The 251,952-nt window shown below is 33.7% G+C and overlaps 13 protein-coding genes and 6 long non-coding RNA genes across 30 annotated transcripts; 6 read left to right on the top strand and 13 right to left on the bottom strand.

Moving 5' to 3' along the window:
• Nucleotides 1–1,812: 1,812 nt before the first annotated feature.
• LOC117691252 (pyridoxal kinase) lies at nucleotides 1,813–10,657 on the bottom strand. 2 transcript variants are annotated; one of them, XM_034476900.2, is made up of 11 exons: nucleotides 10,458–10,657; nucleotides 10,112–10,255; nucleotides 8,658–8,712; nucleotides 7,946–8,050; nucleotides 7,638–7,721; nucleotides 7,452–7,486; nucleotides 6,509–6,594; nucleotides 4,989–5,137; nucleotides 4,386–4,504; nucleotides 2,657–2,723; nucleotides 1,813–2,173 (listed from the first exon to the last, which is right to left on the bottom strand). In XM_034476900.2, the coding sequence occupies exons 2-11, from the start codon at nucleotides 10,136–10,138 to the stop codon at nucleotides 2,061–2,063; spliced, it is 840 nt and encodes a 279-aa protein (XP_034332791.2). In that variant the 5' UTR covers nucleotides 10,139–10,255; nucleotides 10,458–10,657; the 3' UTR covers nucleotides 1,813–2,060. The 2 variants fall into 2 exon arrangements, with proteins under 2 accessions (XP_034332791.2, XP_034332790.2); XM_034476899.2 differs by lacking the exon at nucleotides 10,112–10,255 and having other exon boundaries at nucleotides 10,458–10,656.
• A 226-nt stretch (nucleotides 10,658–10,883) lies between these two features.
• On the top strand, nucleotides 10,884–16,972 carry LOC117691254 (dehydrogenase/reductase SDR family member 6). Its single transcript, XM_034476903.2, has 10 exons — nucleotides 10,884–10,942; nucleotides 11,623–11,696; nucleotides 13,342–13,423; nucleotides 13,539–13,635; nucleotides 13,884–13,992; nucleotides 14,119–14,179; nucleotides 14,426–14,539; nucleotides 14,739–14,797; nucleotides 14,988–15,080; nucleotides 16,423–16,972. Exons 2-10 carry the CDS (start codon nucleotides 11,625–11,627, stop codon nucleotides 16,474–16,476), a joined length of 741 nt encoding a protein of 246 aa, XP_034332794.1. The 5' UTR covers nucleotides 10,884–10,942; nucleotides 11,623–11,624; the 3' UTR covers nucleotides 16,477–16,972.
• Nucleotides 16,973–17,654: 682 nt separating this feature from the next.
• LOC105324157 (uncharacterized) lies at nucleotides 17,655–30,730 on the bottom strand. Its single transcript, XM_034476898.2, has 6 exons — nucleotides 30,270–30,730; nucleotides 25,384–25,422; nucleotides 21,346–21,690; nucleotides 19,033–21,168; nucleotides 18,600–18,678; nucleotides 17,655–18,441 (listed from the first exon to the last, which is right to left on the bottom strand). Exons 1-6 carry the CDS (start codon nucleotides 30,343–30,345, stop codon nucleotides 18,177–18,179), a joined length of 2,940 nt encoding a protein of 979 aa, XP_034332789.2. The 5' UTR covers nucleotides 30,346–30,730; the 3' UTR covers nucleotides 17,655–18,176.
• A 3,496-nt stretch (nucleotides 30,731–34,226) lies between these two features.
• LOC117691250 (uncharacterized) lies at nucleotides 34,227–42,776 on the bottom strand. 4 transcript variants are annotated; one of them, XM_034476895.2, is made up of 7 exons: nucleotides 41,989–42,776; nucleotides 40,553–40,600; nucleotides 40,001–40,357; nucleotides 38,161–39,447; nucleotides 37,445–37,520; nucleotides 37,098–37,133; nucleotides 35,783–35,924 (listed from the first exon to the last, which is right to left on the bottom strand). In XM_034476895.2, exons 1-6 carry the CDS (start codon nucleotides 42,029–42,031, stop codon nucleotides 37,103–37,105), a joined length of 1,842 nt encoding a protein of 613 aa, XP_034332786.2. In that variant the 5' UTR covers nucleotides 42,032–42,776; the 3' UTR covers nucleotides 35,783–35,924; nucleotides 37,098–37,102. The 4 variants fall into 4 exon arrangements, with proteins under 4 accessions (XP_034332784.2, XP_034332786.2, XP_034332785.2 ...); XM_034476894.2 differs by having other exon boundaries at nucleotides 37,098–37,136; nucleotides 41,989–42,773; XM_066071287.1 differs by lacking the exon at nucleotides 37,098–37,133 and adding an exon at nucleotides 36,666–36,702 and having other exon boundaries at nucleotides 35,789–35,924.
• Nucleotides 42,777–43,859: 1,083 nt separating this feature from the next.
• Nucleotides 43,860–48,767, bottom strand: LOC117691251 (uncharacterized). The gene is made up of 6 exons (XM_034476897.2): nucleotides 48,538–48,767; nucleotides 46,320–46,352; nucleotides 45,694–46,020; nucleotides 45,141–45,392; nucleotides 44,928–45,009; nucleotides 43,860–44,841 (listed from the first exon to the last, which is right to left on the bottom strand). Exons 1-6 carry the CDS (start codon nucleotides 48,608–48,610, stop codon nucleotides 44,373–44,375), a joined length of 1,236 nt encoding a protein of 411 aa, XP_034332788.2. The 5' UTR covers nucleotides 48,611–48,767; the 3' UTR covers nucleotides 43,860–44,372.
• Nucleotides 48,768–49,198: 431 nt separating this feature from the next.
• On the bottom strand, nucleotides 49,199–51,056 carry LOC117691249 (uncharacterized). The gene is made up of 2 exons (XR_004602985.2): nucleotides 50,879–51,056; nucleotides 49,199–49,757 (listed from the first exon to the last, which is right to left on the bottom strand). It is a non-coding gene; the product is annotated as an uncharacterized lncRNA (long non-coding RNA).
• Nucleotides 51,057–55,207: 4,151 nt separating this feature from the next.
• On the top strand, nucleotides 55,208–78,416 carry LOC105332671 (uncharacterized). Of its 2 annotated transcripts, none has more exons than XM_066072562.1 (20): nucleotides 55,208–55,368; nucleotides 55,516–55,704; nucleotides 56,313–56,518; nucleotides 56,623–56,872; nucleotides 57,385–57,528; nucleotides 57,636–57,818; nucleotides 58,150–58,355; nucleotides 58,905–59,145; nucleotides 59,563–59,712; nucleotides 59,834–60,127; nucleotides 60,452–60,640; nucleotides 60,966–61,177; nucleotides 61,272–61,509; nucleotides 61,767–61,910; nucleotides 62,121–62,309; nucleotides 62,593–62,804; nucleotides 62,899–63,136; nucleotides 63,369–63,512; nucleotides 76,916–77,076; nucleotides 77,432–78,416. In XM_066072562.1, exons 1-20 carry the CDS (start codon nucleotides 55,317–55,319, stop codon nucleotides 77,891–77,893), a joined length of 4,104 nt encoding a protein of 1,367 aa, XP_065928634.1. In that variant the 5' UTR covers nucleotides 55,208–55,316; the 3' UTR covers nucleotides 77,894–78,416. The 2 variants fall into 2 exon arrangements, with proteins under 2 accessions (XP_065928634.1, XP_065928635.1); XM_066072563.1 differs by lacking the exons at nucleotides 76,916–77,076; nucleotides 77,432–78,416 and adding exons at nucleotides 63,644–63,798; nucleotides 64,154–65,116.
• On the bottom strand, nucleotides 65,154–66,949 carry LOC105332839 (uncharacterized). The gene is made up of 3 exons (XR_900855.4): nucleotides 66,698–66,949; nucleotides 65,893–66,048; nucleotides 65,154–65,736 (listed from the first exon to the last, which is right to left on the bottom strand). It is a non-coding gene; the product is annotated as an uncharacterized lncRNA (long non-coding RNA).
• A 10,140-nt stretch (nucleotides 78,417–88,556) lies between the features above and the next one.
• On the top strand, nucleotides 88,557–155,753 carry LOC136271957 (uncharacterized). 4 transcript variants are annotated; one of them, XM_066072559.1, is made up of 28 exons: nucleotides 88,557–88,715; nucleotides 88,876–89,064; nucleotides 89,670–89,875; nucleotides 89,980–90,229; nucleotides 90,365–90,508; nucleotides 90,610–90,792; nucleotides 91,124–91,329; nucleotides 91,883–92,123; nucleotides 92,535–92,684; nucleotides 92,806–93,099; nucleotides 93,412–93,600; nucleotides 93,926–94,137; nucleotides 94,232–94,469; nucleotides 94,730–94,873; nucleotides 95,084–95,272; nucleotides 95,603–95,746; nucleotides 112,335–112,523; nucleotides 112,849–113,060; nucleotides 113,155–113,392; nucleotides 113,649–113,792; nucleotides 114,003–114,191; nucleotides 114,522–114,665; nucleotides 130,968–131,156; nucleotides 131,482–131,693; nucleotides 131,788–132,025; nucleotides 133,154–133,297; nucleotides 133,395–133,555; nucleotides 135,817–137,548. In XM_066072559.1, the coding sequence occupies exons 1-28, from the start codon at nucleotides 88,664–88,666 to the stop codon at nucleotides 135,955–135,957; spliced, it is 5,232 nt and encodes a 1,743-aa protein (XP_065928631.1). In that variant the 5' UTR covers nucleotides 88,557–88,663; the 3' UTR covers nucleotides 135,958–137,548. The 4 variants fall into 4 exon arrangements, with proteins under 4 accessions (XP_065928631.1, XP_065928630.1, XP_065928632.1 ...); XM_066072558.1 differs by lacking the exons at nucleotides 133,154–133,297; nucleotides 133,395–133,555; nucleotides 135,817–137,548 and adding exons at nucleotides 153,993–154,136; nucleotides 154,262–154,422; nucleotides 154,776–155,753 and having other exon boundaries at nucleotides 88,558–88,715; XM_066072560.1 differs by lacking the exons at nucleotides 94,730–94,873; nucleotides 95,084–95,272; nucleotides 133,154–133,297; nucleotides 133,395–133,555; nucleotides 135,817–137,548 and adding exons at nucleotides 153,993–154,136; nucleotides 154,262–154,422; nucleotides 154,776–155,753 and having other exon boundaries at nucleotides 88,558–88,715.
• Nucleotides 97,307–99,479, bottom strand: LOC136271961 (uncharacterized). Its single transcript, XR_010709883.1, has 3 exons — nucleotides 99,274–99,479; nucleotides 98,155–98,287; nucleotides 97,307–97,996 (listed from the first exon to the last, which is right to left on the bottom strand). It is a non-coding gene; the product is annotated as an uncharacterized lncRNA (long non-coding RNA).
• LOC136271958 (uncharacterized) lies at nucleotides 107,473–111,597 on the top strand. The gene is made up of 9 exons (XM_066072564.1): nucleotides 107,473–107,631; nucleotides 107,792–107,980; nucleotides 108,592–108,797; nucleotides 108,902–109,151; nucleotides 109,287–109,430; nucleotides 109,532–109,714; nucleotides 110,046–110,204; nucleotides 110,804–111,044; nucleotides 111,456–111,597. The coding sequence occupies exons 1-8, from the start codon at nucleotides 107,580–107,582 to the stop codon at nucleotides 110,992–110,994; spliced, it is 1,374 nt and encodes a 457-aa protein (XP_065928636.1). The 5' UTR covers nucleotides 107,473–107,579; the 3' UTR covers nucleotides 110,995–111,044; nucleotides 111,456–111,597.
• LOC136271959 (uncharacterized) lies at nucleotides 125,737–129,655 on the top strand. The gene is made up of 8 exons (XM_066072565.1): nucleotides 125,737–125,891; nucleotides 126,052–126,240; nucleotides 126,851–127,056; nucleotides 127,161–127,410; nucleotides 127,911–128,054; nucleotides 128,156–128,338; nucleotides 128,670–128,875; nucleotides 129,519–129,655. The coding sequence occupies exons 3-8, from the start codon at nucleotides 126,868–126,870 to the stop codon at nucleotides 129,615–129,617; spliced, it is 1,071 nt and encodes a 356-aa protein (XP_065928637.1). The 5' UTR covers nucleotides 125,737–125,891; nucleotides 126,052–126,240; nucleotides 126,851–126,867; the 3' UTR covers nucleotides 129,618–129,655.
• On the bottom strand, nucleotides 137,567–139,201 carry LOC136271962 (uncharacterized). Its single transcript, XR_010709884.1, has 3 exons — nucleotides 139,018–139,201; nucleotides 138,008–138,163; nucleotides 137,567–137,851 (listed from the first exon to the last, which is right to left on the bottom strand). It is a non-coding gene; the product is annotated as an uncharacterized lncRNA (long non-coding RNA).
• A 141-nt stretch (nucleotides 155,754–155,894) lies between the features above and the next one.
• LOC136271960 (uncharacterized) lies at nucleotides 155,895–157,889 on the bottom strand. The gene is made up of 3 exons (XR_010709882.1): nucleotides 157,557–157,889; nucleotides 156,539–156,694; nucleotides 155,895–156,379 (listed from the first exon to the last, which is right to left on the bottom strand). It is a non-coding gene; the product is annotated as an uncharacterized lncRNA (long non-coding RNA).
• A 3,618-nt stretch (nucleotides 157,890–161,507) lies between these two features.
• LOC109617162 (uncharacterized) lies at nucleotides 161,508–163,179 on the bottom strand. Of its 4 annotated transcripts, none has more exons than XR_010709881.1 (3): nucleotides 163,041–163,179; nucleotides 162,473–162,614; nucleotides 161,508–161,919 (listed from the first exon to the last, which is right to left on the bottom strand). It is a non-coding gene; the product is annotated as an uncharacterized lncRNA (long non-coding RNA). The 4 variants fall into 4 exon arrangements; XR_004602981.2 differs by having other exon boundaries at nucleotides 162,473–162,628; nucleotides 163,041–163,169; XR_004602982.2 differs by lacking the exon at nucleotides 163,041–163,179 and adding an exon at nucleotides 162,789–162,993.
• Nucleotides 163,180–164,178: 999 nt separating this feature from the next.
• Nucleotides 164,179–176,652, bottom strand: LOC105348693 (uncharacterized). The gene is made up of 6 exons (XM_066070596.1): nucleotides 176,525–176,652; nucleotides 169,628–169,770; nucleotides 166,577–166,830; nucleotides 166,108–166,152; nucleotides 165,758–165,844; nucleotides 164,179–165,414 (listed from the first exon to the last, which is right to left on the bottom strand). Exons 3-6 carry the CDS (start codon nucleotides 166,778–166,780, stop codon nucleotides 164,569–164,571), a joined length of 1,182 nt encoding a protein of 393 aa, XP_065926668.1. The 5' UTR covers nucleotides 166,781–166,830; nucleotides 169,628–169,770; nucleotides 176,525–176,652; the 3' UTR covers nucleotides 164,179–164,568.
• Nucleotides 176,653–184,515: 7,863 nt separating this feature from the next.
• Nucleotides 184,516–189,266, top strand: LOC105348692 (four-jointed box protein 1). Its single transcript, XM_034476873.2, has 2 exons — nucleotides 184,516–184,672; nucleotides 187,178–189,266. The coding sequence occupies exon 2, from the start codon at nucleotides 187,620–187,622 to the stop codon at nucleotides 188,919–188,921; it is 1,302 nt and encodes a 433-aa protein (XP_034332764.1). The 5' UTR covers nucleotides 184,516–184,672; nucleotides 187,178–187,619; the 3' UTR covers nucleotides 188,922–189,266.
• A 4,001-nt stretch (nucleotides 189,267–193,267) lies between these two features.
• Nucleotides 193,268–216,078, bottom strand: LOC105348694 (leucine-rich repeat-containing protein 74A). Its single transcript, XM_034476871.2, has 14 exons — nucleotides 215,476–216,078; nucleotides 206,274–206,455; nucleotides 203,806–203,913; nucleotides 203,231–203,324; nucleotides 199,404–199,453; nucleotides 198,965–199,046; nucleotides 197,868–197,953; nucleotides 197,312–197,506; nucleotides 197,094–197,186; nucleotides 196,664–196,781; nucleotides 195,540–195,676; nucleotides 195,226–195,320; nucleotides 194,388–194,688; nucleotides 193,268–194,045 (listed from the first exon to the last, which is right to left on the bottom strand). The coding sequence occupies exons 1-14, from the start codon at nucleotides 215,927–215,929 to the stop codon at nucleotides 193,875–193,877; spliced, it is 2,166 nt and encodes a 721-aa protein (XP_034332762.1). The 5' UTR covers nucleotides 215,930–216,078; the 3' UTR covers nucleotides 193,268–193,874.
• Nucleotides 216,079–217,355: 1,277 nt separating this feature from the next.
• On the bottom strand, nucleotides 217,356–223,638 carry LOC136271420 (uncharacterized). The gene is made up of 6 exons (XM_066071435.1): nucleotides 223,623–223,638; nucleotides 223,438–223,539; nucleotides 223,172–223,203; nucleotides 222,963–223,073; nucleotides 219,129–219,239; nucleotides 217,356–218,031 (listed from the first exon to the last, which is right to left on the bottom strand). Exons 1-6 carry the CDS (start codon nucleotides 223,636–223,638, stop codon nucleotides 217,561–217,563), a joined length of 843 nt encoding a protein of 280 aa, XP_065927507.1. The 3' UTR covers nucleotides 217,356–217,560.
• Nucleotides 223,639–251,952: the final 28,314 nt, after the last annotated feature.

Genomic DNA, 251,952 nt, shown 5'->3' with positions numbered 1-251,952 from the left:
CCATGTAATACTTACATGGCAGGTCCGGAGCATCTAGGTTACCACTCTATGATACATAAATATCCCTAGTGCATGATACGACCTCCAGCCATTTTCGCGTTTTTTATCGTAAATTTTGAGAAAACAAGATCAAGATTTAACTTGCAAAGCTGTTATTTTTTTCGTGAAACATAACTATAGTAAATTCCATTCTAAGCTACACACAAATATGCTGTTTAGTGGGTAATCCACACAAAAAATCTATTTATAAGTAGGACTGCTTTTGAAATATATATATTTCTTCATTGAATAATTAATTAAATTATAATTTGATATTCATTATTCTCTATTTTTGTTTTCTGGGGGGGGGGGGGGGGGGAGGAGTCAGCGAGAAAGGAAAAGAATTCTTTTGCATAAAGAATTTGCAAAAGAACAATTAAATGAAGGATGCCATTAGGAGTCATCTAGGTTTTTAGGGGTTTTTATGACCCATACATAAAATTTTATAGTGCAAGAACAATTCTAACATATGATATTAATATCAATCTAATTTCTTTTAATTTAAAATATGAATACCACAACAGTTACATGCCCTGTATCTCTTTTATTTCGGGAATCATTTATAATAGGCATATGCCAAATTAAAATGCACAATTCATTTATAGCATATATATGTTATCATTTTGTAACGAATATAGATATACATGTACCATATTTGAAAAAGGTTTTAAAATCATATTCTGGGTACGTTCATATTTCTGATATAAAACAAAACCTAAGAAGTATACCCTCATATTAAAGCATCTGTACATTTAAATTTGCAGTAAGTACATGTATGAAAAATACAAAATCAGTTTTCTCATAGTCACAGCCATTGTCTTTTTCCATGTCCTGCAAACTTCTATAACATGAAGATGTGACATATATCCAGTGTGAAGTAAACTGTTCAAAGAGCCTGCATTGTTTAATTAATGCCCAGTATGACCTCGATATGTACATGTACAATATATAAATAAATAATGGGTTTAACCTGAATTAACACTACATATATTAACACTACAGATTTTTATATTTTTAATTGACTGATTGGCATTATTATCATCTGTCACAGTCATTAATACCGTTATTCCATAACAAATGCACATCTGAAATGTGCAATTGCAGGAAAATCTGTTTATTGATCTGAAATGTAATCAAATACAATGGATATTAAAATCTTATTAAATTGATACACAAATAAATGCATAAAATTAAATTCAAAATACTTGTATTTGATGATAACAAGTGTATATTAATCAATAAGATATTTGATCATGTGAGCATTGAAAAACATGACATGAATTTTGAATTCATTTTTTTTTTTTACAAAGTATGAGATCTAGGAAAAGGATAACAAACTGATGTATCTACCACGTGCATTGTACACAAATATAACTTAAGGATACATAAAAATCTCAACAATATCAGAATTGGCCTAAAATTGAGCTATTTCAATCATATATATGTACATAAATGATCAACTACAAGAAATCATCTTTAATAAAAAAAAAAGAAAAGGAAATATTATTTCTATAAAATACATGTCCGATATGAATTTACTTGTTATAAAGTTGTAAAAACAGGTTTTATAGATATTTGGTAATTGGCACATTCGTACTTTTTTCTTCCAGCACACCTTTGTAAATTACCAAACACAATAGCAAAAAATTGTTTATCAAAACTTATGTGTATGAAATTATTCTTTCAGTTTTTCTTTCCAAACATTACTTAAAACCTTCATAGCAATTCATGTGCCATATACAAACTTCTTTCTTAAAAAATTCCATATGCAGATTTACCGTTTTCTATTTTATTTTGTATAAAAATCACAACAATAATCATGTCATTTTTTTCATAACTTCATTGGGAGGAATGCTAGCTACATGAAGCTAAAGCCAAACCATCCCATTCCTCAATGTCATAACATCACAATCATTGGTACAAATACCACCTGACGAAAATAAATATCATGTCAAAAATAGGCTATCCTAAATGTCTAATGGCTCCATGGCCTAAATTTATTTGCCTAAAACTTTGCGTTGTTATAATGCTACAGCGTTGTAGCTATTGGGAGGAGCCTCAATGTCCGTTTTGCTCTGAACCAGTTGTAACTCCATTTGTGCTGGTGTTGGTCGATTTCCTTCCCCGGCTAGAGCTACAAATGGCACAGAAACTCATCAATTTCATGACCGATTTATTATGGGAGTAGTCGACTGTAAATCAACTTTTATTTGCGACAATATTATTTCGCAATTTGATCTTAACCTTAATTAATAAAAATCATTTTTCACCCCCAATAATTGCTTATTTTCTTAGTACTTGACAAGCATACAGTAATACATGGTTATAGTGAACATGATTATAATGAATTGATGCTCACAGATAAGTGATTTTCAATCCTTGTGACTTTATTGCATGTGGTATACTTGACGGATATAACGAATTTTGTTTAAATCAGAGCAAAATCACCTGTCCCTTGCATTTCGTTAATACATATATACCTAGGTGTGTTTCACTTTAGTTCTTTAAACATCATGCTATTTTTCATAATCAATTCGTTTTTTGCTGATTTGAGAAACTATTCCTAAGTGTAGTGAGCCACTTTAATTTCCATTAAACAGGGAAAAGCATATCTTACCTTTAGCCTTCTCAAATGTCCGTTTTATAACACTCTGAAGAGTTGCTATGGTTTTCTCCAATGCCAGCTGCAATGTAAATACGCTATATATCACTCCAAGTCATAGACTTGCTGAAGAGCATATAATATATATCAGGCTTGGGGTGAATTACATTGTAAAGTAATGCATCACATTACCATTACTTCATGAATTTGGGCATTAAATTACCATTACCATTACTTGATTTTCTTGAAGTAATGCATTACATTACCATTACATGAGTAAAGTAATGCATTACCATTACCATTACATTGTTTTAAAAAAGTAAGGCTAATAAAAAGTTTTTGCAAATGTTTCAAATATAAAACACTCTTTAACATATCTACAGGTTCATGCATGCTCAGTATCAGGTTCAAATTCAATGACTATACAAGAGTCATTCTTTATTTGCTCAATATATAATCATCTTGTGGCATTATGAACAACATATTACATAAGTAAAATGATATTTATAGACATTTGGCATGATACAATGTAGGATACGAAATAGAGACACAGAATTACATGCAAAACAAAAAACAATTTATGGAATAATGTTGCGGTTATTAAAAGCTAAATTATAAGAGATATTTCCCCAGATTACACAAATCTTTAAAATTTTTGACACTTAATTGTATTAATTCATAAACAGATGGTTTTTCCCTGTTATATTTCTTAATATATGGTATTTTAATGGTATTTCTTTCTACTGAGGACACTTTAAGACAAAAATTGCTGTTGCACTTTATGATCGAAGTTTCAAAGGATTCATCTTTTAACTGCATCCTGTTAGTTTGAAAATCTTCCCAGCTATACTAAATAAATGTTTTACAGGAGCAGTCAAAGCTTGGACTGAAAAGTACTGTTTGATGATCTTTATCTTAGGATATATTAAGTGCAATAATAGAAAAAATACACGAATCTTGTATTTTCTATCAGTCCAAACTAATGTACAGTGTACTTTATATAAGAGAGAGAGAGAGAGAGAGAGAGAGAGAGAGAGAGAGAGAGAGAGAGAATAAGTGAGTAAAATTATTTTCAACTGAGTTATAATATTGGAAGTGACAGTGCATTCAGGTGCATGGCTGTATCCTATTTTATTTGGACATAGCGAAAGGAAGGGGATTGGGGTGTTTAGCACTTCTTATAACAATAGATTGTTTTGATACTTAGATTATCCTGGGGGCATAGTGTGTTGTTGACACATTTCTTATTGAAGTGCAAACTGATTGGAGTAAATTGTTTAAATGATTAAAAACTCTTAATAACAACACTCTTAAAAATGTTATGAAATTGTGCTGTTGTATTTAGTAATATTAACAGTTCAAAAATGAATTTTCAAAAATCTTTGTTAATAATACAATTAAAACATTTTTATCTCAAGAATTATTTCTTTCTTCTTTAAAAATAAATTTAATCAAATTCAATTTCAACTATTCATTTATTCATCACATTTTTTAAAGTGAACATGCATAAATAAGCATAGTAATGCAAAGTAATGCCATGTAATGCCAGCATTACACTAGATTTTGGAAAGTAATGAATTACATTACCATTACTTGTAATGCTAATTTTGTGGCATTACACATTACTAGCATTACTTTGAAACCATGTAATGCATTGCAATGCATTACCATTACATTTAGCATTACCCCAAGCCTGATATATATATATATATTCATATAATATAACTTCTTCATTGCACAGTACCTTTAGGTCTTTATCTTTCTCCAGCCAGGCCAACAGACACGCTGCAAATAAATCCCCCGTTCCCACAAACACTGCATTGAGCTTCTGAAACTGGACTTTGTATACTTCTTTCTCTCCATCTAAAAAAAAAAAAAAAAAAAAATACATGTTTGTTGAATTAAGCTTTAACAAGTGCCATTGATTTACTTTCAAAGGTATACTTAATTTTTAGTTTGCTTAAGGCGGGTTTTTTTCATAATCTTTTTTTAATGGTGTAGGAGGTTCTCTTATCGATGATAAGGTAGGATCTCAAGTTCTCAACTATACATGTAAACATGTAGCATATAAAGGCTTTATACGATTTTTAACTTTGCATGCATATTATTCAGTCTCAAGATATTTAAATTCAAGTACATGTATTTTTGAGTGTGTATGAAAGCGAGTGCTATGAATTCAACATCTAAAGCAAGACTAGTATATAAAGAGACATCAGCAGGCCTATTGATGCACATTAACAGTCATGTTTACTTCTTAACCACTACATTCCTTTCATTATGAATGAGAATGAAAAGAAAAAAAAAACTAAGTCGACAGAAGAGTAAACAATCTGTCCTTTGTACTCACTTGCCACAGTGCTGGCCAGGCTGGTAATGGAGCCATCAGAAGAAAACTCACTGCTGCTAATAACCACGGTTTTTGGTCCCTTGCTGTGTAAAATCTTCATAGCCTCAATCGCATCCTCCTCGGAAGTTATTTTTATCCCTGTAAGTTTTCTGTGGGAGAAACAGTGTTCATAAAATATACAACTAAAGCTATTTGGTTATAAAAAAAACTCTAGAAAGAAAATAATACTTTATAAATATAGCTTCATCAATCTTGTGGAATTGGTTTGTACCTGTCCATACATGTTAACCTCCAGTGATAAAAATTAGTTAGATTTTGAACTCAAAAGCGGTAGCATTGCGCGCTGCGCACGGCGGTTTCAATTTTCATGTGAAGCTAATGGCTACAATAAGGAATATGAAAAAATGCAATAAATGAAACAATAACACTATTATCACATGCAAAGAAAGATTTATTTGTGTTCATTGGTGTAGGATTTTGTAGCTAGCTTTACTTTTCTTAGAGTGGTCTTTTCTGGAATTGATTCAAAACAACTTTTGTTATTATTCAACTTGGTGGCCAAAATTGAAGAAATAGTGTCATTTGATAGTTCAGATCTGAAACTTGTCTGTATTTTTTTCAAATGCTTGTATGAGTCCCTGTGTTTCTCCGTGTCTCTGTGTTTTTCAATGTCGTTCCCCCCCCCCCCCCCCCCCCCACAATGGCTTATTGAGAAATCGGTATGACAAAACGTACAAAACGCATACTGTTCCCCTTTTTTTGATCTATGAAGAAAATCAAATACTTTCAGCCAATCAGCGTTAAACTTTGATAATATCTTTTCCTTTTTCAAGGCGGTGATGTCGATGACATTTTTGTAACTAATGTAATCAATGAGAAGTGTTCACAACTCATTGTCAAACACATGCTTGAAACCCACATTATTATCGCTATGTAAAAATCGTCTGAATGTTCCCGACTCAAGTCACGCAATATCTAAAGAACTAACGAGATTTTATAGCTAGAATGGCTTTCAAGCGAGGCAAAATTGAATTTTTGTAAAATCAGTAGATTTTCAATTAAAAGCGGTAGGCGGGAAATTGGGTAAAAAAGCGGTAGACTTCCGCGAAAATCGGTAGAGTTAACATGTATGCCTGTCTATCGCTAATAAACAAAAACCCTCATAAGTTGTTAATCAATAAACATTTTCCTTATCCTAAATTTATTTTCTATTACGTGTACAAATTATTCAAACATGCTCTACTTTATAAAAATCCATTTATACACCCAAAGAAGTGTACTACATGTATTGGTATGTAGGGAATGTGCTTGCTGCAGGTCTGTAGCCCCAGGTCTGAAAAAATTCGGATGGATGACCTGGGAGCTACAGTGCCTCCCATTGTAAAAATTTTTGTGCGCCGCAAATTGCAGATTTTTACTACAGGAGGCACTGAAGCTCCCAGGTCATCCATCCAAATTTTTTCAGACCGGGAGCTACATACCTGCAGCTAGGAATGTGAAAATTACAGTTGAATACTTACTCCACCTCAAATTGGTTTGGTGTGACTATATCAGCTATAGGTAATATTTTATCTATGTACACAGGTAACAACTCAGCTGGAACATACTGCAAAAAAAATCACAAGACTGCATCACATAAATGAAGCATGGAAGATCCTTAATTCATCACAAAAGACAACTCCACAGTAAACTTGGTTAGAGTTGTTCACCTAAAATACATTTGGAAGATAACTTTCTTATCAAAAAACAGTGTTTTAAATGCCAGTTTGACAATTATCACTTCACACTAAAATTAATCTACAGGTTAGTCTAGGTTTTATGGTGGCATATTTCTGCCCCCTACATGCAAGGTAAATTATGTCAACAAGCAAGAAAATTAAGTCTTTATGCAAGAAAATGATGTCAACATGCAAGTTACAAATCTTTTGAGAGAGCCTGGTTTTCATATGGGCAAAATCACTTACCAGCGCCCGTTTCTGACATCATAGATGCAAAATGCAACATAATTATGCCAACAACAGACAAACAAGGTAACTATTCCTATAATATGGTATTAATCCCACTTAGAGCATAACCCACTTTTTCATCCAATCAGCAGTCGCTAAATATTCTATTAAGTAATGTTTATAATCATTGAGAATTTTTTTACGTTCAAAGCAACAACACGTTTTCAATTGAAAATTAAGATACCGGTAGTCGTAAACAGAAGAGAGATTATATTTGATTGGCACAGAACTTTTAATTAGCCAATGAAAAAGTGGGTTATATGTTCTACAGTGTAAGTAAGTTAGATCATATTAATTAATTAAATTAATTAATTAAAATTTATGTTATTAAGAAGGGGCTCAGTCATTTCAGTCCCTCTGTTCCCTTCTAAATCATGTAAATTTTACTTAATATGATCTAACTATTACTTAACAAGCGACTTGTATGTAGAATTGCAGTGCACAATTCTTTTCTCACCATTTCCCCGTTATCTCCCATGACTGGATCACAGACTGAAATTAAAGAGGAAATAAAAATCAAGGACAATATAATGTTTTATATATTCATCAATCAGCTTGCAAAATGACACATAAATGTAGATAAAAATGATATCAACTTATTGAACAAAATATATTTTTTCAATAACAAAAGAAAATTATATACCATATACTAGCGATGGATTCTTTTTCTTTAAATCTACCACTATTTCAGCAACTTTCTCCAGGAATGACTGAGATCCAATGTACCCTTCAAACAAAGCATCAGTTTTTAGGAAACAATCTTATTATGAAAATAATAGCTTACAATACATGTTCCGGTTTTATTTCAATCATTTACTCCATCATAGGAAACCCATGGTCGGTCTCGCTTCTCTTACCTCCCAAAGAAATGAGACTGCCTTGGCTTTCTGAAGATATATTTACCCTTGATTTTCCTTTAGAATTTGTATTACATTTATAAACTGACTATACCTGTAAGTATATGAGAGAAGGAACTAATGCCATTCTCTTGTAGACCATCATACAAGCAAGCTAAATCATCACTGTTGAGTACCTGTCCTTTAAAACATTTGTACCCTGAAAATTTAAGAAAAAATTACAATATATTTTTAATATACCCAGTATTCAAATAAGTTTAGAATAAGTACTAAGGAAAATTTAAGCCACCTTGTATAAATACACGAAGAGCATATAAGCTTCATCAAATTTTCTTTCTTTGCAAAATTGGATCCAGTCATTATTATTCTGTGGGCTCTTTGCTGTTTTTAATGAAGAATTATGAAGTACATTTGTAGGATAACATTTAGGAGTTTTGTTTGGAGTCAAAATTTTCATGACAAATGTATGCCTCATCTACAATTTTTTACTATGCTTGACTCAAGTTGAGTCAATAATGAGTACCGTATATATACAAAATATTTCCAATTGAACATGAGGAATTAATATCCACTAAAATTTGTGAGAAGCACATCTCGCAGATTTTAAAATCTCGCTTTTATTAATAGGACAAATGTAAATTATGTGAACCTGTGATAAAGATTTGGCGTTTGCAATTTTATATTCTTGTGATTTGTTGCAAAAAGATTAAATTGCAGAATTAAGAACTCAAATCAAATTTCTTATCTTATAAAATTCACAGTAGAGTCCAGTAAGTTGTGCTGGCAAATAGTAACACCCAGCTTACCTGTGTGGTTGGAAAACTGCACTGAGTTTATAGTGCTCACATCAAATCCCAATACCTACAACAATAAACAATTTCAATAAATCTATATAGGTACATTTCACCCAGCAATGCAAATATCTTTATATCTAGTCGCTATTTAAAAAATTTATCTGATAGTTAATGTCAGATTTCAACAAAACGATGACATTTACTATGATTTAAGAATGCATGTGAATGATTTAGTGAATTAACCAAGGCCTCCTTTTGATATCAGGTATTATAAACTAAAACAAAGGCTCTTATTTCAAACAATAGGTTTTTACCTGTGTTTTATCAGTGCCTTAATTAACAATAAAACAAGAATATAAATATTTTGTTGTGTGTTAAGTCTAATAACTAATAACTATCACCATTTTATTTTTCGTTTGATAAAATAAAGATAATGATATATTCAAAAATTTTAATTTCCGCATACTGATAAAAAAAATAATGATTAGATGATTTGACTTTCACATTTTGTCCATTTACCTTAAATATAAAACCAAATGAATTAGGAAAAATTGCTGGTCCCAAGCCAATTGGAAGCTGATTAAATGTATAATTATATGATGAAGGGGAAAACTACATGGACAGTCATATGGGTTACTCCGTGTCTCTTTTTACAATTCAGTTGCAAATTATGTAAAACACAAGTCATGTTTATAATTAATTGTTTGGTATCAACAGAAAGAATATTATGAAAGAAAACAGATCTTTGTCACAAAATATTTCAATCTTTGAAGTAGCGACCTTGACAGTAGTTCTTATGACATCAACGCTTTAGTATATGGCGGGTCACTTTCTAGTTTTTCAAATCAGAGGTTGAATACCAAAAAAATCTGACGAAAATAATATTTTACTATTGATGCGATATACCTCAAACTGAAAATGCATGAATTAGGTCTACATTTAATAGGTTTTGTGAAATAATCTTTACCGTTTTTGAAGCATATTAAACTGCCGATTTATCATCATACAGTTTGTCTATTCTCTTTGATTATTTAAGCCACAACATAAATGAAATATATTTAGCAGCCTTTTCACTAGACACATTTCCTCCATTTATTTCAGCAAAAGCAATAATAAAATATGAACATATGATATTTTCTCTTCAAACTTTTAGCATGTACATGAACTTCCTATAGGCAGTAAGTTAAACAAAGGCACTACATATTCAACATTTTTGCAATTATCTTTCGTATCTACAAAAAAAATAATGAAATTGTTCATGACCAATTTGACCTTTGAAATCAAATTCATGAATATGAATGTCAATTATTATGTAAATGTGCTTTTATGCAAGTTATATATTGTAACATAAAATAAATGTAAATACATGTATCAATTGCGAGTAGATATGTTTTATTTATTTTATTGTCAATTGCCCTCGCAGGAATTGTGATATTGACTATAGCAATTATAAGCAATTATCTCACCTGGTCAAATTCCCGTTTCGCACACATTTTTTCGATACCTAATTTTCAAATGTGTGCAAAACGGGAACAAACCCTAATTTGCACCTTCTATTTGAAACAACCGTCTTTGGGTAAGCCCCAGGGGCACTGCTGTTTCTATCAATGCTAAACAGGTAAAAATAAATTATCAAAATTAAAATGTCTTAAAACTTCTTTTTCTTCAGAACATTTATCATAAGTATCCTCTATCTCATTTGTTTTCACAAAAATGCAATGGAACTCATGCGCTTAAACTTTGCCCCCAATACTCCCACAATTTATTTACCTAAAATCCAACAGAGGACATTCGACTTTACACACTATTTACCTGCAGAGGGAACGCTGCACTTTTGTTCCCGACATATCCAAAAACAACGGTACTTTGAATTGAAAGCACGTTTCTTTCTTGTCCTGATGCCATTGTCATTCAAACTCAGATATCAAGCCGGAACAAACCGCACTTTACTGTATACAGAACATGTGTAACATGTTTTGTTATTGGAGTGGGTCATAGAGGTTAAAGGTTAACGAGCTATAGTAATCCGTACGTTTAATGTTTCATTAAAATTTCCATCATTCTTTTGCCTATAAATGAAAAAAATATATAATTTGATATTGATTTTTCAATCTTTCGGGATAAGAACTTATTCAAAGTACTTTGGTAAAAAGTGATGAAAAGGACTTTTAATCCACTTATAAGCATATGATAAGACGTTTCCTCACCGAGTAAGCTAAAACCGATCACTCCGGAAGTTGAAAAATTGGTAGGCGTGTTTCTTTGGAAGAGTTGTCTTTCATTCCTCTGAGCTGAAGGTACCACTGTAACTATGCAGCTTTTGATGATATTTAATTATTTTTTTCCAATGCATAGTTCATGCATTGATATTTTATGTTTTATTATTTTATAATATAGTGTTTTTGTTGACTGTCATTGATCAATCAAAATTTAAGTCAATATTGTTCTAAGCATGATTGCTGCATTGCATGCAAAATACTAGCCATTTACCAGTACGTTCTAAATATTTGGCAAATATGCATACAGTTGTTCACAGTTGAATTATTTACTTTTGTCATTATTGAAATTGAATTTTTATGGCATGTACAAATTTACATGTTTAGCTGTATTTTACTATAAAATATATTTATTTTAATTTCAAATCAAATGTACATCAGTGAGCTAGATATTCTTTACAGGTAAGTGCATTGTATATGCAGTGCATGCATTATGTCTAGCTGCTAGTCTGTAGTTTCTGGTCTGAAAAAATTGGATGGACGACTTTGGACCCAGGTTGTCCATCAATTTTTTCAGACCGGTAGCAACTTACCGGCAGCTTACTAGTTTTGTGGAAAGATTTATTTAAATATTTCAGGTTTTTTTTATTGCAATTAAATTTTCTCTGTTTTTACTTATGGAAGCAGAAAATCACACATTTATTATTGATGTATTTGATATGCATGTAATAACATGTATTGTATATCTCCTTTTGATTAAGATATGGGAAGATTAGATGGGAAAATAGCTGTGCTCACAGCAGCAGGGCAGGGAATAGGTAGAGCCACAGCTTTGGTAGGTGCATATAATTCCCGATTCTTGTAATATAGTTCATAAGACCAGCATTAATCAGATTTCTTAAAAATATATGTATTCTGTTTCCAATAATCTGATCTGAAATTTGTAAATATGATTGTATAAAACATTGTTTAATAAAAAAAAAATTTGGGGGGGGGGGGGGGTGAATTATATCAAAACAAAAGATTTTTGGTTCATCATTGCATTTCCAAAAAATAAAATTGAAACACAGTAGAACTGTAAAAGCAATTTCTAGTGAAATATTAAAGTTGCATTTAAATAAAAATGCCTAATGTAGAATTAAAAAAAAAAACCCAAAGATATGAAATGTATTGGGATACTACTGAAATATTTTCATTTAGCAAGTTAAAGGTGGTATGGGACACCTGTCTATATTAATGTTAAGAAAAGAATGCAAAAATCAAAATACTTTCACTGTTTTAGAATTTTTAAAGAACAATATTTGATATGTGTAAAAATGGTCCTCATATTAAATTCGCCTTTTTTTAAAGTGTTTCTGGTACAATAAAATGTTATGTCATTTTTTAGAAGAGTTGAAGTAAAATATATTTTTCACCTATTTATTTGATTTATTTGCGCTCACTGGCAGTTTATGACGTCAGAAGTGACGCTATTTCTATAATTCAAGCAAAATCAGTCAAAAATTGACATTTTTTTTATTTTTTTATGAATGGAAAAAATAGAGCGCATGCTTGAACAAGAAAAATTTTTTTGTTACTTATTAGCCTTGGCTAGATACATCTCTGATCAAAATATTTTGTTTGTTCAAGCATGCGCTCTATGTTTTCTGAAAGAAAAACTGCTTAAAAACAAGCTGATTTATGCTAAAAATGGCAGGAAAAGGTTGTCTTTATGATGTCATATTTCTAAATTGTGTGCAGTTGAATCAAAATGAACATTATGTAAAACATCTCATAAATATCTGTAAAAAGAAAACAAAGAATTACAGTAAAATTATGATGTTCATATTAGGGGGTCATTTTAGGCCCATATCATATATAGTCCTTTCACAATATTTAACCAAAATATAAGTTTTAAAAATTTATTGAAAGGTAAAAATTATAAGAGCCCCAATGGGATTTGAACTCATGACCTACAGATTCATTTTCAACACTCAAACCAATTGCACTACGCTGGAGGATAACACGATCAGGAAATAATGGATTTATAAAACTTTACTTGATTTTATTGTTCTTACCAAGTAAATGAATAAGGCCTATAAAAAAAAGTGTGTGTTTAGGGTAACACTGATGAAAAAATTAGGTTAGGTAAGTAGGGATTTTTTTTTATCATATTTTTTTCTGCATGAATCCTAAGAATGTTTGTTTGTGCCATATTTAAAAATGGATTTTTTAATAAAAATAATATAAAATTCATAATCAGATAAAAACAGACATCTAAAAATGATAGGATCGGGGCATTTTTGTAGGTAGGTCGGGTTACCCTAAACACACATTTTTTTTTTTAGGCCTAATTTGATATAAAACATGAATGTATATATAAAAAGGAAACGCAAAGCAATGTTAATTTATTCATGTTATGATATTGTACATATATTTATAGTCTTGCATTTGGATGATTATCTGAAAACTACATTAATTTTGTTTACTGTGTATTTCAGGCTTTTGCTAGAGAGGGCGCAAAAGTAATTGCAACAGACATTAATGCAGATTTGTTAAAGAAATTAGCAGAAGACTGTCCAGGTATCATCCTGTATTCTATTTTAATTAATACATTTCACTTCAATGTGCAGCTACATGTACAAGTATTAAGGTTGATTAAACTGTTTGTATACTAGTAGTGGATATTTTGATGCAGGAATTGAAACTAGAGTTCTTGATGTGACAAAAACAGAAGATGTCAAAGCTTTTGCTGCCACTGTGGAGAAGATAGACATTCTGTTTAATGTCGCTGGGTAAATAGTTTATATCATATTGATAACAGAAATAATACAACTGTAGTTTTTAAAACTGTAAAAATGTCCCTTGACTACAACTTTGACTACCGGTAAATTTAGTTTTGATTTTTAATATTAAAACTGATTTGATTTTAGATAGTATTGATTCAATCTTTAGATGCAAGATACTTGGCAGAATAGGATATTGAATCTAAGCCAAGTATACAGTGTCTATAGATAATTTACAATACCCTCTTTAACATTAGGTATGTTCATCATGGAACAATACTTGAGACTGATGAAAAAGCCTGGGACTTCTCCTTTGATTTGAATGTCAAAAGCATGTGGAGAATGTGTACCCAGTTTCTTCCAAAGGTTTTGATTTAGTGCTTTTCATATTGCTATGTTTTTGATAATTGTTTATTGAAAGCAGGAGTTGTCTTCCTTAATTGTACATATTTTGCATGTGTAGTAATTGTTCATTACCAAATACGTGTACAGATGAAGCAGCAGAAGTCTGGAGCCATTCTCAACATGTCATCTGTGGCCTCTAGTATACATGGTAAGTAACTGATGCTTGTCTAAATCAGTCATGTGCCCTCTTTCATCAAAATTTTACCCTCCCTCCCTTTCTCTCTGTCTCTCTCTCTCACATATTTCTCTGATTTGTTTTTGCTTTTTCCATTATAACAACAAAATGCATTTAAAATACCACAATTTAAGCAGCTAGACATGTTTAAATTTTTTTCCAGTACCGGTAATCAAATATAACAAATTTTCCGGTAAAATGTATGAATTCCCGTTACAGGTGCCCCTAATCGGTGTGTGTATGGGTCGACTAAGGCTGCTGTAATTGGTCTGAGTAGAGGTATAGCTGCTGACTTTGTGGGGGACAACATCAGGTGTAATTCTATTTGTCCAGGTATGAGCAACAACATTTAATTGTTACTTAGCTTCTTTTCTTGAAAGTTTGGAAGAAAAATTATATTTTGACAATTTTACCATCAATATAGTTTTGTGGTATACTGAATTAAAAGTAACCATGATTTTATGAAGATATAACTCAAATAAAAGATTGTATAAATGGTATGAAATTGATATTATTGTTTATATGTATATAGGTACAATTGACACTCCTTCCCTACAAGGTCGCATAGAAGGACAGCCAGATCCCCAAAAGGTTGGTGCCTAAAATACCATGTCTGCATCTATGGCTTCATTTACTGTGAAAACAATTAAAAACCTAATTTAATTAAAGTGTTATCATAACTACATGTAAATTTACAATTTCAATTGGTCTAGTTTTCTATTTTTTTTGAATTTATTTTTAGAAGTTATTCAGTGGTTTTATGGATTTTTTATTTCTTAAGGCAAGAAAGGACTTTGAAGCAAGACAGAAAACGGGCCGGTTTGGGACCCCAGAAGAAGTGGCTAACCTGGCGGTATATCTAGCATCGGATGAGGTAATCAGTTATTACTTGTGTAACAGGGGTTCTTTGATTGAAGTAAATAATGGACACCTGCAGGTTCGCTGGTGTGTAGGGTTTATTTATGATTTAACAATAACTCACCCTGTAAATATACATAGATATAATTCAATTTCATATGATCAATTCACATAATATTTATAACTAATGTCACAGGTCATAAAATATACATGATATTTAAATGTTATAAATATGACAGAGTTATTCCCCTTGTCACAGCATTTTACAATTAATGTATAAACCACTTAATCTTTACATGATAACATAAATCTACACATATTCAGATTTATCATCAATAATTTTGATCATTATTGAACATTTAAATATTCAATTATATATTCTTGTAAAAAGTATAAAATTTATAAGGCATATATTTATGACAAATAATCAGTAACTGTTTATGGAACAGAGCCTAGCTTTCATAGCACTCAGTCTTAATTAACTGAATCTTTGACTGTAATAAAAAATACATTCACTCTTATATCTTCCACACTCTATACATTGAATTTTGTTTGATAACTCAGAATAAATGATATGATGATTAATTTACAACTTGTTAATTCGAAGAGAAAAGTTAGTACTTACATATGCTTTTTGTTCAGTTTATCAGAAATATTAATATGTTGAAAGCTAGATCAAAAAATTTTATGTGAGCCTAGAATGGCAGTAGCTAAATAAAAGTCTTTGTCTTAGGTCAAAGTTTTGAAGGTAAAAGTTTAAACCAATGAAATTTAAGGAGTTTAATAAAGCTTAAATAGTACTCAGGTACCCTCTTACAGGTGTACTGAGAGTATCAGTGGTGGATCAAAAGATTTAGTTATTCATGAATTATTTATTGAATTATTTTATTTTATTATTTGATTAATTATAATCTTTTTTCAATGTATACATAATGTTGATAGATAAAACATGCATTATTGCTGGTCAATATTAATTGACACATAGCTTTGTATGTTATTAATCAAAATAGAGTTACATATTCATAAATGTACAATCATGTAATTGTACATTTGAATTATTTAAAATATACCAACTATTACACTTGTAATGAAAAACCATGTATCAAGTAATTTAGTGTGCGTGAAAACTGTTACAAATGATATATAGATAACAATATACATGTACATAACTTTTATATACTGGTAAATAGTAGATTTAAAATGAATTAAACTGATGGAGCTAATATTCTATGTTAATTTAATATCCATTGCAGACCAAATACAGAAAAAACCCTACATTACTATACATTAAAAAAAATTATTGAACTGTAATTATTCAACAGTTGGATATTTTTAATTTGAAAACTTCTCTTTTGTAGGCTGTATATGTAACAGGAAAAGAGTATGTCATTGATGGCGGATGGAGTATTTAGATGACGTCGGCCAAACCCAAATATCCATGCGGATAAAGCATAAATCCTCAATACATGTACATGTACCAATACATGTAGAAATTATCCCTAAAGTCATAGGATTAAGAATGATTATTTTGCACTGTGATTGATGTAATGAACAAAATTTGACATGGTTAGATTGATGTAATACATGTTCTATGATCAACAATTTACCTCAATATTAACATTATGGTTGTATATGTAATCAGGAACAGTATTATTACAAAAATGGTTGTTTTCCTTTGCATTAATATTACATTTCATATTCAAGGAAGTCTTCAGTGGCAAACATATTTATATTTTTGCCTTCAACATTATTATATTATGCAGTTTATTTTCAATGAACAAATTGTTATTTAATTATTAGAATTATACACATAAATAGTTTTATCTATTTACAGTACTTTTATGTAGCTTATTTTACAAATGATGCACTTTGGGTAAAATTATCAATAAATCAATATTTTTGGATTGATTCATGTTCTTAATCTTTTTTTTTTTGTTCAAAACATTGAAATGTGGATACATGTATTAGGAAAATACATTTATTATTATTGCTAACTAGTTAGCTTTGTTGAAGGGTGTAGACCCAAAAACTTGTGTGAACACAATATAACTGATCATAGTAATGTCTTATATTGATCATTGATTATTTGAGTTATTGGGTTTGACAATCGCCTGAGGCAGAAATCGTAGATCATGTATTGAAACAATGGCGCCTGTATTTTACGAGGACAGGGGAATGTTTAGGTGGAGCTGGTTTAGATCTGCCAGTGACCTTCCTGACATTAGCTGACCCACCATATACAGGTACATTGTTGTACTTAAGGACTGTAGGTTACTTGTAGAAGTACGTAATACTTTGTACTTTTCCCAACATGCACCATAAATAAACCACGCGTGTATACAAAGTCAGCAGTTGATAAAAACTCTGCAACATGTAAAAAGTATTAAGTGAGTCAATGATTACAAAATGATATTTCGGGTTTTATTGTAAAAAGATATATATATATATATATTCCATACTTCATTGTCCTCTCTCTCTCTCTCTCTCTCTCTCTCTCTCTCTCTCATAGCATACCTCTCTTGCTCATACACGCATTAACATATGCTAATATTCACTTCATCATGACAACAATTGTAAGTAGCTATTATAGCATTAACTTAAAATGATAAAAAGAGAAACTAATCTACGTTTATCAACACTCGATGTTGGGTGAATTTCCTATGTTTTAACACAGTGCATCAACATGAATACAGTAAAATACAGTAGTTCATCCCCAGTGAGCATGTCAAGTGCATTATTCACATTTGACTAGAAACACTCAGATTTAAAAAATGTTTCATCAACAATCTAAAATCAAATCTACCCTATATAAGAATGCAAAAATTGATTCAATTAAAATATTTTTGCATTGTTTCTAAAAGTTAAACGAGTCATGGATAGCCGATAAAGCAATCGATGTATTACTTTCTAAAACTGAAAGTCTGATATAATATGAAAAAAAGTTCATTTAAAACGTGTACCCTGTAAACATGATATGTTTTAAATTTTCAAGTATAAAAAGTAAAGAGTCACTTTGGTATAAGGCTCACTGCATTTTTCATTGCGCCGCATGAGAAACAGACACACAATTTAACAATAACTGCTGAAAAAATCAATGTCGGTTCAGATTTCACTAGATATCTTCAGATTTATTTTCTGTCGTCGTCTTCTCTTCCGCTGAGATATTTTCCGCACCGCTGTCTTTTGCAATTTCCTTTGGAGACTCTTCCGCTTTTCCTTCTACCACCCCGTTCGCCTTTCCGTTGGCATGACCCGCTGTTCCATTAGCCGCCATTGATTCCTCTTCCTCTAACTGGAGCAGCGGATTATCTATTCCTTTGGTCCCTCCGTTCATTTCTATGTCGTCCTTTTCTTCCGTCTGTTTGCTAGCATTTCTCCTGAAGAAATGAAAAATAAAAAGTTGGTGAACCTCAAGTTTGTATTACATGTATTTCTTATGGATTAGTTAGTGAAACTTTTGATTACGTATTCAATGTAGGAAATTGCGAATAGAAAAAGTATTTCGATAGATTCGATAAGCTCTGCAATTTGTTACCTTGATTTCAAAAATGTCGTCAAAATGACGATGATGGCGATGAAGACTAGGATACCAATCACAGACCCGACCACGATAACTGAAATAAAGAAACATCAAATGAAGAAAGGATATGGAAACGCCCCTAAATTGTAATATTTCGTGAAAGACAAGCATTCGATAGTTTCGCGAAAACTTTACGTCTCTAGATATTTTTTGGTATATATAAAAATAGTTTACGTTGTAGACAATCCGCGAAAATAAGGAATATGCTATTTTTGCGGTATCAAAGGCTATACTAATACACCAAGCAGTTCTGGGTGTTTTTTTTCCTGTAATAGTGTTTATTTTTACCTGTAATAGTGTTTATTTTTACCTGTATTAGTGTGGTGGTTGGTTTTTTTTTTTACCTGAAATAGTGTTTATTTTTACCTGTAAGAGCATTTATTTTTACCTGTAATAGTATCGTCATCAAGTTGTTCGGAATCGTCCACAGTGGAGAGATCCGCCGGCGGCTTGCTTTCCTCGTGTGATTTACCGTGTGAGTGATCCGAGTCCTTATGTTCCGGGGTGAACGACGGCTTGAACGTGATCTGCTTCGTCCCGTCAACAGGGATGACGATTGGAGGTAGTCTCGTCATGACTGGCTTGTCGACGATCATGGGTTGAGCAGTTTTCGGCTCCACGTCTCCTCTTGGTTTGATGCTAGGTACAAAGGCTGGTTCTGGAGTCGCATGATCATGATGATGGCCATGATCAACTGGAGCTTTTGTTGTCTTTATAGCTATTGTTGGGACAACCTTTTCTGTTGTTGGTTTAAATGTCGTTTGTTTCAATGTTGTTGTCTTTGCCGTTGAGGTTGTGGGTTTGGCAGTTGTTGTGCTGGAAACTACCTGCGTTGTTGCTTCTTCTTTAGTTGTTCTTATTGTTGAAGTGATAGGAGCTTCTGATGGTTCATTATCTGCAGTATTGGATTGCTTTGTAACAGCATTGCTTGTTGTTTCTGATTGCGCTTCTGTGACGGACATTGCTGTTGGTTTTACAAACGCTGCTGTTTTTGACGTTTCAGATGTTGTGCTTGGCGAGTCTGTTGTCGTTCTCTCTGTCGTTGCTGTATCAATTGTTGTTTTCGCCTCTGTTGTTGCTTTTTCGTTCAGAACATCAGGAGAGCTTGTTGTTTTGGCCATATCTGATTTCGTTGTCGTTTTGATTTCTGCTATGTGAACAGGGAATACTGTAGAAGACCCTATGCGTTGAAGTTCTTCTGAATAGAGCTCGTTTAAGTCAGGGAGTGCGGTATAAAACGTGTACTGAGAGGTGGATAAAATTTCAGGAGTTGATGGTTCAAGCATACTTGGTGTTGAAATTGTATCTTTTACAGATTTGGTCGGAAATATTTTCGTCGTCGTCTCAGCTGGTTCTGATGGTGTTGTCTTTGATTCTTCGGGCATTTTCAATGGAATATTATCCACTGGGGACGCTGTGACGGGTAAACTTTTTGGCGTGGAAGACAAAACAGATGTCGTCAGGTCTGAGCTTGGTGCGGAAGATGTAGATTTTTCCTGTTTTGAGGACAGTCCTAGAACAGTTGTTGACAAAATGGTTGTAGTTATGTCTGAACTTTTCACAGTCGGTGACACATCTAGTGTTACCGACTTTGTTGTAGGTTCTTGTGTTGTGGTGTCTGAACCTTTGTCTCTCGAGGTAACATCTATTGCTGCAGTTGTAGATGATGTCTCTTGTGTTGAAATTGTTGTTTTCACCTCATTTGAAACTGTTGTAGAAGATGGAGGTACACTTGGTGTGACATTCTCTTCAACTGTTGTTTTTTCCACTTTCAAGCTGGTTGCCTGTGTTACTGCTTGTGGGGTTGATGATGGGTTTGAAGTAGAACTACTCCTTGTTGTTGATGGTGATGATGTAGATGATGAGAGACTGTGTTCATCCGTATGAGATTCAGGTTTTGGTGTTGAAGAATACAAGGTGCTCGCGACAGTAGAAGTGAGAGATGAAGAATCAACGACGGGTGTTGTCAGATTACTAGTGGTTGTGGTGGTAGAAGACCTTTGTGATGAGGTTGAAGATGTTTTCTGTGAAACAGTTGAAGAAATGGCAGAACCCTTGGTAGTCTGAGCAGTTGTTTCTTGAGTAGTAGATGAAGAAACTGAAGAAGACACTGTTGTTGGTTCAGTAGTTTCGAGTAATGATGTTTCTTGTGGGACTGTTGCAGAAGATACAGTTGTTTCAGCTGTGGTCTGTTTTGTTGACATGGGAGTGGAGTCTGATGAAACACTCCTTGGTGTTGAAGCAGTCATATCTTCACCTATCATTTCCGGAGTGACCATTTTGTCCATCAGATTGAGAGAGTTGATTGACTGAGTCTGTATGAGATTGGGTTCCATAAAAATACTATCCTGACTTAATCCGGATTTACTTAGAAGTTCCTGAATTGCATTTGACGCCCCAGTTGACTGATCTTGAAACATATCTTTAATGGAAATAGGAGTCAGCTTGTTGTCTGCAGTGGTGTCTGAAGTCAGGGTTCTTGTGCTCTCTTCTACAACAGCCTCGCAGTGCACATAAACAAACTCTGTCAAAATTAAAAAGCATTTTTGATTAATAAAAGAATAACAGAAAAAGAGGGATTTTGTGGAAATTTAAAATATAGTCATTTTCGGAAAATGTTGCAGTTTTTAGCAATATTACGAAATGGCCAAGCACAAATCCGATCACAATTTAACTTTTTGATCATTTCATTTTCATTTACCATTTGGATCCGTTTCCATAGAAACGCAAGATGATCCTGCTTCCGCGGCACCAAATTCCGTTTGTGATAACAGAACATTTCCTTCCTTCACTTCCGTTGTATTGAACTCTGCTGTGACTTTGGTACATTCAATAGACTGAACGTCACTATGAGGACTTCCTTCCGCTCCTAGATGGAAGTCTAACTTATTGCCGCATTGCTCGGGAAAGTCAAGATGGCCTATTTCCAGGTAATCACCAGTTACATTGAATGTACATACACAGTTCCCTTTTCCGGAAAATAAAGAAGTTTCTAATATGACTGCATGTTGAGCCTGGATTACACTGTCAGTACACATCTCCACGACTAGAAAATACAAAGGAAACAAAATTAAAGCCCGTTATTTCTTTACATTACAAGTGCTAAATTAAGAAACTAATACAGTAGCTGTATAATGGGTTTCAACACAAACGCACATTCAAGGTGATCCTGATATTGTTTTCATAATGTAAGTTAATGAATGCAAAAGGGAATGTTAAAGAAGTCATGCTTGTTTTAAATAAAGTAATACAGTGGAATATTCTTAGTACAAGTGTATACTAATATCAGATTGATGTATACGGTAGAGGAATCGTTTAAAAGAAACACGTGAAAGGGCATACAAATTAAATTGTGAGAAACAAGTTCCCTTAAAAAGAAATCTATTCCTAAGATGAAAACATATACTTTCATTATTATATGATTTTGCAAACCCTGTATTTACAAATGTATATTTTCAATTATAGCGTTACAAATGAGATCTAATGAAATTTGGCAAGTTTGCATGAACAACAAAAAGGATGACAATTCAGTGGCGTAGCTGCCGTTAGGCACTTAAGGCACGTGCCTACACATGATTTTAAGACCAAAAATTAAAAATGTTAAAATGTCACATTTAATTAAAAAAAAAAAAATTAAAAAAAAAGCACACAGCAAATATCTTTCTTTTCCCTATTTCAAAACTCTGATTGTTTGAGGTCACAAATATGTGACGTCGATGATGCTAATTATGGCGCAGTCAATCAGTGAAAAACATGTCGGGCAATAAACCAAAAGTAAGACCACTGGATGAAATGTTTAAAATCATATTCATAGATCGAGGCATATTGCGATCTCAACTATCATTGACAAATTTGCGGCTTATAAATATAGACGCCTTTAATTGACTTCGTGTAACATAATGTACGACTTAAAAAAAACAAAGCAATATATCTGTTTTCTTATTATTATCAAAATTTAAAATAACCATTACAACTGTTTTTTAATCATGACATTCAATTACAAAGTTTAATGTTTTCCCTTTAATAGTAAACTAAACTATAGAGACAGATAATAGCTTTAGTGTAAGAAGATGGGTGGATAAGGCGTGTAAAATATTTATGCATGGACGGAAAAGATACCGAAAAATTTAAATATGAATAAATCTGATATTTAAAAAAAATATATTTAAAACAAGAAATATTTAACATATCATCGGTTTTTAACCTTTAAATATGTTCAATACTTGGAATATGTTGACTCAAACAGGCGTATACGTACATGCATATCAAAACTTCCAATAGTGTCATTTTTTTTACAACTTCAAGGTCTTTTCTATTATATAGTGAGTCTCTGCTCCATATTTTTCTCATAGACTAAATAAGGTTTTATGGAAAACAAACCGATTTCAATCAACAAAAACGTGGAGAGATGACCCACTATACAATAAAAATACCATTTTGTATCTCAACAATTTAACGTTTTGAAAAAAATAATTCAAGTCCGTAAATTCGTAGCCAAAGTTCAAGGCACGCGTAATATTTAAACAATTTACTTTGTTGTGTATGAAATGGCTCAGAAGTTAGAGCACCAGACATTAGCTAACCTTCTATAAGTAGGGTTTTTATGTTGTGGGTTCGATTCTACCAGAATTTAAGGTAATATATTTTCTCTATCGTTTGTTAAACATTATAAAAACTGAATTTATTTAGAAATTGTGCTTTTGCAAACTTGTATTATAATAAGTTTGAATTAATTTAATTGATAAAATAAATTCAAAATTGTATTTTACGATGAAACCGAATGGGCATTTGCCCTATCTTATTTCCCCATCTTCTTCCCGCAATTCACTTTGATAACAAGACTGCTGGTGAAAACAATGTTGGATTGTATTAAAAAATGTTTTTTTGCCTTTTTACTACGAAAAAAAAATCTTTAAAAAAAAACTCAAAATTTTATGTACGAAAAGTGCCTAAAATTTGTTCCTGTGTGTTCTATAAAACATGAAATCCGTTTTCCGTTCCCCAGACCCCTCGCCGTATTTGGTGCCTATACTTCATTCTAGCGCTAGCTACGCCACTGGACATGATACATCTTTATTTTTGTTCTAAACTAAACGAGTTGATCGATGCAAAGAAACATGCATCAATCAAGAAAACGGAGAGCTAACGTCTAAGAGTAAAAACAGGTACGAACTAATTAAGCACTTCCAAGTTTAGACCCGCTAAATTGAAATTCCCGAATTGATGTATATTGATGAGAGACAAATAAATGTTAACTCAATGACCGATACTGTCCGTCTGTCCCCCTTAGGCACATAATGACCAAAAAATGATTTAGGTTCAAAGCAACAGCTTAAGCGCTGAACAGAGACAAAGCTGTCATATGTGGACATTAACTGGTGTAACACTGTCACCTCCACCACGCAAGCCCTTTGACGGGAGGCCTTTTTATGTTCCCCAATCCCATCAGCAATATGAAAGCTACTTTGTTCTCTGTTAGCCACATCGGGATCGGGATGCGCATTGTTGAAATACGATATGGACATTATCGTTAGTGAAAGTAGTGTTGAGCCTGATTAATGAATTATATCTGTACATACATGTATACTACTTTGGCAAAGAGCTGTTGTGTTAATGCACTGTGCATTAAGAATAATGAACTCCTACAAATTTTCACTGAATTGTGTCATTCAAAAATGCTTTAGGTCATTGCCCTAAGGGATGTTGGCAAGCGTTTGAAGAATGCAGCTTAATTAACTAGTATATATATCACGTAACCGCATACATAAATTTTGTCGTAAGTGAATACTTATGTAAATATTATTTTACTTCTATTAATTGCTTATGTCGTGCAGAATTTTTAATATAAAAAAGTCCACACAATTATAATGTTGGTTTGCGTCAAATTTTTCGCAATCTAAATTCCCAAGAATCATTTCAAATAATCAATGACTCTTGTACCCTGAAATATACTGTATCCTTAGAGTGAACGCTATGTAGATTTTACGTACAAAAATTCCTCAAATGTGTACATGTAATAAAACACATTTATACATATAAAAAAATAATAATAAGCTTTTATTCACATGCATAGATTAACAAAAAGGTTTGGCCTAATAAAAATGTAGAAAGAAATCTAAATTAGGGACCAGTTGACAAGATGTGGTTGACCTCCATATTGAATCAAAGGACTCTGTAACGGGTAATAAAGCCTTGTCTAGCCAAATTCCTCCCCCGACGAGAAAAGTGCTCTTTTATTCTCTAGGAATTTATGACCACACGGCTTGGGGATTGAGGACCGTGTATGCCATTTGTTTTTGTTTTTTATAAAATCTTTACGCCCCTTTCTCTTGTCCATTTTTCTTACTTTCCTGCACAGTAGAATGTTTTTGATCTTCAACCTTGGAATTAATATTAGCGTTTACAGGGCGACATGCAAAATGTGTCTCATCCTAAATACATGACCCATGTATGTTGAACTGTACATGTACATGTTACAAGAGGGGTACCCGCTGTATATATATATATACTAGCATGACTTTCCTGGATTATTTTCTGGTTTGTACTTTAAGAGAAATTCACGTGTTTTAAAATTGCAGAATTTGAATTCCAAGCAGCATAGTTTTACATGTAAGTTAAACTATCTGTGGTATGGTAAGATATCCGGTAGCAAAATTTCTGAAATTGCTTTAATGTGAGGATTTTGGGTATATTTCTTTAATATTGAAATGGTTTAAATGAAAGAGAAGGGTACACATACCAGGTCCTTCATGGTGTAGGCACTTCTTTGCAAACGACACTGAAATAAGAAAGAAAAGGTATGGTTACAAAAAACGTCAATTTGTTAACAATAACCTTAATATCCAAATCTTTAACTCGGAATTGTTTAATGGTATTGACCTTAATATCTACACCTTTTATATATACACCATGTGCATTGTATAATGACATTATTTTATGCATTTAAATTTTCCAAAATTGTCTTTTTCTACAGGATATTGCATTTGTATAATTAAACAATTCCCACAAATTACTTTTCATAAGTGCAACAGAAATACTCTACAACTGATTTAAAGGGGCATGGTCACGATTTTAGTCAAAAACTATTTTTTCGATTTTAATCTTTACAATGCTTCAGTAAGGCATTTTTTATAGGCAACCAAAATTTGAGTGTCATTTGATGAGTCATAAGCGAGTTACAGAGCTTACTATTCTTCGCTATGTAAATTAAGCGTTTGTTTACATTTTGAATGTTGAAGTGAAAATTCCAGTTTTAGACCTAAAATGAATGTGTTAATCGTTAGGAACTCTTTATTTATGCTTAAAATGAATAATAAGATAGACAAACCAGCTTTAAAAAGATTTTTTACTGGTATATTGAACCTATGTAAACAAAAACAGGACCCGAGCCTTGTTTACATGACGAAGAATTGTACGCTCTGTATCTTGCTTAAAACTCAACTGTTTATTTATGCTTAAAATGAATAATAAGATAGACAAACCAGCTTTAAAAAGATTTTTTACTGGTATATTGAACCTATGTAAACAAAAACAGGACCCGAGCCTTGTTTACATGACGAAGAATTGTACGCCCTGTATCTTGCTTAAAACTCAACTGTTTATTTATGCTTAAAATGAATAATAAGATAGACAAACCAGCTTTAAAAAGATTTTTTACTGGTATATTGAACCTATGTAAACAAAAACAGGACCCGAGCCTTGTTTACATGACGAAGAATTGTACGCCCTGTATCTTGCTTAAAACTCAACTGTTTATTTATGCTTAAAATGAATAATAAGATAGACAAACCAGCTTTAAAAAGATTTTTTACTGGTATATTGAACCTATGTAAACAAAAACAGGACACGAGCCTTGTTTACATGACGAAGAATTGTACGCCCTGTATCTTGCTTAAAACTCAACGACTGGCACCCAAATTTCATTTGATCATTAGAGATGTATTCCTAAAGCATTGCAAATAATAAAAACAGAAAAATAAAAGTTGACCAAAATCGTGACCATGCCCCTTTAAGTTTTCATTCACATATACATGTAAATGAACTCGCCTGAATTTACTTGCATAATACATGCATAATACATGTACAATATGCCGATACCTGTGTGTGCGACCCTCCCTTCGGTAATATTACTTACATGCCATTAATGGCATATATATATTTCAACCTTTTACGACTGCCTCCTTACAATGAGTAGGAGGTATTAATAAAACTCTAATGCATATTTATATGTTTCTGCTTCTGCTTTACTCATATAACAAGGATATATCAAACAGCTGCAATGCGTCTTCAAAAAGAGAAGCAGAGCGTCGTTGGCAACTAACGCTCCCCTCTAGCGTATACCTACAACAAACGGCCATTTTTCACCATGAGGGACTCACCGTATATAAACTCTATGTAATGTAAATGCAGCCCCCTTTACTGCAATTGTAATCTTATTTACTGCACAGGAGAAACTGTCATGTTGTAAATTTTGAATTTACTGGGTGGGTGTAAATACAAAATTTACAACATGACACTAGTTATCATGTTCATGTTGTAAATTTTGTATTTACACCCACCCAGTAAATTCAAAATTTACAACATGACAGAAAACACAAAATGCATTGATAAAGTCTAATGGTCATGTTTCCACTTCGCTACAATGTTGACTTTACCAAATGAATGTTGTCATGTTTTCAACTTTGAATTTACCGGGTAGCAATAAATAAATCAATTACAAAAGAACAACTAATTGTCAACCGCTTATAAATTTACAACAACATGGGAGTATTGAAAGATTGAAAGAGTTTCTATTTTTTGTTCATTTCCTATCAAGAAAAAAGATGTTATATATAGTTTTGAAAACTGGTGATTATTATGATAGATTCTTCCCGTTGTCATAAGACATCATAGAAAGAGATATGCACTGTTACGAAGGGACATTAGGAGTTGTTATAGATTTAGATAAAAAGAGGTAATGGATACAAGATTCCATTATTTTAATGAAAACCAAGTAACTGACATGTACAGTTATGAAAGTATATTGAAAATATTATTCAAAAATAGTATTGTAGAAGATTCCCCTTTTATTATGAAGTCATCTTAGTAAACGTTTGTATTGTTATGAAGATATATTGAAGATACTATTTAAGAATAATTTTGTGAGTTATAGAAGATCCCATTGTCATGAAAACCATTATAATGATAGTAATAAAACATGCATACTCTGTTAAATTACGAAAAGAAATTGGGAGTTGTAAAAATAAGGGGGTAAAATGGAGACAAGATTCCATTATTATAATGGAAACCTAGTAAAAGACATGCATTGTTAGGAAGAGATTCTAGAAGTTGTTGACGCCTTACAAGGTGACAAGAATGTTGTGATTACTTGGGAAACGATGTAAAGAATGGCCTTCCTGACGGATTTACGCGTAAACAGAGACCGTTAATGGCCGGCGATTTGTGTTCCCAATCATAGTCTTCGATCTGTGTCACCTACTGGCATTGGTACACACTGGTAAAAACCTCCCTACTCTCGACCAAAACATATTACTCAGCCAAACACTGGGGCCTTGACTGGCGCTAGTGTGGTCAAAACAAGGAGAATTGTTGTGGTCGTTGGTCTCTTCTAAAGGGGCCAGCAGTAACGGTTACTTATGTGTATTAGTTTTCCCTTAAAAAAATCATTGCAAATGTGTGACTCATTCATTATTGGAGGCTAAATTTATCTTCTTTTTTATTTCCGCCTGTAGTATGAGAAAATTAATACAAACGGATTCTGGTCCTGAATAAATTTTATGGCTATTCTTATGTATCTTGAGTTCATATATGGATACCTGATAGGTTTTATTCCGTAGCTGATAAAATGATTAAATGAAAATTGGAATTTCGAATATGAAAATGAGTCTGAATAACTTTACATGTAGAGTCATCAAGGGATGGAAACATACATGGGAATTTAAGACCAATTAATCAAGCATCCTTCACGCGTGAGTGTATTCAAAAAGATATGTACGAAAACTTCATTAAGCCATAATTCATATTTGTCATTTAATAATTACAACATCCGTTGAGCCTTCGTCTGCTAATTTTTGGGGGTCCTTGGGGCGTAATGTTTACACCTATTTATTCATCCGCCATATAAATCGTCGATGAGGTGTCCCTCCACTAATGCACAAAGTCCATGCAAGCCTTTGGCAGTTAATGTCCTAATTCACTGGATGACAGTTTGATTGCACCAAACCATGGGCAAGACTCGAGATGTTATTTGCTGCTTTATGAGCGGTGACATTTTTAACGGGTTAATTTACTTCGTTTTTATGTCTCCGAAAACACTTTGAAAATGTGAAAGAATGGTTGTCGTGAGGGCCGGAACATGGAACGGATTTTTTTTCTTTCTTTTTAAATACAATAACATAAATGAATCATTTTAGACTGTTAAAACTTAACAGATTTTACCAACACATACTCCAGAACGATTTTATTCATTGCTTGAAGTAATTAATTTAAACATATTTTATTGATAATTCAAAAGGATTGGGCAACAGACTACTATAGTATGCCTATGTAAACCCTCTCCAAGACAAAATGTAATTTTGTTGCTTGAAGTTTTAACAAAGCGAAAATTATTCAGAAGAAACCAAATGAACATACAAAAGTAGAGCGGAACAAAGTCGCAGAACCATATATCATTGCATGTAGTGAAATAACATTGCGGAACAAACTATTATTCAAAGCACGTTTGATGCATGAGATAAATAGTAAATACACACATGCTTTTGTTATTAACTATGATATACGCCAGTCGACCTGGGTTATGAATGGTTTAGTGGAAAATAGCCGAGGTTTTTATTCCATTAGATCTGGCCAGAACAAGAAAAGAACATCGTCTATTCCAGTGCATTACCCTAATTATTTCTCGGCCCTGTACCAACTTCACGTAAATACTGCCGAATACGAGTGAAATCTCGTAAAAAATGAAATTCTTTCGGAGAAACACAAATACATTTAAGAAATAATCAGCGAACAACCGGAACTTTGAAGCAAATTGTTTTATTCTTGGAATTTTGAAAATATAATTGATTTAATCGATATTTGATTGAAATACCTGGTATATTAGTAATTTTGGTATTTAGTACAATAGTATTACTGTTTTTTCGTTCGATTTTCTTGGTTATCATGTCAAATTTTGAAAAAAGAAATAAAGTCACATCAGTTTCAGAAAAGATTTGGAATTGTGTCAAATTGTGAATGTCTCCATTCCTAGAATATAGGGGGAAAAGTTCACAAATGTACACCACTTCCTTTGAACAGCTTTCGACACATGTTAACCAGCACAGACTGTGTGTACTGTACCTATGTTTAATATGTTAATTAGATTGTTATGCAAATCAGAGTTTCTCTTTGAAATATCGCGCATTTCGAGGTTAATGCGAAACAAATCATTACTTTTTTATGTATTCTATATTTTGCCTGCGGTCTAAATGTATTCTTATTTCATTCATACACAAAACGTTAGGTGAAATATGTTTTGGGTAATCATTCATGTAAAAAGAAATACTATAAACATTTGTAAATGGTCATCAATGATACTTGTAAATAGGCCAGTGATTAATTAAAAGAAGCGAAGGTAAATAAAATACTCACCATTAAACAAGCACAACACATGAAGAAGAACATATGAAACATACAGGAGACCACGATATTCCTTGGGAACGCTCATGATGATAAGAAATAAAGTTCTGTTTGGATGAATGTCCTCTAATGAAGTTAAGTTTCCCCTAAGATTTCCTGATTTCTCCCTCTATCTAAGGTTCCATCACCGGAGAGGAAAAATAATCAGTCCCCGAAACAAATATTTCCGCTTTTTCGTCTTGTCACATGTTCAGTCTCTGGATCTGGTTAAAACGGCATTAATTCAACAGTGACTGCTCTCAAATGATGGACAAGAGCTCGGGGAGGGGTCGGTCCGCTTGTTGATATGCACGTCCGTTGCGCTGGATCTACAGGTGAGGAAACCTGCACTGATGGCTGTCCACTACACCTGGGCGCGCGTTACCTGTGCAGGGGATGACAGCTCCCTGTCGAATGCCTTAATCGTCGATTCGTCATCGGATGTCTCACGGATTAATGACTTCTCCCCCTGTTAATCTGTTTCTCGCTGTCAGACCCTGTCTGTCCGTCTGAAGCATCAGAAGGAGAAACGATTACTCCCTAACGGTTCTTTTATTGCCAGAATTAAGGTTGTCCTCTTTTCATCTTTTTCATAATATGGTCTCAGATTTGATTTTAATAGCATGGAATATGTTTTAACAAGTGTATCGTTTTGCATAAAATAAATTGTGTATATATACAGATATTCCTACTTAAAATATCTGATCATATAGAAACTATTAGATATTTTAAAGGGGCATGCATGGTCACGATTTTGGTCAAATTTTATTTTTCGATTTCTATTGTTTACAATGCTTCAATAAGGTATTTCTAATAATCAAATAAAATTTGAGAGTGATTCTTAGAGTTATAAGCAAGATAAAGGGCTCACAATTTTTCGTCATGTAAACAAGGCTCGTGCCCTGTTTTTGTTTACATAGGTTCAATATACCAGTAAAAAATCTTTTTCCAGCTTATTTGTCTATCTTTTTATTTATTTTAGGCATGGATAAACAGTTCCTAACGTTTAACACATTCGTTTTAAGTTTAAAACTGAAATTTTTACTTCAAAGTTCAAAATGTAAACAAACGCTTTGTTTACATAGCGAAGAATTTCAAGCTCTGTAACTCGCTTATAACTCAACAAATGACACTCAAATTTCGGTTGCCTATTAAAAATGCCTTTCTGAAGCATTGTGAATGTTAAAATCGGAAAAATAATTTTTGACCAAAATCGTGACCATGCCCCTTTAAATGTTACAATGTAACCATTGCATTCAATGTTTCTTTTTACATAAATACATGTACATCATTATCAATTAATGATGTGTCTCTTTATATAAATAATTATACATTATTAGCCTAACATTTCCTATTATAATAGCATTAATATAATATAATTTTGATTTTAACAGAAAACATAACAGATTTATCCTTAGGCAACATGTAAACACAATTTCTTTTTTACTTTAAATTTATTTATCAAATGATATACTTAATATGAATCAATTAGACATACATGCACATTTTTTTTTCCAATCTTTATCTCTATCATTTCGAGATTTTTCTCATATACATGAAAGTGATTATTGTGATAGTATAAATACACGATTGGATACAGGGTGTGTGTATATATATATATATATATATATATATATATATATATATATATATATATATATATATATATATATATATATATATATATATATATATATATATATATATATATGCGATATAAACAATCGGGGAAATTAGAGATACAGTTTTAAAGCGATATATCTGTCATGTTTTGGCAGTAAATACAGAATTTAATAGTTGTAAATTTTGTATTTAATGCCAACCAGTAAATTAAAAAAATTTCAACATTAGTGATACATTCAAACATGTATTTACAAAATCCTGGTGGTTAATTTACTGATAAATATGCATATTATGTAACGGAAAGACATGCTACAAGCATAATTATGATTTAACAAAAATATATAAGAAACTCTTATAGCGATTTCACTTTGTGATATTATTGGTTTTAGATAGTTCGGGTTGTTTAAGAAGGTTGCATGGTCGTGGCCACTTAAGACTTTATTAATCTTCCAAAGAAGAAGACCTGCGTGTATTTTAAAAGATATAGGAAAATGTTGAACTTTCAGAGCTTTACATGGAATTTAGTTCACTAAAAAGTAATTTATGGATGAAATAATCATATTTGAAAAAGGGTACCAGAAAATGTGATGGGTTAATTGACCATACGGACTCCTCACAGAGTAAGTAAAAGCCGAGGGTGTTTGACTACGGATACTAAGTTATTTTGCGGTGAAAGGTACCACAACACAGCAAGTTAATGATGTTTTTGACAAATCATTCAGGTCTGTTCCTATGTAGATGGAGGACCAGCCCAAAATTTAGCATGGAATCTGATGTACGAGGCAATGTTATATAAACATTGTTTCCAAACTCTATTTTGCAACAAGCTCTGAACATTGTGCAATGTTTGATGTGTGAACCATGTGTTTATTTTCGAAACATACTTTTGAATGGTTGACAAACTACATTTGTCCAAGCCCTTTCTTATACAAGGAATGTTTCACTCCACATGAGTAACTGCACGTATTTACTGTTCAAGATTTTGCATGAAAGCTAGTAAAATCTAGAGAATTGTTTACCATGGAATTTTTGAAAAAAAAAAATTGAACCAAATACTATTGTAATTGAATTCCAATTATACATATAATTTGCTCGCATTTTTGGACAGATCAAATGCTAATCGTGATAAATGTCCTGCTTTTTACGGATAATCACAGTTTGGTCAAAAGACTGAAATTTGGTATTCTAGTTCCTAATAATTGTCACTCGATGGAATATATAACATAATGTCATCATATGTAGTAGCAACTTTTCTTTGTGTGCTTTTAACATGAATTTAATTCATCCAGCCCTAAAAGTAATAATTTTCAAAATGCACAGAGCGCGCAAAAAGATATGCATGCCAGCCCAAGCAATCTGAGACAGTTTGTGACGTTAAACTCCCTTGCTTTGTGACAAAAACTGTTTGCATGTCAAAATAGAATAATTCTGATTTAGATTATACATTTAAAAGAAAAAAAATTAACGGGCTCGTGCCTTTTTTTTTATTCTGTCCTATATTGCCGCATCTTGGACCACCAGTAGAGTTCCCATAAATCTCGGGGGATTTTTTTTTTTTATCTTTTATGCCAATTCGTCTTTTGTTTTGTCATTAACACAATTCTTTCCAATAAAACGCATGAAATGCAAAAATGGTTCCAGTGTTATCTCTTCTTGTGGTTTTTTTAAGTTTATCAATAAAACTTTTTTTTTATTTTTAGATTCTCCTTACCTGGGCATATTATGCTTTATTCAGTACTGCTTCTCAAGCTTTTTGAAGAAAGATAAATAACTTTAATTTGATTTTTTTAAAATTATTATTTACCAAACTAAAATACAAAGTTTTGTAATGGCAATGTTATACACATTTCATTTTTAAATAGAGAATGCTTATCTTTGTTTGCACCATCGCCACAAACTGGTAGGTAATATCTTAAATCTAAATGGTGCGGCCACACATATATATTTCATGTAATACAATGTTACAATTAGCGCAGGAGTGTTGACCATTAATATTCTCACGTTTTCATGACAACATTTAGGGAATACACCTATATATATTGGTAAAGAAGACTCAAGGAAACGCACCGAAAATTGATAGAAATAGAAAAAAAAAAACACTGACTCAGTCCGCGCATTACCAAATTAATGAGGGGTCAGCCTATTGCTCCACCCCCGGGGCTTTGGAGGAGGTATGCATTCAGAATGTACCAGTTGTAGGACCGATAAAATTGCAACAAAGATTTATGGGTTTCAATGAAGATGGATTACCTGCATGCCATACAGGTGAGGTCAAAAGCAAAAGTCAGAAAAAAAAGTCGTGGAGTTTATTTGTGTACTTTATTCATCCCGCATACAATTAATAAAATCAATTACTTTCTCCCATTATATTTTTGTTCAAACAAACCAATAGTTCATACAAATATATGACACAATTACATTATCACACAATTCAAAACAAAGTGACTAGGGAGTTATAAAAATGGAGGTTAATGCTGCGCGATCGCTTAATGTTACTTAAATATAAATAATAGAACGTGAAAATTGTGAGTTGTATGTACATGTACATGAATAACTCGAAGTAATAGACATAAAAATATATACATATGTTTGGATTTTACATTTCAATAGTTTATAAAAAGATATATTATATAATGTTCAACAAAATAAATAATATGAGTTGGCCTGATTTAACTGTAATTAAAGATCATACAATATCTGATAGCAGAATATTAAATAACTCTATCAACCCTTTAGCTAATGACACATGTTTTCACGGATATTGTTGATCTATTTTCCGCAACTTCCTGGCAGATAATCACAAACCTCGCTGCAATATAATGAAAAACGTCTCCATTGTGTAATGCTGTCCCCATTAATCTCTCCGACATACCCTCAAAACAATTAGTCTTAAGGGAGATTACTGATGAGACAGTCAAGTCATTAATGGATATATACACACACGGTAACGCATGGCAATGAAGATCGATTGGTCAAATTCAATGCATGATATAACTGCTGAATGGTAAAAACAATGAAATATAATGTAAATCAACAAAGTTGAAACACAATTATTGGACAGTGATGCATAATCTGCATGTCATATCAAATACATTGACACATTTCTCTTAAAGAATTGGTATCGTTTCGAATAGTATATTTCATGCATTACTATTCGAATATTTCTTTTAACAGATAACATGTATTAATCTAAAGATGTCATTTGTATTGAAATAAGTATTACTGATAACATGACATAGAATTGTTCATAATGCCGTCTTTTGCAATAAGAAATCCTTAAAAATTCTCATTTTATAACTTTCACTAAATAATATTTAGTTTCATGTATACCATTAAGACCATGTTTCTGCCACCATTAAACTTAACTGAACTTTGATATTCGATGGTTCTGAAACATGTACAATACTATTACATGTAAATAAAATACTGGTACCATGTACTTTGTTTAACGAGAGATATATATAAAACAGTATTTGTATACACATTAAATCATCATATATATTCATATCATATTTTATACACTACACTTTAACTCCACAAGGTTAAGTTGACATAAAACAATACAAATATGATGAATGAAAGAATCATGCTTTCTTTATAATGATATGGTTCATATTAATAAAAAACTGAAAATCTGACATACATTCATGTTTTTTCAGCAGTTCTTATTTGCACGAAACACAAGGCATATTCTGGATATTGCAAATGAAATGGCTATTTGGCACAGGGGACTAGAAGTTTCCACTTCGTCATAAGTGTGTCCAAGTATCACCGTCTACTTTCACTTGACTCACTTCTACTCCCTGTTCCTCGTTTTCCGGATTTACATCTTCCGTACTGTCGGCTCGGTCTTTTTCCTGCATCATGGAGTCCGTGTCTACATCCTTTTCTGTGACGTTGTTGGAGTACCAGAAGTCCTCGTATGTCGGGTTGTCGTACGTTGATTTGTCGTTTATCTGCCGTTCTGCCATTCCAATAAGTGTTTCCCCACCCCTGCTGCCGCGCCTGAAATTAATTGCATTTGAAATAATTGAAAAATCTAATGTTATTATAAAATGCAATTATGATCTGTCCATGTATATTTTAGCTCGTTAACTTTACTGCATTTTGAAAACTTCATTGTGAATACAAAAAGGCAATAATTTCAGGAATGATTGTTATTTTACCTTATACGTAATTCAAATGGTATTGAAAATGATTTTAAAAAGTCACGTTGAACAAAACGATTGTAATTGATTATACCAAAAAAAAACCCTTCCCCAAAACCTTAACGAATACCTTCTTAGTGAAAAAGAAAAGAAAAAATGACAACGTCCTGATATAATGAAGAATTAAACTAGGCCTAGATGAAGTGAAATGGATGTGCTAATAGTAAAAAAAAAACGATTTCTCGAGGCAAACCGAGTATTTCACGACAGAATTAATAGTTTTAGAAAAATTCCTGGACGACACAGAATGTGAGCCTGTTATTACGCAATTAGACGGTGCAAACACATCCTGGTCTTGTAGGAACGATTGTTGCTATCATTTGCTGGTTATAATGGCTATGGTGGGTCACACATTAACAGAGAAAAAGACAGACAGAGGGGAAAAGAAACTCTTTTAACTGTCTTGTCAGGCAATACAAGTTTGTTTTTAATCTGAAAACATTCTAGACTGTGCCAACAATTAAAGGTAATAGATATACATGTTTTAGAACGAAACATGTTCTGGGTTAAAACATAAAAAAAATTCGCCTAGATTTACCATAAATTTTGAGGAAATGAAACATTATCTGCGTAATCTGAAAGAAATGAATACGGCATAAATTGAGGCCTACAATTACACTTTAAACTAGATGTGAGCTCATGTCTGCTAATATAAGGAAAGGCAGTATGAGTTCTTAGATAAAAAATTACATTGCGTAAGACTTTTTCAAATGATACACAAAGCTAATGCCTACATGTTGATGCAACGTATATGTTTCTAATTAACTGTTATCTTACCTGTATAATTATTATTTGTTGGGTTTTTAAAGAAATTATTTCATAATAAATTAAACAGAAAAGAAATTATAAAACTAGCTATAAATAAAAGTAAAGCTGCGCAATTAATCATTAAGTGTAGCAGAATGGTGATTTTCGCGGCACACAGTTAAAACCCAAATATCCCCGTGTAACTATAATAGTTAACATTTACCACTCCTATAGCATGTACTTTCTGTTCCTCTGTTTCCTGCTATATTATAGAAAATAAACATCTTAAACATTGGCTTACTTTAATTTTTAAAAAAAAGCACATAGGCCTACTATTAATACCTTATATGACTGTCATTATCAAACTAGTACATACATAATTATGCAAATTACAAATACCTTAGACATCGATTGAATTAGTTTATTGGTTAAATTCATTGTGTGACCCATGTTTATTTACGTTTGAATTATTGAAGTAATAAACAGTTAAATGCGTGGTACATTAAAAATTCTAAAGTAATAGTACAATATTTTTCTACTTTCTTTGGCCTTTCTTGTGATTGGACTTACCTGATACAAACGGACACAGCTACAATGACGACAAGAAGCACGACCCCGCCCACTGCTACAGGAATGATGATGGATACTGGAAAAAATATAGCAATAATTGTATCATTGATCTGATTATAATGGTGAAAGAAATACTATGGAAATATTAGAATTCGTGATGGCTTAATTTTCGTGGTATTCGTGGGTAGTCCTCGGCTCTACAACGAATTTACATCCTCGACGAAAATTTGTTTTGAAAGAGTTAGTTTTTTTACTGAAACTGAAAACCAACGCATCCATAAAACCGACAATATATGAAAATTGCCCCCCCCCCCCCCCCCACCACGGATTTAAATGATTCCACAGTACACATTTCGACATGTTTACTGATATAATTGCTTCATTGAAGATTACATTTCCGCTATGCAAAATACAATGGAATGGAAAACTTCACGTTAAAATGATTGATATTATTTAGTACCTAAAGAAAGGATTGATATTCATTTGCAATACTTTGTTAATATTCATAAAGTCGAAATATTGTTGCCAAATATGGAATAGAATGCAAATTTACACCAGTGTGAATGTTTGATTCTTTCATGTAAATCATGTTGTATCTTCATTCCAACAGATAAAATGACCAAGGCATGAACGGGTATACATGCGTGTTGCATGTACTAGTATATGGAGACAAAATATGTGTAGGCAAAAAATCACAAGGGAATCAAAAGACTTACAAGGCACTCCGTCGTCTGCCTTTTCCGGCGACCCTTGGTTGGGACTTTGTGTTGCATTAGAAGAAGCTGTGGTGTCGGGCCGAGATGTTGTGACAGCTTGTGCCGTACTCGTTACAACAGGAGATGAAGACGAGATTGGAGCCTCAGTATCAGCTGGATTTGTTGTTACAGATTTTTCTGTTGTTGTTGTCATTGGAGTTGTTGCAGCTGAGGAAGTCGATAGTGTTGTATTGATTGATGAAGTTGTCGTTGGTGTTTGTGTTGGTTGTGATGTTGTTTTCATCGATGTAGTTGTTGTTGTTGATTGTATGATTGATATAATGGTAGATGTAGTTATGGGCGGTGAAGATGAAGTTGATTTAATAGATGTTGTTGTTGATGGCGTAGATGTTGTTGCTGGTGATGATGTTGTTTTTATCAATGTAGTTGGTGGTGGTGTTATAATTGTTGTTTTAATGGATGTAGTTGTTGTTGGCGATGGTGTTGTTTCGATTGACGTGGTTGTTGATGGTTCTGATGCTGATGGTGATGCTGTTGTAGATTTTGTCGATGTAGTTGTTGGTGAAAATGTTGTTGTTTTCATCGATGTAGTTGGCTCCGGCGTTGTTAGTTTAGATGATGTAGTCGTAGTTTCAGTGGTTGATGGTGATGGTGTTGGAGCTTCAATTAATGTTGTCGTTATCGGTAGCGATCTTGTTGTTGTTATTGTTGATGTACTTGTTTGTTCTGATGTTGAAACAATTAACGCTGAACTTGTCGCTGAATCAGTCGTTAAAACATCAGCAGTTGTTGTGGTAATCTGTGACTGTGTACTGTGTGTTTCTTCGCGTTTTTCTGATGTAACAGAGGACTGGGTTGTTGTTTTGGGGGTGGTATCTGGTGATAAAGTTGATGAAGGTGTGTTTACCGTTGTACTTGAAGGCAATTTAGTTGTAATTGCCTCTGACCTAGAGGTCATGGATACAGCTTCTGTTGTAAATGCCTCATGTGTTGTAGTTTGGTCGGAAGTTTTCGTCGTAATTGGTGCAACTGTTGTAGGATTGGGCGTTGTTGCCCTCGCTGTGGTAAATTGTGTGGTTTCTTCAGTTGACGTGGTAGGAGGTGGCGGCGCGGCAGTGGTATATTTTGCGGTGGTCACCGGTGGTGTTGATGCACTGGTAACCGGGGTGGTAATGGGATCTGTGGGAAGAGGAGACGTTGAGCCCGTTGTAGAGGGGGGTCGTGTTGGGAACGGTGCTTCCTCTCCTGGTGCAAAGCACTGCACCTGTAACGTGGCACCCGAATCATCTACGTGGAAGTGAAATGATATTGAAAGCTTATTATAATTCATTTAATTGTGCAACAACAGAGAATATTCCTCAACATATATTTTTTTCTTTACATCACTGAGTCATATAACCCTACTACACTCCCCCAAGAAAAGCTAGTATCAGGTTGATATTCCTCTTCCTTGCTAATTAATTGTCTATAATCATGCTTATACCGTGTTTTGGTAATCACAAACAAATAAACAGTCTTGAAATTTGATCGGAAGTCTAAAATAACATCAATTGAAGGTATTAGGAAATGATATTATTAATAATGCTATGAATTCTTAACATGTTCATGAAAAAGTTGTGGAGTTGCAGATGTAATACATGTCACATTTAAGTTTTTACATTGCAAATTTTTAACTGCATAAGGGAAATTGATTTTCAGTAAACTTTTGCTTAGGTTGATAAACTCAGATACCCGTTTTTCTTGAGGGATATACTACGCCGGGGAGAGTCTTTGCTTAACAAAACACAGTCATAGATATTTAAGACATTTTGAAAAAACACAAAATATATAATAAATTTACCTGATCGTAGCCCGATACAGTATCTGTCGTCGTGTGGATAGAACTCTTTCACAAACGAGATATTTCCAATAGTGTTATTTTGTAGCTCTACATTTCCGTTCAAAAAACAGACATTTCGAATCACTCCAGATTCTTGCGTACTGTCGATGATAACATCGATTCTAGATCCACAGCCATTATAACCAGGTTCCAGAGAACTCTGTTTGAGTACGTAAAGTCTAGCTTTCTCTTTGGTTATAACAGGGGTGAGGTAACAGGTGCAAGCATTAATACCATCCACCATTCTCTCCTCTGCTTCAGTGACGTCAATCACCACGTGGTTACCGATAACGGTAGTCGGTTTGCACATGGTAGCCACTGTTAAAAATATACCAATGTTGCAACGTATAATTATCGTACATGAGCACAGTTCGGTATCTTGTATTTGTCTCATTTTAATGATATGAATATCATATTTATGATTACCATTTGAAATAACAAATTTGATGAAGAATAATACAATGAATTGTTATTGTTACTTTCGTTTGCATAACTACAAGTTTTTTATCCTACCTGGAATAGGCGAAGAAGACTGTGCGCAAAACGAAAGTTGAGCAGCACCTGTAAACAGCCATTTAGAGATACGTTACTTACTGCCCAATCCATTGCTTATTGATAAATATAAGTTTTCTTGTTTTTTTAACAATGCCGATAATATTGATTTTGAGTTATCGTAATGGATGATTGTACGCTCTAATACTAGTACTACAAATTGGCTTAAAAACTGACAACATATTTTCTAAGAGGCAGTCAATACAACATGATTCAAATAATTTTTGTTCCAAAACATATAATGCTATGATGAATCTATATCAAAGCATGACCTGAACGTTAACCAGAGGCAAACAACAGTATAATTACGAATCATGCTAGTTGGTGTTTTCTGGGATTTTCAGTACTTTGATTATAATAATGAAACAATGACAATTATTAGGTATGGTAGTCTGAACTTTTTTGATCAGGGAGATGCTAAAAATATTACAATGAAAAAATCATAAAGAAGACATTTTTCTCTTTTAGATATCCGCGAAGTTACCAGATCGTATTCCCAAACAAGTAAATGTCTGTCGAATCCAAATTGAAAGGTTTTAAGGATTTCAAAGACGCCTCTGAAATGCATTGAAAAAGTGTTTACTCAGTAAATAACTTCTTATTTGTCGCAAATGACATATACACAGGCCATTACAACAGTACCCCTGTGAAAACTGAAGCATGGTTTGGTCCGATGAATTGGTGTTCTGGTACCCTCAAAGAGTTGGAAATAGGATAGAGTCATTTTCGTGATTTACAATTTGACGGAGTTCAACATTGTTCGCCAAAGATGGTTTACATATTCACAGCGTAAGAAGCAAACTGTTTGCGTGTTTCTTTAATGACACCCATTGTTGTGTTACTCAAAGAGTATTTGGTTTTTAAATTTCGAGAGGTGCGCCATTGTAAATTTGGCCGAAGACCTCAAAATCAAATATTTCATTCATAGCGAGTTGGCACAAAGTTTAAGAGCTAATTTTATTCATGGCGAACAGCTATTTATACATGAATTTTTCAAATAATGAATGCTGCATTTTGTGAGTTTTCGTTTATAGAATCTGACACACTTTTACATGTATTTTCAAAAGTAAATATTCTTCTAACTGTTATGAAATAGAATTTAAGAGAACGATGCTCTAAAAACAATAAATTGATATTGCATGCAAGTGCTTTTGCAAGACTTTGACAAATTGAATTATTAATGTCTGTTTTACTATTAATACAAGAACTCTAAAACTTGGATATGGTGTTGATATAAATCAATAAAGGCTCATTAAGGCAAGGTAGAAACCGGTTTGGAGCATCGATTTTAGGTTTGTTATTGATTTCGACGGAACTGATCGGCCGTCCACTGTATTAGCCATAAGTCGGAAATTTTGCATTTCATCAATTCACGAATATAGTGTTTCATTCCTTACCTTTTGTGAAATATAGGAAAATCAAAGCGACTAACAGCTCCATCCTTTTTTATATATCACGGCTTTGATAATCACAAAATGGTTTTTTTTTAAATTCCTAAACGTTGTTAAAAAATCATTCCAGCAAAATTGTCATTCGAGCCTCAAACAGCGCTGGTCGTATCGGGGTGCGTACATTCATTACTCCCTTTCTAGCTCAGAGGGGTGTGCATTATGACTGATCCGTATTTGATTTCAGAATTAACACGGCGGATTATTTAAACAGCAAGTGTTGGTCCTTTGCAATAGAGAAGATCTGTTCGAAACAATAGACGTCAAATCTACATACTGGTTCCTTTCTTCGATAAGCGCATTCTCTACAACCATCGATCTGAACAAAGACACAATCGGCCCGATCGGAATTTGCCGGTCCGTTCTTATAGACACTTATTTCATGGTCCACAACTTAACATACATTTAAATATTTAAAATGCCCCAAATATATAATAAATAAAACGCTGATTAACCTCTTTTCCGCGCAAACACGGAGATTAATTGTGAATGAGATTAACGGACGGTTGACGAAGGAGCACCTTTCCAGTCGGTTTCATTTAACTATTAAGTACTCGCCGATTAATGTCCTTTAATTAGGGCATAAGGACCTATTGTACTTAACGATTTCAATGTAAGGACAATACACATTTACACTATTTACATGTAGGTCCTTTAACGTCGAAATAGTAAAATATTCAAGTTTAAGATCTAGTAATTGATTTTAGTGTCTTTTTGGTGCGTGATCCACTGTGATGTTATAATTGATTTGATATATCTTTTAAAATACTTATTGACTATAATGTAATCATTAATTATAGAAAATGAGACATTTTCCTGGCTTTCCATTGGAAATCCTATAAAAAGTATTTTCCATACCTATGTTCAATTGAAATCATTTTACAGATCAAGAATTAACATTTATAAAACTCCGTTTTTAGAGGGACTGTACGCATTATCTATTTAATTCGTCAAAAACAGTAAAATTTCGAAATTTGTTGCTTGTTTTCTTCATATTTCACTGAAAATGGCAGATGAAAACGGTCATTACTTTTTAATGTGTTTATCTTAAAATCATGCCCGGTACATTTCACAAGAGCAAGCTATTGTTATGAGGCACCACTGAAAGAATTCATATCTCAAATTTCAAAAAGTTGTAGGCTCCTTTCATCTACCTGATCTTTTAAACGTGAATCGGCTTATATCAACATTACATGTATGTGCGTCGTCTTGACAAGATACAAAGTACATGTAATAAAGCACTTTATTTCCGGCTTAATGTGCATGATTATGGATTATACGAGAAAGAATATTTTGTTTGTGTTCAGTTTTACGGGGAATTCAGTGTCAAATTTTCCGATTAATAGACGGTAAAGTAAATGAATCGTACGCATGGATGGATATTAACACATTTTTAAAACTACACATATTTCCATCCCCTCGAATTTTCTGCTGTTTATACACGGAATTTGCATTTTTGAATTACTTGCGACCGTTAACAAAGCGGGGTTTTGCCAGCCTCATTAATTATCACCCAGATCACAAAAATACGTCGGAAGGTTTAAACGGTTAACAAGATATTTTTATAAATTTCAAATAAATAAAACATACATACATGGCACAGTAGAAAAATAACAAATGTATATAACTCTAAAAAAAAATAGTGTAATCATATAAGCACTTTTCTTTCATGCTGATGAAAAATACCATTTGCTATAATATACAATATTAAATAGTTACATTAATTCATGATGATATTCAGTAAACATCAATATAAAATAGTTCATAATGAAATGAAATAAACAATAAAATACAGCCAACATCAAAAAAATGGATATATCATTAGAACAATGTCACCAGAGAATAAGCATATTACTTATAATATTTACGCCTAAAAAGTACATACATTGATTAAGGTGGAATTACACACCTGGAAAAAGTCACTCAAATTAACATGAATTTTTTTTTGATAATGAAAGATATAATGATAAATAAACTGTACAAATGTCAAATAAACGTAAAATTTGTAGTTTGGGGATAAAAAATGAATACTAGTATCTAAAATAATCATTGCAGTAAGTAACAACAAAAGCCCCTGCGGGTTTCGAACTCGGGATGTACGGATGACAAGTCTGACACTTTATCCACTCGGCTATGGAGTAAGTTACATATTCCAGTCCATACAATCTTTTTAATAAAACGATATGTCGTTTCGATCAGCGGTCAGCCATCTTGTGATGATGTGTTATTCCACCTTAAAATATTGATTTTGAGTAAATTATAGAGTAGCACTGCGAAACATCATTTTTAGTCAACATATTTGCACTTTTTGGATCCACCGATATGAACTTCATTCAAAGCTCTGTTTGGATATCATCATATTTTATTTGTTCTTCGTTGTGCAATTTTGGAAGATTTTCAACTGTAATTATTGTTTTGGACCCACTTCCTAAATGAATTTCTGTAAAATAACCACTATCGGTTTCCGACCTTTTCCAATGGAGTCGGTTTCTTCTTTCTTCTAATGCTACGTCATCAGCTTCGTCACTTCCGTTGGCCTTTCTGCTTGATTTTTCTGACGAAAGGACGATGATATTTTTGTTGCTATGGGACTTCCGAAGTGTGACGACACGTGGTGCTTTTGGCGTCGTGTTAGCAATTCGAACATTGACAACGGATATTTTTGTCTTGTCTTCTTTGCTCAGATCTTCGTTGCTATGGTTAGAGACATTCTCTTTTAACCCATCACCTACGTCTATTACAGCTTCCTCGCGGAAACGGTGATCTTTCTTCAAATTTCTTAAGAGTCTCTGAAGTATTTTTCTATGAAAAATAGTATAGAAATAGGGTATTCTATTATATTTTAACTACACAGTACATTCTAAAGGAAATGATGATTCATGGCTTACCTTCTCCAAAGGTAAATGGATACTAACACGATACCTATCGATGCCACCGGAACAAGTATGGCGACCGTGATTATCACTTCCACTGTCAAAATAAAAACCAGAAAATGTTGCCTTAATTTTTTTTTTAGATTTAATGCTTTTTATGAAATATAATTTTCAACCAACTAGTGCTTGCTTTCTTATGAAGCTGAACGTAAACCGTCGAAGACTCACGTGGTACATCCTGTCTGACAACAGATTCCTTGACTTCTAAAACAGCACTTGTACTTTCAGATTCAGTTGTTGGAGCGATATTGGAAGGCCTTGTTGAGGTCAATGAGGCTGTGACCTTAGCTGTAGAAGTTGGTTTGGGGGAGGTAGCGGGGGCGGATGACGTCACAGTAGAGGTTGTAGTTGTGGTCGTGAGTCTCTCCAAATCAGGACACATGATCTGGAAAGCATTCGTACCAACTCCGCTGTCTGATGCTGAAAGAAAAATAAAGCTCCCGTTTGATAAGAGGACTGGGTGGTCGTGATCATTTTAAGACTTAATTGATCTCTTTAAGAAGGCTTTGTGTAAAGATATTATATAGTAAAACTAGCTAAAATATAGTGGTTCAAAGAAAAGTTTATAGCTTAACAAATCATAAATAGAAATTTTAAGTGTATATGATGGGCAATTTCTTCACCACCTAACCTCAGCCTAGAGCGCAAATCAATTGCCTAATTATTGGAATGTATTTTAGTTTTCACTTAGTATTGATACAAAACAAGTAAATTTACTGACCCAGTGATATAACATAACAGTATGAAGTATCATAACTCAGTTCTCCTAAATTATGAATTGATATGTTTATCATATCATTTGTTTTTACAGGAAATGACGTATTCCCTCCACAGTGGAATACGTGTACTTGGTTGCCATCGCTACTGGTCACGTGCATTACAGATCCACAATCTGGTGGCGGTGTTTGTAAAGTCTTAAAGTAAAGTGTTCCAGGAAAACGCACGTGCAGCGTGCATATACACGATTGTAGGTAGTAAAGACTAGCGTTGTGGACATCCAGGTAAATAAAGTTAGAGAAGAAATTGTCTGGTGAACACATGTTGGTTACTGAAAATAAAAATCAAAACTATTTATGTAATTTTTATACATGTCTCGTTGAAATTTTTAAGATATGTTCCTTGAGATTCCGTTGAATTTACTTTCTATGACCATTCCTATTACTACACATGGTTATAGGCAAAAACAGTTTGACATATTAAACGCTATTTGGTTTATGTACTCGTACTTGTACATTTTACTAAGAACACGAACTTTTGACCAAGGAAAATGCGAACGGCTTACAATTGTTTTTAGCCATGTAAGAGACTAACGACTTATGTTTGCAACAAAAATTATAAGATACTTACCATGAAGGTCTGTTTTCGGACATGACTTTGTTCCTGAAAATTAATATTACATTGTACATACTTGTATTTAAAAGATTCTTTAAAAAAGAGCTATTTTCCTCTATATCTTACGATTAGGGGACTGGTTTCACAGAACTATCTTATGACTAAGTTTGAGACCAAAATTTAGATCACACCATTCCTGTTTCACAAAAGTATCATATCTGATGGTCATAACTGAATTCGAACAAACAGACTGTTTGTGCAGAGTAAAACTTTGATATGCATCTATGGTCTAATTCATATTTATTTATTTATGCCAATGTTCATTAGACCAACTTTTGCAATATGTAAACAGCTTAGTTTAACAGTAACACCACTACCAATGGTAAAAAATGTTCACGTTGTGCAAAAAACAATTATTATTTCAGAGCATATTAATAACACATAAACATTTATATCATACACGAGCATAAAACAAAACAAAAATAAGCAAAAAGAAAACAGCTTTGTTAGACTTTTAGTCCTTTTTTAACATTTTGCAATAAAAAGATAGCATACGCAAGTATGAAGTGTAACTTTAGAATTGTCTGATAGTTTTGTGCAACGGATTTGATGATTCTTATTGTTGTCATAAGTCAGATCTTATGAAAATCCTAAGATATGCCCTGTGATAGATCTTACGATAGTTTTGTTAAAGAGTTGTAATTCATACATGCATGACAGGACAGTAATTAATATACATGTATGCTATCCAGTGAAATAAGCTAGCTGCCGGTGTAAGACTGCATGCATTCTAAACTGCTTTTGGATGCATTGTTAACCTTTTTAATGACAAGTTTACTTCTAGTAGCTACCAAGATGAATTTTTACATGGTCCTTTAATGTCTTTTTTTAGCTTTTGCTGTTAACTTTCTTTGGATTATTTCTTGGTCGATCAAAGATAGAGCTACAATGAGCACACCCACAGACTTTCGCGAACTGACCATTGACTCCCAAGTTGGTAATCCTCATACATTTGGAAAATTGGTTGTTTCTTTTGTTTTATCTTATTTATAACATAAATGATAAACGTACTCTTACTCAATACTAATTGATGGAATGATTTAAAGATAGATGTAAATACGAGCGTATAAGCTCTCTTTTTGTGCGGCATTTGGAAAATGAAGGTATATGTAAGTAACATAGCAATGAAATATTTTTCTGTAATGCAAGCTACTAGTACCCGCGTGAAGCACAAAAAACACCGATTTTTATTGTTGAAAAATACAAAACTGCTGGGATTACATGTAGTTTGCTCAGGTTAACAAATTAACTTTATGTAGATCAGTGCTTTTTTGCATACAATAAATATTGCATGTATATATGTGATGTCGACATATATAATATATTTATTAAATCAAATGCCTGTATGTTAATGTATCGCATCAGCTCATATGGTCCAGTATCAGACAGAAAAAAATTGTCATATGGCTTACTAGTATACGGACCGTTTGTTGTATAAAATTTTTATCATTAAAATTTTATGTATTCTTTTAATGTTTTACATTATTTAAAGTAGTGTTACTGACTAGTATGCAATTCTGCACATCAGTCAGATTTTTAAATGCATTTTTGATTCAACATATTTTGAGTAAATAAGTCAAAACCATAAAGGGCAAAATATCAACAGTTAATTAACTGGTAGATGGTAATTATGAATCTAATTTTAAGAACCATATGAATTATGCTAATGTTGTGCAAATTTGCATAATTAAATAACTACCGAGAAATCCTTAAGATCGACAAATCAAAACGAAAGTGGACCCACATAATCAATATGTTATCACAAGCACTAAAAAGTTTATTAACAAAATCACATTTTTCTCTTAAGGTTACAACTAAAAGACCGAAGAGAAAGATGCAACTTATTACAGGTTGTCAACATAAAAAAAAATTGATTCTGGATAATGTGTTAGGCAATTTTACTTCCGGTTTCCAATTAAGTCTGATGAAGACTTTGCATCTGTTTATTTGTTTTAACAAATCAGCCGAGTTATCATAAAGTTATGAACAACTTTCTACTGTTTATGCTTTTTAAAATTTCAAACAAGCAGCTATTTAAGGATCTGAAAGACTAGGTACAGGTTTGTGAATGAATAATGCTGAGCTGTAGTGTATTTTAAATAAACAATGGTTGATCAGCCGGCCTCATTCCACACCCCAATTCATTCTGCGATAATGAAAGCTACACACTTACCTGAAATTTTCAATACACCATTGTAGATCAGCAAGACAACAAAATATAGATCTAAAACTAGAGTTCGTATCATCCCGAAACAACTAAAAACGCACCAATTCCTACATTGTTCATTCTCCTACGTCCTTATTAGGATAAATATAGGCATTATCGGTAAAACAAAAGAGGAATGTCGAGCTGATTTTTACGTGGCATCGTTATCGACCAAATCTGAGATTTTAACACGCGATTTTTGTTTGTTTTTTGCAGTGGTTACATGTTTAATGACCCGAAACGTTTACAGAATGAATAGAATGTTTCTTCTATAGCAAAATTTGCTGTATACACAAAGGGTTTTTTGTATTATTATATATTTAGATACTTCTGAAGAGAGCAAGTTATTGAGGAAACGTCTTCGGTGGTTGATGGAAGTTCTGGATGAATTAAACTTTAAAAAGATACATGTATAGATCTTTATGATTGAAGTGTAACATTAATTATTAAAATTTTCAATAAAATTGTTAGCGGCTGGAAATTTTGCAAAGCATGCTCCCTCCTGTTGCAGGCTAGCTACGAAATTCACGAGTTGGTTTAAATGGACACAAGTGTATTCATTGTAAAGCACGCCTTGAAAGTCTAGACAAATCAGCAAAAAAAAATAAAAATCAAAGAAATTTAGATGTGAATTTTTACATTGAATTTTATTTCACGTCCTTGAAGACTACATTCCCATTATATACAATAATTTAATTGCTACATTGGAATAACTTTTCAAATCAATTCTGTGCACACATTATTGCATGCTTAACATAAAAGGTAGTTTACCATAGGCTATCATTTTAACTTTAAAATTATGATTAACTGTTTTTTTCTGTAACTGTTCGCAGTATCTTGGGTGTATTTGTTGGTCCGTTCTGTGCTCTGTGAGTGTGCCAGCATTTAAAAGCTGCAATATATGTACATACATGTACATCAAAACTATCTCCATGACGTCATCAGCACCCCTGTACACAGCCATGATAATCAGACGCGACCCGGCGAATACACATCCGGGTTCCCTTGCGGCTTGTACGGCCTTGACAATGTCGGGTGTTATGGATGCTCGCGCAATTATTTTGGCACTCTTCCAAAGCTGGTCCAGAGAGGCGTGGCCCAGATCTCCCACAACCTTCCGACGTCATCAAAAATCCCTCCAAGACGATGGCAACTACAAGACAACGTGTGGCAGACTGTCCAATCATCTGTAAAATGTTGATAATCAAAAATTTTGTTTTTTTAAACAGAATCTAAATAATTATTTACGTAATGAAAAACGAGATGTTGTACATGAACTGACATCTTCCCAAGTCAACAGTTTCTGATCCGCACCGCTCTACACATGTAGAGCAGATCGGATCAGTAACCGTTGACTTGGGAAGATGATGATCTGATAACTATAGTTGATTTTTTAGGGAGGGGGGATAGACAATAAAATTGATTATGTTCGAATTGCATGTCATTACATAAAATCCTCCATTCGTGTTAAATAAAGAGTAAAAAAGATAAAAATTGGTCTTGATTTCATTTAAATTTTGTCCCACGAATAGTTTTCGTATCAAACCAAAAAATCAAAATTTCCACAACCAATGTAGGCGATTTCATTCCTGACACAATTTATGTTTATCATTGAAACCCATTCATTTCGTATTAAAACTTGTAATCACTTAATAAAATCATGCAGAAGTAAGAGAAATACATATTGTTATCATATAAAACACGGAAATCTGTAGAGCTTCTTTTTACATTTCAAAGAAATTGGACAATATTCCAGATGCTGACAGTTCTGCTTATTATTCGTCTATACAAGTCAAAATGGCGTACACAGCACAATACACGAGGAGTCGAATCGAACACATTATGTTACTATATTTTTTGTCAAAATAGTTTCCATCAATGTCTTATATTTCTACAGAGGCTGGTATAATAGATAAAATAACAAATTGATTTGGCATGTCATTAAAATTCCAATTTGAAAGTAGATTTTAATCATGGAATGCCATTAATTACATTTCAAAGTAACTGATACCAACCCTGTGCTATTTATCCAGTACGAGAGCTCATAATCTCGCAGAGTTACATTGTACACGTATGTTTTATCGATGAATTTTTCCACGCTGTATCCATTATTACTGCTTTTATTTAACAAAAATGAATTGGATTGACCCACAAATACGAACATAAGGCACAAATTCCATATAGGGGATTAGTATACATTTTCAGAGATAAGAAGGACAACTCGTGTTTTCTTTTTAAACATTAAAATATAATAACGTATCTTGTATATATATATATTAAGCACTAAAATTGTAATTTCATTCCATACCTCTCAAATTCAACAGAAGGTCCTAATGGTAGTTTGTACGACACGGAACAAGTTCAATGAATGCAAACAATAGAAAAGGCTAGTTGAACTTTTGAGGACCATGAGTGAACTATAGTGAACGTTGTTCATCTTCATCGATATCGAACCTCTGAACTGTGCTGTTCATCACTTTATGCTTGCAAACACCCGGATATGTTATTCATAACAATTCATTGGTTTAGTTTGAACTTATTTTATTGTAAAATGGTTATAATGGGATCGGGCACAAGTTCTAAAAGTTATTTAGCCCTCTCCCTATACAATATTTTACATACAAATATGTTCACAAGTAAATAAGTAATAGATACACCGAACATTTTAAACTGTTTTGTGGTGTTGTGTAAATTATACCATGGTATGGTTCACGACCCTGGGTTTGACCTCACGAGACGAAGTTGATGAAAATTAAATGGATCAGAAACAAGTTCTAACCACCAACTAGTTCCCCTCAATAAATTCCCTTTAAAATAAGAGCTCTAGCTCTGTTTAAATAAATAGAAAAATGTTCACATTTTAAAGCTTTAAAAATATTTAGATTGTTTACTAAATAAGTTTTAGCTAAGGAATACATCTCTGAAACTATAGTTACTCTAATATAAGGTAGAAATGACGGGCAGGGTGATTGCCATTCAGCCTCCTTAAAAATGGAATTTTTCTTACTATTTTTCTTAAAATATTTGATAACAAAATTTCTTCAGATTTTTTAAAACATAAAAAACGCAGCCGAAACAAATCTACTAGTTATATCTGTCATTGCAATTTAAATGTATTTCAAGCCATTAGATGCGCACAACAATAAACTTTCATTTTATTGCAACTGTTCATATATCTGAACTGAATAATTGAATAATTACGGAAGCCCGTTGGTGCCATGTAGGAAAAATATTTTATCTGGCGGCCGCCAGATAATTATTTGGCGGCCGCCACTTATTATCTGGCGGCCGCCACATAATTTTCTGACGGCCGCCATATAATTTTCTGGCGGCCGCCACATAATTATCTAGCGGCCGCCACATAATTATTTGGCGGCCGCCAGATAAAACCTGGCTTCCTGATGCGCGCGAATGCTTTAATGGGAGCTTTTTAGGGAGTTGTGGATACACTCTAATTTATTAGTTTTATTAATTATTTCTGAAACTTGACATTAAATATTAATTGCAGAGCTTAGGATTTTGAAAAACTGGTTGAGTTGAATGTATAGAAGACTTTGTTAGAATCTAGAATGATTTTTATATTACTTTGTGCCTTGTATTATACATGTATGTTGTAAAACATGGTATTTTAGAGTTGGTTCTGAACTTTTATAACTGAACTAAACACCCGTTCAGGAAATCTTAACATTAAAAAACCTTAACTTGAGAGGAATTTTATGTAAACATGTATAAGTAAAGGAACGCACTGCCTTCTATATGTTTTAATTTTGGTATAAGAATTTACCAACGCAGATTAAAGTCAGCTTTATTGACCACGACAGCTAGTACAGGCAATATTATCACGAGAGCAGATCCATCTATGACTTTATAAGGATAAACTAGGATAAGTGTGTACTAGCATTCGTGGCCATAAAAATGAAACTATTTAACTGACTGTGTTGTTAAACTCTTATTCCAAATCACATGAAAGGCAGTACAATAAAAAGACCGTGATCGGCCACAGTCTCTCTGGGTAAATCAAAGTACTGAGAGTACTGAAAGGCGGGGTCTTGAAAGTTTGAATTTGTAATTGTTCACGTTTTCCTCCATTATGTTCCAAAAATTATGAGTTTGAATTAGTTGTTTCAATCTACATGTAGTATGCTAAAGTTCGCTTTGTGCAATTGCCTGATACTTTGTCATAATTTTGCTAAATCCCGACCGGGACTGTTCTTCATAATTGTAGAAAATTGACACAACGGTATATTATGTAAAATAAGAAATTTTTTTAAAACCTACAACTAACCGGGAAAATCAAAACAACTATATTTAGGTATATAATTTAAATCGTTATATTTATTTATTTTGTGATCAAAGGGAAAATCTATAAGTCGGACGGTGTCTGTTATACAAGATTTATGGAAACTCCGAAAACTCTCAAACTGTTGAATTACCGAACAAAGTTAACATTTGTATACCGATAGCAAACACAGGTATCTAACGTTAGAAATATTTCTTTTTTAAAATAAGATTATTCCAAGTAGTATAACCAAAAAAAAAATTGTCGCAGTAGCCATTTTGATTTTTTAGACCTTCTTACCTGTCATGATTTTTTTGCAGCGATTCATATAAAATTAATAGGTAAAAAATAAATTCGTTCGCCACTTACTACTTTTTTGTTTAAACTCGTGCATCATTTACACGAATCATGATACAACCGTTTCTGAAATTTCATTAAAAATCATACTCCAAATTCAGTCATCTGCTTTTCAAATCGATAAAACAAGAAAATGGAGACCAAAAGTGAATGATTCACGTCATATTTTGGGGTAGACCTTTCCTGATTGGCTGTTATATATGATAATTGTAAATTGTTAATTTTAGCTATTAATTCAGATTTATTTGATTTTAAAATTTCTAAAATATGCAAAGTTAACGCTTTTAATAGTAAAATTAACAGATGTTGTAGGACATTGTCATTTCAGGGATCTTTGTCAGTCAAATACACCCTCGTTTATTAAACGCACAATTTAATGCGTCTCTTGGAAAAATGAACTTAATTTCGAAAGCGATTTAATTTCAAATTTTTCGAGGAGCTACAATAAAGGATTTGTAAATCAGATTTTAAAACTATGATAAAAACTTACTTTTTATCTTCTAAAAATTGAAATAAGTCCTATTCATTTACATGTACTACCACACAATAAATTAAAAATTTAAAACATAACAACCATGCCTTATATCTGAATTCATAGGTCTAATATTGGTGCGAGATATTTATCAATGGGAGAAAGATCAGCTGAGTTTCTGATGAGAGGCATTAAGATATTGATGAAGAATTCTTTTAAATCATGAATATGACTGGTTTTGTCCGTTCTAAAGTATAGAAAATGTCTCATAAATTAAAACAAATTACATGATTGTATATTCCAACTAAGCCTGACAACATGAACATTAACATTTAACTTGGTTCTTCAATCGATAAGATTGTATATATTAATTAATCTATTGGTCACCCAAAATGTATAATCTATATAGATTTTGCTTACAATGCATTGTTCAAAATCTAAATTCAGTTTAATTAACTAAAGAGTCACCAGAGAGACTGTGGCCGATCACGGTCTTTTTATTGTACTGCCTTTCATGTGATTTGGAATAAGAGTTCAACAAAACAGTCAGTTAAATAGTTTCATTTTTATGGCCACGAATGCTAGTACACACTTATCCTAGTTTACCTTTATAAAGTCATAGATGGATCTGCTCTCGTGATAATATTGCCTGTACTAGCTGTCGTGGTCAATAAAGCTGACTTTAATCTGCGTTGGTAAATTCTTATACCAAAATTAAAACATATAGAAGGCAGTGCGTTCCTTTACCTATACATGTTAACATAAAATTCCTCTCAAGTTAAGGTTTTTTAATGTTAAGATTTCCTGAGCGGGTGTTTAGTTCAGTTATTAAGTTCAGAACCAACTCTTAAATACCATGTTTTACAACATACATGTATAATACAAGGCACAAAGTAATATAAAAATCATTCTAGATTCTAACAACAAAGTCCTCTATACATTCAACTCAACCAGTTTTTCAAAATCCTAAGCTCTGCGATTGATATTTAATGTCAAGTTTCAGAAATAATTAATAAAACTAATAAATTAGAGTGTATCCACAACTCCCTAAAAAGCTCCCATTAAAAAATGCGCGCGAATCAGGAAGCCAGGTTTTATCTGGCGGCCGCCAAATAATTATGTGGCGGCCGCCAAATAATTATGTGGCGGCCGCCAGATAATTATGTGGCGGCCGCCAGAAAATTATATGGCGGCCGCCAAATAATTATCTGGCGGCCGCCAGATAATAAGTGGCGGCCGCCAAATAATTATCTGGCGGCCGCCAGATAAAATATTTTTCCTACGTGGCATCAACGGGCTTCCGTAAAATAATGATACATTGCAAAATGAGAAATTTTGTTACCAATGCAAAGATTTTACATACATAGAAGTCAATGCGCAAAAGCATAATCATTTTTTTTTTCAGAAAGCTTTCATTTAAGTTGTCAAGTTAAATACGGGTATTATTTCACCGATTAGATCTCCCATGGATTGGTTCCGCCTAATCGCTTTCAGTCGCAATAGTAATTGAGTAAGGCATTTAACATAACGACCAATATAACCAATATTTTCCCGTCTCGTAGAAGACACAAAGTGTAATCATGTTGGCATCAACAAATGTGCATATTATAACCGAATTAACTTCCGGGTGTGCTTAAAATGAGGAATTGTGCTGTGTTCCTTTTGTGTTTAATCACTGTGAAGACAGAAGGTAAGAATTGTGGAAGGTGATAGATTCTTGAACAACAAAACACAATCAATGAGTATGATGTTCATTATAGGCAGATTTTATCGGGCTAAGTTAAACCAACTGAACTGTGCCTTTCTCTTATTATTATTTTTTTGTCGTAACAACCAGTGTACGCCTGTGATGATGAGGAACTGTCCAGACATCTTTATAACGCAACACTCCAGGAAAACTGTTATCAAAACGCCACCTCTTGTCAGTCCACCTGCACTTCCGGTCATGTGTTAGAAAACGGAAGTCAGACGACGATTCACGTCTGTAACGGTACCTCATGGATCCCGAACACGGTTACGTGTCTGCGTACGTTTAATATTCAGATATGATTTGAAGTTTTGTGTGTGTGTGTGTGTGTGGGGGGGGGGGGGGTGATGCAATTAGTCTTAATTAGGAGTGATTTATTAATCCGTTAGTCCTAGACTACTCAGTACTAATTATTTTTGAAATTTTGATTTTTAAGTACACGAAAAGTGAAATTTTCAGACCTTTATCTTATGTTGAAAAGGCAACATTTCGGAGAACCAACCCAATAAAGATCGGAACTATTTAACACTGACATAAAAAGTGTTTTGAACTTGTAAGGCTTTCACTAATTGTTGCTGTGTTAAATATGGTCTAATAAATCAAATATTAACACCAAGTTAATATTCCGAACAAAATCAAATCCTTACATTAACGATTTGCCATTAACCATCTCAATGACAATATTTAGAGTCGGTGTGGGTTAACTGTTAAAATGGGGTGTTTTTGTCAGGGACAATTTGCAAGTAAACTTGTTGTTATGTGTTTGACTTACTTGAAAAGTAATATACACATATTTCAAGATACATGTATTATAAGAAACACGTTTCGTCATGCACATGTAACAAAGAAAGCTGGATTATCAAGATTTGTGTATTTGTTGTTGACAGCTGCAAGGACTCCAGTGATGACGACAAACTTTACAATCGTGTATGTGACAGAGGACCAGCCAGCCGGAAACTGTCTCTACAGTTTTAACGTCAGAATGTGGGAGAGTATCAGCAGCTTCCGGAATGCTATTCGTTCGACATGCGGTGAGCTGGAGACCGGATCTATTTCAATTGAAAATTTGGAACTTTCACCTTTGGCTTTTCAGGTAGAATATATATGTACTAACCTTCAAAGATCCAACTTTTAGAAATGAAAATATTTGTGACTTCATATTAAATAAATGACAAGTTGTCATATTGTTTTTTACAGGTTAATGTTGTATTCCACGTCAAATTCTCAGGAGAAGGTACCGAGACATCCCGCGAGATCTGCATGGATATGATTGAAATCATATCTAACGGGAATCAGAACTATCTAAAACCTTTCTCCAACATTTCCTGCGGTGCTTCGCACAGCGCAGTAACAAAAAAGCAGACGACAAGGAGCGCCGCCTTTGAGTACAACTGTACCGAGATGTTGGGTTCACAGCCGTTGGCGAGTTCAGGGGGTGTTCGATGTGGTAAGAATCCCCAATCGAACCTACATATTGTGATGCAAAGTGATTTTAGTCTTGAAGAAATTCATGGACGGTCATTGCTATTTATGTTACAGAACCAATCCTATAGTATACTAGTATATAAACAGTGCCTGTTTGGGAGGGTAACAGTTGAAATTGACACCCCGAGGAAACCATTGTCAACCGACGCGAAGCGGAGGTTGACAATGGTTTTCGATGGGGTGTCAATGACCAAACAGGCACTATTTATTTTATTATACTGAATGTCTTAATTTTAGAGATTTTTTTACTGATTTTATATAGAAATGACGTGAATTTCACGGCAAACCGTACGCGCATAATTTACGCGCATGTAACACTTCGTTGTGTTACCCGTTGCTAAGTGTGTTGCTAACGCTGAGGGTAATAGAACGGATTATCAACTGCGTCTTAACCAATCAGATTTCAGTATTTAACATGAAAGTATAATAATATATGTTGATTTCATGACTACACCTTATATAAATTTTTTTAAGTTCATTGCTTTCCTGGAAATTACCTAAACTCGACCCGATGTAAGCCCTGCCTCCAAGGAACGTATCAGGCAGTTCCGGGTCAGCTGACCTGTGACGTATGTCCAACCGGAAAACACGTCACAGAGGACAGAACTAAATGTCTAGGTACATGTAGACAAAAATCCATTCTTTCGTTTAATGTTCCTGTTTAATTGTCAATAAACATAGGTTAGAAAAAAGGAATTGAAGAAATTCCTTTCAAACTTTTCCAGATTCGGTGTGTGTTTCTACTTTCCTTTCCCAGAAGACCCAAAATATTGATTTAACGTGTACCTCTGAGAATCAAATGTGTATGTCCACCTGCTCGGGTGGGTACATACAAGATGACGGGGGACTTTCTACAGTGTATAACTGCAGCGGAGAAGGATGGTTTCCTCCTCTTAAGAGTTGTATAAGTAAGTCTCTTGTTGATTAATTGCATTGAAGGAACCAGGTCATTGCTTTATGTAATAACGCAGCAAACTCGTAACAAAAAATATTTTAAATAAAAACGTTTGATTAAACAAAGGAGGGAGCAGCGTTTATATAAATACATTTTCTTAACACGAAAGTAAAAAGAAATTTTCTTGAGAAAACAAAATCCTTGACTTTTGTTTATTTCAAGAGCGACTTTGCAAGTAACGTTTTATGCATAATTGTATGAATTCATGTTGCATTACCGATCATGAAGTTAAATTGATTTTTAATTAATAAATGTTCTTTTCATTTAACATTTTATATTAATAGAATATGAATATTCCACATACAACGTTGACCTAGAAGCTGTCTATAGGACCAACGACGCAGTGGCGGCAACTTGTTTAAGTCAATTCCAAGCCTTTACTTCTGCTCACAGAGATTACTTCCAAACAAATATATCTACCTCCTGTAGCAAACTTCATGACGGAAATGTGACCATTGAAAATATAACTATTGGATCCATCGCATTCCAAGTAAAGTATCGTTGTTGTTGATTCATAATTTTGAAGTTAATAGTTTTAATTTCGACTGAATTTTTTTTTTTACGTTTTTAGCTTGATATTAGATATTTCATTTTATTTGACAGTAATAAAAACGCATTACAGTGTAAAAAAGTAAAATGTCACTTTTGAGCAGATTACACAAAATATACACCTATTGTGCATTTCAAGACAGTTTGGTGACCTAATAATGATTTGTAATTCTGCCTGAAATCCTTTTGAAATTTTTGCTTGAATTTATTAAAATAATTACAAAATTTCATTAGTTTTTTATTTTGGGAAAACCTGTACAATCTAAATCCCCCATTTTATGAATGCCATTGCCCAAATATTGATTACAAAGTTTTGTATTGACTTAGTTTATTTTCTATCATATTTTAAGATTATTTACTTACGTTTGGAGAATTATTTTGTAAAAAGTGTGCTATTTAACTTTTCTCTAGATATTAATTATGGTAAATGCGTCAGTATCAATTAAAAAAAGTGTTTTTTGTCATAATACAATTATCAATGTTCTAACAGATAAAAATGACATTTCATCTGAAATTTTATGGATCATGGCCAACAAAAATAATGGATGTGTGCATGGACATAATAAAAATTACTTTTCAAAGTCGGACGACTTATCTCCATCCATACACAGTCCTACAATGCACGGACGGGCGAACCAATGTGACCAAAGTATCGGCACAAAGATCCGGCGATGTGCTTAACTGTCCGGATGGACGGCTCGTCATCAACTCCACAGAGGCGTCCTACTGCAGTAAGTCAGAGTTCTAAAACTAAACAAAGTGAGTGAACTGATTTTGTCATTTTGGGTTTGTTTTACTGAAACCAAGTAAAATTCTTACATATCAATGTAAAATGATGATTGTGTAGAAACCAACTGTACGAGTTCAAAACTTTAATCAAAAGAAAACGTATACTGTATAATTAAAAGTAATGGTCTGATTCACATTAGTTTCAGTACCATTGCAAAAGATGATACTATACCTGCCTATACAGTTGTTATTAATTCAGTAAATTACAATATTTCTTTATAGTAATTCCTCTACAAATTCCTTATTACTACCTTAGTTTGTTTATATTAATGGTACCATTATAAGATATAGTCTTTATTATAATATTTTAGGTACGAGATTTGACAATTTTTTTTTTTCATTTTGACCATTCTTCATAGTTCCATGTTCAGCTGGGACATTTCAAAATGATTTGACATGCTTACCGTGTCCCAATGGAACTTATCAACCATTTATTGGCCAAACTTTTTGTCAAAACTGCTCTGATTGGACAAAAGTAAACGAGGACCGCACTGAATGTCGACTAGAAGGTATGACTATGATGAGAAAAGTAGGTTTGAACTTAATTATTAGTATAAGAACATAAAGAGTTAACTATGTAGAATTTGCCATTAGATTTTATTATGTTTGAGGTTTTTTATTACAATTTAGAAATCACAACTTTGGGTAATATATCTCACGCTGGGTCCTCGCCACCAACGGAAGTGACGTTATTACCAAATGTCACAGAGCAATCAACGGAATTGACTACAACAGAGCAGACCATAACAACTGATTTAGCAGAGACAAAGGAAACGACACAAAACGTCTTGACGTCAATTTCGACAATATTGTCAACGTCTGTGTCTTTGACAACAACGGTTGTTACCATAGAAACGACTGAAACATCGACAGAGAAATCCACGAGCTCTTCACCGACTACCACAGCACTGCGGACGACCAAAGGTCAGTGGAAGATACTGATGGACAAATTAACATATTTATCCAAGGCATCTGTTCTCACCCGTATGAAATAACTATTCATTATTGAATTACGAGATTGTTCAAAAATATATAAAAAGTGGCATAGAGTCCTTGTCATTTAATAGGTTTATAGAATGGAAGTTGTTATAGTACAGCCAGACTTGTTGCCAGATAAGTGATTGTAAAACTCGACAAAAAAGTTTTAGGAAATTATGAAACTTAAATTTGCAGTTGGAACAGAAGATATGCGTCGGTTTAGGGACAATTTTATGTTCTTAAATATGTGTTTTTCTATGTTGTAACTAGGTTATACAATTCCTTGTGGTTTGGACCAACTTTCCTCAGCCATTCCAAACTCAAAATACACGTGCGCTGCACACAACCAAACCTGTACGGTAGAGTGTAGCAGTGGATACGTCACCAGTGAGGGGGAGGCGTCTGTAGAGTACAGGTGTGAGGGCGATGTGTGGACTCCAAACCGGAAACTCTGTCTGGGTAAGAACCTAATTGTAATTTTATACATAACTGTCTTTGATTTGTATCACAATGAAAATCTTATATTGGAGAACCGTCACTTTATTTTATAAATATTCTCCAATGAAAATTAAAACCTGAGCATTGCATGCTTAATTGCTAAATACTAATGCTGTTATAATTATTATAATAGAATGTTTCCAAAAACTGCTTAAACCCTTATGAGGATATTATTAAGGTTACCACTTCAAATGCAAAACGGGTGTATTTCGTGTAATTATTTAATATTTGGTAATTCAAAAGAAAGAAAAATCGACAGGTAATGTGTTCTCGTTTCTCTCTACAGAATACGATATTCCCTTTACAACAAGCGCCCTCTACACGACTTACAGCACTGTGGACCAAGTAGCTTTGTCCTGTCTTCAAGATTTCCGAGAAATCACAGAAAGAAACAAGGACCTATTTCAGAAGACCATCACAGACTACTGTGGGGATTTGGGTATAAACGCTGGGGGTTTGAAGATCGAAAACATCACATCAATTTCACTCCCGTTTCAAGTAAGATCATTAATGATAGCATTGTTAAATAAAAGTATCAAACATAGTGGTTTAAAAGAACTTCTTTAACGTTATAATTGGGATTTCTTTGCAGATAACAAATACAATACTGATTACGTTCTACGAAGAAAGCGTCGACGTCCGTGAGGTTTGTCTTGACTATATCACGCTGATATTTCTTCGCGTTCCTTCTCTACTCATGCCGTACTCTCGACTCAACTGTACGTCGGGGTTATCCGACGTTACCAAAGTGTCCGCCAGTCACGGCAGTCCGTCCTATAGCTGTAATAACAGGACATATCTGGTGAACAGGACAAGCCAAGTATATTGTGGTATGTATTTCAATAGCAAAAGAAAATTGCCGTATTTTAGTAATGTTTCATTGCCTAGAAAGGTTGCATGTATTGCAATGTTATATATTGTAAATTCTCATGAATTAAATTTTATATGAAGGACTAGATTATAGTTATAGATCAACAGTGATTGTTATTTCTTAAGTTTTTTTTACACAATGTATATTGCTGGATAAGTAAATCATTTGCTTCCGTGCAGTTTTCATTGAAACAAAATGACGTTTTTGTTTTACTAGTTCCCTGTGCCCCCGGAATGTACATGGTATCCTCTCAATGTGTCCCTTGTCCTGAAGGTCATTATCAACCACTTCCGGGTCAGCTCACATGTGAACCATGCACTGAAAACAGGACGGTGGTGGACAGTGGTACAAACTGTACAGGTAAAAATAAACTGCGGAATAGTAACATGAACTTTAAAGAAAAAATGGAGCCTAGCATTGACCTTTATTTCTATTCATTGCTGTTCTCATTCTCCAAATTTATAATTATGATTTTGTTTTATTAGAAATAGTTGATTTGAATAGAAGATATGCGTCGGTTTAGGGACAATTTTATGTTCCAAAATATGTGTTTTTCTATGTTGTAACTAGGTTATACAATTCCTTGTGATTTGGACCAACTTTCCTCAGCCATTCCAAACTCAAAATACACGTGCGCTGCACACAACCAAACCTGTACGGTAGAGTGTAGCAGTGGATACGTCACCAGTGAGGGGGAGGCGTCTGTAGAGTACAGGTGTGAGGGCGATGTGTGGACTCCAAACCGGAAACTCTGTCTGGGTAAGAACCTTATTGTAATTTTATACATAACTGTCTTTGATTTGTATCACAATGAAAACCTTATATTGGAGAACCGTCACTTTATTTTATAAATATTCTCCAATGAAAATTAAAACCTGAGCATTGCATGCTTAATTGCTAAATACTAATGCTGTTATAATTATTATAATAGGATGTTTCCAAAAACTGCTTAAACCCTTATGAGGATATTATTAAGGTTACCACTTCAAATGCAAAACGGGTGTATTTCGTGTAATTATTTAATACTCGTTTCTCTCTACAGAATACGATATTCCCTTTACAACAAGCGCCCTCTACACGACTTACAGCACTGTGGACCAAGTAGCCTTGTCCTGTCTTCAAGATTTCCGAGAAATCACAGAAAGAAACAAGGACCTATTTCAGAAGACCATCACAGACTACTGTGGGGATTTGGGTATAAACGCTGGGGGTTTGAAGATCGAAAACATCACATCAATTTCACTCCCGTTTCAAGTAAGATCATTAATGATAACATTGTTAAATAAAAGTATCAAACATAGTGATTTAAAAGAACTTCTTTAACGTTATAATTGGGATTTCTTTGCAGATAACAAATACAATACTGATTACGTTCTACGAAGAAAGCGTTGACGTCCGTGAGGTTTGTCTTGACTATATCACGCTGATATTTCTTCACGTTCCTTCTCTACTCATGCCGTATTCTCGACTCAACTGTACGTCGGGGTTATCCGACGTTACCAAAGTGTCCGCCAGTCATGGCAGTCCGTCCTATAGCTGTAATAACAGGACATATCTGGTGAACAGGACAAGCCAAGTATATTGTGGTATGTATTTCAATAGCAATAGAAAATTGCCTCATTTTCGTAATGTTTCCTTGCCTAGAAAGGTTGCATGTATTGCAATGTTATATATTGTAAATTCTCATGAATTAAACTTTATAGATCAACAATGATTGTTATTTCTTAAGTTTTTTACACAATGTATAATGCTGGATAAGTAAATCATTTGCTACCATGCAGTTTTCATTGAAACAAAATGATGTTTTTGTTTTACTAGTTCCCTGTGCCCCCGGAATGTACATGGTATCCTCTCAATGTGTCCCTTGTCCTGAAGGTCATTATCAACCACTTCCGGGTCAGCTCACATGTGAACCATGCACTGAAAACAGGACGGTGGTGGACAGTGGTACAAACTGTACAGGTAAATATAAACTGCGGAATAGTACCATGAGCTTTAAAGAAAAAATGGAGCCTAGCATTGCCCTTTATTTCTATTCATTGCTGTTCTCATTCTCCAAATTTATAATTATGCTTTTGTTTTATTAAAAATAGTTGATGATGAAAATGATATTAACCTCGGAAAATCACAAGTAGGACCCACAGGCCTAACGGAAACGGAAATAATCGTCATTGCAGCGGTATCTGTCTGTGTGGTTTTTTTACTTGTTGTTATAGCAACAGTATACTACTGCAAGAAGTCTAAAGCAGTAAGTACAGATCTAAAGGTTTTTTTTTCTATTTAATATCACCTATTACACAACTTACTATCCCACTCTAACGCAGTTTTCTCAATTTTTGTTCTTTGGTGTCTTGGATTATAGTAAGGGAAAAAATTGATGGTAAAAAATATTATACTTTTTTTTCTTTTACATTTTGATAATCTTAATAATTATTCTTCAATCATGAATGTACTTGATCATAAATGAAGATAATTTATTTTGTAACTTTAAAATATGTCTCTACATACATTTACTTGTTTTATTTAAAGCAAATATCATCAAAATGTCTCTTTTATTCATATTTAACATTCAATTTATCATGCGTTCATTTCCCATTCTGCAGAAGAGAAGAACATTTCATGCAGATGTGTCAGATGACGCCAAGTCAGCAGACGGTGCGTCAGTCAAATCGGACGAGTACCTCAGAGGAAGTCATGAAGAACTGATTCCAAGTAAAAGTAGTTCCACAAACGATCCAAACTGGACTTACCAGGACGAAAAAATCGAAAAATCCACTTTTGCAAGTGCAAACGAGGCTAAAGCATTGGACGTCCTTAATACTATAATTGACATTAACATCGACAATGAAGAATGTATTACAGCGCAGCCACCTGTTTTCGAGAACGTCCGAGAAGAAAAATGGCGGCCGTTACGTCATAAAAATGAAAGTAATGTTGCTGACGTCATTAATAAGGCTAAAGAGACGGAGCCTGATAAGGCTCCATGCAGGACTCTCAGTGATTATGACAACTTCCAGATATATGTACCGGAACTGGAAATGTCAGATCCGGATTAATTAAACTCTATGAGATTAATTGTGATAATGAGATGCATGAGAATAATCAAAATTTTTAAAATTAACATTATATTTAATTTTGTAGAATGTAACATTTTATCAATGTAGTATATTATATTTTAGGATTTTTATACTCCGTATATTACTAATAATTTTTACTTTATTTCACATGTTTTTCAAGGAGGACTTAATTAGCTTTGATACGATAAAAAAATATACATTTTCATCAGCAAACATTCATTTTCCCCATTTAAGCTGATAGAATTTATTAAATAGGCAGAAATGCAACAGAAAGATAATCAGAGAGAAAAGGAATGTTTTTTGTCATGGTCAGACGTATTCCACCATGAATTCTTTTCATTTTATTCTTTAACTACATGTATTATCATGCACATAAAATGTTAGGCAGTTTTCATAATTGTGTTCTATATAACTGTTCCATAATATTAAAAAAAAAGCTCCACATTGAATGAAAAAATGAATGAAAATAAACAGTTTACGATGCAATAAAATATATTTTTACTATATGCATTGTTTTGTTACTTTCTGTGGCTTAACTGTAAAAAAGATTGTTTCCAAGACTGCATTTAGTAAAACCTGCACATACAATACATGTAAGTTCTACTAAGTGCAAATGGGGCAATATTGATTGACATGTGTATTATGAACGAAATTAAAAAAGCACATTAATGTAGAATCATAATGTTTCAATCGAACAAGTTTTCTTTACTGATTTTTTAAAGTGTTCATTTACAACGCTTTGTAATCAACTGTTACTTAAGATTCCAGAGTTGCAGTCACACAAGTATTATAATTTATTCGAGATCGTTTTCCTGGTTTGTTAAAGCTATAGGTCCAACTTTATATAACACTATAAATGTTAGAAAAAGACATATATCATACACCATTTTGAAGCATTGTTCTAAAACATCATGTGTGTAAATTGAAAGCGCCAACATGACACAGAATACTAAATACATCCAAGTATGCAAATCGGTATAAGGCACCAAAAGCAGGATAGAGGCAAGCGTCTCGATGACTCCGACCAAAAACATGTATCCATCTGGTGAAAGTGTGATTCCAAATAATACAGTGGGGCACACATTAGCATATTGTGCAAACTCTTGTCTCTAGATATTAAAAAATAAACTAAATAATCATTCTTTACAAATTTTACAACTGCAATAATTGTTTTTAATTTTCAATTTCACTATGATTTGTCATCAACTTTATCCTCATCATTGTCCTATTAATTATGCATGTCTTCCAATTTTATCTTTACTTACCGTTTCTTTATGGTCCTTTGAAAATAAACGACTAGTTACTTTGACCAAGCCTGCTCTCAGAAATATGAGGGTCATTATCCATGACAAGACGTACAAAGCCACGCTCAGAAAGTCCATGTTTTGTCCTGCACTTCTTGTTACAAATCAGATGTTACCCTAAAGTCAGAAATTCAAAAGATCACACATTATTTACCCTTCTTCGCTATTCATTCTATAGGTTTATATATGGAAACATATTTGCAAATGAAAGTACCGGTATTAGTACGTAAATTGCTTAAGGGATATTATTTCCAATTGATTCATTTTCATTGAAAAGCAAATGTTTTATACAGATCTAAATATAATAAAAAGGGCTCTTTTATTTCTTTATTAATGAACATCATTTAAAACAGCGCCAGGTTTCCTTAACATGCTGTTGTAAATTCGACATGCATGCTACTTTGATTTTGTATAGCTGTACAATGTGTCATCTTGAAACAATACTCTTAATTTTCGTAATACGATAATTAAATTTTAGAGACATTTCATAAATAACAAAGTAAACTTCACAATATTGCTAAGACTTAGGAACACGCAATTCATTTTCGAAGAGAGGCTGAAAGTCGATTTAGACATAAACAGTCTATTTTGAAAAAAAAGTTCAAAGAGACTATTTTTAATTAAAACGCCAACAACATTCTGCCCCCCCCCCATCAGAATAAAGCCTTGTTTATGAACTAATGATGAATTAATATGACGTATTTACAAAATAGGCACAAATAATTATATCTTAACGAGACCAACTGAAATAGTAGGAACCAAATACCTTTTTACAGTAGATATACAGGTATCTCCGTTTTCCTCAATTTCTTGCCCCGGAATTTGTTCACAATTTCCCAACTTCACGCCTGGCCTTTCCTTTAACCAGCTGTTAAATGATTTTCCGAGTTCTGCTGAAAAGGCCCGATAAGTTGCGATTGATTATTTTAAATCGACTAGATCTTTTAAATTAACCTATGCATGTATGGATATTGTTTACCCGAGAAAATCGCGCAGTCTTGCAACAGATCTAGATCTTTGTTACGCGTATATAACGATTCGTCGTGTCTATGTTTGAGAGTAAATTCTTTAATATTTTATACCACATTTGTATATAAACATATGCAAATAGTTATCATTCTCACATAAACATATTCCTTTTATTGGCAGCTACTTGTACATGTTTGCTCGAGCTCTCAGTTAATGATTCAAAAACAAATTCACATTTATATATCTTGAATTGAATTTTTCAAAGCCTTTTATATCTATTTTAAAGAAGCATATTAAGCAATACTTTCCTGCATTCTCTATAAGTGCAAAATTTGATATAGTTATATTTAGAATATTTTAAACCATTTTGGATTGTATATAAACATTCCATAAAATATATGTACTAACCAAAGCCCCACATTAACTATGAAAGAATAAACAATTGACAATGCAGAAAATGTTATAACTTTGTTGGTATTTCAGCATGTGGCATTGGCTGAATTAATTTTATTTTAGATAGTCAAAACACTGAGATTTGTAAACTACTCACAGCTTCAACAAACAAAAACGGATCTAGTACATTTATATATTCTATAATGTAAAACGTATATTTTCAAAATATTTTTAAAAACACACGCATTAATAATATGTTCATTTTTCACAAGTTTTCTTTAATACAATGTATTGAATGATAAGTAAGTTGTTATTAACATTAACTTATAGTCAGCTGGAATGAACAATTCAAAAGATTTATTCTCCATCTTATGCGAGAGTTATTTTTTAAATTAGGCAATAGGTCCTCTTTTGTATAAAGCTATACACGCTATAAAATACAGCTTGCTATCGCCACTTTGCCAGAGTTTCCAAGAACACTATGGCTGTAAATTGAAAGCGTCATCATGGCACAGAATACTAAATACATCCAAGGGTGTAATGCGGTAAAAGGCAGCAAAAGCAGGCAGCAAAAGCAGGCAGCAAAAGCAGGAATGAAGCAAGCGTCTGTATGAACCCGATCACAAACATGTATCCGCGTGGCGGTGGAGTGTACCCGAATAATTTAGTTGGACATACAGAAGCATACAGCACGAACTCTTCACTCTGGAAAATAAATGATAGACTTAGAATAGTTACATTCTACTTGGAAAATTACAGCACATCATTTTTGAAAATTTTACAATTCGCTTAGGTAAAATAATTTGTTTTAAGTCGCCTCTGTCATAATTTTTAAAATATAATGTTTGTATGTGAACATCGCTAACATTCATGTTTCACTGTTATTATAAGAAATATAAGGGCTTCATCTTAACGTACTGTTTGTTGGTGTTCTTTTGGAAATAAACGACTGGTTACTTCGACAAAGCCTGTTTTTAGAAACATGCGGGTCAGTATTCATGACAACACGTACAAAGTCCATGTTTTAACAGCAGATTTACAAAACATGCATTCCCCTGAAGTCAAAAATTGAATATCACTGCGACTTTAATTAATAGTTGAACACAACTCTTTCATAGGGATAGATTTATCCTTTACCACCATATTTCTACGTACGATCATTTCTTTTACAGCAAATTCTGCACAAGCCACTATAGCATTGAATGATTTATTTTTGACGTCGTCGTGTCAATAACTGCCGTCAGGTGGGCAGACACATTGAGTAACGCGCGTAAGCGCGTTATTATAATTTGTCTGCTCACCTGACGGCAGTTATTGACACGACGACGTCAAAAATAAATCATTTAATGCTTATATTTACATTCCCTTACTGAAGAAATCAATTGTTTACTTGAATAAATCGATATAAAGTGCAGATCACGGAGGGAGTGAATAAGTAACAGCAAGAACAGCTACTTTTGTAAAACCGGTTGAAACTGGTTTTCACATAGACTGTTGAGATGAGATCGACGAGCATGAAAATATAATCCATGATAAATAACTCTTGAAATGTTGCTTTTAACAATAAAGTCAACTTTTTTGTTGAATAATTATAAAACTTTCTGTTTTGACAACATTCATGAAATGATTTTTTAACTGATAACATAGACATCACTGATTGAGAACTACTTATGTAAATTACTCGTAAATTCATATGCAGTGAATAGGTGTTGCAATTAGAAGCATTTAAACATCACGAAATTTAATGGAAAAACACAGTAGAATGTAAATATTGTATTTTATACTGCTAAACAAATCTTCCCCGTTTGGACTTGCATATTATATATTATATCCCCATTATATAACTTTGTCCATTAGAATCACAAAGCGTCATCATTTTTAATGTGGCTGTTGTGAATTGTGTACCATGTGACCTCAGCATGCAATTATGTACAAATGTATTGGGTAGTTTGCAAAATAACGCTTTTAGTCATTATAAGTTCTAATTTTAGTAGTAGAAGTATTACGTGATTTTACATATGTAAAGACGCTTAATACAAGGCGACATTATACATTAGGAAGTATATTAAAAGCAAAAGAAAAATCAATAAGTGAGAGATTATTTGTACAGTAGTACATGTATGTTTATTTACAACAATATAATAATTCTACAATTTTAGATTTATTAGTTCTTTAGCTTTTTTCAACTTGTACTTTACCTCCATCTTCGATAGAATGCCAAGCATGTTTGTTATACAACGAAATATTTGTTCAGATATCGGAGATTAAACAAATACCAAAATGGTGTAAAGCAACTTACTAGTGGTGTTAAACTTACACCTGATCTTATAATTATCTACGTTTCAATAGCAAATATGTACATTATTAATAACTTCCTTATTATAAGCAGAACTGAATCTGTATCTTTCAGTAGATACAGGGTATGTCCGGAGCTTACTAAACTGACAAGTATTTTTGTTCATCACAATCTCGTGCCTCACATTTTCTTGAAAGTTGACAACACTTTGAAAAGTGCACGTACACGTGCGAGTTGATTTAGGATAACTAAAATAAAAATGATATTTTGCATATTATTTTGGAGCAGATCTATCCTACATGTATATAACAATTTTTTGCTGTTCTTTTATGCATCCATGTATGGAACAACCTCTACCGCTTTTGTTTCTCAATAAAAGGAACAGAGTTAGCTTTCTTGAAATTCTATTGTGCAATGGCGCTCTCCTTTAAAAGTATATCCCAGGATTTCTTTTACCTCATTATCCAAGCAAAATGAAAATCCCAAAGATCTTTGTTTTGAAGTGCTTTCTATTCTTTGTAAGGTTTGATAAAGGACGAGGCAAAAAATGAAGATAAAAAGATATCCCGGGAAAATACATCGATTTAATTCGTACCCATATTGAGATTTTTTCTAAGCATTTCACAAAAGGGGGAGCGTCATTCTGCATTGTGTGAAGTGGATAGTGATTTCATTTCTCGGATGTTTATTTCAATTTTTCGATTTTAATTAAACTATCGATTTGAAAAGAAATCAGTTCCCTCTCCCTCCTCTAATCTATCAATAATGTGTGAGCATTACTCTATTACCGATAGTTGGACAATTGATAGACACTTTTCCGTGACTAAATGCAAAGTCGTACACTTAAGATGTGCACTATCTACACTGCAACAATGACCAAAAATTGTAAGCTGGTAATGCAGAAGCATAGCTAAGTCTGGAATATTGCAGTGTTGTTATTTATACTTGTATTGCTTTCAATTCCGAATTTTTTGAGTTATTTGAACAATACTTTAAAAAAATCAATTAACACTTATTGAAAAAAAATTCATTCAAATGGCACAAGTTCTCTTTATTGATGTTGATAGTAACTTGTTGTTACAATAATTAACAGTCATTTGCATTCTAAGCTTCAAAGTAATATAAATCTATTTTAATCTAATCTATTTTATAGGCATATTTGATAACGTTAAAGGTTCCATTTTGTATATTTGTATATATGTTAATTTGCGTTATCTGTAAATCATAGTGAACTACATGTATTGTTATCTGTAAACAATAGTTAATCAGAGTTATCTGTAAATCATAATGAACTACATGTATTGTTATCTGTAAACAATAGTTAATTAGAGTTACCTGTAAATCATAATGAACTACATGTATTGTTATCTGTAAACAATAGTTAATTAGAGTTATCTGTAAATCATAGTGAACTACATGTATTGTTATCTGTAAACAATAGTTAATCAGAGTTATCTGTAAATCATAATGAACTACATGTATTGTTATCTGTAAACAATAGTTAATTAGAGTTATCTGTAAATCATAATGAACTACGTGTATTGCTATCTGTAAACAATAGTTAATTAGAGTTATCTGTAAATCATAGTGAACTACGTGTATTGTTATCTGTAAACAATACTTAATTAGAGTTATCTGTAAATCATAGTGAACTACATGCATTGTTATCTGTAAACAATAGTTTATTAGAGCTATCTATTCCAAAAAGTGTGTGTTTAGACAACAATAAATCTGCTAGGGACAATGTGAAAGTAGTTTGTTCTGAGATTCAAAAACTCATTGATAAAGGTTGCGTAACAGAGGTCAAGAATGTCATTTTGTTGTCAATCGTTTGACACTCGCTTTCAATAAAACAGGTAAACCTCGGTTGGTGTTAGATTTCTGAAACTCTTTGTAAGAATTCGTCACTTGGTGCCGCCATGGTGCCCGCGAAAAAAGAATGTAAGCTTCGTGCGCTGAGTGAAACTGGCTAGAATGACCTTTACTATTAACTCTGACCTTTTATACTGGCCTTCCTATGGCCCCGCCCTGTATTCCTACGCGAATCTATTCGAACACGTTAATATCATACAACATTTTCCCGCTATTCTACGAAACGCGGGAAAACTATATTATTTTTAAAACAAATCATTGGTCTAGTTTTAACTTATTTTATTGTAAAATGATTACAATGGGATCGGGCACAAGTTCTAAAACGTATTTAGCCCTCTCCCAATATAATATTTTACATACAAAAATATTCATAAATAAGTAATAGATACACCGTATATTTTAAACTGTTTTGTGGTGTTGTGTAAATTATACCATCATGATGGTATGGTTCACGAACCCTCGTTTGACCTCACGAGACGAAGCTCTAGCTCTGTTTAAATAAATAGAAAAATATTTACATTGTTTACAAAGTATGTTTTAGCTAAGGAATACATCTCTGAAACTATAGTTACTTTAAGGTAATAATGACGGGCAAGGTGTTTGCCATTCAGTCTCCTTAAAATGGAATTTTTCTTACTATTTGAAAGGCTTTTAAAATATTTGATTTTTTAAAACATCAAAAAACGCAGCCGAAACAAATCTAGAAGTAATTCTGTCACTGCAATTTAAATGTATTTCAAGCCATTAGATGCGCACAACGATAAACTTTCATTTTATTGCAACTGTTCATATAATGATACATTGCAAAATGAGAAAATTTGTTACCAATGCAAAGATTTTACATACTTAGAAGTCAATGCTCAAAAGCATGATCATTTTTTTCTTCTTCAGAAAGCTTTCATTTAAGTTGTCAAGTTAAATACGGGTATTATTTCACCGATTAGATCTCCCATGGATTGGTTTCGCCTGATCGCTTTCAGTCGCAATAGTAATTGAGTAAGACATTTAACGTAACGACCTATCTTATCAATATTTTCCCGTCTCGTAGAAGACACCAAGTTTAACCATGTTGGCATCAACAAATGTGCATATTATAACCGAATTACCTTCCGGGTGTGCGTGGAATGAGGAATTGTGTTGTGTTCCTTTTGTGTTTGGTCACTGTGAAGACAGAAGGTAAGAATTGTGGGGAGGGGATATTAACTTCTTGAGCAAAAAATGAAATTTTTTCATGATATGCAGATTTTATTAGAGTAAGTTAACACCATTAAACACAAGCAACTCTACTGTGACATTTTCGGTTTTTTTCCTTAACAACCAGTGTACGCCTGTGATGATGAGGAGCTGTCGAGGCATCTTTACAACGCAACACTCCAGGAAAACTGTTATCAAAACACTACCTCTTGTCAGTCCACCTGCACTTCCGGTCATGTGTTAGAAAACGGAAGTCAGACGACGATTCACGTCTGTAACGGTACCTCATGGATCCCGAACACGGTTACGTGTCTGCGTACGTTTAATATTCAGATATGATTTGAAGGATTTTTTTTTGGTTTTGTGTGTGTGTGTGTGTGTGTGTGTGGGGGGGGGGGGTGTAATACAATTAGTCTTAATTAGGAGTGATTTATTAATCCGTTAGTTCTAGACTACTCAGACTAATTATTTTTGAAATATTGATTTTTAAGTACACGAAAAGTGAAATTTTCAGATCTTTATCTTATGTTGAAAAGGCAACATTTCGGAGAACCAACCCAATAAAGAACGGAACTATTTAACACTGTCATAAAAAGTGTTTTGAACTTGTAAGGCTTTCACTAATTGTTGCTGTGTTAAATATGGTCTAATAAATCAAATATTAACACCAAGTTAATATTCCGAACAAAATCAAATCCTTACATTAACGATTAGCCGTCAACCAGCTCAATGACAATATTTAGAGTCGGCGTGGGTTAACTGTTAAAATGGGGTGTTTTTGTCAGGGACAATTTGCAAGTAAACTTGTTGTTATGTGTTTGACTTACTTGAAAAGTAATATACACATATTTCAAGATACATGTTTTATAAGAAACACGTTTCGTCATGCACATGTTACAAAGAAAGCTGGATTATCAAGATTTGTATATTTGTTGTTGACAGCTGCAAGGACTCCAGTGATGACGACAAACTTTACCATCGTGTATGTGACAGAGGACCAGCCAGCCGGAAACTGTCTCTACAGTTTTAACGTCAGAATGTGGGAGAGTATCAGCAGCTTCCGGAATGCTATTCGTTCGACATGCGGAGAGCTGGAGACCGGATCTATTTCAATTGAAAATTTGGAACTTTCACCTTTGGCTTTTCAGGTAAAATATATATGTACTAACCTTCAAAGATCCAACTTTTAGAAATGAAAATATTTGTGACTTCATATTAATAAATGACAAGTTGTCATATTGCTTTTTACAGGTTAATGTTGTATTCCACGTCAAATTCTCAGGAGAAGGTACCGAGACATCCCGCGATATCTGCATGGATATGATTGAAATCATATCTAACGGGAATCAGAACTATCTGAAACCTTTCTCCGTCATTTCCTGCGGTGCTTCGCACATCGCAGTAACAAAAAAGCAGACGACAAGGAGCGCCGTCTTTGAGTACAACTGTACCGAGATGTTTGGTTCACAGCCGTTGGCGAGTTCAGGGGGTGTTCGATGTGGTAAGAATCCCCATCGAACCTACATATTGTGATGCAAAGTGATTTTAGTCTTGAAGAAATTCCTGGACGGTCATTGCTATTTATGTTACATGAACCAATCCTATAGTATACTAGTATATAAACAGTGCCTGTTTGGGAGGGTAACAGTTGAAATTGACACCCCGAGGAAACCATTGTCAACCGACGCGAAGCGGAGGTTGACAATGGTTTTCGATGGGGTGTCAATGACCAAACAGGCACTATTTATTTTATTATACTGAATGTATTAATTTTAGAGATTTTTTTTTACTGATTTTATATAGAAATGACGTGAATTCCACGGCGAACCGTACGCGCATAATTTACGCGCATGTAACAATTCGTTGTGTTACCCGTTGCTAAGTGTGTTGCTAACGCTGAGGGTAATAGAACGGATTATCAACTGCGTCTAAACCAATCAGATTTCAGTATTTAACATGAAAGTATAATAATATATGTTGATTTCATGACTGAACCTTATATGAATTTTTTTAAGTTCATTGCTTTCCTGGAAATTACCTAAACTCGACCCGATGTAAGCCCTGCATCCAAGGAACGTATCAGGCAGTTCTGGGTCAGCTGACCTGTGACGTATGTCCAACCGGAAAACACGTCACAGGGGACAGAACTAAATGTCTAGGTACATGTAGACAAAAATCCATTCTTTCGTTTTATGTTCCTGTTTGACAATAAACAGGTTAGAAAAAAGGAATTGAAGAAATTCCTTTCAAACTTTTCCAGATTCGGTGTGTGTTTCTACTTTCCTATCCCAGAAGACCCAAAATATTGATTTAACGTGTACCTCTGAGAATCAAATGTGTATGTCCACCTGCTTGGGTGGGTACATACAAGATGACGGGGGACTTTCTACAGTGTATAACTGCAGCGGAGAAGGATGGTTTCCTCCTCTTAAGAGTTGTATAAGTAAGTCTCTTGTTGATTAATTGCATTGAAGGAACCAGGCCATTGCTTTATGTAATAACGCAGCAAACTCGTACCAAAAATATTTTAAATAAAAACGTTTGATTAAACAAAGGAGGGAGCAGCGTTTATATTTATCCCAGGCATCTGTTCTCACCCGTATGAAATAAGTATTACATTATTGTATTACGAGATTGTTAAAAAATATATAAAAAGTGGCATAGAGTCCTTAATGTCATTTAATAAGTTGTTATAGTACAGTCAGACTTGTTGCCAGTTAAGGGATTGTAAAACTCGACAAAATAGTTTTAGAAAATTGTGAAACTTGAATTTGCAGTTGGAACAGAAGATATGCGTCGGTTTAGGGACAATTTTATGTTCCAAAATATGCGTTTTTCTATGTTGTAAGGTTACACCATTCCGTGTGGTTTGGACCAACTTTCCTCAGCCATTCCAAATTCAAAATACACGTGCGCTGCACACAACCAAACCTGTACGGTAGAGTGCAGCAGTGGATACGTCACCGGTGAGGGGGAGGTGTCTGTAGAGTACAGGTGTGAGGGCGATGTGTTGACTCCAAACCGGAAACTCTGTCTGGGTATGAACCTAATTGTAATTTTACTGTCTTTGATTTGTATCGCAATGAAAACCTTATTCTGAACAACCGTCACTTTACTTCATAAATATTCTCCATTGAAAATTAAAACCAAACCTGGGCATTGCTAAATTGCTAGATACTAAATAAATACTGTTTAAATTATGATTATAGAATGTTTCCAAAAACTGCTTAAACCCTGAGGAGGATATATTTAGTTTACCACTTTAAAGAAAAAATACAAAACGGGTGTATTCGTATAATAATTTAATATTTGGTAATTCAAAAGAAAGAAAATCGACAGGTAATGTGTTCTCGTTTCATTCTACAGAATACGATATTCCCTTTACAACAAGCGCCCTCTACACGACTTACAGCACTGTGGACCAAGTAGCTTTGTCCTGTCTTCAAGATTTCCGAGAAATCACAGAAAGAAACAAGGACCTATTTCAGAAGACCATCACAGACTACTGTGGGGATTTGGGTATAAACGCTGGGGGTGTGAAGATCGAAAACATCACATCAGTTTCACTCGCGTTTCAAGTAAGATCATCAACGATAGCATTGTTAAATAAAAGTATCAAACAGAGTGGTTTAAAAGATCTTCTTTAAAGTTATAATTGGGCTTTCTTTGCAGATAACAAATACAATATTGATTACGTTCTATGAAGAAAGCGTTGACGTCCGTGAGGTTTGTCTTGACTATATCACGCTGATATTTCTTAACGTTCCTTCCCTACTCATGCCGTACTTTCGACTCAACTGTACCTCGGGGTTATCCGACGTTACCAAAGTATCTGCCAGTCATGGCAGTCCGTCCTATAGCTGTAATAACAGGACATATCTGGTGAACAGGACAAGCCAAGTATATTGTGGTATGTAATTTAATAGCAGTAGAAAATTGCCGCATTTTAGTAATGTTTCATTGAAACAAAATGACGTTTTTGTTTTACTAGTTCCCTGTGCCCACGGAATGTACATGGTATCCTCTCAATGTGTCCCTTGTCCTGAAGGTCATTATCAACCACTTCCGGGTCAGGTCACATGTGAACCATGCACTGAAAACAGGACGGTGGTGGAGAGTGGTACAAACTGTACAGGTAAAAATAAACTGCGGAATAGTAACATGAACTTGAAAGAAAAAACGGAGCCTAGCATTGCCCTTTATTTCTATTCATTGCTGTTCTCATTCTCCAAATTTATAATTATGATTTTGTTATATTAGAAATAGTTGATGATGAAAATGATTTCAACCTCAGAAAATCACAAGTAGGACCCACAGGCCTAACGGAAACGGAAATAATAGTCATTGCAGCGGTATCTGTCTGTGTGGTTTTTTTCCTTGTTGTTATAGCAACAGTATACTACTGCAAGAAGTCTAAAGCAGTAAGTACAGAACTAAAGGTTTTTTTCTATTTAATATCACCTATTACACAACTTACAATCCCACTCCAGTGCAGTTTTCTCAATTTTTGTTTTTTGGTGTCTTGGATTATGGTAAGGGAAAAAATTGATAGTAAAAAAAAAAATTATACTTTTTTTCTTTTACATATTGATATTCTTAATAATTATTCTTCAATCATGAATGTACTTGATCATAAATGAAGATAATTTATCTTGTAACTTTAAAATATGTCTCTACATACATTTACTTGTTTTATTTAAAGCAAATATCATCAAAATGTCTCTTTTATTTATATTTAACATGCAATTTATCATGCGTTCATTTCCCATTCTGAAGAAGAGAAGAACATCTCATGCAGATGTGCCAGGTGACGCTAAGTCAGGAGACGGTGTGTCAGTCAAATCGGACGAGTACCTTAGAGGAAGTCATGAAGAACTGATTCCAGGTAAAAGTGGCTCCACAAACGATCCAAAATGGACTTACCGGGACGAAAAAATAATCGAAAAATCCACTTTTGCAAGTACAAACGAGGCTAAAGCATTGGACGTCCTTAATACTATAATTGACATTAACATCGACAATGAAGAATGTATTACAGCGCAGCCACCTGTTTGCGAGAACGTCCGAGAAGGGAAATGGCGACCGTTACATGTACGTCATAAAAATGAAAGTAATGTTGCTGTCGTCATTAATAAGGCTAAAGAGACGGAGCCTGATAAGGCTCCATGCAGGACTCTTAGTGATTATGACAACTTCCAGATATATGTACCGGAACCAGAACCGTCAGATCTGGACTAACTAAGCTTTATGAGTTTATTTGTGATAATGAGATGCATGAGAATAATCAAAATTTTTAAAATTAACATTATATTTGTAGAATATAACATTTTATCAATGTAGTATATTATATTTTAGGATTTTTATACTCCGTATATTACTAATAATTTTTACTTTATTTCACATGTTTTTCAAGAATGGCTTAATTAGCTTTGATACGATAAAAAAAAAATACACATTTTCATCAGCAAACATTCATTTTCCCCATTTAAGCTTATAGAGTTTATTAAATAGGCAGAAATGCAACAGAAAGATAATCAGAGAGAAAGGGAATGCTTTTTGTCATGGTCAGACGTATTCCACAATGAATTCTTTTCATTTTATTCTTTATCTACATGTAGTATCACGCACATAAAATGTTAGGCAGTTTTCATAATTGTGTTCTATATAAATGTTCCATAATATTAAAAACAAGCTCCGCATTGAACGAAAAAATTAATGAAAATAAACAGTATACGATGCAATAAAATATGTTTTTACTATATGCATTGTTTTGTTACAGTAACTCTGTGTATGTAAGCCACTTTCGGTGGCTTAACTGTAAAAAAGATTGTTCCCAAGACTGCATTTAATAAAACCTGCACATACAATAGATGTAAGTTCTACTAAGTGCAAATGGGGCAACATTGATTGACATGTCTATTATGAACGAAATTAAAACAGCACATTAATGTAGAATCATAATGTTTAAATCGAACAAGTTTTCTTTATTGATTTTTAAAGTGTTCGTTTACAACGCTTTGTAATCAACTGTTACTTAAAATTTCAGAGTTGCAGTCACACAAGTATTATAATTTATTCGAGATCGTTTTCCTGGTTTGTTAAAGCTATAGGTCCAACTTTATATAACACTATAAATGCTAGGAAAAGACATATATCATAGACCATTTTGAAGTATTGTTCTAAAACACCATGTGTGTAAATTGAAAGCGCCAACATGACACAGAATATTAAATACATCCAAGTATGCAAATCGGTATAAGGCACCAAAAGCAGGATAGAGGCAAGTGTCTCGATGACTCCGACCAAAAGCATGTATCCATCTGGTGAAGGTGTGATTCCGAATAACATAGTGGGGCACACAGTAGCATATTGTGCAAACTCTTGTCTCTAGATATTAAAATACTACTACTAAATAATCATTCTTTACAAATTTTACAACTACAATAAATGTTTTTAATTTTCAATTACACTATGATTAGTCATCAACTTTATCCTCATCATTGCCCTATTAATTATATATTTCTAACAATTTTATTTTTACTTACCGTTTCTTTATGGTCCTTTGAAAATAAACGACTAGTTACTTTGACCAAGCCTGCTCTCAGAAATATGAGGGACAGTATCCATGACAACACATACAAAGCCACGCTCAGAAAGTCCATGTTTTGTCCTGCACCTCTTCTTACAAATCAGATGTTACCCTAAAGTCAGAAATTAAAAAGATCACACATAATTTACCTTTTTTTCGTTATTCTATAGGTTCATATAAGGAAACATATTTGCAAATGTAAGTATTAGTACGTAAAGTGCTTAAGGAACATTTTTTCCAATTGATTCATTTTCATTGAAAAGCAAATGTTTTATACAGATACAAGTTTATTTTTCGAAGATCAATGCGAGAATAAATTTTACTCCATTTACAACGAAGAACGCAGCAAATCCTTTTTGCAATCAATAGACTGATGCACTGTCCGCATTGTTTACATAAATCTATAAAGGCCAACCATTGACCCTTTAAAAGGAAAACCAGTTCGACAGTGTGTTTGTATGAACAATCAAAACAAGTTAAAAATAACTGTGTTGAAAACCCTTTTTTCTCCATGTGCTCTAAATACAATGAAAGGGCTCTTTTATTTCTTTATAAATGAACATCATTTAAAACAGCGCCTGCCCAGGTTTCCTTAACATGCTGTTGTTAATTCGACATGGTACTTTGATTATGTATAGCTGTACAATATATCATTTTGAAGCAATACTCCTAATTTTCGTAATACGATAATTAAAATTTTAGAGACATTACATAAATAACAAACTAAACTTCACAATACTGCTAGGACTTAATTAGGTTTGGCATTATAGTGGTTCATTGTGGTAAGAACACGCAATACATTTTCGAAGAGAGGCAGAAAGTCGATTTAGACATAAACAGTCTACTTTGAAATAAGAGTTCAAAGGGACTTCTGTAAATTAAAACGCCAACAACAATTTGCCCCCCCCCCCTCCCCCTATCAGAATCTCCCAATTGCCCTATTGGATGGTCCAGAGTAACGCGACAGAATAAAGCCTTGTTTATGAACTAATGATGAATTAGTATGGCGTATTTATAAAATAGGCACAACTTATTATATCTTAACGAGAACAACTGAAATAGTAGGAATCAAATACCTCTTTACAGTAGATATACAGGTTTCTTAATCAGTATGTATGTCCGTTTTCCACAATTTTTTGGCCCGGATTTGTTCACAATTTCCCAACTTCACGCCTGGCCTTTCCTATAACCAGCTGTTAAATGATTTTCCGAGTTCTGCTGGAAAGGCCCGATAAGTTGCGATTGATTATTTTAAATCGACTAGATCTTTTAAATTGACCTGTGCATGTATGGATATTTTTTACCCGAGAAAATCGTGCTGTCTTGCAACAGATCTAGATCTTTGCTACGCGTACATATATAACGATTCGTCGTGTGAATGTTTAAGAGTAAATTCTTTAAAGTGTTTTAGGAAAGACTCTGTGTTCTATATATTTTAAATCAATCAATTCATTAAAGCTAATTAAATCAAAGAATGGGCGATGTGCACTTCCAAATAATGTCGACTAAAAATATTTAATTACAATTGTATTTACTGCAAACGTTCCTCATATATAACTGCTTATTGTCAATACACCTCATGCAGTGACAAGTATATGTATACTAACATGTAAGAATATCTACATTCGTGTATATGATAGATACTGCATGAGATCAAAAGTAATAAAACTTAAAAAAAAAAACTATGTCAGCTCACAGCATCAAAACAGTAGGTGAAGAAAATTTTATATGAGTTTGCCCTCTTCTGTTTTACATTTTATACCAAATTTGTATATAAATACGAGGGTCAATAAAAAAATACGAAGACTTTTGTCATAGCTATCTTACTTAAAGTCATATCATTACTAAATTTGGTAGACATAATTTAGCAATAGTTTCAAACAATTTGCAAGAAAAAAGTTAATAAAATCCTTTATTTCTAAGAATTATTTAGAATCTAATCTTGCAAAAATGAAGTCATGGCGCACGGTCAAAATTTGTGTTATGACAACAATAAACATTTTAATGTTGAAAATAATATCTCTATAAATGGGGCTTAAAACCAAATAATATTTAAACCTCAAATTAAGTATAGTCATGCTATTCTATGTACAAAATAATGAGGGGATATATTGCTTTGTCTAACAGATATTAGTAACTAAAGACATATAGTCCTCTTTAGAATTGACTAAAAACATCGACGTCGCCGGACGTCACGGCGCAACAAGAAGTACAAACAGAATGGATTTAACTCAGGAAAAAGCCGATTCAAGCTGTGAAAATGCTCAATGGTACAAAAAATAAGTCAACAATTATTTGCAAGTTTGCGTTATACTGTAATAAATTTTGTGGAGGTGGTGGTAATTGTATTTTGAATATAATCAGTCCAAAAGAGAGTAGAATATCTGTAAATATTTGGTCATAAAATAAGTAATGTCAAACGACGTTCAGGGTTATCTTTACTGTAAACCAAGAGATACACGGTTAGAAAATGAAAAAATTGAAGAACTAACTAATGATTCTCGAACAAATGTGTGCAAATAAGATGTTAAGTGGTTCAGTGCCATTTTAAATTGTAAGAAGAAAGGCACAAAAGACTAAGCGTGATATAAAGAAGGGGTATATCTGACAAAACATGTTGTTTTTAAAAAGGGGTAACAAAAATACCGTTTAATGAAATGGACTAAAACTTTGCATATCAATAACATAAGTGTTGGTGCACAGATTAATCTGTTTAGTTTGACTTACATGAAAAATATGTGATAGACAGCCACATTGTCTTCGTATTTTTTGATTGACCCTCATATATGCATATATTTACATTTTCCAGTGTCATTGCCTGTGATAACACTACGTATCGATTTTGTACTATAAAACCCATAACTAAAAATTGGGGCGCCAGCGAGGTTTGCTTATTTATATTTAATCGTACGATGGCTTAAAATTATATAAATATAAGTAATAAGGAATCATTCTTTGAATATAATGAGATGATAATTTCGGTCGGGGCGTGATCAAATCTATCATAAAGCCCTTAGGGCTTTATTGAATTTGATCACGCCCCGACTAAAATTATCACCTCATAATACTCAAAGAATGATTCCTTATTCCTTATATAGTTATCATTCTCACATAAACATATTCCTTTTATTGGCAGCTACTTGTACATGTTTGCTAGAGCTTTCAATTAACGATTCAAAAACAAATTCACATTTATATATCTTGAATTGAATTTTTCAATGCATTTTATATTTTAAAGAAAGCAGTACATGTACTTTCCTGCATTCTCTATCAATATAAGTACAAAATTTGATATAATTATATTCCTTAACAATCATTTTTTGAGTATTATGAGGTGATAATTTCGGTCGGAGCGTGATCGAATCCAATAAAGACTGAAGGGCTTTATGATAGATTTGATCACGCCCCGGCCGAAATTAATACCTACTAATATTCAAAGATTGATTCCTTATTACTTCTATTTATATAATTTTAAGCCATCGTACGATTTAATATTTAAATGTAAATAAGCAAACCCCGCTGACGCCTCAATTTGGCGTCATGTGAAGTTATGAGTTATATAGTGCAAATCGAAACGTAGTGTTATCATAGGCAAGACCCTTTAAAATGTAAACCTAAAAGAATAAACAATTTACAATGCACAAAATGTTATTGTTTTTAAGTGTTAGTATTTCATCACGTGGCATTGACTGAGTTAATTTTATTGTAGATAGTCAAAGCATTGAAATTTCAAAACTATTCATAGCTTCTGTATTCATTCTATAATGTAAACATGTACATATATTAGATCTATCATAATATTTTTTAAAACACACGTATAATATGTTCAATTTTCACAAGTTGTCTTTAATACAATGTACTAAATAAATATGTAAGTTGTTATTATATTTATAGTCAGCAGGAATGAATGATTCTAAAGATGAAATCATATAATTTGTTCTCCATTTTATACAAGATTTTTGCGTGGACCCTGAGGTCCACGCAGAAAATATATACATGTAAGCGAGGTTAAACCGGATGCTAAGGGGAAAATCCAGCCTGCGCATGAGCTAGCTTGGTTCCTGTGCGTGGGTAGCTCACGTTTATCTGAATCGGGATTCCGTGCCATATGCACACATAAGTTCAAAGGCGCTGTAATTGTAAAGTTGTCGGTAAACAGTACAGAAATAAAGTACTCCTTTTAAAGAAATGATTGGCATGTGATATGAACTATCAGTATTATGAAATAAGTTAAATTAAATGTTATGCCGAAACTACAACATGCATAAAATAGTTTAATTTGCAATGTTTTGTTGTTTTTCGAATACACATGTAACTTAACTTTACTTTTATAGTAGGCAAGGCTAGAGTACTTCCCCATTAATTTTTTTTAAGCATTTAAGTATGATTGAATAATTATGTCACTGTATAAAAGTTTAAATCTCAAGAAAAATGCATCAAAATATGAAATTTTTAATTTACACAAAGCTGTCACTGCATAGTTAACAAAGTAGTGCGAATCGTAATGTGTGCGCAAATAGTAGAATTCACCGAATGCCTGATACTATAAATGCAAACTTCATTCATAGATAGATCATAATTATTTTAGAAGTATGAACCCTTTAAATTCTGAGATAAAAAGTCAGGGCTATACATACATGTATACGTTATACAACGTACAAATTTATTGGTTAAAAGCAGAGGGCTAGAGTCGGTGGAATCTCTGATAATCTTAAGGCTTTCACGTTTTCGTATTAAACACAAGCAAATGGTCCACGTATTGTAGTCCTTTTTTAAAGGACAGCGATAGGACTGGTTTTCTTTTGTATAAAGCTACACAGGCTAGAAAAATACAGCTTGCTATCGCCACTTTGCCAAAGTTTACAAGAACACTATGACTGTAAATTGAAAGCGTCATCATGACAAAGAATGCTAAATACATCCAAGGGTGTAATGCGGTAACAGGCAACAAAACAAGAACGAAGCAAGCGTATGAACCCGATCACAAACATGTATCCGCGTGGCGGTGGAGTGTACCCGAATAATTTAGTTGGACATACAGAAGCATACAGCACGAACTCTTCACTCTGGAAAATAAAGGATAAACTTAGTATTATAATAGTTACATTCTACTTAAAGAATTTCAGTACATGCATCATTTCTGAAATTTTACAATTTGCTTAGTTTAAATGTTTTGTTTTCAGTCACCTCTACAGGTACTGTACCAGTTATCGGCTAAGACCAGTTGTCGGCTAAACTGAGAGTTCGGGTTTATAGCACGCGACAATCCAAGATTTTTTAATTCAGTCGTCTTTTTCGAATAAAGAAAAGTAAGTTTGCTTGAAAACTTTCTTGAATATGTTTTATACATGAGCTTAAACGATCATTGTTTACCGCTGATTTTATATCTTTGCACTTTCAGCAGTGGGGGAAGTGAATTCACGAATTTCCGAGAGATTCGTAGCGCAATTGAATGCCTAATTGCACAATTATGTATTGAATAGTATACGATTTGGTGTATTACCGTATGATAATAAACAAATTATTTTATGAGTTTTGTTTATAATGTATCATGACCCTGAATACTTTAGTCTGACCTCACAAGGGGTATAATTCAAACTACATTTAGCAGAGTATAAAATCAACATGAGCACGGATTTTTACTAAGTTATTATCACGAAGCCGATAACTGGTACAGTAAATCGTAAAAACTCGGCAAATTCGGGGCGTGCTTAAAAGCACAAAACAAGATGTTTTGGGTTCTAAATAATGATATAAACTAACAGATACATAAATAAGGAGTTCACTTTTTAAAGTATGTCAATTTTTATCCAAAAATATCATTAAATAAGGAATTACGAAAAGAAAACAATAAATTTTAGCCGATAACTGGTACAGTGCCAGTATAATAATTTTTAAAACATAATGTTTGTATGTTAACATCGCTAACATTCATTTCTCACTGTTAATATAAGAAATATAAAGGATTCATCTTTACTTACCGTTTGCTGGTGTTCTTTTGGAAATAAACGACTGGTTACTTTGACCAAGCCTGTTTTTAGAAACATGAGGGTCAGTATCCATGACAGCACGTATAAATCCCCGCTCACGATGTCCATGTTTTATCCAGCAGATTTACAAAACATGCATTCCCCTGAAGTCGAAAAATGAATATCACTGCGACATAAATTAATAGTTGAACACGACTCTTTCATAGGGAGAGAGTTGTCCTTTACCGCCATATTTCTACATTCATTTCTTTCGCAGCAAATTCTGTACAAGCCACTGTATTTTATACTAGTACTGCTAAACAAGTCTTCCCCGTTTGGACTTGCATCTTATACATTATATCCCCATTATAACTTTGTCCATTAGAATCACAAAGCGTCATCATTTTTAATATGGCTGTTGTAAATTGTGCACCATGTGACCTCAGCATGCCATTATGTACAACTGTATTGGATAGTTTGCAAAATAATGCTTTGAGGCATTTTATAAGATCTACTTATAGTGGTAGAAGTACGTACGTGATTTTACAAGTGTAAAGACGTGTAACACAAGGCGACATTATACAGTACGAAGTATATTAAAAGCAAAAGAAAAATCAATAAGTGAGTGTTTGTTTGTACAATAGTATGTTTATTTACAACAATATAATTATTCCACAATTTTAGATTTATTAGTTCTTAAGCTTTTTTTTAACTTGTACTTTACCTCCAACTTCGATAGAATGCCAAGCATGTTGGTTATATAATGAAATATTTGTTCAGATATCGGAGATTAAAAAAATACCAAAATGGCGTAAAACTACTTACAAGTGGTGTTAAACTTACACCTGATCTTAAAATTATCTACGTTTCAATAGCAAATATGTACATTATAAATAACTTCCTTATTATAAGCAGAATTGAATTAAAGGACATTAAAGAACAATACCTCCTCTTTCAGTAGATACAGGGTATGCCCGGAGCTTACTAAACTGACAAGTAATTTTGTTCCCCACAATCTCGTGCCGCACATTTTCTTGAAAGTTGACAACACTTTGAAAAGTGTTGCAGACTGTCCAATCATCTGTAAGATGTTGATAATCAATGAAAGATTTTTTTAACTGAATCTAAATAATTATTTACGTAATGAAAAACGAGATGTTGTACATGAACTGACATCTTTTCAAGTCAACAGTTTCTGATCCGCGCCGCTCTACACATGTAGAGCAGAGTGGATCAGTAACCGTTGACTTGGGAAGATGATGAACTGATAACTATAGTTGATTTTTTAGGTAGGGGGGAGGGATAGACAATAAAATTGATTATGTTCGAATTGCATGTCATTACATAAAATCCTCCATTCGTGTTAAATACAGAGTAAAATGGCTAAAAATTGGTCTTGATTTCATTCCAATTTTGTCCCACGAATAGTTTTCGTATCAAACCAGAAAATCAAAATTTCCACAACCAATGTCGGCGATTTCATTCCTGACACAATTTATGTTTATCATTGAAACCCATTCATTTCGTATTAAAACTTGTAACCACTTAATAAAATCACGCAGAAGTAAGAGAAATATATATTGTTATCATATAAAACACGGAAATCTGTAGAGCTTCCTTTTACATTTCAAAGAAATTGGACAATATTCCAGATGCTGACAGTCCTGCTTATTATTCCTCTATATAAGTCAAAATGGCGTACACAGCACAATCATCGAGGAGTCGAATCGAACACACTATGTTACTATATTTTGTGCCAAAACAGTTTCCTTCTATGTCTTATAATTCTACAGAGGCTGGTATAATAGATAAAATAACAAATTGATTTGGCATGTCATTAAATACCAAAGTAGATTTTAATCATGAAATGCCATTAATTACACTTTAAAGTAACTGACACCTACCCTATGCTATTTATCCGGTACGAGAGCACAAAATCTCGTAGAGTTACAGTGGATGTTTTATCGATGAATTATTCCACGCTGTATCCATTATTACTGCTTTAATTTTTTTTTAAAAGGATTGGATTGACCCACAAATACGAACATATGGCACAAATTCCATATACGTAACTTTTTAAAGGGGATTAGTATTCATTTTCAGAGATAAGAAGGACAACTCGTGTTTGCTTTTTTAACATTAAAATACAATAATTAATAACGTATCTTGTATACATATATATATATTAAGCACTTAAATTGTAATTTCATTCCATACCTCTCAAATTCCATAGAAGGTCCTAATGGCACTCTGTACGACACGGCACAAGTTCAATGAATGCAAACAATAGAAAAGGCTAGTTGAACTTTTGAGGACCATGAGTGAACTGTAGTGAACGTTGTTCATCTTCATCGATATCGAACCTCTGAACTGTGCTGTCCATCGGCATCACTTTATGCTTGCAAACACCCGGATATGTTATTTTTATAACAAATCATTGGTTTGGTTTGAACTTAGTTTATTGTAAAATGATTACAATTAGATTGGGCATCAGTTCTAAAACTTATTTAGCCCTCTCCCTATACAATAATTTATATATAAAAATTTTCACATGCAAACAAGTAATAGATATACCGTACATTTTTAACTGTTGTTTGGTGTTATGTAAATTATACCATGGTATGGTTCACGACCCAGGGTTTGACCTCACGAGACGAAGTTGATGAAAATTAAATGGATCAGAAACAAGTTCTAACCACCTACTAGTTCCCCTCAATAAATTCCCTTTAAAAGAAGAGCTCTAGTTCTGTTTAAAGATATAGAAAAATGTTCTCATTTTAAAGCTTTAAAAATACTTAGGTTGTTTACAAAGTAAGTTTTAATTAGCTAAGGAATACATCTCTGAAACTATAATTATTTTAAGGTAGAAATGACGGGCAAGGTGTTTGCCATTCAGCCTCCTTAAAATGGAATTTTTCTTACTTTTTGACTCACGACAGTCTTTTAAAATATTTGATAACAAAATTTCTTCAGATTTTTTAAAACATCAAAAAACGCAGCCGAAACAAATCAGAAATAATTCTGTCGCTGCAATTTAAATGTATTTCCTGCCATTAGATGCGCACAACAATAAACTTTCATTTTATTGCAACTGTTCATATATCTGAAATGAATAATTGAATAATGATACATTGCAACATGAGAAATTTTGTTACCAATGCAAAGATTTTACATACTTAGAAGTCAATGCTCAAAAGCATAATCATTTTTTTTTCAGAAAGTTTTCATTTTAGCTGTCAAGTTAAATACTGGTATTATTTCACCGATTAGATCTCCCATTGATTGGTTCCGCCTGATCGCTTTCAGTCGCAATAGTAATTGAGTAAGGCATTTTACATAACGACCTATTTAATCAATATTTTCCCGTTTCATGGAAGACACCAAGTTTAATCATGTTGGCATCAACAAATGTGCATATTATAACCGAATTACCTTCCGGGTGTGCGTGAAATGAGGAATTGTGTTGTGGTCCTTTTGTGTTTGGTCACTGTGAAGACAAAAGGTAAGAATTGTGGAAGGTGATAGCTTCTTGAACAACAAAACACAATCAATGAGTATGATGTTCATTATAGGCAGATTTTATCGGGCTAAGTTAAAACCATAAAACACAACCAACTGAACTGTGCCTTTCTCTTATTATTTTTTTTTGTCGTAACAACCAGTGTACGCCTGTGATGATGAGGAGCTGTCGAGGCATCTTTACAACGCAACACTCCAGGAAAACTGTTATCAAAACGCTACCTCTTGTCAGTCCACCTGCACTTCCGGTCATGTGTTAGAAAACGGAAGTCAGACGACGAGTCACGTCTGTAACGGTACCTCATGGATCCCGAACACGGTTACATGTCTGCGTACCTTTAATATTCAGATATAATTTGAGGATATTTATTTTTTTGGTTTTGTGTGTGGGGGGGAGGGGGTAACGCAATTAGTCTTAATTAGGAGTGATTTATTAATCCGTTAGTCCTAGACTACTCAGTACTAATTATTTTTGAAATTTTTAAGTACACGAAAAGTGAAATTTTCAGACCTTTATCTTATGTTGAAAAAGGCAACATTTCGGAGAACCAACCCAATAAAGATCGGAAGTATTTAACACTGACATAAAACGTGTTTTGAACTTGTAAGGCTTTCACTTATTGTTGCTGTGTTAAATACAGTCTAATAAATCAAATATTAACACCAAGTTAATATTCCGAACAAAATCAAATCCTTACATTAACGATATGCCATTAACAAGCTCAATGACAATATTTAAAGTTGGCGTGGGTTAACTGTTAAATGGGGTGTTTTTGTCAGGGACAATTTGCAAGTAAACTTGTTGTTATGTGTTTGACTTACTTGAAAAGTAATATACACATATTTCAAGATACATGTAGTATAAGAAACACGTTTCGTCATGCACATGTAACAAAGAAAGCTGGATTATCAAGATTTGAATATTTGTTGTTGACAGCTGCAAGGACTCCAGTGATGAAGACAAACTTTACCATCGTGTATGTGACAGAGGACCAGCCAGCCGGAAACTGTTTCTACAGTTTTAACGTCAGAATGTGGGAGAGTATCAGCAGCTTCCGGAATGCTATTCGTTCGACATGCAGAGAGCTGGAGACCGGATCTATTTCAATTGAAAATCTGGAACTTTCACCTTTGGCTTTTCAGGTAAGTTATATATGTACTAACCTACAAAGATCCAACTTTTAGAAATGAAAATATTTGTGACTTCATATTAAATAAATGACAAGTTGTCATATTGTTTTTTACAGGTTAATGTTGTATTCCACGTCAAATTCTCAGGAGAAGGTACCGAGACATCCCGCGATATCTGCATGGATATGATTGAAATCATATCTAACGGGAATCAGAACTATCTGAAACCTTTCTCCGTCATTTCCTGCGGTGCTTCGCACAGCGCAGTAAAAAAAAAGCAGACGACAAGGAGCGCCGCCTTTGAGTACACCTGTACCGAGATGTTGGGTTCACAGCCGTTGGCGAGTTCAGGGGGTGTTCGATGTGGTAAGAATCCCCATCGCTGAGGGTAATAGAACGGATTATCAACTGCGTCTAAACCAATCAGATTTCAGTATTTAACATGAAAGTATAATAATATATGTCGATTTCATGACTGAACCTTATATAAATTTTTTTAAGTTCATTGCTTTCCTGGAAATTACCTAAACTCGACCCGATGTAAGCCCTGCCTCCAAGGAACGTATCAGGCAGTTCCGGGTCAGCTGACCTGTGACGTATGTCCAACCGGAAAACACGTCACAGAGGACAGAACTAAATGTCTAGGTACATGTAGACAAAAATCCTTTTTTATTTTATGTTCCTGTTTGACAATAAAGATAGGTTAGAAAAAAGGAATTGAAGAAATTCCTTTCAAACTTTTCCAGATTCGGTGTGTGTTTCTACTTTCCTTTCCCAGAAGACCCAAAATATTGATTTAACGTGTACCTCTGAGAATCAAATGTGTATGTCCACCTGCTTGGGTGGGTACATACAAGATGACGGGGGACTTTCTACAGTGTATAACTGCAGCGGAGAAGGATGGTTTCCTCCTCTTAAGAGTTGTATAAGTAAGTCTCTTGTTGATTAATTGCATTGAAGGAACCAGACCATTGCTTTATGTAATAACGCAGCAAACTCGTAACAAAAAATATTTTAAATAAAAACGTTTGATTAAACAAAGGAGGGAGCAGCGTTTATATAAATACATTTTCTTAACACGAAAGTAAAAAGAAATTTTCTTGAGAAGACAAAATCCTTGACTTTTGTCTATTTCAAGAGCGACTTTGCAAGTAACGTTTTATGCATAATTGTATGAATTCATGTTGCATTACCGATCATAAAGTTAAATTGATTTTTAATTAATAAATGTTCTTTACATTTAACATTTTATATTAATAGAATATGAATATTCCACATACAATGTTGACCTAGAAGCTGTCTATACGACCAACGACGCAGTGGCGGCCACTTGTTTAAGTCAATTCCAAGCCTTTACTTCTGCTCACAGAGATTACTTCCAAACAAGTATATCTACCTCCTGTAGCGAACTTCATGACGGTAATGTGACCATTGAAAATATAACTATTGGATCCATCGCATTCCAAGTAAAATATCGATGTTGTTGATTCATAATTTTGAAATTAATAGTTTTAATTTCGTCTGAATTTTTTTTTTTTACGTTTTTAGCTTGATATTAGATATTTCATCTTATTTGACAGTACTAAAAACGCATGACAGTGTAACTAAGTAAAATGTCGCTTTTGAGCAGATTACACAAAATATACACCTATTGTGCATTTCAAGACAGTTTGGTGACCTCATAATGATTTGTAATTCTGCCTGAAATACTTTTGAAATTTTTGCTTAAATTTATTAAAATAATTACAAAATTTCATTAGTGTTTCATTTTGGGAAAACCTGTACAATCTAAATCCCCCATTTTATGAATGCCATTGCCCAAATATTGATTACAAAGTTTTGTATTGACTTAGTTTATTTTCTATCATATTTTAAGATTATTTACTTACTTTTGGAGAATTATTTTGTAAAAGTGTGCTATTTAACTTTTCTCTAAATATTTAATTATGGTAAATGCGTCAGTATCAATTTTAAAAAAAAGGTGTTTTTGTTATAATACAATTACAAATGTTCTAACAGATAAAGATGACATTTCATCTGAAATTTTATGGATCATGGCCAACAAAAATAATGGATGTGTGCATGGACATAATAAAAATTACTTTTCAAAGTCGGACGACTTTTCTCCATCCATACACAGTCCTACAATGCACGGACGGGCGAACCAATGTGACCAAAGTATCGGCACAAAGATCCGGCGATGTGCTTAACTGTCCGGATGGACGGCTCATCATCAACTCCACAGAGGCGTCCTACTGCAGTAAGTCAGAGTTCTAAAACTAAACAAAGTGAGTGAACTGATTTTGTCATTTTGGGTTTGTTTTACTGAAACCAAGTAAAATTTTTACATATCAATGTAAAAAGATGATTGTGTAGAAACCAACTGTACGAGTTCAAAACTATAATCAAAAGAAAACGTATACTGTATAATGAAAAGTAATGGTCTGATTCACATTAGTTTCAGTTCCATTGCAAAAGATGATACTATACCTGCCTATACAGTTGTTATTAATTCAGTATATTACTTTCTTTATAGTAATTCCTCTGCAAATTCCTTATTACTACCTTAGTTTGTTTATATTAATGGTACCATTATGAGATATAGTCTTTATTATAATATTTTAGGTACGAGATTTGACAATTTGTTTTTTATTTTGACCATTCTTCATAGTTCCATGTTCAGCTGGGACATTTCAAAATGATTTGATATGCTTACCGTGTCCCAATGGAACTTATCAGCCAATTATTGGCCAAACCTTTTGTCAAAACTGCTCTGATTGGACAAAAGTAAACGAGGACCGCAATGAATGTCGACTAGAAGGTATGACTATGATGAGAAAAGTAGGTTTGAACTTAATTATTCGTATAAGAACATAAAGAGTTAACTATGTAGAATTTGCCATTAGATTTTATTATGTTTGAGGTTTTTTATTACAATTTAGAAATCACAACTTTGGGTAATATATCTTACACTGGGTCCTCGCCACCAACGGAAGTGACGTTATTACCAAATGTCACAGGGCAATCAACGGAATTGACTACAACAGAGCAGACCATAACAACTGATTTAGCAGAGACAAAGGAAACGACACAAAACGTCTTGACGTCAATTTTGACAATATATTCAACGTCTGTGTCTTTGACAACAACGGTTGTTACCATAGAAACGACTGAAACATCGACAGAGAAATCCACGAGCTCTTCACCGACTACCACATCACTGCGGACTACCAAAGGTCAGTGGAAGATACTGATGGACAAATTAAAATATTTATCCAAGGCATCTGTTCTCACCCGTATAAAATAAATATTCATTATTGAATTACGAGATTGTTCAAAAATATATAAAAAGTGGCATAGAGTCCTTGTCATTTAATAGGTTTATAGAATGGAAGTTGTTATAGTACAGCCAGACTTGTTGCCAGATAAGTGATTGTAAAAAAGTTTTAGGAAATTATGAAACTTAAATTTGCAGTTGGAACAGAAGATATGCGTCGGTTTAGGGACAATTTTATGTTCCAAATTATGTTTTTCTATGTTGTAACTAGGTTATACAATTCCTTGTGGTTTGGACAAACTTTCCTCAGCCATTCCAAACTCAAAATACACGTGCGCTGCACACAACCAAACCTGTACGGTAGAGTGTAGCAGTGGATACGTCACCAGTGAGGGGGAGGCGTCTGTAGAGTACAGATGTGAGGGCGATGTGTGGGCTCCAAACCGGAAACTCTGTCTGGGTAAGAACCTAATTGTAATTTTATACATAACTGTCTTTGATTTGTATCACAATGAAAACCTTATATTGGACAACCGTCACTTTATTTTATAAATATTCTCCAATGAAAATTAAAACCTGAGCATTGCATGCTTAATTGCTAAATACTAATGCTGTTATAATTATTATAATAGAATGTTTCCAAAAACTGCTTAAACCCTTACGAGGATATTATTAAGGTTACCACTTCAAATGCAAAACGGGTGTATTTCGTGTAATTATTTAATATTTGGTAATTCAAAAGAAAGAAAAATCGACAGGTAATGTGTTCTCGTTTCTCTCTACAGAATACGATATTCCCTTTACAACAAGCGCCCTCTACACGACTTACAGCACTGTGGACCAAGTAGCTTTGTCCTGTCTTCAAGATTTCCGAGAAATCACAGAAAGAAACAAGGACCTATTTCAGAAGACCATCACAGACTACTGTGGGGATTTGGGTATAAACGCTGGGGGTTTGAAGATCGAAAACATCACATCAATTTCACTCTCGTTTCAAGTAAGATCATTAATGATAGCATTGTTAAATAAAAGTATCAAACAGAGTGGTTTAAAAGAACTTCTTTAACGTTATAATTGGGATTTCTTTGCAGATAACAAATATAATACTGATTACGTTCTACGAAGAAAGCGTTGACGTCCGTGAGGTTTGTCTTGACTATATCACGCTGATATTTCTTAACGTTCCTTCTCTACTCATGCCGTACGCTCGACTCAACTGTACCTCGGGGTTATCCGACGTTACCAAAGTGTCCGCCAGTCACGGCAGTCCGTCCTATAGCTGTAATAACAGGACATATCTGGTGAACAGGACAAGCCAAGTATATTGTGGTATGTAATTCAATAGCAATAGAAAATTGCCGCATTTTAGTAATGTTTCATTGCCTAGAAAGGTTGCATGTATTGCAATGTTATATATTGTAAATTCTCATGAATTAAATTTTATATGAAGGACTCGATTATAGTTATAGATCAACAGTGATTGTTATTTCTTAAGTTTTTTTACACAATGTATATTGCTTGCTGGATAAGTAAATCATTTGCTTCCATGCAGTTTCCATTGAAACAAAATGACGTTTTTGTTTTACTAGTTCCCTGTGCCCCCGGAATGTACATGGTATCCTCTCAATGTGTCCCTTGTCCTGAAGGTTATTATCAACCACTTCCGGGTCAGCTCACATGTGAACCATGCACTGAAAACAGGACGGTGGTGGAGAGTGGTACAAACTGTACAGGTAAAAATAAACTGCGGAATAGTAACATGAACTTTAAAGAAAAAATGGAGCCTAGCAGTGACCTTTATTTCTATTCATTGCTGTTCTCATTCTCCAAATTTATAATTATGATTTTGTTTTATTAGAAATAGTTGATTTGAACAGAAGATATGCGTCGGTTTAGGGACAAGTTTATGTTCCAAATTATGTGTTTTTTTATGTTGTAACTAGGTTATACAATTTCTTGTGGTTTGGACCAACTTTCCTCAGCCATTCCAAACTCAAAATACACGTGCGCTGCACACAACCAAACCTGTACGGTAGAGTGTAGCAGTGGATACGTCACCAGTGAGGGGGAGGCGTCTGTAGAGTACAGGTGTGAGGGCGATGTGTGGACTCCAAACCGGAAACTCTGTCTGGGTAAAAACCTAATTGTAATTTTATACATAACTGTCTTTGATTTGTATCACAATGAAAACCTTATATTGGACAACCGTCACTTTATTTTATAAATATTCTCCAATGAAAATTAAAACCTGAGCATTGCATGCTTAATTGCTAAATACTAATGCTGTTATAATTATTATAATAGAATGTTTCCAAAAACTGCTTAAATCCTTATGAGGATATTATTAAGGTTACCACTTCAAATGCAAAACGGGTGTATTTCGTGTAATTATTGCTGGATAAGTAAATCATTTGCTTCCATGCAGTTTTCATTGAAACAAAATGACGTTTTTGTTTTACTAGTTCCCTGTGCCCCCGGAATGTACATGGTATCCTCTCAATGTGTCCCTTGTCCTGAAGGTCATTATCAACCACTTCCGGGTCAGCTCACATGTGAACCATGCACTGAAAACAGGACGGTGGTGGAGAGTGGTACAAACTGTACTGGTAAAAATAATCTGCGGAATAGTAACATGAACTTTAAAGAAAAAATGGAGCCTAGCAGTGACCTTTATTTCTATTCATTGCTGTTCTCATTCTCCAAATTTATAATTATGCTTTTGTTATATTAGAAATAGTTGATGATGAAAATGATTTCAACCTCAGAAAATCACAAGTAGGACCCACAGGCCTAACGGAAACGGAAATAATCGTCATTGCAGCGGTATCTGTCTGTGTGGTTTTTTTCCTTGTTGTTATAGCAACAGTATACTACTGCAAGAAGTCTAAAGCAGTAAGTACAGAACTAATAGTTTTTTTTCTATTTAATATCACCTATTACACAACTTACAATCCCACTCCAGTGCAGTTTTCTCAATTTTTGTTTTTTGGTGTCTTGGATTATGGTAAGGGAAAAAATTGATAGTAAAAAAAAAATTATACTTTTTTTCTTTTACATATTGATATTCTTAATAATTATTCTTCAATCATGAATGTACTTGATCATAAATGAAGATAATTTATCTTGTAACTTTAAAATATGTCTCTACACACATTTACTTGTTTTATTTAAAGCAAATATCATCAAAATGTCTCTTTTATTTATATTTAACATTCAATTTATCATGCGTTCATTTCCCATTCTGAAGAAGAGAAGAACATCTCATGCAGATGTGCCAGGTGACGCTAAGTCAGGAGACGGTGTGTCAGTCAAATCGGACGAGTACCTTAGAGGAAGTCATGAAGAACTGATTCCAGGTAAAAGTGGCTCCACAAACGATCCAAAATGGACTTACCGGGACGAAAAAATAATCGAAAAATCCACTTTTGCAAGTGCAAACGAGGCTAAAGCATTGGACGTCCTTAATACTATAATTGACATTAACATCGACAATGAAGAATGTATTACAGCGCAGCCACCTGTTTGCGAGAACGTCCGAGAAGGGAAATGGCGAACGTTACATGTACGTCATAAAAATGAAAGTAATGTTGCTGTCGTCATTAATAAGGCTAAAGAGACGGAGCCTGATAAGGCTCCATGCAGGACTCTTAGTGATTATGACAACTTCCAGATATATGTACCGGAACCAGAACCGTCAGATCCGGACTAACTAAGCTTTATGAGTTTATTTGTGATAATGAGATGCATGAGAATAATCAAAATGTTTAAAATTAACATTATATTTGTAGAATATAACATTTTATCAATGTAGTATATTATATTTTAGGATTTTTATACTCCGTATATTACTAATGATTTTTACTTTATTTCACATGTTGTTCAAGAATGGCTTAATTAGCTTTGATACGATAAAAAAAAATACACATTTTCATCAGCAAACATTCATTTTCCCCATTTAAGCTTATAGAGTTTATTAAATAGGCAGAAATGCAACAGAAAGATAATCAGAGAGAAAGGGAATGCTTTTTGTCATGGTCAGACGTATTCCACAATGAATTCTTTTCATTTTATTCTTTATCTACATGTAGTATCACGCACATAAAATGTTAGCCGTTTTCATAATTGTGTTCTATATAACTGTCCCATAATATTAAAAACAAGCTCCACATTGAACGAAAAAATGAATGAAAATAAACAGTATACGATGCAATGAAATATGTTTTTACTATATGCATTGTTTTGTTACAGTAACTCTGTGTATGTAAGCCACTTTCTGTGGCTCAACTGTAAAAAAGATTGTTCCCAAGACTGCATTTAATAAAACCTGCACATACAATAGATGTAAGTTCTACTAAGTGCAAATGGGGCAACATTAATTGACATGTGTATTATGAACGAAATTAATACAGCACATTAATGTAGAATCATAATGTTTAAATCGAACAAGTTTTCTTTATTGATTTTTAAAATGTTCGTTTACAACGCTTTGTAATCAACTGTTACTTAAAATTTCAGAGTTGCAGTCACACAAGTATTATAATTTATTCGAGATCGTTTTCCTGGTTTGTTAAAGCTATAGGTCCAACTTTATATAACACTATAAATGCTAGGAAAAGACATATATCATAGACCATTTTGAAGCATTGTTCTAAAACATCATGTGTGTAAATTGAAAGCGCCAACATGACACAGAATATTAAATACATCCAAGTATGCAAATCGGTATAAGGCACCAAAAGCAGGATAGAGGCAAGCGTCTCGATGACTCCGACCAAAAGCATGTATCCATCTGGTGAAGGTGTGATTCCGAATAACATAGTGGGGCACACAGTAGCATATTGTGCAAATTCTTGTCTCTAGATATTAAAATACTACAACTAAGTAATCATTCTTTACAAATTTTACAACTACAATAAATGTTTTTAATTTTCAATTACACTATGATTAGTCATCAACTTTATCCTCATCATTGCCCTATTAATTATACATTTCTAACAATTTTATCTTTACTTACCGTTTCTTTATGGTCCTTTGAAAATAAACGACTAGTTACTTTGACCAAGCCTGCTCTCAGAAATATGAGGGACAGTATCCATGACAACACATACAAAGCCACGCTCAGAAAGTCCATGTTTTGTCCTGCACCTCTTGTTACAAATCAGATGTTACCGTAAAGTCAGAAATTAAAAAGATCACACATAATGTACCTTTTTTTCGTTATTTTATAGGTTCATATAAGGAAACATATTTGCAAATGTAAGTATTAGTACGTAAAGTGCTTAAGGAACATTTTTTCCAATTGATTCATTTTCATTGAAAAGCAAATGTTTTATACAGATACAAGTTTATTTTTCGAAGATCAATGCGAGAATTTTTTTACTCCATTTACAACAAAGAACGCAGCAAATCCTTTTTGCAATCAATAGACTGGTGCACTGTCCGCATTGTTTACATAAATCTATAAAGGCCAATCATTGACCCTTTAAAAGGAAAACCAGTTCGACAGTGTGTTTGTATGAACAATCAAAACAAGTTAAAAATAACTGTGTTGAAAACCCTTTTTTCTCCATGTGCTCTAAATACAATGAAAGGGCTCTTTTATTTCTTTATAAATGAACATCATTTAAAACAGCGCCTGCCCAGGTTTCCTTAACATGCTGTTGTAAATTCGACATGGTACTTTGATTATGTATAGCTGTACAATATATCATTTTGAAGCAATACTCCTAATTTTCGTAATACGATAATTAAAATTTTAGAGACATTACATAAATAACAAAGTAAACTTCACAATACTGCTAGGACTTAATTAGGTTTGGCATTATAGTGGTTCATTGTGGTAAGAACACGCAATACATTTTCGAAGAGAGGCAGAAAGTCGATTTAGACATAAACAGTCTACTTTGAAATAAGAGTTCAAAGGGACTTCTGTAAATTAAAACGCCAACAACAATTTGCCCCCCTCCCCCCTATCAGAATCTCCCAATTGCCCTATTGGATGGTCCAGAGTAACGCGACAGAATAAAGCCTTGTTTATGAACTAATGATGAATTAGTATGGCGTATTTATAAAATAGGCACAACTTATTATATCTTAACGAGAACAACTAAATAGTAGGGATCAAATCAAATACCTCTTTACAGTAGATATACAGGTTTCTAAATCAGTATGTATCTCCGTTTTCCACAATTTTTTGGCCCGAATTTGTTCACAATTTCCCAACTTCACGCCTGGCCTATCCTATAACCAGCTGTTAAATGATTTTCCGAGTTCTGCTGGAAAGGCCCGATAAGTTGCGATTGATTATTTTAAATCGACTAGATCTTTTAAATTGACCTGTCCATGTATGGATATTTTTCACCCGAGAAAATCGTGCTGTCTTGCAACAGATCTAGATCTTTGCTACGCGTACATATATAACGATTCGTCGTGTGAATGTTTAAGAGTAAATTCTTTAAGGTGTTTTAGGAAAGACTCTGTGTTCTATATATTTTTAATCAATCAATTCATTAAAGCTAATTAAATCAAAGAATGGGCGATGTGCACTTCCAAATAATGTCGACTAAAAATATTGATTACAATTCTATTTACTGCAAACGTTCCTCATATATAACTGCTTATTGTCAATACACCTCATGCAGTGACAAATATATGTATACTAACATGTAAGAATATCTACATTCGTGTATATGATAGATACTGCATGAGACCAAAAGTAATAAAACTTAAAAAAAAAACTATGTCAGCTCACAGCATCAAAACAGTAGGTGAAGAAAATTTTATATGAGTCTGTCCTCTTCTGTTTTACATTTTATACCAAATTTGTATATAAATACGAGGGTCAATAAAAAAAATACGAAGACTTTTGTCATAGCTATGTTACTTAAAGTCATATCATTACTAAATTTGGTAGACATAATTTAGCAATAGTTTCAAACAATTTGCAAGAACAAAGTTAATAAAATCCTTTATTTCTAAGAATTATTTAGAATCTAATCTTGCAAAAATGAAGTCATGGCGCACGGTCAAAATTTGTGTTATGACAACAATAAACATTTTAATGTTGAAAATAATATCTCTATAAATGGGGCTTAAAACCGAAAAATATTTAAACCTCAAATTAAGTATAGTCATGGTATTCTATGTACAAAATAATGAGGGGATATATTGCTTTGTCTAACAGATATTAGTAACTAAAGACAGATAGTCCTCTTTAGAATTGACTAAAAACATCGACGTCGCCGGACGTCACGGCGCAACAAGAAGTACAAACAGAACGGATTTAACTCAGGAAAAAGCCGATACAAGCTGTGAAAATGCTCAATGGTACAAAAAATAAGTCAACAATTATTTGCAAGTTTGCGTTATACTGTAATAAATTTTGTGGAGGTGGTGGTAATTGTATTTTGAATATAATCAGTCCGAGAGAGAGTAGAATATCTGTAAATATTTGGTCATAAAATAAGTAATGTCAAACGACGTTCAGGGTTATCTTTACTGTAAACCAAGAGATACACGGTTAGAAAATGAAAACTTTGAAGAACTAACTAATGATTCAATGATTCTCGAACAAATGTGTGCAAATAAGATGTTAAGTGGTTCAGTGCCATTTTAAATTGTAAGAAGAAAGGCACAAAAGACTAAGCGTGATATAAAGAAGGGGTATATCTGACAAAACATGTTGTTTTTAAAAAGGGGTAACAAAAATACCGTTTAATGAAATGGACTAAAACTTTGCATATCAATAACATAAGTGTTGGTGCACAGATTAATCTGTTTAGTTTGACTTACATGAAAAATATGTGATAGACAGCCACATTGTCTTCGTATTTTTTGATTGACCCTAATATATATGCATATATTTAAATTTTCCAGTGTCATTGCCTGTGATAACACTACGTATCGATTTTGTACTATAAAACCCATAACTAAAAATTGGGGCGCCAGCGAGGTTTGCTTATTTATATTTAATCGTACGATGGCTTAAAATTATATAAATATAAGGAATAAGGAATCATTCTTTGAATATAATAAAATGATAATTTCGGTCGGGGCGTGATCAAATCTATCATAAAGCCCTTAGGGCTTTATTGGATTTGATCACGCCCCGACTAAAATTATCACCTCATAATACTCAAAGAATGATTCCTTATTCCTTATATAGTTATCATTCTCACATAAACATATTCCTTTTATTGGCAGCTACTTGTACATGTTTGCTAGAGCTTTCAATTAACGATTCAAAAACAAATTCACATTTATATATCTTGAATTGAATTTTTCAATGCATTTTATATTTTAAAGAAAGCAGTACTTGTACTTTCCTGCATTCTCTATCAATATTAGTACAAAATTTGATATAATTATATTCCTTAACAATCATTTTTTGAGTATTATGGGGTGATAATTTCGGTCGGAGCGTGATCAAATCCAATAAAGACTGAAGGGCTTTATGATAGATTTGATCACGCCCCGGCCGAAATTAATACCTACTAATATTCAAAGATTGATTCCTTATTACTTCTATTTACATAATTTTAAACCATCGTACGATTAAATATTTAAATGTAAATAAGCAAACCCCGCTGACGCCTCAATTTGGCGTCATGTGAAGTTATGAGTTATATAGTGCAAATCGAAACGTAGTGTTATCATAGGCAAGACCCTTTAAAATGTAAACCTAAAAGAATAAACAATTTACAATGCACAAAATGTTATTGTTTTTAAGTGTTAGTATTTCATCACGTGGCATTGACTGAGTTAATTTTATTGTAGATAGTCAAAGCATTGAAATTTCAAAACTATTTATAGCTTCTGTATTCATTCTATAATGTAAACATGTACATATATTAGATCTATCATAATATTTTTTAAAACACACGTATAATATGTTCAATTTTCACAAGTTGTCTTTAATACAATGTACTAATATGTAAGTTGTTATTATATTTATAGTCAGCAGGAATGAATGATTCTAAAGATGAAATCATATAATTTGTTCTCCATTTTATACAAGATTTTTGCGTGGACCCTGAGGTCCACGCAGAAAATATATACATGTAAGCGAGGTTAAACCGGATGCTAAGGGGAAAATTCAGCCTGCGCATGAGCTAGCTTGGTTCCTGTGCGTGGGTAGCTCACGTTTATCTGAATCGGGATCGGGATTCCGTGCCATATGCACACATAAGTTCAAAGGCGCTGTAATTGTAAAGTTGTCGGTAAACAGTACAGAAATAAAGTATTCCTTTTAAAGAAATGATTGGCATGTGATATGAACTATCAGTATTATGAAATAAGTTAAATTAAATGTTATGCCGAAACTACAACATGCATAAAATAGCATAATTTGCAATGTTTTGTTGTTTTTCGAATACACATGTAACTTAACTTTACTTTTATAGTAGGCAAGGCTAGAGTACTTCCCGATTAATTTTTTTTAAGCATTTAAGTATGATTGAATAATTATGTCACTGTATAAAAGTTTAAATCTCAAGAAAAATGCATCAAAATATGAAATTTTTAATTTACACAAAGCTGTCACTGCATAGTTAACAAAGTAGTGCGAATCGTAATGTGTGCGCAAATAGTAGAATTCACCGAATGCCTGATACTATAAATGCAAACTTCATTCATAGATAGATCATAATTATTTTAGAAGTATGAACCCTTTAAATTATCTGAGATAAAAAGTCAGGGCTATACATACATGTATACGTTATACAACGTACAAATTTATTGGTTAAAAGCAGAGGGCTAGAGTCGGTGGAATCTCTGATAATCTTAAGGCTTTCACGTTTTCGTATTAAACACAAGCAAATGGTCCACGTATTGTAGTCCTTTTTTAAAGGACAGCGATAGGACTGGTCTTCTTTTGTATAAAGCTACACAGGCTAGAAAAATACAGCTTGCTATCGCCACTTTGCCAAAGTTTACAAGAACACTATGACTGTAAATTGAAAGCGTCATCATGACAAAGAATGCTAAATACATCCAAGGGTGTAATGCGGTAACAGGCAACAAAACAAGAACGAAGCAAGCGTATGAACCCGATCACAAACATGTATCCGCGTGGCGGTGGAGTGTACCCGAATAATTTAGTTGGACATACAGAAGCATACAGCACGAACTCTTCACTCTGGAAAATAAAGGATAAACTTAGTATTATAATAGTTACATTCTACTTAAAGAATTTCAGTACATGCATCATTTCTGAAATTTTACAATTTGCTTAGTTTAAATGTTTTGTTTTCAGTCACCTCTACAGGTACTGTACCAGTTATCGGCTAAGACCAGTTATCGGCTAAACTGAGAGTTCGGGTTTATAGCACGCGACAATCCAAGATTTTTTAATTCAGTCGTCTTTTTCGAATAAAGAAAAGTAAGTTTGCTTGAAAACTTTCTTGAATATGTTTTATACATGAGCTTAAACGATCATTGTTTACCGCTGATTTTATATCTTTGCACTTTCAGCAGTGGGGGAAGTGAATTCACGAATTTCCGAGAGATTCGTAGCGCAATTGAATGCCTAATTGCACAATTATGTATTGAATAGTATACGATTTGGTGTATTACCGTATGATAATAAACAAATTATTTTATGAGTTTTGTTTATAATGTATCATGACCCTGAATACTTTAGTCTGACCTCACAAGGGGTATAATTCAAACTACATTTAGCAGAGTATAAAATCAACATGAGCACGGATTTTTACTAAGTTATTATCACGAAGCCGATAACTGGTACAGTAAATCGTAAAAACTCGGCAAATTCGGGGCGTGCTTAAAAGCACAAAACAAGATGTTTTGGGTTCTAAATAATGATATAAACTAACAGATACATAAATAAGGAGTTCACTTTTTAAAGTATGTCAATTTTTATCCAAAAATATCATTAAATAAGGAATTACGAAAAGAAAACAATAAATTTTAGCCGATAACTGGTACAGTGCCAGTATAATAATTTTTAAAACATAATGTTTGTATGTTAACATCGCTAACATTCATTTCTCACTGTTAATATAAGAAATATAAAGGATTCATCTTTACTTACCGTTTGCTGGTGTTCTTTTGGAAATAAACGACTGGTTACTTTGACCAAGCCTGTTTTTAGAAACATGAGGGTCAGTATCCATGACAGCACGTATAAATCCCCGCTCACGATGTCCATGTTTTATCCAGCAGATTTACAAAACATGCATTCCCCTGAAGTCGAAAAATGAATATCACTGCGACATAAATTAACAGTTGAACACGACTCTTTCATAGGGAGAGAGTTGTCCTTTACCGCCATATTTCTACATTCATTTCTTTCGCAGCAAATTCTGTACAAGCCACTGTATTTTATACTAGTACTGCTAAACAAGTCTTCCCCGTTTGGACTTGCATCTTATACATTATATCCCCATTATAACTTTGTCCATTAGAATCACAAAGCTTCATCATTTTTAATATGGCTGTTGTAAATTGTGCACCATGTGACCTCAGCATGCCATTATGTACAACTGTATTGGATAGTTTGCAAAATAATGCTTTGAGGCATTTTATAAGATCTACTTATAGTGGTAGAAGTACGTACGTGATTTTACAAGTGTAAAGACGTGTAACACAAGGCGACATTATACAGTACGAATATATTAAAAGCAAAAGAAAAATCAATAAGTGAGTGTTTGTTTGTACAATAGTATGTTTATTTACAACAATATAATTATTCCACAATTTTAGATTTATTAGTTCTTAAGCTTTTTTTTAACTTGTACTTTACCTCCAACTTCGATAGAATGCCAAGCAATACCAAAATGGCGTAAAACTACTTACAAGTGGTGTTAAACTTACACCTGATCTTAAGATTATCTACGTTTCAATAGCAAATATGTACATTATAAATAACTTCCTTATTATAAGCAGAATTGAATTAAAGGACATTAAAGAACAATACCTCCTCTTTCAGTAGATACAGGGTATGCCCGGAGCTTACTAAACTGACAAGTAATTTTGTTCCCCACAATCTCGTGCCGCACATTTTCTTGAAAGTTGACAACACTTTGAAAAGTGTTGCAGACTGTCCAATCATCTGTAAGATGTTGATAATCAATGAAAGATTTTTTTAACTGAATCTAAATAATTATTTACGTAATGAAAAACGAGATGTTGTACATGAACTGACATCTTTTCAAGTCAACAGTTTCTGATCCGCGCCGCTCTACACATGTAGAGCAGAGTGGAGCAGTAACCGTTGACTTGGGAAGATGATGAACTGATAACTATAGTTGATTTTTTAGGTAGGGGGGAGGGATAGACAATAAAATTGATTATGTTCGAATTGCATGTCATTACATAAAATCCTCCATTCGTGTTAAATACAGAGTAAAATGGCTAAAAATTGGTCTTGATTTCATTCCAATTTTGTCCCACGAATAGTTTTCGTATCAAACCAGAAAATCAAAATTTCCACAACCAATGTCGGCGATTTCATTCCTGACACAATTTATGTTTATCATTGAAACCCATTCATTTCGTATTAAAACTTGTAATCACTTAATAAAATCACGCAGAAGTAAGAGAAATATATATTGTTATCATATAAAACACGGAAATCTGTAGAGCTTCCTTTTACATTTCAAAGAAATTGGACAATATTCCAGATGCTGACAGTCCTGCTTATTATTCCTCTATATAAGTCAAAATGGCGTACACAGCACAATCATCGAGGAGTCGAATCGAACACACTATGTTACTATATTTTGTGCCAAAACAGTTTCCTTCTATGTCTTATAATTCTACAGAGGCTGGTATAATAGATAAAATAACAAATTGATTTGGCATGTCATTAAATACCAAAGTAGATTTTAATCATGAAATGCCATTAATTACACTTTAAAGTAACTGACACCTACCCTATGCTATTTATCCGGTACGAGAGCACAAAATCTCGTAGAGTTACAGTGTATGTTTTATCGATGAATTATTCCACGCTGTATCCATTATTACTGCTTTAATTTTTTTTTAAAAGGATTGGATTGACCCACAAATACGAACATATGGCACAAATTCCATATACGTAACTTTTTAAAGGGGATTAGTATTCATTTTCAGAGATAAGAAGGACAACTCGTGTTTGCTTTTTTAACATTAAAATACAATAATTAATAACGTATCTTGTATACATATATATATATTAAGCACTTAAATTGTAATTTCATTCCATACCTCTCAAATTCCATAGAAGGTCCTAATGGCACTCTGTACGACACGGCACAAGTTCAATGAATGCAAACAATAGAAAAGGCTAGTTGAACTTTTGAGGACCATGAGTGAACTGTAGTGAACGTTGTTCATCTTCATCGATATCGAACCTCTGAACTGTGCTGTCCATCGGCATCACTTTATGCTTGCAAACACCCGGATATGTTATTTTTATAACAAATCATTGGTTTGGTTTGAACTTAGTTTATTGTAAAATGATTACAATTAGATTGGGCATCAGTTCTAAAACTTATTTAGCCCTCTCCCTATACAATAATTTATATACAAAAATTTTCACATGCAAACAAGTAATAGATATACCGTACATTTTTAACTGTTGTTTGGTGTTATGTAAATTATACCATGGTATGGTTCACGACCCAGGGTTTGACCTCACGAGACGAAGTTGATGAAAATTAAATGGATCAGAAACAAGTTCTAACCACCTACTAGTTCCCCTCAATAAATTCCCTTTAAAAGAAGAGCTCTAGTTCTGTTTAAAGATATAGAAAAATGTTCTCATTTTAAAGCTTTAAAAATATTTAGGTTGTTTACAAAGTAAGTTTTAATTAGCTAAGGAATACATCTCTGAAACTATAATTATTTTAAGGTAGAAATGACGGGCAAGGTGTTTGCCATTCAGCCTCCTTAAAATGGAATTTTTCTTACTTTTTGACTCACGACAGTCTTTTAAAATATTTGATAACAAAATTTCTTCAGATTTTTTAAAACATCAAAAAACGCAGCCGAAACAAATCAGAAATAATTCTGTCGCTGCAATTTAAATGTATTTCCTGCCATTAGATGCGCACAACAATAAACTTTCATTTTATTGCAACTGTTCATATATCTGAAATGAATAATTGAATAATGATACATTGCAACATGAGAAATTTTGTTACCAATGCAAAGATTTTACATACTTAGAAGTCAATGCTCAAAAGCATAATCATTTTTTTTTCAGAAAGTTTTCATTTTAGCTGTCAAGTTAAATACTGGTATTATTTCACCGATTAGATCTCCCATTGATTGGTTCCGCCTGATCGCTTTCAGTCGCAATAGTAATTGAGTAAGGCATTTTACATAACGACCTATTTAATCAATATTTTCCCGTTTCATGGAAGACACCAAGTTTAATCATGTTGGCATCAACAAATGTGCATATTATAACCGAATTACCTTCCGGGTGTGCGTGAAATGAGGAATTGTGTTGTGGTCCTTTTGTGTTTGGTCACTGTGAAGACAAAAGGTAAGAATTGTGGAAGGTGATAGCTTCTTGAACAACAAAACACAATCAATGAATATGATGTTCATTATAGGCAGATTTTATCGGGCTAAGTTAAAACCATAAAACACAACCAACTGAACTGTGCCTTTCTCTTATTATTTTTTTTTGTCGTAACAACCAGTGTACGCCTGTGATGATGAGGAGCTGTCGAGGCATCTTTACAACGCAACACTCCAGGAAAACTGTTATCAAAACGCTACCTCTTGTCAGTCCACCTGCACTTCCGGTCATGTGTTAGAAAACGGAAGTCAGACGACGAGTCACGTCTGTAACGGTACCTCATGGATCCCGAACACGGTTACATGTCTGCGTACGTTTAATATTCAGATATAATTTGAGGATATTTTTTTTTTTGGTTTTGTGTGTGGGGGGGAGGGGGTAACGCAATTAGTCTTAATTAGGAGTGATTTATTAATCCGTTAGTCCTAGACTACTCAGTACTAATTATTTTTGAAATATTGATTTTTAAGTACACGAAAAGTGAAATTTTCAGACCTTTATCTTATGTTGAAAAAGGCAACATTTCGGAGAACCAACCCAATAAAGATCGGAAGTATTTAACACTGACATAAAACGTGTTTTGAACTTGTAAGGCTTTCACTAATTGTTGCTGTGTTAAATACATTCTAATAAATCAAATATTAACACCAAGTTAATATTCCGAACAAAATCAAATCCTTACATTAACGATATGCCATTAACAAGCTCAATGACAATATTTAAAGTTGGCGTGGGTTAACTGTTAAATGGGGTGTTTTTGTCAGGGACAATTTGCAAGTAAACTTGTTGTTATGTGTTTGACTTACTTGAAAAGTAATATACACATATTTCAAGATACATGTATTATAAGAAACACGTTTCGTCATGCACATGTAACAAAGAAAGCTGGATTATCAAGATTTGAATATTTGTTGTTGACAGCTGCAAGGACTCCAGTGATGACGACAAACTTTACCATCGTGTATGTGACAGAGGACCAGCCAGCCGGAAACTGTTTCTACAGTTTTAACGTCAGAATGTGGGAGAGTATCAGCAGCTTCCGGAATGCTATTCGTTCGACATGCAGAGAGCTGGAGACCGGATCTATTTCAATTGAAAATCTGGAACTTTCACCTTTGGCTTTTCAGGTAAGTTATATATGTACTAACCTACAAAGATCCAACTTTTAGAAATGAAAATATTTGTGACTTCATATTAAATAAATGACAAGTTGTCATATTGTTTTTTACAGGTTAATGTTGTATTCCACGTCAAATTCTCAGGAGAAGGTACCGAGACATCCCGCGATATCTGCATGGATATGATTGAAATCATATCTAACGGGAATCAGAACTATCTGAAACCTTTCTCCGTCATTTCCTGCGGTGCTTCGCACAGCGCAGTAAAAAAAAAGCAGACGACAAGGAGCGCCGCCTTTGAGTACAACTGTACCGAGATGTTGGGTTCACAGCCGTTGGCGAGTTCAGGGGGTGTTCGATGTGGTAAGAATCCCCATCGCTGAGGGTAATAGAACGGATTATCAACTGCGTCTAAACCAATCAGATTTCAGTATTTAACATGAAAGTATAATACTATATGTCGATTTCATGACTGAACCTTATATAAATTTTTTTAAGTTCATTGCTTTCCTGGAAATTACCTAAACACGACCCGATGTAAGCCCTGCCTCCAAGGAACGTATCAGGCAGTTCCGGGTCAGCTGACCTGTGACGTATGTCCAACCGGAAAACACGTCACAGAGGACAGAACTAAATGTCTAGGTACATGTAGACAAAAATCCTTTTTTATTTTATGTTCCTGTTTGACAATAAAGATAGGTTAGAAAAAAGGAATTGAAGAAATTCCTTTCAAACTTTTCCAGATTCGGTGTGTGTTTCTACTTTCCTTTCCCAGAAGACCCAAAATATTGATTTAACGTGTACCTCTGAGAATCAAATGTGTATGTCCACCTGCTTGGGTGGGTACATACAAGATGACGGGGGACTTTCTACAGTGTATAACTGCAGCGGAGAAGGATGGTTTCCTCCTCTTAAGAGTTGTATAAGTAAGTCTCTTGTTGATTAATTGCATTGAAGGAACCAGACCATTGCTTTATGTAATAACGCAGCAAACTCGTAACAAAAAATATTTTAAATAAAAACGTTTGATTAAACAAAGGAGGGAGCAGCGTTTATATAAATACATTTTCTTAACACGAAAGTAAAAAGAAATTTTCTTGAGAAGACAAAATCCTTGACTTTTGTCTATTTCAAGAGCGACTTTGCAAGTAACGTTTTATGCATAATTGTATGAATTCATGTTGCATTACCGATCATAAAGTTAAATTGATTTTTAATTAATAAATGTTCTTTACATTTAACATTTTATATTAATAGAATATGAATATTCCACATACAATGTTGACCTAGAAGCTGTCTATACGACCAACGACGCAGTGGCGGCCACTTGTTTAAGTCAATTCCAAGCCTTTACTTCTGCTCACAGAGATTACTTCCAAACAAGTATATCTACCTCCTGTAGCGAACTTCATGACGGTAATGTGACCATTGAAAATATAACTATTGGATCCATCGCATTCCAAGTAAAATATCGATGTTGTTGATTCATAATTTTGAAATTAATAGTTTTAATTTCGTCTGAATTTTTTTTTTTTACGTTTTTAGCTTGATATTAGATATTTCATCTTATTTGACAGTACTAAAAACGCATGACAGTGTAACTAAGTAAAATGTCGCTTTTGAGCAGATTACACAAAATATACACCTATTGTGCATTTCAAGACAGTTTGGTGACCTCATAATGATTTGTAATTCTGCCTGAAATACTTTTGAAATTTTTGCTTAAATTTATTAAAATAATTACAAAATTTCATTAGTTTTTCATTTTGGGAAAACCTGTACAATCTAAATCCCCCATTTTATGAATGCCATTGCCCAAATATTGATTACAAAGTTTTGTATTGACTTAGTTTATTTTCTATCATATTTTAAGATTATTTACTTACTTTTGGAGAATTATTTTGTAAAAGTGTGCTATTTAACTTTTCTCTAAATATTTAATTATGGTAAATGCGTCAGTATCAATTTTAAAAAAAAGTGTTTTTGTTATAATACAATTACAAATGTTCTAACAGATAAAGATGACATTTCATCTGAAATTTTATGGATCATGGCCAACAAAAATAATGGATGTGTGCATGGACATAATAAAAATTACTTTTCAAAGTCGGACGACTTATCTCCATCCATACACAGTCCTACAATGCACGGACGGGCAAACCAATGTGACCAAAGTATCGGCACAAAGATCCGGCGATGTGCTTAACTGTCCAGATGGACGGCTCATCATCAACTCCACAGAGGCGTCCTACTGCAGTAAGTCAGAGTTCTAAAACTAAACAAAGTGAGTGAACTGATTTTGTCATTTTGGGTTTGTTTTACTGAAACCAAGTAAAACTTTTACATATCAATGTAAAAAGATGATTGTGTAGAAACCAACTGTACGAGTTCAAAACTATAATCAAAAGAAAACGTATACTGTATAATGAAAAGTCATGGTCTGATTCACATTAGTTTCAGTTCCATTGCAAAAGATAATACTATACCTGCCTATACAGTTGTTATTAATTCAGTATATTACTTTCTTTATAGTAATTCCTCTACAAATTCCTTATTACTACCTTAGTTTGTTTATATTAATGGTACCATTATGAGATATAGTCTTTATTATAATATTTTAGGTACGAGATTTGACAATTTTTTTTTTATTTTGACCATTCTTCATAGTTCCATGTTCAGCTGGGACATTTCAAAATGATTTGATATGCTTACCGTGTCCCAATGGAACTTATCAGCCAATTATTGGCCAAACCTTTTGTCAAAACTGCTCTGATTGGACAAAAGTAAACGAGGACCGCACTGAATGTCGACTAGAAGGTATGACTATGATGAGAAAAGTAGGTTTGAACTTAATTATTCGTATAAGAACATAGAGAGTTAACTATGTAGAATTTGCCATTAGATTTTATTATGTTTGAGGTTTTTTATTACAATTTAGAAATCACAACTTTGGGTAATATATCTTACACTGGGTCCTCGCCACCAACGGAAGTGACGTTATTACCAAATGTCACAGGGCAATCAACGGAATTGTCTACAACAGAGCAGACCATAACAACTGATTTAGCAGAGACAAAGGAAACGACACAAAACGTCTTGACGTCAATTTTGACAATATATTCAACGTCTGTGTCTTTGACAACAACGGTTGTTACCATAGAAACGACTGAAACATCGACAGAGAAATCCACGAGCTCTTCACCGACTACCACATCACTGCGGACTACCAAAGGTCAGTGGAAGATACTGATGGACAAATTAACATATTTATCCAAGGCATCTGTTCTCACCCGTATAAAATAACTATTCATTATTGAATTACGAGATTGTTCAAAAATATATAAAAAGTGGCATAGAGTCCTTGTCATTTAATAGGTTTATAGAATGGAAGTTGTTATAGTACAGCCAGACTTGTTGCCAGATAAGTGATTGTAAAAAAGTTTTAGGAAATTATGAAACTTAAATTTGCAGTTGGAACAGAAGATATGCGTCGGTTTAGGGACAATTTTATGTTCCAAATTATGTGTTTTTCTATGTTGTAACTAGGTTATACAATTCCTTGTGGTTTGGACCAACTTTCCTCAGCCATTCCAAACTCAAAATACACGTGCGCTGCACACAACCAAACCTGTACGGTAGAGTGTAGCAGTGGATACGTCACCAGTGAGGGGGAGGCGTCTGTAGAGTACAGGTGTGAGGGCGATGTGTGGGCTCCAAACCGGAAACTCTGTCTGGGTAAGAACCTAATTGTAATTTTATACATAACTGTCTTTGATTTGTATCACAATGAAAACCTTATATTGGACAACCGTCACTTTATTTTATAAATATTCTCCAATGAAAATTAAAACCTGAGCATTGCATGCTTAATTGCTAAATACTAATGCTGTTATAATTATTATAATAGAATGTTTCCAAAAACTGCTTAAACCCTTACGAGGATATTATTAAGGTTACCACTTCAAATGCAAAACGGGTGTATTTCGTGTAATTATTTAATATTTGGTAATTCAAAAGAAAGAAAAATCGACAGGTAATGTGTTCTCGTTTCTCTCTACAGAATACGATATTCCCTTTACAACAAGCGCCCTCTACACGACTTACAGCACTGTGGACCAAGTAGCTTTGTCCTGTCTTCAAGATTTCCGAGAAATCACAGAAAGAAACAAGGACCTATTTCAGAAGACCATCACAGACTACTGTGGGGATTTGGGTATAAACGCTGGGGGTTTGAAGATCGAAAACATCACATCAATTTCACTCTCGTTTCAAGTAAGATCATTAATGATAGCATTGTTAAATAAAAGTATCAAACAGAGTGGTTTAAAAGAACTTCTTTAACGTTATAATTGGGATTTCTTTGCAGATAACAAATATAATACTGATTACGTTCTACGAAGAAAGCGTTGACGTCCGTGAGGTTTGTCTTGACTATATCACGCTGATATTTCTTAACGTTCCTTCTCTACTCATGCCGTACTCTCGACTCAACTGTACCTCGGGGTTATCCGACGTTACCAAAGTGTCCGCCAGTCACGGCAGTCCGTCCTATAGCTGTAATAACAGGACATATCTGGTGAACAGGACAAGCCAAGTATATTGTGGTATGTAATTCAATAGCAATAGAAAATTGCCGCATTTTAGTAATGTTTCATTGCCTAGAAAGGTTGCATGTATTGCAATGTTATATATTGTAAATTCTCATGAATTAAATTTTATATGAAGGACTCGATTATAGTTATAGATCAACAGTGATTGTTATTTCTTAAGTTTTTTTACACAATGTATATTGCTGGATAAGTAAATCATTTGCTTCCATGCAGTTTCCATTGAAACAAAATGACGTTTTTGTTTTACTAGTTCCCTGTGCCCCCGGAATGTACATGGTATCCTCTCAATGTGTCCCTTGTCCTGAAGGTCATTATCAACCACTTCCGGGTCAGCTCACATGTGAACCATGCACTGAAAACAGGACGGTGGTGGAGAGTGGTACAAACTGTACAGGTAAAAATAAACTGCGGAATAGTAACATGAACTTTAAAGAAAAAATGGAGCCTAGCAGTGACCTTTATTTCTATTCATTGCTGTTCTCATTCTCCAAATTTATAATTATGATTTTGTTTTATTAGAAATAGTTGATTTGAACAGAAGATATGCGTCGGTTTAGGGACAATTTTATGTTCCAAATTATGTGTTTTTCTATGTTGTAACTAGGTTATACAATTTCTTGTGGTTTGGACCAACTTTCCTCAGCCATTCCAAACTCAAAATACACGTGCGCTGCACACAACCAAACCTGTACGGTAGAGTGTAGCAGTGGATACGTCACCAGTGAGGGGGAGGCGTCTGTAGAGTACAGGTGTGAGGGCGATGTGTGGACTCCAAACCGGAAACTCTGTCTGGGTAAGAACCTAATTGTAATTTTATACATAACTGTCTTTGATTTGTATCACAATGAAAACCTTATATTGGACAACCGTCACTTTATTTTATAAATATTCTCCAATGAAAATTAAAACCTGAGCATTGCATGCTTAATTGCTAAATACTAATGCTGTTATAATTATTATAATAGAATGTTTCCAAAAACTGCTTAAACCCTTACGAGGATATTATTAAGGTTACCACTTCAAATGCAAAACGGGTGTATTTCGTGTAATTATTGCTGGATAAGTAAATCATTTGCTTCCATGCAGTTTTCATTGAAACAAAATGACGTTTTTGTTTTACTAGTTCCCTGTGCCCCCGGAATGTACATGGTATCCTCTCAATGTGTCCCTTGTCCTGAAGGTCATTATCAACCACTTCCGGGTCAGCTCACATGTGAACCATGCACTGAAAACAGGACGGTGGTGGAGAGTGGTACAAACTGTACTGGTAAAAATAATCTGCGGAATAGTAACATGAACTTTAAAGAAAAAATGGAGCCTAGCAGTGACCTTTATTTCTATTCATTGCTGTTCTCATTCTCCAAATTTATAATTATGCTTTTGTTATATTAGAAATAGTTGATGATGAAAATGATTTCAACCTCAGAAGATCACAAGTAGGACCCACAGGCCTAACGGAAACGGAAATAATCGTCATTGCAGCGGTATCTGTCTGTGTGGTTTTTTCCTTGTTGTTATAGCAACAGTATACTACGGCAAGAAGTCTAAAGCAGTAAGTACAGAACTAATGTTTTTTTTCTATTTAATATCACCTATTACACAACTTACAATCCCACTCCAGTGCAGTTTTCTCAATTTTTGTTTTTTGGTGTCTTGGATTATGGTAAGGGAAAAAATTGATGGTAAAAAAAAATTATACTTTTTTTCTTTTACATATTGATATTCTTAATAATTATTCTTCAATCATGAATGTACTTGATCATAAATGAAGATAATTTATCTTGTAACTTTAAAATATGTCTCTACATACATTTACTTGTTTTATTTAAAGCAAATATCATCAAAATGTCTCTTTTATTTATATTTAACATTCAATTTATCATGCGTTCATTTCCCATTCTGAAGAAGAAAAGAACATCTCATGCAGATGTGTCAGGTGACGCTAAGTCAGGAGACGGTGTGTCAGTCAAATCGGACGAGTACCTTAGAGGAAGTCATGAAGAACTGATTCCAGGTAAAAGTGGCTCCACAAACGATCCAAAATGGACTTACCGGGACGAAAAAATAATCGAAAAATCCACTTTTGCAAGTGCAAACGAGGCTAAAGCATTGGACGTCCTTAATACTATAATTGACATTAACATCGACAATGAAGAATGTATTACAGCGCAGCCACCTGTTTGCGAGAACGTCCGAGAAGGGAAATGGCGAACGTTACATGTACGTCATAAAAATGAAAGTAATGTTGCTGTCGTCATTAATAAGGCTAAAGAGACGGAGCCTGATAAGGCTCCATGCAGGACTCTTAGTGATTATGACAACTTCCAGATATATGTACCGGAACCAGAACCGTCAGATCCGGACTAACTAAGCTTTATGAGTTTATTTGTGATAATGAGATGCATGAGAATAATCAAAATGTTTAAAATTAACATTATATTTGTAGAATATAACATTTTATCAATGTAGTATATTATATTTTAGGATTTTTATACTCCGTATATTACTAATGATTTTTACTTTATTTCACATGTTTTTCAAGAATGGCTTAATTAGCTTTGAAACGATAAAAAAAAATACACATTTTCATCAGCAAACATTCATTTTCCCCATTTAAGCTTATAGAGTTTATTAAATAGGCAGAAATGCAACAGAAAGATAATCAGAGAGAAAGGGAATGCTTTTTGTCATGGTCAGACGTATTCCACAATGAATTCTTTTCATTTTATTCTTTATCTACATGTAGTATCACGCACATAAAATGTTAGCCGTTTTCATAATTGTGTTCTATATAACTGTCCCATAATATTAAAAACAAGCTCCACATTGAACGAAAAAATGAATGAAAATAAACAGTATACGATGCAATGAAATATGTTTTTACTATATGCATTGTTTTGTTACAGTAACTCTGTGTATGTAAGCCACTTTCTGTGGCTTAACTGTAAAAAAGATTGTTCCCAAGACTGCATTTAATAAAACCTGCACATACAATAGATGTAAGTTCTACTAAGTGCAAATGGGGCAACATTGATTGACATGTGTATTATGAACGAAATTAAAACAGCACATTAATGTAGAATCATAATGTTTAAATCGAACAAGTTTTCTTTATTGATTTTTAAAATGTTCGTTTACAACGCTTTGTAATCAACTGTTACTTAAAATTTCAGAGTTGCAGTCACACAAGTATTATAATTTATTCGAGATCGTTTTCCTGGTTTGTTAAAGCTATAGGTCCAACTTTATATAACACTATAAATGCTAGGAAAAGACATATATCATAGACCATTTTGAAGCATTGTTCTAAAACATCATGTGTGTAAATTGAAAGCGCCAACATGACACAGAATATTAAATACATCCAAGTATGCAAATCGGTATAAGGCACCAAAAGCAGGATAGAGGCAAGCGTCTCGATGACTCCGACCAAAAGCATGTATCCATCTGGTGAAGGTGTGATTCCGAATAACATAGTGGGGCACACAGTAGCATATTGTGCAAATTCTTGTCTCTAGATATTAAAATACTACAACTAAGTAATCATTCTTTACAAATTTTACAACTACAATAAATGTTTTTAATTTTCAATTACACTATGATTAGTCATCAACTTTATCCTCATCATTGCCCTATTAATTATACATTTCTAACAATTTTATCTTTACTTACCGTTTCTTTATGGTCCTTTGAAAATAAACGACTAGTTACTTTGACCAAGCCTGCTCTCAGAAATATGAGGGACAGTATCCATGACAACACATACAAAGCCACGCTCAGAAAGTCCATGTTTTGTCCTGCACCTCTTGTTACAAATCAGATGTTACCGTTAAGTCAGAAATTAAAAAGATCACACATAATTTACCTTTTTTTCGTTATTTTATAGGTTTATATAAGGAAACATATTTGCAAATGTAAGTATTAGTACGTAAAGTGCTTAAGGAACATTTTTTCCAATTGATTCATTTTCATTGAAAAGCAAATGTTTTATACAGATACAAGTTTATTTTTCGAAGATCAATGCGAGAAATTTTTTACTCCATTTACAACAAAGAACGCAGCAAATCCTTTTTGCAATCAATAGACTGGTGCACTGTCCGCATTGTTTACATAAATCTATAAAGGCCAATCATTGACCCTTTAAAAGGAAAACCAGTTCGACAGTGTGTTTGTATGAACAATCAAAACAAGTTAAAAATAACTGTGTTGAAAACCCTTTTTTCTCCATGTGCTCTAAATACAATGAAAGGGCTCTTTTATTTCTTTATAAATGAACATCATTTAAAACAGCGCCTGCCCAGGTTTCCTTAACATGCTGTTGTAAATTCGACATGGTACTTTGATTATGTATAGCTGTACAATATATCATTTTGAAGCAATACTCCTAATTTTCGTAATACGATAATTAAAATTTTAGAGACATTACATAAATAACAAAGTAAACTTCACAATACTGCTAGGACTTAATTAGGTTTGGCATTATAGTGGTTCATTGTGGTAAGAACACGCAATACATTTTCGAAGAGAGGCAGAAAGTCGATTTAGACATAAACAGTCTACTTTGAAATAAGAGTTCAAAGGGACTTCTGTAAATTAAAACGCCAACAACAATTTGCCCCCCTTCCCCCCTATCAGAATCTCCCAATTGCCCTATTGGATGTTCCAGAGTAACGCGACAGAATAAAGCCTTGTTTATGAACTAATGATGAATTAGTATGGCGTATTTATAAAATAGGCACCACTTATTATATCTTAACGAGAACAACTAAATAGTAGGGATCAAATCAAATGCCTCTTTACAGTAGATATACAGGTTTCTAAATCAGTATGTATCTCCGTTTTCCACAATTTTTTGGCCCGGATGTCTTCACAATTTCCCAACTTCACGCCTGGCCTTTCCTATAATCAGCTGTTAAATGATTTTCCGAGTTCTGCTGGAAAGGCCCGATAAGTTGCGATTGATTATTTTAAATCGACTAGATCTTTTAAATTGACCTGTCCATGTATGGATATTTTTCACCCGAGAAAATCGTGCTGTCTTGCAACAGATCTAGATCTTTGCTACGCGTACATATATAACGATTCGTCGTGTGAATGTTTAAGAGTAAATTCTTTAAGGTGTTTTAGGAAAGACTCTGTGTTCTATATATTTTTAATCAATCAATTCATTAAAGCTAATTAAATCAAAGAATGGGCGATGTGCACTTCCAAATAATGTCGACTAAAAATATTGATTACAATTCTATTTACTGCAAACGTTCCTCATATATAACTGCTTATTGTCAATACACCTCATGCAGTGACAAATATATGTATACTAACATGTAAGAATATCTACATTCGTGTATATGATAGATACTGCATGAGACCAAAAGTAATAAAACTTAAAAAAAAAACTATGTCAGCTCACAGCATCAAAACAGTAGGTGAAGAAAATTTTATATGAGTCTGTCCTCTTCTGTTTTACATTTTATACCAAATTTGTATATAAATACGAGGGTCAATAAAAAAATACGAAGACTTTTGTCATAGCTATGTTACTTAAAGTCATATCATTACTAAATTTGGTAGACATAATTTAGCAATAGTTTCAAACAATTTGCAAGAACAAAGTTAATAAAATCCTTTATTTCTAAGAATTATTTAGAATCTAATCTTGCAAAAATGAAGTCATGGCGCACGGTCAAAATTTGTGTTATGACAACAATAAACATTTTAATGTTGAAAATAATATCTCTATAAATGGGGCTTAAAACCGAAAAATATTTAAACCTCAAATTAAGTATAGTCATGGTATTCTATGTACAAAATAATGAGGGGATATATTGCTTTGTCTAACAGATATTAGTAACTAAAGACAGATAGTCCTCTTTAGAATTGACTAAAAACATCGACGTCGCCGGACGTCACGGCGCAACAAGAAGTACAAACAGAACGGATTTAACTCAGGAAAAAGCCGATACAAGCTGTGAAAATGCTCAATGGTACAAAAAATAAGTCAACAATTATTTGCAAGTTTGCGTTATACTGTAATAAATTTTGTGGAGGTGGTGGTAATTGTATTTTGAATATAATCAGTCCGAGAGAGAGTAGAATATCTGTAAATATTTGGTCATAAAATAAGTAATGTCAAACGACGTTCAGGGTTATCTTTACTGTAAACCAAGAGATACACGGTTAGAAAATGAAAACTTTGAAGAACTAACTAATGATTCTCGAACAAATGTGTGCAAATAAGATGTTAAGTGGTTCAGTGCCATTTTAAATTGTAAGAAGAAAGGCACAAAAGACTAAGCGTGATATAAAGAAGGGGTATATCTGACAAAACATGTTGTTTTTAAAAAGGGGGAACAAAAATACCGTTTAATGAAATGGACTAAAACTTTGCATATCAATAACATAAGTGTTGGTGCACAGATTAATCTGTTTAGTTTGACTTACATGAAAAATATGTGATAGACAGCCACATTGTCTTCGTATTTTTTGATTGACCCTAATATATATGCATATATTTAAATTTTCCAGTGTCATTGCCTGTGATAACACTACGTATCGATTTTGTACTATAAAACCCATAACTAAAAATTGGGGCGCCAGCGAGGTTTGCTTATTTATATTTAATCGTACGATGGCTTAAAATTATATAAATATAAGGAATAAGGAATCATTCTTTGAATATAATAAAATGATAATTTCGGTCGGGGCGTGATCAAATCTATCATAAAGCCCTTAGGGCTTTATTGGATTTGATCACGCCCCGACTAAAATTATCACCTCATAATACTCAAAGAATGATTCCTTATTCCTTATATAGTTATCATTCTCACATAAACATATTTCTTTTATTGGCAGCTACTTGTACATGTTTGCTAGAGCTTTCAATTAACGATTCAAAAACAAATTCACATTTATATATCTTGAATTGAATTTTTCAATGCATTTTATATTTTAAAGAAAGCAGTACTTGTACTTTCCTGCATTCTCTATCAATATTAGTACAAAATTTGATATAATTATATTCCTTAACAATCATTTTTTGAGTATTATGGGGTGATAATTTCGGTCGGAGCGTGATCAAATCCAATAAAGACTGAAGGGCTTTATGATAGATTTGATCACGCCCCGGCCGAAATTAATACCTACTAATATTCAAAGATTGATTCCTTATTACTTCTATTTACATAATTTTAAACCATCGTACGATTAAATATTTAAATGTAAATAAGCAAACCCCGCTGACGCCTCAATTTGGCGTCATGTGAAGTTATGAGTTATATAGTGCAAATCGAAACGTAGTGTTATCACAGGCAAAGACCCTTTAAAATGTAAACCTAAAAGAATAAACAATTTACAATGCACAAAATGTTATTGTTTTTAATTGTTAGTATTTCATCACGTGGCATTGACTGAGTTAATTTTATTGTAGATAGTCAAAACACTGAAATTTTAAAACTATTCATAGCATCTGTATTCATTCTATAATGTAAACATGTACATATATTAGATCTATCATGATATTTTTTAAAACACACGTATAATATGTTCAATTTTCACAAGTTTTCTCTAATACAATGTACTAATATGTAAGTTGTTGTTATATTTATAGTCAGCAGGAATGAATGATTCTAAAGATGAAATCATATAATTTATTCTCCATTTTATACAAGATTTTTTCCTGGAACCTGAGGTCCACGCAGAAAAAATATACATGTAAGCGAGGTTAAACCGGATGCTAAGGGGAAAATTCAGCCTGTGCATGAGCTAGCTTGGTTCCTGTGCGTGGGTAGCTCACGTTTATCTGAATCGGGATCGGGATTCCGTGCCATATGCACACATAAGTTCAAAGGCGCTGTAATTGTAAAGTTGTCGGGAAACAGTACAGAAATAAAGTATTCCTTTTAAAGAAATGATTGGCATGTGATATGAACTATCAGTATTATGAAATAAGTTAAATTAAATGTTATGCCGAAACTACAACATGCATCAAATAGCATAATTTGCAATGTTTTGTTGTTTTCCGAATACACATGTAACTTAACTTTACTTTTATAGTAGGCGAGGCTAGAGTACTTCCCAATTAATTTTTTTAAGCATTTGAGTATGATTGAATAATTATGTCACTGTATAAAAGTTTAAATCTCAAGAAAAATGCATCAAAATATGAAATTTTTAATTTACACAAAGCTGTCACTGCATAATTAACAAAGTAGTGCGAATCGTAATGTGTGCGCAAATAGTAGAATTCACCGAATGCCTGATACTATAAATGCAAACTTCATTCATAGATAGATCATAATTATTTTAGAAGTAGGAACCCTTTAAATTCTGAGATAAAAAGTCAGGGCTATACATACATGTATACGTTATACAACGTACAAATTTATTGGTTAAAAGCAGAGGGCTAGAGTCGGTGGAATCTCTGATAATCTTAAAGCTTTCACGTTTTCGTATTAAACACAAGCAAATGGTCCACGTATTGTAGTCCTTTTTTAAAGGACAGCGATAGGACCGGTCTTCTTTTGTATAAATCTACACAGGCTAGAAAAATACAGCTTGCTATCGCCACTTTGCCAAAGTTTACAAGAACACTATGACTGTAAATTTAAAGCGTCATCATGACAAAGAATGCTAAATACATCCAAGGGTGTAATGCGGTAAGAGGCAACAAAAGCAAGAAAGAAGCAAGCGTATGAACCCGATCACAAACATGTATCCGCGTGGCGGTGGAGTGTACCCGAATAATTTAGTTGGACATACAGAAGCATACAGCACGAACTCTTCACTCTGGAAAATAAAGGATAAACTTAGTATTATAATAGTTACATTCTACTTAAAGAATTTCAGTACATGCATCATTTCTGAAATTTTACAATTTGCTTAGTTTAAATGTTTTGTTTTCAGTCACCTCTATAATAATTTTTAAAACATAATGTTTGTATGTGAACATCGCTAACATTCATTTCTCACTGTTAATATAAGAAATATAAAGGATTCATCTTTACTTACCGTTTGTTGGTGTTCTTTTGGAAATAAACGACTGGTTACTTTGACCAAGCCTGTTTTTAGAAACATGAGGGTCAGTATCCATAACAGCACGTATAAATCCCCGCTCACGATGTCCATGTTTTATCCAGCAGATTTACAAAACATGCATTCCCCTGAAGTCGAAAAATGAATATCACTGCGACATTAATTAATAGTTGAACACGACTCTTTCATAGGGAGAGAGTTGTCCTTTACCGCCCTATTTCTACAATCATTTCTTTCGCAGCAAATTCTGTACAAGCCACTGTATTTTATACTAGTACTGCTAAACAAATCTTCCCCGTTTGGACTTGCATCTTATACATTATATCCCCATTATAACTTTGTCCTTTGTCATCATTTTTAATACGGCTGTTGTAAATTGTGCACCATGTGACCTCAGCATGCCATTATGTACAAATGCATTGGATAGTTTGCAACATAATGCTTTGAGGCATTTTATAAGATCTACTTATAGTGGTAGAAGTACGTACGTGATTTTACAAGTGTAAAGACGTTTAACACAAGGCGACATTATACAGTACGAAGTATATTAAAAGCAAAAGAAGAATCAATAAGTGAGTGTTTGTTTGTACAATAGTATGTTTATTTACAATAATATAATTATTCTACATATTTAGATTTAATAGTTCTTAAGCTTTTTTTTAACTTGTACTTTACCTCCAACTTCGATAGAATGCCAAGCATGTTGGTTATATAATGAAATATTTGTTCAGATATCAGAGATTAAAAAAATACCAAAATGGCGTAAAACTACTTACAAGTGGTGTTAAACTTACACCTGATCTTAAAATTATCTACGTTTCAATAGCAAATATGTACATTATAAATAACTTCCTTATTATAAGCAGAATTGAATTAAAGGACATTAAAGAACCATACCTCTTCTTTCAGTAGATACAAGGTATGTCCGGAGCTTACTAAACTGACAAGTATTTTTGTTCCCCACATTCTCGTGCCACACATTTTCTTGAAAGTTGACAACACTTTGAAAAGTGTTGCAGACTGTCCAATCATCTGTAAGATGTTGATAATCAATGAAAGATTTTTTTTTAACTGAATCTAAATAATTATTTACGTAATGAAAAACGAGATGTTGTACATGAACTGACATCTTCCCAAGTCAACAGTTTCTGATCCGCACCGCTCTACACATGTAGAGCAGATCGGATCAGTAACCGTTGACTTGGGAAGATGATGAACTGATAACTATAGTTGATTTTTTAGGGAGGGGGGAGGGATAGACAATAAAATTGATTATGTTCGAATTGCATGTCATTACATAAACTCCTCCATTCGTGTTAAATAAAGAGTAAAATGGCTAAAAATTGGTCTTGATTTCATTCCAATTTTGTCCCACGAATAGTTTTCGTATCAAACCAGAAAATCAAAATTTCCACAACCAATGTCGGCGATTTCATTCCTGACACAATTTATGTTTATCGTTGAAACCCATTCATTTCGTATTAAAACTTGTAATCCCTTAATAAAATCATGCAGAAGTAAGAGAAATATATATTGTTATCATATAAAACACGGAAATCTGTAGAGCTTCCTTTTACATTTCAAAGAAATTGGACAATATTCCAGATGCTGACAGTACTTCTTATTATTCCTCTATACAAGTCAAAATGGCGTACACAGCACAATCATCGAAGATTCGAATCGAACACACTATGTTACTATATTTTGTGTCAAAACAGTTTCCTTCTATGTCTTATAATTCTACAGAGGCTGGTATAATAGATAAAATAACAAATTGATTTTGCATGTCATTAAATACCAAAGTAGATTTTAATCATGAAATGCCATTAATTACACTTTAAAGTAACCGACACCACCCCTATGCTATTTATCCGGTACGAGAGCACAAAATCTCGTAGAGTTACATTGTACACGTATGTTTTATCGATGAATTATTCCACGCTGTATCCATTATTACTGCTTTAATTTTTAAAAAAGGATTGGATTGACCCACAAATACGAACATATGGCACACATTCCATATACGTAACTTTTTAAAGGGGATTAGTATTTATTTTCAGAGATAAGAAGGACAACTCGTGTTTGCTTTTTTTAACATTAAAATACAATAATTAATAACGTCTCTTGTATACATATATATATATATTAAGCACTAAAATTGTAATTTCATTCCATACCTCTCAAATTCCATAGAAGGTCCTAATGGCACTCTGTACGACACGGCACAAGTTCAATGAATGCAAACAATAGTAAAGGCTAGTTGAACTTTTGAGGACCATGAGTGAACTGTAGTGAACGTTGTTCATCTTCATCGATATCGAACCTCCGAACTGTGCTGTCCATCGGCATCACTTTATGCTTGCAAACACCCGGATATGTTATTTTTATAACAAATCATTGGTTTGGTTTGAACTTAGTTTATTGTAAAATGATTACAATTGGATTGGGCATCAGTTCTAAAACTTATTTAGCCCTCTCCCTATACAATAATTTATATACAAAAATTTTCACATGCAAACAAGTAATAGATATACCGTACATTTTTAACTGTTGTTTGGTGTTATGTAAATTATACCATGGTATGGTTCACGACCCAGGGTTTGACCTCACGAGACGAAGTTGATGAAAATTAAATGGATCAGAAACAAGTTCTAACCACCTACTAGTTCCCCTCAATAAATTCCCTTTAAAAGAAGAGCTCTAGTTCTGTTTAAAGATATAGAAAAATGTTCTCATTTTAAAGCTTTAAAAATATTTAGGTTGTTTACAAAGTAAGTTTTAATTAGCTAAGGAATACATCTCTGAAACTATAATTACTTTAAGGTAGAAATGACGGGCAAGATGTTTGCCATTCAGCCTCCTTAAAATGGAATTTTTCTTACTTTTTGACTCACGACAGTCTTTTAAAATATTTGATAAAAAAATTTCTTCAGATTTTTTAAAACATGAAAAAACGCAGCCGAAACAAATCAGAAATAATTCTGTCGCTGCAATTTAAATGTATTTCCTGCCATTAGATGCGCACAACAATAAACTTTCATTTTATTGCAACTGTTCATATATCTGAAATGAATAATTGAATAATGATACATTGCAACATGAGAAATTTTGTTACCAATGCAAAGATTTTACATACTTAGAAGTCAATGCTCAAAAGCATAATCATTTTTTTTTTCAGAAAGTTTTCATTTTAGCTGTCAAGTTAAATACTGGTATTATTTCACCGATAAGATCTCCCATTGATTGGTTCCGCCTGATCGCTTTCAGTCGCAATAGTAATTGAGTAAGGCATTTTACATAACGACCTATTTAATCAATATTTTCCCGTTTCGTGGAAGACACCAAGTTTAATCATGTTGGCATCAACAAATGTGCATATTATAACCGAATTACCTTCCGGGTGTGCGTGAAATGAGGAATTGTGTTGTGGTCCTTTTGTGTTTGGTCACTGTGAAGACAAAAGGTAAGAATTGTGGAAGGTGATAGCTTCTTGAACAACAAAACACAATCAATGAGTATGATGTTCATTATAGGCAGATTTTATCGGGCTAAGTTAAAACCATAAAACACAACTAACTGAACTGTGCCTTTCTCTTATTATTTTTTTTTGTCGTAACAACCAGTGTACGCCTGTGATGATGAGGAGCTGTCGAGGCATCTTTACAACGCAACACTCCAGGAAAACTGTTATCAAAACGCTATCTCTCGTTAGTCCACCTGCACTTCCGGTCATGTGTTAGAAAACGGAAGTCAGACGACGAGTCACGTCTGTAACGGTACCTCATGGATCCCGAACACGGTTACATGTCTGCGTACGTTTAATATTCAGATATGATTTGAGGATTTTTTTTTTTTGGTTTTGTGTGTGGGGGGGAGGGGGTAATGCAATTAGTCTTAATTAGGAGTGATTTATTAATCCGTTAGTCCTAGACTACTCAGTACTAATTATTTTTGAAATATTGATTTTTAAGTACACGAAAAGTGAAATTTTCAGACCTTTATCTTATGTTGAAAAAGGCAACATTTCGGAGAACCAACCCAATAAAGATCGGAACTATTTAACACTGACATAAAACGTGTTTTGAACTTGTAAGGCTTTCACTAATTGTTGCTGTGTTAAATATGGTCTAATAAATCAAATATTAACACCAAGTTAATATTCCGAACAAAATCAAATCCTTACATTAACGATATGCCATTAACATGCTCAATGACAATATTTAAAGTTGGCGTGGGTTAACTGTTAAATGGGGTGTTTTTGTCAGGAACAATTTGCAAGTAAACTTGTTGTTATGTGTTTGACTTACTTGAAAAGTAATATACACATATTTCAAGATACATGTATTATAAGAAACACGTTTCGTCATGCACATGTAACAAAGAAAGCTGGATTATCAAGATTTGAATATTTGTTGTTGACAGCTGCAAGGACTCCAGTGATGACGACAAACTTTACCATCGTGTATGTGACAGAGGACCAGCCAGCCGGAAACTGTTTCTACAGTTTTAACGTCAGAATGTTGGAGAGTATCAGCAGCTTCCGGAATGCTATTCGTTCGACATGCAGAGAGCTGGAGACCGGATCTATTTCAATTGAAAATCTGGAACTTTCACCTTTGGCTTTTCAGGTAAGTTATATATGTACTAACCTACAAAGATCCAACTTTTAGAAATGAAAATATTTGTGACTTCATATTAAATAAATGACAAGTTGTCATATTGTTTTTTACAGGTTAATGTTGTATTCCACGTCAAATTCTCAGGAGAAGGTACCGAGACATCCCGCGATATCTGCATGGATATGATTGAAATCATATCTAACGGGAATCAGAACTATCTGAAACCTTTCTCCGTCATTTCCTGCGGTGCTTCGCACAGCGCAGTAACAAAAAAGCAGACGACAAGGAGCGCCGCCTTTGAGTACAACTGTACCGAGATGTTGGGTTCACAGCCGTTGGCGAGTTCAGGGGGTGTTCGATGTGGTAAGAATCCCCATCGAACCTGCATATTGTGATGCAAAGTGATTTTAGTCTTGAAGAAATTCCTGGACGGTCATTGCTATTTATGTTACATGTACCAATCCTATAGTATACTAGTATATAAAGAGTGCCTGTTTGGGAGGGTAACAGTTGAAATTGACACCCCGAGGAAACCATTGTCAACCGACGCGAAGCGGAGGTTAACAATGGTTTTCAATGGGGTGTCAATGACCAAACAGGCACTATTTATTTTATTATACTGAATGTCTTAATTTTAGAGATTTTATATAGAAATGACGTGAATTTCACGGCGAACCGTACGCGCATAATTTACGCGCATGTAACAATTCGTTGTGTTACCCGTTGCTAAGTGTGTTGCTAACGCTGAGGGTAATAGAACGGATTATTAACTGCGTCTAAACCAATCAGATTTCAGTATTTAACATGAAAGTATAATAATATATGTCGATTTCATGACTGAACCTTATATAAATTTTTTTAAGTTCATTGCTTTCCTGGAAATTACCTAAACTCGACCCGATGTAAGCCCTGCCTCCAAGGAACGTATCAGGCAGTTCCGGGTCAGCTGACCTGTGACGTATGTCCAACCGGAAAACACGTCACAGAGGACAGAACTAAATGTCTAGGTACATGTAGACAAAAATCCTTTTTTCTTTTATGTTCCTGTTTGACAATAAAGATAGGTTAGAAAAAAGGAATAGAAGAAATTCCTTTCAAACTTTTCCAGATTCGGTGTGTGTTTCTACTTTCCTTTCCCAGAAGACCCAAAATATTGATTTAACGTGTACCTCTGAGAATCAAATGTGTATGTCCACCTGCTTGGGTGGGTACATACAAGATGACGGGGGACTTTCTACAGTGTATAACTGCAGCGGAGAAGGATGGTTTCCTCCTCTTAAGAGTTGTATAAGTAAGTCTCTTGTTGATTAATTGCATTGAAGGAACCAGGCCATTGCTTTATGTAATAACGCAGCAAACTCGTAACAAAAAGTATTTTAAATAAAAACGTTTGATTAAACAAAGGAGGGAGCAGCGTTTATATAAATACATTTTCTTAACACGAAAGAAAAAAGAAATTTTCTTGAGAAGACAAAATCATTGACTTTTGTCTATTTCAAGAGCGACTTTGCAAGTAACGTTTTATGCATAATTGTATGAATTCATGTTGCATTACCGATCATAAAGTTAAATTGATTTTTAATTAATAAATGTTCTTTACATTTAACATTTTATATTAATAGAATATGAATATTCCACATACAATGTTGACCTAGAAGCTGTCTATACGACCAACGACGCAGTGGCGGCCACTTGTTTAAGTCAATTCCAAGCCTTTACTTCTGCTCACAGAGATTACTTCCAAACAAATATATCTATCTCCTGTAGCGAACTTCATGACGGTAATGTGACCATTGAAAATATAACTATTGGATCCATCGCATTCCAAGTAAAATATCGATGTTGTTGATTCATAATTTTGAAATTAATAGTTTTAATTTCGTCTGAATTTTTTTTTTTTACGTTTTTAGCTTGATATTAGATATTTCATCTTATTTGACAGTACTAAAAACGCATGACAGTGTAACTAAGTAAAATGTCGCTTTTGAGCAGATTACACAAAATATACACCTATTGTGCATTTCAAGACAGTTTGGTGACCTCATAATGATTTGTAATTCTGCCTGAAATACTTTTGAAATTTTTGCTTAAATTTATTAAAATAATTACAAAATTTCATTAGTTTTTCATTTTGGGAAAACCTGTACAATCTAAATCCCCCATTTTATGAATGCCATTGCCTAAATATTGATTACAAAGTTTTGTATTGACTTAGTTTATTTTCTATCATATTTTAAGATTATTTACTTACTTTTGGAGAATTATTTTGTAAAAGTGTGCTATTTAACTTTTCTCTAAATATTTAATTATGGTAAATGCGTCAGTATCAATTTAAAAAAAAGTGTTTTTGTTATAATACAATTACAAATGTTCTAACACATAAAGATGACATTTCATCTGAAATTTTATGGATCATGGCCAACAAAAATAATGGATGTGTGCATGGACATAATAAAAATTACTTTTCAAAGTCGGACGACTTATCTCCATCCATACACAGTCCTACAATGCACGGACGGGCGAACCAATGTGACCAAAGTATCGGCACAAAGATCCGGCGATGTGCTTAACTGTCCGGATGGACGGCTCATCATCAACTCCACAGAGGCGTCCTACTGCAGTAAGTCAGAGTTCTAAAACTAAACAAAGTGAGTGAACTGATTTTGTCATTTTGGGTTTGTTTTACTGAAACCAAGTAAAATTTTTACATATCAATGTAAAAAGATGATTGTGTAGAAACCAACTGTACGAGTTCAAAACTATAATCAAAAGAAAACGTATACTGTATAATGAAAAGTAATGGTCTGATTCACATTAGTTTCAGTTCCATTGCAAAAGATGATACTATACCTGCCTATACAGTTGTTATTAATTCAGTATATTACTTTCTTTATAGTAATTCCTCTACAAATTCCTTATTACTACCTTAGTTTGTTTATATTAATGGTACCATTATGAGATATAGTCTTTATTATAATATTTTAGGTACGAGATTTGACAATTTTTTTTTTATTTTGACCATTCTTCATAGTTCCATGTTCAGCTGGGACATTTCAAAATGATTTGATATGCTTACCGTGTCCCAATGGAACTTATCAACCAATTATTGGCCAAACCTTTTGTCAAAACTGCTCTGATTGGACAAAAGTAAACGAGGGCCGCACTGAATGTCGACTAGAAGGTATGACTATGATGAGAAAAGTAGGTTTGAACTTAATTATTAGTATAAGAACATAAAGAGTTAACTATGTAGAATTTGCCATTAGATTTTATTATGTTTGAGGTTTTTTATTACAATTTAGAAATCACAACTTTGGGTAATATATCTTACACTGGGTCCTCGCCACCAACGGAAGTGACGTTATTACCAAATGTCACAGAGCAATCAACGGAATTGACTACAACAGAGCAGACCATAACAACTTATTTAGCAGAGACAAAGGAAACGACACAAAACGTCTTGACGTCAATTTTGACAATATTGTCAACGTCTGTGTCTTTGACAACAACGGTTGTTACCATAGAAACGACTGAAACATCGACAGAGAAATCCACGAGCTCTTCACCGACTACCACAGCACTGCGGACTACCAAAGGTCAGGGGAAGATACTGATGAACAAATTAACATATTTATCCAAGGCATCTGTTCTCACCCGTATAAAATAACTATTCATTATTGAATTACGAGATTGTTCAAAAATATATAAAAAGTGGCATAGAGTCCTTGTCATTTAATAGGTTTATAGAATGGAAGTTGTTATAGTACAGCCAGACTTGTTGCCAGATAAGTGATTGTCAAACTCGACAAAAAAGTTTTAGGAAATTATGAAACTTAAATTTGCAGTTGGAACAGAAGATATGCGTCGGTTTAGGGACAATTTTATGTTCCAAAATATGTGTTTTTCTATGTTGTAACTAGGTTATACAATTCCTTGTGGTTTGGACCAACTTTCCTCAGCCATTCCAAACTCAAAATACACGTGCGCTGCACACAACCAAACCTGTACGGTAGAGTGTAGCAGTGGATACGTCACCAGTGAGGGGGAGGCGTCTGTAGAGTACAGGTGTGAGGGCGATGTGTGGACTCCAAACCGGAAACTCTGTCTGGGTAAGAACCTAATTGTAATTTTATACATAACTGTCTTTGATTTGTATCACAATGAAAACCTTATATTGGACAACCGTCACTTTATTTTATAAATATTCTCCAATGAAAATTAAAACCTGAGCATTGCATGCTTAATTGCTAAATACTAATGCTGTTATAATTATTATAATAGAATGTTTCCAAAAACTGCTTAAACCCTTATGAGGATATTATTAAGGTTACCACTTCAAATGCAAAACGGGTGTATTTCGTGTAATTATTTAATATTTGGTAATTCAAAAGAAAGAAAAATCGACAGGTAATGTGTTCTCGTTTCTCTCTACAGAATACGATATTCCCTTTACAACAAGCGCCCTCTACACGACTTACAGCACTGTGGACCAAGTAGCTTTGTCCTGTCTTCAAGATTTCCGAGAAATCACAGAAAGAAACAAGGACCTATTTCAGAAGACCATCACAGACTACTGTGGGGATTTGGGTATAAACGCTGGGGGTTTGAAGATCGAAAACATCACATCAATTTCACTCTCGTTTCAAGTAAGATCATTAATGATAGCATTGTTAAATAAAAGTATCAAACAGAGTGGTTTAAAAGAACTTCTTTAACGTTATAATTGGGATTTCTTTGCAGATAACAAATACAATACTGATTACGTTCTACGAAGAAAGCGTTGACGTCCGTGAGGTTTGTCTTGACTATATCACGCTGATATTTCTTAACGTTCCTTCTCTACTCATGCCGTACTCTCGACTCAACTGTACCTCGGGGTTATCCGACGTTACCAAAGTGTCCGCCAGTCACGGCAGTTCGTCCTATAGCTGTAATAACAGGACATATCTGGTGAACAGGACAAGCCAAGTATATTGTGGTATGTAATTCAATAGCAATAGAAAATTGCCGCATTTTAGTAATGTTTCATTGCCTAGAAAGGTTGCATGTATTGCAATGTTATATATTGTAAATTCTCATGAATTAAATTTTATATGAAGGACTCGATTATAGTTATAGATCAACAGTGATTGTTATTTCTTAAGTTTTTTTACTTAATGTATATTGCTGGATAAGTAAATCATTTGCTTCCATGCAGTTTTCATTGAAACAAAATGACGTTTTTGTTTTACTTGTCCCCTGTGCCCCCGGAATGTACATAGTATCCTCTCAATGTGTCCCTTGTCCTGAAGGTCATTATCAACCACTTCCGGGTCAGCTCACATGTGAACCATGCACTGAAAACAGGACTGTGGTGGAGAGTGGTACAAACTCTACTGGTAAAAATAAACTGCGGAATAGTAACATGAACTTGAAAGAAAAATGGAGCCTAGCATTGACCTTTATTTCTATTCATTGCTGTTCTCATTCTCCAAATTTATAATTATGCTTTTGTTTTATTAGAAATAGTTGATTTGAACAGAAGATATGCGTCGGTTTAGGGACAATTTTATGTTCCAAATTATGTGTTTTTCTATGTTGTAACTAGGTTATGCAATTTCTTGTGGTTTGGACCAACTTTCCTCAGCCATTCCAAACTCAAAATACACGTGCGCTGCACACAACCAAACCTGTACGGTAGAGTGTAGCAGTGGATACGTCACCAGTGAGGGGGAGGCGTCTGTAGAGTACAGGTGTGAGGGCGATGTGTGGACTCCAAACCGGAAACTCTGTCTGGGTAAGAACCTAATTGTAATTTTATACATAACTGTCTTTGATTTGTATCACAATGAAAACCTTATATTGGACAACCGTCACTTTATTTTATAAATATTCTCCAATGAAAATTAAAACCTGAGCATTGCATGCTTAATTGCTAAATACTAATGCTGTTATAATTATTATAATAGAATGTTTCCAAAAACTGCTTAAACCCTTATGAGGATATTATTAAGGTTACCACTTCAAATGCAAAACGGGTGTATTTCGTGTAATTATTGCTGGATAAGTAAATCATTTGCTTCCATGCAGTTTTCATTGAAACAAAATGACGTTTTTGTTTTACTAGTTCCCTGTGCCCCCGGAATGTACATAGTATCCTCTCAATGTGTCCCTTGTCCTGAAGGTCATTATCAACCACTTCCAGGTCAGCTCACATGTGAACCATGCGCTGAAAACAGGACGGTGGTGGACAGTGGTACAAACTGTACAGGTAAAAATAAACTGCTGAATAGTAACATGAGCTTCAAAGAAAAATGGAGCCTAGCATTGCATTCTCCAAATTAATAATTATGCTTTTGTTTTATTAGAAATAGTTGATGATGAAAATGATTTCAACCTCGGAAAATCACAAGTAGGACACACAGGCCTAACGGAAACGGAAATAATCGTCATTGCAGCGGTATCTGTTTGTGTGTTTTTTTTACTTGTTGTTATAGCAACAGTATACTACTGCAAGAAGTCTAAAGCAGTAAGTACAGAACTTAATTTTTTTTCTATTTAATATAACCTATTACACAACTTACAATCCCACTCCAGCGCAGTTTTCTCAATTTTTAGCTCACCTGAGCTGAAAGCTCAAGTGAGCTTTTCTGATCAAAATTTGTCCGTTGTCTGTCGCGGGCGTTGTCGTTGGCGGCGTTGTCGTAGTAAACTTTTCACATTTTCTTCTTCTTCTCCAGAATCACTGGGCAGATTTCAACCAAATTTGGCACAAAGCATAACTAGGTGAAGGGGATTCAAGTTTGTTCAAAGAAGGACCAGGCCCACTTTAAAGGGGAGATAATTGAGAATTTGTTGGTATTTTTCAAAAATCTTCTTCTCAAAAACTATTCGGCTAGAAAAGCTTAAACTTGTGTGGAGGCATCCTAAGGTAGTGTATATTCAAGTTTGTTCAAATCATGGTCCCCGGGGGTAGGGTGGGGCCACAATAGGGGGATCAAGTTTTACATAGGAATGTATTGAGAAAATCTTTAAAAATCTTCTTTTCAAAAACTATCAGGCCAGAAAAGCTCAAATTAAAACGGAAGCACCCTCAAGTAGTGTAGATTCAAGTTTGTTCAAATCATGGTCCCCGGGGGTAGGGTGAGGCCACTAGAGGGGGATCAAGTTTGATATAGGAATATAAAGAGAAAATCTTTAAAAATCTTCTTCTCAAAAACTATTAGGCCAGAAATGCTCAAATTAAAATGGAAGCACCCTCAAGTAGTGTAGATTCAAGTTTGTTCAAATCATGGTCCCCGGGGGTAGGGTGAGGCCACTAGAGGGGGATCAAGTTTGATATAGGAATATAAAGAGAAAATCTTTAAAAATCTTCTTCTCAAAAACTATTAGGCCAGAAATGCTCAAATTAAAATGGAAGCACCCTCAAGTAGTGTAGATTCAAGTTTGTTCAAATCATGGTCCCCGGGGGTAGGATGGGGCCACAAGAGGGGGATCAAGTTTTACATAGGAATATATAGAGAAAATCATTAAAAATCTTCTCAAAAACTATTAGGCCAGAAAGGCTCAAATTAAAATGGAAGCACCCTCAAGTAGTGTAGAATCAAGTTTGTTCAAATCATGGTCCCAAGGGGTAGGGTGGGGCTACAATTGGGGGATCAAGTTATACTTAGGAATATTCAGAGAAAATCTTTAAAAGTCTTCTTCTCAAAAACTATAAGGCCAAGAAGGCTATAATTGGCGTGTATCCATCCTCAGATAATGTAGATTCAAGTTTGTTCAAATCATGGTACCTGTGGGTAGGGCGGGGCCACAATGGGAGATAATTTTTTTTATATATAGAGAAAATCTTATAAAAATCTTCTTCTCAAAAACTATTAGGCCAGGAAAGCCCAAATTTGAGTGGAAGCATCCCCATATTGTATAGATTCAAGTTTGTTTAAATAATAGTCCAGGGGTAGGGTGAGGCCACATAGGGGGATGAATTTTTACATAGGAATATTTAGAGAAAATCTTCTTTTTAAAGACAATTTGGCCAGAAAAGCTTAAACTTGTGTAGAGGCATCCTCGGGTAGTGTTAATTCAAGTTTGCAAAATCACAGTCCCTAGCAGTAGGGCGGGGCTGTGATGGCGGTTTGAATTTTTACATAGGAACATATAGAGAAAATCTTTAAAAATATTCAGGGAAAGTTTTTGGTCCAAAACTCAGTACTAAGTGTGAAAGCACAGGTTATGCAGATTTAGGTTTGATGAAACCATGATTCCGTAGAGAAAAGTGGGGCCACGAAATGGGGGGGGGGGGTATATAGGAATAGAAAAAAATCTTCTTACAGGTACAACAACAAAAGGGGCTTGGTATTGACCCAAAAAATATATGCGGATAAAAATTGGCTGATTTTCAATTTTTTTTAACAAGATATTCTGTACTTAGTTATCAAGATATTTTGATACTGTAAAGCTAATTTGATCAGAGTTATGGTAATTGTTGCTCAGGTGAGCGATGTGGCTCCTGGGCCTCTTGTTGTTGTTTTTTTGGTGTCTTGGATTATAGTTAGGGAAAAAATTGATGGTAAAAAATTTTTACTTTTTTTCTTTTACATATTGATAATCTTAATAATTATTCTTCAATCATGAATGTACTTGATCATAAATGAAGATAATTTATTTTGTAACTTTAAAATATGTCTCTACATACATTTACTTGTTTTATTTAAAGCAAATATCATCAAAATGTCTCTTTTATTTATATTTAACATTCAATTTATCATGCATTCATTTCCCATTCTGCAGAAGAGAAGAACATCTCATGCAGATGTGTCAGGTGACGCTAAGTCAGCAGACGGTGCGTCAGTCAAATCGGACGAGTACCTCAGAATAAGTCTTGAAGAACTGATTCCAAGTAAAAGTAGTTCCACAAACGATCCAAACTAGACTTACCAGGACGAAAAAATCGAAAAATCCACTTTTGCAAGTGCAAACGAGGCTAAAGCATTGGACGTCCTTAATACTATAATTGACATTAACATCGACAATGAAGAATGTATTACAGCGCAGCCACCTGTTTTCGAGAACGTCCGAGAAGGAAAATGGCGGCCGTTACGCCATAAAAATGAAAGTAATGTCGCTGACGTCATTAATAAGGCTAAAGAGACGGAGCCTGATAAGGCTCCATGCAGGACTCTCAGTGATTATGACAACTTCCAGATATATGTACCGAAACCGGAAATGTCAGATTAATCAAAATGTTTAAGATTAACATTATATTTGTAGAATGTAACAGTTTACATGTATCAATGTAGTATAATATGTTTTACGGTGCTACCGTTATGGCGAGCGCAGCAAGAAGTACACATATCTTGCATCATTGTCAACTTATAGTTTTATTTAGGTATCAACGAACGTCAAAGAATTTTTGAGAGAGTATTGCTCTACAACAGGTATGCCAAATGTACTAATTGTAATGGTTATGATGCATACAGTGCAACCCCCTTCCCAGAGAGAGAGAGAGAGAGAGAGAGAGAGAGAGAGAGAGAGAGAGAGAGAGAGAGAGAGAGCCCGGTACCTGTATGTTTGTAGGTGTGTAATTTCCCACTTTTAAAAATGGTCTTACTATATGCAATATCTACATAATTTTTTTAACTGTTTATTTTTTCATTTTATTCCTTTTTATTTATTTCAAAATGTCCGAGGTATTGCCGGTTTATTTCCCTACTCATGCATGCACAATTAGCTTAAAAATGGATCGATATGACAGTAAAGTATGGCTCTTGCTAATATATATATATACATAAAATCTCTATAGTAAAAAAAAATTAAAAACAAATCATCCGTCAATGAGGCAGGTATTGCAGTCTTTTCTGGAATAGCTAGTACACGCATTACAGATGTTTGATCCACCTCTTAATTTATTGCGGGAAATATAGCGCGAGTGCACTGTGACGTCATCCATGACTTTGATCGTCTTTGTTTACGTTTCTCGACTCAATACGGAGGTATGGAAGCATGTAACAAATCTTTTGAGTCTCGCCATAGCATATGCGGTACTCAAAACGTGTCTTCAAACTTTAAGTCACTGTAAATTACGAGTTAAAAGTCGGCCATTTTTGGCATAGCACCACGGGTGAAAACATTAGAGAGCATTATGGGACGTCGACAAAAAATTTTGATTGATGAACTATAGGTTTAGCTCGTTCTTTTTCCCGTGCACACTGGTTCTTAGAGCTCGCTTCGCTCGCCGGCGCTGCGCGCCGGCGAGCTGCGCTCGCTCTTATATTTTAGGATTTTTATACTTCGTATATTACTAATAATTTTTACTTTATTTCACATGTTTTTGAAGGACTTAATTAGCTTTGATACGATAAAATTTCTGCCTATTTAATAAACTCTATAAGCTTAAATGGGGAAAATAAATGTTTGCTGATGAAAATGTATATTTTTTTTATCGTATCAAACACTTTGTAATCAACTGTTACTTAAAATTTCAGAGTTGCAGTCACACAAGTATTATAATTTATTCGAGATCGTTTTCCTGGTTTGTTAAAGCTATAGGTCCAACTTTATATAACACTATAAATGCTAGAAAAAGACATATATCATAGACCATTTTGAAGCATTGTTCTAAAACATCATGTGTGTAAATTGAAAGCGCCAACATGACACAGAATATTAAATACATCCAAGTATGAATATCGGTATAAGGCACCAAAAGCAGAATAGAGGCAAGCGTCTCGATGACTCCGACCAAGAGCATGTATCCATCTGGTGAAGGTGTGATTCCAAATAACACAGTGGGGCACACAGTAGCATATTGTGCAAACTCTTGTCTCTAGATATTAAAAAATAAACTGAATAATCATTCTTTACAAATTTTACAACTGCAATAATTGTTTTTAATTTTCAATTTCACTATGATTAGTCATCAACTTTATCCTCATCATTGTCCTATTAATTATGCATGTCAAACAATTTTATCTTTACTAACCGTTTCTTTATGGTCCTTTGAAAATAAACGACTAGTTACTTTGACCAAGCCTGCTCTCAGAAATATGAGGGTCAGTATCCATGACAACACATACAAAGCCACGCTCAGAAAGTCCATGTTTTGTCTTGCACTTCTTGTTACAAATCAGATGTTATCCTAAATTCAGAAATCAAAAAGATCACACATAATTTACCTTTCTTCGCTATTCATTCTATAGGTTCATATATGGAAACATATTTGCAAATGTAAGTACCGGTATTAGTACGTAAATTGCTTAAGAGATATTATTTCCAATTGATTCATTTTCATTGAAAAGCAAATGTTTTATACAGATACAAGCTTTATTCGAAGATCAATGCGAGAATAAACTTTACTCCATATATAACAAAGAACGCAGCAAATCCTTAGTCTGGTGCACTGTCCGCATTGTTTACATAAACAATCAAAACAAGTAGAAAATAACTGTGTTGAAAACCTTTTTTTCTTCATATGCTCTAAATATAATAAAAAGGGCTCTTTTATTTCTTTATTAATGAGCATCATTTAAAACAGCGCCAGGTTTCCTTAACATGCTGTTGTAAATTCGACATGCTACTTTGATTATGTATAGCTGTACAATGTGTCATCTTGAAACAATACTCTTAATTTTCGTAATGCGGTAATTAAATTATAGAGACATTACTTAATTAACAAAGTAAATTTCACAATATTGCTAAGACTGAATTAGTTTTGGCATCGTAGTGGTACATTGTGGTAAGAACACGCAATACATTTTCGAAGAGAGGCTGAAAGTCGATTTAGACATAAGCAATCTACTTTGAAAAAAACCAGTTCAAAGGGACTTTTTTTAATTAAAACGCCAACAACAATCGGCCACCCCCCCCCCCCCCCCCCCCATCAGAATAAAGCCTTGTTTATGAACTAATGATGAATTAATATGGCATATTTACAAAATAGGCACAACTTATTATATCTTAACGAGAACAACTCAAATAGTAGGAACCAAATACCTCTTTACAGTAGATATACAGGTTTCTCCGTTTTCCTCAATTTCTTGCCCCGGAATTTGTTCACAATTTCCCAACTTCACGCCTGGTCTTTCCTTTAACCAGCTGTTAAATGATTTTCCGAGCTCTGCTGGAAAGGCCCGATAAGTTGCGATAGATTATTTTAAATCGACTAGATCTTTTGAATGAACCCGTGCATGTACGGATATTTTTTACCCGAGAAAATCGTGCAGTCTTGCAACAGATCTAGATCTTTGCTACGCGTACATATATAACGATATGTCGTGTGAATGTTTAAGATGTTTTAGGAAAGGCTCTATGTTCTATATATTTTTAATCAATCAATTCATTAAAGCTAATTAAATTAAAAATGGGCAATGTGCACTTCCAAATAATGTCGACTAAAAATATTGACTACAATTGTATTTACTGCAAACGTTCGTAATATATATCTGCTTATTGTCAATACACATCATGCAGTGACAAGTATGTAAGAATATCTGTATGCGTGTATATAGTAGATACTGCATGAGACCAAAAGTAATAATGCTTAAAATAAACTATGTTAGCTAACAGTGTCAAAACACTAGGTGAAGAAAATTTTATATGAGTGAGTCTGCCCTCTTCTGTTTTACATTTTATACCACATTTGTATATAAATATATGCATATATTTACATTTTCCAGTGCCTTTGCCTGTGATAACACTACGTATCAATTTTGTACTACATAACCAATAATACAAATGACGCCAAATTGAGGCGCCAGCGAGGTTTGCTTATTTATATTAAAATATTTAATCGTACGATGGCTTCAAATTATATAAATATAAGTAATAAGGAATCATTCTTTGAATATTATGAGATGATAATTTCGGTCGGGGCGTGATCAAATCTATCATAGCCCTTTGGGCTTTATTGGATTTGATCACGCCCCAACCAAAATAATCACCTCATAATACTCAAAGAATGATTCCTTATTCCTTATATAGTTATCATTCTCACATAAACATATTCCTTTTATTGGCAGCTACTTGTACATGTTTGATCGAGCTTTCATTTAATGATTCAAAAACAAATTCACATTTATATATCTTGAATTGAATTTTTCAATGCATTTTATATTTTAAAGAAAGCAGTACATGTACTTTCCTGCATTCTCTATCAATATAAGTACAAAATTTGATATAATTATATTCCTTAACAATCATTTTTTGAGTATTATGAGGTGATAATTTCGGTCGGAGCGTGATCAAATCTAATAAAGACTGAAGGGCTTTATGATAGATTTGATCACGCCCCGACCGAAATTAATACCTACTAATATTCAAAGATTGATTCCTTATTACTTTTATTTATATAATTTTAAACCATCGTACGATTGAATATTTAAATGTAAATAAGCAAACTCCGCTGACGCCTCAATTTGGCGTCATGTGAAGTTATGAGTTATATAGTGCAAATCGAAACGTAGTGTTATCATAGGCAAGACCCTTTAAAATGTAAACCTAAAAGAATAAACAATTTACAATGCACAAAATGTTATTGATTTTAATTGTTAGTATTTCATCACGTGGCATTGACTGAGTTAATTTTATTGTAGATAGTCAAAACATTGAAATTTCAAAACTATTCATAGCTTTTGTATTCATTCTATAATGTAAACATGTACATATATTAGATCTATCATAATATTTTTTAAAACACACGTATAATATGTTCAATTTTCACAAGTTGTCTTTAATACAATGTACTAATATGTAAGTTGTTATTATATTTATAGTCAGCAGGAATGAATGATTCTAAAGATGAAATCATATAATTTATTCTCCATTTTATACAAGATTTTTGCGTGGACCCTGAGGTCCACGCAGAAAATATATACATGTAAGCGAGGTTAAACCGGATGCTAAGGGGAAAATTCAGCCTGCGCATGAGCTAGCTTGGTTCCTGTGCGTGGGTAGCTCACGTTTATCTGAATCGGGATCGGGATTCCGTGCCATATGCACACATAAGTTCAAAGGCGCTGTAATTGTAAAGTTGTCGGTAAACAGAACAGAAATAAAGTATTCCTTTTAAAGAAATGATTGGCATGTGATATGAACTATCAGTATTATGAAATAAGTTAAATTAAATGTTATGCCGAAACTACAACATGCATAAAATAGCATAATTTGCAATGTTTTGTTGTTTTTCGAATACACATGTAACTTAACTTTACTTTTATAGTAGGCAAGGCTAGAGTACTTCCCGATTAATTTTTTTTAAGCATTTAAGTATGATTGAATAATTATGTCACTGTATAAAAGTTTAAATCTCAAGAAAAATGCATCAAAATATGAAATTTTTAATTTACCCAAAGCTGTCACTGCATAGTTAACAAAGTAGTGCGAATCGTAATGTGTGCGCAAATAGTAGAATTCACCGAATGCCTGATACTATAAATGCAAACTTCATTCATAGATAGATCATTATTTTAGAAGTATGAACCCTTTAAATTCTGAGATAAAAAGTCAGGGCTATACATACATGTATACGTTATACAACGTACAAATTTATTGGTTAAAAGCAGAGGGCTAGAGTCGGTGGAATCTCTGATAATCTTAAGGCTTTCACGTTTTCGTATTAAACACAAGGAAATGGTCCACGTATTGTAGTCCTTTTTAAAGGACAGCGATAGGACTGGTCTTCTTTTGTATAAAGCTACACAGGCTAGAAAAATACAGCTTGCTATCGCCACTTTGCCAAAGTTTACAAGAACACTATGACTGTAAATTGAATGCGTCATCATGACAAAGAATGCTAAATACATCCAAGGGTGTAATGCGGTAACAGGCAACAAAACAAGAACGAAGCAAGCGTATGAACCCGATCACAAACATGTATCCGCGTGGCGGTGGAGTGTACCCGAATAATTTAGTTGGACATACAGAAGCATACAGCACGAACTCTTCACTCTGGAAAATAAAGGATAGACTTAGTATTATAATAGTTACATTCTACTTAAAGAATTTCAGTACATGCATCATTTCTGAAATTTTACAATTTGCTTAGTTTAAATGTTTTGTTTTCAGTCACCTCTACCAGTATAATAATTTTTAAAACATAATGTTTGTATGTGAACATCGCTAACATTCATTTCTCACTGTTAATATAAGAAATATAAAGGATTCATCTTTACTTACCGTTTGCTGGTGTTCTTTTGGAAATAAACGACTGGTTACTTTGACCAAGCCTGTTTTTAGAAACATGAGGGTCAGTATCCATGACAGCACGTATAAATCCCCGCTCACGATGTCCATGTTTTATCCAGCAGATTTACAAAACATGCATTCCCCTGAAGTCGAAAAATGAATATCACTGCGACATTAATTAATAGTTGAACACGACTCTTTCATAGGGAGAGAGTTGTCCTTTACCGCCATATTTCTACATTCATTTCTTTCGCAGCAAATTCTGTACAAGCCACTGTATTTTATACTAGTACTGCTAAACAAGTCTTCCCCGTTTGGACTTGCATCTTCTACATTATATCCCCATTATAACTTTGTCCATTAGAATCACAAACCGTCATCATTTTTAATATGGTTGTTGTAAATTGTGCACCATGTGACCTCAGCATGCCATTATGTACAAATGTATTGGATAGTTTGCATAATAATGCTTTGAGGCATTTTATAAGATCTACTTATAGTGGTAGAAGTACGTACGTGATTTTACAAGTGTAAAGACGTGTAACACAAGGCGACATTATACAGTACGATATATATTTAAAGCAAAAGAAAAATCAATAGGTGAGTGTTTGTTTGTACAATAGTATGTTTATTTACAACAATATAATTATTCCACAATTTTAGATTTATTAGTTCTTAAGCTTTTTTTAACTTGTACTTTACCTCCAACCTCGATAGAATGCCAAGCATGTTGGTTATATAATGAAATATTTGTTCAGATATCGGAGATTAAAAAAATACCAAAATGGCGTAAAACTACTTACAAGTAGTGTTAAACTTACACCTGATCTTAAAATTATCTACGTTTCAATAGCAAATATGTACATTATAAATAACTTCCTTATTATAAGCAGAATTGAATTAAAGGACATTAAAGAACAATACCTCCTCTTTCAGTAGGTACAGGGTATGCACGGAGCTTACTAAACTGACAAGTAATTTTGTTCCCCACAATCTCGTGCCACACATTTTCTTGAAAGTTGACAACACTTTGAAAAGTGTTGCAGACTGTCCAATCATCTGTAAGATGTTGATAATCAATGAAAGATTTTTTGTTAACTGAATCTAAATAATTATTTACTTAATGAAAAACGAGATGTTGTACATGAACTGACATCTTTCCAAGTCAACAGTTTCTGATCCGCGCCTCTCTACACATGTAGAGCAGATCGGATCAGTAACCGTTGACTTGGGAAGATGAGGAACTGATAACTAAAGTTGATTTTTTAGGAAGGGGGGAGGGATAGACAATAAAATTGATTATGTTCGAATTGCATGTCATTACATAAAATCCTCCATTCGTGTTAAATAAAGAGTAAAATGGCTAAAAATTAGTCTTGATTTCAATTCAATTTTTTCCCATGAATAGTTTTCGTATCAAACCAGCAAATCAAAATTTCCACAACCAATGTCGGCGATTTCATTCCTGACACAATTTATGTTTATAATTGAAACCCATTCATTTCGTATTAAAACTTTTAATCACTTAATAAAATCATGCAGAAGTAAGAGAAATATATATTGTTATCATATAAAACACGGAAATCTGTAGAGCTTCTTTTTACATTTCAAAGAAATTGGACAATATTCCAGATGCTGACAGTCCTGCTTATAATTCCTCTATACAAGTCAAAATGGCGTACGCGTACACAGCACAATCATCGAAGAGTCGAATCGAACACATTATCTTACTATATTTTGTGTCAAAACAGTTTCCTTCTATGTCTTGTATTTCTACAAAGGCTGGTATAATAGATAAAATAACAAATTGATTTGGCATGTCATTACCAAAGTAGATTTTAATCATGAAATGCCATTAATTACACTTTAAAGTAACTGACACCACCCCCTGTGCTATTTATCCAGTACGAGAGCACAGAATCTCAAAGAGTTACATTGTACATGTATGTTTTATCGATGAATTTTTCCACGCTGTATCCATTATTACTGCTTTTAATTGTTAAACATAGGTAATCTCAGATTACAAAGCTCACCGAGACGAGACATCATCCTTATGAGACTTCACCTTTATGAGACCACCTTTATCATATTAAATGAAAATCATACTTTATGATCATGGATATTCATGGATTCTGTTTTGACACAATATCGTATGTCATCTGTTAAAAAATTGTATGATGATCATATGTTCATGTGTCAATCAATACAATGATATAAAATTAAATATTATATCATATTTACAACATATATCATGAAATACAATAAAATACCATAATAAACAATGATGAGATATGATATTGTAACGTATGACATTGTATTGTGTTATACATTATTGTATTTGATCAAATAATACAATATCATAATATATAAAACAATATAGTATTATATTACAATATCATATTACATAATACATCATAACATTGAAACATGATATTATATTGTATAATATAGTATGATATTGTATGATACTGTATCATTTTTGATACATAATATGATATTGTATCATATGATACAATATTATTTGATACAAAATAGTATCATATCAAATAATACAATATTATATGTTAAAGTAAAATATTATATAATACAATATCATATTAAACATATTGTATCATATGATACAATAATATATTTTACAATATTATACAAATGATACAATATTATATGTTAAAGTAAAATATTATATAATACAATATTATATTAAACATATTGTATCATATGATACAATAATATATTTTACAATATTATACAATACAATTTCATTTGATGTGATAATATATCATATTATAAACCAATATCATATTATACAATATCGTATGATACGATATTAAATAATTAATAACAATTTCATTTGATGTGATAATATATCATATTATAAACCAATATCATATTATACAATATCGTATGATACGATATTAAATAATTAATAACAGTATCATATTATACATTGTGATATAATTCTATATTACAGAAACTAATATCATGTTATACAAAATCGTATGATACAATATTATGGAATATACAATATAGTATCATAGGATACAATTTTATATTTTGCAATATCTTATGTAATAGTATCATGTGATTAAATAATAAATTAATAATACAATATAATATTATACAATATTGTATAATAATATACAAAACTATACATAACAATATCATGATACAATATCATAACATAAAATATCAAAAAAAATTATATATCATATCGTATCATATAACTTTTTATAATATTACATATGATATTATATTGTATCATATTAAACAATATTGTTTCATACCATACAATACTATATCATAGGAATCATGTTATATCATTTATCAACAAACACATCTATCTATCGAGCAGGTTTGAGTGAGGTAGGATATTTCTTTAGCATCCTTGATAATGGAGATTAGGCTCTGCATCTGAAGCAACCTCTGCGTTTCATTTATAATATAGTTAAATCAACTATGCAAGCTATCATCTATAAAACATGTGACCTGTTCCAAAAAAGCTAAACCTCATCCAGCATCCGAAACCTATGGCTCGGATTCAGCATTCAAGTCTGTCAGGTGCATCAGTATACATAAGACGCATCTCCATGCAAGTTTGGTGAAGTTCAGACCAGTAATTACTAAGATATCATCATCAGAGGGCACTAGAAATTAAAACCTTAACCTGATCCAGCATCCGCAACCTATGGCTCAGATTCAACATCCATGCCTGTCAGGTGAATCTATATCATAAGACACACCATCCATTCAAGTTTGGTGAAGTTAGGACCTGTAATAACTAAGATTTATTTTTAGCATCCTTGATAATGGAAATCAAGCTCTGCAACTGAAGCTTCCTCTGTGATTCATTCATACTACAGTTTAATCAACTATGCAAGTTTGAAAAAGTACTATTATCTATTAAACATGTGACCTGTTCCAAAAAACTTAACCATATCCAGCATCTGCAACCTATGGCTCAGACTCAGCATTCAAACCTGTCAGGTGCATCAGTATCATAAGACGCACCATCCATGGAAGTCTGGTGAAGTTAGGTCAAGTAATAACTAAGATATAATCATCAGAGGGCACCTGTTTCAAAAACTTTAACCAGCTCTAAAAACCTTAACCTCCTTCAGCATCCGAAACGTATGGCTCAGATTCAGCATTCAAGCCTGTCTGGTGCATCAGTATCATAAGATACACTATTCATGCAAGTTTGGTGAAGTACGGACCTGCAGTAACTTAAGATATTGCTATCAAAGGGCACCTGCAACAAAAACTTTAACCAGCTCCAAAAACCTTAACGTCCTCCAGCATCCAAAACCTATAGCTCAGATTCAGCACTCAAGCCTGTCTGTTGCATCAGTATCATAAGACACACCATCCATGCAAGTTTGGTGAAGTACGGACCTGCAGTAACTTAGATATTGCTATCAAAGGGCACCTGCAACAAAAACTTTAACTTGTCCAACAACCTTAACTTCCTCCAGCATCTGAAATTTAGGACTCATATTCAGCATCTAAGTCTTTCAAGTCCATAAGTAGGTCCAGATGCATCATCCATGCAAGTTTGGTGAAGATAGGACAAGTAATAGCTTAGATACAGGACCTGCAACAAAAACTTTAACCAGGTCCGGACGCCGACGCCGACACCGACACCGAGGGTATAGAATAAGCTCCCCCTGACTTCGTCTCGGTGAGCTAAAAATGGATTTGATTGACCCACGAATACGAACGTATGGCACAAATTCCATATACGTAACTTTTTAAAGGGGATTGGCATACATTTTCAGAGATAAGAAGGACAACTCGTGTTTGCTTTTTTCAACATTAAAATACGAAAACATATCTTGTATATATATTAAGCACTAAAATTGTAATTTCATTTCATACCTCTCAAATTCAACAGAAGATCCTAATACCGCTCTGTACGATACGGCACAAGTTCAATGAATGCAAACAATAGAAAAAGGCTAGTTGAACTTTTTAGGACCATGAGTGAACTATAGTGAACGTTGTTCATCTTCATCGATATCAAACCTCTGAACTGTGCTGTCCATCGGCATCACTTTATGCTTGCAAACACCCAGATATGTTATTTATAACAAATCATAGGTTTAGTTTGAACTTATTTCATTGTAAAATGATTACAATGGGATCGGGCACAAGTTCTAAAACATATTTAGCCCTTTCCCTATACAATAATTTACATACAAATTTTTCACAAGCAAATAAGTAATAGATACACCGTACATTTTAAACTGTTTTGTGGTGTTGTGTAAATTATACCATGGTATGGTTCACGACCCAGGGTTTGACCTCACGAGACGAAGTTGATGAAAATTAAATTGATCAGAAACAAGTTCTAACCAACTACTTGTTTCCCTCAATAAATTCCCTTTAAAAGAAGAGCTATAGCTCTGTTTAAATAAATAGAAAAATGTTCTCATTTTAAAACTTTAAAAATATTTAGATTGTTTACAAAGTAAGTTTTAGCTAAGGGATTCATCTCTGAAACTATAGTTACTTTAAGGTAATAATGACGGGCAAGGTGTTTGCCATTCAGCCTCCTTAAAATGGAATTTTTCTTACTATTTGACCGGCTTTTAAAATATTTGATTTTTTAAAATATCAAAAAACAAATCTAGAAGTAATTCTGTCACTGCAATTTAAATGTTTTTCAAGCCATTAGATGCGCACAACAATAAACTTTCTTTTTATTGCAACTGTTCATATATCTGAACTGAATAATTGAATAATGATATATTGCAACACGAGAAATTTTGTTACCAATGCAAAGATTTTACATACTTAGAAGTCAATGCTCAAAAGCATAATCATTTTTTTTCAGAAAGTTTTCATTTTAGCTGTCAAGTTAAATACTGGTATTATTTCACCGATTAGATCTCCCATGGATTGGTTCCGCCTGATCGCTTTCAGTCGCAATAGTAATTGAGTAAGGCATTTAACGTAACGACCTATTTAATCAATATTTTCCCGTCTCGTAGAAGACACCAAGTTTAATCATGTTGACATCAACAAATGTGCATATTTTGACCGAATTACCTTCCGGGTGTGCGTGAAATGAAGAATTGTGTTGTGTTCCTTTTGTGTTTGGTCACTGTGAAGACAGAAGGTAAGAATTGTGGGGAGGGGATATTTACTTCTTGAGCAAAAAATGAGATTTTTGTCATGATATGCAGGTTTTATTGGAGTAAGTTAACACCATTAAACACAAGCAACAACTCTACTGTGACATTTTCGGTTTTTTCCTTAACAACCAGTGTACGCCTGTGATAATGAGGAACTGTCCAGACATCTTTACAACGCAACACTCCAGGAAAACTGTTATCAAAACGCTACCTCTTGTCGGTCCACCTGCTCTTCCGGTCATGTGTTAGAAAACGGAAGTCAGACGACGAATCACGTCTGTAACGGTACCTCATGGATCCCGAACACGGTAACATGTCTGCGTACGTACAATTCAGACGGATTTTTTGGGTGGTGTGTGTCAGGGAGTGTAATGCAGTGAATCTTAACTTAGAGTGATAGTTTAATCCTACACTACTTAGTACTCAATACTTTTTAAAAATGGAATTTTAAGAACACAAAAAATGAAATATCAAACCTTTATCTTATGTTGAAAAATGCAACATTTCTGAGAACATTCCCAATATAGATCAGATCTGTTGGATACTGAAATAAAAAGTGTTTTAAACTTATAAGACATCCATTGTCAAGCTTTCACTAATTGTTGCTGTGTTAAATATGGTCTAATAAATCAAATATTAACACGAAGTTAATATTCCGAACAAAATCAAATCCTTACATTAACGATTTGCCACCAGCTCAATGACAATATTTAGAGTCGGCGTGGGTTAACTGTTAGAATGGGGTGTTTTTGTCAGGAACAATTTGCAAGTAAACTTGTTGGTATGTGTTTGACTTACTTGAAAAGTAATATACACATATTTCAAGATACATGTATTATAAGAAACACGTTTCGTCATGCACATGTAACAAAGAAAGCTGGATTATCAAGATTTGTATATTTGTTGTTGACAGCTGCAAGGACTCCAGTGATGACGACAAACTTTACCATCGTGTATGTGACAGAGGACCAGCCAGCCGGAAACTGTCTCTACGGTTTTAACGTCAGAATGTGGGAGAGTATAAGCAGCTTCCGGAATGCTATTCGTTCGACATGCGGAGAGTTGGAGACAGGATCTATTTCAATTGAAAATCTGGAACTTTCACCTTTGGCTTTTCAGGTAAGTTATATATGACTGTACTAACCTACAAAGATCCAACTCTTAGAAATGAAAATACATGTGACTTCATATTAATTAAATAAATGACAAGTTGCCATATTGTTTTTTACAGATTAATGTTGTATTCGACGTTAAATTCTCAGGAGAAGGCACCGAAACATCCCGCGGTATCTGCATGCATATGATTGAAATCATATCTAACGGACATCAGAACTATCTGAAACCTTTCTCCGTCATTTCCTGCAATGCTTCGCACAGCACAGTAACAAAGAAGCAGACGACATGGAGCGCCGCCTTTGAGTACAACTGTACCGAGATGTTGGGTTCACAGCCGTTGGCGAGTTCAGGGGGTGTTCGATGTGGTAAGAATCAAGATGAAGATGCAAAGTGATTTTAGTCTTGAAGAAATTCCTGGACGGCAATTGCTATTGATGGTACATGTACCAATCGTATAGTAGATTTCATGACTGAACCTTATATACATGTACAATTTTTTTAAGTTCCTTGCTTTCCTGGAAATTACCTAAACTCGACCCGATGTGAGCCCTGCCTCCAAGGAACGTATCAGGCGGTTCCGGGTCAGCTGATCTGTGACGTATGCCCATCCAGAAAACACGTCACAGAGGACAGAACTGAATGCCTAAGTACTTGTGGAGAAAAATCCATTCTATCGTTTTATGTTCCTGTTTGACAATAAACATATATTAGAAAATAAGAATTGAAGATATCTCTTTCAATCTTTTCTAGATTCGATGTGTGAATCTACTTTCCTTAGTCAGAAGACCCAAAGTATTGATTTAACGTGTAACTCCGAGAGTCAAATGTGTATGTCCACCTGCTTGGGTGGGTACATACAAGATGACGGGGGACTTTCTACAGTGTATAACTGCAGCGGTGAAGAATGGTTTCCTCCTCTTAAGAGTTGTATAAGTAAGTCTCTTGTTGATTAATTGCATTGAAGGAACCATGTAACATTGAATGCTACTGATCATTAAGTTTATTTGATTTTTAATTCATAAATGTGCTTTTCATTTAACATTTTATATTAATAGAATATGAATATTCCACATACACCGTTGACCTAGAAGCTGTCTATAGGACCAACGATGCAGTGGCGGCAACTTGTTTAAGTCAATTCCAAACCTTTACTTCTGCTCACAGAGATTACTTCCAAACAAACATATCTACCTCCTGTAGCGAACTTCATGACAGAAATGTGACCATTGAAAATATAACTATTGGATCCATCGCATTCCATGTAAAGTATAGATGTTGTTGTTTCATAATATTGAAATTAATAGTTTTAATTTCATCTGAATTTTTTTTTTACTTTTTTAGCTTGATATAAGATATTTCATTTTATTTAACAGTGATAAGAACGCATGGCAGTGTAACTAAGTAAAATGTCACTTTTGAGCAGATAACACAAAATATACACCTATTTTGCTTTTCAAGACAGTTTAGTGACCTTATAATGATTTGTAATTCTGCCTGAAATCCCGTTGAAAAGTTTGCTTGAATTTATTAAAAAAGTAACAAAAATTCATTAGTTTTCATTTTGAGAAAACCTGTACAATCTAAATTTCCCATTTTATGAATGCCATTGCCCAAATATTGATTAAAAAGTTTTTGTATTGACTTACATGTAGTTTATTTTCTATCATATTTTAAGATTATTTACTTACTTTTGGAGAATTATTTTGTTAAAAGTGTGCTATTTAACTTTTCTCTAAATATTTAATTATGGTAAATGCGTCAGTATCAATTTAAAAAAAAGGTTTTTGCACTAATACAATTATTAATGTTCTAACAGATAAAGATGACATTTCATCTGAAATTTTATGGATCATGGCCAACAAAAACAATGGATTTGTGCATGGACATAATAGAAATCACTTTTAAAAGTCGGACGACTTATCTACATCCATACACAATCTTACAATGCACAGACGGGCGAACCAATGTGACCAAAGTATCGGCACAAAGATCCGGCGATGTGCTTAACTGTCCGGATGGACGGCTCGTCATCAACTCCACAGAGGCGTCCTACTGCAGTAAGTCAGAGTTCTAAAACTAAACAAAGTGAGTGAACTGATTTTGTCATTTTATGGGTTTGTTTTACTGAAACCAAGTAAAATTTTTACATATCAATGTAAAAAGATGATTGTGTAGAAACCAACTGTACGAGTTCAAAACTATAATCAAAAGAAAACGTATACAGTATAATGAAAAGTAATGGTCTGATTCACATTAGTTTCAGTTCCATTGCAAAAGATGATACTATACCTGCCTATACAGATGTTATTAATTCAGTATATTACAATATTTCTTTATAGTAATTCCTCTACAAATTCTTTATTACTACCTTAGTTTGTTTATATTAATGGTATCATTATAAGATATAGTCTTTATCATAATATCTTACGTACGAGATTTGACAATTTTTTTTATTTTGACCATTCTTCATAGTTCCATGTTCAGCTGGGACATTTCAAAATGATTTGATATGCTTACCGTGTCCCAATGGAACTTATCAACCAATTATTGGCCAAACCTTTTGTCACAACTGCTATGATTGGACAAAAGTAAACGAGGACCGCACTGAATGTCGGCTAGAAGGTATGACTATGATGAGAAAAATAGATTTGAACTTTTATTAATTTTTAGTATAAGAACGTAAAGAGTTAAATATCTAGGTTTTGCCATTAGATTTTATTATGTTTGAGGTTTTTTATGACAATTTAGAAATCACAACTTTGGGTAATATATCTTACACTGGGTCCTCGCCAGTAACGGAAGTGACTTTAATACCAAATGTCACAGAGCAGTCGACGGAAAGTTTCACAACATACTCCTTGACTACAACATCGACAGAGAAATCCACGAGCTCTTCACCGACTACTACAGCAATGCGGACTACCAAAGGTCGGTGGAAGATACTGATGGATAAATTAACATATTTATCCAAGGCATGTGTTCTCACCCGTATAAAATAAGTATTACATTATTGTATTACGAGATTGTTCAAAAATATATGAAAAGCGACATAGAGTCCTTGTCATTTGATAGGTTTATAGAATGGAAGTCAGACTTGTTGCCAGATAAGTGATTGTAAAACTCGACAAAATAGTTTTAGGAAATCATGAAACTTAAATTTGCAGTTGGAACAGAAGATTCAGGGACAATTTTATGTTCCAAAATATGTGTTTTTCTATGTTGTAAGGTTACACCATTCCTTGTGGTTTGAACCAACTTTCCTCAGCCATTCCAAATTCAAAATACACGTGCGCTGCACACAACCAAACCTGTACGGTAGAGTGTAGTAGTGGATACGTCACCAGTGAGGGGGAGGCGTCTGTAGAGTACAGGTGTGAGGGCGATGTGTGGACTCCAGACCGGAAAGTCTGTCTGGGTAAGAACCTAAATGTAATTTTATACAAAACTATCTTTTATCTGTATCGCAATGAAAACCTTATACTGAACAACCGTCACTATACTTCATAAATATTCACCAATGAAAATTAAAACCTGGGCATTGCTTAATTGCTAAATACTAAATAAATACTGTTTTAATTATGATTATAGAATGTTTCCAAAAACTGCTTAAACCCTTAGGAGGATATAATTAAGGTTACCACTTCAAAGAAAAAATACAAAACGGGTGTATTCGTATAATTATTTAATATTTGGTAATTCAAAAGAAAGAAAAATCGACAGGTAATGTGTTCTCGTTTCTCTCTACAGAATACGATAATCCCTTTACAACAAGCGCCCTCTACATGACTTACAGCACTGTGGACCAAGTAGCTTTGTCCTGTCTTCAAGATTTCCGAGAAATCACAGAAAGAAACAAGGAACTATTTCAGAAGACCATCACGGACTACTGTGGGGATTTGGGTATAAACGCTGGGGGTGTGAAGATCGAAAACATCACATCAATTTCACTCTCGTTTCAAGTAAGATCATTAATGATAGCATTGTTAAGTTAAAGTATCAAACAGAGTGGTTTAAAATATATTCTTTAATGTTATTATTGGGCTTTCTTTGCAGATAACAAATACAATATTGATTACGTTCTACGAAGAAAGCGTTGACGTCCGTGAGGTTTGCCTTGACTATATCACGCTGATATTTCTTAACGTTCCTTCCCTACTCATGCCGTACTCTCGACTCAACTGTACCTCGGGGTTATCCGACGTTACCAAAGTGTCCGCCAGTCACGGCAGTCCGTCCTATAGCTGTAATAACAGGACATATCTGGTGAACAGGACAAACCAAGTATATTGTGGTATGTAATTCAATAGCAATAGAAAGTTGCCGCATTTTAGTAATGTTTCATTGCCTAGAAAGGTTGCATGTATTGCAATGTTATATATTGTAAATTGCCCATAAATTAAATTTTATATGAAGGACTCAATTATAGTTATTGATAAACAGTGATTGTTATTTTTTAAGTTGTATATTGCTGGATAAGTAAATCATTTGATACCATGCAGTTTTCATTGAAACAAAATGACGTTTTTGTTTTACTAGTTCCCTGTGCCCCCGGAATGTACATGGTATCCTCTCAATGTGTCCTTTGTCCTGAAGGTCATTACCAACCACTTCCGGGTCAGCTCACATGTGAACCATGCACTGAAAACAGGACGGTGGTGGAGAGTGGAACAAACTGTACAGGTAAAAATAAACTGCGGAATAGTTACATGAGCTTTAAAGAAAAAATGGAGCCTAGCATTGGCTTTTATTTCTAGTCATTGCTGTTCTCATTCTCCAAATTTATAATTATGCTTTTGTTTTATTAGAAATAGTTGATGATGAAAATGATTTCAACTTCGGAAAATCACAAGTAGGACCCACAGGCCTAACGGAAACGGAAATAATCGTCATTGCAGCGGTGTCTGTCTGTTTGGTTTTTTTACTTGTTGTTATAGCAACAGTATACTACTGCAAGAAGTCTAAAGCAGTAAGTACAGAACTAAAGTTTTTTTTCTATTTAATATCACCTATTACACAACTAACAATCCCACTCCAGCGCAGTTTTCTCAATTTTTGTGTGTTGGTGTCTTGGATTATAGTAAGGGAAAAAATTGATGGTAAAAAAAATTATACTTTTTTTCTTTTACATATTGATAATCTTAATAATTATTCTTCAATCATGAATGTACTTGATCATAAATGAAGATAATTTATTTTGTAACTTTAAAATATGTCTCTACATACATTTACTTGTTTTATTGAAAGGAAATATCATCAAAATCTCTCTTTTATTTATATTTTAACATTCAATTTATCATGCGTTCATTTCCCATTCTGCAGAAGAGAAGAACATCTCATGCAGATGTATCAAGTGACGCTAAGTCAGGAGACGGTGTGTCAGTCAAATCGGACGAGTACCTCAGAAGAAGTCATGAAGAACTGATTCCAAGTAAAAGTAGTTCCACAAACGATCCAAACTGGACTTACCAGGACGAAAAAATCGAAAAATCCACTTTTGCAAGTGCAAACGAGGCTAAAGCATTGGACGTCCTTAATACTATAATTGACATTAACATCGACAATGAAGAATGTATTACAGCGCAGCCACCTGTTTTCGAGAACGTCCGAGAAGGAAAATGGCGGCCGTTACGTCATAAAAATGAAAGTAATGTTGCTGTCGTCATTAATAAGGCTAAAGAGACGGAGCCTGATAAGGCTCCATGCAGGACTCTCAGTGATTATGACAACTTCCAGATATATGTACCGGAACCGGAAATGTCAGATCCGGATTAATTAAACTCTATGAGATTATTTGTGATAATGAGATGCATGAGAATAATCAAAATGTTTAAAATTAACATTATATTTGTAGAATGTAACATTTGATCAATATACTTTATTATATTTTAGGATTTTTATACTAGGTATATTACTAATAATTTTTACTTTTTTACATGTTTTTCAAGAAGTACTTAAAAAACTTACAATGTATACATTTTCATATATATATTTTCATCAGCAAACATTCATTTTCCCCCATCCATTTAAGCTTATAGAGTTTATTAAATAGGCAGAAATGCCACAGAGATAATCAGAGAAAAAGGGAATGCTTTTTGTCATGGTCAGACGTATTCCACCATGAATTCTTTCCATTTTATTCTTTAACTACATGTATTATCATGCACATGAAATGTTAGGCAGTTTTCATAATTGTGTTCTATATAACTGTTCCATAATATTAAAAAAAAAAGCTCCACATTGAACGAAAAAATGAATGAAAATAAACAGTATACGATGCAATAAAATATGTTATTACTATATGCATTGTTTTATTACACTGTGTATGTAAGCCACTTTCTGTGGCTTAACTGTAAAAAAGATTGTTCCCAAGACTGCATTTAGTAAAACCTGCACATACAATACATGCAAGTTCAACTAAGTGCAAATGGGGCAATATTGATTGACATGTGTATTATGGACGAAATTAAAACAGCACATTAATATAGAATCATAATGTTTAAATCGAACAAGTTTTCTTTATTGATTTTTTAAAGTGTTCGTTTACAACGCTTTGTAATCAACTGTTACTTAAAATTTCAGAGTTGCAGTCACACAAGTATAATTATAATTTATTCGAGATCGTTTTCCTGGTTTGTTAAAGCTATAGGTCCAACTTTATATAACACTATAAATGTTAGAAAAAGACATATATCATACACCATTTTGAAGTATTGTTCTAAAACATCATGTGTGTAAATTGAAAGCGCCAACATGACACAGAATACTAAATATATCCAAGTATGCAAATCGGTGTAAGGCACCAAAAGCAGGATAGAGGCAAGCGTCTCGATGACTCCGACCAAAAGCATGTATCCATCTGGTGAAGGTGTGATTCCAAATAACACAGTGGGGCACACAGTAGCATATTGTGCAAACTCTTGTCTCTAGATATTAAAAAATAAACTAAATAATCATTCTTTACAAATTTTACAACTAGTACAATAATTGTTTTTAATTTTCAATTACACTATGATTAGTCATCAACTTTATCCCCATCATTGTCCTATTAGTTATGCATGGCTTACAATTTTATCTTTACTAACCGTTTCTTTATGGTCCTTTGAAAATAATCGACTAGTTACTTTGACCAAGCCTGCTCTCAGAAATATGAGGGTCAGTATCCATGACAACACGTACAAAGGCACGCTCAGAAAGTCCATGTTTTGTCCTGCACTTCTTGTTACAAATCAGATGTTACCCTAAAGTCAGAAATCAAAAAGATCACACATAATTTACCTTTTTTCGTTACTCTATAGGTTCATATAAGGAAACATATTTGCAAATGTAAGTATTAGTACGTGAAGTGCTTAAGGAACATTATTTCAAATTCATTCATTTTCATTGAAAAGCAAATTTTTTATACAGAGCTTCATTCGAAGATCAATGCGAGAATAAACGTTACTCCATATATAACAAAGAACGCAGCTAATCCTTTTTGTCAATCAATAGACTGGTGCACTGTCCGCATTGTTTACATAAATTTATCAAGGCCGATCATTGACCCTTTAAAAGGAAAACCAGTTCGACAGTGTGTTTGTATGAACAATCAAAACATGTAGAAAATTACTGTGTTGAAAACCCCTTTTTCTCCATATGCTCTAAATATAATAAAAAGGGCTCTTTTATTTCTTTATAAATGAACATCATTTAAAACAGCGCCAGGTTTCCTTAACATGCTGTTGTAAATTCGACATGCTACTTTGATTATGTATAGCTGTACAATGTATCATCTTGAAACAATTCTCTTAATTTTCGTAATATACGATAATTAAATTTTAGAGACATTTCATAAATAACAAAGTAAACTTCACAATATTAATATTGCTAAGACTGAATTAGGTTTGGCATCATAGTGGTTCAATGTGGTAAGAACACGCAATTCATTTTCGAAGAGAGGCTGAAAGTCAATTTAGACATAAACAGTCTATTTTGGAGAAAAAAAATTTCAAAGGGACTTATTTTAATTAAAACGCCAACAACAATCTGCCCCCCCCCCCCCCTGTATTTACAAAATACAGGCACAAATTATTATATCTAAACGAGATAGTAGGGACCAAATACCTTTTTACAGTAGATATACAGGTATCTCCGTTTTCCTCAATTTCTTGCCCCGGAATTTGTTCACAATTTCCCAACTTCACGCCTGGTCTTTCCTTTAACCAGCTGTTAAATGATTTTCCGAGTTCTGCTGGAAAGGCCCGATAAGTTGCGATTGATTATTTTAAATCGACTAGAACTTTTAAATTAACCCGTGCATGTACGGATATTTTTTACCCGAGAAAATCGTGCAGTCTTGCAACAGATCTAGATCTTTGCTACGCGTACATATATAACGATTCGTCGTGTGAATGTTTAAGAGTAAATTCTTTAAGGTGTTTTAGGAAAGACTCTGTGTTCTTTATATTTTTGATCGATCAATTCATTAAAGCTAAATAAATTAAAGAAAAGACGATGCGCACTACTACGCATAGTGTGTACAATTGTATTTGCTGCAAACGTTCCTGATATATAACTGCTTATTGTCAACACACATCATGCAGTCACAAGTACATGTATACTAACATGTCAGAATATCTACATGCGTGTATATTGTCTATGTATTGTATATAGTAGATACTGCATAAGACCAAAAGTAATAAAACTTCCAAAAAAAAAAAATTAACTATGTCAGCTCACAGCGTCAAAACACTAGGTGAAGAAAATTTTATATGAGTGAGTTTAACATTTTATACCACATTTGTATATAAACGTATGCATATAGTTATCATTCTCACGTAAACATATTCCTTTTATTGTCAGCTATGTGTACATGTTTGCTCGAGTTCTCAGTTAATGATTCAAAAACACATTCACATTTAGATATCTTGAATTAAATTTTTTTAATGCATTTTATACCCATTTTAAAGAAAGCAGTACTTTCCTGTATTCTCTATAAGTACAAAATTTGATATAATTATATTTAGAAAATTAACATTTTGGATTGCATATAAAAATTCCATAAAATACATGTACTAACCAGAATCCCACACTAACTATTAAAGAATAAGCAATTTGCAATGCAGAAAATGTTATAACTTTTATAGTATTTCAGCACGAAGCATTGGCTGAATTAATTTTATTGTAAATAGTCAAAACAATGAATTTCTAAACTATTCATAGCTTCTACAAACAAAAATGGATCTTATACAATTATATATTCTATAATGCAAAATTTATATTTTCAAAATATTATGAAAACACACTAGTCTAACGTATAATATGTTAAATTTTCACAAGTTTTCTTTAATACAATGTACTAATAAGTAAACTGTTATTATATTTATAGTCAGCATGAATGAACAATTCCAAAGATGTAATCGTATAATCTATTCTTTGTCCAATGTAAGATTTTTATTAATTAGGCGATAGGTCCTGTTTTGTATAAAACTATACACGCCAGTAAAATACTGCTTGCTATCGTCACTTTGCCAGACTTTCCAAGAACACTGTGGCTGTAAATTGAAAGCGTCATCATGACACAGAATACTAAATACATCCAAGGGTGAAATGCGGTAAAAGTTATACTGCTAAACAAATCTTTCCCGTTTGGACTTGCATCTTATACATTATATCCCCATTATAACTTTGTCCATTAGAATCACAAAGCGGCATCATTTTTAATGTGGCTGTTGTAAATTGTGTACCATGTGACCTCAGCATGCAATTATGTACAAATGTATTGGGTAGCTACTAGTAATGCTTTTAGTCATTATAAGATCTACTTATAGTGGTAGAAGTACGTACGTGATTTGACAAGTGTAAAGACGCTTAACACAAGGCGACATTATACAGTACGAAGTATATTAAAAGAACAATCAGTAGGTGAGGTTTGTTTGTACAATTATAGCATGTTTATTTACAACAATATAATAATTCTACAATTTTAGATTTATTAGTTCTTACGCTTTTTTTAATTTGTACCTTACCTCCAACTTCGATATAATGCCAAGCATGTTGGTTATATATAAAAAGATATTTGTTCGGATATCAGAGATAAAAAAAAAATACCAAAATGGCGTAAAACTACATACTAGTGGTATAAAGCTTAAACTGATCTTAAAATTATCTACGTTTGAATAGCAAAGATGTACATTATTAATAACTTTCTTATAATCAGAATTGAATTAAAGGACATTGAAGAACAATACCTCCTCTTTCAGTAGATACAGGGTATGCCCGGAGCTTACTAAACTGACAAGTATTTTCGTTCCTCACAATCTCGAGCCCCACATTTTCTTGAAAGTTGACCACACTTAGAAAAGTGCACGTACACGTGCAAGTTGATTTAGGATAACTCACGAAAAAAAAACCCATGCTATTTTGCATATTATTTTGGAGTAGATCTATCCTACATGTATGTAAAACTTTATTGCTTTTCTTTTATGCATTCATGTATGATACAACCTCAACCCCTTTTTTCTCAATAAAAGGAACAGAGTTGCATGTAGCTTTCTTGAAATTATATTGTGCATTGCCGCTCTCCTTCAAAAGTATATCCCAGGATCTTTTACCTCATTTAATATCGAAGCAAAATGAAAATCCCCAAGAACTTTGTTTTGAAGCACTTCCTATTCTGTGAAAGGTTTAAGTACGTGGCAAAAACTGAAGAAAAAAAGATATCCCGGGAAAATACATCGATTTAACCCGTACCTCTTTCATAGGTACTAGTATGTGAAAATAGTAATAAGGGACAGAAAAGAGAAAGTTGAACTGAGTAAAGTGAATAAAAAAATGAACCCATATTAAGATTTTTTCTACGCATTTCACAAAAGGGGGAGCGTCATTCTGCATTGTGTGAAGTGGACAGTGATTTTATTTCTCGGATGTTTATTTCAATGTTTCTATTTTACTTAAACTATCGATTTGAAAAAAAATCAGTTCCCTCCCCCTCCTCTATTACTCTATTACCGATAGTCGGACAACTGATATACACTTTCCGTGACTAATTGCAAAGTCGTACACCTAAGATGTGCACTATCTACACTGCAACAATGGCCAAAAATTGTAAGCTGGTAATGCAGAAGCATAGTATGGTGGCATATCTCTGCCCCTTGTGTGCAAGTCATTTTTCTATTAAAGATGTCGACATGCAAGATAAACATGTTGACATGCAAGATAAATATGTTAACATACGACATACATGTAACTATGTTGACATGCAAGAAAATTGCAATCAGATAAGAAATATACAAAATCTCAAAAAATCTCAAATATCGCCCACCTGTGACATCCAGGATGCTAGATGCTACCTTTTCATGTCGACATGCAACTTATATATGTTAACATGCAAGATAAATATGCTGACATGCAACTTATTTATGTCGACATGCAACTTATTTATGTCGACATGCAACTTATTTATGTCAACATGCAACTTAGTTATGTTGACATGCGAGATAAATATGTTGACATGCAACTTAGTTATGTTTACATGCGAGATAAATAAGTTAACATGCAACTTATAAGTTGTATGTCAACATAACTAAGTTGCATGTCGACATAAATATGTTGCATGTCAACATATTATCCTGCATGATAACATAACTAAGTTGCATTTCGACATAGATAAGTTGCATGTCGACATAAAGAAGTTGCATGTTAACATAAATAAGTTGCATGTTGACATCAATAGGTAGCGTATCTAGCATCTTGGATGTCACATGTTGGCGATATTTGAGATTTTTTATAACTCTTATTTGATTGTAGTTTTCTTGCATGTTAACATAGTTATGTTGCATGTTGACATAACTATCTTGCATGTCAACACCTTTATCTTGCATGTCGATATAATTAATAGAAAAATAACTTGCACACAAGGGGCAGAGATATGCCACCATTGCATAGCTAAGTCTGGAATACTAGTATTGCAGTGTTGTTATTCATACATGTATCGGTTTCAATTCCGGATTTTGGAGTTGTTTCAACAATACTTTAAAATAATCAATTAACACTTATAGAAAAAAAACACTCAAATGACACAAGTTCTCTTTATTGATGTTGATAGTAATTTGTTACAATAATTAACAGTCATTTGCATTCTAAGCTTCAAAGTAATATAAATCTATTTTAATCTAATCTATTTTATAGGCATTTTTGATAACGTTAAAGGTTCCATTTTGTATAATACTAAACACGCTAGAAAAAGACACATTGGGACTACCATTTTGCCAAACTGTGCTAGAACACCATGGGTGTAAATTGCAAGCGCCATTAGGACAGCGAATACTAAATAAATCCTAGCGTGCACATTCGTTAAAGGAAGCATAAGCAGGATAGAACAAAGCGTCTCAATGACTCCGATCACAAACATGTATCCATCTGGTGGTGGAGTGTATCCGAATAAAACAGTAGGGCACACATCAGCACAGAGAACAAACCGTTTACTCTGAAAAGTATGACAATAAACAATTTACTTATTATTGTAATCTTGTTGACAGAATATCTTTAAAAAAACATAGGGGTGAATAAGAAGGAGACTTTTTTCTACTTTCTTTTCTTTTTATCTATGAATACATGTACTCATTGAAAAAAAAAAAGAATTCAAACAGTGGGTCATTGATCCAAGTTTTGATTTGGTTTTTTTACATGAAGCACTATTGCATCGACATTAAAAATTTTGGCATTCATACATCAGTTTAAATCAACATGTTTTAAGTACTAACCAGTAACTGTTTTAGTATAATTGTGCCTAAAATTGAAATCAATATTTGAATAAATGAACGTAGTTGAAAACTGAAGAAAAAAAAGATTTTCGAAAGTTAAGTTGAGTGTTTTAGCTTTTCTAATTTGTGTTTAAAAGCCTTACTAACCTATTATCCTTTAATTACTCAATTTATCATTAATCATAATTTAAAGCATCAAAATAAGCATCGTCAAAAGCATCAATATTTTTCTCTCTATGATGCATTTCTATGACTAATTTATGATTCATTGCTTACTGCTTGTTGGTGTTCCTTTGGAAATAAACGACTGGTTACTTTGACCAAGCCTGCTTTCAGAAACATGGCGGCCAGTATCCATGACAACACGTACAAAGCTACACCCACAACGTCCATGTCTTGTTACAGCTAAGATTTTTCCCTGAAGTTGTAAAACTGAAAGTATACATGTAGTCCATTTCATTAATTTTCCTTTGCAATTAGTTTTACCTGATAAATGTTTGTAAAACAGTTAGATGGTCACTTTGCAATACATCTCCAAAAGTTTACCTAGAAAATCGCATAACTGAAAAGAAAAAAATCAAGTTTTCTGTACCTTTAAGAGGATATATCCCAAGCTTATTATACCAAACAGTCACTGTGTATTTCTCCAATGGAAGTTAAAACTAAATAAACATGAAAACTTTAATCCTTAGCTTAATTGAACTAAGAACAAAATTTTTGTACATGATAACGTATATATTACGGGAAAAAAAACACGCTGTCTATTTACAGGAGAAAAATCACGTGACAATTGTCAAGGTAAACTCTCAACGTCTTGTGACCAGCTAAATATAGATTTCATTACCTGCCACACTGATCCTAAACATGCAAGTTCACTGAACAATTATGTCGTTTCTCCTACACGAGATGTAGACATGCAAGGATTGGAGATGAATCTTCTGTACTTTAGACATGAGAGAGGACCATAGTAAGGGATGAATCGTGCATTGTTATATGTTAAATCAGTCGAGCAATAACGTTCCATTGTTGCACTCTTAAGATGATAAGCACGGTATATTATAATACATACCTCTGCATGTGTATAAAGTACATTGTAATACAGGAAGTGAGCATGGATTTACATTCGAGATATCATTGTAGTGTTCTTTTTATATTTACTGGCAATTTGACTCAACCAAACTCTTTTTTATGAGCATTAAAAGTTAGAGTTGGTTAAAATTTATTTATTTAATTTTTTATAGCGGTATCACCGGCACTTTACCATACAACATGCGCGGATCTATGGGGGTGGGGTCCTTGACCCCCTTGGAAAAATAAAATTAATTGTATTAAATATATATATTTAAAGTACAGAAAATAACCCTAGCAATATTATAATTGTCATTTCTTTTGTTGATACATGTAATTACCTTCACTATTATAAAAATGGGCCGTTACGTCCTGGCTTTTGGCATTTTAGATCCATCGGCCACAATATTCTGTCCGTAATTCTTTCAAAATGAAAGGTTACAGAAATCTCCGCTCAACTTTATGTGTATGCATCTGCTACATTATTCTGAATTATAATACAACCGTTCGAATTCCTTTTATAGGAATCCGTGGCAAACCCTGTTATTATCTCAGTGTAGGAATTTATCTACCTATAAGATAAATTGTTTTAAAAGTCAAATGAAAATGAACAACACATACATTGTATACTTTTTTAATTTAATACATGTACTCTAAATTACGGTTGTTTTTTCACTGACCGATTGATTTCTGCAAGTAATAATTGGACGTCCAATTATTAGTCCAATTAGTCCAAGAGACACCCAATACCCTCCTTCACCCAAGGAACAAAAATTAGCTTTCCGATATCAATGTTAAACGATGTAAAATTTAGAAATTATTTTATTATTCCTTTAAATTAATTGTAATAAAATTACAAATCAATACAAATATTTAATATACATGAAGCTTTATTAGCCAAATCAAACTTACATTGCATATAAGTTTAGGTTTTTTGAACACTTGTGAGAGTATCTGATTTCCATAGGGCTATATTATCCTGATGTTTTTTAATCATAAAAAGTAATTATATGAAGCATGCTTACAACAAAGAAAATAAAATATAGAGAAGACAGCTGCATATGTAGCGTCAGTATGTCTTAATGCACCTTTACTGTACTACAATATAATTTGTAATTCTAAAACTTATAATTGATAAATTAATATATCTGAATGAAAATATGTCTTATACAACAAAAATAAATCTCAAAATACATAACAATTTGTATAATTGCTTATGCAAAATAAAACCAAGAAAAAAACATGCAACATTTTTAAGCGTCATAAAGGTTTGAGTAAGGCAAATGACGAGAAGTCCCGTGTCCCTATTCCCCATCAACATGCGGAATTCTCACACACAGTGAGTCCCCAGTAATTACTGCTGTGGTCCTGGAGACATCAAACTCCTCTGGGATCTCGTAACTCTCCGAGAAGTTACGGACTCGTACCCACATAGCCTCACTGTACTGGTGGTCTCCCTTGACAGTGATGATGCCTTCCTTAGCAGTGACGTGGACTTCTTCCGGTTGGAATCCATGCACGCTGATAAACAGATCCATGGCTGCATAATCGTCGAGGATGTCATGGATCCGTTCGGTTTTCTCGTCGATGTCCTCTAGGTATTCCTCTAACAGTTCCTCCACTGACTTTGCATCATCGTATACGTCATCGTCATCGACATCTTGTTTGCAATTATAGTTATAGTTATAATCCTGATTTTCGCAGCAGCCATCTTGTTGATGATGGTGGTGGTTACCGGAGGTGTATTCTCTTGTCGGGTCTCCATCATAGCAATGATCCTGGGATTCATTATGGTGATTGCGAGCGTTAGTTTCGTCGTAAGGACAACATGGCGATAAATTTTGACGGTGGCAACAGCAATTAAAAAATTGGTTTCCACCCCGATAACAATCTGCAAATTGGCGATTCATGTTGGTCATGCATTGCCCGTAAAATCCCATCGGAGAAAAAGCAGGCATGATCATAACAGGGTACCCGAAGAATGGCAGGGCAGCAGAGGGAGAAAATAGAGGGCACCCGCGGCCGACTCCTTGGTTACAAAAATGGTGGCATGGGGGATTATTCTCTCTATATCCACAGCACGAACCTTCTCGATGGTGCGGCCTGCGAGGGGAGGGTGTGTCATATTTTGGGCCTGGTTCTGGAAAATTCTGGAAACATAAAATAAACAAACTCGATCAAATATTTTGAAATAAAAAAAATGTACAATTATTTTTTATTATCAGTCATTTTTCGTACATGTATATGGTGGTTTATTATGATTTGATTATTATGATTGAATACAATATTTTACATTTAGTTGGGGGATTTCAGGGTTCCCTTCCTCTTGCCTACAAACTCAGACGTACTACATGTAAATATGCTGATGAATTGAAAGTAGAAAAAAGAAAATATTCATATATGTATTTCCTTTAAAAACAATTACTTTTATTATCTGCAAAAGAACATATAGAAAAATTATTCTGCAGCATTTTACATGTATTTCTGCATTACCGGAACTTGGACGATGTCAATTTCTTTTTCCGGTAAAGGTTTACCTCCTGTTTTCTTTGTGCTGTTTTGTGAAGGTTTGGCCACTTCCTGCAAAATATATTATTTACATTACCATTTTATGTTCTTGTAACCGCTCCATTATATTGCGACATTTAATGATAAGATTAATTTAATCCTTGTGCGTAAAGTGTGGGTTTTACATAAAATATTTACATTTAGAAGAGTTCATATTCTATTTTTAAATTATCTATATATTAAATTTTATTTTATCATTATCAGATGGGTAATTCACTATTCTGTCTTTATCAAATTTCTTCACTGATTTTATAGTCAGAAATAAATTCTATTACATTTTCATCAGTCTGCTTGAAAGATTCGTCAGTTGGTTGTTCCTTCTGAAATAAAATCGCACGTAAATTTTGCTTGAATAAAGCGTGCATGTAGAAATGAGATATATTGAAACAATTTTATAAAATGAATTTTAAAAGTTATCATAAAACATTGATATCATTGAAAATCGTCATGTTAATGGGGTTAATATAATTTGAAAATGATGAAAATTAAAATTAATGAAATTTTGTCTTTTTCTGAAATATTAAGAATGTCAAAAAATCATTCTCATCTGCATAATTATTCATAAGAATTTATAGAATAAAACAAAAGGGGAATACAAAAGTGAAATGCCTTACCACAAATTTGGAGTGACAGAATTTTTTTGAAATATCAAATTACATTATCAATATAATTTTACATGTTTGTCACCATGTGCACACAACATTATCCAGATGATATATCTAGTGTAAATAATAAATTCAATACCTCGGTCTTTGCGGCAGAAACTGTTATGGGAATCTTCAAGAAATCACTTTTGATGTAGCCGTTATGATCGACTTCGTCCTCATCATCTTCCCTTTTGACGTCATCCTCTTCTTCCCCATTATTCCCATTCTCAAATTCCTGCTTTCCATCATGAGCTGATGCTGGTTCTTCAACATTTTTCGTTTGATTTTCGGCAGACGACATTGTAATGCTGTTTTGACTTGTAAGATGTATCTGTCGTGATGCATATGTTTCTATGTAAGATATACAAATTAATTAGGTTGACAAAATCCCTGTCCATGTGACTAGCGTCATATCCGAGGGTTTTGTGAGTTTAGGATTTTTTTTTTTATATATATATTTCATCCTTATTTTTTTGTTATGTTGTTTTATTTATTTTTGTTGGCTTTTTTTAACTGCCATATGTGATTTTCTTTGATTTTAAAGATGTTGTGCTTAAATTTTGCAAAGGTATTTGTCTATTATAATTTTTACCTTCTAACTATTTTTAATAATTTCTCTGCTTGTTAAATTCAATTTATTAAAACGCTTAGCAGAAATTTCTTTGAAAAATTTGCCACCAAACTATTATAATAATTAAATTACACATTTCTTTTTTCATATAAAAGCATTTTAATACTATTATACGTTCAAAGGTTATACAAAATTATCAAATCCTAATTGAAACATTTTATCTTTAATATTTTTCTATCTGGCAGTATAAAGGAATAATTATGTTAATAAAATTGGAATTTTCTTTTGGAAAATCATCTTGTGTAGAGACATTAATATTATAGAGAATTTTGACCGGTTGCATAAAACAACTTGCACATTTTTAAAAGAATAAAAGAAAAGGCTATATATATATGAATATTAACATGAACACTAAGAACTGTAACTCCAACACACTTGTGTAAAGCAAATGAAATGTCTACCTATGTAATAGTATGCATGTAACATTTATTTTCCTACTCCTGTTAACTAGTAGGCCTTACCTATAAACATGCACATGTAAACTTAATTCCTGCAACAGTTTCTAATGAACTTGCATCCTAAATGATAATAAATATGTCCATTTCATTTGCATGAAAGATACTAATCTTTAATACTAAGGTTTCAGAAAACCTTGTGTCATTGAATGCAATGTATAAATGTGTTTATAAAACATTATATGAATTTGCATCCAATTATTTTCCATCAATTGACAAGGCACAGATAGAGATGTACAGATAGACAAGTAAATGGGTTCAAAAACTCAGTGCCCCAGGATTTTGTCAACAGAAATTCTAAAGTATAGGAAGACAGTCATTAATTAGCGAGGCAGCTGTCAATTTAGTGTCTGAATGTTATCACCGCCATCTTCAACATATCTTAGCATTTTGATGAGTTTCTCATGCTATCAAAAATATTCCACTAAATAATGTCGCTTTGCCTGATAAACATCTCCCCAACTTACTACTTTTAAATTCAGCCCACCCATTGAATCATAAAAGGAGTTGCTTGTGTTGGTGGGATTATGTTTTTGGGTCTTAGAATGGGATGTTTTAAGAAATATGTTTTTTGCACTCTTAATACAAATAAACCCGGGTGTTATCTGCACTTTATTCCAGCTATCTTGTTTTTACTTGTCCACGATTTATTTTATTCTGAGAGTGTATCAACGAAGATATCATCGCACAAGTAAGCCATAAATATGTACATATCATTTATTCGGAGCTTTATATTTATTCATCATTTTCTTTTTTGTTGATATGTAACTGCTTGCGTAACTTTTAGCGGAACTGGAGTATCTGAAAGAAATTTAAAAAAAAAAGAAATTAACAATTTCTAATTAATGATGTATCATTTAAGTAAATAAGTAAGTTATTTATTCAATATAGTGCCATGTGCGACTTTATGTACAAGTTTTGTGTCGTAAAATAATTAAAACTATCTTTACAAAAAGAAATTGTACATCATAAGCACCCGACCCATTTGACCTAGGTCATCTTAATTCATACTAACTTAATATAATAAAGTCCATCACGGATTAAAGAGTTGAGATGCATGCATGTAAAAAAGCAGTAAGTAAATCATATGAAGATGAGTATCAATATATCTATAAAGTTTTGTCTTCGAATTGTATATACATGTACACTCAAAATTAAGTTTGACAATTGTCTATAGGTTAAGAGATGACTTAGATTGTAAATACATAGGCCTATGGTTATCTTATTTTGGATAATGGTAATATTATGTTGTGGGTTGTTCATATGCCAGAGTGCACAGAAGCTCTCTCTCTCTCTCTCTCTCTCTCTCTCTCTCTCTCTCTCTCTCTTTCTCTCTCTCTCTCTGAAATGATATAAACCTTAGTCAATGTCGCTGATTTGAATTTTTCAAATAAACATTATCAAAGATGGGAAAAAAAATGAAAACAGCTATCCCATGTATTTATTATTTAACATTCCAAAGACTTAGGAAGTTTCATTTAGAATGCGTCATTAGTAGAAATTAACCTCCATTTTATTTACATAGTGTCAGTCATTAATCGCCATTGTCCAACACAAAGTAACATTTCCTTATCATGATTTAATTAGATTTTAAGGTAACCAACTTAAGATATCACTAACAATGTTATCATACCGATTTCTACCCTGCAAATTGACCAGGTTTCCGAATGCGTTTCTTGCCAAAAATTTCAACAAAAGCTCGCTCCATCATTAAGTAATTTTTCAAAGCCCCCATACTCGAAGAACAAATAAATCATATTCCCAAACAAATACTGCATAAAGCGGCGGCTTTGCTCCTTTCTTGTGCGGCTTGATAAGGTCCCGTGCCTGAGTTACTACGGTTTTCCTTAATCTACTGCCCGGCTCACCGCTAATACCTGAAGGAATTGTAAATGTTATTTCCTTAAATGAAAAATCGTTTTTTCTTAACTGTCAGAAGAGTTTTCAAAATGCCTGCGTAATGGTTTTATCTCCATGTTCGGCATTTTTCTACAAAAGCATGAACCACAATGGCGCCTAATGCACCCCAGGTCTAAATCGGTGAGTAGAAATGATATATAACCTTTAGGATCGGGATCGGCAGACTTGTAAGGGGCTCCTCTCTGGTTGTCATGGCGATAGATCCTCTTGTTTCTGAAGTTTGTCTCTGATCTCCGTGTGTTATTTCATATTTTTTTTCCTGACGATGAGAAGCCCTAAGCCCACCTGTAACAGATAATTACCTGCAGTTTATATGTATTCAATACGTGTGAGCAAAACTCTCAGACAAATCAAAAACTTAAACCGAAATTCCTGGCGCACTTTAGAGAGATTTATTCTATCCTTTTTTCGATAAACATTTACTCACGAAATGAAAACCAAAAAACGTAGTTTTCTTCTTTATTGAAATAAAAAAGAAACACCGAATAACTTAAAGATTACAAATATTAAAAGATGCCGTTTTGTAGAGAGTTTTCAAGTAATAAGACATTTTGCTCAAATCCAGATACATGTACATTAATTATGCTGTTATGAATTACATGTATACGCCTTATAGATGTGTCTTTCTCTGTTTTTCCAAAACTTGGACAAACTATATATCACGATTACATGAAACTTTACATTTTTCCTGCATCTATTTACATGTTCAGCGTGTATAAGTTTATAGTACGGACAAACACAAATTCATATTTTTCAAAATGTATTCAGATAATGAGTTCAATAATATTTTATTCAAATACTGGTACATAACAGCACATACAGAATAAAATCAGACAGCATGTCAAACCCTGTGTGTTATCAGAAAAATTGGAGACATTAGGTTGGGAAATAGAAGAAATTGCCGATAAGTTTGTAAATTTTCGATATTTTTGTATTGTACGAAAAACCCATTTATGTCGCTTGATATATTTCAAATTGAAATTCATGCAACTAGATAAAGCAATGTATCAAATATACATTGTAAATGCGTTTAATTTTGGCGTTGGACATCTTATCAATCACAATGTCAAATATATCGAGTACTTTCTACATATGGATGGTGGCAGTATGTACAGAAGGGTTTTTTTGGTTTGTTTTTTGTTTTGTTTTGTTGTTTTTTTTTACAGATATTTATTATTTTTATATATCAATGTTAATTGTCCTTCTGCTTTTTTTTTTACTGGAGTGTCCAACATAGTTCTTCATAAAGTGTTTTCTTGGTTGATTTTTATTTAAAACGAGTAGACTGCATGGGCGCTTAAAGGGACTTGGACACGATTTTACATCAACATTTTATTTTTTATTTTTTATGTATAAAATGATTTACTTGCACATTTTGAATGATTGACCAAAATTTGAATGTGAGAAGTCAAGTTATAAAAGAGATACAAGGGTAAGAATTCATTGTTATGTAAACAAAGCTAGAGTCTTATATTTGTTTACAAATAATGTAAAGTATGAAATTACCACTTTTTTGACCAAATGACTCATAGAAAGAAGGTAAACTGATTCAATGTGATCATAAATAGAACCATTTTAACAAGGCCTTGGACTTTCAGTAGGATGTATCTATCTATTTCTTGCATCAAAACAAGTTCAAAATGACGTTGGGTAGACTTAACTCAAAAGCCAGACAAATTTTGTTGATTTCAAAGAACCATGACTGAGTGGCTATCAATGTAACAGACAGGCCTACGTCACATTGCTGTTTGACACGAGTACCCAAAGTCCAAGCTCTTGTAAAAATGGTTCTAATATAATGATTATCAACAGAAAAAAGCAACATTTGAATGAAACTTACACCAATAAAACAAATATGTAAACAATAACAAGGCTCGAGTTTTGTTTCCAAAACAAAGAACATTTAACTCTTTATCTTGCTTTTAACTCAATATTTGACTTTCAAATTTTGACAAAGGATTAAAGTTACCCATATCAACCATTCTAAATATTGAAAATGTAAAAATAAAATTTTTAATTCTAAAGCTCAAATCGTGTCTAAGTCACTCTAAGAACTCATCTTGAATTTAAGATATGATTTTTTAGCCATAAATCAGTATAGAAAAAATCCACAAATCTAAGCTTTAAAATTTTCACATTTATTCTATATCTTTGAACAGAGAAACTCTTTTACAGGAGATTATAATTATCTAAAGCTGGACACGGTCACCTATAGTCCTCATCAGTTATCTTGCTGTTTTACTTGAGTATAAGCAAGTAATGGTAATTATCCCTCGCACCATCAATGTATTCTTTCAGTCGGTCTAATGAGGTATAAGTCTTGTATACTTTTCTTATGTAAGTAAAATTCTGTTAAATTTGCATGTCATGATATTTGGATCACTTAATATTAATAATTGGGAACTTTCATCTTTTACTCAAGACATATTGTATATGTACATTCAACATACGCTTAGTACTAGACTAGGAAACTTGAAGTACAAAATGTTCATGAATAATTTTTTTATCAATCACATTAAAATAACAAAATGTGTCTCTTGAAAATCAGTCGACTTTTCCCCCATAAAAATCAACATTAATTATTTTTTGTAATAAAAATCAACTGCATGTGCGCTGTTCTGGTTATTGCGGGGTCTTGCAATATTGACCCAGTGGATTTCATCCATAAATTTCCGATTAAAAAAATATTATCAACAAGAAAAGTATTGCATTGTTTACTATACTATTTATTGGCTTGGCAATATGTTTTAGATTGGTCAATGTGCATAAAACAATATACAAAAAAGAAAAAAGCCAATAAATTATTATAATGAGAATTTTATAATAATAAAAAAGAAAGAACCAATTGTGGCCTTAACAAAATGATGCTAAAGCATTGCTATTCAGATCTACTCAATGCATATACATGTACATATATGTACGTATATAGGTATACTTATAAGAGAAAAATACGAATATTAAGCATAGATCTAATATAGCATCTAAAAATGTTTTGATAGCGAAAACAAATGTTTTGTATAATAATACATGTAATAATATAATCAAATTTGATATGGTCATTTCATGGAAATCGTATCTCTCTTTTAATCTCTTGTCCTTACGTGTTTTGATGGAACTTTTCATATAGTTAATAAGATTTTACAAGAAAATTGAGCTAGCATTGCACCATGTGGTTGCGAATCAATTATTCTTTGAATCGGTCCTTTATGACTTGTATAAAGAAAGAAAAACATACGTTAATTAAAAGATAGCACTAGTATCCCAGTGTAGGCGAGACTAGTTTTTGTGGGCAATAAAATGTAGTATAAAGGCGAAAGGCAAGGGGGTAAGGGATTACGTATGAAAATGCAGATGTTATCAATTAATTTTAGATTGCGTTACAGATCCGAATTCTTCCATTATTGTCAAGAGATGTCAAACGCTGAATACGGTGTCCATTTTCTCTCTTAATGGCGTAAAAAAAAATTCTAGACGACTTTGAATTATTTATCAACCTTATCTAGCTAGCGTCAGTTGTCGGCCATTTTGATTAATCCTCTTAAATACCTTTGATGCAGCCTCTCCAATTGCATTTACTAAATCATCCTAGTCTGAGGAAATTCGAGTTTCCTCTTGACCAATTATGAACACCTTAAGAGAGCCTCCCAGGTTTGTTCCCCTATAGATCGCATTGTCTCTTTAGCACAAAATTGGTTACGATGCCATTTAATTTGAACAGCATGGCGCCATTTCTTGTCTTGTAAATTACAAAAAATGGTGGAAATATGATAATTCGTTATAATACATGGCATGATGTTGCAATATTTAGTTTGCCGAGATCATGTTTTGCTAGATCATGCCAAAGACTGGTACGGGAGGCGTAAAATTCATTTTCACCATCAGTTTGCTCAACATTTTCAAAACAAAACGGGTGTCGTCTGCATTTTTGATATTCGAGAAGATATAATACATGTAAAGTGGGAGTCTCCAAAACATAATTGAATAAATACTCAATTTTATTATTGAATGTTATATGTAACGAATGTTTTTATGTGAGTACGTTTTGCAGCAAATATAATTTCCTGAAGTGTTCAGTTTGCGACTCAATGGGGTATTGTTTCTCCGGTGCCTATAGTGTAAAGAAAATACTCTATTGCTAAAAGGTAAAAACTCTGTCAGAAACTTGAGAGAGAGAGAATATCCCCGTGCATGTTATCAGAGAGTGAAAATGGATTAAACACAATTTCACTCTCTCACCTTGGTTTCTGTACATGAAGATTGCATTGTTTTCGTGGAACAGGTGAGTAAATAGAGCCGTGTGAGGACCGAACACTTCCTGTCTGTGTCAAACTCTCGAACAACTCGCATAAACACTGTCTTATCTACTGGGCCTTCCTGTCAATCTCAAGTCATTGTGTAAAACAACTTTCACCATCAATCAAGAGGTGTTTCTGTGGAGAGTAAGGTTGTAGAGACGATATTGTTCGAATTTCTATAGGAATTTTTTTCCCTTTTTTTTTTATTTGGTTACGTAATTAAAGATATTCGTGTTCCATTTTTTCCTCCTTTTTGACGATTTAAATTTTCTGTTGATAGTTATTTGTACGAAAAAGATGTTTTTAAAAGAAGTGATAATTTGTAATTTCTTTATTCATCCATATAATGTTTTAGCCAATTTTGCATGTTTGATAAATTTTGATTGGGTTTTTTTTTTTCTGTACATTCAATGTATCTAATGCTGATAAAAATAATGATGCAGCTAGAATTAAGGAAAGATGGAATATGGAAAAAAATTCGATCACACTTCACTCTTGAAATAATCTGCAGTCTTAATTATTTTACATTACATATGAAATATTCATTACATTTGAAAATCTCACTTTTTCTGTGTGTGAAAACACTTTTTTTTTGAAAATACGAAATTGAACCTTTTAAAATAACTTAAAACTTCAATAGTTCTTATACGTAAGTACTTATATTTCTTTTAGTATAACTGATTTTGAACAACTTAATATAAATGCTCAGTAAATCTTAATAAATACCCAAATAAGTGTGTGACATATCTCCATTTATTTGGAAATCTTCTAAATCGTCCTTTTAAAACAAAAAAATATTGCTTTAAAAATTCAAAATCAAAGAAAATTTAAAGGGGTAAGTATCGTACAACGCTAAACTATTTTTTGAATCAATATTATCGTGATGTACACAGTCATACATAGGATTCAATTCAAATTGTATCTGATAGCATTCACTGTAAGTAAAAATACACACATAAGACACAGGCATTTACCACTTATACAGAAAAATATTGTCATATATATAAGAATATTGATATTAGATCATAGACATTTTAACAGAAAATAAAGATATTATTTCATTCTTAATATCAATATTCTGTTTTGCTGTTGTTGATAACCTTTCCGTACAAAAAATAAAAACCAAACAAAACTGCACTCAGAAGAGCACAAAAATAACCCTAAAAATAAAATGACAAAAATAGCATTAAAAAAGTTATGTTTCCTATATCCTTAAGTCAAAACTTATGCTAAACATTGATAACATTTCTTAATCGTCAACAATTTTAGGGGAACAGATTTTGTCGATATTGTGGTTTGCAAAAATCACAAAACCACCTACAAATGTATATAAGAAAAATCTCCCGTTGACTCAGATAAGGAAATTCATTATCAAAAATTGTAAATTTGAAAATCTGAACATGAATGTCGTAAGTGGAGTCACGTTCACATGGGAAGCTTTCTTAACTTCAGTTTGAGAAACAGAGACCAGACATTTCACCCTCGTAATTTCGCGTTCATTTGTTAACAGATTTACAATTTGTCATTTGAAATGAACGCAATAGTTACTTTTCAGGCAATCGACATAATACGCAATGTTTGATATTATTTGATAAGAATGGACATTTTGGGTTTGTGTGTTTGCTTTCAATAACCGTTAGGGCATCTCAAACAAGCAATTTAAACATTCGTACAGTTCTCAGGGCAAACATTTCTAGAGATGAGACACTGTTTGTCAAACAAGAGGGTCCCTTCGAGTTGGCATAACTGGAGTATATGATATGATTTAAAACAAAAACATTAAAAGACTAGATAAGATTTTGGAGGGCCATTATTCAAGCTGATCCAGGTTGCCACAAAAGTAGCGTTTGTAATCGATTAGATAAGAAGGCAGGTAAATCGTCACGCTTGGTTGACCACGTGACGGACTGATCGGCAGGTGAGGTGTGTAGAGTTCTAAGGATATTCGGTGTTAATTTCGTTTTAATTTATTTCCTGACAATTGTTTTCTGCACGAACCTGTCGACGGAGGTAAGCTTTTCTATTCGGCTTTAGCGGATCAAATACTCGATAATCAATCACCTTTATTTCCTTGTAGAAAAAAATCTTGACTTTTTAAGACATGGCTTTGTTTTCTGTTCAGGATAAATGTTACATTTTTCGCCTGTTTTTACTGTTAAACTTAACTGTATTGGTCGCTACGAAAAGTTACAATTGAACATCATTACTTATTTATTGTCAGTGACTGAAATTTACCTAAAAAGTGTCTCTATTAATTCTTTATTCATCCTTCTCTCCATCCCCTTACATTTACATCAGATATCATCGGTAGCTCTTTTTTTCGCTAAATCAATGTCTTGCTAACCTTATACTATATCTAAAATACATGTACTAACTTAATTAAGAAGGTTTTTTTCCGCTAAAACTGACATATCATCTTTAATCTTGAAAAGTACTTGCTAGATTTATCTTTGAAAAATGTGGACTGATAGAGGAAAATTTCATTACCATCGGCGTATAATGGATTTTCGTGGCATGTGCAATGTGTATGCACATATTTGCACTCAGTTAATGACTAAAACCCGGTGTAATCAAGATGACATGTGTAGAAATCTATCTTGTATGTAAGTAAAGCTTACACGTTTACCTACAATTTATCTCCCAGGGCCATATCAAATTAACATAATTAACGAGTTCGTCAGGTGGGTGCCAGTTGTTTTGTGTAAGTTAACGCGGCTTTGTATAGATAAACGTGTAAAACATACCCGGGGTATAACGTTGTACCAGCTTCCGTTACTAGGTAACGCGGACCGCTACATCAATGGCTGCTGATGTCAAACATATCACCTGCAAAGTTCACCCTGAGTCTTCCATTTGATGTGTAATTTTTTCCTTTGTACGTGTCGATAAAGTTTAGTTGTTTTAAAATTCTTAACCCCATGGTATATACTTGTACGTGCACACGTGCGTCCGAAATTGTTTTGAACGTATACTTCGGAGCAATTTTATACTTCGAGCTATACATTAACATATAGCGTTAATGAAATCAGTTTCGTAATTCGATATCTGATTATAGGCAATAAGATATAAACTTCAGTATATTTTATCTTTTAAGTTTTTGGGGTATGATAAACGAGCTTCTATAGATATTTTCTATACTGAAGATGCCAAACGTGTTCCTTTGTTATAGAAGAGAGTTGACCGCCATTTCACACATCAAAAATAAATTACGTTCGATTGCGAGGATTCGATGAACACTTCTGCTAATCTACTTACCTGTTCCAATAACCTGTACAAGGCATACCTATTGACAACTTACAAAACATTGATTAGCGGACTGAATTACGCATTCATGAACATTATAACCAATATGAACCCCATCTGTGCAGAATTGAGTTTCTGTGCGAAAAATGACGAACGTACCAAATGCTCCAGAAACTAAGTTTTGCCACTGAATTGAATAAGTTTCTATCAACTCTTTCAGCTAGCTAAAACGATTTATGGCAAACTGTTGATAATTAGATTGGGCTTAGATGGGAATTAGGCGTTTGGATGATTTTTAGGGGGGTGACAAATATTCAGTATATTTCCGCTGTCAGAAACCTCGGACCGGCGACGGCGCGGGGCTCCAAGTATTTCTTTACGAAGGCGGTGTTTACATAGAAAATCGTTTAAAACATTCCACAAAAGACAAATTTTAAATTACACAAGGCATTTCATTGTTGCTAAAGATTCTTGATTTTCATAGCATATTGACACGTTGAAGTCGAAATTAGGATGTTTTTTTCTATTGAGGAATAGCATTTTTACCGGTGAGTTTTCATATCTCATCGCTAATTAAGGGCTACGCCTCTTCTATCTAAGCAACTCAAACCCCCCAAAATGAAGCAATTTAACTGCTATATAGAAAAAAGAAATTGCACCAATTATAGGGAATACGTTATCAATAAGACCTTTGTATCAAAGATGTTTTCTTGACATTTTTTAACTTTAAACATAGAGCCAAAATCTTCATTATCCTACCTCTTTGACAGTAAATTAGATATTAACGATTTATTGATACCATGTAATGCATTCATTTATTTTAAATTAATAAATAATAACAAACTCGGTATAATTCTCTCTCTCTCTCTCTCTCTCTCTCTCTCTCTCTCTCTCTCTCTCTCTCTCTCTCTCTCTCTCTCTCTCTCAGTACGTCATGATGCCTTTTTGGTAGTTCAATTGAGTTTCGCAAGCACTGTTGATATCCAAATTACTTTCATGATTCAGCAGTTATCAAAACTTGAAATAAAGTCTATTTCCCAGTTAAAAAAACCCTTTTGACAATAATTACTTTAATTAAAATTGACATTCACTGTGAACTGTAATATAAAGAAGTAAAACTTTTAGGTAACTCAGATTTCGTTGTCATTTGAGGCAACAAAACAGCATGGCGCTTTTTTTTTTCTTTATTTCTTTTTTATTTGAAGAGGGACGGTTCGTTTTTACATGCTCAAATCCATCATTATGATTTAAATAATCGGTCTTTACAATCAGTTTTATTTGGCTTTCAATGAGAATTTGATTCTGGTATTTGATTTAGTTTGCTCAATTACCAACAAACCCCCGTACTACATTTTAGGCCCCTCATTATGGGGGTTAAAATTCTCTCTTATGAAAGAAAATGATGTGCGCTATGCATAAGCGATATCATATAGAACAAAAAAATCGACAGTTGACGAAAAGAAAACTAATATACCCTTTTATATTCTTATAGTATGGTGGTCATTTTAATCCAATTTGACGTCAAGTGAAAATCAGTTATCATGACGTTTCTAAAGAAGCGTAAATCTGGCCGTTATCAGACATTGCAGAGCAAATCGACGATAAATTGAAAAGCGAAAACCAGACCCAGAGTTGAAACCTTTTCAGAGCTTAGAGGGTAAAACAAACAAATTAAGACGTCTTGTGTTTCGGACTCAAAATGTCGCCTTGTATGGGGAAATTCCTGGGCTTTCTCTGTTGGAGAAAGATCCGGCTTTGATGGCTATTTGTTGATAGCTTAAGTCAACACGGCGATACATTTTTGTATCCCCCTAATCCAGGTGTTAGGATGCTCGCATTAGTTGTTGAGGCTCGCCGAATCCTCCTTCGGTTATCAATCAGACACCCCAATACAGTCAGTTACCGACTTAGCGGACCTCTTCACTTTATCACCAATGAGTTATCTAGACTTTCTCCAGCTCTCCCCAGGATTAGCAGTACAAGTTGCTAAGTCTCTTTATATACGCCTGTATCTCTGTATCAGTAGACCAAAGAGCGGATCTAGTCCTGACCACTTTGTACTAATCTCTATGTTATCCCTCTTCTATAGTACCGGGTGATACATGGGCTGGATTGCTTATACCTGTACACTGTTCTGGTACGTATAGTAAACGCAACGTTTTGGTGGCTCTTTGATTCATTTCAATCGGGTGTTTTTGGAAAACAGTGTCTTCAAAATTAAGAGGGCTCGATGATCTTGGTAATTTTAATCTATTTTAATCTCCTTAAAAGAAGAGCTCTGTAATAAGATGTAAGAAAATTCTCAAATTTTACAGCTAAAAATTATTTTTTTCTTTTCTAAGTGGTAACTTATGGCCAACCAATCATATGTCAAGGTTTAAGCAGCTCCAATGGCTAGTTTGTTGTCCATCCTTAATTTTGCTTTTTTTAAAAGTTCTAAAACATATAGAGTAAACGAGGCTTGTCTTCTATTTGATAAAAGGAATTATAAAAACACATACATTTACATGTATGGCAACTCTGTATTTCAGTTTATAAATCTATTGCTACTTGTGGAAGTAATTTTATAAAGGAGCATTGGAAAGAACGGCCATTTTAACCGTTTTACTCCGTAATTCAGTAAGCTGCATGCTGGCGCGATAAAATTTAGAACCGATAGAAAACTCCAGATCCTGCGACTTAAGTTGTCAAGTGTAATTATACGTACAAAACATCAACTTGTAAGGCTTAGGTCCCCGAAGAAAAGAGGCCTTCATTAATGTATTTGTATGTGATTGGTATCCTCAATAAAACTGGGTGACACATGTAATTTTGGACATGTAAAATACCGATGCTATCCGAAAGGAAACAAGAGATCCAAACTCCGAAGCGAGACAAGAATTTAATGAGTGTACTATGGCGTTTTGTATGGATATTTGATAACTAGTAATTTGAGTTTGATGGTCCACCCGGCTTTTGAATGCCCTGCATGTCGAAATATCTTCTGCTTAGCTGGCTAGGTGGACCTTTGAAGCCTTTATGAATTCGGAGGATTGAATTTACGAACATTTTCGGAACTTTAATTTGAAAAATATTGCATAGCATCTCTTCATCTAGGAACATGTGTGACACGCCCCCTGCTTAAACAGATGTAAATTTTTATGGGGTGGAATACATAAAACTTGCACTAGCAGCTATTGGCGATTGTGAAATATTGGAGCCGGAATTTAATTTTATGACTTTCGGGCCATCCGGCCTAATATATCTCATTCAAATTTACCCTTCAAATGTTTTTTGGTGAAATACGAAGAATCAGTGTACCCTTCTCCTCACACGCATAGCGACTCCCAAGGGTATCCCTTACGACACCCAAACAATGGCACAGGTCTTGAATGTGCATCTATTTCATTTGTTAGGTGCTTAAAAATGTACTCTATACCTTATATACTATTATATGTATCTACAGAGATGAACTACTCTCTAAAGATTCTTTTCTCTCAATTTTCATTTCTTTTCATAGCGAGAGAGAGAGTAACATGTATTAATATGTAGCTTAAGTGAACGTAAGTAATATTATTATTTATTTCCGAAAGTTATTTAGAAGAAAACATTAAGTTTATTAAAAATGCTATGTAGAGTAAATCCATGTGTCTATATCTTTTGGATTTGTATAACCAATGTCATTCTAGATAAACATAATTAAAACGATTGACAAAAAAAAGCATGCTATTAACAAAGGTATGAATAGATATATTCTTTAGAAAATTTATTTTCTGTCTCCAAAATGACAACGGTTGGTCGTGCCTTTGGTGCTTGAATCCAAATCGAATTATGTAAATTCAGATTAAAAGTACATGTCAAATCTATTGATACTTTCTAGTTTTTTTTAATTGATGACGTATGGTTATTGTGTGTTACGTATTTTTTATGCTTCATTCTGTCAACATAACGCCCCTTGTGCTTTGTGGAACTCTTCTTTTTTTAACTATACACTCCTACAAGAAGTGTCTGCCATTCTTAATAACGTAATCCGACATCGGGTAAATAATGCGTGCTTGGATCTGAACCTGTCAGAATTCATATTGCTATTTTATATCGGTGAGAATTAAATTTTCGAAAATATTGTATATCACTTTACATCTTTGAAAAAATTTAATGACCAATAAAAATTTTGAAAACGGATATGGATGAAATTTAAGTTAGATTTTATCTCACAGAAAAGAAGAAATTTTGTTAACCGCGTCTGACTTCGGTCGACAATAGGCCGATACGCTCATACAAAACTAGAGCCCATACAAAGGAGACCAGCGAAGCTTTAAAATGCCTATCACATATTCATGCGATGCTTGGCAGGTCATAATAGATAAACTATTAAACTTAAATTCAATTTACATTAAATGAAATGTTACAATCGCTCGCAACCTCGGGTCTTCTAAACATAACAAGCCGGACGATTTAAATCCACCAAAATGGGTATAGAGAAGCGGGGATTTAAGTCTGAATTCTAAAACATGATATGGATGGATTCTGTTAATTTTATCCGCACCACCTCCTTGGAGTGGCTGACATAGACGGGCTGCCGGCGTGGGACAAGGGAGTTTGTGATCCGTGGAGGGGTTCAGCAAGGATCAGGTATTGCACGTACCCTATTCTTCCCTGCTTCGTCACGATAAACTATTTGCGTCCCCAATCGACTGGCTTTTATAAATTGGAGAAACCCGACACCAAACATTTAACCGAACAACACCATAGCCGTTTGGATCGCGGCTACTGTTTCAAAATAAAACTGGGATTAGATTGTACTGGTCGATTTGGGTAGCCATTTTGTTGATGCTAAACGGTGGCCTCAATGTGCGGTGTCAAATAGCATCCCTCAGTCGCTGTTCAGTTGTTGGAGAACGCTGCTGCAGCCCTTTAAGTCTCAAATTGGTTATAGCTCACAAGCCATTTCTTCTTGGGAATTTTACTGTTTCATAGATAAGGTATGCACTTAAGATTAAGTATACTCCAAAATATATTCTTTTTGTTTTAAATTTTAAATCCTAGCAAAAGACTTGAAAAATACGTGTAAGTTCAATATGTACATGTATTTATACTGTGACTGGCGATGTTTTATGTATTTGATATCATTTTGTAACTTTGAATTTTGTAAGGAAAAGGGGATCCCCAAATTCAGCATACTTCAGCATCTTTCGTGCTAAAAACTTTATTTCAGTGCATTATATCGTTATCTAACCCAGACACTCATATAAAACAACTCAACTTTTGTTCTTTGGGCATAATTTGATATCGTAATACGAATTGTGTGATTATTTGCATAATTTCAAAGCTCTTATAGGAGATCAAGAGTGCTTATGTCAAATCTTGAGAAAGCGCCGAACTTTTGATGTGTAAGGTTTCTATAATTCTTACACAGGTGTCTGCATAACGCCCGTTTGGTTCTTGTGTTGCGTTAAAAAAGCCACCAGGTTGTATTATTGTAACAAATCTCTTTTGTTTGGTCTGTCATGGTCAATTAGTTTGTTTCTCAGATAAACCGATAGCCTTGCTAATCCGTCAGATCAGAAGAACCCAAACTCCGTGAAATTCCGAACCCGACGTATTTGTGTAATCAATTGTCGAAAAAACTATTTCCTTTGTCTTTACCTGGTATATTTTATTGAGGTATGATTATTTCTCAGTCTTTATAAAAACACACTGAGTGACTTTGAATTAAACGCTGAAATTCTGGTCCAAACACGTTAAATATATTGAAATATTTGATTTACTTTTTACAGAAAAAGCGAAAAGTTTATTCAGCTGCACCTTGTCTTATTCAATACTCATGTAATGTTGTAACTTAAATTTTGAATGAATGGACATAAGACGTCTATATATTACTCATTGTGTTTTTTTTTTATTTTTAAAAGAAGTCTGTACTCATTTAATCATCCCTTTCCAATTTCGTCATGAGTATACATGTACATGGAGGATATTATTTTTTAAGTTGAGATAATTTTTTCTCATAACCGAATCTTCAGTGCAATGATAAGTCCGATTTCCTAGTTGATGTTGGAAATCTGATTCCTTTTCTACATCCAACAGAATATGAACAGCAAAAAAATCCGATGCCTTGACAATAACTTTTATCATTGTGTATCAATTGTCAATTTCTTGTGAGAAACATGCATCGGCCGCTTTTCCTTATATCTCATAGGGTTTTTTCTGTCGACCATCAAGTTTGAACCAGGTAAAAATTAATTTTCTGTAAATCCAAAGGGTCGTCGTGGACACGGATCCTGTAAAGGGACTGACAGAGGCTTAACCCGTCCTGTTGTCGTCAGGACGGTTTGTACCCCCTTCGTTTGATGATGGTAACCAATACTATTGTGGCCTCAAGAAAGGACTGTAAATTGAAGAACTCTCCATGTTCGGAGATTGAAAAGGTCATTATTCATCTTAGGGGATCAATGTCAGTGTAGGGTCAGCGTGATGCGCCATTGTGGCAGGTTCATTAAAATCCCATTATTTCTACCATAAAAGGGAACATTTGAAGTCCGTCTAATTCTCATGATCCGGGGATTTCAAGTGGTGCATCTTGGGAATTTATAATGAGCATCCAACAGCGTGTCAATTGTTCGAACACACGGTAGCAATCGGTCAGTAAATGTTTAATGCGGCCCCGGCCAAAAACCAACATAATCATTGCCGGGAGGGTATAGGACGGGTGTAGATAAATAAACAATTAAGAAGAAATTGATCCCAGCCGATTAGAACGAAATATTGCCACTGGTTGGTTTTGTGGAAAATAAATTGTTTTTCAGTTCGTTTTGTTGGGAAGGGGAGATTTACAGAATTATGTGCTTTATAGTAATTTTCATTCAACGCATGTTTTGATTCGGGGGATAAGTCTTAGCACAAAACTGAGACTGTTAAATCCCGTCTGAAATGCATGTCAAAAATATAAATATACAATAACCGATTTTATGTTCATCTATTTAATGTTCATCCATAACTTTAAATTCATCAAAATATGGCATTTTAAATTATATTTATTTCGTTTATAAAACAGATACTTCGGCACTTGGTTTATTGTAAATATACATGTAGGTATATATACAACTAAACATAGCATTGTAACACTTTAAAGACACGTACATGTATGCACAGATGGTGTTGTATCTTAAATTTTCTTGATGATTATATTTCCAGCTTTCCAACAATAAAAATGTTTCAAATAAATTGTTCCATCCGTGACACCCATTTCTTCACGTGAGAATTTTCAGGTAGCTTTTTGTAAATTTTCCCCCTTTTCATGACGGCTGTCACGAATCTCGGGTGTAAAACCTACAGATGTGGTTGACCGATTGGGAATTATTACATATTATAAGAATTTAATTTAGTTCTTTTGTGAAAATATTGTGACAAATCGGCAATAATTCAGCGCACTGACATTCCTGAAAGATCACACTGCTGTCACACGGGGTCACTCTCTGTGGCTGACCACCTACTCGCGCGCGGTCAATGCCACGGGGGGACGTGACAATGAGTTGTTAATTACAATCTGATTCGTTAATTATTTATTAATCAAGACCTTGATTTTTCAGATTCATACATGTATTTAACATTGGGGTGAGCGTGGACATTTTGCAAGCACTTGGGAATATTGATGTGGCTTTTCGGCTATCAAGGTAAAACAAAGACAAGTTTATTTATTAGCCATTTATTTCATTTCTTTTGAAGTTTATTAAAACAATATTTTATTTGTTCGGTTATTAACAAAACTAGGATATTTGATTGGTGAACAGGTAGCTCAGCTGTATTTTCTATTTGAAGGCAAGATTGCTGTATGATGATTTTATTGCCTTAATTATGTAGTAGGGAAATCTTGAATTTATATTCAGTGATCAAATTTTATAAAGAATTTAAACATATCAAGAGAAAAATATTATGCATGTTTCTATAGCGTAACAAACTTTGGTCGGAATAACATTCACTTGATACATAAAATTAGATAGTCGCTAGAAGTGAGAGAATCTTTATCAGAAGACCCCCACCTTATAAAAAACTTATATCTCCAATATTTATATCTTAAATATCTCCAACATCAAATATATTTTTTGGATTTTTTTTTCTCTTTCAAAATGAGTTCTTAAATGAGCGAATTTATTCCAAACAGTATACATATATTGCATTGAACCCTTCTACAGTCAGCACTCGACGGCCATTAGGGCATTTTGTCAGCCATTTATTCCTTCTCCTAAGGGTGTATACCCGTTATCATACCCCCACTCACAGTGTCAGTGTTTTTATATCTTATCGCTTTAAATTGTCATGTGTGTATTTGTCTGATTGTTTTGAAAGCACTTATTACGACCACAAGGGCCAATTCCGGATACTCGGAGGGTTTAAAACTTTTAACTGTATTCAACAGGAGGGGTGGCCACTTGACTTATTGTAAGGGAAAGTGATACTGTTTAAACAAAAAGGTGCCTTAAGATTTTAGGGACTCTTTAAGAGATTTCACCAATGTTTCTATGTTAAATCACCGGTTTTTTATTTTTATCTTCAAACGTTAATTTTGTTGTTTTTCGGGTTTTCTAGCTACAGCAAACAGAAACTAATTGAAAGTTTATTACATAATTTAGTCCGACTCTCCCACTTTTATAACGTTCAAGTTAGCCTAGAACCAGTGCTAAAATTTGTGAAATTTCTTCTATTTTTGTTTATTTTGATTTACTTATTTTCCTGATAATTTAGAAATTAAATTTTGAAACTAGTTATACCTTGTACTTAGAGCATCATTTACACAACGACCCAAAACATAAAATATAGTTTAATAAAGTTATAAGAAATGTAAACCACATTTTTAAAAAAAATCATACATGAATTTCATATTAACAAGTACCATATTGTTGGCGTTTTAAGGCCCCTAATCATCTAATGTACATAACTGTCTTTTTAAAAAAAATGCACTTCTAAATGAAATTTGATAATGATTACCAACCTAGCCAGTGTACTTATGAATTTTAAAACGTGTTTTTATTTTAATTTTCATTTATAACCAGATCAACCATTGCATCATTTGCATTATGACTAGGCCCCTTTAGGATAGAATATTTCCACCGAGAGAAAAAAAACATCTTTAAGTAAAGTTCAACACGCATACTGGTGCTATATTTTCTCAAGTTTTATATGAAATTCAATATTTTAGAACACGTTTTAAAATCCATTATTTCCTTTTGGTCATGGTTGACAATAACAACTTATAATACGTCTGTGCGTACAAACTTGAGAATTAATATCATTTAATTTCACTATCTTTAGTGTCTATATATCATCTTATTCAATGGTTTCTGTTTTCTTTTTGTTTGAATATTATTTATAAGCTCTTCATAGATATATGGGGGCATTTAGAATATGATCGCATATTAATTGTTATTTTTAACAGGTAAAAAGCCCTGATTTTAATCAAGATGAATCGCAAATATTTAAATCAAATTCCACAATTTTCCTTTATACTCTTCTGTGATGCACGAATTTAGTTGAATCTAATTGAAATTTGGCCCTAGGATGACGGATGACTTTTGGATCAGTAGAGTTATATATTAATCACTATTGACAAGCTGGAACATCGCAATCACAGAATGTAATTAATTAATTCCTAACCATTACTTTCATGCTGTGACGAAAACCCTACCTCATTATGAAAACATTATTGACATCGCCTTTTTCCAGCATTAGCATATAAAATCGACTTAGTGTCATCTAATAATGCTAGAAAACTTTTCAACAACAGATATATTCTTACGCAAGACACTGTCAGGTTTCGCTACGCGTTCTTAACCCTGTATTGTATATTGAATAATTTTTTGTAAAGAATTGTGAACTGAATGGGGTCAGTTTATAGCCACCTAGCAGCAGGGAGCTTATTCTACAACGCGCCGAGAAAACCCGTCATTATTCTCTCCGACATATTCAGGGTGGGCGGGGCTTGTTCGATTTATACCTGGATCATGCGCCGTAAAGGTGTGTTTTGTTCCGACTTAGGAGAATTAAAGGGGTTTTAATGATATGCTGTAGTGTGTTAGGAACTGCATAACGGCAGGATGAATTATAAACAGCGGAGAAAAGTGTTGGTGGTTTTATTTATGAAGAAGAGACAATAATACTTATAGATGAACGTATATTTACAGGAAGTCGTTGTTAAAGGGGAATTTCTTGAGTGGCGTGTTGGAGCGTTGGAGAATTAATTCTTCCCTGCAGAGAGGAGACCAGCCGGTGTTTGTCGCACATCTACGGGAGGCAGACGGAGAACTTTGGAGATTATCACGGCTCTGCGGAGCTCGGAGACGACAGAGTGACTTTCTTATGAGACAAACTGTCGTACTATTGGACCTGATTCACAGTCTCTCGCTCCATGATTTCCCGGACAGAGTCACAGGTAGTAATGAGGTGCTAACAAGTCCAGGTGCGGCAGCCTGCAACGTTACAAAACTCGCCGATCAGATAGCGAGCTTTCTTAATCTGTCCATGATTGCAATATCAAATATACATGTGGATATTTGAAGCCCTGTGTAACAGCGCTGGACTCGTTTAAGTTATGTGAACTCCTTTGATTGTGTGTGTTGTAGTGTTATGAGAAGATCCAACGCTGTCATCATGGCAGGACTCGCTTTCACTTTGGGATTCGTCCTCGGGTTGGTGATACAGCTTCCGGTGATAACCCTTCCTTTGAACGAAGAGCAATTTGGAGACTCTGGTTTCAAGATTGGTGTTCGCTCCGAGTCTGAAGGCTCGGCAAGAAAACAGCTTTCGCTGGATAATCCACTAAGGCTGGTAAAACCCTCTTCGCATGGAGTAGTGTATCCTCAGAACAATGGAACAAACGCGTACTTACAGGGACAAACCGATTACAGCGGATCACAGCAATCGGACGGTTCCTCTGGCACTTCACCTGCAAAAGAAGCCGTCATTAGGAATCGTGAATCAGCGAAATCCCCAGATGTTGTGGACGGGGTTTTCTGGTCCAAGACCACAGAGAGAAAATGCCCGGGCGGATTTACCGAGGGAGACCAGAAAGGATGGAAGAATAAGATAGACAAGACGAAAGTCGTGAAACTGGAAACTGGGTGTGGTAGGATGCAAAATAGAATGGCGACGTTTAAAGACGCTGCCCAAGCTTGTGTTAGATACAGACTAAACACCGACCAAATACAGGGCGAAATCTTCTCGTTCTACCTCAGCAAACTTTTGGGTATTGACAATGTGCCCCCTTCTAGTTTGCATTTAGTGAACACAATTGATGACCGATGGAGGACGGTAACTGGTGAAATCGCCAACAGCAAGTGGGCAGACGACAAAGTGGTCATTTTCACTCAGTTTGTGGAGGGACTCAAACCCTCCTATATTCCGGTTGAATTTCGCGGAGAAGACAGAAAATTACACCCCAAACAGGACCTTATGAACTCCAAAGGTCCCGAGGATCTCTGTGATTTAGTGCAATGGTCAGACTTAATTATATTCGACTATTTAACAGCTAACTTAGACCGTGTGGTTAATAACATGTTCAACAAGCAATGGAATCCCAATATGATGAACACGCCGGCGCATAATCTTGAGAGAACATCCAATGGACGGTTGATATTTCTGGACAACGAGTCCGGATTGTTCCACGGGTATCGTCTGCTGGATAAATACGCTTCGTACCACCGGACGTTACTGGACTCTCTATGTGTGTTCAGGAACTCAACTGCACGTGCCATAGAGCGCCTCCATCATTCCGGAAGTGTAGGAGAAGAACTAAACAAAATGTTCTCCCAAAACGAAGAGCTTTATAACCACATTCCTCGCCTACCCCAGAAAAATGCAAAAATTCTACAGCAAAGAATAGCAGACGTTTATGAACAAATTCAAACGTGCAAGAAACAGTATGTGTAGACGAAATTGGATTTCTCTGTGATGTTTATTTGGAAGGTTTCAAACCTTCGTTTTTATATGTGAATATTTAACGCAATTCATAGCGGGAGAATTCTTTATGAAGATTATGGACTTGTTACAGCATTCTTTCATTCTGTGTATCTTGCCATACAATCAAGAACGCCTATTTTTGTGCCTTTCAAAAAGGACACCTTATTTTTTTAAAGTGCTATCTAATCATGATATTTTTTTCTTTGCAATATTACCATATTTTTAATGTTCATGTTTCATCCCATATAAAAATCACATCGTATGCGATTACCATTGTTAAACTCTCATCGTTATGATAAAGTACTTGAAAGCCTATACAGTTTTGTAATTTTCTTTCGGGGTACTTAGTATATCAAATCGGTTTTACTTTCATGACAGGGTTGAAGGCAGCGACCCGGTTAATCGCTGAAGTTGTTAAACTCTGTAAATATATTTCAAATGTGGCAGCGAAGCAGAAGAGATGATCAGATAATAGAGAAATCTCTAATTCTGCCAGAGATTTAAATCAGCAGTCCCGACACCTCAGTTTGAATTAAATTCTATAATTCTCTCGAAATTCTCTCTTATTTAGCAGTAAAGCTAATCATTACGGATTTTCTCGGAATTAACATTCGTCGACAGTGTTGGGTTGAGGATTACACACCCATCCAAGAAAAAGGTGTCGATGCATGGCGGCCATTTTGTCATGGTTGTTATAGAAATTATTCAGACATTATGAAACAGGACATTTAATGATTTCTAACTAATAACTTGAAACATGACTCCCCTTTCGGATAAAATGACCCTCTCTGGAATATTAATGATTTGCCACACGGGGTTTAGATTGTTGAGCGAAAGGAATTCGCATAATATATACAGTGTAAAAAATAAATATGTAATCAAATTTCATGGAGGTTTTAAGATTTATTTTCCGCCCTATTTTTTATGATTGCTTAGACTAATTTATGTTAAGAAATAATTTATCATATAATGTGTGTGGTCAAATTATTGCATATAGCAATCGTGGAAATTATTTCCAAACTTTAGAGTACAATGATAAATTCTTAGTATAATTATAAAAGAGTAAATGTACATAAATAACTTACTAATTTATAACTCATATAATCTGCTAAAAAAAATATCAGTTATTTTTTTTTTACTATTTCATTATAGCAATGTGAGTTTTATTTTTTCGAACTTCATTTTGCTTTAAAAACCTGTTATACAACGATATATGTAATTCTGCATGAAATTTGAATGTCAGTGATAAATTCAAAGTAGTATTAATAATTTATAGCAGTAAATTGCATCATAAGAGAGACGTGTCATCGAAATAGTTTATAGCAAACCAAATTTTGTAACTAATCCTAATTTGTATATATTTTCTCTACACTGTAAACACAGTTTATTGAGAATAAAGTTCATTTAATGTACAGTATGACAGTAAAGTAATTTTACTTCAATCTGAGCCTTTTTTCGCATAGCTTTTTAAAAAAAAAATATGGCAGATTTATAAACTATAATCTTTTTTGTCATTTTAGAGGTACATATGTAACAATTTCAACCTGAAATAAAATTCCCCGACATGAAAATTGCAGCTCAAATCGCTTACACAAATTTCTCTTTCTCTCTCACTTCTTTCTTTCTCTCTTTCTCCCACACATACGGCGTAAATGGGTTTAGAGTAAAACTACGAATATCACTAAATAAATTAGACTTAAAAAAAATTATGCATTGCTAAATTTTGTGTTGTTTTAAAAAACATTCGCGAGTGATTGGAATACAGATGAGTTAATTTCAAGTGTAACCCGACTCCCCGCGTCCATACAGTGTACAATATATAAGCGCCAAGTAAATGATGACCGCCATTTGAACCATTAATGTTTATATTTTATTGTCTACTGGAAGTTGTCTTTCTGGGGTTCATAAAACATATTAGACTACCCAGGGTTACAGGGGTAGAGTGCAGGTGTTTGCGTTCATGGGCAAATACACAGTGAGGTTAATATGGTTGCATTACTGATGATTATAGAAGAAGGGTTTTGTGGTGCAGAATTTAAACTGTGAATAAAGGACGCTTATTTTGAAAAGGATGATGGTTTGAGCCAATTCTGTCGTTTAATTCATGTTTATCGGTTTTGGAGGTGCTTCATAGAATAAAAATTGGAAGGTTTTCCAAAGAAATAGGAAAAACAACAACATTGAAGGATGTTCCAAACAAATAATATACATTGAAATATATTTCAAAGATGTAAAATGCAAAAAACAACAGCATAATTGTTTTTTTGTTTTTAAATAAGAATTTCGATAGCATAACGTATAATGTCCTTATTTGAATTTTATTCGGTAGTCTATAATTTACTTACATTTTTATATAAAAAAATTTTTGGATATCTTAAATCTGCGTACATGTATACGCGGGGCAGGATTTTTTTCTTTAGGAATAACAAAGGAAAATCCCTATAATCAAAAACAGCTAGGCAATAAGTTTCCATGACTGTCAGACAAATTAATGATTAAAACAAAACAGCCATACCGCCGTTTGTCATGTTTTAAAGCTTTTAATTTCTACTGTAAATGCATATTTTTGTATAAAAATGATGGTTTGTCAATTTACAGAAACATATTTTGGTGTGATTGGTGTCAACAATTTAATTCTAAGAAAATTACAACTTTTATTTCTCTAAGGACAACATTTTTGAAGACGTTGATAATAAAATTATTTACACACTAGTATACATTGTATTTATCTTTTATTTTTATTTTTTGCATACATTTACATGTATACATATTGGTTTGCGAGCCAAAATTTGTTCCATCGTATATCTCGTAAATTGCAGCTGTTAATATTTTTTTCTAAAAGCCTTGATTTAAAATAATATATATTATATATGTGTTTAATTTTCTCGTTCTTGAACGAATGGAACGCTTTCTTTGCTTATAGATGAATGCACCTATATAGATGCGTCAGAGACTTTGAAATAAAATTCACTCAGCACCTTGATTTGAACTGTGAATAGTCATATCGTTTTTATTTTTGTTTCTCATAAAGAATACAAGAAGAAGAATTTATATGTACATGTAACATCACTCTGAGTTCATCATATGTCTCTATATTTATTTTTATTCGAATTTATTTTTTTATTAAAAAAATGAATATCAATATAATTATCCCATGAGGCGGAAGTCACATCTGTGGTATTTATTGACTGTTAAAATATAAATGTATGTCTGAGCAGTGAGGACGGCTGATTAAGAAAAGTAAACACGAATATTGCCTGACGCCTCTCCTGTGTGTACATAATACATGATATATTCAATTATTGGTGATATGCATGCTCTTTCAAATTTTGATTTACAGGAATAGGAAAATTCCTTATATTGAACAAATATCAATTCGATTGCAAAATAAAAAAAGAATATAATTCATAAAATATGAATAAATAAACATAAGGTATCCAAATCATTATTGTCCAGAGTACCATCTGTGCAGCACAGAGAGAGAGAGAGAGAGAGAGAGAGAGAGAGAGAGAGAGAGAGAGAGAGAGAGAGAGAGAGAGAGAGAGAGAGAGATGCGTTGTGATATGCCGGTATTAACAGTGGAAAGAGAGACAACCCTTCTGTTTTTCAGTGTATTATTATCAAATTGGTTTTTCTTCCCCGTGTAACGATACTGGAATTTGTAACATATTGTGTGGTGGAGTGTTTTAATAGATAGGTGATAAAAATACAGATTCAGTCATCATTCATTGTGGTATCCATGCATCGGAAAAATCTGCCAAAATTTAAAAATTACCACATATTTGAAACAAAATAAATAGATGAAAATGTTTTCGTTGACTCATTATATCGACGGCGTTTTAAGGTCATGCAAGGTGTACCCCCGTACAATCAAAATTACAAAATAAATAAAAATAAAAATAAACACAAATAAATAAAAATTAATCATCTTAGTTTGCACCAAAGTATATACAACTTCAGGCCTCACGATCATGAGGCAATTTCAGACTGAAGTTTCAGATTGCTTTATTATCCTGGGACAAGATATATTTGATAATAAATTTGATATATTTGATATAAATATACTCGTACATGTATATTAAGCAAGAATTTAATCATTCTTAAGATTGGACTTTAAAAAAAACAAAAAACGAAAACAACTCAAAGAACAATATCCACGACTGATTGTATATTTGTACACTAATGTGAATATTTCTTTCATATGCTATACATATAAAAAATGATGGATAAATTCTAGGTACCCTCTGCGGTGTCTAACCAATGATTGAAGAAAAAACACTTTTGATATATTTTTCATAATTTATTATCAATAAAAATAGAACAATTGATTAAGTACTCTAGGTCAATAAAATATTGTCAGGTTGTTGTGGAAACCGATGTCTGATCTTATCTCTATCCATACAGGTTATCAATTTTATTTAAAAGAACAAGTTGTAGCAGCCCAATCTATTCAGAGATAAAGGCACAGTCTTTCCTACTGAAATGCGAGTCTGCATTAATAAAAAAAGAGAAAATTGCAGATATGCATGTATGATAATGCTGTATTTGTTACATTCTTTAAATAAAAATTTTCGAACTGCATTTATTTTCCTTGATTGGTGCATACCAGGAAAAACGTCATTTAAAGATGAAGTTTATATTGAAATGTCTGTAAGAAATGATTACGTATTCTAAAATTAATGTATATTGTATCTTATAAAGTGTCGCACATTTGTGTTTGAATGTCAATGAGTGCTCCAGTACTTGACTATCTCGCAGTCACAATGATCTATACATCGGTTTTGAATATCATCAGTAACAATTAAAGCTAGACAAATTATAAATTAGCTAGAGTTAAGGTCGAACGAAATAACAATTTTCTTTTAATTGGCTACTCTTATTAAAATTCGAAAAATCTTTTTTTTTCGGTTCTTGTCCGAGATATTAGATGATCTTCACTGACATCCAGGATTGCCCCTCCTGGTGCCTCTTCATGGCCGCCCCCTTCTTCCTCCTCTTCTTTAACTTCTTCTTTTCAGGTTTATGGGGACAGCCCAATGGCGCACACATAGACAGTGTTTTAACAGGTCTATGGCTTGGGACAATTTGTTTTATCTAGCAATAAAGAAGTTTATGATAAGATATTTCACCCAATGCATTTCAAAATTCCTAAATTTATTGAGGCTGCTTTCGTTAGATTTGGTTGGAGGGAATATCAAAAATAGAAAAACCTATTGAATAATTTACCCTATATGTAAATAAACTATCAGTTAAATTACAAATGGAATTAATTCGAGAAAAATATAATACAATAGTTTCATAAGCTGTTTAAAATTTCCTGAAATTTTCCTTAAAATTGCTTAAATATGGCCAGCAAACTGTAAAACAACCCTTAACAATTTTTTAACAGATGAAATTAAAATAAAAAAAATTAAATGTAAAACAAAGTCTTAGTACTTCCAATGGCTGTGTTGGGTGCGATGACACTGACTTTGGGATCTTGGGGAGCGAGAGGACAGATTTCTTGCTGGTGGTCCGGGACAGAGTGCGGCCGTGTGACGTCACAGAGCCGGACCTGTCACTGAGGGTGGTGGTGGGTCGGGGAATCTCCTCGTCCGTCTCGGACAGCACCTCCAGGGGGAGGTTGACGTTCAGTATACGTCTGTGGTATTCCCTGCGTTTCTCTCTTTTGACACGCTCGGCGATTTTCCTGTTTCTCTCGCTCAATACTTGGTGTTGGACTTCGTCCATCAATTTCCTGTGTACAGAATGTATATTTGGTTATGTACAGGGATAATATGTACATGATAAATAGCTCAATGCTTGCCATATATAATTTGTTTACAAGATATCACTAATGGATGATAAAATACCATATGGCATGAAATTTCTACCTGGTACTAGTACGTAATGAAATCAAACGACTGATCAATTGTCTAAAAGAAAATGCACCGTGACAAGTAAAGTATACATGTATGTTCTTCAATTTGTATTAATTAATGTACAGAGAAGGAAAATTAGGTTTTCAGAATTTGTGCCAAATCCAATTAAATCAAAAGACCATAATTTATAAATAGTACCTGTTACAGGCACATTTTTTTTTATCATACTGAATGTCTTAATTATTAAGATCTACCCATTGCCAACTGAAGTATGTTTTTAACGCTGAGGGTAATAGAACGGATTATAAACTGGTCTAAACCAATCAGATTTCAGTATTTAACATAATTATGAAAGTACAATGATAAAATTAATTTTTTTCAAGTCACGCATTAAAGTAGAACTGTGGCCTTACTTGTAGTTGATGCCCATGCTGCTGTCTGTGGAGCGCGAGGAGATGGTCTGGGCCAGGGACTCCAGCTCATAGCGCCACAGCGGCACCCCGGCTCTCTAATCAATACGCATCATTGTTGATCAGTTCAAATTGCAACGAAATTTCAAAAATTGTTTCAGCATAAGGTTTAAATTTATTTACAGATATATTCTTTTTCAAAGAGAGACCAATTATAAAAATATTAAGCTCCATGAGTTATCAACTAATTTATCTTTGGTTATAATAAATGACCTCTTGTATGTTATGCCGGTCTAGACGCGTCAGTTCTCTTTTACCTTCAGTCTGTTTTTGAACTCTCGCTTTGATACATTGATGTGGGCAGATTTATCAAAGGCTCGCAATAGTTCCAGGGGACGTAATCCAAGAGATTTCATGTATGAAATCACTCGTTCCATGGCAGTTATCTCCCGTTCTATAAAAAAAAAAAACGCAAAAAATTTCAATGGCATAACGATATGACTAGAGTACTTAAACAAGATTTAAGGTCAGACGACACGTTCCTCCAGCATCTTTTTTGTATCTCCTCGTAATAAAGAGTTCCAATAAAAATTATTATTTTTATAATGATTTTAATGATTTTTAAAATGATTAAAATTTACTTGTATATGGATAGATGCCTTGATGGCCGAGTGGTTAGAGCCGTGGCCGCTCTCTGCCATGAGCGTAGGTTCTACAAGTTGTGAGTTCAAAGTTCCCCAATATAGTGAATTTCGCTGTGCTGTATTATTTATTTTTATATCAGCAATTTAAGTGTATTTTCAAGAAGATTAAATAGGAAATTGCATTTTCTAGTACTTTGCAGAAATGCCTGGTAAGGTATCCTAATTTTTTGCAAGAAAGCTTGTCAGAGAAGTAGTAAACCATTAACAAAATGGAAAATATTGTATAAAATTGAGGAACGTGTCGTCTGACCTTAAATATGAAGTGCAGGTTTGGATTGTGGAAATTTTTAACGAACTAAATTCGACAGAGGCAGTCACATGTGATTAGATAACACAAAAGTTGTCGATCCTTTCGTCTTCTTGTGCCAACTGGACGTCTAATGTCCAGGGCTTGGGTTGCCAGGTGAAAAAATTAATCAATCGAACTTACTCTTATTTTGTTGTTGTCAGTTTCTGCGGTTCTTAAATTTTTATTTGTTATACCGATAGCCTGCGACAACGGGATAACGACTTTTATGAAAAGAACTCTTTCGGGATATTTTTCGTCGACTTTGTTTTTTCATCCGTTGGATGAAAGTTAGTGCTATTCGGTGATGTGTGACTGCATTATTCACTTACCGAACGGGTATATGGGGCGGTAGCAGAACTATATGCCAAAACTGTTGGCTTTTGACATACGTATCATATGCCAAAAACAAAACAATACAGTAACTGCATCTTGTAAAAGTCACATGTACCCTTTCTCTCTCCGAGTACGTCCGCCGTCCTGACCACGCCCCCGTGGATCAGCTGGAACTTCCGCTTACTCATCACCATGACAGCCATCAGTTCCGCCTCACCGAGCACCGCCACGTCCTATAAAACAATCAAGTCATATTTTAACTCGAAACCGAAAACTTGTACATATGTATATGTAAATTGATTGCACACATTGTGGAAGAAGAAATATTGGTGTGAAAGAATTACGTTATAACTGACAAGAGCAGACGTTCAGATCATGTTTGCAAGATTATCCTTGGTACGTATACAACAACAAATTTTATGAAAAAAATGATGAAATTTTGCTTTCCTTAATTGTATTTACTGTAAAAATTCTAAATCCTGCCCCAAAAAATTTTGTACCATTAGTAAACATTACGTCAACTTATGAATGAATGTATTACATACGATCATATCCAGCAGACGGACTCTGCTGTCGTCCCCCGATACCGCCATTACGAGGTCCATGGCTCCTGTTGTAGTCAAAGGGTTGTTTCCAATCTGAAACAATAAAGTTTGTGAAGCAAACCCTAACAAATTCATAAATCCATTTCCACACATTAATTTAATTGAGAAATTCTTATAAATTGATTAATGTACTGTCTTTCTGGATAAGCAATGCCTACTTTGAGCACTTGTAGCGTGCTGTTTGCCGCCAGACCTTTGGAAATGACGTAAGCACCGTTCCAGTTGATGTTGTTGTGTGAGACGTCTAGTGACGTCAGAGTCTTACAGGACTTCAGACATTTGGACACGGCCACGGATCCATCGTACAGCAGACCATTCCAGGAGAGGTCAAGTGAGGTCAATGTAGTGTTCATCTACAACGTACCGAGACGGCATTTATACCGTTACTTTAACTTTGTGCTTTCTTTGCATGTGACCAAGAAAATAGATATTGTATCCATTGCATGGAGGCACACTTTTAAAATAGTATACTAATATACATGTACAGAAATGACCCCCGACCCTTCACATAAAGCGAAAAAACCGGGGTGGAAATCTTTTATCACTATTCAATTTTTCAGGCATTGAAATTGAAAATGTGCCAGTGAATTTATAGTCATGAAATATTTCTTTATTTTTGTGAGATTCAATGGATTCCATTTTTTTATATCTAAAGACAGGAGGTGGTCCTGCACCTGATATAAAGTGCTAGTTTTCCTTGGTCCCACTACTCACCTCCAGAGCCTTCAGTACACCGACTGTCCCTTTACCACACAGCTGGTTCCAGCTCAAGTTCATCTCCTGTATCCGTTTATTCTCCGCTTGTCCGAAAAAAAAATCATATAATATACACACGATACATCCCAATAGTATAGAATAGCATAGTTACAGTACAGTACGGTATCGTATAGTATAAGTATTGTATAGAAAAAGTATAGTATAGGTATATTATTAATAGTAAAAGTACTGTTTTAATAGTATAGTATAGTATAGTATAGTATAGTATAGTATAGTATAGTATAGTATAGTAAAGTATAGTATAGTATAGTATAGTATAGTATAGTATAGTATAGTATAGTATAGTATAGTATAGTATAGTACAGCACAGTATAGTATAGTATAATATAGTATAGTATAAGCATAGTATGGTATAGTATTATAGTGTTGTATAGTAAAGTATACTATAATTATTATAATATGTATATGTGTGTATATATATATATATATATATATATATATATATATATATATATATATATATATATATATATATATATATATATATATATATATATATAGTTAGGAATAATATAATATTGAATAGAATAGTATATTATAAGTATAGTATTAACAGTCATAATTATCATAACACGATATAGTATTGTATAGAACAGTATAGTGTAGTGTTAGTAGTGTAGTGTAGTGTAATGAAGTGTTGTGAAGTGAGCTTCAAGTGTAATATAGTGTAATGTAGTATAGTGTATAATGTAGTGTAGTATAATGTAGTATAGTATGGTGTGATATGGTTTGGTATGGTATGGTACGGTACAGTACAGTTCAGTATAGTATAAGTATAGTAATAATAAGTATAGGATTTATGGTACAAGTATAGTATAAATCTATAGTAATAATAGTAAAGCATTGTTATAGTATGTTAATCATGAAAGGAAAATAACAAGGAACTCTGACAAAAATGAAGTCGTGAAACTCTTTGCTGCTCATAATGTGATGGGCAAATGATAAATACATTTTAATGTATTCATCTTTATATAATAATCCAAAAAGTTCGATGGCTTTTTATGTAATGGGTTTTTGCATAAAACAAGAATTACCCAGACCCGCCCCCAGGATCAGTCCGCTGTCTTCACAGAGTAGGTTACCGCCGAGGTTCAGTGATAGCAGGGTGGAGTTCTTCTGCAGTAATTTAACAAAAAACAGATAGATTGATATATGTAAAGTAGATTAATATGGAATACCTTATATACATTGTTGTCATTAGAGAACTCTAGAACTGCAGAATAATCATACATGTATTTTGTTGCATTAAACTGAATTATCATTTTCTGTCGGAATATTGTTTTTAGAGGAAAATTAGTCCAATACATGTATGCACAAGCATCCTTGAATATTCATATATCCTTCTTTTTATTTTACTAAACATATGCGTTTACTGTAATATGACAAAGATTTAGTATACAGAATAACTATAAATGAGTCAGGTAGAAATACAAAGGTTCAAACGACGCATTGTTAGCTTGAGGAACAACTTACTGCAATACCGGAAGCTAGTAGAAGTGCAGCTTTATCGTCTAGTTTGTTTCCTGAAACAGACCACTAGAATTAGGATCATACAAAACTGGGTTCTGGCTGTTCGCTGGTAAGATGAATAAAGTATTATCAAGTGCTTATAAGACACTGGATATGACCAGGCCCCGGGGCCATAAAACTTAGACGAGCTCACATTTGATCTCAGTCTCACTTTTCCACTACTGGCGCTGTACCAGTTATCGGCTAAAATTTAACGTTTTCTTTTTGTAATTCCTTATTTCTTGATATTTTTGGATAAAACTTGACATACTTTAAAAAGTGAACTCCTTATTTATCAATCTGTTAGTTTATATCATTATTTAGAATCCCAAACATCTTGTTTTGTGCTTTTAAGCACGCCCCGAATTTGCCGAGTTTTTACAATTTACTGTACCAGTTATCGGCTTCGTGATAATAACATAGTAAAAATCCGTGTTCATGTTGATTTTATACTCTGCTAAATGTAGTTTGAATTATGCCCCTTGTGAGGTCAGACTAATGTATTCGGGGTCATGATACATAATAAACAAAACTCAAAAAATGATTCGTTTATTATCATACGGTAATACACCAAATCGTATATATATTTATTTATTCACCAATCAAGGGCCCTCAGGGGGCATATACATTAAAAAAAAAAAAATAATAATAATATCATGATTATAACAAATAATGAATGAAATACTGCTCACAATGTCCAGGCAACAATATGCAAAATGTTTCATTAATACAATGAAATATATGTATGGGATTTACACATCAGTGAATACAACAGCTATACAGAAACAAAGTGGCCTGAAAACAGAGAGTACCAAGGGACGGTGCCTCCACAGTCGATTAGACTGGTCTACTTGTACTCAAAGTGTTCAAGCCAGTATGCTTATACATAATATAACCCCCCCCCCCCCAACCAAAGTAAATACACTGCATAATATATCTTTATATATAACTATAACCATTATATTCCATCTTTAAGAATCATTTCACTGAGTTGTACAAGTACTTGTAGATCTTCAGTTGTCATAAGCCAGTAAAATTTTTGTTATTGTCCATATATTGAAAATTTTTACAAGAGTCATTAGCTAATTTGTACAGAGTATCTCTTAATGCCTTATTATGATCACATGAGAATAAAAAATGTTTTTCATCATCCACTGATTTGACATTACATCTATTACAGTATCTTTCTTGTTGTGGAATGTCTTGATATCGTCCTCTTTCAATATTAAGTCTATGAGCGGAAATGCGAAAACGAGTTAAACTTCTCCTCTGCTCAAAATTTTTAAGTAATCTTAGGTAGTTCTCTTGGCCAAAATTTTGCTTAAAAGTGCTGTAGCAACTTAGTTTTTTGTCAGCGTGTATAGTGAATTTAGAATTCCATTCTTTAATAAAATATTTAAATAGATAGTCTCTAAGTGCTCTTTTGAATTTTTGTTTTGTTACTGACTGTAAATTGTTTGTGCCATCAATGCTGTTAGTTAAAAAATGAATTGAGCCATACCAGGAGGGAGTATTTTGTTGAAACAACTGTTTTGATTCACAATAAGCATTATACAAAAGTGGAAATGATTGACTTTGATTCTCAAGTCTGTACCAATAACTTAACATAGATCTAATGATATCAAAATGTAAGGGAAATCTTCCCAATTCAGATAGAACAGCAAAGTTTGTTGCAGATTTATGTACACCAAGTATCGATTTGCAAAACTTAAGATGCAATTTGTCACAAAGTGTGCTGGAATAAATTTTGTCCATTGTACAACCAGGGTGAATTTTTTTTAGCAAATGGATTAAAATACCCCCAAATTTCTGCTCCGTACATTAAAATAGGTTTAATAGTATGATCAAAAATATGAATTGTGGTTTTGATGTCTGGATTCATAGAAATAAAGTCCTTTTTGAGTTTGAAAAATGATTTTAAGGCTTTTTGATAAAGCTGCTTTTGAGCAAAGGAGAATGAGTCTGAGGAACAAAATGACACACCTAAGTATTTGTATTCAGAGACACATTCAAGTTCAACATCAGCAAAGTTAAATTTGGATTTAGAGAGCCTGCCTGCTTTATTGAAAACTATTATCTTGGTTTTGGATGTATTAATATTGAGACACCAATCATTGCAGTATTTTTGCAAGATATTAAGCTTTTGTTGCAAACCATCTGCTGATGAAGATAATAAAATTATATCGTCCGCATACATCAAGCAATTGATTGGATTTGAGTTTAAAAACACAGGATCAGCAGACAAGTGCAAGTATTTCGGGAGATCATTAATGAAAATTTTAAATAAGTTGGGACTAAGATTGTCACCCTGTTTTACACCCATTTTTATTGGGAAAAAGTCTGTGATGTTATGTTCTAGTTTGATACAAGATTTGCTTGATGAATACATACTTTTGATAGTGTTATAAAAGTTTGTTCCTACACCAATTTTGAGGAGTTTAATATTCAATACATAATTGTGCAATCAGGCGTTCAAATGTGCTACGAATCTCTCGGGAATTCGTGAATTCCTTTTGTTTATATATGTTAAATGTATTGATTTTATATGTCAAATCAAAGAAGGGATATAATAACGTATCACAAAGAGGTAATATTCTATCTATAACTTATTACGTCACTTCCCCCACTGCTGAAAGTGCAAAGATGTAAAATCAGCGGTAAACAATGATCGTTTAAGCTTATGTATAAAACATATTCAAGAAAGTTTTCAAGCAAACTTACTTTTCTTTATTCGAAAAAGACGACTGAATTAAAAAATCTTGGATTGTCGCGTGCTATAAACCCGAACTCTCAGTTTAACCGATAACTGGTCTTAGCCGATAACTGGTACAGTACCAGTATAGGTTCCTTTTGTAAAAGTGAGACTTAGATCAAAAGTAAGCTCGTTTAAGTTTTATGGCCCCAGGGCCATGAGCAGTGCCGCCAGAGTAGCCCAGAACCGTGTACGCTGGAGGACTGTTGTTGATGGCCTATGTTCCTCACGGAACGACAGGCCTAAGTAAGTAAGTAAGCTTTTAAGACAAATATGTATTAATTTTACAGGTGTATTAAGTTATTATGAATCAACTAAGTCCAATCGATACAAATATAGGGGCAAAAACCTTGATTGGACATGGATAACTAATAATATGTAAGTAAAATATATATACATGAGTACACGATTGTTTTTGTGTGAGTGTTTCAGAAACAGAATGTGACTTTAATTACGATAGCAATTGAAATTTATACATTGAATTACTTGTATGTAGATAAGAGATATATGAAATTTACTTAATGACACAAGTTCACAGAAAATAAATTACGTAAATTATGTGTAGGTAGGTAGCGTATCTCAAGAAATGTAATTAAATAATGCTATTTAACACAATTCTTAATCATTCACTTCTAAGTGAAATCGATTAGTGTCGTCAAGTTTAAATGCAATGCGTGTCTTGTTTGATATACAAGCCATGACACAATCAAGGATTTAATATTCCCCCATAAAAATGTTTTCAAACTCCTACACTCAGAAATTGGTCTACTCAATTTAAGAATTAAACAACTGAAGTCAACATCAATTTAACGCACGATATTTATCAAATTTGAAACAATTGAATTGAAATTATCGTCATTTTTGATTTCTCGCCGTTTTATTGCCCTGGGTACTTAGTTTTTCCCGATACAGTACATTTCTTCATTTTTTTTTTGTCAGTTAACAAACGAACTTATAATTTTTATTAATAAAATTCAAATTATCTTTAGCGAATCATTTCTAAATGACACCTGAATGACCTACATTCTGTATGCTTTACCTGAGAGGTCCAGGTGCTGTAGGATTCTGTTACAGGTGAGAGCGTGTGACAGGGACCTCATTGAGACGTGACTGATTCCGTTACTGCTCAAGTTCTGTAAGTCACAGGTAAGCCACACATGTATTAGTAAATGTACTTACATTTACATATAACGTTACATGACAGTTATACAGTTTTGTAGTTAATTTATTACGCTGTCACAGAGTATGACCACAATTATTCTCATTAGTTCAATTGTATACCAACGAAACGGGTAGATTTGCTCAATATACTAGTTTAAGTGCATGTTTCTTATTCTGTATATATCACTTAATACAAATGTAACAATTCTATTTCATGTAATAACAGTTTATAAGTTTTGAATAATTTTTCTATTTAATGTTAAAGTCAACCTAGTAAGTTGTCAGAACTTGTGTCCGAACCATTTGTATATGTATTTTATTATATGTATACAATAAAATAAGTTTAAATCAATATGACCATGTAATGCAATGTATTCATTTTTTACGAAAAATGTGTCTATAGACACTGTGATTGTGTTTTAATTTAATCATGTGATTTTTGAATTCGCTCACCAGTCTAGTGATAACAATGTTGTCCGTAAGCAGCTGGGCCACATGGATACACCCCTCGTCTCTGACGTCACAATGGGACAGGTTCAAACTCTCCACACGGAGATTATCCTGGGTAAAACGACATAACACTTGTGATTCTTAAGGTCATGCCAGAATCATTGTTATTATCATAGCTTTAAACCACCTGACGATCAATTTTCATTAAAAACCTTATCATCTATATTTTGTATATTATCATATCAACCACATCCATATATCATCATAGAAACCGTATGCATAGCGAAAATCATTATAGAAACCATGCACATCAATACCAAGTATTAAAATACAAAACCACAACTGCATTGAATATCATCAAAGAAACAACATCCAAAGTGATTATCATAAAAGAACACAATTCATATCGTATAATAATACAAGTATCTTCATCTGAAACATATAAATATTGTATATTTAAACAATAAAATGTTTTCTTTGGTGATGCATTCGGGATATGAAGATGGTGACATTGCAGAAAAACATGTAAATATTTACATCCACCAAGTATGATTCCCTCTACTTCTTACGGAAACTTATAGTAAATTCATAGATCTATAGGAACAGCCAGACTGAAATCTACACGCCCCGTTTATCGATTGGTCGAAATCTACAGCAGTTGAAAATGACAGGAAACCGACAGGACTGAAATAGACATGCCCTGTTTATCGATTGGTCGTAACCTACAGCGACCTAAGAAGGTTCACGGACTGCACGAAATAATCATGATAATGTCAGACTCAAAGTCTCACAAGTGACGATTTGGCTGTTTCTTACAGCTAACGTACTTATGTACATTGACAGTAATTTAGTGAATTATTTTATAATCAATTTATCAATTAGTTAAAAGAAAGATGTAAAAATAAACAATAAGATGCTTTCTTTGACGATTCATGCGGGTTATGAAGGTAGCGATCATTGCAGGAAAATTCACATAACCCGCTAACGCGGGTTGTGTATTTTTTCTGCAATATCACCACCTTCATATCCCGTATGAATCACCAAAGGAAGCATTTTATTGTTTTAATTAACCATATCCATATTGAATTATATCAGATTAACCTTGTCTTTATCAATTAATACCATTGATAAAATATACCTATATCGTATTCAGCATAAAAACCATATCCATATCATGTTACATCATACGAGAAATGTTATCAATGTTGAATATTATCATAGAAAACGTGTCCATATAAGCAAATCATTAAAAAATTTCCCTATCGTATACCGTACTAAAAACCATAACCATATCGTATACGATCATATCAAACATATTCATATCGAATATCATCATAGAAATCATATCCCTGTTATATATCATCATAGGAATCATATCCATATCGAATATCATCATAGAAATCATATCCACACCGTATACCATATCAGAAATCATATCCATGTTGTAAATCATAGGAATCATATCCATATCGAATAACATCATAGATCATGTCATATATCATCATGATAGAAATCATATCTATATCATAAACCATCATAGAAATCATTTCCATATCGTATACTATAATAGATATAATATCCATGTTGTATATCATCATAGAACTCATATCCTTATCGTATACCATAATAGAAACCATATTTATTTCGAATATCATAGAAGCTTGATCTCTGTCAATAATCATCAGGGACCATTTATATCCCTGAAAGTCTCTCATCATAATAGCTGTCCACTAATTAGTCATGATAACAATCACATATCCCTGCCACATCTCTTGTATCATTATGGAATCCTGGATTCATTATCAGATATCAGTAGTAGCTCGCGTATTATAAAAACATCACCCAATTCACACATCAGTAATGATCAGTGTATTCAAAGCACAGAACCATGATTTATATAGCAAATCATAATTCATTTCTTACTAACACCACTGTGGAATTCAGATCATTATCCCTCCAACTATCCTCAATAGAAAATCAATCAAAAAGCACGATACAGATTACGCATACTAGTATAAACAATTCAATTACCTAAGAATTATGATTCGTGGTGGATCAAATTTGGTGGATTTCATGGATCATACTCACCCATAAAATAACACCCACGATGAAAAACGAAAAAAGGGAATTAATTCTTTAATCATGCTTGTAAATTGTAAATCCCCCTCCCGACCCCTATGAAAATTTAGAAAACCACGAAATACAGCCCCAGTCCCTTGAATGTGTATAGAGCTGGATGGTCGCGCCAATATAGGCTAAATATAGAACCCTGTATAAAAGTATAGAAGTTAATTTTAAATTTTAGGATAAAATATTTGGAATTTTTCTTTACTAAATTTTAGTTCATGGACAAAACTGTAGTTTATGGCCATGCAAAAATATAAAATTTAAAAGTTTAGGGCAGATCTGAAGGGTGATTTTTGTTGTCCAGGTGGTTATTAGGCCTCCTTAATGAATCTGATGACTCTTACCACCAGAGCCACACAAAGAGGTTTGATGTCCCTGGCACTTAGACACCGATAGGCCACCGACAGGTTCTTTTTCTCCAGCTCCTGTAGAATTCTCTTCTGTGGAGCTACATTCCCAAACTTGACACATGCGTCCACATACTTCTGTCTGCATATCAGGAAGTCACTCTCTCCGTATTCAGATTCTGTGAAAAAGGGTTTTTTAAACTATGAACCTTAATTAACCGGTTAAAAAACATTAAACGTTATAGAATGTCAAAATGTTATGATAAAAAAAAATTTGGGATGATGATTCGCTGTAGGATATGTTTTATTAAACCTTTATTAGTAGAAATGATGTAATTGTGATGAAAAAATGTCAAAGTATTGATTGTTATCTGGTAATTAAAAAAAAAATAACAAAATTTCGTAAAAGTCTTCCGTTTTGTAACCGATAATGTTAACGGACATGCTGGTAAAACTGCCAGGAGAGAGTTGATGGATATGTACATGGAGTATTGACAATTTTAATTTTTAAGCAGACACGTCTACCTGGAGTGTTGCAAGCAATTAACTTAAAATTTCAGACATGAACACGGTAATTTGCAACTCCTGCGGGAAGTACAATTTTAACGCGCAAAGTACCCTCCCGAGAGTTGCAAAAACAATTACATTATATTGAGGATATGGTTAAATAAGTGTTGTAAATTGTTTTGGAATAGTTACATTTGTAATTAGTTATTGCTTTCATTTGTTTATTATTTTTTTCCCTCCTCACTCATCTTCAGAGTAAAAATAATAAAGAAAAACATGCAAAACCTATCCGCATAGCTAAAAAGTAAATATGTGCTATAAATCTATTAATTGATAAATTGTGATGAATAATGTCAATTGCGAGGTGTTAAGTTTAATGCTACTATTACAAAGGCAGTGTTCTCCAACGTATAAAAAATGAATTGATTTTTCAAAACTTGCATTGGTATATTAAGTCAATATAGTCAATAGATATGCATGGGCAGCAAGATGACAGGAATGCTTTAATTATTCTCCCTTTCACCGACATCAAACGTTTTGTTCTCATCACCTGAACCGTAAGGTAGCAAATTATTTATGCTTTTCTTCCTTAGAAAAATAAAAACGCTTTTGTTTTTCATGTACCAAGCCTTTTTTCAAAAAAATAAATAAAAGAATAATTATCACTAGACTCTTGTTGCTATAGCAACAAAAAGGTCTTCCGTTCCTCATGTATTAATCTGCACAAAAAATCCAGTTATCTTGTAAACCAAAAAATGGATATAATATATATAAGCTTTGTGTCTTGATCTATCACAGTTTCTGAGATCTTATTTATACTTTGTTTTTAAAAAAGAAGGCTATCTGAGATATATGAGATGTCTCACCGGAAGTAGAACTTTTTTTACCATGTGTAGATGACTTTTTGTATTTCTATAGCTAAATGTTACTTCAATGCTGAATAACCAAAATATTTTTAAAAAATCAAAATTGGGTGTACTTCCTGTGACGACCGGAAGTTACGCCGGATAAAACAAAATAGTGTTAACACATGTACATACATAGGTCTATCATCCCACAAAGTTTGGTTGTTCAAGTCGTTACTGTTTTTGAGATCTCGTCGAAATAAGGTTTATGGTTTCTGGACAGGAAACGGGCAAACGGAAGTGTTCAATCTGAATTGTATTCAATATTTCTTGTATACTTGCCATTTGTACATTAGTTTTCATTTATCTAACTAAAAAATATCAAAGAAAAACAGTTAAACTGATAAACAGCTCGATTTTTTTAACTCTTCCGGTATGGACCGGAAGTGACGGAAGACAAAATGAAACCGGTTAAACACATCTTCAATCAAATGTCTATCATCCATGAAAGTTTCGTGTCTTGATCGTTTATAGTTTCCGAGATCTCGCGGGTACAAATTGTGTTTTTAAAAAGCTACCTGAGATAATTGAGATATCTCACCGGAAGTAGAATTTTTTTGTTGATATAACATCGCATAGGTAACTTATGTATAGAATTATAGTTTTATGTTTATTCTATGGAAAAGAAATTTAATGCGTAGAAATAATAATTTTTGAAGTGCTTCCGGTGACGACCGGAAGTTACGACGAACAAAAAAAACAGTTTAAACACATCTACAGCTATAGGTCTATCATCCCACAAAGTTTGGGTGTTCAAAACTTTACCGTTTTTGAGATCTCGAGGTGACAAGCTTTTTCAACGCGGGACAGGAAACGCACGACCGGAAATGAATTTTGAAAAAATGAAAAAAACGCCTAGAGATATTATCATTGTCTTTCATTCCAGAAAATTTCAAAAATATCTATCCAGCCATCTCCGAGAAATCTTGTGGACAAAAAAAGGAAAAAAAAAAATAATAATAACTAGACTCTTGTTGCTATAGCAACAAAAAGGTCTTCCGTTCCTCATGTATAAATCTGTACAAAAGATCTATTTCTCTTGTAAACAGAAAATGGATATTATTTATACTAAAAAGGAATTCCCAAGAAATGAACAAAACAAAAAGATAACACGTCATTTTTTAGTACTTTTTGTGACGACCGGAAGTTACGCCGGATCATACAAAACATAGTAAACATATCTTCATACATTGCCTTGTATTTCCTCAAATTTTGGATGTTCAAGTTTTTGTTAGTTATAATATCTCGTTGAGAAATGGTTTTTGTCTCGGGACCGGAAAGGAACGAACGGAAGTGATTAAGAAATTGAAAATACGTATTTTAGTACATTTACCTATGATAAGTTATTGTTCGTCACATTGACAAAATGCTAAAAAAAATTCTAATTAAAAAAAAACAACAACCTTTTATTGCTTGAACACTTCGAGTGAAAACCGGAAGTGACGTACGACCAAATGGAACCCGTTAAACACATGTTCATTCAAATGTCAATTATCCATACAAGTTTTGTGTCTTGATCTCTCAAAGTTTCTGAGATCTAGGGGGTAGTTTGTTTTTAAAAAGAAGGCTACCTGAGATATTTGAGATGTCTCAACGGAAGTAGAACTTTTTTGGGTTTTTTTTACGATCTGTGGATGACTTCCTGTATTTTTATAACTAAAAAGTTACTTCCATGCTAAATAACCAACATATTTTTAAAAAATCCGAACTTGGTGTACTTCCTGTGACGACCGGAAGTTACGCCGGATGAAACAAAATAGTGTTAACACGTGTCCATACACAGGTCTATAATCCTACAAAGTTTGGTTGTTGAAGTCGTTACCGTTTTTGAGATCTCGTCGATATAAGGTTTTTTGTCTCGGGACAGGAAACGGACAAACGGAAGTGCTTAATGAAATTTAATTTTTTTATATTTTGTTACTTTCCTATTTTACATTATTATTCATCGAAGTAGCTAAAACTATCAAATAAAAACAGTTTTATGGATAAACAGTTTGATTTGTTTGAACTCTTCCGCTGTGGACCGGAAGTGACGGAAGACAAAATGAAACTAATTAAACACATTTTCAATCAAATGTCTATGATTAGTGAAAGTTTCGTGTCTTAATCACGTACAGTACCTGAGAACTCGCGGGTACAAATTATGTTTTAAAAAAGCTTCTTGAGATAATCGAGATATCTCACCGGAAGTAGATTTTTTTTGTTTATTTAACATTGTATAGATGACATATGTAAGGATCTATACTAATATCTTTATTCTATGGGAAATAAATTAGATATGTAAAAACAAAATTTTTTGAAGTGCTTCCGGTGACGACCGGAAGTTACGCCGAACAAAACAAAAATGTTTAAACACATCTACAACTATAGGTCTATCATCCCACAAAGTTTGGATGTTAAAGTCTTTACCGTTTCTGAGATCTCGTTGGTACAAGCTTTTTCAACGCGGGACAGGAAACGGACGACCGGAAACGATTTTTGATAAAATGAAAAAAACGCCTCGAGATATTGTCATTTTATTCCATTCCAGAAAATTTCACATAAATCTATCCAGTCATCTCTGAGAAATCTTGTGGACAAAAACTGGGAAAAAAATAATAATAACTAGACTCTTGTTGCTATAGCAACAAAAAGGTCTTCCGTTCCTCACATATAAATCTGTACAAAAGATCCATTTCTGTTGTAAACAGAAAAACGGATATAATTTATACTGTAAAGGAATTCCCAAGAAATAAACAAAACAAAAAGACAAAACGTCATTTTTTGAGTACTTTCTGTGACGACCGGAAGTTACGCCGGATCATACAAAACATAGTAATCATATCTTCATACATTGCCTTGTCTTTTCTCAAAGTTTGGATGTTCAAGTTTTTGTTAGTTATAATATCTCGTTGAGAAAAGGTTTTTGTCTCGGGACCGGAAAGGAACGAACGGAAGTGATTAAGAAATTGAAAATACGTATTTTAGTACATTTACCTATGATACGTTATTGTTCATCACATTGAGTAAAATGTTAAAAAATTCTAATGTTAAAACAAAACAAAAAATCTTTTATTGCTTGAACACTTCGAGTGAAAACCGGAAGTGACGTACGACCAAATGGAACCCGTTCAACACATGTTCATTCAAATGTCCATTATCCATACAAGTTTTGTGTCTTGATCTCTCACTGTTTCTGAGATCTTGGGGGTAGTTTTTTTTTTAAAAGAAGGCTATCTGAGATATTTGAGATGTCTCACCGGAAGTAGAACTTTTTTTGGTTTTTTTACCATGTGTGGATGACCTCCTGTATTTTTGTAACTAAAATGTTACTTCCATGCTAAATAACCAACATATTTTTTAAAAATCAGAATTTGGTGTACTTCCTGTGACGACCGGAAGTTACGCCGGTCAAAACAAAATAGTGTTAACACGTATCCATACACAGGTCTATAATCCTACAAAGTTTGGTTGTTGACGTCGTTACCGTTTTTGAGATCTCTTCGATATAAGGTTTTTTGTCTCGGGACAGGAAACGGACAAACGGAAGTGCTTAATGAAATTTAAATTTTTTATATCTTGTTTAATTTCATATTTTTCATTATTATTCATCAAAGTAGCTAAAACTATCAAAATAAAAACAGTTTAACGGATAAACAGTTTGATTTGTTTGAACTCTTCCGCTGTGGACCGGAAGTGACGGACGACAAAATGAAACTGTTTAAACACATCTTCAATCAAATGTCTATGATTAGTGAAAGTTTTGTGTCTTGATCACGTACAGTACCTGAGAACTTGCGGGTACAAAATATGTTTTAAAAAAGCTTCCTGAGATAATCGAGATATCTCACCGGAAGTAGAACTTTTTTGTTTATTTAACATTGCATAGATGACATTTGTTAGGATCTATACTAATATTTTTATTCTATGGAAAATAAATTAAATACGTAAAAACAAAATTTTTTGAAAAGCTTCCGGTGACGACCGGAAGTTACGACGAAAAAAACAAAAGTGTTTAAACACATCTACAACTATAGGTCTATCATCCCTCAAAGTTTGGATGTTCAAATCTTTATCGTTTCTGAGATCTCGATGTGACAAGCTTTTTGTCGCGGGACAGGAAACAGACGACAGGAAGTCGATTTTGAAAAAATGAAAAAAACGCCTCGAGATACGATCATTTTCTATCACTCCTGAAAACTTGAAGTAAATCGATCCAGCCATCTCTGAGATATCTTGTGGACAAAAAATGGGAAAAAAATAATAATAAAAAACATTACAATCTCTATAAGGTCTTCCGTTGGAAACGGAAGACCTTAATAACTAGACTCTTGTTGCAAGAGCAACAAAAAGGTCTTCCGTTTTGATATACATGAATCAATTTAACCGTAGACATTGCTTCTCTTACATAGAGAAAATAGTTAATATGATAAGTATTGTAAATGATATATCCAGACGTTACTTCCATGTAAAACAACGAGATTGAAAAAGAAATCAATTTTTGAAGTACTCTCTGTGACGACCGGAAGTAATGCCGAACTAAACAAAACAGGTTATAAAGTTTGGTTGTTAAAAATATGATTTATTTGAATCCTTCCGGTGAAAACCGGAAGTGGCAGTTGACAAAAAAAACCCCGCTAAACATATCATCAATCAAATGTCTATCATTCATGAAAGCTTTGTGTTTCATTCACTTACAGTGACAAAAATTTTGCGGGCATCAAATTTGTATAAGGGAAAGCTACACAGAGATATTTGAGATATCTCACCGGAAGGAACAGTTATTTGAAAATTTAACATTATAAAGATGACACATCTAAGATTGTGTACTGATATATTCATTCCATGTAAAAGAAATAAATAAAGAAAAACATATTATTTGTAGTGCTTCCGGTGACAACCGGAAGTTACGCCGAACAAAATAAAAAAGTTTTTAAAAAAATGTACATATATAGGTCTATCATCCCACAAAGTTTGATTGTTCAGGTCGACATCATTTATGAGATCTCGTCGAAATAAGGTTTTTTGTCTCGGGACAGGAAACGGACAAACGGAAGCGTTCAATGTAAATTGTATTAAATATTTCTTGTATACTTGTCTTTTGTACATTATTGTTCATCGAAGTCACTACAAATATCAATGAAAAACAGTTAAACTAATAAAAAGTTCGATTTGTTTGAACTCCTCTTGTGTGGACCGGAAGTGACGGAAGACAAAATGAAACCGGTTAAGCATATCTTCAATATAATGTCTATCATTCATGAACGTTTTGTGCTTTGATCACTTATAGTTTCTGAGAACTTGTTTGTACAAAATGAGTTTCAAAAAAGCTACCTGAGATATTTGAGATATCTCACCGGAAGTAGAATTTTTTTGTTGATATAACATTGCATTGATAACCTATGTATAGATTTATACTTATATATCTATTCTATGACAAAAGAATTTAATGCGTAAAAATAGTTATTTTTGAAGAGCTTCCGGTGACGACCGGAAGTTACGCCGAACAAAACAGAATATTGTAAACACATGTACATACATACGTCTATCATCCAACAAAGTTTTATTGTTCAAGTTGTCACCGTTTTTGAGATCTCTAGGAATCAAGGTTTTTTGTTTCGGGACAGGAAACGGACAAACGGAAGTGCTTAATGTAAATTTTATTAGTTATTTTTTGTATACTTGCCCTTTGCATTTCATTGTTCATCGAGCACACTACAGATATCAAAGACAAAAAGTTAAACTGATAAACAGCTCGATTTGTTTGAACTCTTCCTGTGTGGACCGGAAGTGACGGAAGACAAAACAAAACCGGTTAAACACATCTTCAATTAAATGTCTATCATCCATGAAAGTTTCGGGCTTTGATCACTTATAGTTTCTGAGATCTCGCGGGTACAAAATGTGTTTTAAAACAGCTACCTGAGATGATTGAAATATCTCACCGGAAGTAGAATTTTTTTGTTGATTTAAAATTGCATAGATAACGTATGTGTAGATTTATACTTATATATTTAATTTGTGGAAATTAAATTTATTACGTGAAATGACTATTTTTGAAGTGCTTCCGGTGACGACCGGAAGTAACGACGAACAAAACAAAATAGTTTAAACACATCTACATACACAGGTCTATTATCGTACAAAGTTTCGTTGTTCAAGTCTTTACCATTCTTGAGATCTTGAGGTGACAAGCTTTTTTGTTGTGGGACAGGAAACGGACGACAGGAAATGATTTTTGAAAAAATGAAAAAAGCGTCCCTAGTGTTTACCATTTCCTACTATTCCTGAAAATTTCAAGGAAATATATCCAGTCATCTCTGAGAAAATCGGGGAAAAAAATAAGAATAATAATAATAAAAAGAAACATTACAATCACTATAAGGTCTTCCGTTGGAAACGGAAGACCTTAATAACAAATATGATAGCATATAAATTAAAACTAAAGATTATAGGATATTGAAGATTCTAAAAAACAAAAATGGACTAATTTTCACTTTGCCTTATACTTAAACTATATCAAATTGTACATCAATAAGCAAACTATCTGCTAAACTAAAGTATATATGATTTTCTAAACAGTGCCGCTATTCCTAACAGTATTAAAATATTGATATTATTTACGCATTTCATGCATGTCATCTGTCATGTAAAGTAATATTGACTTCAATGTCGTTTCAATTTCCATTTATGGAGGTTTGTAATGGAAATTCTACTACATGTATATAGGCTTGTGTGTTTAAAGGGGCATGGTCACGATTTGGGTCAAAAATTATTTTTTCGATTTTAATGCAGTATGTAAATAAAGCGTTTGTTTACATTTTGAATGTTGAAGTAAAAATTCCAGTTCTAGACCTAAAATGAATGTGTTAATCGTTAGGAACTGTTTATTTATCTTTAAAATGAATCATAAGATAGACAAACCAGCTTTAAAAAGATTTTTTTACTGGTATATTGAACCTATGTAAACAAAAACAGGGCTTGAGCCTTGTTTACAAGACGAAGAATTGTAGGCCCTGTATCTTGCTTAAAACTCAACGACTGGCAACCAATTTCATTTGATTCTTAGAAATGCATTCCTAAAGCATTGCAAATAATAAAAACAGAAAAATAAAATTTGACCAAAATTGTGACCATGCCCCTTTAAGAATCGTCTGTAAACTTAACTTTTCAGTTCACTATATATTGAATTTCGATCGGCAGTTCAGCACAATAAAAAAACACTTACATACTATTAAATTATTGAATTATTTCCTTCAAACTCTTTTGTATCCGAAGGTAAGGAAAAACTATAAAATGACCCTGATCATATTGCCTCCTTAACGATTATCAAAGAGGACAGGGGATATTATAATTTTGGGATTATGTTCATATATACTATTAAAATTCTAAATGAAAAAAAAATTAAAAATGATAAAATATACATACACAGATAAAGTAATCAAATGAAGAAGCTCTCATTCTGTAAACTGATATGTATACTAGCTGTGAGAATGAACACGAATGATAAAAGTGATTAAGTCGATAATATTAAGCTACGTTCAGCAAAAGAGCATTTTCTGAATTGATAAGAAGATATCACGATATTTTACTACAAATTAATCGAGGAAAAGAAGAAAGTTTAGAAACTTAAATTGTAACAATGAAATACACTTGCACCATGAACTCAAATTCATTTTCCTTTATACTTAGTATGAATAAAAAAAATATGAATTTACCTACTAGTAAAATCAAGCTCTAGGTATAATAAAATATATTAGTATGATGCTGCGATGGAAAGGTACTTTCATTATAAACAATTTTCTTACCTTCCGTTGAAGGTTTGGGCGGCGGGTCGTCTAAGTCGGTATCGTAAAATTCACTGTCCGTGGTTTCTTTGTCATCGCCCGTCATCTCGCCGTATTCATCCTCATCCCCACTTTGTTCCCCCGTCGCTTCGTCTTCCCCAGAGTCACTAAATAAATACCCCCACTGTCTGCTCTCTACTGGCACTTTGCATTTTTTTGTAATTTCATCTAGCTCTTCGAAAAATGTCCGACAAGGATTATCACCGGATAATGGACTATCTTTTTCAGTTTTATCACAAATATCATCTCTTGTCTTATCGTTTTCTCTTTCCTCATTCATTTCCTGTTTTCTCCTATCAGAGTTCCCTGTGGCATCTTCACTTTCGCTCTTTTCACTTTCCTTGCTATGTTCCCTTACATCATCCCCAGTTTCGGACTCATTTGGAATATTGGAGTCAAATTTTGAGTGAAACATACTTTCTTTTTTTAATTTAATTTTGAAAATTCAAACTAAACATTCCTACACAGACCCAGGTATGTAATTATGGGGGAATATTGATAGTCTCTAACGGCTTCAGTATCTGAACAATCTTGACACTCTCTTTGTCATCAGTCAACTGTGTCGTAAACTGAAACTTCCAGCATAGCGACAGAGCCACGTTCCAACGCTTTCATATTCGCTCTCTTATTTAAAAATTCTTAATGATGAATAATTGATAGCGAGTGATAATGTTTTATTGAGCCTCTGTGCACGTTTACCTATCGATATACAGTCATAAAGTGTGACCGTCACAGAAAATTGAAAACAATACTAATAACGCTGATGAGATTCGGGCTTTGGTGAAAGTTCTGCAAAATGAGTAAGATATGTTGATAGGTTTGGATGGGGTGGGATGAGGGGGTTGGCGGTTCGACTAATAAACTAACAGTCACACGGTGATATAATAACAACCTCTCTAAACACATCACAGCTAGAGAGAGGTGACTTTTAATGATCTCAAATATTGATTGTTAAGTATGCTTCGTAACTTATGAACGGTTTGAACAGGTTTTTTGTTTTTGTATTTTTTTTTTATTTTCAATATTATCTGTATTGTAACAGAGTTGAGAAACGATTATGTAATTGAAAAGAGTAAGTATGCGTATCAATGGCTTTAGACATACTTATCTTTAATAACAACCTTCTATACACTAAAATAAAAAGTATGCTATTGGTTTAGCAAATTCTTTGGTTTAAATACGTGTATGTACTATGTATTATGACAGTTCCAGGAATGTGAAGTATTTTCACTTGATTCTACATTTGAATATAAATAAAATAACAACTATAACAGGTCGATGTAAATAAGTTGGATATGGCTAGTTTTACTGAATCAAAAAGAATTGGAGACATAAAAATTGCATAATACTACAATTTTCAAAAATGTAGAAGGAAATAATATAAAACCGAATTATTTATTCCAGAAGATAAATCAAGTAAACACTTTTACAATATTTGCTGTTGAAAAGATGTAATTATAAGGAATACGAAAGCAACTGGCAGAATATCTGTGAAAAATTGTAGTTATAGAGATAAGTTTAATTTTTATGTTTTTTGCTTTTTTGATCGTTGTGAACCTTCATATCATTTCCTTTGTTTTCAGTATAGCATAGTCTATACTTGTATTGTAATCCACCTGCATAATCTCTCTCTCTCTCTCTCTCTCAAAATCAGCTTCACTTCATATGAAAGATACAAAACTGTACTATTAAGTAGAAATAGTATAAAGACTATGTAATATGTTTATATAAACGTTCCAATCATTATTATGTTACATATGTACATATGTTGTGAAATGAAAAACCCAATTAAAAAAAAAAAAAAAAAAAGTAAACACTTTTACAGACAAATACAATTTTTATTTTCAAAAACTCTACTACAGTCAAAGCAAAAAAAAACAAATAAGAGAAAAAAAAACTCATGTATTTTGAAAAAGTAAAAATTCCATACAACTACGAATTTTGAAGATATTCTTTTAAAAAACGTCAAATTAAAAATGTCTCAATGTGACCAGTCATATGTATACCAGGGGTAACTTTTATCATGGTCACTGTACATGTTTATATTCACACTTCAGACTGTTCCTCACAGTTTTCCTCATCTACATCCGACTTCCATGCCAGTCTGGTGGTGAAGTGGTTGGGATCAACTGGGGACTGGACGCCATTCTCCCTGGTGTCCTCTGTGGGAGCCGGCGACCCCGGGCTGGAGGACGGATCCTCATTTGAAGGGGTGCTTCCTCTCCTGTTTTCCTTCAAGGTTGTTGTTCCCTGGATGGGCGTATCACTGTCGGTAGGGATGTTGAAGTTTTCCTCTATGTATTCCCTGTCCTTGGGACCAGCTGACACCACGGCGTCAGTGGTCAGGATTGGTTCTGGGGCCACTCTCCTGTTCCGGAGGGAGTTTCTCCTCGTGTTGGACGGGGAGACGTCTTCCTGGCCGAGTAGTCCTGGTATCAGAGGCTTGAAGCTGGTTTTTCTGTGTCGCTGGTAGAATTTCTTGTACTGCATTTCTATGTAAGGTGGACTGTGAAGAATCTGAAATTGTATTCAATATTATCATATAAGTTGTAGAGTTTATAAGTTCTCTATAATTCAATTACTGCATCAATAACTTATAGGATAGATTCTAAACACCTTCAGTTACCTGTTACTATACAAATCAATATAAGAGGATTACATCCTTTTGAATACAAACATATTTTTCTATTACATGAACATGTATATGTTACCATTACACATTCTTCTGAATACATACACATTTTCCATTATAAAATCGCAGATGCCTATCTTTTTCAAGAAACATTGCATTTGTGCCTTAAAATTTATATGGCCCTTGATGAAAAAGCATCAGAAAATTTAGGAAAACTTTTCAAAGTAAAGATAATATATTTGTACAACAATCTCATAATCCTGTGTTTCGGTTAGTTTATTTATCAAACTTAATCAAATTGTTTAAATGGTTAAAAAATTTTGGCATTTTTTACAACATACAATGTATTTAAGGTACCTCACTACACCCAGACTTATACTTTTTAAGACACTACGTCACAAGATGGCGATTTAAATGTTATGTTAGATTGTTTATATGGTTCGATTGGGTTGTATATCGTCGTAGCTCAGTGGTTCAAGTATTGGGCTTCTGAACCGCAGATAATGAGTTCGAATCCACCTGGAGCTTTCATTCATGTTTACTGAATTAAATTTTCAAAAATGTAATTTTTCTTCCAAAATTGCAATTTTTTTTGCCTCTTTGACTTAAATACTTCTTATCCATTATGTCTTGATCTATATCATAATCAAGTAATATTCTGCTGATTTGAGAAAATATTTCAAGGTGTAGTGAGCCACCTTAACTATGTTTAAAAGAATGGTGTATATTAAGCCATATGATAAAAGGACTTTGCTGGTTAAAACATCACACATTTATTTTATATATTGGATACAATAAAACACAGTTACAGTGAACTTGATTATAATGAATTCAGGCTTTCAGTAAAATCAGATTCTTTCCCTTAAACTCAAAAATGTACTACAAACATTTCAGATATTTATAACAATTCAAAATAGCTTGTCCCCTGGGTCTTCATTAAGCCAAGTTTTACTGTACAGTAATCACATGTTCATATACTTACTGGAGGAGGATGCACAAAAGTTTCATCCTCTTCAGAATAGTTGTCATCATTCAAGTTAACAGCCCAGTTGATTTTTGATGCAGGTGAATGAGTGTCTTCTTCTCGAGCTCCCTGTTCAAAGGTGAAAGAAAATAATAAGTCTAAAAACAAAGGATCCTTTTGAATACAAACATATTTTTCTATTACATGAACATGTATATGTTACCATTACACATTCTTCTGAATACATACACATTTTCCATTATAAAATCGCAGATGCCTATCTTTTTCAAGAAACATTGCATTTGTGCCTTAAAATTTATATGGCCCTTGATGAAAAAGCATCAGAAAATTTAGGAAAAATTTTTAAAGTAAAGATAATATATTTGTACAACAATCTCATAATCCTGTGTTTCGGTTAGTTAATTTATCAAACTTAATCAAATTATTTAAATGGTTAAAAATTTTGGCATTTATTTACTACATATTTAAGGTACCTCACTACACCCAGACTTATACTTTTTAAGACACTACGTCACAAGATGGCGATTTAAAAGTTATGTTAGATTGTTTATATGGTTCGATTGGGTTGTATATCGTCGTAGCTCAGTGGTTCAAGTATTGGGCTTCTGAACCGCAGATAATGAGTTCGAATCTACCTGGAGCTTTCATTCATGTTTACTGAATTAAATTTTCAAAAGTAATTTTTCTTCCAAAATTGCAAATTTTTTGCCTCTTTGACTTAAATACTTCTTATCCATTATGATCTCTATCATAATCAAGTAATATTCTGCTGATTTGAGAAAATATTTCAAGGTGTAGTGAGCCTCCTTAACTATCTTTAAAAGAATGGTGTATATTAAGCCATATGATAAAAGAACTTTGCTGGTTAAAACATCACACATTTAATTTATACATTGGATACAGTAAAACACAGTTACAGTAAACTTGATTATAATGAATTCAGGCTTTCAGTGATCCCTTAAACTCAAACATAGGTAATCACAGATTACAAAGCTCACCGAGACGAGACATCCCCTTATGAGACTTCACCTTTATGAGACCACCTTTATCATATTAAATGAAAATCATACTTTATGATCTTGGATATTCATGGATTCTGTTTTAACACAATATCGTATATCATCTGTAAAATTATTGTATGATTATCATATGTTCATATGTTAATCAATACAATAATATAAAATTAAATATTGCATCCTATCATATTTACAACATATATCATATAATACAATAAAATACCATAATAAACAATGATGAGATATGATATTGTAACATATGATATGACATTGTATTGTGTTATACGTTATTGTATTTGATCAAATAATACAATATCATAATATATAAAACAATATAGAGTTATATTACAGTATCATATTACATAATACATCATAACATTGAAACATATGATATTATATTGTCTAATATAGTATGATATTGTATGATACTGTATCATTTTTGATACATAATATGATATTCTATCATATGATACAATATTATCAGATACAACATTGTATCATATCAAATGATACATTATTATGTGATAAAGTAAAATATTATATAATACAATATTATATTATACATATTGTATCATATGATACAAATAGTATATTTTACAATATCATACAATACAATTTTATGTGATGTGATAATATATCATATTATAAACCAATATCACATTTTACAATATCGTATGATACGATATTATATAATATAAGAGTATCATATTATACAATTTCATGTGATATAATTCTTTATTACAAAAACTAATATCATATTATACAAAATTGTATGATACAATATTATATTATACAATATTGTATCATAATATACAATACTTTACATAACGATATCATGATACAATATTAAAACATAAAATATCAAAAACAATTATACAATATCATATCGTATCATATAACTTTTTATAATATTACATATGATATTATATTGTATCATATTAATCAATATTGTTTCATACCATACAATACTATATCATAAGAATCTTGTTATATCATTTATCAACAAACACATCTATCTATCGAGCAGGTTTGAGTGAGGTAAGATTTCTTTAGCATCCTTGATAATGGAGATCTGGCTCTGCATCAGAAGCAACCTCTGCGTTTCATTTATAATATAGTTAAACCAACTATGCAAGCTATCATCTACAAAACATGTGACCTGTTCCAAAAAAACTAAACCTCATCCAGCATCCGAAACCTATGGCTCAGATTCAGCATTCAAGCCTGTCAGGTGCATCAGTATACATAAGACGCATCTCCATGCAAGTTTGGTGAAGTTCAGACCAGTAATAACTAAGATATCATCATCAGAGGGCACTAGCAATTAAAACCTTAACCTGCTCCAGCATCCGCAACCTATGGCTCAGATTCAACATCCATGCCTGTCAGGTGCATCTGTATCATAAGACACACCATCCATTCAAGTTTGGTGAAGTTAGGACCTGTAATAACTAAGATATATTTTTTAGCATCCTTGATAATGGAGATCAAGCTCTGCATCTGAAGCTTCCTCTGTGATTCATTCATACTACAGTTTAATCAACTATGCAAGTTTGAAAAAGTACTATTATCTATTAAACATGTGACCTGTTCCAAAAAACTTAACCATATCCAGCATCTGAAGCCTATGGCTCAGACTCAGCATTCAAACCTGTCAGGTGCATCAGTATCATAAGATGCACCATCCATGGAAGTCTGGTGAAGTTAGGACAAGTAATAACTAAGATAAAATCATCAGAGGGCACCTGTTTCAAAAACTTTAACCAACTTTAAAAACCTTAACCTCCTTCAGCATCCGAAACGTATGGCTCAGATTCAGCATTCAAACCTGTCTGGTGCATCAGTATCATAAGACACACCATCCATAGAAGTCTGGTGAAGTACGGACAGCAGTAACTAAGATATAATCATCAGAGGGCACCTGCAACAAAAACTTTAACCAGCTCTAAAAACCTTAACCTCCTCCAGCATCCGAAACCTATAGCTCAGATTCAGCACCCAAGCCTGCCTGGTGCATCGGTATCATAAGACACACCATCCATGCAAGTTTGGTGAAGTACGAACCAGCAGTAACTTAGATATTGCTATCAAAGGGCACCTGCAACGAAAACTTTAACCAGCTCCAAAAACCTTAACCTCCTCCAGCATCAGAAACTTATATCTCAGATTCAGCACTCACGCCTGTCTGGTGCATCAGTATCATAAGACACACCATCCATGCAAGTTTGGTGAAGTACGGACCTGCAGTAACTTAGATATTGCTATCAAAGGGCACCTGCAACAAAAACTTTAACCAGCTCCAAAAACCTTTAGTTAACCTCCTCCAGCATCAGAAACCTATAGCTCAGATTCAGCACTATAGCCAGTCTGGTGCATCAGTATCATAAGACACACCATCCATGCAAGTTTGGTGAAGTACGGACCTGCAGTAACTTAGATATTGCTATCTAAGGGCACCTGCAACAAAAACTTTAACCTGGTCCAACAACCTTAACCTCCTCCAGCATCTGAAATTTAGGACTCAGATTCAGCATCCAAGTCTTTCAAGTTCATAAGTAGGTCCAGTTGCATCATCCATGCAAGTTTGGTGAAGATAGGACAAGTAATAGCTTAGATACAGGACCTGCAACAAAAACTTTAACCAGGTCCGGACGCCGACGCCGAGGGTATAGCATAAGCTCCCCGACTTCGTCTCGGTGAGCTAAAAATGTACTACAAACATTTCAGATATTTATAACAATTCAAAATAGCTTGTCCCCTGGGGCTTCATTAAGCCAAGTTTTACTGTACGGTAATTACATGTTCATATACTTACTGGAGGAGGATGTTCAAAAGTGTCATCCTCTTCAGAATAGTTGTCATCATCCAAGTTAACAGCCCAGTTGATTTTTGGTCCAGGTGAATGAGTGTCGTCTTCTCGAGCTCCCTGTTCAAAGGTGAAAGAAAATAATAAGTCTAAAAATAATTTGTTACATATGATATAAAGAATTTGACAGTGTTGAGGAAAAAGAGAATAAAACTTACAAATTCTTCCTCCTCTGATTCTGTGTAATCATCTGCAAACAGAAAAGCTAGATTTATGTATACTTAATTAAAGTTAGGGTATTAGAAATTTACCTGTCAATGCTAATTTTTACAACAGAAAATTCATTACTGTAACACGTATTTTTCTAAAAAAAAATTCTTTCATTGATTTTTTGTTAGAAATTGCTAAGAATATCAAAAAGGCTTATTTCTTTTTATATGTATCAATGCAAATAAAGTTCGCTACAATCAGTAAATTAATATACCTTGGTCACTTTCCAAAACTGATGGAAGAGACAGTTCTGATGAGCTTTTTCTACAAATAAATATAAAATTAATTTTATAAAAAAAAAATCCCCCAGGTGCATCTAAAAGAATCCATTGTAAACCAATGCATTTGACATAATTATTGATACATGGTAGTATAATGAACTAATTTCTACATATTTACAAAAAATCTTCTTCATAATGGTAGGTATGTTGCATTGTGTTAGATCAAAGACAACCATAGGTAAACATCCATGCTAAGCTTCAATTGCCATTAAATTTATATAACTATAATGTCAGTTATAGTATATACAAAACTAAAATATACTTACTTTATCAAATACTCTTTCCTGGAAAAAAAATGAAGGTAAAATTTGATTAGATAAATAAGAAATATGAGTTCTACATTGTAAGTTAAACTATTCAAACTAGATTTATCTTATTTTACAACAACTGACTAACAAGTTCAGTAAACAAATAATATTAAATCTGTCATCAGCAAAAAATGTTAAGATGGGAGTCAATGTGGGAGGGAGCCCATCTTTATCTAAACATTGCTTAAATAGGAAAAATCTTCCTTTATCTGGAATAATTTTTATTGTACAATTTATTGAAAACCTTCATTGAATACTTTATTAAGATGACCCTTCTGATCAACAACTCACCCTCTCTGTTTCCTGTATCTGTAGAGGCCTATAGCCCCAAGTACCAGGATAAAGACTACAATGAGAGCAATGACCACCCCCATCCACAGAACTAACTCGCAGTGGGGGTTGTCCATGGGGCAGGCACAGCGGTAACTGTCCAGGTCATTGTAACAGACAAATGGAGGCACACAGGGGTCACTCAGACACTCGTTCACATCCTCTGTACAGTATTTACCCTGGTACCCTCCTCTACACACACATCTATAGTAGGCATCAAAGCTGTGGGTCCGGTGTGTGTCCTCACAGGGGTATATTCCAGTGGCTAAATAATACACAGTTAGCAATGTAAGCATACAAGATATAGAAAATTGATGTAGGAAAGTCACCACGGCCTCAATAATAAACATATTCTGTTGTAATGGTTGTAAAAATATTGAATAAGGAAACCTTGAACGTGATATAAATTGTAAAGTTTCTATTGTCAAACTTGTTGTACCTTGACATGTTCCATTGTTGTGACATGGCATCTCCATGATGCCAAACTTAATGTTAATAGGTAGAGAGGTCTGGTTGGAGCTGTCTTCGAAGTACAAACCAACTGTGAAGTTTCCAAACACATTCTTTGGCTGTGTGAATTCAATGATGTAGGTTAACCAGGACAATTCTGGTGCAGGATGGGGAAGGTTCTGTGTGAAGTTGTCTGAACATGGCATCATGGTGGGCTAAACAATAGAGAAAAAATTTCAGTTTTATGAAAAAAATAAATATATCATAAACATCAAGTCTGATGTATTTTGTTTAAATCTATGTTCAGTTATGTCTTGAAGCCTACCCTCATCCCATCAGAACTATTGCAGTCTTTAAAGAGTTGGGGCACTTGTCTACTTTCTTCCATCACAGATATATTAAAATCAATGGTATTGGACAATACAAGTTTCAACGTGTCACTCTGTTCAACATCAAAAGCTCCAATCCTGGCTCTCCATAGCCTGCTGTCATTGGAGTTGAAATCGTTGATTGCTTCTAGTAACACCTAGTTTAAAACAATGAGGATTACAATTAGTTTATGCTAGTGCCTTTTAATGTAATTTTATTTGTATTTAATAGATACATGTATACATACAATGACATCCTCAGTGGGATCCTTGTTCAACAGTGATGAGCCATTCAGCGTTAAGAAGACAACAGGAGGGTCGTTGATTGGTTGGATGTGGATGTTGATGGTTACATGGGAACTGGCTGGTGGAATATCTGTGCTGGTCTGGTTCTCTTTCAGCAGGATGTTGATTTCTTCGTCTCCAAAGCAGTCAAGACATGGAGTATACACCAAACTAAAGGAAAAATAATGGGGAAAAAATGTGTCTAAATTACAGATCTCTATTCTGAAATCATTCTTATTGGATGTGGAATTCTAGACATCACAGATGTCTTGAAAAAGAGAACTCTATATAGTACAGTAAAACAGTACTCACTATCCATCACTTGTAAGGGAGACCTCTCCCCTTTCTGTTTGGTTTAATAGAGAGAAAACTATGTGGTCTCCTTCTTCATCTACTGCTGAGAGCTGATAGTGCAAGGTTCCTGTAATTTATTCAACAAGATATTTATCAATCTACAATTTTAACATAAAAGCTATGCCACAAAAGCAATACATGCATCTTCATTTCAGCCTCTTACAAACTCACACAGTTGATGCCTTTCATTTAATTTGACATAATGAAGGTTAAAAGACTGCTAAAAAAGTTTTCTATGAATATATGACTGAGAATCATAGTCAAGATATTTAATAAACAAATTGTACAAGTTACCCGAGTCTTCCATAATGTTGACTTGAGTTTGACTATCCAGTACTGGAGCAGAGTTGTAAATGGAGGCACTTGTCAAGGACAGAATGAACATTGTCTCCTTCTCATAATAATCTGTCAGAGTTACTGCCCTTCTCCTCCTTGTTTTTGTATCAACCTTGTTGTCTGTGTGAGTATTGCACACCTGTACAATAAAAATTAACTACTAATTATTCAATCAAGTCAGGGGTGGGTAATACCATATTTGCTTTATCTTAAAATCTCAACATCAGAATTATGTATGACGGTTGATGAATGTTGGCTTTATCTTAAAATCTCCACACCAGAATTAAGTATGACAGTTGATGACTGTTAGTACTGTACCTTGACAGACATGGTTTGTCTGACAGGGTCGTAGACTTCCTGTTCCTCTGGAGGGAGGTGTTTACAAGTTCTGCTGGAGATCTCCCAGTACTGCATCACTGAAATATTGAACACAAGAATAGAAACATGGTGTACTCAAAACACAAAACAGATGCCATTCTCTGGGCTGACACAAACAGAATGGGGATACAGATAAATGAATAGTGACCATTTTTCCAATGATACATGTATTATATGCTGTTTATTTATGTTAATTTAATTTCTTCGGATTAAATTAGATTAGTTCGTAGATAATACGCTTTTTAACCATATAGCTCTTTTTTTTATTCTTGAAGTAGTAGAATGTACAGTAACTATATGCTTCAGAAGACATAGAGAGGCACATTTCATTTAGTTCTTATTATTCTAATCCTGATCTGGCCACACTTAACTCATCATTCCAAAATGTCTTAAAATACTAGCAATTTCCTGGATTCTGAAACTAAAAATAATGTCTGTCAGCTTCATCACAAACAAACCTGGATTCCAATGAAGCAACATGGTTCTGTTGCCTGTGGTTACGTGGCCCGCACTGTCAGGATATGTAATGACGACAGGGCCCGGCATTGGCACATTACCAAGAGGAACAATGGAAAAGGCAAAGCTATGTCCATAAATCCTGTAAATACACAAACATATTTGTAGGAATAAAACATATCATTTAGCATCAATAATAACACAAATAATATGGTTTTATATTTGACCTCCAATTTTCACTTTAATAGAAAATATTTATAATCAGCAGAAAGATGATTCTTCAAATCAAATGCAGCTGAAGTTTATATATATATATATATATATATATATATATATTTTTCATTTTTGAACAACCTTTATGTATATGTAACAGTGAGGTTTCATTTGATATCTTGATCCATATGACTTTGTAATGACAAGGAAAATATGAATATCCTAATTTGTATAAACATGTACCCCAGTAATAACAGTGTAACACAGTGACTATACTTCAATTACAAAACGATAGCTCAATATAAAGCTGTATAATTATCTAATAACCTTTTATACAGAAGTCTCTCCGCCATGTCTCTAGATGTTGCTGGATTCTGTATGTACGACACAAAATCTATGGAGGCATCTGAGCGGTAGTCTTTAGCGAGATCAGACTCACTTAGTTTGGTGACAACAATAGCCTGGCTAGCAGCTAAACCTGTCAATATTAGTATATAAATTTCATTAATTTGTTCAATTTTAATTTATACAAGTGAATGATTTTGTCTATTTGACATTGACAAAATGTTGCTGCATTATTCATGTACTTGATAAACTCACCACTTGGTGTCTGGATATCCAGTTCTGCTGCTGCTCTTTTCCTGCTGGTAATTGAGAGCTTCTCTTCAATAGCGCTGCCATTGGTTGAGGTAGCCACCACAGAATCACTGTTGGTGATGACCACTACCCCCAGGCTTTTGTTAGTACACAGCATTGCCTTGTTACACAGTCGCATGGTCACAAACATCTGCTGGCCCACCGGCATGGTGAAACCATTGGAAGCAGAGTTATTGGTGTTGGTGTAATCCTGATAGGGTTTCAAGTCCGATAGTTTTCTGACCTCTACTCCATTTATCCAGAGAGCTCCATCTTTGATTTCAGCAGAGCCAGACATATTGTAACCCACCCAGGTACAAGGTATAATGTCATCTGTTTCCTCTTCTGATCCAACACAGAGATCTGATATCAATTCAATTATTATTAATTAGATATCATGATACATACAGTACAAAAAATACTGACAAGAATTTTTTAGGCCAAAGTCAAGAAATTATTGTTATTCTTTTTAAATTAAAATAAGCTATTATACAGAAAGTTTCTGGACAATCCGAACTTAGTGGTATATATATTAAGTTACAAAATTTGTTCAGTAAAATGCATTAAAACATTCACACAATTAAAGTTTGTTTAAAATTCTTGCTGGATGAAATTTGCAAGCTCATAACAGTTTAGTGAACTGGTTAAAGTTTAATAGAAAAAGTTTAATCTAGTTTGGTCCAATAAAAATACATAACTATGTAGAAAAACTAGTTAACAAGTATTGTGAGAGCATAACCAATTCTACTCCTCTTGATTATACTAACCATATCTGTTGACAGAAGGGTCTTCTGATTTCGTGAAGGTGAAGCCAACTGAGTTAGGATCTTGTTGTTGTAGGGAATCTTTGGGGAAGACTTCTTCTGTGAAGTGAGAGGTGCCAGGTATTGTGTTGTTCACAGAGTCTACATCTGGTGGAATCAGCTTCACAATCACTCCTGTGTACAAAACAAGTACATGTATCATCTCTATTCTGTAGATTTTCTAAGCCTACATTAATGGAAAATTTTCCAGCCAATTGACATTTATTACATACCTCCAGTGTCTATGTATGTTGTATTCAGTCCTGCACCATTAGAACAAATGAAGCTGGCATAGTATGTTTGGTCGTGTTCTAAAATTCCCTCCAATCTGTTGTTGATTCCTGCAATACTCTGACCTGTAGAAGTGAAATTTTGAATATCTGTTGCTCCCGGAGATGTACCAATGGCCCAAAAGTTTTCCTATAAAACACATCAATTACAAACATAACTCCATTTTTATTTTACAAAATTATAATCTTAAATGCACATTCTACAATTTGATTCAAATCTGTAATAGTAAAGTTAATAAACAGGGTTTCTATTCTATATAACATACCCTTAGGCATATATGATTCACAGGTATTATAATTATACATGTTCAGTAAGTGCATTAGGTTTAATACATTATTATTTATTTAACATTAATCCTAAAAAGTAATTACTATATACAGGGAAATATTTGGCCCTGTTTAATTTTCGCCCCCCCCCCCCCCCCCCCCGTTAAATTTAAAACTAGGTGATTTCCAATGTCTTAAATAATCCCTCTTTAAGCACAACTATGTCTGGGCATGCACATTCAAGACGGGGCAAAACCATTTGCAAGTTAGGACGGGTGAAAATATCTCGGGGTGAAAATAACCCTGTGTACAGTAGTTTATGTACAGATCATTCAACATGTCTATCCCTTTGCTTACCACAATATCACTTTCTTTATCATCACATTTCCAGATACACTTTATTGTGTCGTTTGATTTTTGAAACTTGACAGGAGTACTTTCCCCTTGTCCCACATCATAGTAAAAGAATGCACTCATGACTTCTTGGTCGAACACAGGAGGTGAATCGTCGATGTAGAATCCATTGGAGGAAGCTACAGCTGTGTCTCCCGATCCTGTCACACCTCTCACTGCAAACAATTTATACATAGTATTTGGAGTGTAAACTAAATTCTATGCAATGCCATACTAAGTCTTGCATAAAGAGATACAGAGTAATAATTATTTCTTCCTGGAAGTTTTGTTGATTTTTTTCCTTGATTATAGTTACTGTGGCTTCATCAATATAAATGTGAATTTAGTAAAAATTAGTAAATCAGGGATATGTAAATGCCTTGATAATGATCCTATCTACATGTATACAATTTGGTATTACAAACTACAATTCAAAAAAGATTTAAATCGTGCATCAACTCAACAAAAAAATCCACAAAAATTGGTACATGTACTCAACGAAATGATGAAACCACAGCAATTCCTGTTACAGTATAATAAAGTAAAATGATGTATATGTTCAAATATTTTACATAACTGTCATGTTGTTCAACTCAATAATTGATTTATTTCTTTAGTTACCAGTACTAGTATCAGTACCTTTAAAAGTCATACTTCTAATATCAGTTCACTTGAAATCATTTAAAATAGTATTCTAGCTGAAACTAAATGAAGAAAGGTAAGCACCTGTGAGATAGTAGGTCACAATTTGTTGTATTTCATGACCAGTGTCATTTGTTGTCATTTTCTTCGATGGTAAGGTAAGATTTGAGAGGGTGAAGGTTTTGAGTACAGTTTCTGCAATTCCACAGGAATTGTCACAACCATATCTAGAACATTCATCTGTACAGGGGATACATGTACGGTCAATCTGGAAAAACAGATGGATTATTGTAAAACTTTTCTAGATCTACAACAAAAGTACATGTAAATATATTGAAGAGAGAGAGAGAGAGAGAGAGAGAGAGAGAGAGAGAGAGAGAGAGAGAGAGAGAGAGAGAGAGAGAGAGAGAGGGGGCAGTAGTATTTTAGAGAAAATAAGCACCTCTCTAAACTCTGCAGCATCATCAGCCATTGATGTTGTGCCAACACCTGCTTCATACTTCATGATGGGGTTTGTGAAACTGACAAACTGCTGACCAGATCTACACAGAGTTCCCACAGGGGGTGGCATTACGAGAGAAGACACTGAGGCTCTAGCAGACCACACACTGAACTTGTCCGAGTGTTCTGGTAGCTGGTTCAGGCGTTTGAACACATGTATGAACAGTAGAGCTTCAGTTGACAGATGAGGGACATCACAGATCTCATTCAGGAAGTTGTCATCCATGTACACCATCATGCAAATTACAGTCTGAAAAACAAAAATCACAAAAGATAACATACACACACCAGAACATACATTGGTAATACATACCAATGAATGTAATTACTAGATGATTTCTAGGGGAAGCATTTTTAAGATGTACGGTTCAGTTGCACAATCTTTCCAATGACTTTATGTACAATAACCTTTTTTGAAATCAAATCAGAGTGTTCTTGTAAATATAGAGATAATTCTTTTTATAAATGGATGCTTACAGAGGTAGCCTCCTCATTTTTGACAGCAAATTCAACTTTATAATTATGAAAACCATCACTTGGATTGATGTCGATCTCAGTAACCAAGCTTCGCATTCTGCTCGTATCATTGAAATATCTGCACCAGGACACAATGTATGCACTTGTGTTCGTTTTCAAGTTTGCTGTAAAAATGAATTACACATGTACATGAAATGGTCAATTTTCACATTCGCTTTCTTACAAATGAATTCAAAATACATTTTTCATCTCGGGCAGATACAACTTCAGTACAACAAATACATGCATTTTTTAAGGTAACAATTTAATCCATATGTACTGTACAAATCTATTCTCTAAAGGTTTATTACTTTCATTCTTCATTTTCACTATCAAAATCGACAAAACTTAATGAAGAGAAAATTTTACGTTAATGCAAAATTGAAGTGTTTAGCCACTCCTCTATGGTATACAATGAGGAAAAATAATCACCTGAATAGATTTGAACTCCACAAGAATCCTGTGCGGTGTTGGCTGTTAAATCAGGTTTGTCTATAACACTTGATCCTTGTTCGTCCACTATATTATACGGAGGGAAGGTTACATTTTCTGGGGTGGTGGTGGTAGGAGCAGGGGTGGTGGTGAATGTCTCATTCAGATAATAACCTTGGTTCATCAAGTAGCTTGTGCAGTTGCAGCCAGAACACCACTAAAAATCCAAAAATATAAAGGGTTTACACAATTAGATAATGTTTTGGAATTCACAGAGTAACTGTCAATTTGATGGAAAAATTGCACATCCACCCCCCCCCCCCCCCCAAAAAAAAACACCCCAAAACAAATATATAAGCATAATTCTCCTTATTTTTTGCTCATCACCTTCCAGTAATGATATACTCTATAGCATATTATGTACTGTAAAACTTTAATCTTCAAAGTAAATTGTCAGAAGACTATCACAGCCAGTAAATAATTGTACCGGTAATTGCCCTGTCTGTTCTAAACATACAGCATACACATACCTGGGGTATGGGATCTACATAACAGCAGTCACAATTGACAAACTCAGTCGCTGGTTGATACTTGTATGTGGCAATGCCTTCCTCTGGACCGTCCCAGAACAAGATCTCTGTCACCGCCTCCCCATCCTGACCAGCAGCTTGTAGTCGGAACTGAAAGTGGTAACACATAAAGACAATAAGTTCCAAAATCTTGTTGCAAATTAGTATAGTATTATATTTGACAAGAAATACTGTAAAAACAATGTAAATGCATGACAGACTAGTATGTACCTGGTCAATACAGTATATATTCAATAATAAATTTTAAAGAACTTAGATGAAAAAATGTCACTCAATGCCATATGTATGTAAAAATATTTGATTATTTATTTACATTATACCGATTTATACCTTGTAGGTGCCACCATTATAGAGTTCAGCTCTTCTGTAGATAGCACCAGCTCCCATGATGTCTCTGTTGGTAGAATCTTTGGTGAGGACCAGTTTAAGGTCCACTTTGTCCTCGACAGGGGCTAGAATGACATATTTGTCCTCATACTTTATCCTCCAGGCTTCTCCATCAGGATCCAGCATCCCAAGCTTATTCAGTTGTCTCCATTCACTGTTGTCTCTCATTGATATTTCCTGATCAGGACAGGTGTGTTGCAGGAAATTAGGGTTGGCAAAATGAAGGAAAGTTCCTGCAGAGTATATTGGTAAAACAATTCAATGAATGTGCTTTTTTTTTCTAGTTACCTGTCATCAGCTGTTTATGCCTGCATATTAATTTTTTTTTAAGAAACAATTTTTTTTTCTGTATTTTTTTTCTTTGGCTTGACAGTCAGATACAAGAGAACCAAAAACAACCCCAATTTACCTGGTACCTTACAATATCACCTGTCAATCTCATACCTGTTAAGGTACTCCACTACACCTTCAAATAGTTTCTCAAATCAGCAGAAAATTACTTAGATTATGATAGAGATCATGATGGATAAGAAGTATATATGTCAAATAGGCGAAATAATGTGCAATTTTGGATAACAAGAGGCCCATGGGCCACATCGCTCACCTGAGGAACAATAGGTATGATAAAATCAGCTTAATGGAGTCATAATACAAACTATCTGGACAATGTACAATAATACATGTAGATCCCGTATAAATAAAATCCATTTTCCCCTGGATATTCTTATGTTTATAATCATTAGCCCCTTTTCTAACAGGACGATTTTATAGTCATATCATATGTTGAGTATTGCAGTTCTCAAAAAGATCCTTAACAATTGTTTATATATGGGATATAAACGTACATAAACTCTGAACCTTCTTGTGAGGCCAAAGAATTGTCCTGGGGCCAAAGTCTTAACAATTATAAAGAATCATCTGGCTGATTAGTTTCTGAGAAGAAGATTTTTAAAGATTTACCATATATATTCCTTTGTTAAACTTTGAACCCCCATTGTGGCCCCACCCTACCCCTGGGGATCATGATTTTCACAACTTTGAATTAACACTACCTGAAGACGCTTCCACACAAGTTTAAGCTTTCCTAGCTGATTAGCTTCTGAGAAGAAGATTTTTAAAGATTTACCATATATATTCCTATGTAAAACTTTGACCTTCCATTGTGGCCCCACCCTACCCCCTGGGGTCATGATTTTCACAACTATGAATCTACACTACCTGATGATGCTTCCACACAAGTGTCAGCTTTACTGGCTGATTAGTTTCTGAGAAAAAGATTTTTAAAGATTTACTTTATATATTCCTATGTTAAACTTCGATCCCCCATTGTGGCCCCACCCTACCCCCGGGGGTCATGATTTTCACAACTTTGAATCTACACTACCTGAGGATGCTTCCACACAAGTGTCAGCTTTCCTGGCTGATTAGTTTCTGAGAAGGAGATTTTTAAAGATTTACTCTATATATTCCTATGTAACAAAACTTCGACACCTCAATGTGGCCCCACCCTACCCCTGGGGATCATGAATTTCACAACTATGAATTTACACTACCTGAGGATGCTTCCACACAAGTTTCAGCTTTCCTGGCTGATTAGTTTCTGAAAGGAAGATTTTTAAAGATTTACTTTATATATTCCTATGTTAAACTTCGACACCCCATTGTGGCCCCACCCTACCCCCGGGGGTCATGATTTTCACAACTTTGAATTTACACTACCTGAGGATGCTTCCACACAAGTTTCAGCTTTCCTGGTCTTATGGTTCATGAGAAGAAGATTTTTAAAGATTTACTCTATATATTCCTATGTTAAATTTCGACCCCCAATTGTGGCCCCACCCTACCCCCGGGGGTCATGATTTTCACAAATTAGAATTTACACTACCTGAGGATGCTTCCACACAAGTTTCAGCTTTCCTGGTCTTATGGTTCAGGAGAAGAAGATTTTTAAAGATTTACTCTATATATTCCTATGTAAAACTTCGACCCCCCATTGTGGCCCCACCCTACCCTCGAGGGTCATGATTTTCACAAATTTGAATTTACACTACCTGAGGATGCTTCCACACAAGTTTCAGCTTTCCTGGTCTTATGGTTCAGGAGAAGAAGATTTTTAAAGATTTACCCTATATATTCCTATGTTAAATTTCGACCCCCCATTGTGGCCCCACCCTACCCTCGGGGGTAATGATTTTCACAAATTAGAATTTACACTACCTGAGAATGCTTCCACACAAGTTTCAGCTTTCCTGGTCTTATGGTTCATGAGAAGAAGATTTTCAAAGATTTACTCTGTATATTCCTATGTAAAACTTCGACCCCCCATTGTGGCCCCACCCTACCCCCGGGGGTCATGATTTTCACAAATTAGAATCTACACTACCAGATGATGCTTCCACACAAGTTTCAGCTTTCCTGGTCTTATGGTTCATGAGAAGAAGATTTTTGAAAATTTCTCGAAAATTTTCATAAATTCCTAATTATCTCCCTTTGCTAAAGGGCGTGATCCTTAATTTTCACAAATTTAAATCCCCTTAGGCTAAGGATGCCTTGTGCCAAGTTTGGTTGAAATTGGCCCAGTGGTTCTTGAGAAGATGTTGAAAATGTGAAAAGTTTACAGACAGACGGACAGACGGACAGACGGACAGACGGACGGACAGACAGACAGACAGACGGACGACAGACAAAATGTGATCAGAATAGCTCACTTGAGCTTTCAGCTCGGTGAGCTAAAAATGATATTTTTTAAAAATTCATTCAGTAAACATGAACAAAAGCCACAGGTGGATTCGAACTCATGATCTGCGGTTCACAAGCTTGATACTTTAACCACTGAGCTATGACGATATACATCAGAATTGATTGATACAAACACTTTAACAAAACATTTAAATCGCCATCTTGTGACGTAGTATCTTAAAAAGTATAAGTCTAGGTGTAGTGAAGTACCTTAACCTTTCAAAGCTGCTATGTGGGAGAATCTCCCCCTTACCAACTTGGCTAAGGGGGAGATTTTGGGTAAACGACGTTTTTTCACGTGAAATGCAAATATATATTAAAAATACTGTTAGATGCCTTATTTTACCATTGTAATTAATGCATTTGCAATCATTTTCAATTTTATTATTTCTTTGACTACCAGTGTGCAATTTCAACTTGTGTTGTGTTCAGAAAACTATTAATTTGTTTCCATGGTACAATACAAGAAGTCAATAGTGCCACTTTTTAGGGCTTTTCGACTTTCGGTCGAAAAGACCTATTGTTTTCGTCTTTTTTTATTATTATTCTCGACGGAATTTGTGTCAGCGATTTTTTGAAAACGGAAAGACATATTGAAACAGTTATGCAACTGTCTGGAAGCAATTGTTGATGACACGCGTATGTAAGGTTTTGAACTTCCGGTTCCGTTACTTCCGGTTTTTACAAGGATATCACTAAAAATTGAATGAAACAGAATATCTTTCTTACTTTTTGAGTTAGAGCATTCAAATTTTAGAATAAGATGTATCTTGTCAAGTTGTACAAATTTGTTAGGTATAACGTTTTTCTATATCTTATCGTTTTTAAGATATTTGACCTCAAACTTGAGAAAAGGGGGGATTAAAAAACAAAAAAATCAAATGACCTTAGAAATTTAAGAAGACGCCTTTATATTGTCAACGTAGTAGTAGTTAACATACATTTTAAGTCTTAACAAAAAATATGTAGTACTTCCGGTTTTATGGGTTGATGAAAATTGTCTATAGGTGTTTCAATGTTAACTTGAAATCACGCGTTCCACGTTTTCTCAAAAAGTTTTCAAGTTAACATTACAATATTTCACTAGCATAGAGACACGAACAATGCGCAGACCGGAAAAGGTTTTGGGTACATAATTTTGAAACATTAGGGATCTGCAGGGGTTAACGTTGAAAACAGCCCTTTTGCTGTAACTTTTTTATTTCTCTTCCGATTTTCAAAATCTTTTCAGTCAATTGTTTGGAATAAAGAGTACACTCTTAAATTTATGGTCCGAGGGGCCACTTTTTGACTCCTTATAGGGGGTTGAAAGCCCTAAAGATCAAAACTTGTTTAAATTTAATTTTTTTTTTAGAAAGAGTTATCTCTCTTTGCTATAAGAATATAGAGCATTAATACTGTAGGCATGCCAAATTTGGTGTCCGGGGAATGAATACTTACCTCAATATGATTTTTTTAAAAATATTCTTCTGAAAATTAGAAGTGAAGCTACCTGTAAAGTTCTAAAGTTATCTTTCTTTTTACATTGCACTCCTCATACGTTCCTAATTAAGCAACTGGGGATACCAAGGCGTTTAGAAAACTTGGAAATAAATTAGAGAATAATTTTGTTGAACATTTCATTAAAAAGGTATAATGGGGCTGTCGAAAAGCCCTTACTTTTTGTTGAAGACAAAAAAAGTTCTAGTTATATTAAGTCTTCTTATTGTTGAGTATTGAACCATCACTGCATGCTGACATCTAGGGTAAACACAGAAAATTTATTTTGCGTATTTTGAATATGCAGTGAAACCCAGTTAAGAAAATACCAGTAAATAATATTCATTAAAATTATTTGTTGCCTTATATATAGGAAAGATTTTTAATTCACAAAACAACATGTATTTCTCCAGTATCATTTAACAAGAGGCCCAGGGGCCACATCGCTCACCTGAGCAACAATTGCCTTAATTCTGATCAAATTAGCATTACAGTATCAAAATATCTTGACAACTGAGTACAGTAGATCTTGCTAAAAAAAAATTGAAAATCTGCCAATTTTTATCAACCTCTTATTTTTTAGTAAATACCAAGCCCCTTCTGTTGTTGTACCTGTAAGAAGATTTTTCTCTATTCCTATATACCCCCCCCCCCCCCATTTCATGGCCCCATTTTTCTCTAGGGAATCATGGTTTCACCAGACTTAAATCTGCATAACCTTTGCTTTCACACTAAGTGCTGAGTTTTGAACCGAACACTTTCCCAGAATAGTTTTAAAGATTTTCTCTTTATATTCCTATGTAAATATTCAAACCGCCATCACGGTCCCGCCCTACCACTAGGGACTGTGATTTTGCAAACTTGAATTTACACTACCCGAGGATGCCTCTACACAAGTTTAAACCCTTTCTGGCCAAAAAATCTTTAAAAAGAAGATTTTTAAAGATTTTCTCTATATATTCCTAAGTAAAAATTCATCCCCCATTGTGGCCTCACCCTACCACTGGACTATTATTTAAACAAACTTGAATCTATATGATCTGGGGATGCTTCCACTCAAATTTGGGCTTTCCTGGCCTAATAGTTTTGAGAAGAAGACTTTTATAGTTTTTCTCTATCTATAAAAATTCATCCCCCATTGTGACCCCGCCCTACCCCCAGGGACCATGATTTGAACAAACTTGAATCTACACTTCCTAAGGATGGTTGCATGCCAATTTGAGATTTCTTGGCCAAATATTTTTGAGAAGATTTTTAAAAGATATTCCTATATAAAACTTGATCCCCGAATTGTGGCCCCACCCTACCCCCCGGGGACCATGATTTGAACAAACTTGAATCTATACTATCTGAGGATGCTTCCATTTTAATTTGAGCTTTTCTGGCCTAATAGTTTTGAGAAGAAGATTTTTAAAGATTTTCTCAATATATTCCTATGTTAAACTTGATCCCCCAATTGTGGCCCCACCCTACCCATGGGAACTATGATTTGAACAAACTTGAATCTACACTACCTGAGGATGCTTCCATTTTAATTTGAGCTTTCCTGGCCTAATAGTTTTTGATAAGAAGATTTTTAAAGATTTTCTCTATATATTCCTATGTAAAACATGATCTCCCAATTGTGGCCCCACCCTACCCCCGGGGATCATGATTTGAACAAACTTGAATCTACACTACCTGAGGATGCTTCCATTTCAATTTGAGCTTTTCTGGCCAAATAGTTTTTGAGAAGATTTTTAAAGATTTTCTCTATATATTCTTATGTAAAACATGATCTCCCTATTGTGGCCCCACCCAACCCCCGGGGACCATGATTTGAACAAACTTAAATCTACACTATCTGAGGATGCTTCCACTCAAATTTGAGCTTTCCTGGCCTAATAGTTTTTGAGAAGAAGACTTTGGCTCAGGTGAGCTAAAAAAGGTTAAGTTTACAATACAATAAGTTGTTAAAGTTGGTTTCTGGAAGAAGAGACTTTGAAAATTTTCTTAATAAATATTGACAATTTTTTTACTTTTTTAATCTTTAGTTTTTAAGATCTGTGTACAAACATAGAATTGTGAGCAAATCTCTGTATCTTGCTTATAATTCGAAGCTTAACACTCAAATATGGTTAGTAAATAGAAATTGTAAACAATTAGAACACAAGAAACATGCACTATAACAAATAAAGAACACAATTTATTTTTTCGAAATGAATCATATATATACATGTACATGTATATACCTACATATTTCCGACAGCAATATCAAACTCTATTTAAACTGAATAAACTCGAGAAAAGGCCGAGCATCTCAACAAAACCTATTGCATTAATCTACCATTACGCAAAATATAATGCCGAATTACCGATATAATGAATTGTATTTCAGTACTTTTTTGATACATCAGATTTTGCTTAATTTGCCCAGGTAAACAGTTAACTGTTTGATTTACTGAAGTCTCTGTTTGATTTGATACGTAAAAATCACGAAATACAGACGATAGTTCTCAGGTTACAAAGCATAAATAATGAAAACGAAACGAAAATCAGAACAAGCTAACACCATCGTCATGTGTGAAAACTGTCAACGCATTGAAATATTTAGCCTCAATTTACTTCACAAAATCGGCACCGATATATTTTGCATGTTTCAAAAATTTCCCTTCATTCGCAAACTGTTGCACAACAAGCAAATTCATCATAGTCAGATCGACCCTTTTTCGTATAATGTCATGGCTGCTTTAAACACAGAACCTCGTTTTAGGTGTATGGAATACGAGTCTTGGTAAAATGGGTACGCAAACCCGAGCCGTGGCAAAAAAAAAAAAGCCGGGGCAGATCGGCAATCGTCAATTCCAAATACGCATTATTTTGCAGCAATATTTACAGCAAATACAAATATACTGGTCCATCAAATATCCTGAAATTTTAATGAGATTGGCAGATTAATAACTGCCAATCTTTTGTTTTGCCCAGGCCAAGTCTTGTCTACCCAATTTACCGGATGCCGAATCCGAAGCTATTAAACTGATTGAAACACGCCTTTCCTTTATTATTATTTTCGTAATAACTCAGATTTGAAACAGAATTAGACCTTAATTTTTGCAATTTATATTTTCCTTCCCATAAGGATAATTTATGCTTAACTACGTTGAATTGGAATCAGTAGTTCTTGAGAAGATTTTTTAAAATGCACCCCCCTTTTTCTACAGTTTCAAGGTTTTCTCCGCTTTGAATACAGATCGGACTTTTATTTCTGCAATTTATATTTGCCCTCCCATAAGGATGCTTTGTGCCAAATTTGGTTGAAATTGGATAAGCGGTTTTAGAGAAGAAGTTCAAAATGTAAAAAGTTTACAGACGGACAGACAGACGGACAGACGGACGGACAGACGGACGGACGGACGGACGACGGACAAAAAGTGATCAGAATAGCTCACTTGAGCTTTCAGCTCAGGTGAGCTAAAAATTATCTCTGTTGTAATGTCTATAGCATCCCTGTAATTCATAGTACCGGTACTATAAACTTTAAACATAGGTAATCACAGATTACAAAGCTCACCGAGACGAGACATCACCCTTATGAGACTTCACCTTTAAGAGACCACCTTTATCATATTTAAATGAAAATCATACTTTATGATCTTGGATATTCATGGATTCTGTTTTGACACAATATCGTATATCATCTGTTAAAAAATTGTATGATAATCATATGTTCATTTGTTAATCAATACAATAATATAACATTAAATATTGCATCCTATCATATAAAAATGTTTTTATCATATTAAAACATATATCATATAATACAATAAAATACCATAATAAACAATGATGAGTGTGATAATGTAACGTATGATATGACATTGTATTGTGTTATACGTTATTGTATTTGATCAAATAATACAATATCATTATATATAAAACAATATAGTATTATATTACAATATCATATTAAATAATACATCATATGATATTATATTGTATAGTATAGTATGATATTGTATGATACTGTATCATTTTTAATACATAATATGATATTGTATCATATGATACAATATAATTTGATACAACATTGTATCATATCAAATGATACAATATTATGTGATAAAGTAAAATATTATATAATACAATATTATATTATATATATTGTATCATATGATACAATAATATGTTTTAAGATATCATACAATAAAATTTCATGTGATGTGATCATATATCATATTATAAACCAATATCATATTATACAATATAGTATGATACAATATTATATAATATTACAGTATCATATTATACAATTTCATGTGATATAATTCTATATTACAGAAACTAATATCATATAATACAATATCGTATGATACAATATTATAGAATATACAATATTGTATCATAGGATACAATATTATATTTTGCAATATCTTATGTTATAGTATCATGTGATAAAATAATAAATTAATAATACAATATTATATTATACAATATTGTATCATTTCTATACAATACTATACATATTAACGATATCATGATACAATATCATAACATAAAATAAAAATAAAAATTGATACAATATCATATCGTATCATATAACTTTTTATAATATTACATATGATATTATATTGTGTCATATTAAACAATATTGTTTCATACCAAACAATACTATATCATAGGAATCATGTAATATCATTTATCAACAAACACATCTATCTATTGAGCAGGTTTGAGTTAGGTAGGAGATTTCTTTAGCATCCTTGATAATGGAGATCAGGCTCTGCATCTGAAGCAACCTCTGTGTTTCATTTATAATATAGTTAAATCAACTATGCAAGCTATCATCTATAAAACATCTGACCTGTTCCAAAAAAACTAAACCTCATCCAGCATCCGAAACCTATAGCTCAGATTCAGCATTCAAGCCTGTCAGGTGCATCAGTATACATAAGACGCATCTCCATGCAAGTTTGGTGAAGTTCAGACCAGTGCTAACTAAGATATCATCATCAGAGGGCACTAGCAATTAAAACCTTAACCTGCTCCAGTATCCGCAACCTATGGCTCAGATTCAACATCCATGCCTTTCAGGTGCATCTGTATCATAAGACACACTATCCATTCAAGTTTGGTGAAGTTAGGACCTGTAATAACTAAGATATATTTTTTAGCATCCTTGATAATGGAGATCAAGCTCTGCATCTGAAACTTCCTCTGTGATTCATTCATACTACAGTTTAATCAACTATGCAAGTTGGAAATAGTTCTATTATCTATTAAACATGTAACCTGTCTAAAAAACCATATCCAGCATCTGAAACCTATGGCTCAGACTCAGCATTCAACCTGTCAGGTGCATCAGTATCATAAGACGCACCATCCATTGAAGTCTGGTGAAGTTAGGACAAGTAGTAACTAAGATATAATCATCAGAGGGCACCTGCAACAAAAACTTTAACCTGCTCTAAAAACCTTAACCTCTTTCAGCATCTGAAACCTATAGCTCAGATTCAGCACCCAAGCCTGCCTGGTGCATCAGTATCATAAGACACACCATCAATGCAAGTTTGGTGAAGTACGGACCAGCAGTAACTTAGATATTGCTATCAACGGGCACCTGCAACAAAAACTTTTACCTGCTCCAAAAACCTTAACCTCCTCCAGCATCCGAAACCTATAGCTCAGATTCAGCACTCAAGCCTGTCTGGTGCATCAGTTTCATAAGACACACCATCCATGCAAGTTTGGTGAAGTACGGACCTGCAGTAACTTAGATATTGCTATCAAAGGCCACCTGCAACAAAAACTTTAACCTGCTCCAAAAACCTTAACCTCCTACAGCATCCAAAACCTATAGCTCAGATTCAGCACTCAAGCCTGTCTGGTGCATCAGTATCATAAGACACACCATCCATGCAAGTTTGGTGAAGTACAGACCTGCAGTAACTTAGATATTGCTATCAAAGGGCACCTGCAACAAAAACTTTAACCTGCTCCAACAACCTTAACCTCCTCCAGCATCTGAAATTTAGGACTCAGATTCAAGTCTTTCAAGTCCATAAGTAGATCCAGATGCATCATCCATGCAAGTTTGGTGAAGATAGGACAAGTAATAGCTTAGATACAGGACCTGCAACAAAAACTTTAACCAGGTCCGGACGCCGACGCCGACGCCGAGGGTATAGCATAAGCTCCCCCTGACTTCGTCTCGGTGAGCTAAAAAATCTTGTGAAATGCTTTTACACTTTTTCCTCGAGCTTCACTTTTATCGGTAGCTTGTATAAACACTCAGTGTTCCAAACTCACTTTGATTTTTACCGACCGTGCTGGCCAGACAGAATTAGTCACGACTCACTGCACGTGGCTTGGGTGCTTTACCTGTGCACCTGTTAAGTAACACCACTGGCTGTGTATTGTTTTCTTTGGTGTTACAGAGTAAAATCAAGATGTTTTAAGCTTTCACTTATTTTCTAATAAGGCCTATGCATAACTAAATACGTAACTGATTTAAGTCAAAACCGGAAGTAATTGTAAAAAGTAAACTGGACTATAACATGTCATACTATGATCACGGTAGACAGTACTTGGATAGATTTTTATATATTCAAGCTACACAGCAGCTTTTTTAGCTCAAAATCAGAGAAAACCCCGCAGTGGTTGTTGAAATTTGCATGTAAAGATTCAGAATTGGGAGGGGGGGGGGGGGTATGTGGAAGACACATACGATTGCGGGAGAAATTTGTCTCCCGCGCGGGAGATAGGTTGGATGCGGGAGATCTTAGATTTTTAGGCCGTTTTGCGGGAGTCTCCCGCGCAATGCGGGAGGGTTAACAGGTATGCAATCTTAAAACGTTCAGAAAATCAACACCCGAGTATTTGCTTTTTCAAAACCACGAGGGGATTCTTTAGGAAGGATATTAATGCTCATGTTTTTTTTTAATTTTACCTTGGACAGAGGTTGGATCATGAAACCACAGTCCATCACTCTGGAAATCAATTCCATTCTTGACTACCCCAGGAGTTGGGAGAGCATAGTCAACAAATACTGGAGGAGACTCTTTCACCACTGACAGTCCAGCACAGTTAATCACTCGCAGCTTCACAAAGTAGGGCACATTTCTCTGCAAAAGAAAAAACATCCCCTTCAAGAATACTGTCTAGCATTTACTATAGTAATTCATTTTTAGTCTTTTACAGTAAAAAGAAAGTGCCTAGTAAGTTTGATTATTTTATCATTAAGATTCAGAATGTAACCTCTAGTTGTTGGTCCACCAACTGGTAGAAGGAGTAGTTGCTACTGAGTGTTATCCAATCAGTGACTAGGACTGTCTCACTGTTTTTCTGGCAGGTTTTGTTCTTCCACAGGGATACCTCAAACTTAGAAATTCCAGACTCTAGATCTTTGAATCCCTCCCAGGTTGCATTTATGCTACTGTTGTCGGTAGTATAAGCGATATTCTGTCAAATTTGAAAGAAATACTGAATATATTTTAGTACCGTAAACATAATTAAAATCTGAACTATTTGCAATTCTCTGATAAAAATCATTGGAACTTACAGCATAAATTTATACATGGTGGTTTATAGTGTTCTCAGCATGCTTGAATCCTTTTAAGCATGATAAAGAGAAAGAGGGGCATACAGATTAGATAATAACTTTATATTGTTTTGAGAGAGACGTTACTTACCATATCATACCATGGCCCAGTTTTTAGTCCTCCAACCTCAGGAGGGGTGATGTCCACCAAAAACTCTGAATAGGTCATTTCACAGGCCCCGGACTTATCCGTAGCTGTAATCAGTACAGAGTTGTCTACTTATAGCTATTGCAATGCATTTGGAGGAAAAATAAATTACAGCTACTATGTTTGTTCAATTACTATGACTGTTCAAATCTCTATGTGCCATATTTAACACCATTTTTGCTATGTTTGAATTAGTAGAGAATATTTACAATACATTTTTGTATTGCCATTGAAACAAAAAAAATCACATCTGTTGTAAGCAACATTTTAAATTCTCAAAACCTTTACATCTGATGAAATAACTTACCCATGACCCAAACATAGTAAGTTTTTCCCTGTTCCATCTGGAGGCCTGATATGTTGGTGTAAGTGTCATGTCCCATGTTAGTGACATCAAGTACAGAGAACAATGATTTCCTCTCTTGTTCTGGTAAACTACCACCATCAATCTACAAAGATGGTTTCAAACTTGATTCAGTTTGTTAAAATATTTTATCAAAATTTGTTTGAACTTAAAAGCATTGTACAATTATTTCAGCAAAATAGATGTCTAAAAATCTGATGAAAGTAAAAGCTTTTCTCTTGTACAATGCTACACTGAAAATAATTTTAGCTGGAACTCAGATATTTACTGTAATGGTTATGTTAATGAACTTACATATTGTTTACAGTTTGTGGAATTGGCTTCAGTGTGATTTGAGATGGCTATGTAGTACATCAGAATGCCAAGTTTAGAGGTGAATCCCTCATACTGTACTTCTAATACTGATGATCGTGACACACATGGACCAGGTGTTAATATGTTTCCCACTAAAAGAAGAGCACAAGAAAAAAAATATTAAATTTGTTAATTTACACATAAAATTCACACAGATCATGTCAATATCAAAGTGTATATTCCATTTAAACTCCAGAATGAAATTCAGCAAAAGTGCAATAGGTCCGATCAAAACTACTTCAGTTTGTCTGTAATTTAAGTTCAACTTTACCTATAACTCCTCCATCATATCCAACATAGAAACCATTGGATGTCACTAGGGTTCTGGAGAATGATTTACTAATGGCATACACTGAGAAATAATAAACAGCAATGCCCGGGGTCAGGTCAAGGTCATAAAAGGTCACTGAAGTGTTTGTTCCCACATTAGTATATGGTACCACATCATCTCTGGTGTGGTTGAACCGACGATCAGTTCCCAGTGCCACCAGATAATATGCCACTTGCTGACTGCCATCTTGTTCCTCAAGTTTGTCTTTATCTATATGTATTCCTGGATTACCTGTTCAAAAATTAAAAGAGCATAATCTAAATACACATACAAATTATACCTCAGTAAATTCAATAGAACTAAGAAATTTGCCAAAATAAACATTCTCTCATTTTCTTTTTAAAAATATGTATATACCACTTTCAATCTCAATTTGAGATATTGCATCTGCTGGCAACCCAAATCCATTCCAGTTGGCTGATACTGTAGTTTTGGTAGGTTGATAATTCAGATCATAACCATCAATGTCTCCATCAAACACCTTGCCTGGCAGAATAGGTGTCTCCTGTACTGTCACACCATTAGATCTCATGGTGTATTCATATCCTATGGCATTTGTCACTTTTACCAAGTTAATGTAGGTTTCTAAATTCTTCATGACTAACCCATCATTCAGTCCTCTTGTTTTCACTAAAAAAGAATTTATACAAATTTTGTTTAGTCTTCATTTCAATCTTTAACAGTATTTTACTCTATCTGACTCATATCATGTGCATATAATAGAATTGATTCATCCTTACCTCCCATATCCAGGAAACTGGAAACCTCCAGTCCATCAATTCTCCTGATGGCCCACTCATATTTGACCGCTGGACAGGGGTCACCTGACATGTCCCACCCAGCCTGTATGGTGTTTATATCTGTCTGGAAATCTCTGCAAGATGAAAGTGAGACAATTGATTTCTACATGTATAGTGATATATTTCCTTAACTTTACCTTCATTTTATACAATTTTGAGAATGTACTTACATGTCAACATCTTCTCCATCAGTCATGTCAAAGACACCAATAGGAGACAGGGGTGGTCTCCCTTGACTCAGGTACGATATGTACACTCCATCAGAAGTAGAGACACTGCTCAATCCTGCTCCATTGATCCCCTTTACTGAGACAAACAACTGCAAATACATTCAAAATAATTTGAGAACCATCTCATTTAATACCTTCTTTATAACTATTATTTTTCTCAATTGTTTAAATAAATCTCCCTTTTGTTAAGGTACCATGACCTTCTGATAAGAGAGACAACTCTAAATGGGAAGAGAGACCATTATTCCTGTAGAAAATTTTCACTTTAAAAAGCAATTGCTGTCAAAATTGTCTGGGACATATGACATGCTGCAATTGTAAGGATTTCAATTATAATTATGATTTCTTCTGAAAATTCACTCATTATAAACTAGCAACATTTCACATGAATATGCATGAGCAATACACTACCTGTCTGTAGCCATCCAGATTGAGTCCAGTGACCGTGTGATGTTTACTGTCTACAGGAATTTTGTAGAAAGCTTTGACCTGTCCCCCTCCTGGTGTTGTTCCTACAGCTATCTGATACCTGTGTGAATTCATCAGGTCTTTTAATATGCATTTCTTTGCTGTGATATGCAAGAGTTTATCTATAGTATAAATATAACAACATTATTAAGCTTTAAGTAAAATTCCTACTCAGTGATATCTGATTCTGGGTCAGTGAATGGAATCCAGGTCAAGGAAAGAGAGGTCAAGGACTCTGTACACACTGCATCAAGGGACTTGCATTCTGTGGAAATTGCCCAAATAAGTACATATTAAATATACCACAGTGACAAATACTTGAAGGTTTTAAAGTTGAAGCAATTTTAAAGTTATTCATATAAGATTTAAATTCTCACCATCTTCTGTGAGACAGATTTTTGCATTCATAGCCACAGTGTTGTCACTGCTGGTTACATCAATTCTGTACACTGAGCTGAGATCCACCACCATTCCTTTCTGTGGTGGGGTTAGATCCACCCCGATGGCATCAGAGAAAGCATTCTCAGTCATGTCTACAGAGTTGACTGCTGTTACTGTCACATAGTACTTGGCCCCATGCTCCATTTTTTGTCCAATTCCTATTAAAAGATTTTAAATCAAAGTAAATGTGGCCATATACTTTAGGTTATCTTCATAAATTCATGCAAATGCCTGATGATTCTCCAATAGATATTAAACAGTTATTTCACTGACAAGAGGTCCAAGGGCCACATTGCTCGCCTGTGCAACAATAGTAATAACTCTGATCAAATTAGCTTTATCATATAAAATACAAAATATCTGGAAGATTTGGTTGTCTAAGAAGTAGATCCTTGTTTAAAATTTTTATTATGATTTTATTATGATACACATCAAGCTCATTTTGTTGTTTCAGTTTTGTAGTAGAAGATTCTTAAAGATTATTTTCTATCTATATTCTAGGGATGGCAATCGATTACAGATTCGCTATCTGTTAATCGAAACTTGTTCCGACCAATAAACAGGTTAAACCTTATCAAATTTGTTACACATCATTAGTGTTTGGCTTTTTTTAACAAGTAAAACAAAATATTTTTGAGAAAAGACAATTAAAAGCATGGCAAGATATTCTGTTTATGTTTCTGTTCAGCTCAGGTAAACTAAAACAGGAAACAAAACAGATTGTTTAGCTTATTAAGAAAAATAACACAGAAATACTACCTTGAATGGTGAAGGTTTGCATGTAGCCGGGCACAAGACCACCAGAGAACAGAGAGTTGTCTCCCTTAGAATTGCCCATCATTATTCTGTACTCCTTGATTGGTGATTCTGTGTCTAAAAATCCTGTCCATGTACACACGACAGGAACAGAGACCTACAACAAACAACATCAAATAAAACCTTCAGGAATATGTATTTTCTCAGTTTTAACAAAATGATGTTAGATGCATAAAATCATGTCTACATGCCTGTATGAATGCTGGACAACTGACTGTGCCTGCCGTTGGAGCTGTCTTGTCAATGACCACAGTCCCTGTTCTTGATTTGCTGACCAGTCCTACAGAGTTCTCTGCCCACACACTGATGATATTAGGTTTACCTGTCAAAAATTTTAACATCCCATTACCAACACAAAAGATTTAAACAATTTTGAACTAAAGTTCTTTACATTCAATTGCCATTTCAAGTAGAAAGTATGTATAAATAAGTATTTGGCATTAAAATTTTGATTCTTACCTGTAATATCAGGTGTGACTTCATTATTGGCAAGGAAACTTGACAGTGTTGATGACATGGTGACTTCTTTTCTACTGGCAATGTCCTGGCCGTATGGATAGGTACCTACAGAGTACCAAGCCCTGACAATCTGGGACTCAGTGTCATTGTAATGCCACATAGCTGATAATGCATCCACCGTCTGTTCATAAATCAACACCCCCTCAGACACATCTACCTCAGTAGCTGATTTGTCTCCCAATCTGAAATAAAAATTTAGGTATTGACTATGCAGTGAACCATTTGAATAATAAACTCTCGGCTAACATTATTTTCTTGCATTCCCTAGGTTGATTCATCCATGTTTGGTTGAACAAGACATTGTTGAGATGGTGAACATCTTAAAGGGTTAACTTTAAAAAGAGCATTAGGACAAAAAGCATTATATTTAGATGGCTTTGGCCTTAACCTCTGACTTGGAGATTATAGTAAAGATCATTGCACATCCTTTATCCATCAGGCACTCTAAAGGTAAATTAAAGCAGGAAAGGCAGAGGGTAGAAAAAAGAGTTCTAGATAAGGATCAGAGACCTTGATATTTGCCCCAATAATTTAATTCAAGGTCACTGCACATTTTTCACCCACAAACACTCTTTGTTATGAGCCAGATATTGCCAAAGGGGAAAAAATATAATATACATGTTCTGGACAAAGATATTTTCATAGAAGTCTGACCTTAACCATTGAACTGTTCAAAGTCACTGCACATCCTTTACCAAAAGGAGATACTGATTACTATGGGGCATCGCAGAGTGAGGCCTCAATTACAATAAGTTAGATATGGAACCTCCTGGAAACCTTTTTTCAAAATAATTGATTCTGAGCTTATTTTGTTGTAAAATAAAAGTTTCAATATATCTTACAATGGCATGTAGGAAGAAACCTGCGCTCTAACTTACTGAACATTAATCTAGAGAGCTCACTGAAAACTTTAAGTACTGAAAAAAAGAATAAAAATAAATTCCTGTCTTGCATGATCTTCCCCTTTGCATGATAGCTTTGTAAATTTTCACTTAATTGCTGGTGGTGCTAATTAAAATTTAATTTTCTGAATGTTTCAAAAACATTACTTGGATATTTAAATTTAAGGTTTATGTTTCCTATACCCCCTCCCCCCCCCCCCCCCCAAAAAAAAAAGCTGACTTCTGAATGACTTACAGTTTTCAGTGAGCTCTCTTTCAACTTTCAAGTTGAGCTTGTACATTGATAAAAAAATTATTGTGACAAACCTGTCAATTCCAATCACTGGAGGCGTTTGGTCCACAGTGAATCCATCAGAACTGGTTTCCAAGACGTTACCTCCATTTGTTACTCCTCGTATTGTTGAAAAGTAGGTTTTATTGGCTTCCAGAGGCAAGTTCATCTGGACAAAACCAGAACTTGATAAACCTGAAAAATATATGGAGATATTTTCAAAACTGATAAAAAATTAATATTTCCTTTATTTTTAGTCCAAAGCAGTTATATTCATTAAACATATACTGTTTAAAGTTAATGTGGAATGTTCCGTCTTTTATTTAAAAGAAACATTACCATGCCCAGCAATATCTTCTTCTTCCATGTGGACAATGTTGGCTGATGTAAAAGGAAGCACATCATCTCCACTAGGCTGTGTACCAACAGCCACTTCAAAACGCATCACTCCGTGGAGGGCACTCTCAAACCCAGCGAACTGGACAGACACAGTAGAGGAGCCCAGCTGGTAGTCAATGTCTGAGGTAACGTTGACTGCCTGTTTCTCTACCACTGTCCGATCCACATTATTGGGACCATCCACAACAATGCCTGAAACAAAGTAATTCAATTCACTTGTAGAAAGTTTTGATAGTTATTTAATTTGCAAAAAAGATAAATCCTTAATGAATCAATACACATACCGGCTTTGTCCTCTTCCACCACAATGATGGGTGTGGAGATTTTAGGGGAGGAGTTGACCACTCCTGCTCCATTCCTGGCTCTGATTGACAGGTAGTACACAGGAGATCTTGTTGTCTGATTGGTCAGTTCTAGATTCAGCCCACTGATGTATTGACTGCTCTCTGTTCCCACTGACTTCCACAGCAGCTTATCTGTTCCTCCTATATTGTTATACAAAGGTTATTAAACAAAATATATGTTTCTTAAAAAGTTTGTGAATAAGGAACTTTCTTTCCATTATGCATTTAAAATAGATGTAAAATATTATAGGGATCATAGATTAAAAATCCTTTTTTAATTTACAAGAATACCTCTTATGAAATATTTTTCAATCAATTACCAAATAATGCCTAAACTGCACTTCACTCTGTACATACATGTGTAATTATACATTTTGTTTCACAGACCTGGAGAGGTTCCAACTGCTACTTCATACTCTGTGATTCCAGACTCTGGGTCCTTACACAGCCAGGACGCCTGGATACCCTTCCTATCTGCCTGCCATACATGACCATCTATCTGTTGCTCCTTGGCATCTCCAATTACTCCAATTTTCAACCACAAAACCTGCAACAGTTATTCAACTAACACTGTTACAATAGAAGCACATTTTTTGCATCACATCAAAAAAAAAATATTTGTCATTCAATTTCCTACATCCAGATCAACTCATGTTTAGTAAATAAACCTTGGCTCTAAATTAATCTCAATAATAGAATAATCTAAATATGGAATATGTGTTTATCATATTTTCTAAGCAATCACCATTGGTGGGGTAATGTCGATAACAACCCCATTTGTCTCAAAGGAAGCCAGGAACCCAGCATGGTTGATAGCGCCTACTCTCATGGTGTATCGTGCTCCATTTCTCAGAGACAGGCCTGTCCAAGTGTAGCTGGTCATGTCTCCACTGGTAAGGTCTTTCCATTCATTACGCACCACTTCAAATTGATCAATTAACATGTATACATCACTTTATGTATTTGAAAAATATCTACTCTATATCTTTTATACAAAAAATATTATATAATATATAAATAGTGCCTGTTTGGGAGGGTAACAGTTGAAATTGACACCCTGAGAAAACCATTGTCAACCGACGCGAAGCTATTTATTTTGTTATACTGAATGTCTTAATTTTAAAGAAAATTTTACTGCTTTTATATAGGAATAACGTGAATTCTACAGCGAACTGTACGCACATAATTTTCGCGCATGTAACAATTTGTAATGTTAGCTGTTGCTAAGTGCGTTGCTAACGTTGAGGGTAATAGCACGGATTATGAACTGCGTCTTAACCAATCAGATTTTAGTATTTAACATGAAAATATAACAATACTAGTTGCTGTCTA

This window comes from Magallana gigas, chromosome 9 (assembly GCF_963853765.1).
Source record: "Magallana gigas chromosome 9, xbMagGiga1.1, whole genome shotgun sequence".
Lineage (NCBI taxonomy): Eukaryota > Metazoa > Mollusca > Bivalvia > Ostreida > Ostreidae > Magallana > Magallana gigas.
The sequence above is the reverse complement of the archived record's forward strand: the minus strand, read 5'-3'. Positions and strand labels throughout refer to the sequence as shown.

What these genes read in the sequence shown, in the direction of transcription:
- LOC105332671 (XM_066072562.1), top strand. Translation starts at nt 55,317, where the DNA reads ATGAGGAATTGTGCTGTGTTCCTTTTGTGTTTAATCACTGTGAAGACA. An exon ending in CAATTTCACTCCCGTTTCAA is followed by an intron (nt 61,178 to 61,271) that starts GTAAGATCATTA and finishes ATTTCTTTGCAG; the next exon opens with ATAACAAATACAATACTGAT. An exon ending in GACAAGCCAAGTATATTGTG is followed by an intron (nt 63,137 to 63,368) that starts GTATGTATTTCA and finishes TTGTTTTACTAG; the next exon opens with TTCCCTGTGCCCCCGGAATG.
- LOC117691251 (XM_034476897.2), bottom strand. Translation starts at nt 48,610, where the DNA reads ATGATACGAACTCTAGTTTTAGATCTATATTTTGTTGTCTTGCTGATC. An exon ending in TGGTGTATTGAAAATTTCAG is followed by an intron (nt 46,353 to 48,537) that starts GTAAGTGTGTAG and finishes ATTAATTTTCAG; the next exon opens with GAACAAAGTCATGTCCGAAA. An exon ending in TGTCAGACAGGATGTACCAC is followed by an intron (nt 45,010 to 45,140) that starts GTGAGTCTTCGA and finishes TTATTTTGACAG; the next exon opens with TGGAAGTGATAATCACGGTC.
- LOC105348694 (XM_034476871.2), bottom strand. Translation starts at nt 215,929, where the DNA reads ATGTTTCACTCAAAATTTGACTCCAATATTCCAAATGAGTCCGAAACT. An exon ending in ACATTGTTATCACTAGACTG is followed by an intron (nt 203,325 to 203,805) that starts GTGAGCGAATTC and finishes TGTGACTTACAG; the next exon opens with AACTTGAGCAGTAACGGAAT. An exon ending in CGTACTCGGAGAGAGAAAGG is followed by an intron (nt 195,677 to 196,663) that starts GTACATGTGACT and finishes TTTTTTTTATAG; the next exon opens with AACGGGAGATAACTGCCATG.
- LOC136271420 (XM_066071435.1), bottom strand. An exon ending in CTTTTGAACATCCTCCTCCA is followed by an intron (nt 219,240 to 222,962) that starts GTAAGTATATGA and finishes ACCTTTGAACAG; the next exon opens with GGAGCTCGAGAAGAAGACAC. An exon ending in CTTTTGTGCATCCTCCTCCA is followed by an intron (nt 218,032 to 219,128) that starts GTAAGTATATGA and finishes ATACAATTTCAG; the next exon opens with ATTCTTCACAGTCCACCTTA.
- LOC105324157 (XM_034476898.2), bottom strand. Translation starts at nt 30,345, where the DNA reads ATGAGCGTTCCCAAGGAATATCGTGGTCTCCTGTATGTTTCATATGTT. An exon ending in TGTGTTGTGCTTGTTTAATG is followed by an intron (nt 25,423 to 30,269) that starts GTGAGTATTTTA and finishes TTCTTATTTCAG; the next exon opens with TGTCGTTTGCAAAGAAGTGC. An exon ending in ACGACATTTTTGAAATCAAG is followed by an intron (nt 18,442 to 18,599) that starts GTAACAAATTGC and finishes TCATTTCTTCAG; the next exon opens with GAGAAATGCTAGCAAACAGA.
- LOC105348693 (XM_066070596.1), bottom strand. Translation starts at nt 166,780, where the DNA reads ATGTCGTCTGCCGAAAATCAAACGAAAAATGTTGAAGAACCAGCATCA. An exon ending in TCAAGCAGACTGATGAAAAT is followed by an intron (nt 165,845 to 166,107) that starts GTAATAGAATTT and finishes TATATTTTGCAG; the next exon opens with GAAGTGGCCAAACCTTCACA. An exon ending in TTGACATCGTCCAAGTTCCG is followed by an intron (nt 165,415 to 165,757) that starts GTAATGCAGAAA and finishes TTATGTTTCCAG; the next exon opens with AATTTTCCAGAACCAGGCCC.
- LOC136271959 (XM_066072565.1), top strand. Translation starts at nt 126,868, where the DNA reads ATGACGACAAACTTTACCATCGTGTATGTGACAGAGGACCAGCCAGCC. An exon ending in TTTCACCTTTGGCTTTTCAG is followed by an intron (nt 127,057 to 127,160) that starts GTAAGTTATATA and finishes TGTTTTTTACAG; the next exon opens with GTTAATGTTGTATTCCACGT. An exon ending in TCCTCTTAAGAGTTGTATAA is followed by an intron (nt 128,339 to 128,669) that starts GTAAGTCTCTTG and finishes TTATATTAATAG; the next exon opens with AATATGAATATTCCACATAC.
- LOC117691254 (XM_034476903.2), top strand. Translation starts at nt 11,625, where the DNA reads ATGGGAAGATTAGATGGGAAAATAGCTGTGCTCACAGCAGCAGGGCAG. An exon ending in ATTAGCAGAAGACTGTCCAG is followed by an intron (nt 13,424 to 13,538) that starts GTATCATCCTGT and finishes ATTTTGATGCAG; the next exon opens with GAATTGAAACTAGAGTTCTT. An exon ending in GTGTAATTCTATTTGTCCAG is followed by an intron (nt 14,540 to 14,738) that starts GTATGAGCAACA and finishes ATATGTATATAG; the next exon opens with GTACAATTGACACTCCTTCC.
- LOC117691250 (XM_034476893.2), bottom strand. Translation starts at nt 42,031, where the DNA reads ATGGAGCTGTTAGTCGCTTTGATTTTCCTATATTTCACAAAAG. An exon ending in CTGTATCGGGCTACGATCAG is followed by an intron (nt 39,448 to 40,000) that starts GTAAATTTATTA and finishes ACTTCCACGTAG; the next exon opens with ATGATTCGGGTGCCACGTTA. An exon ending in GCTGTGTCCGTTTGTATCAG is followed by an intron (nt 35,925 to 37,444) that starts GTAAGTCCAATC and finishes AATTAATTTCAG; the next exon opens with GCGCGGCAGCAGGGGTGGGG.
- LOC117691252 (XM_034476899.2), bottom strand. Translation starts at nt 10,556, where the DNA reads ATGACAATGGCATCAGGACAAGAAAGAAACGTGCTTTCAATTCAAAGT. An exon ending in GCAGTTTTCCAACCACACAG is followed by an intron (nt 8,051 to 8,657) that starts GTAAGCTGGGTG and finishes TTAAATTTTCAG; the next exon opens with GGTACAAATGTTTTAAAGGA. An exon ending in GAATCCATCGCTAGTATATG is followed by an intron (nt 7,487 to 7,637) that starts GTATATAATTTT and finishes CTTTAATTTCAG; the next exon opens with TCTGTGATCCAGTCATGGGA.
- LOC136271957 (XM_066072558.1), top strand. Translation starts at nt 88,664, where the DNA reads ATGAGGAATTGTGTTGTGGTCCTTTTGTGTTTGGTCACTGTGAAGACA. An exon ending in CAATGAATGTCGACTAGAAG is followed by an intron (nt 92,685 to 92,805) that starts GTATGACTATGA and finishes ATTACAATTTAG; the next exon opens with AAATCACAACTTTGGGTAAT. An exon ending in AAACCGGAAACTCTGTCTGG is followed by an intron (nt 114,192 to 114,521) that starts GTAAGAACCTAA and finishes TTGTTTTACTAG; the next exon opens with TTCCCTGTGCCCCCGGAATG.
- LOC105348692 (XM_034476873.2), top strand. Translation starts at nt 187,620, where the DNA reads ATGAGAAGATCCAACGCTGTCATCATGGCAGGACTCGCTTTCACTTTG.
- LOC136271958 (XM_066072564.1), top strand. Translation starts at nt 107,580, where the DNA reads ATGAGGAATTGTGTTGTGGTCCTTTTGTGTTTGGTCACTGTGAAGACA. An exon ending in GGTCACTGTGAAGACAAAAG is followed by an intron (nt 107,632 to 107,791) that starts GTAAGAATTGTG and finishes CGTAACAACCAG; the next exon opens with TGTACGCCTGTGATGATGAG. An exon ending in CTGTAGCGAACTTCATGACG is followed by an intron (nt 110,205 to 110,803) that starts GTAATGTGACCA and finishes ATGTTCTAACAG; the next exon opens with ATAAAGATGACATTTCATCT.